We start from the raw sequence: 288358 nt of genomic DNA, 5'->3' as shown, positions 1-288358 counted from the left end.
TGGCTGGCTGCGAGACAGATAAAGGACGGGGTGGCTCTGGAGCCAAAGGTGTCATTCTATATTATCCACTTATTCTTTAAGCTTTTTCGCTAGACATAATTGCCGAAAATAGCACTGCTGGTAAAAGCAAACTGAATGTTTATACCAGTAATAAGGGAGAGGAATGAACAAAGTTGGTTTTCTTTATTTTGTTCTGCTTCCTCGAAGAGCTTTTAGATAATTCGGGGACAGGAGTTAAGAAAACCTCAGAACATTACTTTCCCTTTAATTCTTAGATCCCTCAGCTGACTCTACACTTTGTTTTCATGCTGAAGGGGAAAAAATATTTTCCTGGCAGGTTGAGAATGATTTTTCCATTAATCTTTTCTTTTGGAGCCAAGATACATTTTTTCAGAGATCTGATGTGACATAATACTGTACCTGGAATTTCACACTAAAGAGAGTGGAAAAACATTCTTACCACAGCAAGTACTCACAACTGGGCTACAAACCTTCCAGCAAAACCAAGAAACCAAAAGAGCAATTTAAAAGGGGACAGGAAGGGAATATGGGACATAGTAATCTCCCATAGGGAGGAAAGCTCTGAAATGTCGTGCTATTTATTAAAGCCTTTCAAAGATAAACTGATGGAATATGGTATGTAGTGGCACAGGCCAACAATTATCTTGCTTGAAAGTAATCTCAGCAGTTTGAAATCCTATTAGTTAATAAAAAAAATGGTGCATCAGCGCAGAATCTCAAAGTGTAAATGCGAGGAGCAATGAAAATGTTTCTGATTTATGTGATTCAAAGCAGAACAGAAACTGCCTCTGCAATTAAATACATATGTACATGGTCTTAGATTTATGAAAGTTGATAGAATCCACCCATCTCCCTATTTTTGGCTTATCAATGTTTTCTTTCAACATTTAAAGTGTTTTCTTCAAAGCCCAGAGCTGGAGCATCTCCAGGCAGTTTAATTGTCCAGATGTGGAGTGGATTTCCTGAACACTTGCAGCATGGGGAAGACATGACGGTTTTTGCTTGGAAGCCAATGAAAAGAAGAGAAATATTTTCAAATTCTGACTTGGTTTTCAAAAGGACTCACTGGAATGTGTCTTGAAAAATTCCCAGGCCTCAACAGGCAATTACATCTGTCTCGATATACATCTAATAATGTTTCTGCTGTTTAATTTGTCTGTGGCTGCCTGTGCATTCACAAGACATGACTATTCCTGAGTTGTTTTTGCACCCATGGTAAAGCACATTAAAGTAATTATTCAAAGTACTTTCTTTAGAGTACTAGATGGCTGTGTTTCTCCTTAAGCCTGACAGTGGTCTACACTGTGTTTCTTGGTACTAGAAATCCAAAATCAATGCTGGAATGGGAGATAGATTCAAAAAAAGAAGGTCTTTCTGTCAAAAATTTTTCCACCATGAGGGAGTTTCTTGGTTGCAATACACCGCAGCAAGTGCTTATGCAAAATGCAGTTTCCCAAACTCTGCTTTGTCCTCTGTGGCAGTCAAAATTGCTGTCTCCCAAGAGCAAGCCAGATGTAATGCACTTGATGCTTTTGTGCCACCTTGCTATAGCAGTGTCCCTGCTGTATCACACCCATGTAGGAAGGGACCAGAAAAGGCAGGCATTTCTTAACTTTTTGACAGTGCTCTGGTGGCATCCATCCTGCTACCAAGACTTATTTCATGGAGGCCAATACATTAGTTCAGCTCCCAAAGAAAGACTAGACAGCCCAAGAAGCCAATCCCCTCAATTTATCCCTGCCACATGCATAGTGTCTCTTATATCCAACATTATGCATTGCTTCATTTAATGTTTCATTTAGTATGTTTTCAGGCCACAAGGCAAAACCAGCCTTGGTGTAAGTGAATACCACCCTCTGAAATGACATTTCTACCTGCATATAGCATACCTGAGGTTGGCCTGATATTTTCACTGACTATAGTTCATTTCCAGAGGTTTAGCCCATTGAGGCAGCCAGGAGGGTGCTGCTGACTTCCCAGTGGGATGGCACTTCATGTACTGCACATACTTGCTTATGCAGGGCCAGAAGGCTGGTTACGGGGGAGACTCTTTCTACCATAGCTGACTTTTTTGAGTTAGTCAGCCATGACTATACCGCAAAAATACAGAAATTGTTGGTTTGTGCTCTGTTGTCACCTGTACAGGCAGTATTTTATACTGATGGTGCAGAAGAAATGTACAAGCCATAAAAGATGCTCCTGTTTCACGATACTCACTGCTCGGTGAGACATTTCAGGTGTTGAAGAGCTGTGAGCTGTGTAACCACAAGCAACCATGGCTGTTGTACGCACTGCCTTTGCATGAAGCCGGTGTATACAGAACATGCACCAAGTCACAATCTTCATCTCATGCTGAAGTCCGACACGCTGCTTCCCTCTCCTGAGAATCTCATGCTCACAGCAGGGATGCTATTGGAAATGCCCCATCTGTATCACCCAACACAGGCCCCCATTAAGCTCCCCTGTCCACCCCAGCTGAGGAGAGCAGCCACTTCCTACATATGAGTAATGAAAAAGTTTTTCTTACATTAAAAATCCTAATAAATCTCACCCCCTTTGCTGTATGCCCTGGGCTCCATGTGGGCTTACTACACTTTATTCGTATGACTCTCTGCCGAGCTATTTCTGAGAATTCTAAGTGTGAAAACAAATAGAAAAGTTATATGTGAGGGAAAACCTACTGCATGTGGTTGAAATCAGTTCCCAAATCTGTGGCTGGCTAAACCTCACCCTGATGTTATTGTGTGATTATGGATTTTGGATGTTCTTTTTGCTGGAAACAGCGAGGCCAACATGCACCCGTTCTGCAGAAGATCTGCTAAGGGAAAAAACAACTGTGCACCGCTGCTGAATGCGAAAGTCAAAACAGAGGTGGGAGCCTCTTTTGGCAAAATCTATCAGCTCTGTCAGTGTTATAGCAGGTAGGAAAAGGCTGGGGAACTTGCGTAACATTGCAGCCCAAAATAGGGCCATAATACACAAAAATAGCAGGAAGGGAGACAAATATTCCTCAGTAGTCATTTTCCTCTCTCGCCTTTCACCTGTCCTCTCTCTGCAAATCTGTCAGTTTTCCCTTCCTTTTTAGCTTTCAATCTCTTTCAGGCTAATTTTATTTTCCGTTTGAGGAGAAAGCAAGCATTTTTGCTTTGTTCTCTGAAAGAGCTGGTGCTCTGCTGGGAGTGACCAGGCAGCAGCCTGAGCAACGTGCTTGCATTGCTAGGTATAACGTTAATTATAGGCCCTTTGGCTTCATAAGAATCTTTTAGCTAAGCTATAAAACAGAGTTTATGTCTGCTTATAATCCTTACAAATTCTTCACTGTGACCCAGTATTCTGATCAAATGTCAATATTTATTTTCCAGGATCTTGTTGTAAATCATTGCATATGGCTAATATAATAGTGCTACAAGCTATGTTTGACTTCAGGAATCCCAGCATTACAGTGCCAGGTGACAAAATAAAAAATAGTGCTATGCCATCCTTCTCTGCACTAAATGATCCTCTAGCAAATGTACTGCCATGCTGGGAAGATGTAGGGACCAGCAACAGGTGCTCATGAAGTGAAGGCCTTTTTCTCCCATTTGCATTTCTCCTTCAACCCAGCTTCATAAAGGGGCTTTGGTGCCATTCACTGCCTTCTCTAGCTACCTTCCCTTTAGTATTATGTCTGCTTCCAGAACCTCTTTTTATTCATTTGTACTGACTGGCACCTCAGTACCCGTGCCCTGCCCTACAAGCCTGCAACTTCCATATGACCACAAGCTGCATTTATCCATCTGTGACAAACTGGTTTTGTCCTCAGGAGCTGGGTGACATCTCCTCACTCCCCTGCAAGACCTCCATGCAAGCGTTGGGTGATGCAGACCTGGCCCATCTTCCCTCTGCAGGTCAAAGAGGCTGAAACAACTCTTGCAGGTCCATGCCTGACTTTCCCTGGGCTGAGGAGCACCCGTCGGGGTCCTGGACAGGGCACAGGCATCCAGTATTTTCTTACTTTCTCTGGCTGCAGAGACAGATGTCTTAGGACCATTTCCATAATTGAATTCCTCCCTGTGTCATAGCTGTCAGTGCTCTTAGAATCATAGAATGTCCTGAGTTGGAAGGGACCCACAAGGATCATCGAGTCCAACTCCTGTCCCTGCACAGGACAACTCCACAGTTCACACCATGTGTCTGAGGGCGTTGTTCAGTCTTTTCTTGAACACTGTCAGGCCTAGGGCTGTGACACCTTCCTGGGGAGCCTGTTCCAGTGCTCCACCATCCTCTGGGTGAAGAACCTTTTCCTAATGTCCAACCTAAATCTCAAAACATCATCTTTCTGTCCCACATGCGTGCCCACCACATTTCAGCCATGCATGTATCCTTTTCTTTCTTCCCTCTTCCTAGCTCTGACTGTGTCCCTTGGCAGCCCCTACACATTTATCCTTCTGGGTTAAATTAATACAGATAATTACTATGGGAATATAGACAGTTAACTATTTGTTTAGTGCATCAAATCTTTGTTCTGTTCAATTTGTCTAGTTGATGCAATCTGCTTTGGCACTCCCTTTCCACAACAAAAGCAACATTCTTAATGTGCAGACAGTGTGCACGGCCCTCATTTCATAGCTGCTGTTACTAACAGTACATTTAATATTTGCTGACATGACACTTTTCTGTGGCAAGAAGCATTTGTTTCTTCCAAAGTTCACAAATCTATCTTGAAATCATATAGGCAAAGTTTTTAGTCGACGTTAATATTATCCTTGTGCGGGAAGCCAGGCCAACAAGATTGCAGGGAAAATATGGGAAGTCTGAGTGAAATCAGACTGGGATTTTAGTGTAGAGACCTCTGTTATACAAACTATGTCACAATTTGGTAAGAAAACATTGGCCACAATAGTGCAATTTCTCTCTCTCATTTTTTTTTTAACTGCCTTATTCTTCAACAAAATTTTGTGCCATTTTTTCCATAATGGTATGTTTGAAGGAGTTGAAATACTAAAGGATAATTTTGGGTAGGCTGATCCTTCAGGTAACTTACACATTTAAATTCACAGACTCACTGCAGAGATGAGAACTTCTACAGTTTCTTACCCCAAAGACCTCTCGAACTTTGGGGCTGGGACCCTTGACTTCTTAAATGTAACACATGCTGTTGGATGGAGTCTCCAATCTGCCTTGTAACTCTATGTTTTCCCCATATTAATCACACATTTATCGGAGCTAAGACTGTTTCTCTGTTTTTGCTAAAGTGCTGTTACTTCCTTTCTGTTTTTACAGATTGGTAGTATTTTTATCCTCTTCTAATGGATTTTTTTTCTGTAGTCTTTGTCGCTTAGGCTCAGTGTTTACTTTCTTTACTAAAATGTGGATTTGGTTCTTCCTGTAGATGCAGTCATCATGTCAGCTACTAGTTGAGCTAGACAGCCAGACATACACGCAAGCGTGCAGGTACACACACACACAAGCACACATAATCTAGAATATACGATCCAATGCCTGTGACTTTTGCCCTCACGTCTCATTGCCTACCTCTGACTGCAGCTCGCAGCAGTTCAGCAGGTGGATCGTGCCCTGCTGAGAGACTCAAAACTGCCTTTTCATCTACTGTTCTCCAAAAAGTTCCCCAGTAGCACTCACAAATTTGCTACGCCTTCAGTAATATGGCTTAACTCCTGAAGGACAGCTCTAAGCACCTGGGTTTCTTTGCCGTTCCAGGAAGTGCAGTTCACCATGACACCTTTTCTTTTCCTATTCAGCTATCTGTGTTTAAAATTAGGCTTTTGATTTATGGTCTTCTGCAAATGCATATCTGCTCCATAGACCTTTTATCTCTGCAGGGTCTTTGCTTGGCTTCCTGAACAAACCTCAGTGCAGAGATGGCTTTCCTGAGGCATGTGCCACTTTGCTCCCCTTGTGTCTGAAGGAGCCCACCCCAAAGAAGAGCCACTTCGGAGCAGTGTTGGCACCACGTCCTCTGTGGCCATGACTTCCCAAACTCACAGGCACTTGCTGTATTGCAAACCGGGATGTACCATGATGTGCAGGGGATGTGATTTTGTGGCAAACCCTGCACTGGCTACAGCGAGCCCTGCTTCTGGTCAGCCTGTGAGGCTATTACACTTTCCAGACTATCTGCTTACAAATCATGCACAGTGTGGTATCGGGCCAAGGCTATTCAGCAGGCAGCTGAGAGATCTATGTGCTGGTCCATATGAAGACCAGGTGATTTTTCAAGGCAACCTCTTTTCCAGGCTTTGCTTATCGCCTGGGAGGCAGCTGATATTTGCAGCCTCCAACTTTCTTAAAAGGCCTCCCTATCCTTTGTTTCATGAATTTAAGCCCCTTCTATGAGCTTTTTTCAGGCTGAGTGCTTCCTAACACCTCACACACTTGGCACACAACCCCAATAAGAGCCAGTTCGTATGGCCTCTGCTCTGTTTAGTGGGTCAGCTCCCATATCTCTCCTCGCATCAGCTCTGTGAAATATATAAATACTACAGACACAGCAAAGTATGAATGCTCAATTAATGATATCGTATACTTTCCTGAATATGAACTTATTTCTAGGGTCTCTTATATGCTAACTTGGATTTGATTGAATATAGTTGGCTGTGTCATTTGCTTGTACTTATTTATCCTAGGGAAATACTAGCTTTCAAAGGGCTGTGGAGACCTCTCCAAACCAGTGACAGTCAGGCACCGGACATGTCTGCAGATCTGGACCATTAAGGCTGTAATACAGAGTTCAGAGCAGGCAATCCATATAGCACCATCTTGAAGACCTGTGGTCTGTTGCCAAAGACGTTCATACACCCCACAGCCATTGAAGAAATATATTTAATGCTAAATTTCAGTGCATGAGAGAATTTAGTGTCTCCCCAGTGTCGGGGAGCCAGTACCGGGGAGTTGTCCGGCGGCTGGACTGTGCAGCTCTTGCACAGCCGGACAGACTCCGTTCTGCTGCCCCCCTCTGCTGTTCAGCGCCGAAAACAGCACACTCTGAGATGGGTATCCTCTCCCCATTTCCAGAATATTTTCTCTTTAGCTTTTTTTTCTTCTTTCTTTGGCAAGGTCTGGGAGGGGGGTGGAAGGGGAAGGGAGCCTAGCTGCAACTGGATGTGTTTATTGTGCTTGGCAGCTGCCTGCAAATGCGAAAGGAAATAATGCTGATTTCCTATGCAAGGTAATTCTCCTTTTTAACCTTTTTTATAGATAGGGAAGAAAAAAGACAATTTGCTGGAAAAGCAAAATAAATGGGACACAGAACCAGAACTATGGCAGGAGGGATACTGGCTAAATGTGCAGTGCGTGGAGATGGGCTGAGGCAAAGAAGATTTAAAGGTTTGAGTCAAGGTCGAATGATGGCTGTGGTTCAAGTTCAGATTTAAAAATATTAACACATTAACACATCCTGCTTTTTCAGGATGTCAGTCCCTTTTAAACGGGAATCTCAGAGTAGGGCCTTTGTGGGTCTGGATTGGACTGCAAATGAAACATATTCAGATGCAACTCTTCTTCCCCCTCCTCATAAAAATCCCTCTCAAATAGCTTAGCTTTTAAATTTTGGATTCCAGTTTAATTCAAATAGAAAGCAGAGTAAAGCAAAAGGCATTACAACATTAGATAATTATAAATTATAAAGTGACACCCTCAGAATTTTTAAGCCTGTCAGTTTAAGCAACCATTGCTTTTATAGAATTAATTACCTAGGTTGTGTTGATACGCATATCTTTCTTCAAATCAAACCCTGCTTCCAAGCCATTCTTTACGTGTAAAAAACAAATAAAATCTCCACCGATTTTGCTCTGTGTTCTTGCTACGAGTAAACAAAACACAGGACTTGGAGAAAAGACAGACTTTGCTTGCTATCTTCATATTTTTTCTCTTTTTTTGCTGAATCAGCCTTAACTTACTGCATTTTTCTACAGTCTGACTAGCACTTGCAAGTTCTGGACAATGGACCAGTATTTCTGCAATTCTTGGCTACCTCCTCCCCTCCTTTGTCCTGTTTTGTCAGGAATAATGCCAATAAGGTCAGAGGGGGCTCAAATATGGAGAGTTGGTACAACCTCTGGATTAAACCCCTTCAGGGGGGCTGTGGAGGGTGCGATGGCATTTGGACTCTGCCCACCAGTCAATGTGCAAGATGGTGAGTGTTGCAAAAGACCCGGGCAGTCTGATGGTCCTGCATGAAAAGCAGTGGATTCCTGTCTCAAGCAAATAAATACAGTGAACTGAAAAGTCTCCTTCTTCGGCTGCTGAGTCAGCTGCTGAGGTGCAGGCAGGCAAGATGTTCATTTTCTGTGTTCAAGTGCTGTGCCTTTTGTGGCTACCTACTCCATTTAGTAATTTTCCAGGGTGGAGGGGAAAAATGGGCCCTGAGATTGCAGGAGGAGCTGTGAAAGAACATGGTTTTCTGTGTGGATGGTCACACTGAGGGCCATTCTTCACGGAGAGAAAGAAGCTGATTTAAGTGTGTTCTAATCCCTGCATTAGACTCCCATTCTCAAAGTGTCTGCCCCATGACTTTATTTAACTCCTTCAGAAACAAAATGACTTGGTCAAATTGAACTAGTTTAATTCCAGATGGGAGCATCCACATAGATGTTTAATGTGGTTAAACAAATCCACTGCAATTCCACATCTTTGATAAACTGGGTGGATTTTGCCTATATTCTGAAATGCATAAACTCCAAGTACAGCAGATCTAGGGAACATTTTGCTTCTTGAGGGCCCAGGAGGCCTTTCCAACACATTTAGTAGATCAGAAGTTTAATGTGAACAATCAGTAAAGCAAAGAATTAATAATAATATGGCTACAGGCTGTAAGAAATGGAGTCATGTATTTTATACTCCCAGGTTTCAGATATTCCATGATTCATTACTCAGAGCAAAGATCAGACTCAGATCTGTTCTTTGAAAATACAGATTGCTGGTAGTTGTGTGAGTAGGGATTGCCAGGCCTCTATTAATTAATGTAGGCTGCATCTTGTCTTTGTGACAAGTTGCAGTCAGCATAATGTCAAAAACCATGCCTGCTGACTGCACGTATTGAAACGGAGGGTGCAGTCTCCCCTTCCTTCTCAAATCATAACACTGCCTTAAATTTAATATAGCAGGGGTAACTCATTTGTTTTTGTGCTTCTGAGTTTCCTATAATCAATCTTTTCTGAATTGCAGATCAAAAGAGAGAGATTTCCAGTAAAAATTTTGTAATCACAAGGTTTCAACAGCAGAAGCTTTAAGTAAATCCTCAAATTTTCAGATGAAAATTGCAATTCTGTAGCTGCCTGCATTCCAAACAAACCTGACCAAAGTATTTCTTTTATATAGGGTATAATTCCTTAGTATCTGTCTAGCACTGACAGTGGCTGTAAAACCACTAGAAATGGTGGCATTTACATTTGTTTCCACATTCAGTTTGTAGAAAATACTCATGACATGACAATACCATAGAATGCAAGGTAATTATTATCATTATGTAACTCCTTAGCATCCAGGAGCAGAATTAACAATCTGAGTGGTGCCTATAAGAAAACCAGAATACATTTCAGTAAGCCTGTCATTTTTGATCTCTTAAGTAATCTTAAATAAAATTGCACTGGCTTAGTCAGTGTGGAGAAAAAAAAACACCCAACAACTTCATATAATCTTCACTGTGATGATAATACATGTATTCTTTCATTTAAATAAAATCTCTGAACAGCACCTGGAATTTTACAGAGAAATCCTGCACTGGGGATTTGTATGCAGCACGCTCACAGATGAAATGTCAGAATTGCATGGACAGGGACAGCAGTGAAATTTAAAAGGTGATGTATAAGACAGATGGCTGAGCAGAAGTGGTCTGCATTGCCATGGAGAAAAGCCTGATGCCATCCTCAGCAATCAGTGCTCAAGCCTGCAGAAGTCTGGCTGCTATGGAAGCATCCGAGCCAACTCTGGGTGCTGCAATATGTCAGTTTTCCAAGAGACAGATTGAGGTACTATAGTGTTTTATTTTCTTGAGGGAGGAGGAAAATACTATCTATGGATTTGGGGCTGTCATTTGACTTTGAATTTTGTCTTATCAATGCATTTATTGACACCTAGGAAGACTGCTTTGAAATAGAGATGATATTGTGAATATTGGCATATCCTCCTTGGAAATTACTTCTTTTTTACCCCTCGGGGAGTGCAGGAAAACACTATTTGTACAGAATCTACTAATTTCTACTCACTGTTCTGTATTTAAGGGTGAGAAAGGTCCGGCATTCCTTCTTTGAGACTGATAACTGTCCATGTCCCTGCTTTTCTGGGGGTTTCACTACTCTTTGTGGGCTTGCGTTTCTGAGGGGATTGCACTCCCAGTGGCCCATGCAAGGCGAGTTGGAGCTGATGCCCACACTGGGAAGAGATTCCCATTGGGTCAGGCTTAAAGCTGTGTCTGGTTGTAACTGGGACTGGGAAGGAAGCAGTCTGAGAGCTTAGAGTTCAGGGTTTGAATTAATTGCTGAGCAATACAGGGAACCGAGGTTAAAAGAAAGTGAGAATACTCCGTGAAAGGAAGCGTGAAAGCTCTCTGCCCTCCAGGGCTGAAATTCTCTGGAAATATGAAGATCTACCAGTGAGAGTTTAAACAGTGACTCAGTCTGTAACTGCAAGCAGTGGGTGCCAAAATAAAGACAGTTAAGCCAAATTGGTTTAATTTATGACAACTGGTTTTTCTAAAGCATTTGGTGGTTGTGAAAGTTTCCATTTAATTTGCAAGAATGCAGCTAGATGTGAAGCTGTATTATAGGAGTTCGAGTGGTACAGGCAGCTCATGAAATGTAAGCAACATGTTTTTAAGCGGCAGACCAAAAGGATGGCCGAAGCACAGAGAAGTACATGATTGGCCTGATGGGCCAACATTGCAATTTTGGGAAAATGCTGAACTCTTGGGACACTGAGACTAGAGCAGAGCAATGCACTCAGTAAATGCTAACCCCTTGACAAGATAATTAAAATGTGGCCTGAGAGGAAAGTCCCCAGCTGTGGTGAAGCTCACAGAGAGCAGGCAGATTTCTGAGACCTCATGCCTAGAAGCAGAACCGAGGCAGAAAGTGAGGCGAATCTCACACAGACAGCATATTAAAAAACCACAACAAACAAACAAACAAACCAAAAAAAACCCAACACGTGAGCTACACAGACTATGCAAACTCCCACCTCAGGCAACAGTGTGGATTTGAGGAGCGGTACTGCCATGGGTTGTGCTCTCTTGGAAGAGATTCCAGCCCCCAGGGGGTTACAGCAGTGACACGGGTGACAAACAGGACTCAGCATAGCAGCATGAGGCATTGCCACAGACAGTGAATGCCAGCAGATGGGATGTGGATTCATTTTCAGATGGGTGGGAGCAGGCAAGCTAGCGTGGTTTCAGAAGCAAGGGTCTTACAGTACTGGATAAGTGGTCATAGGTAGGAAAAGTCAAATAGTACACTGGTAGGAAAATGCCCCCTGAGAGTCTGATATAGCCGGTATCAGTTCTGGTGACAGATAGGAGAAGGAAAGGCCATATGCTGGAGGGATGGGGGTGGAAATGACATAAACAGCAGCTCAGCAGTATCCCCTTATGTTGCTTGGGTCTAGACTGTCATAGCTGAGGTCACTGCAGTCCAATTTCTGGACTTCAGGATGTTGAATCTCACCCAACCCTGAATCTTAACCATTCTCCAGGGAGTAGATCCTGCAAAGGGAAGATGCTGGGCTAGGGAATGTTTCTCTTCCCTTGTTTTGACAGAGAAGACTTCACCTAAGAGCAGCCCCCAGTCTTGGTTGTGGATCCTGTTTTTAGGACACATTTATTGCAAAGAGAGATGAGGAGAAGGGTGTTTTCCTTTCCTCTTCAGCCTTCTGTCTCCTGGAGAACCCCAGGCAAATCCTGTTCAGGGTGCTGGAGAAAGACAGAAGAGGCTGGAGGAGGAGGTGACATCTCCTTCACGGGAGAGGTGGATGCTGGCACCGGGAGCCCTTTAGGGGCCCAGATCTGGCCAGTGGCTGTGGTTCTCCCATTGGGACTTCTAGAAAACATGCAGCTTCAACAGGGAAATTAATGCTCCAGATGGGGTGTGGAAAAGCAAGGAGAGAGAAAAATTAATTACAAACAGGACGTAATCATGCAATAGTACAACTTCAGCGTGCATTTAATTTCTGTGTAAACAGAGCATGGTTTTGTGCTCATGGTTAGCAGGGGATGGACTCAGGAAGCTGTGTTACATTCTTGGCACTGCATCTGATTCACTCAGTGGCCTTTAGGAAATGACTTAATTGTGGGGTCCTGAGAGGTGCTGAGCACATGCTGAGGAGCTTTTTTTCCCTCTGAAGCAGAGCGGGGTTTCTGGAGGAGAACAAGAGCTGAGCACCCTACAGCGTTAGGATATGCTCTCTGAAAAAAACACAGTCCTCTTGTCTTTGTAGCTTGCATAAAAATTGAGTTCAAGAATACAGGTTGCTGGTATCCTTATCATCCGCAAAGCAAAGAGAATGGTCTGCTGGGTATCTATGAGGTAGCCAGCTAGAAAGGGCTGTAATTAAATTAAAGGATGAACTGGCTTTATTGAAAGAAAGGTAAATAGAACCGCTCAGGCATATGGGCTCACATCATGAAACAAATTACAGGCTGACACATCGGCTAATAGTCTGCGCTTTGGTGCAGCAGGCAGGAATAAGTCAAAACTTCTGCGGCTGGCTAAGGGGAGCTGAGAGCAATGGAGGAAGCTTGTTTCCACTGAAGCCCATTCCACAACCGCTCATCCGAGCATCAGCTCAGGTCGAGGGGAACCTGCCAGCAGTGGTGCCGGGCCAGTCAGTCAGGTCCCCAAGGGGAAGTACGTTTTTTTTCCTAGACATGAGTGCAGGGACTAAGGGTTTTCTGGCTGGAGGTGAAGCAGATGCTGATAGCACAGGCAGGACTGAACTAAGATACCTGCCTGTGGCTGGTAAATTGTGTGTGCAATCCAGCACACACTCAGTACTGCCTGGGCAGGAGTGCATTCTCCCCAGAAACAAACAATTTCTCCAAATAGTTTCTCTCAACTGGAAATGGAGAAGGCTTCTTCCATGCATGATGGTTTCTTCTTCCCACCACGCTGCAGAGACATCCAGTTCCCACCAGCACTGCCCTGACATGGTCCTGTGAACCTCCATTGTGGTGGTCCTGGCACGAGGGGCCCAGGGCAGCGCTCATCAGCAGAGCAGGGAGATGGTGTCGGCCACCCTGCAAAATGTGAGAGCTCTCCACAGTGTAAGGTCAAAGTCTGCTCCTAGAGACATCACAGAACTTATCCTGTATTTTCACTGCAACTGGCTGCTTTTTTTTAATGGTTTACTTTTGCACCCTGGGAAGCCACCTACCATATGTACCCAGATAAATCCCCGCTGGGCAGTGTGGCTGCATGTTACATGCACTGGGAGTCCCATTCCACAGAGCTGGGGTGCACTGCAGCCTTGAGAGGTACATGTGGGCTTGGGAACGTGGGGTTTTTTCAGGCCAGAACGTTAGACACCGGATTTCCATGGCTTTCCTGTGCCAAGCCTCTAAAATCTTTTGTGTTCCTCCTCTGATCCTGTTCCTCTACTTTCCTTCTACCTTCCCCCTGTCCTTAGACACAGACAAGCCTGAAACATCCAACAGCAAACATGAACATCCCGAAAATACATATACTCAGCTGTGTGCAAGTCATGTATTCAGAGGATCAGTCACATAAACACTGCTGTAATAAATGGATTTGTTTCATGACATTTAGTCATCAAACAGTATTTATGTTAAACTCCAGTTATATTTTTAAGATGTGGTGCTAATTTCACATATATATATATATATATGCATACGTGCACACACACATATGTTGGTAGAAATTCTGTGTTCATATTAAAGAGTCATAAGAAGCTGCTTGCTGTGTAAAACTAGAACATATATTCTATCTGAACAAGAAGTCTGCCTTGTCTGCATGAGCCCTGTTGCTCTGTGACATTCCCGCTTCTGTTTGGTGGGTCTCTGTGGTTTCTTTCTTTTTTTCCCGGTGTTCTTCTGTGCACTGTCATTACCCTCTGACTTATTTACTGTATTTTGCTGGGTTTTTGGCATTATCTATCCCATCCCTATAGTGTGCTGATGATAACATGTTTTGAGAAAGTGATAGCACCGTATGCTGCCTGAATTGTTTCATTTTACTGGTTGTTTAACTGAAGAGGTTTGAAGGGATTCATCTGCCTTTTTTTGGTATTGAGCTGTGATGTTCCAGGAGCTCCAGAAAGAGATGTCTCTTATAGCTGTGCAAGGAAACGCTGTCATTGAATTAAATTGAGTGAGGCTGATGCAAATGAGAGCAAAATTTGGCCCCATCTGTTCTACACAATCTAGTTCCTAAATCAGGAAAATCAGCCACTGAGAAATGACATCCAGTATTTTATTTTTGTGGGAATTTCATTTTTTCACTTCTAAAAAATACTCAAGCTAATTATGCAGACTAGCATGCTAAGTATTAAAATGGTCATTAGTTTTATTTATTGGAAAAAAGAGGCTGAGGATAAGTAGTCCTCAACACTGTGGTTTTTAGAGAGGACAATTAAAAGTGAGTAAAAAAGAGACAACAGATGTAGTGTTTAAGCACTAAAGAACATTGCACTGTGTTAAATAAAGGAAGAGCGACATATTTTACCTAAGTTATCTGAAAAGCTCCAAATCTACTGGCCTTGAGGAAGCCCCTTCCCACCCATGGATGGCTGTCCCTGTCCCTTCCCAGCACCTGAATGGGCTCCACATTGGGGTCTGCTCTGTTCTGCTGCTCCAGACCTCTCTGCTTTGCAGGGAACAGGCTTTACCTGGCCCTGACATGTGGCTCACATTAGTCTCTTTACTTTCGGAGATGGTGCTAGAATTACCCGGGATAATACCCAAGTTTGCTAGAAACTACGGGACAGAAATGTCCATACATATGAAACTGATCTAGGAACCCAGGGACATGTTAGTGGATTGATCAATAACCTGCTTTACAGCAGTGGACAAGCAAGTGCTGTTGCAGGCAGTATTTTGAACACAGTTGCCTGGAAAGAAGGAACTCCCTTAAAAATCACAGTCCATCTACAGTTTAAAAAACCCCACAGATGGTATTAAAATAGCTCATCGAAATGATGGTACCCAGGAGTTTCCTCCTGCAGATGGTCTTGCACAAATACATGCCACCTTGTGCAATTGCACTCCTCCCTATGGCACAGTCTTGCAGGTTGCATGTGGCTGGGTGCAGGTGAATAAAACAAAGTAAAGCACTCTGGCCAAAATTTTCAAGCCTACACATATGCATTGGGTACTAGCAGCCTGATTTTGCAGAAGATGCTTGGTATTCCCAGCTCCCCTAGATGTAAATGGAGCTGTTGCAGTTTTCTTTGGCAGCAGCAGAATGAGCTCCGCCGTTCGTTCAGGCACCTCATACTGACCGAGGTGCCTGGCTACAGGAGACCAAGCATGGGCCACCCTGGCCTTACTGTTTACCAAACACCGCGAACAAGACAACAAGCAGCACATCAAAGTTAGGAGGCTTTTTTGGGAGAATGAAGGTTTGGAGTAGTTAGATTATGATCCATCACCAAATGTCCTCAGGCAGGGGGAGAGCTCTATGAACTTTAAAAAGGGGCTTCTAAATTGAACTTTTAATTATTTGCTATGCAAGGGATATATTCCTTCTACTTTTGAAGCATAGGGCAAATTTAGGACCACTGCGTTTGTATTCCAGAGGACTCTTATATAACGAAAGGCTCGGTTTTGTAATATCAACATACGACTATTTACACTTTTCTTCAAAGAGGAGATCCTCTCAAAAATGCTCGTCTTACTCAAAATGATACTTTAAAAAGTGTCAAACCTGTAAGTGAAATTATTTATGAATAATTTATGTTTATAATACAAGAATGTGTTAAACTTCACAGATTGTGGAGGATATTTTCATATGAAAAGTACATGGTGTATCTTAACAAATCTGTTACATTCTAGCACCTCTGTGGTTTACCTTCAATAATGTTCTTGGAATTCATTTATTTCAATGAAAAATTAAAATGGAAGGACTGGTTCATTTCCTGATATTATGCGATGATATCCACTGGTCCATTTAAATTACAATAACCTGATTTTGGATTTATTAGCTAAGTTCCTGCACAATTAAGTACAAAATTGTTGAAAATACATAAAGTTTAGCAGCTCACAAAATGTGAAAAGGGCCATAGAAATATTCTGGGTTATATATGTCATTGGGGGATAAGGGTTGGTTTATTTTAAAATAGTCTTTAACAAATAATGCCCGTCTGTAGTTGGAAGATCATTCTGTTCTTGATCTAGGAAATGCTTCCACACTCCTACTTAATTTACCAGTATTAACAAGACTCCACTATACAAAGGGACTGAATCAGGGACCTGTGTATACCACAGAAAGACCACAGAGGACATTAAAAAAAAAGGAAGTTTTTCAATTAGAGGGTTGATAGTTGGCATAGGAAGTGTTGTTTAAAAAAAAATAAAAAAGATTGATGCTCTATTGGTGTTGAGAGATGAAGAGAGATAAACTGAGGCTCTGAAAGTAGAGACATACAGAATTTGGGTAGTGTCACAACTGAGGCGCAGTCGCTTGTTGGCCCTGACTAAGCCAGAGTTCCTGTGAGGGCTGAGATATTTCTTATTAGTGTATCCATGAGGCCCCTCAGGCAAGGAAAACTTATTTGCAAGCACTCGGGATGTATGCAGAATATATGCCTTATTTTGCTCCTCCACCTTTATACAGAAAGTAATCATTAAAAACCTTTCTGATATAATTAGTACTCTATCAAATTTTCCAGGAGCTCTCATTGCTCTAAAGCACCTCAAGTAATTACTGTGCTGGGGACTTGCCATGCCCATGAGCTCACCTTGAAATCAAATTATTAATAGTGGGACTGACGCTCATTTGAGGCAGTCTTTAGAGAACTGTGACTGATCGCTTCAAAAGCTACTGAGAAAAAAAAAAAAAACACCACATACATAGGCCTGCCTTCTTGCAGTAACCAGATTGTTGGTTATAGAAAAATGTGTTGCTGCTGATCATGTGTGAGGAGGAAATGTACAGAAACTGCAACACCTGTGTAGAACCCAGGAGAGCCTGCAGACACAAAGACTATGGAGATAACAGGAAAATAGTTAACATTACAGCTGGATGCCTTCCTCTGACCAAACCCTCCCAGTTGTGCCATGGAATAAGTGCAGGCTTAATTTGCCAGCACCTCTTACCACCTGAATTATCTTAAAGGGCAGTTGCAGCTTCTCAGCCAGGCAGTATGGAAATGCAGCCCTTTTTCGGGGAAGACCATTGCACCCAGGGAAGTGTCCACGTAAGATTTCCTAGACTCAGTCATGCTGGGCAATGCCACAAGTGCAGCATACGGTGGTCACTAATCCCAGAAGCTAGAGGCTCAAATATTTGGATACTTAATGAGAGCAAAGACAAAAATGTTTGGCCAAATGCAATAGGACAAACCTCTACAACTGTAAGCAATCTTGTAGGGTCTTCAGTGAGCCCAGAGGCATCAGGTATTTGGTTCCCTGGGCCATCTCCAGGCCTTCTCTGCATGGGGCAACCTGGAGAAGCTGCTTTGCTTGTCCTGGAAAGATGGAAGGCGGAAACACTCTTGTGGAAAGCCTCAAATACCTCTAGGTTCGGAGGCATCTGGAGGCAGAAGGCTGATGAAAACCTGCATCAGTGTCATACAGATGCCTTCAGCTGATTTGCCAAAACATGGACCTGCTTCAGTGCTCAACTTGACAGTTTGTTTCTTAACTGAATCTGTAGAGACTTAAGACACTCTGCTTTCTGATATATAAATGCATGACGCCTACTTCATCAAGCAAAATATTAGCCATAAACTAATGGACCTGATTTACCTCATTTGGGAATCAGACACACTTGAGACCATATGATGGGTTACATACACATCCCTTAAGGCCCATTAAAATTGATTTCACCATTTAAGAACTGAATAGATGTGGGGAAATGATCAGGGCAGATTTTCCACAGAATTAATAAAACAAACAGCCTTTGGCAACTGGATCACTGGATAAAAAGCATTAATTGGAAACCTACCATTAAACATGATCATTAATAGGCTGTCCGCTCAGCATCAGAGAAGCAAAGATAACTTCAGGGAAGCCCTCTAAATTCTGGAGGTAAAATGAGTGTGAAAAAGAGCAGGCCAAAACTGTAGACAAAACCATAGAGGCCACCCGTCAATAAAGTTTACAGATCAGCCAGTGAACTGAATCTGGACATGTCCTGGCAGTCTGGGAGAAAACTGGAGATGATGTCAATTTTTCTCAGTATTTATTAACACTATTACAGCACTGTAGCAAGAAAAAAAATCCAGTCGGATGAGTTACAGCTTTTTTTACATCTTTCTTCCCCTGAAATATATGCCAGGGAGGTGTCAGGTGAGACATCTGGGAATTTCTGAAGGACAAACTGTGCAAAAAGTTTAGCCACAGCACACAAAAGCTAGAAAAGTCCTGTTTTGAGTGATATCAAAACCCCAGTAAATGAAGCTGTACCTGAAGCAGCAGGCTCCAGCTCACTGGACCTTTTATTTCAGGCTTGAATGACCAACAAAAAACCCTCTGAGAGGGAAGTGTTTTCATAAAATGCCGTTTCCTTGGCATTGAAAATGCTTTTGGAGGGGCTGGGAGGTCCTGCACAGCCAGACAACAGCTGGCACTGTTGCTAAGAGTGAAAACAGCCTTCTGTGACCTGACGTGTTTAATTTCTGGTGAGGGGGTGAAAGCACTTGCCACGTGCTATGACATTTCTGTCAGTCCTCAAAATGCACTTGACATTCCCACAGAGAACATCACATTTGTGGCTTGTGGGAGGTGGGAAGGTCCGTCTCCCCCTCTCTGCGCAGCCCCCACAGCAGAGCTGCAACAGCATCACATCACTCGGGGGTCCTGAGTGGGTGCCAGGGGCCTGGGGTGGCACAGGGTCCCTGGTGGGTGCCAGGGGCCTGGGGTGGCACAGGGTCCCTGGTGGGTGCCAGGCGCCTGGGGTGGCACAGGGTCCCTGGTGGGTGCCAGGGGCCTGGGGTGGCACAGGGTCCCTGGTGGGTGCCAGGGGCCTGGGGTGGCACAGGGTCCCTGGTGGGTGCCAGGGGCCTGGGGTGGCACAGGGTCCCTGGTGGGTGCCAGGCGCCTGGGGTGGCACAGGGTCCCTGGTGGGTGCCAGGGGCCTGGGGTGGCACAGGGTAGTGAATTCTGCTGCTGCCGTTCCTCAGTGTCAGGTCTCCTTCACCTGAAGAGACAAGAGAGGGGATACAGCCGTCCATGTAACAGAAATTCAGTGTGCTTGAGAACCTTTCGCAGCTTTTTCTAATCTTGGTGAGAAAAACTCATTGCAGCAGTCATTTTGCAATCTCACAGGAGCCAAAAATGCATTCACAGGGGCCCGACCTGCCCAGCATCGGCACTTCAGCAGAGTATGGGAAACGGCACAAGCGGTAAAAAGTGAGCAAAAAGCTTACATTCCTTTTGATTCCAGTAATCCCTTCCCCAGCATTGTTCAAACCACAGATAGACACTGTTTTTCCTAGATAGATGGAGTCAGAGCCTCGGCTCCTCTCAGCTGGCGCCGCTCCACCAGCCGCCCTGCAGCTGACACAGCCATGCTAATTTGCTCCCACCAAGGATTTGACCTGCCGTTTTCTTCTTGACAGCATCCCTTAAAAGATACATGGTGTTCTGCAGGGCCAGGCTAATCTGCTTGTGGAGGAGAATCCATTGTTCAGCCTGATGTCCTTATCACCCGCTCTTGCCAGAAAAGGAGCCTGGGCTGGATGGTGGTGACAGACCTCTTCAGGAATGGGTCTTGCTGAGATTGCGAGAAGCCTTGTGCTGCAGAAAGCCCCCGGGAAGAGGGGAAGCAGCCGTGGTTATGAATCACCCTAGAAACAAATGATTCGCTATGGGTAAATTCATGGAAATGGCATGGTACTGTAAAGTGTGACGAAGGCTGTTATCCCAGAGCAATGGAAAGTCTCCCAGCCCCCTGTGCTTTCTTGAGAGTATGTTAATGATTGCTCTTGGGAATACTCCACATCCTGAATAAGTCACTTTAACCAAACAAGTCCATTGCCCTTTCCATGCAAAATGAGCCTGGATTTTCTAGAAGACAGTTCAAAACATCTGTCAAAACATCATTTTCATGTTCAAATATGTGATTCTGCAACAACTGGTGGACTTTAGGGTGGGTGCTTATTTAATTAAAGGTGTTTCCTTGTTCTGTTTGATGCAGCAGGGATCAATGTGTTGAAGACGCACACTCCTGCAGAGCTCTTGGGCTGTCCTAGCAACGTTGTTAGGACAGGGGACATGTGAACTCTGCTGCTCTAAAAATCCTCGCTCCATCAACTGTGAGAAATTATTTCTTGGCTCATTGTCAAAAAAAGCAACAAGATTTGTACTCGTGTTGTTGCTACCATCATTCATGAGCTGTGTGGACACTCAGGCCCCAGGAGTTAGTGTAGTAACTTAACGCCAGTCATTTAGGACTGACCAATAGCAATGTTGCTGATGAAAGTTCCCCCTTGTGATGATCCAGTGGTGCTTGGTAGCATTCTCAGATCCTTCTGTGTCCCCTCATATTCCACATAGAAGCAAATTCTCTCTCCGGAGTTGAAATGGAGAGTTAGGAACATGACGGGAGTCTCAGTCTCCTTTGAACTGCTTGTTTCTGGGTGGTGCCACAGGTTTCCCAAACTTTAGTTAATATCGAATCGTGTTGCGGTTTGGCGTTTAAAGGACGAAGAAGTCTGACATAAGCAAATGAGGCCAGAACTGGACTGCTTCTGATCATGCTGTTTTTTCTGTTTCTGTTTCATGGCCCTGCACTTTTAAGGGCACCTTTGAATGAATCTTTTTATTTGTTTGAAGGCCTGAATTGCCCTAATGGGCTGAAAATTTACAGAGGGAAGCCAAGATGATAACTTCAGAGGGAAAGGTAATGCATCATGTTATTGTGCAGGAGGCAGAGAGGCATGCACAGTTTTTCTTTACAAAGACTAGACACCTTTTAATATAAATAACCTTGAAGGAAGAGCATTATCATAGCAAGACCTTCACCAATAACTCCTTAAATGCCTATTTATGTATATACAATATGAACTACGACAATATTGCGACTATTCTGCTTAGCTATTCCAAAAGAGAATCCAGGCCAGAACTAACAATTATACTAATTCACTGTGTTGGTTAATTGAAAGAATTTATGGCATAAGATAAATGGCAGAGTTCAAAGCCAAGGTGTGCATGTGAGAAAGAGAGAAAATGTATGCAGGTAGGGTTGTCATCAGCTGGAGCGCTAAATATCAGCCTTGTGATTTTACATCTGGGAAAATATCCAGAAATCCTTTCTAAGCAGTAAATTATATGTTTGTGGGACAGCAATGATATATAAGCAGTGCAGCACCTATAATGAGCCTGCAGCCATCCCTAAGACCTTGGAACATTAATGTCAATTGATCTGGGAGGGAACAGTAAGAATGCGCCAATGGTGCTAGAAAGTCTCGTGACATACCCACCTTGTCTTCCACCTGAATAAGAGCACAGGCTACTAATTAGAACACTATTTTTTTTCCCTACCAGCTTCCTGGAAAGTATTTGCTTGTCAAAAATAGTTTACAGGGTTGTGGTACAACAATTTTCACTAGTCATTACTGCTTCTGTCAGCTCAGTAACAACAACTGCACTGTGAACTTGGAAGTGCATTAAAAAAAATATGATGAAAGCGTGTCTTGATGAATGTTTACTCATCAGCTGTTTAGTATATGCAAAAAATATTATCACCCTTAATTGCCTCTGTGATACTGCACTCTGAGAGGAATATCCCTCAAAGGAAACCCTTGGGAGAAAATTCTGCTCTCAGCTTTTATGAGACTAATGTGGCTTGGACTGAATTGATCAAACTCACATTCCATAGAGTAGCTTAAAGTGCCCATTTAGCATTATTCCCAGTGGGCAGTTTGCTTTGTCTAGTTTATGTATCAGTAAAATGTTTTCCTTGTTTTTGTTTTATCCTGCATTTTAGCCTATATCAATATTTAAATTCACTTGGACCAAACAACTTCCCTTTGATGACAACAGGAAGTTTTGACAAAACTAAAGTGAGATAAAGGCAAACTTGGGGATTTTTCTTCCATCTGCTATCTGGTACATATTGGCTTTCTCATTATAGCTTCTAAAGAGAAACTGGCTGCACAGGCTGGTGTTAAGTGCCACATGAGATAATAGCATTGTATTTTTTGATGAAGAAGTCTCTAGTCCAAAGGCTTTGGATCCAAAAAAGCACTTCAGTAAGTGCCTGCCTTTCAGTCCTTTAGTGCTGCATGGATGGCTGGGTGGCCGAGAAGGACACACAACCTCACTCATGATCAACAAGATATGTATTCACAGCAGAACCCTAGCGAACCCACTTCTTCTACTTCACCTAGAAGATGCTCCCTGCCCAGCCTCTTCACAAGAGGGCTCTGCTCTCTTAAGTGCATGCAGAGCTCAGGTTACAAGCCTCTGGCACACGAACTTCATGCCTTGAACTGATTGAATAAGAGAGATCGATGCAGGCTCTTCGGCTCAGGTGATGGATGTGTGTCCGTGGGGTTACTCTGCTGGCTGGTTCCTCCATACAATGCACTCGTCACATGCTAGAGGAGAAGCACGGGGAATATGTCTGGTAGTAAAGCCTTTCAGTATGGAGCAGAGGGCCAGCCTTGGCAATAGCTCCTCACTGGGAGACTTCTCCAACAGCAAGACAGCTCTGAGAGCAGGAAGAGCCCCAGTCCTGCACTCCAAAAACACACGGTCCTGGCACCTCTGTGGAGCCTGGGGTGCAGGCAGATGGGAGCTCTGCTTGAGATATTTCTTGGGTGAGGACAGAAGGGACTGTGATCTCAAAACATGGAGAAAAATCTATACTAGCCTGTACTAGGATCTGTGCATAAACCTTTTCATAGTACATACTGTTTTCACTCCTATACTAAATAAGTCCATTAGATGCTGCATTAGCTACCAGAGGCTATATACTTTAAAGGGCTACAATGCATATCCTATGCATAGGATGCTATTTTATACATACTACAGCCAGGAAAATAGCTTTTAGTATAAAAAGGGTTTGTTAGAACCTGAGGCATATGCAGTCAGCTTTCAGTTCACAAATTTATTCTTATTGAAGGCAGGAGAGTTTGCTTTAGGGTAATCAACAACTTAGGCCAGAATGGACTAGTCTGGGCTTGCACATAACACAGACCAAAAAATGCCCCTCTCTTAATTCCAGTGCAAAATTCATTAGCAGCATTTGGTGCTGGAAAAAACCAACCAATTATAATGTTAAGCTTTCGAATTGTGGAAAATCCACTACAGCCCTCGTTAATGTTTGCTTACCTTCACTGTTAGGCAAAAATGCCTTAGCTAATCTGTAGTCTGAACTTGTCTGGTTTCAACCCGCATCTACTGTGTCTTATTATACCTTCCTGGTCCAGAAGTACCCTTATACATGAAACTGCAAAATTAGCTAGAAAGAAAAAAGCACAGAGGTGATATTCCATGGGAAATTAAGGTTCAGGCAGATAATGATGATGATGCTTCTTCAGTGAATACATGTAGCAGTGCATGTCACCTTGCAGAACACAGCCAAGAGCTGCATTTTTGGGGTAATATATGTCAATCTCCTGGGATAAGAATTACCTTCTCTACCCAGACTCTAACATCAATTACAGTCGCTGTCTCTCAAGATGTTGAAACTACAAAAAGGGTCAACATATGAAATATTCATGCTGACATTTCCGTATAGTACATCCTCTCCTGGCTCAGCCATTTCCTTAGCGATACTCTCTGTATCGTACTGTGCTCCCCCGCCGCCCCTCTCCTCCTCAGCTCCGTCAATTCACCCAGCCTTGAGGCTCCTTTGGTCTCTTTCCAGGAGAAACTCTATGACATTTCTGACATTACTTCTCTGCCTGGATTGCTCTCACTCACACGGTCTGTAACCTGTCTGTGTTTATAAGCCTGTGCAATTCTCTAAGTCAGCCTCCACCGCCCAACACCAGCCTGGTCCCCCTTCTTGATACGGTTTCATACCTCACCGCATCGCATTATCGAAAAAAATTCTAGCAATAGGCAGTTTATAGAACACGTTGTACATTAAAGCAGGGTGAAAATAAAAAAGCCTTACAGTTTACAGTAAGAGAAATTGTCAGACGGCTTACTTGCGATCACTCCACAACCTTTCATTGACTCTCTGTTAAAAATGATAGTGTGTTTTTAACATACATCAGCTTATGTGTAAGAACAAAAGGTTAATTTTACACACAAATGTTTTCATTTAGACATGTCTAAAGCATTTCCTTGTATGAACATTTCTTTCTACCAAGTTGAATGGGAAATTCATTTACGTAAATCTTTTCCTGCAAAATCTTTCCATTTTAATAAATTGGCATTTTCCAACAAATATAACACAGCACAATACAACAAAAATTATCGACAAAGTATCTTCCAATCTGCCTAATTATGATTAACAAACCCATGCTGCAGGATTTTTATTTTTTCCTTTGTCTGCTAAACACCATGTGTGCTTCTGGTGGTAGATAAATAACAGCATGCTGAATGAGACATGATTGCCAGCTCACAAAGCGGTTCCTCATTTTAAAATAGTTCATTTCCTAACATAACCTTACGTATCGTATAATGCCATCCATTGCTACAGTATTTTGAGCACTTCCTTTGAAGTCACAATATAAGGACTGTTTTCTGAGTGTGGCTCTTCTTTTCTGAGGTTGAAACTTTGCAGAAGAGGGTGGCAGAGATGTTGCTAGTGATGGTTGTTGCTTGCATCACACATTTCCTGTTCTTTCCCACTGGATTTGTTGAAGAAGCAAATTTCCACTGCAGAGTTATCCCAAATTCTTCTGAAGATAAAACCATCATCTTTTTAGTTGTATTCACTCAAGCATGGGATTTGGAGGGGTTGTAAATCAGGGCTTGTTCATCTGGGAAGAGCTATGGATTCAGACCTAGTATTTTTCCAATTGCTCCTTCTCTTTGATGGTTGTTCTGGACTAGCTCTTATATGAATGTTTGTGAGATGATATCCTGATGGTGAGTAGGGCTAATTTGGTGTGTTTAAAAAAGCAGTACTCAGGCAGCCTGCCCAGCCACAAAAGTCTGCCCTTCCTACATGCTGTGGGTGAGAGGACAAATTCCACATTAACCACCAAAAGTGCAGATGTGACTATTGGGGTGACTGGAAAAGTGGGTGCATGCCACAGCGCCAGGAAACCCAGTTTCCAGGCCCCACTGGGCCATTAAGCTGTTGGATACCTGTGAGCAAGTGCTGTTGCTGCATCACACCTTTGCTCCCTCGCACCCTCCCTTTGCCTACGAGACAAACCGAGGCCATCACCTCCTTGGGGAAGGTGCTGCTTTACATTCTGTATGGCTAGGAAGAAGGTGGCCTGGTTGCGGTAGGGTCTTTGAGGTGCTGCTGAAGTTAAAATAATTTTTAAAAACCCACGAAACAGCCTCGAGCACACAGAAGCGATAAGGCAAGTTTGTTCAGAACAAATTGCCTTGCAGAGGGATATGAGGATTGTTTGTGTTACCTTCAGGTAAAGCACCGAGCGCTTGCATCCTCTGTGCAGAAAAACAAACTGACCCAAATTCTTTAAAATTCCTTTCATTCACACAGCCTCAACTGACAGCAGAGCCACATGCCAGCACCCAAGGAAGCAGCATCAATGGTCCCATCTTCTCCAGCAGGTGGGGCAGCCCCAGCCCTGTCACTCACTCCCTTCCCAGCACTGTGGGGCTCCTGGCAGGAGAGCTGACGTGCATCGGGGGAGCTGTGGGGACCGGACGGGCTCTCTGGCCAGCAGACACTGCTGCTGTGCCCTTTGCTAGGACCTCCGCCCCACGCCACCCCTCTGATCCAGGCCCTAGGAATGCTGATTTCCAGTTTTCCTCCTCAAACGCGATGCCTCAGACAAACTAAGACATGAACTTGGGACCTGAACACATCCTCATCAAGCTTAATTCTTCCAGTTATCTCTAGCAACACCCGATGAGTCACCTGAGCTAAGCTGTGTTTGCTCTTGCACACATCTGTGCGAGAGCAAAGCCAAATCACATACATATATCAGGTATTTTGGACACAAAAGCTACCCTGGAAGGCACAGCCAAATGCCCTATCACCGACATAGCAAAGGGAAGCCAAACAGCCCACGTGAGTCATTCTTTATCAGGAAACAGATTTGCTTTCCCCTCCTAGGTACTGCTGTAAAAAGAGTAAGCTGTAGCCTGTGATGCTGCCTAGCCCCCTGGTAAAGTGCCCAAGCTGGTGGCACTTCAGTGGCTTTGGAAATGGTTCTGGGGCTCTCTCCATCACTGTAAACACTCCTTCCTCCCGGGGAGCAGAAGTGTGTTAATTAAGCCAGCAAAGCTGTGCAAGCGGACCTGTCAGGCTTTTACAAACTGACTCGTCTGATCCTCTCAACCAAGGGATCCTCTCAGCACCGTGGGGCTTCAGTCAGTTAATGATGAACAAAGTGCTCATTTGCTCTCAGAATGTGCTCCAGCTAAACAGCTCTGCTTGTTCAGTAAACAGGTTTCCAGTATTCGTGTCTGAGTTTGTCCCAGGAATACAAAAAAGTGAGGGGCAATTGCAAAGTTTGTAAATTCCCTTGCCATTTCTGGAGTTTATTTCTGTATTAGCTCAGGTTTTTAATTAGTGGCAACTCTCAATACTTTGAGATCTAAATATCAGAAACCAGAAACTGAAAACCAGAGAAGCTACTTCTAGAGAATGACCCTAAATGACCTTCCAGCTTACGATGACTGAAAACAAACAGGATTTTATTTCAGAATCTTCTCCAGTCCTTTCTCTTTTCTCACTACTGACAGTGTAATCAACAGCTCTGTCGTTTAACCTAGCGGCACCTTTGAATCTTCATTTTTGCTTTCTCTGTATATCCAAGAACTTCTTGGAAGTATTCAATACTTGTACGTACACTCTTATAAATAACATGGAAAATTAAAATACTATATGATGATGAAGCAGAGATCCATCGGCCTCAGTGTCTCGTTCCTGTCAGCAATAATGCAAGCCTAAGGAAGAACATAACGTGGCAACCATACAGCAATGCTTCCCTGAAATTCTTGCATAGGCACCAGCAATGAACGGTGCAGGGACTTCTTGACCCACGGACAGTGTCTTTGCAAAGAATAGCACTTTATGGCTATTTTTCTGCATGTATTTGATTCCTTGTGAATTTAGTGAATTTAGCATCCCATTGTGCTATGAAACAGAATTTAGTCTTGTTTATGGCACACATCTGTGAAAGTAATTTTTTAATCAGTTTTATCTTTAAAGAGGACTCTACCAGTTTATTAATATTCATATCAGGACCAGAAGGCATTGCACTAGAGACCTGAATCCTTGGAAGGTGTCTGCCTGAGTGCAGTTCCATCCTCAGGCAGCATGTGACCAGGAGTCAGGTAAAAAGGACATGAATATGGGACTTTGGGTTCAAGAAGGCAGTAGTGCATGAATAGCTGCCAGCAACCAGACATTGAAAGTTGCAAGGCAATAGCTGAAAGCCAGCCAAGAAGGAGAACTTGGGAGTCATTTGGGTTGACTTTTAATGAAGATTGGGTCTTTGGTACACAAGGGTGGGAGAAGCAGATGGGCACAAGGCAAAATCTTAGGACCCACTGGCTTGACAGAGTGAGAGATTTGGCAATCTGCAGAAAAGGCATCCTGCCTAAAGTGAACTTGTGATCCTGGCTGAAACGGGCTTTGCTTTATTGAAACTGTTGAACTGTCATTTTACTGAAACACTGAAGTATCAGAGACCGCTATACTTGGATAATACACTACTGCTTGCAAGGACAAGCTCCAGACAGTGGTATTTCAGTTGGCCTTCCACAAATAAAAATGTATAGAGTGGTAAGTGGCATTATAGAAATGGCAGGAGGAAAACCAGCAAAGAAACTGTGGTGGTAGAAGTCTGGGCTGCAGATAAAGTAATAGTGACCGTGGTAGGGAATTTCAGGGGGAAGAGACACCAAGGAATAAAATGGTAGCAAAGTAAAGTGGCCTAGAAGCATTCATTGGCGTGTCTGAAAGGACTGCCTCACATCAAGGACAGGAGAGGTCTTGGCTACAGTGACCCTGGCTGCACCCAGTGTCATAGGTAGCTGCATGTGTTTGGACAACTCTGGTTGGAGGAGACAATCCCAGAGATATCTGGAGGGGCAGGAGGACCAACTGGATGGGAAACTGGCAGTAATGTCTGAAAAGGTGTGAAACTGAGAATAGGTAATGTTAGACAAAGCCTTTGGGATGAGGAGGTACTGGAACCCCATGGATCAGGAATGACTGAGACAGAAGGAAGGGGACAGGGCAGCCAAACCGTGGGCCCAGAGACCTCTGCAAAATGAAAGTGTTCACACTCGAGAATCAGGGACACTGCATCGAAATAATGGGCACCAACTTTGGAAAAGAGGTTCAATCTGAGGGGACTGAGTTCACTATGAGGTACCTCCTTAGAGGCTCAGCAGAAGATCCTCAGAAGTGTATAAAGGCAGAAGTGAAGAAGCAGGCATGAGGAGTCACAATAAGTGCCCTGCTGTGCTTCCCATCACTCAGCTCCCTTTGCAGGAGGAAGGAATGGCCCTTGAAGGCCATGCCTTTTCCCAGAAATAACCCTTTCTCTGAAATTAGAGAATGGGAAACTAGAAGAACCACACCCCAGGTGGAAGAGAAGTGTGAGGCATCCAGGTGCACGGACATCTCTGGGAGGGAGCCCACCCCAACCCATGTAGGAGGTAGGCTCCAGCTTCTGGTAACTGCTCTGTATAGATGAATCAAAGCTGAGATCAGAGGTTGGCAGGGGTGCACTTCCATGTGCTAAACATTGTTATATGATCAAGCATGTCTGAGTCTAGAAAACTCCTGATAGCAAAACTTGCTGTGTACCTTACAGAAATCAGTTTAGATAGGGGATGAAGTAATCAGACTGAACCTGGCCTGCTTTAGGGTACAGATAAAATTGACACTTCTGGTTTCTTTGAGAACCAGTTTTGCTAGTGGCTCTCCGCAAACTAGTTCATTATCTCTTACCTTCATTGCTGTAGTAATCAGGTTGTGAAGCTGTTCGCTTTACCTCCAGTTTCTTAGAGTTAGTCTCCCAAATGTTTTATATACAAGTTCAAAGACTGAACGATGCTAGCAGCAGTTTGCATCAAGTATAGTCTTGCTTGTTTTATTGCATCTGATAACAATCTCATTCCAAAGAGTGGAACCACTATTTCTGACTAATCAGGTCACACAAGACAACTTGCATTCTTCATTCAATATACAATGATTACAGTTAAGCATTACCCCATGCAGAAAGTATATGCAGCAAACTCATTCAATCCTTTTAATTGTGCCTATAAAAATGTGTAATGTCCTCACATAGTTGATGCATTGTCACAACCAGGGTGCTTTGAAGGAGAGAGATTCTGTTCTTGCAAACTGCTAATTGCCACAATATACCATAGCTATTGCCATAAGTGATAAATTCCTGAAACTACCTCACTGGGATTTGGTCTTCTGTATGTTGCACTGTATAAAAACAACTGAATGGCACTGTATATATTTGGGGAAGGGGGCACACCAAATGAATCACATTTTACTTTTCCTATCCAAAGAGAATTTCAGAAAATACTGCATAACACTGCAATACCATGTCAATACTGTTATTGCCACTTGAGTAATATGTTTTTGCCGATAAAAAGGAGGCTATTTAGCAGGGTTTCAACATTTCTGGATGCGCACTGCAAGGATGAATCAAAGGGCTGACTCCTTCCAAAGTTTCTAGGTCATTTCCACTATGCCTTGATGCTATGATTGCATTAGGTCTTCGATGCCAAAAATTTCACAATTATTTTAAAACTCTGCCAGTCACATTGTTTGTTCTCGTAACTCCAGGTCAATACAATAAAAATATTTTTCTTCATTTCTGCATAGAAAGAAAAACATGTTTAAGACTTTGTTTATACTCAAAAAAGGCAATTAGTTGCACTCTGCCAGACATGCAAAACAATTGGAGGGAAAGATATAAGTACAGTCAGAAAAAATTGACACAAAGTAACAGCTTTATCTTTTTGGAGGTACATACAACAACCCATCACAATTTTAAAACTCACCATTACATAGTTGAGTGTTGAAAGCAATTCGCACTGAATATCTTGGGTTTGTTTGTCTGTTGAGTGGACATGTGAATACTAGTCCTGATTCTGGCATGTTGAAAACTCTTTATTGACCCATGAAGAATGCAATTTATTGCTGATAAGACACCATGAGGTTGGACATGTAAAAGAGTTGGTTGACTGGGATTGTCTAGTATTGCTTGACAAGAATGTCATTTCTTACCTGGCTGTGGTAGTAACAAGCTGCATACCAACACTTTCTTTTTTTTTTTGCTAAGGGGAAATTTTGTTAGCAAGAATACAATCAGTTTGATAGATTTTATATATATATATATATATATATATATTGTCCCCTTTCCTCATCTGATTTTCCCTTTTTGCAAGTAAACACAGACACAAAACCAAAATAGGAAGAAAGTATGACAAATTGATTGTGCAATGACAGATTTATCTCTGGTTGGTTGCTTGTAATCATGTGAAAGTCATCTTAATGGGAAAACACATACATCCAGCCACACCTTATATTTTGCATAATCACATGTTGGAGTTTTTATAAATTTGTGTGCTTGTGCTTTTTTTCCCTCTTCATACTGCTTTCTTCAGCATTTGCACCCTGGTGAGGAAATACATGACACCAGCTGCTGGACTCCAGAGGACCTTTCAGTCTGGGGGTCCAAGCCTGTGTGTAGCAGCCCCACGCACGGAGAGCACTGCTCCCCAGACTGTCTTGTAGCTGTTTCCTCCATAGCATGTCAGGTCTATGCATGTGTTTGTACCTTTGCTGCCAAAATCCTTCCAGGCACAGACCACTCCCATTCCTTAATCATGGTTATGGTTTGCTGTTCAGGAGTCATTCATGGAACAGAGTGTTAGCACTGAAGATTGCTGAACATACACCCAGGGTGAAACTCCACTAGGATGCAAGCTGAGAGAGTTGGGGTTGTTCACCCTGGAGAAGAGAAGGCTCCAGGGAGACCTTATTGCAGCCTTTCAGTACTTAAAAGGGGCCTACAAGAAAGATGGTGACAGATATTTTAGCAGGGCCTGTTACAACAGGACAAGTGGCAATGGTTTTAAACTAAAGGAGACAGACTAGACAGGCTAGACATAAGGAAGAAAGTTTTTACAATGAAGGTGGTGAAAAACTGGCACAGGTTGCCCAGAGATGTGGTAGATGCCTCATCTCTGGAGACATTCAAGGCCAGGCTGGACGGGGCTCTGAGCAACCTTATCTAGTTGCAGATGTCCCTGCTCATTGCAGGAGGGTTGGACTAGATGAGCTTTGAAGGTCCCTTCCAACCCAAATTATTCTATGATTCTATACCAAGCAGTAAACTGCACCCACAGAAGGATATTGTAAGAAGATAGTTGTACTCTGCTTTGTCTCCCAGGAGAAGCCCTCTAGTTCTTTTGTATTGCAGAGAAGTGGCATAAAGTAGAACAGATGGGCTTGGTAAAAAGCCTGGGACAATGCTTAAAAATGCCCATGGAGATGTGGGAGAAAAGGCATTACTACCTTAGAGCTATGCCTCTAATTTTCTTCAGGCATTTCTACACAACAGATCTGGTGAGGAAAACGCAGAGATGCCTTCTGCAAGCAGGAACTGCCTACAAGCTTTTTGTGACCATTCCCATTCAAGGAGACAGGATCAGTGCAAATTTTTCAGGAATACCCAAATGTGCATTCCCAGCTGCTGAATTTTATTGCTTCTGCTGTGCTAAGCATCAAATTCTCCACCAAAAAGTGGCATCTTTTTCCATGAGGGTCATCAGCTTTAAAGTACACTGGAGCATGGAAGCAAACAGTAGATGTAGCCACTGAAGATTCATCCCAGTGCCTGAAATTAAGGAGTTAGTAAAGTACAACTGGATTAGAATACAAGTGCTTTTTCTTTAGAATATCATGATGTCCTGCAGTGCTGGTCCTGCTTAGTTTGACTCTATGTGTCACTGTTAAGTATTAACAAGTTATTCTGATGCTGACTATGGACTCAATACGAATGAGGCATCCTTGTATAAACAAAAAGTCGTAGGCAGTCTCTGTACTACACAGCTTGAAATAGAGGTAGATCAGACATAAATGGGAAAGACGTATAATGCATAAGCAATTATGCTACTGGGATGATGGCAAAAATTAGGATGTCTTCTCCACAGGCCTTCTTTGCCTCTCCTTTGTGATGGGTTGAATTAGGAGGATATCAGATAAACGGAAAGAAAATTGTGAAATGAAGATGACTCCGAATAGAAAAGGCAAAAGAAGGGAAAAGAACAGATCAATGAATGAGTGACAGAGAGGTGAAACAATCATGAGAGAGGCAGCGAAGAGCAGAGAAAGAGTGATACAAAAGCAAAATGTTTGCTGAGCATCCAGGAAGCCTTGCTTTGACTGCTCTCACCAGCCCCAGCCTCAGGCTGGCTTCTCCTGACAGTTTTCCTCTAGGACTAAGTGGTGAAGGGAGAAGAGTCATCACCCAGGTCTCTCTGCCCTAGAAGTTGTATCTATACATGCTGAGGAAAGGGAGGTGGCAGACTGAGATGCCTCAGTTTGAGGGTATGTAGACCTATAAAGCAAATAAAACTTTGAATCAGTTTGCTCTACTAAGTTGTGCATAAAAGACAGCGAAGTTAACAATAAATAAAACCCTACTTCATAGTACACAAAGGACAGTAGTAGCACTATGGCTTTCGAATAAAACCAGCATTGGATATTAATCAGTTGATGAAAATTTCTGTGCTGGAAAGTAGGTAATAGACCTTGGGAGAGGTTAACAGCCTGACACAGAGGCTGAGAGAACAGGCTGCATGTGAAGCTTTCTGGCTCTATTAGCTCCTCAGCCCCAGGCTACCCATGACTTTGAGCCCAGGGTACAGAGTTCAGCCAAAGAAATAACTTGACCAGTGAGCTAGGGAAGGGAACCACGAAGCAACCAAGATGGTGAAATCATGTTTCTGTCTCTTCCTCCATTTTAATTTTTGTTTCCTGCTCTCTTCCTGTTCTTCTCATTTTGTATGTGCCTCTTGATTAGAGTTTAGCTTTGCTGTCCAAGATTAAATCTTTTCCCCACAGAACTGTGAACTCATGAGCCGAAATGATTTACAAACAAAAAAAGTCTTTGCTTCAGGTGGATTACCACATATCATGCAATGGCTGGTCTGACTGTGCTATACTCTTGCTTTTCTTCAGCCCTGGCACTGCAGGTAAATGCTAAATCTCTGAAAATCTGAAATGCTGAATCTTTGGAAATCTTTGAAATCTCTGGTACCAGACCAGTAAGGCTGTACAGTCATGGTGATCTCCAAAGCTATTTAGTCTTCCTGAGAAAGATTACACTGTGCAACGTTGACATGGTTCAGAAGTCACCAGCTCAAAGAATAGATCCTTTCGGTACTTGCACTTTCCTCTTCTTTGCCTCTCTTCCACGTGTTTCATCTTCTCTCCTTGTCAAGACTGAACACCAAAAATCTAAGTATTAAGAGCCACTCCCCACCCTCAAAATAATTTTTTTACCAGCTCCATTACTATCTAAAAACTATTGCACATCCATATTGAACAGAAAAAATCCTATAAGGTGATAAGGAAAAGAGAGATATTGTTGGAGTGAAAGCTCAGTTCACAGGTCTTCCTTCAGCAACTTTGACTCCTTTTTTTCCTCCAATATCTTTACTAACATTTTCAAAGGATTTGTAGTGGTGGTTGTTGACAATATGACTAAGCAGCTCTCTCCAGCCTGACTGGAGAGCAACATGTCCAAAGCATACGTAAATCATGCTGTCAAGCAGCCATGTGGACTGCACTACCACCCTGACACCTGAGAAACACCCCAAAATCCAGACTATTTGCATCACATCCTGATGTCTGGCAAGCCTGCCCACAAGGGAGGGGAGGCTGCAGGTGTTTCAGGCATTCACAACCATCCTCTTGTTGGATCGGGGCCTGGTGCCAAGATCTGTGCCGTCTTCTGCTGGCATGGACCGACGTTTGAATCCAACCCTTGATATTTAATTAAGAAGAGTATTTGGAGCATCTGTTTGCAAAAGCAGTCAGAGTGTACTAGGATACCAAACAATGAGCACTTAGCAGCATATCGCGAGGCCACGTATTTTATTATTTAGAGCTTTCTTGGAAGTAATTTCCTTGCAAGTATACACAGGATGAATTAGAAAAAGCTTCTAAATGTTCTTTCTTCTTCTGACTCCCCACCCAGTAATGACGATATGGAAACCACACTGACTGCAGAATGATAAAAAGAAAACGTCTTGTAGGCCATGTGATAAACCTAAAATTAGAGCACTACTTTAGCTAAAGAATTGGCTTAGGAAGTCAAATCACTTAAGCTGAACAGAAAAGAGTTGAAGGAAGGATGGCAGGGTGATAAGAAATAAAAAGCATAGCTTTAATTATCCTTCCTTATTTATTATCATCGCTTCGATCTGATTTTTTTTTCTGAAAAGTGCATGATTCTCCTTTAAGCTACGAGAACATAATTACTAATGTATCCAGTGAACATAATATGTTTTACATCTAGGCAAACATATTTAAGTCCTATAGAAATGAAATTAGAGTTATTTCAAAGTACAGGACATTAACCTTACAGACTGTAGAATAAGAGAAATGGCCTCATCTAGATTCTGTTTCTGATTACAGCTTCTGGTGACCAATAGGATCTCATGGACTTGTCATTAACCCAAGAATCAGAAAATGTTGGTTAGTAACAGAATAAACCCTGCTTGTTCCCTGAAATAGCTATAAGTGAATGCACTTCGACATCTGACTTTGATTCTTATGCTCATCCTTCAGGAAATTGTCATGGAGACCTTTTTCTGGTGCTACAATGCGTAACAGAATTGAATAACTGGTGAATAAGGTAAAAAAAATCGTAAGAGATGAGCTGTAAAAACATTAAATGCTTCCAGACAGGTCTTTCAAGAGGAGGGTGTGATGATAAACATGAGATGCAGTAACAACCTTATTAATGACAGAGAACAAACCATGATGGGATTTTAATGGACTTTATAGTGCATTTTATCAGATGTTCTTATATTTTGAGCTAATGTCTTCCACAAGGCTAGCAGCTCTTTCAACATGCTGAAGGGAAAACAATCTGCAAATACCAACCTTTTGCGGGAAAGAGTGCTGATGAGGCGCAGAATCAAAAAACACAGAAAGACAGGATATAATGACTCCGGCCAAATGCAGTTCACACCAAGGAACAGAATGGAAGCGGTGGGCAGGACCTCTGGGGAAGGACAACCCAGGAAGGTACCTTTGGGTGTGGGGGTATGGGTATGGGGCTGGGAAGTTTTTGGGAGAGTTGAGAAGGACTCTTTCAGCATCGGTGTCTGAGCACCCTCAGTGCCCGTTCTCTACCAGGACCACACACGGTAAGAGCAGGGGAATGACCGGGTGGCTGTATCGCATCCTCAGAGACAGCCTCTCCTGGGAGCAGGGCCAAGTCTGATGAACCATGTCAGTAGCTTTTGTTTCTGTTAATAAATGCCAGGCTGGGACGTGGCATTTAAAGTGCTTCATGGGAAGGAAGATGAGAGGTCTTTATTTTTGGTTATATGGAAAAGAACACGGCAGTTTTCTTCTTTAAACTGGCATATATTCTGGAAGGTGGAGGCATAGGACACTGAACTCTTGTAAGAGTGGCAGAGGACTTCTCTTCAAGGAGAATACACAAAGATGAGAGTTCAGGTAAAGTAGTCTTGGAGTTCAGGAGAATATGAGCAACATGTAGAGCAGCTCTTCATAGGATTAGATTTCATCTCAGGTCCTTAATTCCTGTAGCTGAAACACCAAAGAAAGCCCTGGCTTAGTACGTGTGTGTGTAGGCATTCTCTTTTGGATGCCGCTGGTTTATATTCACATTTTGATGCTGGGGAAACATTCCCTTGCACATAAGCCACCATTTTTCAAAGTGACATAGACATAGAATCACAGAATCATAGAATATTTTTGTTGGAAAAGACCTTTAAGATCACCGAGTCCAACCATTAACCCAACACTGCCAACACCTGGGAATACAACTTCATGCTTCTGTCTCCTCTGGCTGGCTTGGAAGTTGTATTTGCTGCCAAAGTTAAACTGCTTTCTTCAAGCAGATTGTCATCTGTGTTTCTAAAAAGTAGCTTCATTATGATGCAGTCAGTATTAGACCTATTTATTACTATCAAAATTATTTGCTTACCATTCATATTTTATTTATATGCAGTACTGAACTGCTTGAGTTATTTAGCTTGTTTCTGCTCAGTTTAATTTTATTATGTGACTAGCACAATGACATGTTATTTGAGGGTACACATTGTGAAATAATGGAGGAAAGTTCATTCATTATTTAAAGATTTATGAAAATGGTTCTCCTACTGTTATCTTAAGAAAAAAATAATAAACTCCATTTTTTTGGTATAATCTAACCTCTCAGTGACCCTTTAGGCTACAGAAATAAAGCTACTGCTGAGCATCTAGCCTCTAACCTTCAAAACATTGAAAGCAAACAGATGCTTTCTACTAACAGGGTTCTTGATAACTCACGGATTTCTTGAGTTAGGACACTGCACAGTGTAATAACTCAGAAACAAATGACAACAAAATGATAGATGCAGTGCTCCACTCCTCAGAGAACTTCTATCCACATGTGCTCACGCATCCCATGAATAAAACAGCTTTGATATTGGAACTAAAGTTGCTGGTTGAAGTAATTACAGAAAGGCTTTACAGCACGATGAATCACAGCAAAATGGTCTGGAATAGAGTCCTATGGTTCATCTAGTCTGTCTGTTTGCCTCATGGCAGACCCGGCCAGACCTATCCCACATTTGGCAGATGTTGCTAAGGCCACTTTCTGGTGGTAAGTGCACAGTCCCTCCAAGCCACCTAGTCCTGTCTTCACCCCGCCCTTCCTGTTAAACAGTTTGTCTCCTAATGTCAAACCTAAGTCTTCCTCCTCTCCACAGGGGATATTCCAACAAATAGTAGTTCATTCCACTTCTCTATTTACGTATTCCAAGAGGTATCACATCTCTCTACTTGACAAGATAACTCCAATTCTTTTAACCTGTGCTTACAAAACATAGTGTCTGATACAGAGCATTATTTGGTGCTCTCACCCCGGCTTTCTCCGCCACATCCACACTTTTCTTGGCCTGTGCTTGCCGCACTCAAGAGTAATGTCTGACTTTTTGTAGCTTTACAATATCGTTGATTTCTATTCAGTTTGTGAGATATTTTAATGGGAAGCGGTGCACATTAGTTAGTTTTATTCCAATTATTTGAATGCAGTTGGGACAGGTAAACAATGGAATAGAAGTGATTATACACAACAGACTTCTATTTTTGATTGACTTTCTAGTAGGACCTACCACTCGCTGTGGAAAGAATTTGTTGCTACTTCAATACTTTAATTCCTACAACTTCTAATGCCTGCAAATTTTTGGTTTCTGTCCTATTTTATCAGGGTAGATAATGCAATATTCCAGTGAGGGTCTACTTTAATAGATCTGAAGATTCAAAACCTATTCAAATTTATATTTCTTATAATGTCAAGAAACATTCATAAAAACTGAGATGAGAAAAAATATATTCAAGGTAACCTAGCTTGCAATATACTTGCTTTAAAGAAGTTCCCCATGTGTATTTTCTTGTATTGAATCTCACTCCAAGTGTTTAGGGTAAGAGGAAAGGGACCGATTTTTTTCAGTAGATGTCCAAAAATAAAACGTATTTGGGTTCTTATGTTGAAAGAATCTGAATCTTTGTACAAGTGCTTAAATATCTTAAAGAACTTGGACACTAGTGGGATTTTCTGAGTGATGAGATGCTTAATTTCATGAGAATCAAGAGGAGTTTGGTAGCTGAATTCTCAGGCATTTTGTAAAGCCTTTTTAGCACCTGTCAGTAGTCCAGGCAGATGTCCAGTGCTATTCTTTGAGCGGCTTGACTGTTTTGGTTCTGCCCAGTGAGATGAAGGGGCAAAACACCGAAAGAATTTTCTTATTCATTTCTTATGCCTTGAAAATGTGTCTGGCCCAGTGCTACCTTTTTTCCAGGACTCAGCAATACATTGTACTTTACTTGGCAGATTCCAGGGAATTACTTAAAATTCATAACCCAGAAACATAAAAATATAAGCAGTAATGCTGGATGTTGTGGTATGTATGAAAATAATTGATGCCAATTCTAAATGTATAATGCTAATTACCATAACAAGATTTGTAGACACTAAAATGACATTTGTGTTTTACTTTCCACATGGGAAAATGAAACTATGAGAGACAAAAACATCTTCCAGCAGAAAACAAACTCAGTGTTGAAATCGGTCAGTAGTGCTTTCAACAGTCGCTCGCTTAATTATTTCTTGCTTTCCTTGTGCTGCTGCCAAGAACAAAGGTCATGTTTAATGACTGCCTAAATCATTTGCAATATTTTTTAGACTTGACCTAGAGGTAGCTGATGTAGATCCTTTTGTACTTGGTAGGAAAGTCTCATATGGATTACCCTGTTAAAGAAACATTGCCTTTATTTATCCTTCTAAACTGATTTGAACCCCTTCACATCCTCCAAAACACACTCTTTTTTTCTTTTCTGTTTTCCATCAGATGCTATAGTGGCAGCTCCAACAAGGCAACACAGGTTGTTTCAAGATTATAGAGCACTCAGGACACCCACATCAGCTTTGAAGTAAATTAGTGGAGCCATAAGCACTTTCCTCTGTCAAACACAAAAGAATACATGTTATCGTGGCATCATAGTAATGATATACAACCTTAACCAAGAGTCAGAGACAATAGCACAAAACTGAGGACCTAATTCTCCTCCATCTTGTCCCTCAAGTAGCAAATGTCATGACTCCGCCAGCTGGAAGTAGTGGTTTACCATCACTGTCTGGAAAGTGAAATTAAATACAATCTCAGCTTTTAATTCCATGGCACTCCTGGTGTTTGCATTCACTTCTCTTCTTGTTTCACTAAGGGCCAATAGTTGGGCAGTAAGCAACAGGAAAGTATGTTATAAATAAGCACTTGATGATGAGTGGAAATTGAAGAAAGAATGGAGGAAAATGCAATATTAAATACATAATATTGGAAACAGCCTGAGACAGACTGCTACATATCTGCCATCAGGCCAAAAACTGGAGCACGTATGAAGAATATGCCATCCCAAAGAGGATTGGCAGTAGAAAACATTGGGGCTCAAAATAATGAAGTGCATTCCACCCAAGGGTCCTAAGTCCTATTAGAGAAGTGACCTTGTATTTTCCATATTTTCGAAAAAATATCAGTAGGACACAGGGTGATCACAGAGGTGATGCCTACACTAGCACTACACTGACAGCAACACCGAATCAGGTCAGAGTTTCTTTCCATTCTCTCTTCCCATTGATAAAGGTGTTCCTGCCCCACAGAATAAAATGTGAGTCCCACATTTTTTAACGTTTCTTTGAAAACTGACCCTTGAAAACAATGATTAGCTACTTCAATCTGTCCTGCTTATTTAAATATAGGCTTTAATGTTAGTGCATGATGGTTACTTTTCAACACTACTGAAGTCTGCTCTTGCTGTCATTTAAGTCCATAGCATCACAGCATCATGGGGCAACCCAGATGGGAAAGGACCCTCAGGAGGGCTCCTGTCCAACCTCCTCACAAAGCAGGGTCAACTATGAGAGCAGACCTGAGTGCTCAGGGCTTTATCCAGTCAGGTCCGGAAAACCTCCAAGGGCACAGACTGCACAACCACTTTGGGCAGCGTCTTCCCATGCTCGATTGCCCTATGATGTTTCCTTAGGTCCAGTTACAGCATCTCCTCTTTCAAGCTTTGTCTCTTTTCTCAAGTGCCCTTGCCATGCACTGCTGTGAAAACCCTGGTTCTGTTTTCTCAAAAACCTCCTTATAGGCACCGGAATGAAAAATGTTGTGCAAAAGCAGGATTAGTTCCTTAGAAGGCTACATTTTATGCAAAGCAAGATCAGACCTTCGTATCTGTGTCTTTCCCATTTCCTCTCCTCTTCAAAAAGTCCTGACTGAGCATTATTTCCCCGTTGTTTCCCAGCATGCTGACCCTGCAAGGTGTATAAGCACAGGTTCAGCTGCAAGCATGTTCATGTAGAGAAGCACTGACTTTAGACAAACTTTCAGCAGCACCATATGCGTAAGTGGTCTCTCAGAAAACATGAGTGGGTAAAATGTCATGTGATTTAATGCATATCTTCAGCATCACTCTTGGTTTGGAGCCAGAGTTATCCATTCGTTAGCTCTAGGTCACAAAAACTGGAAACTAAATTTGCTTTTTTGTTTTAAATGAAAGCTGATATTCCAAAATCATTCCTTCACCCAGGAGTATGTGCTGGTAACACATTAAACAATGTGAGAACTGGTAACACTGCATCTATACCTACGCATGTGCTTTCAGACCTTGCAAGACAGTGGGAAGAGAGAACAGCTAAGTCATGCATATGCTCCCTGTTCCCTTCAACAGGACCATAAAGTAGCAAATTGTCACAGCAACCTTAACTCACATATCAAGATATTCCATTGAAATGACATGCCTTAAGCTTGTGATTAGCTATCAACAGACCGTCACTCAAATGTCATCCTTAAAGGTTTATTTAAAATTAAATAAATTTATCAGAGAATTAAGGCACACTGGGGGAAGTTTAGCTTGTAGGATTTTGCTGTCCTACTGGGTCCTGAGCCTGATTCATTTTTAATACAGTGTGTAATTACACTGGTGAAGCTCACCCACATTTTATATCACAGAGCCACAGCAAATGTTAAAAACCTTTTAATTAGTCATTTGTACTAACAGTAAAAATATCTCCAATTACACTTAATAAGCCCAAACTGGAAGACTGGTTCTCATTTCTTAGGGAACAGGCACACTACCAGATCATGGGAATTAGGAAGAAACAGCTTTCCTGAGCACAGTCTGCATTTGTTCATTACTAATGCATTTGTTATTACTGAAAAGAATCACGAAAGATCCAAGTGCAAGAGGAAGAGATGGGAGAGAGACTGTGAGTGTATGTATTAACAGTATCCTGACACTTTCTAACACTTAGACATAACCTCTATTGGTATTAAAAAGTGTGAATCCTCAATTCAGAATTTGAGGCTTTTGCTTATATGGGGCTCTTCTGAAGTTTGTTATACTGTTTCCGGCAATGCTCAGTCTTCCAAGGAATGGCTTGCCCATTTCACATCTTTTCTCTTGAGTGGTGGCTTATTGATTTTCAGGTCATCCTGGCCCACAGCAGTACATGGGTTTCTATTTCAAGGGGAATTACTATTTCAGAAAAAGAATTGTGGTAACACGTGGTGGCAGCACTGAGAAGCAAGCGAGGAATGATAAAACCAGTACTGAAATATAGGCAAATTCCATAAAACTCTTGCGTTTTCCTCGTATCGTTGTTCCTTCCTCCCATCTGTGTGTTTCTACATTCTTTGTACATATCTCTGCAACTCCAGGTATGACATATAGAAGTTTTTTCTGAGGGCATCTTATCCAATGTGTGTGTATCTCAGCATTTCTTATGAGCAGTTCAGATCACACAGAGAAACAGCACGTTCCTCAGAAACACATGGGAAATGTAACGCTTGCAATCTAGCGTACTCCTCAAGCCCAGGTTGCAGGAGCAACCTCTCATACAATATCTAGTGCCAGTTCGGGTTTGAAGGTGGGAAGCTGAAGCCTATAGTGAAATGCAGAGGAAAGGGTCTACCTTGTTATGGTGGGATGTCACGGCCTTGCTCCTCTTCTTCAAATGGAGACATTTCCTTCTGAGCACTCCCTCAGGTACTGACAGCTGTTTGCTTCTTTGCCCTGCAGCCAAAGGCAATGCTACCTGTGGTAAAGAAGGCAGCTCTTTTTTCTAAGCAAATCATTTTTTGAGTACTGAGCAAATGGCAAACATAATTAAGTTAAAATAGAACTGTATGTAAGACAGAAATAATAATATAGAACCAGTTAAGTAAATAATAAGCATGTTTAATATTTTCAAAATATGTTTTTTGAGAAAAATAAATATTAGTTTTCTGAACATTGTCAGCACTGTGTGGTAGTGTCAGTGCCTAGAAACTTAATTTTGGAAATTACTTTGTGTTTGGGGCATCTGAACAGCCTTATGATCAAATATCACAGCACATCTCTGGGCTTTGACTCAAGAAAAGGGATAGTATTATAAATGTCAGGACACCTGACAAGATTAGTATTTCTACCTCATTTTGAAACTTGTGAGATATATTTTTGAATTAAAGACTGTAAATGCGAAGGGTTTAGGAACCGCTTCATGAGCAGGTCTACAGTCTGTGGCATGGGGGCAGAGCAAGCGACTGGGGGACCATGAGCTCAAGGACCACCCCCATTGTAGGCTGCCTTTGCCCTTCAGCCAACACCCTGAGAAGTAAGGGAGGAACATTAGCATGGATTAACATTTGCAGGCATGACAGAGAAGAAGTGGATCCCCAGAAAATCTTCCAGCCATTAACTACAATGGTAATTCCAAGCACCCGTTGCCTATCGTGGAATTAGTGTCACTAGTGAGACCCCCCCTTCAAGAGCAGCGGAGAGGACGGGGGAAAACATGACACCACATTATTGTTTTACAAACTAAACAAAAGGTTAACATTTGCAGGTTTTCACCGATTTTACCAAAAGATCGTGGCCTACAATTGCCATGGTCTATGAAGTAACAACAGAATTGAAGGCAGATGCATTTGCAGCAACGGTGATTTCAAAGCTGTTTCCATGAGACTGTAGCATCTGTAATGAGTGTGCGTGGAGAACGGATGGAGGCCTGTAGAAACACTGCAATTCTGGAACCGTAGTGATGTTGATTGGATTTAATGTGGAAAAAAAATATTGAGGAAGGGCTTTCGACTGGTGGAAGAAGTAATGGGCCAATAATGTAAAGACTTGTCTATCTTGTGTTGCCATTTTCTCTTTTCCTCACTAATCATGTGTGAAAGCTTTTATTCTGGATGAATCCATATTCCTATATGTGTCTTCTCATGATGTATATTAATTACTCCCACCACATCCTAAAAATGTCCTCAGCAGGATTTTATAATAGCCTTAATAGTGCTTTTCACATAAGCTTATTTGTACTTCGGGCCATGATGTATTGCAGACACAATTATAGCATTTCCAGGTTGTAGAGACATTTCTGTAGGGATGATGGAGAAACCCTAAACTCCAGGTATGCACAGGTAGGCATGTCATTTAAGCAAATGTATATACTGTCCATCTAATACGCAAACCCTAATTCAAATTACAGTCTGAGGTGATGCACTGAGGCCACATGCTACTACCTTCTGTTGAAATTTAAGTCATTAGATGAAGGTCCTTGGCATCCTGATGGAGGCATTTATTTTGGAGCTATGCCTACAGAAAGCACGTGCAGCTTCTAGTCAAAGAGCATTTTGAGGGCAGACGGGGAATGTAGGTATTTTAAGATATAGCCTTTGGGCCGCCCACTTTTTGCTTGGGAAGACGAGTTATCCTTGCCACGGGAGCTGCTGTGCGAGAGGATGCAAGAGCGGAAAAGAGATACCGCACGTGACTGGTCCTGCAGCAATGCCTAGCCAAGGCATGAATGCTGTATTTCTGAAAGAGATCTTATCAGTCCAAAAGAGGAAATGGAGATAAGATGTTAAAGATGTCCTTTTGTTTGTCTCAGAGGCATTTCTTGGACTTTTGCTAGCCTACTATGGTTTCCCAGTGGCTTCTCCTTGGGATGGAGCACTGCCTTGGAGGGAAACAAGGAGTAAGAAAGGAGAGCGGTACAGGCTTTGTTTGCATTAGCCTTGCATCTTCTGGAGATGTAAATACAGGAAAAGCAAGAAAGTTAACATATGAAAAAAACTCCCTGGTTTTCTACAGTTACCTATTGCTTTCTTGGTCTTTTTAGCAGGCTTAGGTTTTGGGAACTTTTGGCATCACCTCCACCATACAGTAAGTTTCAGTACTCTGTGGTCGTAAGCTACACAAATTCAGTTGCTGAGTGTGACAATAGTTTTACAGCACTGTTAGGAGATGGCTAGAAACATGGTCCCATTGCAGTTTCATTAGCATAATTGGCGTCTGCACTTATGTGGATTCAGCATTACTGAAGCTGTTTCAAAGGGACTGATTATGTGCTGTATCCCTTGGAGCAGTATTTCAGGCGGAGATCCCAGTGGGATGGAGCAGACATGAAAAGAAGAACTAAATTTTATAGTGCTGTGTTAGTATTACTACAAGAGAAGTGTAGTATCTAAAATAAGGTTATCACACGTCGACAATTACCAGCTTAATGGATTTACACTGTTCTTTTAGATTTATCCTGTCAGTTCTCTGTTACAGCTTCCCTTGATCATCTAACAGGTTGGTTCTTTCCCTGGAAACCAAACTTCAGCATTTTCTGTTACTTGCACACAAAATATAGTTGCTTACAATGTGATCTTGGAAATAAGGCATAGTAACACTCCAACAGTATTAAACTACATGGATCCGCTAGCAGCATCTTTCTTTGATTTTTTTGTGCTCCTTTCTGAAGCAAATGCCTAAATGCAGCTAAGCAGCCAGCAGGGCGAAAACAGCATCAGGGTACAAAGTCATGCACTTGCTTGTCCCCAAGTTGGGATACAGACTAGAACAACCAAATAGTTTCTGACAACAGCAACAGCTTCTGAGAGCCTCAACCTGTATCTGGGGATTGCTGGAGTTTCAAACATGTCCTAACTACCCTCTTACTCCAGCCAGCCTCTTTTCTGCAACATAAACCCCTCAAGACTCCACACCTCCTTCTTTTTATTTTATTTTCCCTGGATGCATCAAGAAGTGGGTGTACTGCTTTAGGATAATTTTGCACTAGAAGGCTCGTGCAAGGATGCAAGGTTGGCAGAATCAGACTTGCACTTTTTTTCTTTTTAGAAGCCATTTCAGCTGTTAGATAAACGTAACAAATTGTCGTAACACATATACACATTATATATTCATATGTGCTATGCAGATTTAGCATCATATAAGGAATAGTGAAATTTTTAAAAAGCGCATTTTTGCTTGCATTCCAGTATGTGTACATGCAGCTCACCTGTGATACCAGACATTTGCCGAGTTCCCCTCTCCAGGTGAGGACACTAATCACACACTGACAATTTATGAGGACAAAAGCTAATTGAGCGCTGGCTTTTTGCTTCCACAGGTAGAAACCCAGGTGCATTTTCTGCAGGGCAGAGGTGATTTCTTTCTTGAGAAAGGTCTACAACACTGGGTCTCTGACATTCAGGTTATCCATAATCATGGGGATCTATCCTCAAGTCACAGTATAGTAGTTAGTGTACAGAGATATATATATATATATATATATATATATGTATATATACCCAGATCTGCCACATGCTTACTGCCAGTGCTACAACTCAAGAGAGACATAGTAGTAATGGAGCACTAGCAGCCTTTCAGCTAGTCCTTTCTCCCTTGCCATCCCCAGGTTAATTTATCCCTTTCTGTACCCTGGCCATGCAATTAAATGATTTGAATATATTCCACGTTGTCAGATTAAGAGCTTTTTTTTTAACCCAAAGGGGAATAGAACGCTGAATGTCAATATAAAACATAATCTCTGAGAAGATCACAGGTTCCCTTAAACTGTCTTTGGGACACATATCAGAGAAGAAAATTGGTTTCTCCATTTTCTTTAATAAACTGCTGTGGGAGACAGCAAAAAAAGTGTCCCATATTTCTTTTGATATATCACAGACAGTAAGCTATGGAGTACTATAAAACACTGTTAAACGCAAATATATTTTTGGGAGGATGATTAGACTTAATAAGGGTATTTAAAAACAGAACTAAATATGTCACCGTGAATGCAAAAAGAATACTTTTATTATTTCTAAATTAAAGTGATGTAAGAAAAGGGATTTACATTTTTTTTTCTTTATTTTTGGAAGAAAGGAATGAAAATCTAAGTTTATGTTATGAAATGGATAGTGAGGATTTCCTTGCTTGCTCTCCAGAGTTTTCTGAAGCCTGATGTTTTGAATCAACGAGTCAAACAGAAGCAGTATAGCTCCAGATCAAAAGTGAGGAACCAGATACCTATGGAGTTGGTGAGCTAATTAGTATCACTTTCCTGTATGTTTCAAAGGAAATGTATTGTGTCCTGCACAAAAGTGTTTTGACACGAACAGCTATCAGCTATCTCACAGTTTCTGTAGCAAGAAGAAAAATGGCAAAGTTTCTGTCTACTATACTCATTTAACGGCTCATTTAGGAAGGACCAAAGGGCTCTAGTTCAATCAGCGAGCACCCCGAAACATCCCAGCCTTGCTACGGGATGTGCGTTCACGCACGTGCATTTTGGCAGCAGCCCCATGGCTCCCACCTGTCTCTCCTTGACTGTTGCTGGTAGGATTATTTATTATGAAACATCAGCCTCACCACGAGGCTCCCTGCCAAGGAGCAGGAAAGAGTGAGGGTAGAGCTAGTAGCTCCCTTCTCCCATCCTGGCGTTCCTCGACATGGAAGAGCACCGTGCTGGCTGGGGGTAGCTGGAAAAAGGGGCCATATGAGAATGGAAATAAGGGCATTCAGGCATTCAGAAATAATGAGTCAGGCCTGCACAAGTCATGAGGTCTTTAAAAATAAGAAATGTGGTATTCTTCTTATTTCCTGATTGCAGCCTTAGACTTTAGGGTACGTGAGATACTGAATGTACACACGCTTAGACTTTTCAAACACAGGAACTAGATCCTTTATTTGATATAACCATAAACTGAGATTTTCATGCTGTTCAGAAAGTATGCCTTCTTATCTTGGTGACTGTTCATCTGCCCAGTTCATCTACCTACCAGGCGAGCTCCTGGGCCGCCGATCTGCTGGTGTGCCACGCACACTGGTTTGGGTCGTGTCCCGCTCCGGAGCCAGTGAAGTCAGTCATTCTCAGGAAACACAGCTTCCCCCCACCCTGCTGATTTAATTTTATAAACGCTCTGAAGATCAAAACCTTCTGTAAACTAGTAAAACTTTCTGATTAGGGGTATCTCCTCTTGGCTTTATGGTTGATCAGAGTGTGTCCATATGTATTATTTATTATGCCGTTGAAGTGTTTTGACAGAGTTGGAAAACTGGCTATCATGAGATGGCTCCAGCTCTGAATAGCTGATGATCCAAGAGAAATCACAAGAATTATTGCATAGGGGAAAATCTGCAGCTCAGCACACATAGACCTGCCAATATATACACACAGATCTATACCTTGGATTGAGATATTCAGCTTTTTACTACCCCAACTGAAGTGCCAACTTTCTTCTTCCCTCCCATCCTCTCCTGTGTGTCCTCACACGGCTCAGCCTCATGCTAGCCTGTCCAAAAGTCTACTAAAAGAAAACAAACACTGAATTCACTTGGACGAATACGTGATGCTCAGCCAAAATCACTTCAACTTTCACAGTACTTCTGCTTTGCCTTTTGGCAATTAGATGTACCTGTTAACAAATGACTAAGTAGCCACAGCCCTTTTTATACAGGATCTGGCCACGTCAGTGCAGAGAACATCGCCGGGCTTTCAGGCTGAGAGGGCAGTGGTCCAGTGTCTTCAGCCCTGAAGATGTAAATGTCTGTACCAGAAGTCAGGTGAAGGGGTTTGTGTTGGGTTTTTCCATGGGGGAGGACCAAAGGTATTAGCCAGTAAAAGGACGTTTGAGCTACATTTTATTTTTATTTGTTCGTCACAAGGAGAGGCACAATTCCAGCTGGTCTTTGCAAGTGAAATTGTTAACAATCTCTGACACAGATGCGAGCACGCAGTAGAGCTGGTCCATTTTTCTGTTTAATTTCTGTTTAACCACTTTATCAATGATCTGGATGAGGGGATTGAGTGCACCCTTAGCAAGTTTGCAGATGACACCAAGTTGGGTGGGAGTGTTGATCTGCTGGAGAGTAGGAAGGCCATACAGAGGGATCTGGACCGGCCGGATCATTGGGCTGAGGCCAATTGTATGAGGTTCAAAAAGGCCAAGTGCCGGGTCCTGCACCTGGGTCATAACAACCCCAGGCAGCGCTACAGGCTCAGAGAAGAGTGGCTGGAAAGCTGCCTGGCAGAGAGGGATTTGGGGGTGTTGACTGTCAGCCAGCTGAACATGAGCCAGCAGTGTGCCCAGGTGGCCAAGAAGGCCAACAGCATCCTGGCTTATATCAGGAATAGTGTGGCTAACAAGACTAGGGAAGTGATTGTGCCACTGTACTGGGTGCTGGTGAGGCCTCACCTTGAACCCTGTGTTCAGTTTTGGGCCCCTCACTACAGGAAAGACACTGAGGTGCAGGAGAGAGTTCAGAGAAGGGCAACGAAGCTGGTGAGGAGTCTGGAGCTCAAGTCTGATGAGGAGCAGCTGAGGGAACTGGGGCTGTTCAGCCTGGAGAAAAGGAGGCTGAGGGGAGACCTTATTGCTGTCTACAACTACCTGAAAGGAGGTTGTAGCATGGAGGGTATTGGTCTCTTCTCCCAAGTAGCAAGTGAGAGGACAAAAATGAAATGGCCTCAAGTTGTGTCAGGGGAGGTGCAGATTGGATATTAGGAAAAAAATTATTCACGGAAAGGGTTGTCAGGCATTGGAACAGGCTGCCCAGGGAAGTGGTGGAGTCACCATCCCCGGAGGTGTTTAAAAGGCTTTTAGACAAGGTTCTTAGGGACATGGTTTAGTGCTAGAGTTACGTTCGGTTATGGTTGGACTTGATGATCCTGAGGGTCTCTTCCAACCGAAATGACTCTATGATTCTATGATTTTCCAACCAGTTGCAGTGCAAGGTGAGTGGCTGGATGCTCTGGGTGGCTGGAGAAGGTGCAACATGGGCTAACGCACCGTGCAGCAAACCGGCTTGCTTTCCTCTGCCATAAAGCTGCCAGGGAGCTGTTGATGCAGAGCTCTTCATGCCCCATGGTACTCTGACGGACATATTTATTTTCTGGAGGTGTTAAAAGCATGGCCAAATTCACTCACCCTGACCTCACTGGTTTATTGCTGTCATGAACATTTCAGACCTTTGAAATCAGCCCAGGCAGGTCAGCAGCTCTGACCTTCAGCTGGGCAGTGCTGTAGCTGTAACCTCTTCCAGATAAACCTGACAGGAGGGACCCCCACAAGCCTCGTCTGCCACCGTGCAGGCCCCCTTGCCCTTTTGCTGCAGGTATTGGCCATTGTGCAGCCCTGCACATGGTGGGGAGCCCACCGAAATCTCACCCAGCCTCGACCCTGACCAGCCATCCTGCCTGTGAGCGGTGGTCAGGTTACCCGAGAGCCGACACCAGCCACAGCTGCTGACTCGTCCCACGTCCTGCACCGCTGCCACTTGCCTTGGGCTTGCAGGGCATCATCTCCAGGAGGGAAAGTGCATTTTTGTTCTGTGTTCGCACAATGGCTACTACTGCAATGTATTCTCTTCAGCTCAAAGTGCGTTGCCCTGGTATTTATAAAACATTGCAAAAGAAACCCATGGTGGGAAATCTTACCTATAACACTAATGCAAATACTACTAATAAAGTGAAACCTCCCACATAGAGCCAAATGCCTGCTTTAAATTATAGCAGTAAGGAAATATATATATTTATATGGGTATAATGTATAATGATGTGTGGGTGTGTGTCTCTGAGACATATTTCAAACGCGAGGAGGATGCTACTTACCTATGTAAGTATCTATGGCAGGCCTATTGGTGATTCTCTTCCAAGATTAGCATTTTGGAGGACATTCATCTTAAAGCCTACTGTGATTACACAGGGTGTTTTAAACGGCACAGTATGATTGCATGACATAATTATTGAAAACCTAATAAATTCATTTTAGAATATCTTATATAACTGGAGAACCTGTGGTTTAGAAAGAAAAAATTCGCTGTGTGTGCAGCATTTTCAATACATGTTCACATTCTGCTTCACTTACTAATGGGCATATGTGCAAATGCAAAGGCCTTACCCGAATCAACACTATATTGCACAGACCAGTAGCTTGTACAGAACCATTGCCAAATATGCTACATGGAACTTTTCCAGTACTTCAATTTAATTATGCTATTTCAGTATATATAAATTTAAATTTAGCAAATTCACCTCATGGCAATGTAGAACTCTACGGTCCGTACTTTAGGGAATATTTTGTGTTAATACCTTCAGTAAAAGAACTTTAATTACACTCATCCCAGTGCTGGCTGATCTGGAGGTTATTCTCTCTGCTTTTCCAAGGAAAGTATCATGCTCTGGTATTTAAAACAGAGAAAATACAGGCTATACAGCATGCCCTATGAGTTAAGAAACTCAGGCTTTGGCAGGTGAGCACATTCAGTGGTACAGATCCTGAACAGAAAACACAGCGCCAGCAGCTTGCTCACCTTCAGGGCTCAACCTTTGCACCTACTAAAACAAAACAAACGTCGATTTCAGCGCTGTAGTGGCAAACCCAGCTATCAAAGAGCTGAAACACCTCTCTGATTTCATTTGTCACGGCATGTGTTCTATGGGAGGGCGGGAGGAGCAAGTTATCAAATTGTAATTAATTATAAAGTTGTAGGTGTTTTAATGCATTCCCTCTGTGCATGTCAACTCTCAGGTCCGAAGCAGCTCTAGAATCAGCACTAATGAAAAACCTCAGACTAAAATAACCATATTTCAGGTTCTCTAACTGCTGCGACTGACAGGAGTACTAACCCTTAGCTGTATGACTCCATTTCTTTTTAATATTTTATACAAATGGAAATCCTTTAGCAGGAGAATGAAGACAACATCATGAAAACAAGAATAAGGTTGTCTATTAAGATGCAAAGATAAATGCAAACTGTTTGCTTCATTTTCTATTCTTTGAGTTACAAATTTCTTGCTGTCATGAAAAACCTTTTCATCTTCCTTGAAATTCATCACTATAGAACTCAGTTGACAAATATATTCATCACAGTAGCGTATTTCCCAGAGATTCCTGTCTTCTGCCTCAAGCACTTCATTCCTTTAGATGATAAAAGTATTTATCTGAGAAGAGTTTACATACATATGTGTGTGGCTGTAGGATCACATACACCATCAAAGTATTAAAAAAAAATATATTTCAAGAAAAAAAACAGCTTTAAAGACATATTCTTTATGGCAGAATCTTTATTCCACTATGGAAGTACAGTGATCGTCCTTCCACTGTGTTTGGACAATGAAACGTTCTCTGCTGAAGCAATTAAGGGGCCTGTAAGTGTATTTTCTGAACTTAAAAGTTTTATCTGAGGTTCTTGACGTGTGATAATGCAGCTGCATTGCAATATTCATATGTGTGATAGCCATTTACATAAAATGGCAGGATGCAATAAATTATTACTGTGTCTAGTTGCTGCATTTTGGTTTATATTGCAGTTTTGAGGGGAATGAGAGCTGAGAAAGTTGATCGTTACTGCAGCAACTACAGTGTTGGTAGAACAAGCTTCATCTCACCTCCACCTTTCTTTACTGGACATGCTGTCCCTGTTCTCATGGCACCTACTCCTGCAGCACTGAGTGTGACAGGGGAACGCGTGAAAGCCAAATCCTAAATTGTCCTCCTTTCTGAGCTCACATTGTGTTCCTTGTAGCTGATTTTCAGAGGTCTCATTCCAACTGGAATCTGGCTACTCAGAAAAAAAATGCCTGTTCCTTCACTCCCCTATGCCAGCCCCAGCTGACGGCTTAAGTGCTTTATAAAGAAATATCTAAACTATACACTAGAAACACTTTGCCCACATTTGAAACCAAACCACTCTGAGAGCAAAAACAGAGGATAATAAGGTTGATAAGGCATCTCTAGCTCATCACGAGATGAAATTTATGTATGCAGAAATCCTCTTCTCCAAATGAGCATCTGGCTAGGATATTAGAATTACATCAGCTGTCATCAGAAAGTAAGGGGTTCAGATGTTCAGAAGCTTCTTGTCTGGAAGTCAGAACCTTTATTTTGCTTCTCATCATGAAAATCAGCATTTCCACTTCAATACTTCCACTTCTTATTCCATTTAATACTTTGCTAGAGCAGTGGTGAAATGCATCTCTAACAAAATATCCCTGTGTAGCAGGTCACATAAAACCTCCCAATAAGATTTTTATGGTGCATTAAGTTTTCAGCTAGCCACGATGACTAAAACTCATTCCATTTTGTGCTTCACTTTGGGTGTTACTCTTTGAAGAACTGGCCAAGCCTGAAAAAATAATTTGTGAGATCATATCCCACTGGAGTTTCCAGTTAGTCAATACCAGCCACTCTAGGTACAATAAGCATGGCAACAGGACATTTCAAGGCATTTGTTTATTTATATGAACAAACTAGAATATTTTGTTAAATAAGTAAAATATATTCAGCTTTGTTTATAGAAAGAAATCTATAACAAAATATTCTATTTTATTCTATTCTATAAACACTGATTCAAGTTGATGTGAGAATGTATAAGAGTGCTGACATTCAGTGTTTTGAGAAAGAGTCATTTTGGGATGTGCAAATACTAGAAAATATATTAATTATGTCTTTTCTTTCTCTTTCCTTGTCTCAGTTAAATTTAAAGGTAAAATTTGTTTCTTTAATTTTTATTAGATTCAGTTTGGCTTTACGATTATTCAGAATTGCTAGTCTTTTATGATCACGTTCTCAAAAGTGTACAACTACTTTTCATTAATGTTTGGACAGTTTTGAGACTTATTAGAAAGGCAAATCATAAAAACGTTTGGGATGAAATTCTCCTTTGTGTAAAAGTCAGCCCAGAGCCCAAGGTCCTTTACACCTTTCTTAGGCCTCTTTTAGACTCTATCCTGCTGAAGAAGATAAACCTAATTTGGGGGCGGGGGGTGGGGCGGGGAAGGTTGCATGTTATTCAAAACAGAAGAAACATGAAAAGAATAAGTTTTCCAATATGCAAGCACAAGCCCAAATTGCTACCTTTGTAAAAGTCACCTTTGTACCCATTTAATATATTATTTACCAGTAATACTGGCAATTAGACAGCATAAGGACACACCAAACATTTTACAAACATCCCACAACATTTTTCCATTGAAATGCAAGCGATATAATTTCTTACTATTGTTGCCTTACTCTATATATTCTTAATTTTCTGTTTTCTCTCACTTCAACTTGAATTTTCCTTAGAATACACAACTCATAGGAACTTAGAGCTGTTTGGCAGGCCCCTGCTACTTTCTGATTGTAGGAAGGACATTCATGTTTGCTCTACCCTCCTCTGGTTATTAAATTTGTTCTTTGAATAGGGAGGGCAAATGAGTTCTCTCTCCTCCTGTCTGCACCAAGCAGGGATTAAATCGGTCAAATGAACATCCATAAGCATAACGGTGCTTTAGAAATGCCAATCGATGATATTTGATTGATGATACCATTACGATATTCAATATGTTCCCATTACAATCAGTAACTATGAACAGCCAATGATTCAAAATGTAATCTCTGGGACAGATTTACGAAACCTTGACTGTTTTAGGTTTTGATGGATGAAATGTGTCACAGCATGTGTAAAAACCTTTATGATGATGCTCCCAGCACACCACTATAAAATGAGTGTGATTTCCATTGGAAGACCAGCTCCTGAGTAATGCTGATTCAGAGTCATAAAGCTAAATGCATCCTTCTGTAGGAAATTATAACATTATATTGATTTCAGACACCTTGTATTCTGTGCAAAGATAAAATTAGCCCTGCTTTGATTTAGGAGTACGGCACAGTGTTTGGAGGAGGGCAGTGGCAATCGAGTCTCCTGGATTCTATTCCTAGCCATGGCAATGACTCATGTCATGACCTTGTGTAATTCTGTCAACCTCTGCGCCTGTTTACCCATGTAGAAGAATGAAAAAATAATAAATACCTCCTTCGCTGAGGTTGAACCCCCTGGTTAAAAAGAGCTAAGTATACAAGCATTCCTGGCACACTAAATAAATCTTGAGCATGTTTCAGACGAGTTCACAAAACATCTCCAGGATGAGGTTTCTACAGTCTCTTCAATTCGATCCCATTATGTATTTCAGCACAGCACATATGGTCCTATCTTTAAAACACTGGGTAGTGTTACACACCGTGGGATAAGTTACAGCGGGAAGATTTAACATTAACGTTAATGGGAGCCATGCAGTTAAAGCCTATCGCGCTCTGCCGAAAGCGTGCCCTCAGGAGAGCTGTGTCACTAATAATTTACAAACTGTCTGATTTAAAAGGTGCTGTGGAAATTTCTAACTTCTGCGGATGTATATTCTCAACATTATCAGAAATACAGTGGCTTTCAGTATGTTTGTGTGTCAATACTCACGGACTTCTGTGAAACATTCTGCTAATGTTCCTAAGGGACACCTGGACAGTTACCTACCTTGTAACAGCATTTTTAAAAAAGCGTAGGTGAAGTTACCCTGAAATATACTGTAATAAATGAACAAGAAGGGCTCATTTCCTTACAGCACTGTTACATTTAACTTTTGAGGTTTTATTTCTATTATTTCTATTGCTTTGCAGTCAAATCCTGCATTTTGCAGGACACTTGCAGATCAGATAATATTGTTGGTGATACTACCATGTTTTTGTTCCAGCTCTAATAACCATGTGGACTGTTTTGCACAGAATAAGAATAGGAAAATAACCTATGTTGTCACTTGAGAAAAAGTATCCATTTGCAACTCATTGTTATGAGTGAAACCATGCTCAGAAAATCCCCAACTTCTGTGTTATCCACCTTCAAGTATGTAAAGCCATCTCAATAACCACTCATGCTGAAACTGAAATAGACCGGTACCTCCAGGATGGGTGTTGGAACTTCCACGTTTTACCACTTAAACTTTTTCATGCTACATTCTCTTACAACTCATGGAAAAGCAACAATGCTCTGGGGTCACAGTTCAGTTGGTCGACAACATATTTAAGCACGTATGGTAACACCAACAGGCCTGGTCACCAGCTATAGCCAGAGTATTCAAGTAAGGAACTGGGGAAGCAATAAAATAAAGATGCATCTTCTCCTGCTGAAACGGTGCTGGCTCCAAGCTGCACGACATGTTGGTGATTGCAGGTGCCACACTTTTGTGTAGAAAGAATTGCCTACACACAGAAATTACTCTGAATAGCAGGTGAACTGAAAGTAGATTTTTTCTGAATAATTTCATAAACTGACAAGTTTCACAGGAGAAAGGGGAACTTTATCAGCTCCCAGACATTCTTTTGACTCTGAAAAGGAGCAGTCTAATTTGGGGACAGACAAAGCCAATGTTTCCTGATGTCATTTTCTCCTTCACTGACTGCATTGATAAAGTTATCTCTGATTTCCACAACCATCAGTCTCTTTAGCACGTTGTTATCCCAGTCCTCAAATACTGTGTAGTGTCAAAATCTACCTGCTTCATTTTTGCATAAAATACGCTTTCATTCACAAACAATAATACCATAGGTAGAATGCACAAGTACTAAAATAGGGGGCTATTTGTAATTAACTAAAACATTTACCTACCATAATCAGCATTTCTGGACATTCCTAGATGTCAGCAAGAACTGATTTAGAAAGTGTGACAATGTTTTTTTTCTTTGGCTGGTAAAATAGGATTGCAACCTTAACTGGTCAAAATGAAATAACACAAGCACACCCCACCAGGCTACTCGTATTCAAAGACAATGAGAGACATGCCCTAGCTAGTACCTATAGAAAACCCTTCTGTTCTCATGTTGCCAGTTGTCAGGAGAACATATTCATGTGCCAGGCTCCTACTGGAATCAACAACCAGTGCATGAGTGGGGCAAAAACAAACAAACAAGTGTTCACACAGAATACACTTTATTAAACTTCCTTTCTTAAGGTAATACTAAAGTCTAAGTAGATTTAACTATATGTGGAGTGTTAAGAGGTCACAGTCTATTTTGAAGCTACAGGGAAGTCAAGAAACTTGAAACATTCGTATCAGCGTTGTCTGTAGCAGTATGCAATTCCTAAAAAACCCAGTCTCTTCAGTCAGTTATTTTTTTGGCAGGGAAATCAAATTTCAGGAGAAAATAACCCTCCCAAAATATAGTTATCATGCTGGCCTGGCTGACTACAGCTTTATTTTATGGAAGAGCAACTTCATCTAATTTCAGTGTTCTGCGTGCTGCTTTTTGTTCCTTTCACAGGATTTTTAAAGGGCTAACTCTGAAGATGTCCTTCGTGTTTGATGGACAGAGGCTTACCACCAAGCCTGTAAATTACTTCTCAAAATACAATATGAGAATCACGCAGGTGACATCTCTACTGATCCTCTGCCAGAAAAAGGTGATCATTTAATACATAGTGAAATAATCTCTTTTTAGGATTGACTGTCACCTGTATTCTACTTGCATATGGCCGCCCCATCTCACCATTTGATAACTCGTCAAGGTGTCTCTTCGTGCCTTTATTCTGTCTGTTCACGCTGACCAGGATGTCAGTTCTATGGCTGCCCCTCCTGCTGTCCCCTGTACCAACACGCCCTCGAAACCCGGGTGTGCGCTGGGCCCCCCTGCAGCAGACCCCAGGGGAGCACAGGCAGCTCCACACCGACACCAGCGCCGAGCCTGGATGCCCCCGGGGTGCGACGCGTTCCCCCGGTAGCAGAGCTGCCGGCAGAGGAGACCGCGGTTCCGTGACACGTTTCTCACACCAACAGGCGGGAGCGCGGCAACGCTTTCTCTCCCCAGCAGCCAAGGGGCTCAGCCAGCTCTGGGGCAGCGGGTGACTGCACCCCGCAGGGAGGCGGGCGGGCGCCGGACCCTTCCCCGGGAGGATCAGGGCGCTGCCTGTGGCCGAGGGGCGCCGGGGCACCCCCGCCTCGGGCCGAGCCCCGCTGTACCGATAACTCCCATCCGGAGCTTTTATCGCCAGGTCGCCAAGGCCGAGCCTGGGGAAACCACAGCGACTCCTCAGAACACCGCTGCTCACTCGGCTCAGCCCGGCCGCACTGCCCTCCGCCTCCCTGTCGCCACCTCACGTTATCCACCCCGCCAGCCCGCCTCACCGGCCGCGCCAATCAGCGCCGCCCTTACTCCGCCCCGCCTCTTGCGGACCAATCAGCACCGCCCTTGGTGGCGCGGGCCGCGGGCGGCGGCGCGGGCGGGCGCCTTTGATGCCGGCGGGCGGTTAATTCCGGAAGCTCCTCGGGAGCGCGACGGGAGCGGCGGGGCGGGGCTGGAGGGGCGTGGCCTTCTCCTCCTCCCCGCCCCTCCGGTCCCGCCCCTGGCGGGCCCGCCGCGCGCCGCCGTCCGCGAGCTCGGCGCGAGGCCCCGGCGCGGGGTGGCGCCGGCGGCGGGAGAGGAGGGGGGGGCGTGGCCGGCGCGCAGGCGGCGGGGGGGGCGGGGCGGCGAGCGGAGCCGAGTGGAGTCGTTGGTGGCCGGAGGCGGCGGCCGGTCGGTGCGGCGGCCTCGCCATGGTGTTCCTCAAACTCCGCGAGCAGGTGGGTGCGCGGGGGCGGCCGCCGCCTCCCGCCTCTCCCCTCCCTTCTCCTCCCGGTGCCGCCGGGCGCGGCGGCTGCGCGCTCTTCCCGCCTCCTCCTCGCCGCGCTGTGGCTGTGCGTGCATGTATGTATGTGTGTGTGTGTGTGTGTGTGTGTGACAGGCGGCGGGCAGGGGGAGGCAGCATGGCTGCTGCCGCGGCCCGGCGGGGTCGGGGTTGGGTGGCGGCCGCCCGGCGGCGGGAGGCGCCATGTGCTCCCGGTGCGGGCACCGGTGCCCCCTCGGTGGCCCCGCTGGGCGGGCGGGGGCCGCCGCCCCGCGCAGGTATCGGGCCTAACAGGTGGCCCGGGAGCCCGCCCGCCCCCTGCTCTGCCCTTCCCTTGGCTCCCCGCCGCGGTGGCGGACTGGCCCCGGGGCTGAGGGAGGGACGGCGCCCTGCCCGGGGTCCCTGCCGTGCCTCCCGCCTCGGGAGCGGAGGAGACACCCGGGGGTGTGATGGGGGCTCTGCGGGCTCCCCCGCGCCTGTGTGTTGGGAAGGGGAAGGTCTCTGAGCGGCGCTGAGGGACCTTGCGCCGGAGAGACTGAGTGCCCGGGCTGAGGGGCTCGGTCCGGGGCCAGCCGGCTCGGGAGCCGCGGCGGAAGGCGGCGTGCCCGGGAGCGGGAGCTGCTCTCCGCCCGGAGCCGGACCCGGGCCGGGGCGGTGCTGCCCGAGAGCTGCCCGCCCGTCCCCTCCCACACCACTTTTCGCGTTCTGGCCTTTAAAACCTTTTGTTCGGCTGCTGTGTGTTTCTCCTCCGTGGTCATGACAAACCTTCCCCGAGTCCGACCTCCCCTTCTGAAAACAAGGTGGTTTTTCGTGCCTTCAGTGGCTTGTTGCTTTCATCACATCACACCCTTCTTTGTTTGCGAGACTCTTCGGTTTCCATCCCAGCTTATGAAAAAATACTTGTCTTGGCTGCTCTGTCCCTTTCTGGTGTCTCTCAGGTCCTACCTATTGTCTCCTGTGCGGTGTGAAGATACAAAGGTGGGAGGGTCTGCTCTGCCAGTTTGCCGCGTGTGAAAAGATGCTTGCTAGAAAATGAATTTTCTCGTGTTTTCATGCGTGTTAGACTAAATTACCTGTAAAAACTCATACACCTTGCTGATGCTCTCCTTGATACTCTTGCTTAAGATAACTGACTGTAAAGCATGGAGACCCCCTCCCCCCTCCAAAAAAAAACCACACAGAAAAATACACCTAGAAACTTGGCAGTGGTTAGGCAACTGGTATCCTGTGTCTGTTTACTACACTGATTGGTATCAGCTCCTGGTTAGCTGCTAGTCCTTTCATCAGCCTGCATATACCTCTGTCTTCTTACACTTAGGTTGTATGGTTGCTTGGGATTTTGTTCTAAAAAATGTTTAGCAATATAGGGTTGGGATCTTTATGTTCTGCTGTATTGTGTGTAAACTTAGTGAAGTCTCATAATTTTTGAGAACTTCATGTATGAGTGAGCAATGATTGTGGGCCTGAAATAAAGGTAGTGTCTTTGAGTTAGGTTTCTTTTTAGGCTTCATTACTCTTCTTCTGTGGGAGGCTCTCCACAGGAATGAACACTTGTTCATCTCTCCTATTAAGTAAGACCTTCTGTTAAAAACCAAGAAGTAAAACTCTTCTGCAAGTAATAATTGTCAAATAACTAGCAAAAACCACACCATTAATATTTTAACATGAAAGTATTGCATTTCAGAACTTTTATTGCGAGAAGGATCCTTCCATTAACTGATGCTGGGATGAAATACTGGACTATGTGGGACCACTGGTCTGACAGAGTAATGCATGGGAGGCTTTCAGCTTCTATTGTAATGCAAGTTTTAATCCAGAAGTATGAAATGGATTTTTTGATAGTATGGATCTATGAAGGTGCACTGATGCACTGGGAATTGAAATATTCTTTCACTTAAAAAGGGGGTGGTAGGGTCAGGGAAAGGAGGCAGAGGAGGAAGAGAGGGAGGGGAGTGCTGATTTTGAAGAGGCTTTTGTGGAGGGAGTGATTTTTTAGCAACAGCTGTATTTCTGCTGGCTATCAGTTGCTTGATAACTTGTTACAAACTCAATTTTGTTAAAATTGCTTTCTTTAAGAGTGCCCAAAATCATGAGGAATCATATTAACATTAAGTATCTCTGTTTTGCTAATTACAGAGAATTCTTCCAGGTCAGCGTTCTTGTGCAGTACGCTGCAAGATGTCTTGACTTCAGAACTAGATGCTGTGCTAAGATTATAACACCACCTGGTCATTATTTTAAAAAAACCAAAACAAAACAGCAAACTAAAACCAAAACAAAACAACCCCCCAGAAAGTCCACAAAACAAAAAAACACAAACAAAACAACCCCCAAAAACCCCCCAAAAAGGCAAAAACCCACAAAAAAAACCCCAAACCAAACCATGGTACTATATGAAAGTTTGTATTCAATATTTCATAAAACATATTCCCTGTTTGTTTGAATCATATACTTTGTTTCCTTTAGAATAAAGTAAAGTGTCAGGTGTGTTTGGAGTCCCTATGGTGAGTCTCTCTCTTCAGTGGTGGCTGTTTCATGGGCGAGTGTAAAGGCTGCTCTGTTTGTACTGTTCAGCTAGTATGAAGAGGGAAATGATTTACTAATTTACTTCTACAACAGACAGATTAATAACTTTCTGGAACAAAAATTCTCCTAAAGTATTACGTTCCTGTAATTATCAAAATTATTTTTTCTCCAAAATCAACATAAACCTGTTGATTTTGTTCTTTGATAATGTATTTAAATGTCAGAATTGTGCTGAGGAGAGGCAGAATTAGGGCATACAAGCAGCCTGATATTTTCTTACACTTGATTTAGTTTAGTTTTTGAAGTTACTGCACACTAGTGTAAAAGCAGCACTTCAGAACTTACAGTGAAGTGAGAAATTCTGCTCTGAGACTCTTAATTGAGCTCAGAGGTTGAAATCCTAGTTCCGCTTGCAGTTGATTTAATTTACTTAGTACACTGATAAACAAAACTTTGATCCTACAGATGCTTAATGTGCCTGTGAAGCTCAAATATTTGGTTGTCTTTGGAGGCTGGTTTGATACGTGTAATTTTCAGAATAAAGGTTTTCCATGCCCTGAGAAGAGCAGGTGTTTCATTGGGTTCAGCAAGCAGCCAGGAGGTACCTTCAATAGGAATTTGTGTTAGCACTACTTGCACTTTATTGCTGTGCAATCCTACGAGGTAGGGATATCTTTCAAAGTTTTGAAATAATTCAGAGTGTACATTGCACTTTCAGAACTGACTTGTGTTTACTTTCAAAGTATATTAGGTATCAAAAACCCCCATAAGCTGTATTTGCAAAGTAGCATTTGAAGCTAAACTGAACTATATTGAGCAAAGTTGATACCTGTAGTGCTCAATAGGAAGCTTTAACTCTGGGGTAGAAAGAGCAATCAATCATTCAGGTGTCAAGTTAGGAGCTGTGGATTGTTCTGGGTGCTCTTGTTTTGTTGTACAGCATTGGACTGACATTTAAAAACAAAGGAAGCAAATCCGAAAATTCTATCACTGGAGGTGAAGCCATTCAAAGCAGAGATGAAAAATACAGTAAGTGTACCTTCCGATGAAGGTATTTTGCTCTTCGTTTTGTTTGCCTGCATACTGTCTTCATAGACTGGTGCTTGTACACCAGGTTCTTCTAGATAAAAAGCTGCTTTAACTAGCAAAATACCAAGTAAGAGGGAGACTATAAAGGTTTATTTCTTCCTGAAACACCATGATATTCTCCTGTAAGCAACTGCTTTGAAAGCAAAGTTTGGGTCAAGGTTCACTGATGTTTTATCAGACCTTTTTTGAGGAGTGTGAGGTGGGGAAAGAAAAAGGAGTAACTTGTGTGTCTTCTGGTATTTTTTTTGCTATCCAGTCATCATTTTTAGGTATATTAGCTGTTTCCCAGAACAGGTAAATTCTTGCTTGAGAGAGCTGTGGGTTAGTCTGTCTTGCACATAAAGGGTAATTGACAACCCAGTTTTTCTTAGTGGATAGGGGAAATTTGGATTGCCTGACAGCCGAGGGATTTGTTGCTTTTCTGTTGCAAGCCTTACTTGCATAGGGGCAGGTTGTCTTTCAGGCTAGCATAAGCCTTCATTTCAGTAGAGTTTTGTTGAAATGCATGAAGCTCTGATGAAAATTGGCAGATTTTTGTTCTTTGATTTTGCAGCTATATAACTGCAAAGCTCATTGGATGCGGTGTTATTATAGTTGGTATAGCTTTATTATTTTCTTTCAGTACATCATAGGTTTAATTATGAATTTCTTGTTTTCTCTGAATCTTCATTATGTAATAGGAAGAAATCTTAGGGCTCGTAATAATGGACATTTGACAGGAATTCGTATGGGATTTTCCTGTATGACTACTAGACTGTGCTTGAGGCAATGCGTTTATTCCCAGAAGTCAGATGTGAGTGGAAAGGATCAGGGTATGAACAACTGTATGATATTAGAGTGACCACTTATCTTCAAAGTCCTTGAACATTGAGAGCACTGACTTCTTTATTGCCCATTTATATCTTTCTCTTAGCTTAGATGGATCTTGTTCAATTGGCAGTTAAACAAATGTTTGCAGTGTCATAGTGAACACCCCGAATGCCTCTATGGTTGCTATTTTCATTACTGCCAGTGTTAGACTTCATTCTTTTAGAATTCATGCCAAGAATAAATGTCCCAACTAGTTCCTTGTGACACTAAGAGGAGGAATGGTCTCCTGTGGTGATGAAAGGAGCTGCTGCTGTTCAATGAGGGAGGGATATGGTGGGAGTGGAATGATGTGGTATTGCTCTACAAATTCTCTTCAGACACAGACTAATGAGATGTGTTTAATTTTTTTCTGTTAGAAGTTACTTTAATGTTACTGTTCTCTAAAAAAAATACTTTTGGGAATCTTGTTTCGAAGTTGAGAAGCACTCTGTGCACTCTAATCTCCATCACACATGCTTCCTAAAATTTGCACCTAATCTGTTTTAACTGTATACAAAGTAACTAAATTAGGAAGTTGTAATAGTTATCAAGATAGCTTCAGTATTACTGTTAATTCTCGTGTTCCTAGGCTAAGAACTCATATGTACTGAAAAGATAAGTTTCTTTAATTGATGGAAAACTTCGAGTAACTTGAACTCCATTTATCTTGTTATACACAGTAATTACTAGACCTTCCTTTAGAATGTGTTGAGAGAACCTGGTTCTACCACGTGTTTGCTTTGGAAGATCAGATTCCCTGATGATAACTTGGGTACTTCTGACTTGTGAACAAACAGTTCTTCTTAGTGAAGAAAACAAACTTTTTTTCTTTTTTTTTTAAGGAAGGAGCGGGGGGGAAAGGTGGGGGAGAAACAAAGCAAGCCTTGATTCTGCAGTCAGATCCTTACAGCAGATCCTGTTAACTCAGCGCTGTTCTGTGAGGGCATAAAGGTCTATTCATGCAGATAGCATTGAAGGTTTGTGACCATTACTTGGAGGCAAATATCAGGGGGAAAAAAGCTGAGGCAAATGTGCACATGCCTATGAAGAAGTGGCTTCCTTAGCATCCACAAAAAAGTCAGTTCCTGTAGGAAACTGGTAACTGTTGAGACTCTGAACTAGCAACTGCTGTCTGATGTGGATTGTTATTCTGTCCTTGTTTCCATTCACTGAAATGGGTTGTGGAATAGGATGACTGAAATTAAATATCTTTGGTATGATACACTTCATATCTTCCACTTTATCTTTTAGCAGCTAGTTTGTTTCTTAGTTGCTATACCTTTTATTTTTCCAGTCAGCTGGGCCTTCCTGAGGTCAAACTAATATTTGATCATTTGCTTTCTTGCTCCTGCCAACTTTTTGTTCTTACCTCTATGCCTATTTCTGGAAGTTGAGTGGGAGACTCGTTGCCTTAGTTACAGTGACTAACCGTTTCAAAGTTATTTATAATGTGTCTGTTTAAATAACCTGTATCATAATACGAATCGCAAAACATTTCACATCAATAAAAAAAATGAGCAAAGCAGTCCATGTCTGAGTCCTGAGAGCGCGCTTACAGTACCGATTCTCAGAGGTTTTGTTTTGCTTCATTGGTGGGGGTGGAGGACAAGTTCTAATCTGGTGTTTGAAGATGAATCTGAAATAAGGTGTCTTGGTGTTATCCTTCGTGCAGATGAAGACAGAATCTTAATATTAACCTCTGAAGTATCAGGGAGTGTTATTCTTCCTCGCCTTCATAATGATGCAAGTACTCTCGCCAAGGGGTGGGATTATACCAGTTTAACCATGTTGATTCAGTTGTGGTTGCTCAGGTGTTGATGAATTATACAGCACTCACCCATTTCAGCACAAAAACTAGAGCTAATGCAAGAGTGGTGGGACTGAGTAGTTGGGAGGGAAAGGAGGATATGACTTGTAGGCAGCTGGGTGGGTGCAGAGGGTTGAAAAGGAAGCACCAGCCATGATACACAAATGAGCAAGGGGCAAAACAGTTGGTCTGTAGCATCCTTGTAGATTGAGGAACTACTCCTTAGCTGAAGCACCTAATGGCTTCTCTCCTATAATAATGAGGTGCGCTTTGTTGTGAATTGAATATAATCTTAGATTTTCATTTATTATTTCTACACTAATATGTGTATGTGAATTAAGTGAACAATACCATGTAAAGAAGGTTGTTGTTTACATGGCTAAAGCCTACCTGTTCAGGGCAGCCTTATCACTTAGATATTTTTCCCACTAAACTGCTGAAACTATATTTGAATTTGAAAGATGTAAAAGAAGGGTCTGCCTATTCTAAAACTGGAGTTTGGAGTAAAACAGGAAAAAGCCAAACCACTTTGCTTAAGCTTATGTTGTTAAACTTCAGAACTGTGTTTACAGAGATGGGGGAACTTTCCTGCCCCAGAGTAGGAATGAATGCCTCCGAATAGTAAACTGTGTCATGTTAGGAAGACTTTGTGAATGTTCAGGTTTGTATGTAACTGCCTGTTCATGTGAGCCAATCCATTTCTGACTCTGTCCTGAACTGTTGTGAAGCCATCCTAAATGTTTGATATTTCCATACTTTCAAGAAATAAACTGTCAAGTAATGGCCTTCCTAATTCCAGGTGATGGGAATTTGGTTCTAAGTTATTCTTGGTCAGTCTGCAATCATACTTGAGGTTCACTCGCACTTTGCACTGAAATCCTGTACTTCAGTTCCATCCAGTGCCAAAAAGAAAGCATGGGTACATCTAGATTCTTTTTGACTTCGGCAAAAAGAAGATAGAACGGTACCTTAATAAAGAAGAGGGAATGCAAGCAAGGATTCTTGTCATCATGAAAAAATGAGAATGAAATTGTGGTAGTTAAAGCATTGAAGCCAAAATGAGCCTTTTTAGAGCTTACAGAATTTCTAGCTATCATGAAGAATTCAGTGTTTTGTTTCAAGATTTTGCTGTTTATCCTCTACATTTTGATATCATGAAGAATTCAGTGTTCTGTTTCAAAATTTTGCTGTTTATCCTTTATGTTTTGGTAGCTCCATCTATACTGGTACGTCTAACAGGGAGGAAGTTGAACCTTCCATTTAGGAACCTGGTCATCTCACAGCAGGCAGCACAAGACACCAAGCATCTGTCTATCTAGCTCATAGCTGAAGGACCTACTTGAATTATAGATAGCTGAACTGGGTGGGGAAAAACACTTTCAGGAAGTTCTGTAGTTATTTATATACTAACATAATCTGAAACTAATGCATAATGTCATTTAAATTCATTGCTGCAGACTCAGTTTTATATAATGTTAGGGGTAACTGGTATTTTTTTTCCTTCCCTGTCCCATCACTAGACCATCAGCATCTTCTGTCCATGGCTCATGTTAGTGGGCAGGCAGTCTATGCAAAGTCTCTTTTCATCCTGAGCACTCGATGTCTCTTTCCTGCCTCTGATCTCTGTGTGGTGTCTGCTGCTTATTCTCTACCTCTGCTAACACTTCATTCTCTCACCAGCATCACCTCACAAAGTGTTGTTTATAGGTTAAAATGAAGGAAAAGCACACGTAAAATACATAGGTGAAGAAAACCAAAATGCTAATGTTATGTTTCTGGTTACGTGATTACTCATTGTTTTGAACTGGAGAAATGTCCCGAGTCATGGTACAGGGAGACTTCAGAAATAGCACAGTAATGAAATTCCCTACCCCTCGCTTCCGTTCCTTTGTAACTGCAGGGTTCTGTTTGGTTATTGCTGTGTTTGCTAGAACATGAGGATCAATAGAAAGAGGTCTTATGCTAATATTGTGTTGCCGTGCAGCCTCTTTGCCAAAGTAGAACCCTGTATTAGTACTGCCTGGTAGCTTTTATTTCCTTTGCTCCTCAGTTCCAGAAGCCATGTTTTGTTTTATAGCTCTGCTGTTATCTGTTGCTTTTTAAAATAGCGTTCTTTCATTCTGGAAGATAATTTTCAGTATTAAGGAGGACTTGTAGAACACTTTCTCTTCTTGGTTTTCTGTCACATGCAAGGTTGCAATTGCCATTACTGTCCTGCAGCATTCCTGACCCCATAGTAACCACCCATCATTTATTTCTTCCACTTCTACCCCATGATGTTATGTTTTCTGTTCTTTCCATGCACCAGCACACAGCCTTTTAAATGTTATCTAGCACTACAGACTGAACGGTGTATTAAAGTAGAACTTTTCAAGTACAGAATAAGTAACATTTTATGACTTGTCCATAGGCATGTGTCTATTCTTTTTACCATAAGTTTAACAAATTATAATTACTGCAATCAGGGATGTAAATAGTCATGTTAATCTGCTCCGGAAGAAATGGAGCTCAAGAGAGGAGGAGGTCTTCGTAATGAGAACAAAAGAACAGTGAAGAAGGGATTTGTAAAGCACTAGACTGAGAACAAGAAGCACAAAAATGGTTAGGATATCAGAGATTGTCATTATCAGTGATCAGCAAAGCTCTTCTGATGAACTTCAGAGCTTCATAGTCAAGGATCATCCAAAAACCAACAGGTATCCAGCTACCCTGTAGAGCTCTGTTTGCAATGACTTCAAGGTGTTGGTTCCTTTTTCTACCTGCTGCACCTTTCTACAGCACAGGAGGGAAACTCACAGCATCTGTAGTCTCAAAACTAACACTGTGAATAATATAGGGAAGAGTGCTTTCTACTGTTTTTGTATACCTGGAGATGTAAAAAATGAGTTTGGGTCAAGTATATAGAATTTGTCATCTTGGAAGGGCAAATATAGTTGTATGCAGCCATATTTTATTTTTGAAAGGGCTTTGATTTTGTGCATTGGGAATTGGTTGCATTTTTTTTCTTTTTTTTAAGACAACATTTAGCAAGCCACAAGTGCTTAAAAAAAAGTGTGGTATTTTTCATAGTTTGCATTCAAACAGATTAGTTGTGAGTTCCTCACTTGAAGGCTGATAAAATTCCTGCAATGCTCTGTTTTTTGTGTTAAAACTGCTTTAGTAATCATTTAAGTATTAAGTTTATTGCGTACATAATTAAAGAACTACTAGCATCAAAGTAGAAATACCACAGTTTATGACTCTGCCCAAAAGTACTTGAATAATTTTGCTGAAAATTTAGCATGACTATTGAAAAGCTGTTGATTTAATCTTTGTATTTCAACCTAAGCTTCATCTGGAAGGCTCTCTTTGGCTGTTGCAATGGCTGTAGAAAATACCGTAAGCATTTAGGGTATCGCACTGGTTTCCTGTCTTGGGATCCAACCCCTTACATGGGGCAGTGGTGAGATATGTTTCCTTCTATAAAGTTCTTCACTGGAACTTACATAAGCCAGAGAAATAGTATCTGTTGGAATGACAGGAGGAATAGCAACACCAATCATGTCTGTGGAGACGGTCAGAGGAGACGTTCAGCTCCCTTTCCCTGGAAGCTCACTGTACCCGTATTAGCAGTGCTCTCCTCTGTGCTGCTTAGAGGTGTTGCAACGTCATTTTGGAACTGTGGTTCTGGATTAAGTGCCTTAGAAAATTGGCTCTCTGCCTGCTGAACGACCACAAGCAGATATAAATCTTCTAGGCCTGAAGCTCGGTCTTGTGGCAGCCTATGGCCACATTTAACTGAACCCAAAGACGGAGTGAATGTGCCTGCAGAAAAGATCTCGGAAATGTCTGCTGGAGTTCAGCCTTCTACGCTGTGGGAGCCCTTATTGCCTCTTCTCAAATATGTGTGTTTTGGACATGTTCACAGAAGCTCCCCTCTGTTTTTTTTCTTTATCATGACTACAGTGCCCACTACTACTTCCCTTATGTTGGCTGACACAACTCCTTTCTGGGAAAAGTAACTTGTAAAAGTAGGATGGATAACTGAAGAAAAGATGAGGAATTGTTGGAATTATGTACTTTGACCTCAAGATTTCCTGATCTGGTGTTGTGTGGAGTGCTGTGATGTAGCATGGCTGTGAAAAAATGCATCATCACAGGGTGCCTGTTCAGAACGCCAAGTTCTTACTTGACGTAGTATATGATGCAGCTGCAGAAGTGAGCTGGCAACACTTTGGTGTGTATTTGCAGTCTTGGCGTTGTTTTGTGGCTGGTTGTTGTTGGTTTTAGTTTTTGTTGGTTTTTTGTTGTTGTGTTTGGTGTGTTGTTTTTTTTTTTTTTTTTACTAGGTAAGAAACAGTGAAAAGTGACCTGTAACAAGCAAAGTTCAGAACAGGCAGAAGCATTAGGGTGTGTTTTTCTTGTTATTCTATTCTCCTTTTAAGAGGTTAATTAACAGCCAAAACTGTGCTAATTATGCGACTTGGAAATTATCTACCACAGTGAAGGCCAACATTTTCAGCTGACAGATAGGAGAAGGAAATACAATAACTACTGAGAGCAAGTATGTTTTGGTGTAGGGTAGGACTTGGCGGGGTGGGGGCAGAGGAAATAAAGTACGTTGTCTGAATGAACTTCAATCTTTAAAGTCATGTGGAGTAGGTAAATTTCATGAAAAGGTAGGAGTTCCATAATTTTAGGATGGAGTTTAATGACATTCTTTTTATTCATTTGCAAAGCTCCTAATAATAATAGTGATGATGATTGAAACTCATTGGCTTCTGATTTCCTGCCTAAGACTATGGTTTGATATTTAGTTGCAACTGAGCTTAAGCAGTTGCTCATTCTGTTCTTCTGCAAAGTGGTGAAAAGAGCAGGGACAGACAAATTATTTAGGTTAGCATATGACTGCCAAGTTATTCCTTGAAAGTCTTCCTAAGAAGGAACTAGAAAGGAGTATTTTGGCTCAGATAAACTTACTCTCATGTCTTCCTTTACAACAGAAGTCCTGTAAATGCAGAAGAGGCGTCTTCTGTGAGTGTCCTTTGGTTTGAGGGCTGGAAGGCAAGTGGAGGAATTTGAGTGTGGTCTGCCTCGGGCCTCTTTCTCTGGGAAAATAACCCTAAAGTTACTCGCCTGAAACTTCTTAGAATGTGTTTTGAAACTCAGCAACATGCACGGTTTTCTTGTCTGATTCGTGATTGGTTTTGGGTTTGAGTGTGGTCGTGAATTCCTCTTTAATTGTGAGAGAACCTAGGGTCTTAAGGATATCTACTTCTATTTATAACGTGTTGTGTTGACTTACACTGACTATGAAAACACTGAAACAAGAAAAGGACTTCTGTAACATACTTGTTTACCACATGCGCTGCCTTTCAGGACCCTCAGTTTTTCTTGCAGCATTTCTCAGGGTTCCCCCTCCTCTTAGGCTGATCATGTGCACTGCTACTCATGGGTTTACAACTGGAGCTCTGCAAATGACATCAAAAAAACCTTTCTCTTGCCTTCCATCTCAGGAGGCTACAGTGAAAGTATAAGATCACATTCAGGGAGTCCAGTTACCTGAAAACTGTATGCCAAAAATAGTCTGAACTTGCTGCAGCCATTTACCAGATAGAAACATGTATGGACAGAAAGCCCATCTACTTCTTAACGCCCTTGTGTACTGCTGTGTGTGCAGCTCTAATTCTTGGACAGCATCCAGTGACTACTTGGAGTCACGCCTGTTGTGACCAGTGATCCCTCTATCTCCCTGCACAGAGATACATGCTCAGAGTAGGGAGGTATTTAACTAGAAAACACGCTTGTGGAAAAATGACTAAGTTGAAATAAATAGTAATTGACCACTTCTCTAGAAATAGTAATTAGTGAAGCATGTCAATCTAAGAATAAATTGAAGTCTTCTGTCATGGAAGAAAATTTTTCATCCTGGCTCCATAGGAAATTGAAATATAAAATAGTAGTTAAACTTGGTTTATGTTGCATGTATGGTTGTATGGATACCACAACATAAGTGCCTTTGTTGTGCAAATATTTCTATCAGCAGCTGGAGAAGATAGCATTTTGAATCGCCTTTAATAAAAACATTATTGAAATGGCCTATTCCCCACTTTATTCTGTTTCCCAGTTTGATCCTGCTGCAAAGCTGTTTAATTTAGTAAGTTATGGATGAGGCTATTCATGCATTTGACTATGGTTTAATTTTCTGGAATAAACAATGATAAAACTACAAAGCTCGGTTTAAAAAAAATGGGCGTGTCTTCTGACTATAAGAATGCACTGGGAGCAATTACCTTAAAAAATAAGGATATAATAAAATTGCACTTAAGAGTCTCCACACAAATAGTTGTTTACATATCACCTGTATGTTTGTAACAAGGTATTTTTTGTATTTTGAGCTAAAAGGCAAAGAATGTGGAAGATTTAAGTCAGGGCCCTTGGCCCTCATGATTTTTTTTTTTTTTTTTTTTTTTTTTTTAGAAGCAAGCAGGGAATACTCAGGTCAGGTTACAGCTTCTGCTTCATGCTTGTTCTTGAAAGTGCTTATCAGCACCTTTTTTTTAATTTGTTTGTTTATCTAAAATCTTAGGCAGTCATTCAGGGCCTGCTTCATGAGTAGGTCATCTGTGTCTGCTGTGGGCTCTGGAGCAAGTAACTGGAGAATAGTGTCAGTGCCGCTCCTAGTAGGTGTCAAAACCCACATGGGTGACATAAAAGTATGAAATGTAAACGAATGATCACTGGGATGTGGGTGATGGGGGCAGGGAACAGAGTGACAAACAACAAATAAATATTTTGCAAAGTGTTAATAAGAAAAGCAGTTTGATATTTAAGAAAGCTTACCTAAATATCTGATTCTAGATTTTCTTTGTAAGAGGAGGGAATATGAGAGGTTAGCAGAATCTTATTTGCTGTGCTGAAATAAATCGTTAAAAGTAGGCAAAGTTTTGAGAACACCTGTATTATGTGGCTATGTTTAAAAATCAAGTTCAATGTTGTGAATTAAATGACACTTAGGGTAATTTTTTGCTATTCTGTACTTAATGTTCCCTATCTTATAAGAGATATGGAGTACTTTCTGTTGCGCTTTTTGTATTATGTTGTACAAAGGTTCTCAATGATAAGACTAGACAAAAGGTTAATCTGTTTTCAGTGTGGTTTATTGGCGTGGAGTGTGGGAACTTTGAGGGAATGTTCAGCTTGAGGATGTAGAGAACAGGACAGAGAAATTTTTAGTTTAAAAATTATGTTAGGAAATATATGAATCAAATTTGTTAAGATCTAAGTATAGCATCTACTTGCATTCAAAGAATGTAAAAAAAATAACACTTAAGTACTATATATTTGTTGCCAAAGGACTGAATTTGAACTGCTTCGTGGACGGAAGTCATGAGCTAAGCACTTGGAACGAGTTTGTGAAAGTCCAGTGTTTGAAAGCGGTTTTAGACAACAGTAGCCTCTTCTGTAACAAATGGTATTTTCTTTACAATCATTCCTCTTACTCGATTTGTTCAGTGTTGAAAACCAGAGGAAGCTGGGGAAAAGTGTCTGTTATGGAGTGAAATCTGACAGAATTGTACTCATCCTAAAATTTTGACAGACTTTGTGATCAACCCCAAGTGATTGATTCAGCTCCATAGTATTTCCTTCATACAACAACTGCTTAACTTGAAACATTCTTGGAAGCTTTTAAATTAGTGGCACATGTAATTAAAACAACTTTTTTTTTCTGTTTTTATTAAATGCCCTGAAAAAAAAAATAAAGTAAGAATTATAGCAAAAGTAATAAAAGTGAAGTAATTAACACATCGTAAAGGTCATCATGTGCTATTTAAATGCATCCAAAAAGCAAAAATATAAACCAAGATAATTCACTTTGATTTGACTGGGTCTGCCCTTTATCTAAACAAAGGTAGAAATTAGTTGAAAAAGTGTTAGTAAAGCAATCGACTGTCTGTTCTGAAGAGGGTTTATGCTTGGTGAGGAGGTGTGTTCTTCACAAGTATTTAGTCGTGGCTTGCTGGTCTCCTTGCTGTGGTGGGATTTAAGCAGTCTAGGACCAAGGGCAGGGAAATTGCTGCAATGGTGCTTCACTGCTGTGGAAAGATGTGGTATGTTTGCTGCAATATTCATTTTATAGGGTGGTTCTTTTGTCTCTGATTTTGGTTCTTTTTGATCACACCTGGTTGACTGCACGTCGCTTTTCAATTCCATATTTGGAAGGTAGTCTCCCAACTTTTTGCCATCTGACCCCTATCCTCCTCACCCCTGAAGAAGTGAAAAATGTGGCCCAATTCACCTTGGGTTTCTCTCTGTCAAGGAAAAATCTGACCCATTTAACTCATTTTTGAGAGCACCACACCCGTGTATTTGGAAGTGAATTCTGTTTAGTCAATGTAAGCCCACTTCAACTATAAATGAGCAAGATCTTTGTTTGGTTAAGTGATCTGCTTTAGATTGATGGTATTACTTAGTTTGGATTAATTTTGCTGGGAAGGTCTGTGTCTACTGTGCATGTGGGCTTAGCTGTAACAATTAACCCATCGTTTTTATTAGGTTGGCGCAAAAGTAATTGCGGTTTTTGCATTGTTGAAATTCACTGTTTGATATTGGAATACATTCTTAAATGTGGTTATGTTATGCATCATTTTAATGCACTTTTCTCACTTTATGCTTTTGTGCTACTGACTTATTACTTGCTCTTTATTTGATATTTATTTTAGACGATGGAAATGTTAGACAAAAAGCAAATTCGAGCAATTTTGTTATTGAAATTCAAAATGGGTCGTAAAGCAGCAGAGACAACTCGCAACATCAACAACGCATTTGGCCCAGGAACTGCTAATGAATGTGCAGTGCAGTGATGGTTCAAGAAGCTTTGCAAAGGAGAGGAGTGCCTTGAAGATGAGGAGCGTAGTGGCCAGCCATCGGAAGTTGACAATGAACAATTAAGAGCAATCATCAAAGCTGATCATCTTACAACTACATGAGAAAGTGCTGAAGAACTCAATGTTAACCATTCTACCGTTGTTCAGCATTTGAAGCAAATTGGAGAGGCGAAAAAGCTTGAGAAGCCAGTGTGTCATGAGCTGACCCAATATCAAAAATTGTCATTTTGAAGTGATGTCGTCTCTTATTCCACGCAACAACAATGAATCATTTCTTGATCAGATTATGATGTGCAACGAAAAGTGGATTTTATATGACAACCAGCGACAGCCAGCTCAGTGGTTGGACCGAGAAGAACCTACAAAGCATTTCCCAAAGCCAAACTTGCACCAAAAATGGTCAGGGTCACTGTTCAGTCTGCTGCTGGTCTGGTTCACTACAGCTTTCTGAATCCTGGTGAAACCATTACATCTGAGAAGTCTGCTCAGCAAATGGATGAGATGCACTGAAAACTGCAACGCCTGCAGCTGGCATTGGTCAACAGAAAGGGCCAGATTAGTCTCCATGACAATACCTGGCCTCACGTCGCACAACCAGCGCTTCAAAAGTCGAACAAATTGGGCTACAAAGTTTTGCCTGTTGCACCGTATTCACCTGACCTCTTGCCAACTGACTGCCACTTCTTCAAGCACCTTGACAAGTTTTTGCAGGGAAAATGCTTCCACAGCCAGCAGGATGCAGAAAATGCTTTCTAAGAGTTCATTGAATCCCGAAGCACGGACTTTTTATGCTATAGGAATAAACAAACTTATTTCTCATTGGCAAATATGTGTTCATTGTAGTGGTTCCTATTTTGATTAATAAATATGTGTTTGAGTCTAGTTATAATGATTTAAAATTCATGGTCCAAAACTGCAATTACTTTTGCACCAACCTAATAGATCCAGTTACTCAGAGCCCTGTTCAGCCTGGCCTTGGATGTTTCCAGAGATGGGGCATCTACCACCTCTCTGGGCAACCTGTTCCAATGTTTCACTACCCTTATGTCACCATTTACTGCAGGGCAACAACAAACCATGGCAGATGCTTTCTGTTAACCCTGCGCCCTCCCCAGTAAGGAAAGGGAATAGGAGGAAAAGGGAGAGAGACTTGCAAGTTGGAAAAGTTAAAAATGTTTTACTAATGCTACTAATAAATAGAGAAAAGAATACAAAATATACAAAACCACTCTTCAATTTCCTGGGGTAGTGCAGTGGTGGAGCTGGCGTTGCTCTGGCAGCTGCAGGTCAGGCACCCTGAAGTCCTGGGCTGGACTCCGCAGCAAACTGGAACTGGATTCGGGGATGCAGGGTCTGGAACCAGGCCTTGGGTCGCAGGCATGACAGGCAGGGTCCTCATCAGATGCCAGCCATGGTCGAAGAGAGCGAGACCCTTGTGATCTCCCACTTTTATAGGGTGTATGATGTGTATGGGTTGGAATACTTAATTGGTCAATTTTTAGTCACCTGTTCTGTTCCCCCCTCCTTGTGAATATGCCCCTCTCACTTACGGGACACGCAAAATTTATCAGTAACCTTGGCTGCCATAGCAATAAGTCTAAACCTGGGTCTCTTCTGCATACCATTGCTACCATTATCAGCTCTGGAGCGAACAGTGTCTGAAAAACATGCAGTCAAATTCAGAAAAATGCAGTTACTTAGAAGAACTTGGCTGAAAGGAAAATTCACTAAAAGAGAAACTGGTCTTGTTTTTAACAAAACCAGGACACCTTCTTGTAAAGAATTTCTTCCTTATATCTAGCTTAAATCTCCCCTCTTAGTTTAAAACAGTTACCCCTTGTCCCATCACAACAAGCCCTGCTATAAAGTCTGGACATGAGCTGGCAATGTGTGCTTGCAGCCCATAAGGCCAATCATGTCTTGGGCTGCATCAAAAAGAATGTGGCCAGCAGGTCAAGGGAGGTGATTCTGCCCCTCTGCTCTGGTGAGGACCCACCTGAAGTCCTGTGTCCAGCTCTGGAGCCCTCAGTACAGGAAAGACATGGACCTGTTGGAGAGGGTCCAGAGGAAGCCACCAAGATGATCAGAGGGCTGGAACTGCTCTCCTATGAGGACAGGCTGAGAGAGTTGGGGTTGTTCAGCCTGGAGAAGAGGAGGCTTCAGAGACACCTTATTGTGGCCTTTCAGTACTTAGAAGGAGCCTGGAAGAAAGACGGGAACAGACTTTTTAGCAGGGCCTGTTAGGATAGGACAAGGAGTAATGGTTTTAAACTAAAGGAAGGGAGATTCAGGCCGGACATGAGGAAGAAATTCTTTACAATAAGGGTGGCAAGGCATTGGAATGGGTTGCCCAGAGAGGTGGTAGATGCCCCATCCCTGGAGACATTCAAGGCCAGGCCGGACGGGGCTCTGAGCAACCCGATCTAGTTGAAGATGTCCCTGCTCATTGCAGGGGGTTGGACTAGCTGAGCTTTGAAGGTCCCTTCCAACTCAAACTGTTCTCTTATTCTATGACTGTGTAAAAGGCCTTACAGAAGTCCAGACAGACAACATCCATAGCCTTTCCTTTATCCACTGATGTAGTCGCTCCATCGTAGAAGGCCACTAGGTTGGTCAGAGACTTGCCCTTGGTGAAGCTGTGCTGGCTGTCTCTGCTCACCTCCATGTCCTCCATATGCCTTTGCATAGCTTCTAGAAGAATCTGTTCCTGGATCTTCCAAGGCACAGGAGTGATGCAGACAAGCTGGTAGTTCCAGGGTCTGCCTTTCTATCCTTATCAAAAATGGATGTGATGTTCTCCTTTCTCCAGTCACTGAGGACTTCATCTGACTGCCATGACTTCAAATATCACGGAGAGTGGCTTGCCAACTGAATCAGCCAATTCTCTCAGGACTCTGGGATGCATCTCATCAGTTCCCATAGATTTATGTATGTTCTGGTTCCTTGGGTGGTGATTAACCTGATCTTGCCTTGCATTGGGAGGGACAGTACCTGTCTTGCAGTTCATCCATTTGAGAGGTGTGGGAAGAGAGCTTGCCAGTGAAGGCTGAGGCAAAAAAGTTGTTGAGCACCTCAGCTGTCTCCTCATCTGTTGTTACCAGTTTGCTAGTCTTGTTCATTGGGGGTGGGGTGGGTATGCTTTCTTTCACCTTCCTTTTCTGGCTGATATACCTTCTTGTTATTCTTTGCATGCTTTGCAGAGTTCAACTCCAGCCACGCCTTGGCCTTCCTGACCCAGTCCTTGCACAAGCGGGCAGCATCCCTGTAACTCTTCCCAGGATACCTGTCCCTGCTTCCACCGCTTGTGCGTTTCCTCTTGCCCTTTAGTTTGAACAGCAGGTATCGAATCAGCCATGCTGATCTCTTGCCTCCCTTTCCTGATTTCTTACACCTGGGGATTGGGAACTATTGTACTCTACGGAAAGCGTCTTTAAAGATCTGCCAGCTCTGTTTTGATCCCTTGTCCCTGAGGGCAGTTTCCCAAGGGGTCCTATTGACTAATTCTTTGAAGAGCTGGAATTTTGCTTTCCTAAAATTCAGGGTCCTGACTTTACTCTTCACCTGACCCACATCTCTCAGGACTGTGAACTCCACCAGTGCATGACTGCTGCAGCCCAGGCTGCCTCCAGTCTTGATGTTGCTGACTGGCTCACTTGCATTGGTGACCGTCAGATCCGGTACTGGGTGACACAGCACTGGAACAGGCTGTTCGAAGAGATTGTGGAGTCTCCTTCTCTGGAGACATTCAAAACCCACCTGGACACATTCCTGTGCGATCTACTCTAGGTGAACCTGCTTCAGCAGGTGGGTTGGACTAGATGATCTCCAGAGGTCACTTCTAACCCCGACCATTCTGTGATTCTGTGACCTTCCGTGGTAGGGCTGTCTGTTACCTGGCTTAAGAAGGCAACTGCTGCTTGGGTTGCTGGCTGCCCTGGCAATAGAGAAATGAACACATGCACTGTTCTTCTATATGTGTTATAGCACTTCTTCATTAAAGATCAGGTGAGGCCATTTGGATGCACTTCTAGTTTTACTCTCAGAAATTACTCTAAAAAAATTCTTTTAAAATGTATCGCTTTCCTTTCAGAGAGGGGGAAACAAATCCAAGGAGCTTTTTACCTATTATAATTTATCCCTGTTAGTGCATGAGCTGAGTGCTTCCTATCACTTAATTTCATTTTGCAAATGCATATTTTTTGTTCAAAATAGGATTTCTGTTTTATCATTCTGACAGACATATAAGTTTGCAGTATTTTCTAAAATGCTCCTATTCCTTCTTCCTGTTTTTTCCCTCGTCATATTAGGTTGACTGGAAGTGTTAAAATTGAAACATGGAAATTAAATTGTGATGATTAAAACCCATGAATTAAAAACCAAATTCTTAAAGGTGATGTGCTGGTACCAAATTCCCTCAGCAACTGCCACCCTGCTATCCTAGAAATACTATTGATCAAGTCTAATCTTTGTTCCTTGGCAGACCTAAAGTATGTGATGCTTTCCTTCCTCTACCAATACTCATTTTTAACTGTCGTTTTCCTCTGGGTGTTCTAAAATATGTGGCAGCTGTGTACCAGAAATTCACTGTTCCATAGTAATAATCTAAGGCAGGGGTGTCAAACTCATTTTCACCGGGGACTACATCAGCCTCGCCGTTGCCTTCAAAGAGCTGAATGTAATTTTAGGACCGTATAAATGTAGTAGCAGTTACATTTACACAGTCCTAAAATTGCATTTGCCCCTTTGAAGGCAACGGTGAGGCTGATGTGGCCCCCAGTGAAAATGAATTTGAAACTCGTGATCTAGGGGGTTTTAACTCTTTGGTCCCCTTATGTTTCAAGCATTGAAGTTTTTGTGAAGCCAAACTAACCTTTGAGAGGTAACCTACTATGGACAAAAGTATTCTGAACCAGTTTTTTCTTCGATTTTAACATATATGAACATCACTTCTTGAATTGTAATCACTGCTTTGAATGTAACAAGCATCTGTTCAGGTTGAAAAGACTCACTCTCTTCTGATCTTTTTAAAGTACAATGTTTTTGAAAAATAGCTGTAGATTTTTAGAAAATCTGTCCTGGTTTTGAACTTTCTTGATGGGTTGATTTATGTATGAACTGCTGTGACTCATAGCATGCTACCTTATTTTTATCCAGATAATTACCTTGCTAAGAGATGTGTGAAATAGTATTTAAAGATTTGTTCCCTCAGCTTCAGGAGCAACACTATTGTCTGCCTTTTTATCTGTCCTCTTAATGTTAATGTCAGATGAGAATTCATCTCCTGCTTGCTTTGCTTTCTTTCCAAATTTTTAAATTGAAATTCTTTCTGAAGTACTTAAAAAATAGAATTGTAAAAGTGAAATTGAAGACTGTAAAAATGGTATCTGAGCTGCAGTACTGGGTGTGTGTTTTTGTCTTTTTTCCCCAAAACTGTGTCAATCCCAGGTATATCATAAGAAATTTTAAAGTTGATGTGGCTCTTTGTATATGCAGTTACTATTTGAAGAGATACATGTGAACACACTGAAATAACATGTAGGTAATTGGTTTTGGAATCTCCAGAGGGTCTTACTCCTCTTTTGCTGTGATCATTTTTCATTTTCAATAGTGGTCAGTGATCAGAGGATCAACATGAGTTTTCTCTTAGGTCATTTGGGGTACTTCATAGAGTCACGATTCTCCAGGCTTACAGATTCATTTTTTCACCTCTTGCTTTATGCTGGGGAACTGTTCAAGCTCAAAGCTTTTTTTTCTGAATAGCAAATCATTAAGTAGCATTCAACACCAGCAATGCTCCTAACTCTATTTTTTGAATCTACTTTTTATTTTAAAATGGTGTAATACTTTTGCCATGATCTCTGACAGTTCTGCTGGTTCATAGTGAAACATCTGAAGTTACTGGTTCATTTGCCTGTGAAGCTCCTCGGAGCAGTAGTCCTTGCTAAATAGGTAGTCACTGAGGAAACGGCATGGCATCGCATCCTCCTACCCCCAAATCAACTCAGCTCACAGCTGGACACATATGTTAATGATATTAGTTTTATGTTAATGATATTAGTTTTATGTTAATGCACCTACTTGTGAACTGTGATTACTGGGGGCAGACATCCTTGTGAATATCTGCTGCTGATAAACCTGCTGGGAATTGTAAATGCTATTAATATAACCTACAGAATGCTCTGAAATAACATGCCTGATTTTAAGCAAGAAAGCGTTAGAGGATCAAGTAAATAAACCAGCATAAGTGGATCAGATTTCTTTATTTTTTTTTAAGATAGTGAACAATTTTCTCATCTTTTAGTTATATGAAGGCATGAAAGCTAGAAGGAAAAAGTGAGATACAATTTTAAATTAATTATACATTTAACGCTCGTCAAAGCTTGGTATAAATATAAACAAATGATGACAAGGATTTTGGAATAGCAGATGGATGCCTCTTCTCCTTCCAGCCCCCGAGATATCCAGGAATATCTTTGGGAGAACTTGGTGTCCTTCTTGTAAGTACTGTAGTTTAAATGTAACCATCATAAATAATCTATGTGTTTGTGTTACATTGAAACAGCCTGTAGCATCATTTAGTACTACAAACTCTCATCTGATGTAAAAGATGGAGCATTAGGTGCCAAATATGTTGAATTACATATCCTGAGATCCAAAGTAAAGCTTGGGTTTGTATTTCAAAATATATTGCTTTTATTGCAACAAAAATAATGCTAGTAACTTCAGCCTTCCACGTACTTTAAATTTCCAGGACTTTTAAAAAGAAAAAGAAACCTGAACTTTGCATGTTTTTCCAGTATTAGTAATTTGTTTTGTGATAAGCCTTTATACCTTGGTTATGACTTCCATGAATTCTTGTCCCCCACCCACAGAGCTGCGTTGGGAATAGCAGCCTTGTGTGGCACATGGTTCCAGACGCTGGCGATGGCTGTGTCCACCCTCGCTCAGATACTGCCACGAGTCATCTTTTTGGATGAGATTTCCACCCCCCTCGCTGGAATTAGTCTCACACTGCGTCTTTGCGAGGTCGCTGTTCCTTCCGATGTGGTTATTGCTTTTACTCTGCTCAGCACAACTTGCTTTAGAAGGCTGCTCGGCAGTGTTGATTCTGTTGATTGGGTTGTTTCCTTTGTCGATGCATTTTTGTCGTCTTTGTAACAACAGTTATCTTAAATAGCTTTCTCTCTGAATTATTGATGTTCCAGAATGATTTCTTGCTCCTATTTACTTTCTACTGTGATCATCTCTTGCATTATTCTGTGAGATAAATATAGTCATATGAAACATATTAATCAGCCTCTGCAGTGTCTTTATACGTGAGTCTATAGGTATCTTTGTAGTACTGTAGATTACTGGGTAGAATTCTGCAAATAATTATTAATATAAATTCAGAGAATAAGGGATTCAGTATCTGTTACTGTTGATAGTTCTTATTTTAACTGATAAGTCTTCCTGTACTCTCTGACTTAACTGCTTCCATAACATGAGGAGCGGAGCATCACGCTGCTCTGTGTTCTCCCTGCTATCTTGCCAGACTACCCTTTGAATGGGACCACAGATGGTATGACTCATTTACACTTGTCCTAAGCAGGCGAGGTACTTAACACCAAGTATGTGCCTCCAGCTTTGATTCCTGTGAAAAAGATAAGTGTTTCCCTCCCCCCACCCCAACTAGAATTGTTTTGCTATAATTCAATCAGATTTTAGTTGACCTTCTTTTTAAAATTGAGCAGGCAGTTGTTTGGGGGCATTTGTTGTTGTTGTTTTTTCCATCCCCTCCACTGACTAAAATGCAACTTACTTCCTTTTAAAAATATGCCAGTTTCCTGCTGATTTTGCTGAGGCCACCTTTAAATAGGAAAAATGAAGATTACCTGAGAAAATGGCTTTACCAGTTGGATCTAGAAAATACCCTGAGGTACTATAACCCTACTCTTCTGTTCCTTCAGTACCTCTGAAATATAGATAACTCTTTTTTCCTAGTGTATTAGGAAGGTAGTGTATTCTGCAACTTGGGATACGAGTAAATCAGCATTTTCCCTTCTCAAATAGTCTGAGCCTAATAGAGCTTCAGTGTTGACTAGACCATATCTGGTAGGTCTTGAATATGCTGAAAAAGGGCTTCTCTTCCCTCTTTAGTAATAGGGATAGAAAAGGAGATTTACGAACTTGTGTGTTTGGTTTGGGGGAGGAGAAAGTGTTACTTTGTCTTTTAATAGGATCCTTTTCCCCTCCTTTACCTACCCTTCAGCTGAGGATCTGCTTTTGCAGGTGATGCTGAGGAGCGTGGGGTGTGTTGAAGTCACAGGTGGCACTGAACAGTTTAAAGGGGAAGTGAGAGCAAGGGATAAAGCACAGGCTGGTGTGTAGTCAAGTGCTTATTTGCTCAGCCTTGCCCCTTTTCACTTCAGTCAGACTCAAAACCAAGCTCCATGTTGCAATACAGTATCCTTTTTTCCTTTTGAAGGCAGTAAGTTTACTAAAGAAAAGGACCAGGAGCACCTTTTTCCTAACCTTTATTTGATATCACTAATTAACCTGGGCAAAACTTGGAAATTTTTGTCCGTTGTCCCACGGCCATGTCTGTCTGTATATAAAAATAGTAGCTACTGTTGTAAAATAGTAGCTCCGTTTTTCAACAACTTTCTGTTTTCATGCAGCTATTTCCTATATATACTGTTGATCAACAAAAATTTGGAGGACCAGCTCTCCCTTAAACCTGTGTAGGTGTTTGTAATGGCCCCAGAGCTGCGTGTCCGCTCTCACCTGGAAGCTGAACGCTTTTGTTTAAGGCTCGTACTCCCTCTGATGGCGAACTGCTGCGCTTTCCTGGCTTCCCATGTTTGCTTTCATCTTTCCCTCTTGGTCTCCATTTCATCTTTTTGCTGTTATGCTGGATCAGACTAAGTCATTTTGTGTGTGTATGTGTGTAGTTTTAATAAAGGTGATAAAATTGGAAGGCTGTACCACACTGCATATATACTAGACCATAATAAGCTAGTTGGTCAGATGGGGGAAAGGAGAGAAAGTTGATCTTCTCTAGTTGAATTTGTTTTATATTTTTAAATATCAGAGTTGCTCTTCTGTGATTCAGCTGGTGTGTATTTTCTAATGCTTGGCTTAAAGTGATGACTCAGTCTTCCTAAAGCTTGAATAAGAATACTATGCTCTCCAAAACTTAAATTTTTTGTTCCAGAGGTCAAATATTTGAATAATATCAGCTTATGTATGGTACAAAAAAAATACTACTACAAAGACTTCTATTAGGTATTTTTTTTGTGGGATCGTTATTAAGAAATGACTGTATTTAAAATCTTGAAGTTATGCTAATCAGGATGTAATATACAGAAAATAAATTTAAAAGAACTATCTTTGCAACTTGTTAATGATGTGATACCTATGGCTAGTTAAAAATTGCGATATGCTCAGTTTGTCATGTAGAGTATGAATAGTGCAAAATAAAGCTGTTTATTATGTGGTTAAAGAGATAAAGCATGATATTTTGTATGTCTTTGTACATGCCTGTGTAGGAGATGAGTTTGAGAGAAAAGATCCTGTGCTACTCATGTGGTAAATGAGCCTTTGCTAAAACATTAATGAGACGAGGAAGAGACCAGCAGATCTTTGTGTTCTCCTCACACCTCCTTCCCGCTTCAGTAGTACTAGTTTCAAACATTTCTTGGATGTGTTTGTTAAATTCTTTAATCCAATATCAAACTTTTGCTTAATGTCAGTTATTTCAATGAGTAAAGACTGTGAGTTTTGGTTCTTTGTCGCTGATTGTAGTAGCACTCATTGGTATTTCGCAGAATCACAGAATGGTTGGGGTTGGAAGGGACCTCTGGAGATCATCTAGTCCAACCAACCTGCTATTTACTGCGTGTGGTGCTGCCTTTCACATGTAATACTGGCAACAGTTTCAGGTGGTGGAAGAGAGGCTGGTAGGAGAAATTTAGATTACTGTAGTGAGTTTTCCGGTGTGTGTTGGTAAGGCTTTTTCTGATAGCATGGGGAGAAGGTAAAATCCAAATTGATGGTGTATCTGAATCTGAATCCCCCATTTAGTTCTGTTTGAATGAACAGTTGGCACCATTGGGACATCAGGCTTTTAGGTATTGCTTCTGTTGCTTGCCTATGATTGCACCTGCTTGGGAATCCTATTTAGCACACATTTGGCAGTTTTGGTGGAGGTAGGTGAACCCGTAAACATCAGTCAGAAAGAAGTAGAACTTTTACTTTTGAGCTTTTAAAGTCTACTTGAATGTGAAGTCAGTAGTCTTAAAAATTTAGGTGCCTATCTTATATTTGTGAAGCAACTAGAGCCTTCCAGGAATTTTTGGCACTTGTGTGAGAGATGTAAAGGGGTATGTGCTGGTAAAAAATTTATGGTCTTGTTCAAGTAATTTGGTTTTCTTTGATGTACTGCCACCAAGTGACAAAACTTGATATTGCTGCTTTTTCAGAGCGATTACCGCCAACCATGCTCTTTCTTTTCTTTCTTTCAAACTGAAAAAGTTGAAGTATTACTTTGCAGTTTTTGTACATTTGCATATAATATACCCAGTTATTATCTGGACTAATATCACTGCATGGACAGTCTCACTGAAATTTCTAGAAGAATCATCAAAACAAGGTTTTTTTTCATCATTCTGCTGTTTGGTTTAGAGATTCTACATATCTGTCAGTTATTGGAAATAATAATTTGAGAAAATTCTAGGGTGAAGTGGGGAATTTTCTTCTTGATTCAAAACGATATAAGCATAAATCCAAACATAAAGATCAAGTATAAAAATGCTCAGATCAGAAAACAGTATTTGTCAGATTTGAAAATGTGCAACATATTACAGAAACAAAGTTTAAATCTTATTAGACATTTCCTTTTAGAATATCTTTTGATGAACAATCTCATAAAAACTAATTATTAAACTAATACTCTGACCGATACTCAAAGTAACGTTGTGTTTATTAAAAGAACCAGTCTTAAATAATTACCTACATCAGCAGTAAAGATTCTTCTGCATTCTCTCTGCAAATATGTATTTTAAGCAGCTGGAAGTATGACTTTGTAGCTATGAGCAGGCCAAGCAGTTGGCACATACACTCTTTGATCAGCTGTTCGACACATCAACATCATTCAACACATGTATCTCCATGCAAATCTATTTAGGTGAGTTAACAGTACTGTATCTCCATCTTTTTCAGTCAGTGTTGCTGTTGACTCTGTGCCAGTAACGTCTGCTGTAAGGTGTCTACTTGTTTGTGCTAATGTAATCAAAAATCAATCGGTAAGGTGAAGGGTATTGATGTCGGTAAGGGGAGGGTGTTGCAGGTGGAGTGGGGTGGTCATGGGTTGCTGAGGGTGACCTTGCATCTGTGCAGCTCGCACATCCGAGTTGTGCTGTCTGCTCTGCCTCCTGCTGAGCGCTGCGTGTGGTCAGGAATGGTGGAGTTGTGTGTGCACAGAAATTACAGAAGAGGTGATATGTTGCCACTGGTTAAGAAGCGTTGATTACATTATCCTGTTTATGGTCTGGTCCTTATACACTTGAGCTCTATAAAAATTGCTGAGTAGTGAAATTACACTTTCTTTCCAAGAGCATGAAGAAAGCATTTAGTTACAGCATTATTTGGGAATATGATTAAAGGTCTGAATTGTAGGTGAGACCACTAGCTAAGATGCATCTGCACAGATTTGCAAAGCTACTTTAAGTGCTGTTTAAAAAGATAGTAACTTCAAGCCCATGTTAGAAAAGGTGGTCTCCCTTCATATCATTTCCTTGGGAGTTACCCAGCTGTCTTCTTGCACTGGTGCTCAGCTGACCTTATAGTAGGCCAGCTTGAGGGGGCTGAATTTGCAAAAAACCTCACAACAATACAAACAACCCCCCCCCCCCCCAACAAAACAAATCACAAAGCAACAACAAAAAACTCACAACAAACAACCCCCCCCACTTTTAGCTTTCTGTCACTTTGAGTCTCTGGGTCAGTTAATGGGATAGACAGATAACTGCAGTGGCAGCACAGAGCAAATGCTGGGGACATGTAACTATAGTGGCAGTCCCTCTTCATCCTTGGCTGTACTGTGGCTGAATATGTCATGTGCTACTCTGTCCAGTTTGGAAAGGTGACTGAGGATTGTTTTTTGACCTGAGTAATTAATTTATCATTAATACTCATCTAAACAATGTTGAAATGATACAGTTATTTTGGGAGATTCCATACCTGCTTACCTTTCCATTTACCTTCATTCTATATGACCTCTTACCTGTGAAAGCTGCATCTTTTGAGGGTTGCTCAGCCATCTCCAGGAAAGCAGAGCTTCATCGTGCATAACAATTACTTAGGGAAGACAAATGCCACCACTCTGAACATTCCCTCCTTCCTCTTCCTTCCCCCAGCTTTTATCACTGAGCATGACATCATATGGTGTGGAATATCTATGCCTTTGGTCAGTTGAGGTCAGGTGTTCAACTTCTGTTGTACAACCAGCCCATTTGCTAGTGAGGCAGTGTGAGAAGCAGAAAAGGCCTTGATGCTGTGCAAGCACTCTTGAGCAATAACTAAAACATCCCTATGTTATGAACACTGTCCTTATCACAAATCCAAAACATAGCATGTTCCATATAAGCTACTATGAAGAAAATTAACTCTATGCCAGCCAAAATCCATACACTCAGTAACTTGAGCTACTGTTTCATATGCAGTATTTCCATCTTGTGCATGTTTGAAAAAAGGTAACTACAATAACCACGTATTTTGGTATGTAACTAAAATGGATAAACAAAAAAAAAAAAGAAAAACTTATCAGGAAGAGATGCCTGTAATTTAACTTTTATAGCATAAAAACAAGCAACCTGTATGGGATCATCTGGTTTCTGGTGGCACTTTTTTGTTGACTATATTTATTTTAATAGTTTCTGGATTGTATAAGGCCATGAGAAAAACTGATTTAGGCCCTGAGTTGATATAGCAGGTGACTGGTGGTGGAAATCTTTAGGAGTGCACAAGCAGACTTCCATTACTACTTTAGGGCCTTGCATTTGGTTTAGCTTTGTATCTGAAGTTGCATACACTGTGGTTTCTTTTTTTTTTTTTTCCCCTTCAAATTTTTCACTCTGTTTTATATGTCCTAGTTTCAAGACTGAACATCATTATTTCATTTGAAACGACAGGGTTTTTTGGTTTATTTTTTGAGGTCTGTTTTCTTGTTTAGTCATGGCAGTGACTCTCGAGTGGGCTATTGCCTCCCAGTTTAGGCCCTAGTTCAGCTACTTCCTTTTTTCCTTCTAGCATGGGAAAATAGATGAAGACTGCTTGTTTGTTTGCGCTTAAAAGTAATTCTGAAGTTACAAACAGAGCGTTAGTGGCAAGCCCTCCCCTAGGGGAGACTGTCCTATGCCAGTATTGCTAGTATGGTACCTACTGATTCTTTGAACAAAGTAGTCCATGTTGACAAAAGTCTACATTGGAGTTTGCTTGCATAACTACTTCATTGGTATAAATTCACAGTCCTTCCCAACTTGCATAGGTTTGGAAAACTTTTTAGTGTAGTTCTCAGCTGAAGAGCCGGCTTCTTGCTGTTGAGGAGCACAAAACACTTCTAAGCTGTTGTGCTGGTTTTTGTTGTTTCCTCATAGTAAGCTGAAGCCCTTATGGAGGGAAGGATATATAAACCTGGCATAGTGGAAAAAATCATAACAGCTTAGAGGAGGTGTAAATGACATCTTTTTCCATGTCAGTTTATTGAGGAAGAACAGGTGGTATGTAGACGATTCGTGATTTTTGGAAAAGCGTTCATGTTTTTGATGCTTGAGTTCAAAAGTAAATTTGCCTGAGAAGCTAGTGGACATCACTTCAGACTCTAACTGAATGAAAGCTGAAGAAGCCAGTTTTAATAAACAGGCTGCATGTTCATCAGTTCTGTTTTGTTTTGGTTTTTTTGCACTGCTTCTGTGTTGAAGGAAACCTCTACACTGAAAGAAGCAGCACCTGCATAGCTATTTCTATGTTGCTACCACCAGGTTAGAAAATTGGAATTTGTTCTCACTCAGCAGGTCTTACCCTGTTCCTTGTACCTTCATAGTGCAGACTGTGACATATAAACCAACAGCAGTAATACGTATCACCAATAATAAAAAGATGCATTGCTTATACTATTTCTCTTTGAAAACACCTGGTTCTGGGAGCAATAACAATGGTATAGGACAATTTTGGTAGAACTTTGTGGTCAGACTCATTTGTAAGACAGATGTTCGTGTTGAGATGAGTAAGAACTTTAGATCATTCCACTCCTTTTTTTTTGTCCGAATGTTTCTGTAGCTGCTATGATTTGCATAGAGGTATTCAGTTTCTAATAGTTGTCATATGGTTGGCATGATTATATCTTTTTTTCAGGATTTCAAGGTAAATTATATTCAGGATTTCATCTGAATAGATAGCTGAACTCACACTCAGCATCAGGAGAAAAATGGCACACAGCACTCTTTCAGATCTTTATTACAACAACCTCTTCAAACTGTTCAGTTTGTGTCTGTATAAATTATTTGCTGTGGCTGATATTTTCAAAAGCCTCCTCTATAAGGAATTCTTTGTATCTTTGTCTGCTGACGAGGAGCTGTACCTTGCTGTTAAACATCAGAGTTTGTTGGGGTTTTTTTGTTGTTCCCTGCCCCCCAGCAAACTAATTTTCACTGAGAAGCCGTACAGCTGCTTTTTTCTGCTAAAGCTTAAGGTAAACTGTTTACCAAGTATGGATAAGATCTATATTGATATGTACTTGAATACAGGTGAAGTTTGTAATATGCACTTGGGTCAATTTCCAGGGGAAGGCTAGCTTGGGTGATTTGTTTTTTTCTTCTTGAATTTGAACCTTTTTGTTGATATTTAAACAAGACGAAACAAAAACCAAAAAGGTACTGACTTAAAAACAAGTAAACCGAAATACCGCACAAAAAAAAGTTTCAGTTTATTGGTACATAAGTGTAATTAGATTAAAAATAGGCATCCCTTAGTAGGAAACATGCTGAGATTTGAAGAACATCTGGTTGTTTCTATTAGTCTGGGCGGTCAGGTTTTGCATTCTAACTTGGTACTGTGCTGTGAAACCCAGTAGGCACTGCCTTCATTTTTAAGACATTTTGTACCTCCCTGCTTTAAGTTTGAAAATACAGCCTCAGAGGGAGAAAGGTGGCTGTATTGTCACCATTCTCCAGTAGTAAAACTATTCATAGCTTTGCTGAAGTGCCCCAAAAAACTTGACTTTCTCTCATTTTCCTCAAGGAGTTCCTTTGTTTTCTTTCCCTGTATAGTCAAGTGAATTTTGTACCTCTTCACTCATCCTGTTAAATCTCCTTAGGTACACAGAACAATCAAGTGGGTTCTGTTCTTCACTGCTGGTACCAGTTGTGTTTTTACAGCATTGAAGAGCTGCAGCTTCTTTTAGTTCCTTAGTCTCATGTGCTAGGGATCTGGAGGCCAAGCTGCTTTATGGTGTAGATGTCTCCCATAATCTGACAGGAGTTGGAGCCTTTAGGTTGCAGACCTGTCTTCTCCAATTTTATATGTTGTGAGTTTTTTTCTTTTTTCTCACCTGAGCTGTCCTGGACAGGAATCAAACTGGAACAACTTAAGTGCAAATCAAACTATTAGGAGAAAAAGTCTTGACTTCCAAGTGGTGGAGAGAAGTGTTGGTTTCCTGGCTCTGTTCCTTATGTCTTTCTTGGGGATGGAGTGTCTGTAAAGGTAATAGTTAATACTGGTTTAGTTAGAAACTGAAAGTCATGGTTGCTCTTGTGCAATACAAATGTGATGCACATCCTTATTTAAAAATACAATGCTAGCTAAAATATTTCCAGAAACTGCAGTTGCTGAAGGATGAGTAGTTAGTTTTTGGACACAGTTTGCTAGTCTACTTTTTACAGGTTATGGGAAGTGTTTATGGCTGGAAATTGTTCTTTTTGGGGTAAATTATTCAGAAAACTGAGTTGCCAGACAGCTACAAGCTAGCTGTAAACATTTGTAGCGTACTGATAAGAGACTTTAACTGAAAGAAATTTGGGCTGATTTTGACAGCCCAATGGTAATAAAAAAATCTCTATAAATCCATTATTTGTGTGTAATGGGTACCAGAATGATGCATGTTTCTCTGACCTTCCCAAATTTAATGTACTGGCTACAAAATAGCATGGTACTATAACTTGAATTTCTATAAGCAAGTCTGGGTTGAACTAATTAAGATAAATTTTATTTTTCCCTTTATCTTGGTAATAGCTGGGTGAGATGTGTGGTGTGGTTTTGTTGTTGTTGTTTGTGTGTGGAGGTTTTGTTGTTTTGTATTTTTGTTTTGGTTTTGTTTTTATAATTTTTATTTTAGCTAAAAATGTATCTGTGGACTTCAGCTTGGTCTGGCACCTGATGCAGAAAACCTGAGTCTGAACTTTGGCTGAGTTACAAAGCTGGATGCTTGTGGCAGTTAGTGTGGTCTACCATTTCTGCAGAAGTTGCTGGCAGCTCTTTGATATGTACCTGTGTGGAGCAAAATAAGCCTTAGTTTTCTAAGTGCATTACATCAGATTCTTTCTCAAGTGCCTGCTTCAAGATGACCTAATTTTAGTCTTTCATGAACAAGAATAGGTGCGATATTTCCCTTGTTGACCAGATGGTGATAGTAATGACTGAAAAATATACTCGCTTCCATGATGAATGGAATCTACCCACTGCTGCTTTTTGGCTGGGATGGGAAGAAATACGTTAGGAAAATATGCCGACTGGCAGTTTACTTGTTCCACCTCTCTTAAAGCCAGGAGCCCTCTGGGACAAGGCATTGATGGGATGTTTCTCTGGAATGGAAAGTGAATCTTTTCGTCCTTTATTTGGTTTTAATGCTGCAGGAATTCCACTTCAAAAGAAATGTAAATCAAAGCTTGTATTAAGTAAACAGTAAATACTTGAGAATCTTTTCCTTTTCCCTTAGGCATGGGAAAGAGAGGAGGTAAAGGCTTTATCTTGCATATTTAGATAAAGATAAATATTTCAAAAGAATGAGTCTTTTTTTTCCTTCTGCATATTAATATTTTGTGGATATCATTAATTAAATTAGCTATACAGAATTTTAGAAGAGTCTGATAATGCCACTAGCAAATAAGCATCATAGGCCTGTATTTTTCACCGTTGAGGACTTTATCATTTTATTTAGCAAGGAGTAGTTTGTCAGTTTATCAGTCTTGAGTTGTGTGATGTGTGACTTGACTATTTGCATAGATTGCTGCAGACTTTTTCCTTGGTGTATGGGTGTCTGGGTTTCTGCTGGGATAAAGTTAATGGTTAGTGCTGGGGTTTGGATTTAGAGTGAAAATAATGTTGCTAATACACTGATGTTTTAGTTGTCGCTAGGTTGTCAAGGACTTTTCAGCTTCTAATACCGTGCCAGGTGCACAAGAAGCTGGGAGGGGGCAGCCAGGACAGCTGAGCCCAACTGGCCCAAGGGATATTCCATACCATATGACATCATGCTCAGTGTATATTTTGGGGAAAGCTGGCTGGAGAGCCTGCTGCTCAGGGATGGACTGAGCATCAATTACTGGGTGGTGAGCAATTGCATTGTACATCTCTAGTTTTGTATATTCTTTTATCATCATTATTACTATTGTTATTTTGTATTGCTGTCCTATTAAACTGTCTTTATCTCAACTGAGGAGTTGTTGGTCATTTGATTTTGTTTTGTTTTTGTTGTTGTTGTTTGGTTTTGTTTTGTTTTCTCCTTCCCATCCCACTGTGGGGCAGGGGAGCAAGTGGCTGTGTGGTACTTAGTTGACGGCTGGGTTTAAACCATGATAGTGAGGTTTGTTTTTTTAGGGTGTTTGTGGGGGGCTTTTGTGTGTGTGTTGTTTGTTGGTTTTAATCTCCTGCCTCAATCAAGAAAGAAGAAATGGCAGAAGTGTGGGGTGTTTGTTTTCCTCTACATGTTGGACAGCCTGTTGGGAAAAGTGAAAGGTAACACACTTCTACTCCAGAATGAGAATCTGCAAGGAGCCTCGCCTTTTACCTTTGTTTTCTATGGTACGACAGCACCAAATAAAGCTTATTGCTGCTTTGCCATAAATTGAACTGGAAATGGTGCATTTTGTTAATATTCTGAAGTAATAATATGTGTAACTATGAAGGCTTTCATGGACTTCAAAGAGCTTCTGTCTAGCCCCAGAAAATTGTTCTGAGCTAGCTTAGGTCATGTGGGGAAGAACACTTCCACTCTCATTTTTTGTATGACATTTGTCCTATTTTTTGTCCTGGTCTCTGTTCTGCAAGGAGTTACAGGGTCTGTGGTTGCTTCTCTGCAGTATGGAGGGGCTGAAGCTGGAGAGTGGTACCTTGTGTTTCGGTGTTCGTGGTCCAGTGTTTGGAGGGGGACACAGCCCCACTGCTCATCCAAAACTAATGCTTAGTAGTTTTTCATTAAGAGAAAATTAGCACTAGAAATGTACAGGACATTAGTTGGCCTAAAGAGGACAACATGGCATTTAAAGAAAAAAAGAAAGTAAAAGTGATTGGAGTTTTAAAATCAGAGAGGAAAAACAGAACTAAGAGTAGATGTTAAAAATCTTGCAAATGTCCATGAGATGTCACTGTACATCCAAGAAGGAGCCTGAGAGAGCAACACTTCCTTCTGAAAAAGTACTCAGGTGCCTTTATTTCCGGGGGCCTGAAAACACTTGCAGGAGAGAAGACGACAACAGCTTAGCCAAGACTCCAAACACTTATATCTGCATGACTTAAAGGCTGCATTTTCATAATAGTGTGTGGTGTTTTTTAAACGAGATGTGTAATTTTATCGATGGGTTCCTAGATTTTGGTTTAGTTTACAAAACGATTTATGAGTTCAGTGGTGTTCTCTCTTGATTGTCATGTATTTTGAGTAGGCTGGTTACATTAGCGGAGCTTTCAGGGGGGGATTTTGCACAGCTTAGTACATAACATATAAGCAAATAGCAATACTCTAAACCATATTCTTGACGTCTTGTTACTACATGTTTGAGTGTTGCTAGCATATTCATAAAACTCAGTATATTTATACTTTATAGAAACCCTTTTTTTCATAATTCTTATAAAGGCATTATCTTGCCAAAAAGTGGTAAACAATTGGATACTAAATGTTCAGTTGCCTCATTTCTGCAAAAACTTGAGCAGGTACTTTCCCTTTTCATACCTGCGTGTTTGCCGAATGGGATTTGGTTATTCGTAGATTCTAAGATACATAAGCCTGTGGATTTTTAGAGGCAAGGGTATACAGAAGTTGATTTTCTTTACACTTTAAATAATGTACTGCTCACATGTATTGTTTTGATACCATCTTTCTATATTATAAGTACTCCTTTATAAAGCATTTTGCTGGCTTTTAGGAATGCCAAAAGTTACTTTGTAACTTTTCTAGGTGTCATCATAATTTAATAAAGGACTGATTGAAGCCAGTGTTAGGAAGATTTTGGAAGAAAAGAATGCCCAAATAATCCTGATTGAAAAACAAAACAAAACCAAAAACCAAACAACCAAACCCAGAAGTTTAACCTCTAAATAAAAACCACAAGTTTAACCTCTAGATCATGTATGGTTGTGTAAAGTTGTAACTACCTTCTTGTGCTTGTAGGGTAATGCGTAAGTTGTCCATACATGGACATGGATTCTGCATTTGTAATTGGTTTTGTGCACACTTTTGAAAACTGGACTCTAAAATTTTGTAGTCTGTTTATATTGCTATGTACTTTATAAATACTGTCAGTACTGTAGATGCAGTTTGAATAACATAATCTGTGAAGTTTCTGTGTGTTAGGTTTTTTTTAATAAACTTACTAGGAGTGACTTAGATACTGAATCATGGGAGAAGAACTTGAGTTTTTCATGTAAGTGAGCTTTTGTGTAATCGGAAAGAATTTCATGAGTGATACACTTGATTGTAGTAGTGTCCAAATCTGGAAAAGTTCGGGTCTCAAGAACGCTGGTTTGAGGTATTTTAAGGAAGATATAAGGAACGAAGTAGTTCTGATATATTGATGAAGGGAGCTCAGTTTATGGGTGCGGTTTTGCAATTGAATCACTTTCCGTTGCAGTTAGCAGTGTGGGTGCTCCCACTGCTTCTGTGTCAGCTCTCAACCCATGATGAGCTGGCTCAAATAATTGACCAGCAAAAAAAAATGAATAGGGGCAGTTGGATCACACAAGTGTCTGTGCTGGCACAGGAAGGGGATGTGAATATGCAGGGATCATGTGGGGAAGGGAGGAGTGAAGAGTTTCGCCAGTGGCCAGCAGTTAAAATCAGACTCATCCATTTCCTCACATGTCACTTAAAAAAAAAAAAATCACCCACCCAAACCTCCAAACAAACAAAACCCAAACAAAGAAGTTTCTAGGCTGGTAAAATTTTAATTAGTGCTCTAATTTAATACTTTGTTATATTTGGTGAAATTGAATTCCATAATGGATTGCTCAGCTTTTTAAGGAAAGTGCTTTTTAATCTTCTAAATGACAGAACTGAAAAATTGATAGCAAAAGTAACCTCTGAGAATAAATGTTGCTTACATGCTTCTATGCTAAAGTGACATGTAAGAGCCCTCCTGGGAGCAGCCTCCCTGTTGGGCATCAAGGGGAGGACCCTTGGCAAGGTTGGAAGCAGCTGGGGAAGATTCTTTGCTGTTGCTGTATTTCCCCTTGCTCAGTTTTGGGGAAATCCATCCGTTTTGGCAGCTGCAGAAGATTCAGATGAGCGCTCTCATTCCGTAGTAGTGTGTGTATGTGTGTGTGAATATGTGGATTTTATCCAGCTGTGTTTTCCAGAGTGTTTCCAGTTGCCAGAAGGACATGAGGGAGGTGTAAGGGATTCCTAAAAACTTCTAGGAAATTTAACCTCCCCCAAAGAGCAAACCCTGGTACCTGAGGCAGCTATTGACCCACACACTATTTTAAAGAGAATCTGAAGAATTCATATGCTGTGATGCTGAGTGTTTACATACTGAAAACAGATAAAATACATAAAAGCAGTAGTATCCATAGCAACTAGGTTTTATTTTGCTCAGTTGCATATAGTATTTTGTCTCCACGGTATGTATGGAAACAAAATCCCACATGTGGGCAAGACAGCTGAACTGTGGCTTCTGTGGTCGCTGTCTATTCACATCTACATGAATCTGGTTTACGAGTATTTCACTGGTAGGATCGTTATATGCATTTTAGTATTGCACTAGGTAAATACTTATCAATTTGTTTTACCTCGTATTACTCCTCTGCAAGACAATGTGTTTTCAATTGAATTATAGAAAATCTTTTAATGAAAACTAATCAATGCATTCAGTGCCCTCTCCTCCCAAACCCCATCCTGGAAAAAAGAAGCCCTCACTACCAAACCCCTGCGCCCCAACAACGCTTTTCCTTGAGTGGGACAGAGCCTGGGCTGTGGGCAGGTTGTGCCGTCACATGCCTAATGAGCAGGAAAATCTGAACAGAAACAGTTAAAAGCAGCAGGTTTTCTTTTTTCTTCTTTAAGGCTGAGAATTTTGGAGCTATTAGTATTTCAGCCTCTTCCTCCCTGAGTATTACTGACTTTCAAAACATTCTGCTAGGAGAGTTTCAGCAATGACAGAAATGGATAATAAGTGTTTTGAAGTTGTTTTGTTGTCCTTTGTGATAAAATTTGAGCTGTTTTGAATGGTAAAAATTGTGTGGTTTTCTGAGAAAATATTTGCTGCTGTCACCCTGTCATTCTAAATATAGCATTTCCTCTTGATAATGCTTTAGTTCTTTATCAGAATGTTATGCTTATGAGTGACTAGCCAATAGACATTCAAAGCTAATTTAACTTTCCTTCCCAAAGGTGACCAGACATGGGGAGTGGTAGACAGGAATTACTTCCATGCAAAGTGGCCACTTCCCTGTGCCCATCTGGTAGGGGAAAAACAGACTATATTACTTCTACAGCTGCTCCTACTTAGTGTTTTTGTTTGTTTTTTGGTTTTGGTTTTGTTTTGGTTTTTTTTTCCCTTCCTCAGTCCAACCCTTGTTACTTCCCCTCATGGTCATTGAATCACTGGAGCCCAGTGAGTGCTGTGTAACATTTCTTTGGATGCTTTGCTGTGCTCTGTCCTTACCTTTTCACAGACTGTTCATTATTCCTCACTTAACTGGTTGTATCTTGTTGCCCCCGTGCCTGGATTAACATTTTGTTAGTAATGGCTGCTGAAATCACACAACTGTGTCAGTCTGAGCAAAAAAGGGTGAGATAAAACCCCACCAATGCGGCTGAAACAAGACAGATAACAGACTTGCTGTAGCAAAACTTCCAAGCTGATTTTTGCAAATACAGCTAAAAAACCCCCTTAAATAGGCATAATTATCAGTTGGAGATTGGTGGGCTTTCTGACTTTGGCCTAGAGAGATATAATCCACTGAGCTTCTTGGGGTTTGTGTTTTGTTGGGGGGGTGGACATTTGGGGGGGAAACCTTCCCCTACTTTCTTTAATAGTTGAATGGTTCTGTTGAAGGCAGATTGGTCTTGTTTATTATCTTGAATAGCCAACAGCTTATTTTCTTCAACAGTCAAAAGCAATTTGTTACTTGAGAAAAGCAGCCGATTCTGGAAATGTCCTAAGCTGATGTGAGTCATTACTGAACATTTTAAATAGTTGAATGTGATGTTTGTTTCCTCCCTTCCATGGCTCAAAATGGTATGAATCATTTTTTTTAGTGTTTCCCAGATAATAGTCTGAACGGAAGCAGTACGCATTTCTGACTCAAGTTCTTAAATGTTGGTGGAGCACTCCCAACCGGTGCTGGATTTGGCCGTGTGGGAATTCCATAGGAATTTCAGACAAATGTATAAAAGCAAACGTTTTGTAACCATGGCAACTTACCCACCGGGATTCCTGTGGCTGGTGACATAAAACTATGAAAGCCCTTTATGGACTGGCACAACTGACTTGACTTTTCTGCCTAAATTCTGTAAGGGATACAGGATAAAAATTCAGTCATGAGAATCACTTTTCAAGTTTGTAGAAGGCCTTGTAGAACACTAGAGTTTGTGTTATATTTTTATAAGCCTACCTGCTACTGTTCTTACCTGCTAAAATGAAGACTTCTTTTATGAACCTGAATCTCTTCCATAGTTTCCTGTGCTCTTAGTCAAATTCAGGTCTCTAGAGCACGACTCAAAAGTGATACACACTCCAGGGTAACTGAAACAGTGCTGAAAAAAATGGGTTAGTTAATGAATTTTATAGGGGGAATAGAAGGGGAAAAGGAGGAGAATGGCACATCTGCGTTAAAGAACGGTATTGGGAGGAATAACCTGGATGTGACTTGGAAAGGAGTAATTTATTTGTCTGTCATCTCAAGCTCATCAATGACAGCTTTTGTATGTCATCATTTGGAGTGGAGCTAATGACAGAATCGGTTTGGTCACTCGTCATAGACAGCAGAGCAACTCTTCTTTCTAGAAATCTACCTGACTAGCATATGCTTCTTCAGAAGCTCAGCTGTATGGCAATCCAGCAGAGTTTTAATGAGGCAATGATAAAATTTATTGCTGTAATAATTTTTGATCTCAACACCAGGTCTGTCCAGTGCTGAATCTGGGCGCATTGCATTGCGCTGCCTTTCCTTTAAGGGGGTTTCCAGCCTTCAGCAAAGGAACCAAAGTTAAAGAAGAGGCAAAGTGAGGATAAAGGTTATTGTCTTGTAGCACATAACAGCTAAATGAGCCTCGGTGGCGAAGCTGACTGACCCTACAGACCAAATGTAATGGATTCCTAGTCATCTGCTGGGGAAACAGCAGTTTGTTTAAAAAAAACAACCAAACAAACAACAAAAAACCAAAACCAAAACAACAAAAAAACCCAAACCAAAAGCATCTGAACCCAGGGAAGCTGGAACTTGTTCTTTTCCCATGTAACAATGAAAGATCACACTTGGCTTTTCTTTGATTAAGTGGCTGATAGGTGAGAATTGCTTGTTTTCTTTGGCATACAGGCGTAGAGAATTGGTTTCAGTGCACCAGAGCAAGAAGAAGCTGTTACGCCTGCTATGCTATGCCTTAGAAAAGCGCAAGGAGATCTGCATCCAAGGATGCAGCCCCTGAAAGGCCCGAGGTGATCTTGTGCATTATAGCATCTGTCCCTGAAGCCCAGACCGTGCACTGTATTTGCAAGCCCCACAACACCTACTGAAGAGGGAAAAGCAAGCCTATTGTATGGTGAATATAAGACAACGTTATGTTGACCTTTTGTGATGTGGGTTAGGTGTTTGTTTTTGTTTGTTTGTTTGGTTGGTTGGTTTTTAATAAATGATAAGCCTGATTCTGTTTTCTCTGCAGAAGCAGTATTGCAGGAAGAAATTTTCAAAGGGGAAATACATAAAATCAGCACTTCCTGTGCTCATCTTCAGAGCATGACCATAGATCAGGAGAAAAGTAGATCGAAGGAGGTGTAGTAATTCTTTGCCTTGCCTTTGTTCCCAAAGGGAATTCTCTTAGTTGTTTTACCAGCTGCCCTAATACAATTTAGTAGAATCGTGCTTCAGTTAATTTTTAAGAGTGCGTGCACTATCAGTATAAACATTTTCAAGGCAACATGATAGATGGTATGAAACTAAGATGAGGAATTCTGCAGTCATTCGTTTGCTTCAGCCAAGCTCTCTTTATCTGTTCCTTCTCCTTGGGAAGATGTAATAGCATCACTTTTTGAAGCATCAGGCTGTCAATGCCAGCTGTGACACTGGGTTGTTGTCTTCTCATGTCTCTGGGTTTGTTTGTTTCTTTGCTCAGCTATTGCTGCATTCCTGTCCAGTCTCACCTCCCAGCAACTAGCTGGGTAGTGCTGGGAGAGGGCGGTTGATGTGTGAAAGAGCAAACAGAGGCTGCTGAGAATCAGCTTTTGGGTTTTGTGTATTTCCTTCAACTCTGCTTTTAGAGCTGGTGTGCACAGCTGAAATTGCTGCCTTCAGTAATTGTTCCTGGAAGGACACCCTGGTTATTATTGTAATTGATGCCATTTTCAGTGCCAGAAAACAAAATTGGCTGTGGACATGGCCTGAGCTGGAAGGAACTAAGGAGACCAGAAGTATTCTTGCTGTCAGTGGCTTTTCTGCCTTTGCTTTGCCAACAGATGAAAATACCTGTAACCAGTCTGTGGGCCTTGCTTTTCGGGTAATGAAAACATTTTTTAAAAGGCGTCATATTTGCAATAAGAACATAAGTGTACAGCTAATAATTGTGGGTTTGTGTGGGTTTAACAAATGCTGAAGTGTTTTGTTGGCTTCTCTCTTTGACTTAACTGATATTTTAAGATAATATCATCTCCGTTTTCCAACAGAAGTTGTCTTCTGTCGCTTACTTTCTCCCAAAAAGAAAAGTTACTTTAAAACCAACCTCTCTCCTGTCCGCACCACACTATCTAAAGTAGTTTGTCTACATCTATTTGTCTGTCTTGTCTGCAGACTTATCCCAACTATCCATAACAAAGTATGTGGATAGCTGCGTCTTTTTGTCGTCTCTCTGCCCTGAAACAGGAGTTGTTTTGACTTATAGTTTATTTTATGGGACTGACAATCCCACTGTCAGACTTGCATGGTTGTCATTTTGGAAAGCTGTTGGGTATGATAGCTCTGCCTTCTGTTTGGGTCAACAGGCAGGGAGGTGACAGCTGATGAATCAATGGGAGCCACTAGCCAGAGCATATACACTTTTTATGAAGTACCTTGAGAATCTGAGGTCAGACAGACTGGAGGACTTCTATTATGTACTGCCTGTTAGTGTAGGAATAGGTGGTTGATTTTGATTACAGGGTTGTATGCTACAAAAGCACAAAAAGAAAAATCCTGACAGTGAAGTTAAATCTGGCCTTAATAAAAAGGGAAGAGTCATGGGTGACATCCTAGCCTAGAAAATAATGAGAAAACATTCTATTCCCTTGTATTTTCACTTCTCTTTGAAGAGAAATAGGACTTTTGTGTCTGCTTCTCTATTTTTTTAGGAATGTCGGTTCTTTAGCCAGCTTGCTAGACTACGCATTTTATCAGATATATATTTTTTTTTTTTAAAGGTATTGATTTATCTTGTACTATGGTAGTTGTAAGATGCTTCAGATGTATAAAATATGCAAGTCTTAATTAGAAAACTGCTAACCAGACTTTTAACACTTGAATTTTTTTTTATTACTCTTTGATCAGATTATATTTCTGAAGCATTTTTAAAAGGTTGCAGTTTCAGTATACAAATTAAGTTTACATCTCAATCACAAACATGCATTTTGCATTGTTAATTTTTCTTATGCTACTCCAATAGAGAAAAGTTAGAGTGAATGCTGGGTTATTTTTCTTCTTTGCCATATTTGTGTCTTGGTTTTTGCCAAGATGACTATTCAGTTACTGGGTTTTATTAATTGCGAAGTTTTACGTAGTCATGTATTTTCTTTGAAAGTTCTGTTGATTAATTGAGGCTCTATACTTGCATGAGGAGAAGTGAGAACTGCCTATGGTATGTGGGAGGTGCAAGCGAAGAGATTTGACTTTTCCTTGGAAGCAGAAACGTGGAGTCTGGAGGTTAGAACTAGTCTCCTTTGTCTGTGTCCCAGCTGTGCGTGTGCTCTGGAATAAACAGAGCAAAGTTGGGGAGAAAGGTAGTAATTTCTAGTTGCCTGAGACCATTTTCTTTCCTGACTCCACCTCATTCCCTCTGGAGTGGGGAGGAAACAGCAGAGGAATTCAGAGGAGTGACTCACAAGGCTTCCAGAAGCATTGCAGCTTAAATTCGTGGTGATGCTGAACACTCATCCCAGTCTGTATGTGGGCAACACTTTAGTAAATATTCTAGGTAAATTATATAAAAATCTGCTTATACTGGGACATGCCCATGCACTTACAGCTGCAGCTATTACAGGCAATCTTTTTCTGCTGAAGAAATCTGTAGTTTAGGTCTTTGTCTTGCAAAACTGATACAGATTGCTTAAAAAACAATTCATAAGCCTTACTTGGCTTTATTTGTTTGTTTTTACTGGAACATGACAGAACAATTTCCTTTATTTCTTTAATTATGCAAAATATTTAAATTAAACCAGTTGGATTAATCTCAGCCCAGAAAAGACTTGTTAAATGCTGATTGGCAAGAGAGAAATCTGTGTTTTGTTAGGTTTTTATTGAGGTTTTCAGTGTCATCAGCAAAGCTGCTTCAGTCCCCTGCTCATCAGTTCCTAGAGAAAAGGGTAGATCTATAGAAAAGGTTACTATTTTTAGCTAAACTGCTTCAGCATTCATGTTTTTTCTGTCTGGTATAGACATGGCCACTGTCATCAATGTTATAACCTGCAGGCTACATTGTTGCAACATATTCTCTTTATATGCATCAATGGAAGCCTCTTGGAACTTGATTTACTTGAAGACAAATATTTGAAAATTACAGCGCTTTTATTTGCAAATGTTATCATATCAACACAAAAGCTTTCTTGCATGTCCTCACTGATGTCCACTTGCAGTGTCTTTTTATTCTCTCTCCATTGCAAATCTCCTTATAATTTTAGAGTTAAATATTGACTTATTATTTTGTTTACAGACATTGTGGAGGCTGTAGGATAGATCACCCCTCAAGCCCCAGTAGACCTGGCGTTCTTTTTTCTACCCTTTTTTTAGTGTTAGGCCATTTTTGACTCTTCTTTCCTACAATTTCTTTAGTAAACTTTCTTATAGGAATGTGAAATTTAATCTGGAAACTTTTGAGGGTTTTGAAGGATATGGATGCTGTCTTCATTTATTTTAAGATTTATTAAGATAAGCTGAAAAGTTTATTTTGAGAGATACAACATTCTTTCTACATACCTTTGCAAAGATCTGTTATGATTCCTAAATTAGTTTAGGAAGAGGAGGCTTAAATTAATCCTCTTGAATTTACTCTGCCCTCATTCTCTGCTGCTATTATCTGTTCTCCCCCACTGAAAGTTACTGCTGTAGATAATCTGCTGAAAAACGGAAACCTTGGTTTTGTTTCTTTTCAGTAGAATTGTGAACTTCAGCTTTTGGCTTTCAGAATAGCTGTGAGGTAGTGTTAAAAACTTGTATTTTGCAAACACAGAGATACCTGGCGTGGTTTTTGGAGTTGAAAGAAGAAGAGATGATTAGAGATGGTGTTTCCATTGAGTTGAGGGCATTAGTTTCAATTGCAGGGGATAGGTAGGAGGGGGGAAGATTGTTCTTTTAAGTAACCTCCAAGTGCCAGTTCATTGTCAGCAAAAGTTAAATGTTTCTGGAACTGGGTTGTCCTTTGCTTTTGGAAGTAGTTGCACACACACATTCCTAGCCTGAGCAGGTTTTTTCATCTGCTTACTTATGTGGTTTATATTGCTATCGAGGTCAATATAGTATTGACTCAGTTGTGTTGGTTCTTTCTAATGCAAACTGTGATGTATTGGCTTTTAACTCTTTGACCATAGTAATGTCGCCATTCAGAAATATATAATGTTATGCAGGATATATGTTAACTTGCTTTTGGAAATAGTTTATATTAACTTTATTCTAATTATAGGTAAGATTTCTAGTGTAATTATCGGAGTAGATTAAAATATTCTTAACACTTCTGAATTTTCACCATTAATTGAACGTGAAGTCCTGTACTTTTTTATGGTAACTGTTGAATTTCTAGCTGACTTTTAAAGTATAGTTTGGAGCATTAATTGCAAAGGTCAAAACCAGACCACTTTCAGAAAATTTGAACTAAATTGGGCATTATCTCTAGCAACATATGTCCAGTTTGTACTTCCAAAGAAAGCATATGGAACCCTTAGCATTTGCTTGCTATATAAACTTTTTCGCTCTCAAAAAGTGTTCATTTACACTAAACATAGGAGCTTAGCTAGAGTACCATTATCTAACAAGTGTGTGTAGAATGAAAACCAAGTATGCATTCTATCAGTGTACTTTGCTTGTAGACTTAAAACCAGTTTGTTTGTTTGTTTGTTTGTTTGTTTGTTTGTTTGTTTGTTTTTAATATCTTTTTTCTAAATGAATGCTTAGTTATGAAAGAAATAGAAATAGAAAATAGAAACTACAGTTTCTATTCCTTAGGGCATTTTTCACAAATAAAAAGCAAAATATTTTCTAGGTTGTGGTTGCTGTGTTCCTTAGCAGACAGTAGTGTTGCAGTGGATGAGCCTTGAGGATGTTCATGTTTTTATTTAAACTGGTTTTGCTGTGGCCAAGAAGAACATGAGTTTTCATATGTATTCATGTGAATCTGTGTTGTTTCTTTTTTAATAAATGGTGGCAATGCTGGAACAAGGCAGTGTAGGTATAAACCATTGCTTTTTCATAATTAAGACCAAAAGTATGAAACACAAAAACAACTGGACTCTATATAATGAACAGAATACATTTATAAAGATATTTGTTAGTCACATGCTGTAAACGAGAACACTCGGGAAATTTGGATCATATCTGAAATTTGCTGGTGAGTCAGAAGCTGGTGCGATATTGTGCCAGGCCAGGAGTCCTGAGCTCAAGAGCCCCAGGCTCAGGTGTTCTTTTGACCTTCCAAACCCCTTCACCTGCATGAAGTGTCAGTAGGGAGTGTGTTAAGCAATTTATTGTGTTGCAGCAAAGCTGCCATAGACGTTATTTCAGAGCAGTGATGACGTGGGCTTTTCCTGCCTGTGGCCCCCAAAGATGGGAATCTAGTATGTCTATTAATATCCAGACCATTTACTATACCACTTAAACCTGTCTTTCTCTCTGCCTGCATTCATATGTGAAACCTGAGTGCAGATGCTTTATCCAAAGAGCTAGAAGCCTGTTTACCATTGATAAATTCTGATTCTAGCAGCCACTGGAGGACATCAGAAGTGCCTTCATCCTGCACGGCAGGAACAAAACCCTCCCTCTGTTCCTGTAACACTGAAGCTTATCCAGCAACATTGACAGAAGCCATTTACATAATACACCCACAAACCAGCACCATTTAGGCAGATTCAAGCTGAAATATTTATTCAGCATGTTGTAACGCTTTATGTTATATTTCTATTATTCTATTACTATATGAATACTATTATAATATTAATATTATTATATTCAGATTCTGCTCAGTGCAATTTTTTTCCAGCTGAGGGTATCTTTGTCTATACTAGTTGCAAAATCCACGGGTGTAGGCTTTTTAATTGGCAACTGATTACTTCGAGAGATTTTATTTTCACCTGATTTTCAGGTCATTTGTGTGGGGAGTTTCTTGTCTTCAAGGAGTTAAAGAAGGGCTGTTCTGCTGCTCTGGCCAGTGCCATATGAGAGCAGTTAAAATGCTAGAATTGTTTACTGCCTAAATTGTTGTTAGTCAGCAGAGCCAGTACACCAGATTTCTTTGCAGCTTTTAGTGGAAAATATTAAACAGTCGCTCTTTCTTCAGTTATAGGATTTTTACGTTTTCAGCTGTTAGTCACGAAACTGGCACAGATGTAACTGCAAAGACTCCCCCCCCCAAAAAAAAAAAAAAGAAAGAAAAAAAAGGCGGGTGTATTTTGGTGCCAGAGGAAGTTGCATGGGGAGCAGCGGCTGGGCGCTGGGTAAGTGTGACATGTGAGCATTACGAGGCGTCTCATCCTGCCAGGCTGCAGCCGCTGCTCGCCCGGCTGCTGCGCTGGGACCGCTGCCGGGTGCCGCAGCTCCTGCTCAGGGACCGGCTCGGACAGCTAGGCTTTTTTTTTTTTTTTTTTTTTAAAGCTTTTCGAGGCTATCTGCTGATTGTATAATTTAATTTGTCAAGCTGATAAGCAGAAGCTCTAACTGAAGAGGAGAATCATGTTGGCACAGTGACAGATGTTTGGATAAAGAAGTTGGCTCAGAGAAGATGTACGGAGTCTGATTTGTTTTTTTTTTCCCCTTCTTTTTTTCATCTCCCTCTCAATCTGAATGAAGACTATCATGGGAACTGCATTCACATGGTGATCAAAAGAAACACTTGAGTGATGAACTGCTTTTGCAGAAGAAGTCCAAGGCAGTAATTTGAGCTTTTGTGTGCGGTAGCTGGCTTGTTTTGCTGAAGCGTTCTTCCTCAACAGCATTTCTGCCTACCGTGGTCCCTGATGGAGAAGCTGCAGCTACTTCCCGGGGAAGGAAAAATGAACACTCCGCACTGCTGGTGTCCCTGACGGAGTAACGCCGGCTGCGTTGCTGTGGTTTGGGGAGGCTGGATTCAAGCGGCAATATTATTCAAGGAGTTCATTGTCCCTGTGGTCTGACTCATCACATGTAAATGTGCTGCAGCCGTGCTGTACATTGCAGATATTTTTCTTGCATGGGAGAGAACTATTTTCCTCTAAGCAGGTCCTGAATAACTGCTGGAAATGAGATGCATTTTTCTGGCTGGACTGTTTTTGACATTGAGAAAAGAAGCTGACAGGATGATCGGAAGGCGCCTTTATTTTCAGTCAGCAGAAAACCTGTGACGGTTGGTTTAAAACTGACCTTGCAGGAGCTGGGTATAGCTGCGGCCGGCTCTCCCGGGGCAATTGTTCCTTGTTCTGTCCTTGGTAGCCCCGTGTCCTGTCTTCTGCAACAATGATTGCACTGTGCGGGTAGGACGACTATGTGGAAGTTGTGACATTAGCAAAGACAAATTTGCTTGTGAAAGGACAGCTGTGCGTGACCGTCAGTGCTGCTCGGATGGAACTGGATCCTGGGATATTTTTATCAACTGCTTCACAGTTTCATTATTGTGGTTTCAATGCTTAGGGTGATCTTACTTCGCAAAGAACAACTTTTTTTTTTTCAGCATTGTCTTGAACATCTCAGGGTGTTTAAATCTGAAAAATGAAGTGTAGGAGGGGATTGAAATGTCGTTTTTTAAATGCTAATACACCAGCAGTAGCACTCACAAGTTTGTGAGGGGATGTAAAACAGGTGAAAGTGTTTCCTCTATGGTCCCTGTCGCGATACCTGCGGTCCGGTTCCAAAAATACTGTTGCTGGCATTTTTTTGTTTGCTTTTGCTTCCTCAAACGGATCGAATGAGTCGAGTCTGTATTGTTGTTTTGGAGGAGGTGGAAGATGATTCTCCCACATTTATTTCCAAATTACCTCAGGAAAATGTATCTTTACGTCCATCGCCCCCTGGAAATGTGCTGGTAAGACATGTTGTTTATTGGCATATTTCCTGCTTCTAATACTGTTGCAAATGCCAATAGTAATTTCTGTAAGATAAACATGAATATACATGATGATGAAACAAAGACAAGGTGGTAAAAACTGCCTATACTAAAGAGGGAAAAAGCTGAAACTTAGTTCTGGAATTAATATTTGCAAGGGCTCATTCTTTAGCATGTAACTTTATTGATGGTGGGTGCAGCAATAACAGATCTCAGCTCCTGTATAATAGCAGAGGGTTTTAGAGGGCTTTGTAAACTGTATTTGAAGTAAATGTTTTTTCCCTCGCTCCACTCCTCATTCTGCTGTGGTACATTTATGCAGTACCACTTTAGAAACTGATGTAATCATTGTATTGCAATAATATGCTGTGTTTATTTTGAGAACTGACAGAGTATATAGTGTACATTGAGCAAGAGCAATTCTAAGGTAAAATGAAAAATAGCATAAGTCATAATCTTGATGTAACTATTAACGTTCAAATTACCACTTTCTGGAAATGATCAACACTGGGGACTGTGCTTTTGTCGCTTTAAGTTATTTTATTGTGTCAAGTGACTGACTTAAATCTTGCTGGCATACCTCAGCAGCTTTTCTTACTTACTAAGAAATCCTGCTATATTTAGTAATAGATATATGTGAATGTGAATTTACTTATCTGATGTACTTTGCTTTCCCACTTTATTTACACAGGTGAAAAACTTCTAGTGAATTTAGTAACTTGCTAATGGAAAAGGGGTTTGTTTGCTTATATTGTATAGAATTTGCAGCATGCAACATCAGCTTTATTATAAGGAGTTGTCTTTTCAGCTGTTATAAGCTAGTCTTCTGGGCCTCCCTTTTTTCAATATTTCATTGACTTATAGTATGTTCGTGTTTTGAGGTTTTTAAAACTTGGGTTTTCTTCAATTCTGAATACTATTGCTGGTTGCTTTATTTCACTGCCTGGGATGTTTCATTTTGTCATCATCTTGTGTTTGTGTTATGTATCAAAAAATATGCGTATCACCAAAAACTAAAACGGAGTTATATTCTAAGATCTATTTTTTCTTCATTTCAGCCACCATTGGTTCAAGCTATATTTAATGGAGATCCCGATGAAGTTCGAGCACTGATATTTAAGAAAGAAGATGTTAATTTTCAGGTAAAAACAAACATCATTAGTTTTGAATACATTTTAATTTTGTTTTGATGTAGCTTTCTGCTGTAGTAATCACTTTAAAACTTTGCTAATTAGTGAGCTGTAAATTGTATTGTTTTTATGTAACAGGCAAAGTAAAGCCTATACTTACACCGACCACTGGGAACGAAGAGTGTAGCTTTGTAGATTTGTGTTGATAGTAAAGATCTAATTTTATATTCCTTTCAAATGTTAGTTCTGCAGTGCTTGGGTAGCTGAAAAAGGTTTGTTTATACAGTTGCATCAGACTTTTTAGAAAGTTAGACTGGTTAAGTGTGATGCTATGTAGACTTTGATTATTTTCAAATTAAATACAGCATATAGTGTACATTAGAGAATTATAAGAAAAGTCTGGAGTTTCAGTAGGTAGGTTTAATGGTGGATTTTAAAAAAGGAAGCCTAATGATTATATTAATAAGTAAAAATGAGAAATTGTGTTTATATGTCCTGTTTGCAGTGCTACAAACTTGGACATTGCAGACTTAAAAATTCTACTGAAATAAAATTGCACTTGTTCCACGGGGTAAAATTCAGAATTTGAACAGCATGCAGTTACTATATGTGCTTTCTATTAAAGTTCTAATACGTTTGACACTATGCAAGATAATATAGCATAAACTCTTTACATTGATTAGAAATTGGTTTGGTTATTAAAGCAGACCAACATAAACCGTTTAGGGCTCAACACTATGAGAACCTACTTAGCCGCTCCTCCTACAAATGCATCAGAACAAGAGCGATGCTAAAAACCGAAGACTAACATCTAGTTGATATATAGTGACCAGTGTAAGACCATGATAAATGTTTACACTTTCTTCTTGAAAGATGTAAACCAAAAGCAAGTATTTAGTTTGGTATGAGTATTTTGACATTTAAAAGCATTCCGCAGTGTTTACATCTGATCAATGCCGGCTGAAGTGTAAGGGAGTCCTCCCATTGTCTTGAAGAGCTCGGGTCTGACCCTGTATAAGTAAACTTGCTGTCAAATATAAAGTTTTGTTTGATAAGGTTGGACTTTTTTTCCTCCCCTTTTTCAGTACTTTTGTGTGTTCTTAAGCAAGATGGTATGATGGATTATACCATATCAAAAGACTTAATCTTCTGTTTAGTTATGAGAGCATTAGCTGTGTATCCCTCCAGTCTCTTCATATATACACTCTGGTCACATTGCCATTTTTATTTTTAAAAGCTGATTAGTCTGTATAGTTTAATTTCGGTTCCTCCATGTGTAAGTCAGGTTTAGCACTCATAGCTACAGTGCCTGTCAACGTAGTATCTCTTGGCTTTTTGATTATTACAAAAGCCTCTGCTAGGTTTCATTATGTATGTGGTAGTGGTTTGGTTTTGTGTTTTGCTCTATCTGTCTCAAATTTTGCCCATAAATGCAGAGTCAGCATATGTGCTATGATTATTCGATGTCTTTGAAGAGGGTGGCTTTAGACTCCCAGGTAGTTACAGTGAAGAAAAACATCGTAGGAAGAATATTAAAAATCTGGGGGTTTTTATATTTTACATCTTAAATTTTTTTATCCGTCTCTGTGGATACATCTTCCTTTAACAGAATGTGTGTGTGTCCTAGGCTAGTGACACCCAAGGTGCATTTAGAGTCCAGGCGGAACAAATATGCTATTTTTTCATAGCCACCTTCTTCAGCATAGGCAGATGCTTATCACACGTGACCACTTCGTCCTACCATGGCAGTCCTAGTCCCGCTACAGCATTTAATATTACGTTCACACTTACCCATTGAAACACTGTTTGTTGGGACTAACCAAGCATATAAATTCTCCCATTGTTTGGTAGAAATAAAGAAAACTGCCTAGTTGATTTTTCTTTGTGTTCGTCTCTGTGTGTGTTTGTTCTTTTCCTTGGGTTTTTCGTTTGCTGTATGTACTTAGCTGGAGGTAAAATATTCCTACAAAGTCTAGATCCAAAGTTGTCCCCTTAATTATGTGTTATAAATTGATGTGGACAGGAGGAGGGAAAAAGCGAAGAAAATAAAGTGATTATGTGTATTTTCTAATACAGAGAAGGATCATGATAAACTGTTTTGACCGTTGTGGATTGTGTTAGACAGTGTGTATGCTGGATTTTTTTCCACTTTGCTATCCAAGTGCTTCAGTAGAGTTGTTTGAATTCCGGAGTCATTCCCTCCAGTGCCTCTGCAGAGTCTTTTCCCTCTCTCAAGAGTAACTAATTATTTTGCTGTTTGTATTCTAATAGTTGAGATTCCTTCCTTCATCCGTTCCCCTGAGCATGGGCTGGGCTCTGTAGCTGGAGACCTAGCAGAGTTCTGAAAATTAATTTTGCCCAGAAGTGACCTGAAGACAGAGCTGCTGTAGGTCTTTGTTGTGACAGTAACATTCATCTAGGAAGGTTGTTATTGTCTTGATGAAATGTGGGTACTTTTTTTTCCTTCTGTTACCATCCAAATCATTTACTTTTTTACTTTCAGAGTATGTTCCCTTTAACATTAATATCAATTGGCTCAATACTCTCTTAAAGCTGAGTCTGTGTGTTTGGCTTCCCAAAGCTGGGCTGTGGTAACTGTTTTATATTATGGTAATATCTAAAGATTGCACCCCATTTGGGCTGTATTAGAGCGTTATTCCTAAAACAGATGATGTCTTCTGCCATAGTGTTATATTTAGATTCTGAGATGGGTGGCCTTTCATAACACGAGTTGCTATGTGTGACTGTGAGACGATGTACTGATAGCAAACGGGCTTTTTCAGGAAGAAGATTGTTCTCTCTCTGTTCATGTCACACCAGCCTTGAGTCACAGGCTCAGTCTAGATTTAGAAAGTATGTATTGTATTCCACTCTGCAGCTGTAATCTTTCGTGAAGGAAGAGCAAATCATGTGTCTCCCTAGCTGCTTAAACTGTGGTTCAAAAAGGCTTACCTTCTCTGCAGGTTGGAAGTGTGCAGCTGTTTAATAGACAAAATTGATTTATAGCAATTCTGTTCAAATGTATTCTTTGGAAGGTGAACTCTCTTGAGGCTCCAGTTAATGGAAAAAATGGAGGGGAAGGGGTTGCTTCTCCCACCCCATCCCCAAGAAAGCTTGGGAGACTGTAGCTGCATATCTCATGAATCAGGCTTAAATCACACACATCACATATGTCAAGCCTGTTATAGTTTCTGTTATACATATGACTCTCGCTATGCTCTGTGTGTGTATATGTATCTATATGTTAAAAGAATAATGTTGTTTCTTGGTACCATCCTGAGCTTTTGAGACTTGGCAGTACAGAAAACCTTGTGTGATGACTCAGACATTTAATATCTCTTTATTAGTTAATGGGGATCCTCAACATTTCCTGCTTTTGCTGATTAGATTAGTATGGCTGGTTTGAATTTTATGTACTTTTCAGCTGTTAGTTTTAGCTAACTAAATGATTTCAGCATTGCCTTTTATAAATCAGGATTTGTTTGTTTTTTAAGATTTGGAGGCCTATTACTGTTGCAAACTATGCCACTTCTGTTTGTAACCAAAACTTTTCTGATGTATGTTCAGTTTAAAAGGTCATGAAAATGGAGTATTTCACCTTAGCTACTTGTTAAGAATAGAATTCTGTGGAGGGAATACCAGCTCACTGTCAAAAATGATTTAAAGGTTGCAGATCTGACTATTGAAATGATTGTTCAAAATGAGAGCAATTTTTCCTCCTCCTAGACCTATTAGGATAGTATTTCTTGCCATGAAAAGTGATACTTCAGGTAACTCAATATGCAGTTTTTATAACCAGATTGCACTTGATCTTAACCGAGGGGATAAACATCTGATCCCCTCTGGAGCTGGTGTCAGTGTGCCCCTTGCTCTTCTCCCGCTGAAGGCAGGCAAGTGCTCTTCTTGGAGGAATCCCAAAATCTCACAGATCCCTCGCAGTGTTCAGAAGTGCTCACTGCTCCTGGTTAAAATACGTAGCGATATTGACGTATGTGATAAGTGGCTTAAACATGAAGCACCTGTATCTTACTGCTCATTGTGCTTTGTGAGATTAAAATAAATTTAAACTATGAAACGTATTTTAAAGCTGCCTTATGAATGAGTTGGTGGGATTTTTTCCAACATAAAATGTAAGATGGGGAAATGAAATTCCACATACTGTACTGAGGACTGTAGCAATGAGTGTTATCTCTATGATTTCTATTCTGGACTATTGACCATCCAGCACAGCTCTTAATTTAATGGCTCCAAAAAGGAAAATAAAAGCTCACCTGTGCTACTGTTTTGGGAAGTAGTAAAACCAAAACAAAACCATAGAACCAAGCAATCTTGTCTGCCCTCCCTACCTGTATTTGATAGCAAAGAAGTATTGCCCAGAGTCTTGCATCTGGGCAGGAACAACCCCAGGTTCCAGTACAGGTTGGGGAATGACCTATTAGAGAGCAGTGTAGGGGAAAGGGACCTGGGGGTCCTGGTGGACAGCAGGATGACCATGAGCCAGCACTGTGCCCTTGTGGCCAAGAAGGCCAATGGCATCCTGGGGTGTATTAGAAGGGGGGTGGTTAGTAGGTCCAGAGAGGTTCTCCTTCCCCTCTACTCTGCCCTGGTGAGACCTCATCTGGAATATTGTGTCCAGTTCTGGGCCCCTCAGTTCAAGAAGGACAGGGAACTGCTGGAGAGAGTCCAGCGCAGGGCCACGAAGATGATTAAGGGAGTGGAGCATCTCCCTTATGAGGAAAGGCTGAGGGAGCTGGGGCTCTTTAGCTTGGAGAAGAGGAGACTGAGGGGTGACCTCATTAATGTTTATAAATATATAAAGGGTGGGTGTCACGAGGATGGAGCTAGGCTCTTCTCGGTGACAACCAACAGTAAGACAAGGGGTAATGGGTTCAAGCTGGAACACAAGAGGTTCCACTTAAATGTGAGAAGAAACTTCTTCTCAGTGAGGGTGACAGAGCACTGGAACGGGCTGCCCAGGGGGGTTGTGGATTCTCCTTCTCTGGAGACATTCAAAACCCGCCTGGACGCCTTCCTGTGTAACCTCACCTAAGTTTTCCTGCTCTGGCAGGGGGATTGGACTAGATGATCTTTTGAGGTCCCTTCCAATCCCTAACATTCTGTGATTCTGTGATTCTGTGTAATCTCAAGTTTTGTTCCTGGCCCTGACAAGGGCTGTGATCTGGTAGCACCAAAGTGGTAGGTACAAGTAGGAGGGCCGAGTGCCTGTTATTTTGAGCGGTGGGGTCGCTACATGGATGACTGTGGCAGCAGAGGTTTAGGCTCCATTCCCAGTCCTGCCAAGTGTGGGTTTGCAAAACTACTCCTTCGTGTTATTTGCGTACCAGGAGAATGTTGCTGGATGTTGTTCTAGGGTAAGATACGGCCTCTTATTTGGTTTCCGGTTGATTTTTTAAAAAATGTATCTTACTCTGCAGGTCATTACGTATGTTGAAAGAGGAGGAAAATTTGTTTTGTTGGTGTCGTGGTACATCTAGGACTTCCTATACAGCATTGGGTCTGGGTACCAACAGAATTAGGTTATTGAGGGTCTCAAATACCCTAGTAATTTAGGAATGAATTATGAAAATTAAAGCACAGTTTAAAAACCAGGGAAGATTCTTGGTGATGCTGGTACTGGTCAGCAAAGTCTTAAAAGGTTAAATAGAAAAAATAGGTGATGAATGTATGGTCTCCTGGCTTTCATCTTTATACTTAACCTTGTGGGATGAACTGTTGGGTAACTGCTTTTTTCTGCAGACTTGAGAGTGCAGTGTAAGAACATGGAAGCCTGAATTACTTGACTGAAATATGGAACATTCTACAAAATTTAGTGGAGTTCAGTGTCCTAACCATACAAATAAATTCTGTACCTATTTCATACATTAAGAGAATTTTTATATATGTCGTTACGTGCAAAACTGTAATTGCTGTGTAATTCAGCAATTACTTTGAAATATCTCTCAACGTAAAGAATTTCACGTAAGTAAATATCACGGCCTTGCTTAAAAGCAAATAAACAAAAGCCATAATGTATAATGAGGTAAAAATAATTTTAAAGATATTTTTTACCTTTATGTTTATTATCTATCTTTAGCCAATTACTTTACTGATGACCAGTGTGGATTTTATTTGTTTGTTTTAGATAAATGTGGGTGCATACAATACATACACTTCAGTTTGACATCTCTGTGCCTTTAAAAACCTCTTTCTGCCCTAATTGCTATGCATAAAGTGTTTGAGTTATGCCTTTTGTTGTCAATACCTTTTGTAACTTAAGAGTCACTTTAGTGTAAGAATTTGCTGGTTGGGACAACTGGAAGCAGTTACTGGGAGCAGATTAATACATGGTGCTTTTCAAGTAAGGTAGCTCACCTGCAATACCATGTCTCTGTGCTTTTGGGGCATTGCTCAGTGGGACTGTTTTCATGTCCCAGAAGATAGTTTTGGAAACAGAGGGGAAAACTTTGACGGTTTTGCACAAAAATTTGCATGGGCCAGATAAAAGCAACAGGAAGACAGATGTGTCCGAACTATACTCCTTTCTACTCCAGGAATACTGTGACCATTGATCAGAAAAAAGGGTTGTGATGTTTCGTGATGGTTTTTGATTTGGTCCACCCAGAGTATGCTTGCAGGGAAATAATTTTCCAGGCCAATTCATCTATCACACCTCTTGCTACTAAATAAAACTTCTGGCAATCGAAGCAAAGATACCCTGTGGCGCTGGTATCTAAACTGGTGAGACTAAATAGTAGTTAAAAGCTAGCACAATGTAGCGAAGGCTAAGCAGGAATTGTGCAGTTTTAAACTCTGCAAGCTGTGTTTCTGAAGAGGTGAGAGATGATGGGTTTGCTAACTAGTCTGTTTGTCCCAGGTATGGACTGGACCCGGTGTTGGAAACTATTTTGTCAGATTCCTGCAGGACACGTAGACTATTTGCATGAAGGATTTGTTTTGTTGGCGGCTGGAGTTGGCAGCAACAACTTGCACTAATGTGTTTGGTTCTGTGGTTCTCTTTAGTTCTTACTGTGTTCCCTGGCACGGCAGACTGGGCAGGCAGCGCTCTTAACTTCTGGTTTGCCAATTTGAATGACAAGGAGGAATTAAAAAGCCATCCAGAAAATAGTAAAATATTCTGAAAAACACTATTTATTTTTTAGTTTCTATCTTAATAGGTCAGGGTATGAACTTTTCCTTTCTTAGTTGTGGACAACGCTATAGAGTTTCAATCCAGCATACATTTTTCTTTCTTAAAAGTATCCATCACTTTTTTTTTTTATTAGGTCTTTTGTTAATTTCTAATTGCAGACAAGCATTTAATAAGGAGACATTGATTATTGTAACTTGAACTACATAGACTGGCAATGTGAATGTGTAACTGTAATAATATCTTCGAGGAATGCAGAAGTTAGACGTATTAAAAAAATCTTAAATTAAGACTGTCACTCCAAAAATGTTGTAGTATCTTGAATCTCTAATCCTAACAAAGAAGTATTTAGTGAAAAATGGTGACTTTTGATGTACTAATAAGTACATACAAATATTTGCATGTTTTCCAGTACTTTTTTTCTCAGAGAGATTTAGAATGAAGACAAATTTTAGTTTCCCATCCTCTATAATGTGCTAATTATAGCTCATGAGATTCTTAAGATTTATAGCTTCAGGTTTTATCGATCGGATCTAGAGGAAAATTTGATTTTAAACAGCTTGCTAATTTTCCAAATCATTTATCTATTTAAAATTCTATTCAACTTCAGAGTTTGTTTTGGGTTTTTGTTGTTGTGTTGTGCTCATTTTCTTGGTTTTGGTTTTTTTTTTCCCCTCTAGAAAGGTTTCTGGTTGGTTAAAGAGTATTTGTAATGTGTTTTTATTTCTAAATTGAGAGTGTAGCGGATTTGGGGGATAAACTTACAGGTATTTGTGAGTTTCAAAGACCTTTCAATATGATGAGAACGTAGGATGAGTTATGACTTAGAGTTTGGTACTGGTTACTTTAGTTAGGTTTCATCCTTTGGATGATTAAACATAGTGTCTCGCCGTGTGTTTTCCTGCAAATAAGAACTGTATATTGAAAAGATACATATGTATATGTGTGAGCTTATATATATGCATATAAATTTTATATAAAATGTGATCATGCGTATATATGTTTTAAAAATCTGGTAGCTTATCTAATGCTGATGACAGTAAGCATATAATGTGCAGGTGTCAAACAGCCAGCACTCCACCTTGTTTCCACTTCTCCACTCCACTTTGTTTCCACCCATCAGCAGTGCTGAACTCCTTGTCCCCAGGCTCCTGCCAGCACCTCTGGTGACATGTGCAGCGTGTGTGACACGTGTTGGGCTGCAAGAGCTGCGGCCGTAGCTGCAGGAGAGCGATGAACCTGTGTAAGAAGAGTAATAGGTGAGACTGGTGGGGGACATTCAGTGTTTCGGGGTATTGAAAGGCAAGACAGACAAGAATTATGCGGTGTGAGGGGTTAGCGGGGTTGCACTTGAGAGGGGTGCTCTCAACTGGGCAAACATTTCATTTAATTTTTAAATAAATTAGCCAGATACATGAACTTTAGCAATTACATGTTATTTTTAAAAAGTACCTGTAACCAGCAGCCAGGGTTCCACTCATGAATTAAAAAATGTCCAGTAAGAGAAAGATCAATGCAGAAGGAAGGCAATTTAATGACAGTTGGGAAAGCAAATACGTCTGTGTTTTAAGGAGAAAAAACAGTATGTCTTTTGTGGTATGAGACAGTGTTGGTGATAAAGGAGTACAATGCGCCTAACCGAGTGGCAAACACAAGGCCCATGGGCCAAATCCTAAAATTACATTCAGCTCTTTGAAGGCAACTGCGAGGCTGATGTGGCCCCTGGTGAAAATGAGTTTGACACCCCTGATATAATGAATTGGTAGTGAGAACAGTCCTTTGAAATAACTGTAGGAGGTCACGGAGGAAATAAAACGTTCCTGTATAAACTAATACTAATAACGAGAATCCCTCTAGTTAAAAATGACTTATGAGGAGCACGGGCCTTGACTTGGAGCAGCAGTTCCTGCCAGGCAGCCTCGCCTGGAACCCACCTGAAGGGGCTGGAGCAGAGTCTGAGAAACCCTGTATTGGGCAGATGGGCGGCAATGGGACCTCGCAGGCAGCAGGTGAGGTCAGGGTGTGCATAAATCGCAAAACCAGCTGAGTGTGCCTTCAGATACTTCCACGGCTGTTTATCGAAGGATTTTTGTTACCCATCTAAAGAACAACAATTATACCGATCTCTTACTCAGAACAGATCTCTAGTAAGAATTGAGAGTGCTTCTGTAGTTGGATAGAGGCATTTTAAAGAGTTGATGCTTTATTTAATTTGCTATGTTTTCATTTTGCATGAGGTATATGTATATATACTTTGTATGTAAGGGAGAGAAGAAAATAGTGTATTTTCTCAGACAATAGCAATCATCTCTCTGTCCTATTTGCCCACAGGCTTTTAATAAAATACAGCTGTAGACTGAGAGCAACGTTTCTTTCTCCTTAAACTTTGGTCCAACGTGCATGTCAATGTACTGTATTGCTTTCTGCTTCTAGATAGTTTCTGCACTAAACTTTCTCAATGTTTCCACCACAAACAGGAACCCCCATTTCCTGCGTGACTATCCTAATGAAATGATGAGTCATGACACTCTCCTGCTTTATAAAGTGTTCACTTCATCGAAACTTCTTTATATCTGGAGAATAGCAGGAAAATTCTACGAAGAATCCTAGTTTGGGGGAGAGTGTTTGTGGTCCTGTGTGGACAGGAGCAGGTTCTGCCCGCTCAGAACTTACACCGTATATCAGTTGTAACGCGGTGCTGAAGTATCTTGCATACAAGAAGGTCTAGGAGCTGGTTTTTCGAAGGGCATTATGTGAATAGCACAGGCAAATATGTGTCGCGTTAATTTATTAACGCGATACGAAGTTGGTTTGGAACACATCTTGCAACTAAACATGCTGAAGTTTTAATGAGGAGTTTTTAAGGGAGCAGATAGAGTTCAGTGCTACCATATGGGAATGTCCAGGGGTTATTTTGGTAAAGAATTAAGTCAGTTCTTAAAAATGTGAATATTCATGTTATGTATCTGAAGGGAGAAGATGAAACTTTGCTGTAGGGAACATAGGGAAGCTTTTCCTGTAGGAAAGCTTCTTCTAAAGGATCTGATATGAGGCTGTTTGATCTCTAGATCTGAAGCCTGACTGATTCCAGAAATGGAGAACTTTGGGGACCTAATTCTTCTGAGTGTTGTGGAAACTTGTTGCAAGTTGATTATTGTAAAGAGTATCCACCAGCTACTCAAAAAGTTTTAAATTCATAATATAGCAGTTATTTACTGTTAACTTTAAAGTTGTGGATTTCCTGTTCATTAGTGTGGAATGTTTTTCAAGCATGTCATCTGTAACGAATAAATGGATATTTTATTTCCTTTTTAGTGGGTTAGAGTGAATCATGTTTTTCAGCCTCAATATGAAGTGTATCCAAATGGCATTGAGTTCCGCTTCTGGTGTAGAAAAAGATTCAGAATGTTTTAAATACAAATCTGTATAATTAGGCATTTGTCTTCAGAATTGAAACTCTTAATGAGAGAACCATGCCAGTCCAAAGAGAAATAATTCTTTGCTTCATGTCGATAACACTATATTTAGCCAGTGTAAATGAGATTTTCAGACGTATTATCACTCAGAGTGATACAAGCAAACATTCAACAGAGTTATGGGATAATCTGACTAACATCAGCAAATTGCTACAGTGGATTCTGTGGACAGTAGCTCTCAAAAAGTTACCATTGCAAAGGGCAGGACTCTGAAAAGAAGAATGTGTCTATATGGCATGGTGCTGTCTTGTACAGGTAATGAGAAATAACCATCAGAGACTTGGTATGAATTAATATTAGTGTGGTGTGTTATTCAGGCCGATATATCCTCCTTCTCATCAGGTCTAGTAAGCTTGCCTAGTACTATGCTAATATGGTCATGCTGTTGGCTAAACCGAGCAAACAAGCTTGGATGTCTGCATGGCAGTGTTTTTACCGTGTTGGCTGTACACTGAATTTGTTTTACAGTAATTGGGGGTTTGACAGACAGGTTTTGTTTCGGTCATTGTTATTTTTTTAACATTGAAAAATGGCACTGATGTAGAGAACTGTGAATAATTAGATCAAATTTAAATGTGTTTCAAGGATTTTGTCTTTGAGACTCCAGTGCGATTCTTAGTGATAATGATTTTATGGATCATGTCTGATTTGCCATATTACTTTTAGTGATTATTACTTAAGATTGTAGCCTTCAAAGCATAATTGAAGTTCTGCATTGCCTGCTGCTTTTACAAAACAAACTAGAGGCCAAGTCTGGAGTAGTTAGAGATTACTGGGGTTACTCCTGGCAGTTGCTGTGCCTGTCACGCAAAGCGTTGGTATTTGAGAACAGAACATCCCCACTGAAAGAGCAGAGAGAAGAAAAAAGCTCAGTAGACTTAATGTGCATTAACTTCCAACATCGACACAGTCCTTAAAGAATGCATTGCTGGTGACAGCAAGATAGGATTTGAATTTACTGATTATTTGCAGGAACTTTCTGGGGGAAAACTCTTTATGCATATGCAACGTACCTTTGAGCAAGACAATTTTCTCCACTTTGCACGTGGTTAAACCTATCTTACGTATCTACTGTGGAATATCTAATATACTATCAGTAAACACCTTCATTTCCTTTGTCCAGTTTGGCCTTTGTACGTGGGCCCTATGCAAGGTAGATATGCCTTTTAAGTTCCTTAAATCTACTCTAATAAAGGATGGATGCATATAAAAAACTGGGAAAAGAAGGTGTTTCTCATTGGTTTGCTACATGTTGAAGGGAGGGCTGTCCCATAAATGCCCGAGGAAGAGGGTTCTTGTTGATGGTTGGGAGGCGGCTGCAGAGACTGGAAAGGATCAAACTGGAGTCAGGTCTGAGGACAAATGAGCTGGAAGTTCATTGCAATGACATCTCTGAGTCATTGCTGAAGAGTGTGCCCCAAACATTCAGATACAGTGTCTGTCTGGAAAATTAAGTTTGAGGGGGATTTTCTCAGGCCTGTGATACCAGCCTTTACCTTTCTGTCTCCAAAACTAGTGGAATTATGTTCTCTTTTCAGTCTTAATTGAAGTCCTACTTTATTATCATCCTTCCTGATCATTAATTTCATTTCAGTTTTTATTTATATGAAATACTAGTTATATACATATGCATGTGTCTAATTATGGTAGCTGATAAATAAATTACGTGGTGCTGACTTACTGTCTCAAAGAAGTGCAAATGTCTTGCTTTAGTCACTGCTAGCTCTGCCTATAATGACAGTTATCTCCTAAGCTTATCCTCTATCCACTTAGCCTAAGGAATAGTGCAAATCAAATACTTTAATCCTAAGGTTACTAACACTTTTGGAGGAGTTTCGATCCTTGCTGTCCTAGAGGCTTCCTGTTGGGTTTCTTTTGTGATCCATGTGGGGACTTTTCTGTTGCAGACACTTATTGTTGGGTGGAGAGGTTTTTTTGATTCTCATTTTCATACTTCAGGATAGATATATTCTGTGGGATTTTTCTTACCTGACAGTTTGTCTCTGTGTTAGCACAGGTTGTGTTGTATGCTGCTTTTAGTCAGATGTTCAGAATGGTGCAAAGGTCTCTTAACAGAAGGACTTTGCATGTTGCAGCTAGATGGCCTTACTTTATGAGGCTGTTTAACTAAACACGCATAAGCAAGATGTTTTAGCTTGCTCCAAGAAGAGGTGCTAACATTGGGCACACAACCTGAAAATATTTTTTCTTGTCAGCAAGCCAATGCAGTTAGTGACACAAATACCAGGCTTACATCAGACACATATAGAGTTGTCATTCTAGCACTAGCCTTTGCCATGAAAAAGGCAGAAACCCCAGCTTTTCAGAACAAAAGTGTCATTGGCCCGAGCGTAATGTGGTGGATTTAAACTGGGATGGAGATGTGCATACCTTACCTAGTGTGGTGTGATGTTTTACTGGAGCATAAACAGAGCCTGTATTGTACTGTTCTCTCTCTTGGCATATTTTCTTATTTGTGTCCTCAAGTATTGCAGAAAGATGACGGTACGATGAGGTGGTCACTGTCCCTCGTTCAGGCTGCTCTGTGAGATTGGGCTGGGTTACGTAATGTGCCCCACATCGCTCTGCTCTCAGTGTGCAAAGTCCAACGTTTTCACATCCTGCTTTATTTTTTTTCAAAAATAGTTTGAGTTATTGATCATTTTCCCTATGAGCAACTGCATTCCAATTAAAAGCTGGGGTGTTTTTCCGCCATATATACCAGGTAAATGTTTACAAATCATATACTTGGCATTTGGAAAGGGGAAAGCCAAGGGAAAGTATTTTTTTAATGAGATATTGTTGCATCTGTTTTTTGGTTTTGTTTGTTTGTTTGTTTAATATAGCATAGTTGCATAGTTTTGAATGCTATAGAATTTTGCGGGTAGGTATTTTTTAATTTTAATGATGGAGTGTTATGCTGCCTCCCTGCCTCCCCCAGTGATCCAGTATATGAACAGTCTTGGCCTTAAAAGTTGCTTTGCTTTAATTCCTGAGTTAAAGGAAGGAAAATACATCCAAAATGTCTCAACTGTACTGTGAGATCAAGTTGCTCTTATCAAAGGGCAGAGAATAGCTCTTTATTCATTCTATGTATTGGGCAAGAGTTCAGTAGCTGTTTTTAGTGATAAATGGGACCAAATTCTTGATGCTGGAACTTCCAGTGAAATGGAGCAGCTCACAAAATCTGCTCAGTTATTCAGGTCCTTATCCATACCCAAATGGATGCCTGAATTCACTTACAAGGAATCCTACCCAGCCTTTATATTTTGGGCAAAAGAAGTTACGTAAACATTTTTATAGAATAGAGACCTAGCTTCAGCTTTTCTTTTGAGCCATGCTTGTGCTTTTCGTGAGCTTGAAAACTAGCAAGACTTGTAAGGGTGACAGCAGCACTACAGAGCCCTTGTGGAACCTCAAGGTTAGAGGGTATGAGAAGATGTGTATTTCTAAAAAGCGCCCTGACTTGGTACTTTCAAAAAAACAATGGTTGGAGTTTTTGAAAAATAATTACTTGGAAGTGGAAAGATACACAGTTGTTTGGTTTGGGGTTGTTTTGTTGCCGTTGTTTGTTGTTTTTGTTTGTTTGTTTTAAACATGTCTCTTGAAATACTTGACTACAAGTCAAAAAGTCTTCTTGCTGTGTACCTCTTTAATTGTGAGAAATAAGGAAGCAATGTTCACCAGAATACTTCAAACCCTCTTGTACTCATATGGTTTTTTATAATTTTTGACCTTTAGGAGTAACATAATTCCTATCAAAAGTAGGAAATTTAACTTCATTTTCTTTTGTTACTGGCAGACAAAAATAATGGTCTTGCAGAAACCAAATGAAAAAAGAAACACTGTATTCTACAAAATTTCATTGGTTTTCTTAGTAAAACAGCGTATTTTTTAAGATTTAGTGCTTTGAAAAAGCCTTCTTGAAAAACAAGGCATGCTCATTAAAGGAATCCCACTATTTAAAAATCTTGACCACATCGAAGTAACTTCTGGGGGTTTTTTGCATGTACATCTTTAAATGAGATATTTTTACTCTCATTCTCTGAGAGTTCAGCTGGCTGTGGGGTCTAGCCATCATAATCATAGATGGGGCTGAAGCTCTGTAGCTGTTCCTTGTGCTAAATGTGACTCACTTCTTTTTATTTTTGTGTTTGTTTCTTTTGGTGCCAGCGTTCTAAGTGGACAGGGCTTCAAACAGTTGAACAATGTTTTGTGCCTGATGCTTGTGACATAAGACAGCTAGCTTTTGAAGAGTTCATTTTATGAAAAGATGTCCGGAATAGGCTTATTCAACAATATGAAATGTTCTGAAGTTCAGTTTACTTTTTTTGCCAGTCTCTTTTGTAGCTTAGTACCAACTCGCATTCAACATTGCGCTTCCCTAAGTTGCTATGGACATTAAAGTTTGGGATTCAATACAAGTTAAAATAGCAGATTTTCTCCCATCCCCTTCCTGTCAAGTTGTTCTACTTAGTGCCAGTATTAAAGAGCAGATCACAATTTGGATAAGAGCACTTTGGCATCTGATGTTTGCTCACGTAACTTGAACTCTTGATATTATTTGTGCAATTTTTATTAAAGGTATTTCCAGGTGTTACTTAAAAACAAAAATACTGGAAATATACAACTGAGCTTTCTTTCTTGTTTTTTAGAAAGGAATTTTTAATAACAGGTGGTTGAATATAGGTGAATATTCCAATATAATATGTCGCTATAATATATATGAATGCTTGATGTTTTCTCTGTGCAAACTTAGTTCTCTTCTGACTTACCTTTTATTTTCTACTGTATACCTACCACTGCTATGTAGTTTTCTAGGATCTCCATAAGCTATGCTCACAAAGTAAATGATTTAGTGGTTTAATCCCACAGTGTGACAGTTTTTATTATTGTTATCTAGAAGCACGTCAAAGAGCATGCACTAATAAATTGGTACTGAAGATCTTAACAAGAAACAACACTGGGGGTTGGCAGATTATGGCTGAAGTGACTCTTGTCGCTGAGGACACTTATTTTCTCCTGCAAGACAAAGTCTCCAGGGTCACAGTTTACTGCTGTCCTAATGAGCAGGAGGGCAAAGATTCCTCCTCAGCTTTTGCGATTGCCTGGAAGTCTAGATTCGCTCTGTCTTAATAGATGCCATGAAGATGCTATGTCCAGAGATGTAATGTGTAGCGATAAAGTCTTATTAGAGAAAGTTTAATACTGGGCTTTCAAAAAAAATGCTTGTTTCAAATGCAGTACAAGTGTTTATGCAGATAGTAGCACGAGCATGCGTTTGATAAATTAAGGGAGTCATTGACAAATGTAGTCATTTCAACTACAATGTATCTATCATCTGGCTTCAAAGGATACTTTGTGGTTAGCTATGGAATAGGTATTACTTTTGTGGGTAATGGCATGCTTTCCTCCTATTTTTAAGCCTGCAGAAGGCCATTATTGTAGCTTGTTAGGCTTACTCACTGTATTGGAGCTGTATCTTAAATTTGAAGTATGGTGAGAAAATAGAGGTCTGCTTCTAAAACTAATGTTAGCCAAAATTAGTTAGAGATTTGTTATTTTTTTGTCAATGTGAATTTCTGATAATTGAGTTAAGAAATACTGGGGAAGAAAAATCCAAAGAAATAGCAGATTAATTACACTCCAGGTAGGGATACAAAATTAATTTGTCAGAGATTTACAAGTTTTGAAAGCCTAATACCTAATCTTTTTCTTCTGCTTCTAGTTGACAATAATACAACTAATTTTGAAGTTCTAGTTAAGTTATGTGTTTTTAAGATACCACTTTGTGGTTGGACAAACTTCCAAAGACTTTGTTGCCTCAGTTATAGAATTATGTACCTAAACTAAACTTTTGTGAAGTTTAAAGTTGGAATGTGAAAGCCAAATATTTAAATGTGTTCTTTTTTGTGTGGAGGAACAAAGAAATTATTTAGAATAGACAGTTATCCCACCTTACAAAATGGTAATTCTAAAAACTAGCAAAAACTGCAAATAAAATAAAGTGTTCTAGTGATTCTCAAGTGTAGCATTGGGACTTCACACTGGGAGAGGCCTCAGTGGTACTGGACACTATCAAAGAATTGGAAATATTTTGTAATCATGTTCTTATACAGTATCTGTGAACCCAGGAGCTACAAGTCAGGCTTGTTGAATAGTCCTATCTCTCTAACCCAGGGGTGTCAAACTCATTTTCACCAGAGGCCACATCAGCCTCACAGTTGCCTTCAAAAGGCCGAATGTAATTTTAGGACTGTATCAATGTAGGAGTAGTTACATTTAGTAGTTTGACACCCCTGCTCTAACCTAACTGAAAAGTACACTAAGCGTTATATTTAAAGATAGTTTCACTTACAAGGAAAGCTTATTAAAGCTATTACAGAGTATGTTGGTACTAAAACTCTTTCAAGATTTATGATTGTGTATTTAGGGTTGATTTCTCCCAGGAACAGATGGTATTGAAGCAGACAGCTGACAAGTGATACAGCAGAAAACACCTATTGAGTGATATTTCTGAGGTGTGATCAGGAAATAATGAGAGTATTTCAAAGTGTTATTGCAAAATTCGAAGAGCAAATAGGATAAAGAAAAGTTTTTATGGAAGGGGAAGTTGCATTCATGCTTTTCCAAAAAATACTCTAATTCCAAGATTTTGGATCAGTAGATGTTGAACTATTTGAAGGACAAATTGAAGTTATATTCTAATACACTCTTGGGGAAGCCATAGCCAGGTTACAGTAGGCATATTGGAAATATACGGGATAAGAGAGATCTGCCTTTAATGCATCTAGCTCCTTAAAACTGTGTGGTTGTACACAGTTATTCTAAATCAAATGCTGAAATAGAACCCAAACCAGGAATAAATTGTTATATCTCAAAGCATACTTTAAAAGGAGGTAGATTTGAGTGCTGCATGTTTAAATGAGCCCTAGATTTGGCCATTGTAAAAGTTTTGATCCATGAAAATAACCAGCAAAACAAAGCCAATGTTTTAGGTAAAATGAAACAAAGTTGGCATAACCCTCATTCTAGGTTAGGGGAGTTATTAAGCTTGTAGCTCCACTATCCCTGTCACTTTATTCCAAATTTGGTTTTGAGGGGGTCATAAGGCCTTCTCCTCTGCATTTCTCATGTCATAATCCTTACAGAAACTCCTGTGTGAAGGAAATGCTTGGGAAACTTGAGAAATGGAAGTACTGTGAATGGAAGGATTATGGTTTTCATGTAATGAAACCCAAAGGTGCACATGAATATGATGTTGGGGTTTTTGTTACACAGAATTGTCATTCTGAAAACTGATTCCCTAAGGACCGAGACCTTTTATTGCTTTTTAGTTTGTTGACAGCATTGGCCAATATCTGGAATTAAACTTTGGAGTTTCTTATTAGGAATATGAATTTCTTTGTTGTTTCTACTGGAATACCAACATTCTTTTTCAACTATGTAAAACATGCCTAATGCAGTGAGCGTCACTTGTTTCCTTACATTGCAACTGGTTTAATAGTCCCATTTGCCTTGCAGATTTTTGAACTGGAAAATGAAAATGGCACAACATTTGCTTTTCTGTATTGTCAAGTACTGCAGTAATACTGTGATATTTGGAATTAAATAGTACCAACAGCGTTAGCTTTTACATTCTGTGTAACAGTGAATTTTATTTACAAAACCCCCTCTCTCATGAAATGTTTCTTTTAGTGTCATTTAAGTTTATGGAATTAAAGGGCCAGTGCTTATGTTAGTGTGATATATCAGTGCTGCAAGATGTCTGCTTCCAAAGTTGCTTGCTAAAACTGAAAGCTTGATTGGTGTTATTTACTGTAATGCTTTATATGCAGTAGTTTGTATTTGCAGATGAAATTTGTTCATCAAGTGATTACTGTTTTTTAAAAAAAAGTAGCTGATCTGTATAGCAGTACTTTAGTAGCATTTAAAATATGGAATTCTTTTTAATTTTACTCAGTTTTCATTTATTAAAATTCACCAATAAGATGTAAGATTTCAGATGGAACAAAATTAGAGTTTTCTTTTAATGGAAGCAAAGACTTCAGCATACTGATGAGAGCTTGCTGAATGCAGCGTTTCTGCTTTTGTAAGAAGTTCTGAAAAACAGGTTTTTAAATGCTAAACCAAAAGCTTTCTCACAGACAAGTTAAATTAAAAAAAAAAAGTTTGGAAGCATAAAAAAGTACCAACTGTCAAACTAAGGGGAAAAAAAAAAGTCAGGGCTTCTATCAGAGCACCCGCAGCATGTAGAATACTTGTGGTCAATGGAGACCCCGGGACTTGGGATTATTGAAGTACCAGGCTCTGGAGCTGACCCAGAAGATGACAAGCCATGAGCATCCCAGCATCTCACCTGACTTACCTTTTATTTTCTACTGTATACCTAGCACTGCTATGTAGTTTTTAGGGTCTCCACAAGCTACAGTGGCACTCACAGAGCCCTGGAGCTCTGCAGAAGGGAAGTCTCCACCAGCCTTCTGTGTACATACCCTCCCAGTTTGTACTCCCTGCTATAGAACTGGGAGTTGGGACTTGAGTGTTTTCAAGCTGTCAGCCTAAGAGCAGCAGAAGTTAAATACTTGCGTGACTGGAAACATGCAGCTTGGAAACATAGGAGCACCGGAGAGGAAATGTTGCTTGTGTTCGAGCTGCTTTCATGTTTGGATCTTAGTGGTTTCAGGACGCTCAACAGTTTCCATTAGTAGAGGTTGGATTTTTTTGGAGAAGTGTGGCCCAAATTTATCAGAAATTCTAACCATGGATGTCTCAAGAAAACATATTTGGGGTTTGATGGTTAGCATTTTCTAGACAAACACCTCCCTTCTGTCCACCATTTTCTTGGAAGATTTCTGACTGGTTACGTCAGATTGGTTTCTTGCATGACTTATGTCACTGAAATGTAAAAAAAAAAAAAACAAAAAACCAAAAGCAGCCCACAACAAATGTGATGAGAACTTTGATAATAATGAGTTTTGCCCTTTAAGTGGGGAATGCAGGTTTTGTTTGTGTTCCTGAGTAAATACTGTCTCCACAGAAGGGTATACGCACTGCCCATCTTATTTTCTCTAATTCTACAGCGAAATTGTAGACAATAGAATAGACACTCATTTTTCTGTGTTCCTTAATCTGTAGGTTATAGGCTCTTTAGCATTATCAAAAAGTCTTAAATGGGGTTGCAAAATACTAGCTAGCTGTAGTAGCTCTACTCTTCCAGACTGGAGGAATGAAAACTGATTTTCATTGCTCCTGGTCTTTGCTGCTGACAGCTGGGGAAACAGGTTTAGTACAGGTATTACTTTTTCCTTTTTTTTTTTTGTCCCATAGATGGCAAGTCCTTGGTGAAGGGGCTTTTTTTGTCATAAGTGTGTAATCTGCAATTGAGGCATACTGGCAAGTAATTGGTACTGAGAGGCATTATGTGGCATTAGTAATAAGTAAGTACTAGTGATTCCTTATTCAGGCTGTGTCAGTGTCAGGTTTGCACTGCTCAATTTGGAATTTTTTGTGTGTAACTCAAAAAATTATGTTAGGAAACACTGGTAATATCATGACCATGTGATTCAACTGTTTCTGAGTGAGAACTAAACACGGAGTTGGTTATTTGGGGCAGAGGGTGTGTGTGTGGTGTTGTCCTGGGGAGAGGTTGAATATTTTAAGTTCTTGAAAGTGTCTTTTATGTGACAGAAGTGACTTCTTGGGTCTGAGCTCTATTTTTGCTATCAGTTCTCTCCTGCCATGGACTTTAATTTTCTTCTTGTATGCTGTTGGGTCTCAAGGAGGGATTTACTGAATTAGGTTATTTTGGCAAGGAAGAGGAATGCTGTTCACAATGAAGTGGCAACTTAGATGTGCATTAATTTTATCATAGTTGAATTAATAGAAAGGTCTTGGGACTTAATATTTCTTTCTGCTTATAATCTTGATCCCTCACCCCTGGTGTATTTGAAACTTTACTAAAAAGATCTAGACATCTAAGCAGAGTTTAGGATGCTGTCTGGTGAGCCGTCTCTGTTCTGATTTCTCAGCAGCCTTCCCTCAGAGAGCAAACTGTTGGTTCTTGTTCATTTTTATCACTTACTATGATGTGCAAGTTATCTTATTTTTCTGATTAAGCTGTAAACTGGTGCAGGGAAGTTGGCCCTGATCCTGAAAAAGTTGAGAAATATTTTGTGCTAGTCTTTCCAAAATGAATCTTCATCAGTATATGTTGTGTATGTCTAAGTTCTCTTGTACCTTCAAAAGGACCTTAGATCACCCTGAACTAATGAAAAATGCTGGGTGGTACTTGTATCCTCCAGAGCATTTTCTGAAAAATAAATTGCATCTCTTCCTTTTCTTTGCTTATTTATAGTAAACAAAACAGTTGAAATTGCATTTTAGTATTTTTTGCCTCTGCTCACTCCAGCTTTTTTTCTATATTCTATTCAAAAAAGAACTGCTGAAGCTGACTTTAAACTTTCCAAAGAAAATGTGTCTCACTAGTTGTTGCATATGAAGGTGACACACCATTTTAAACTGTGTAGGTAGGACATCCTCAGGTTCCTGTGTCTGGAGACAAGTGAAAGGTGATTTCTAACTGACGGGTTAATCTGAAGATGTGGTGAGCATCCGTCAATCTGTTTATGTCAGGAGAAAAACTAGTTGACTATGTCGGTATTAAGAGTTCCTTAGGGAGAAGCATGCTTGTCTTAGTAAATGTGACTAATGTCTTTAGAGTAATTATGTTTTCTAGAATATAAAATGTACAATATTTGGAAGATGCAGTTTTATGCGGTGCTTTTTTCATAAATCATACAGAATGCTAAACCATACTTTTTTATTTTAAATAAAACCTTTTTTCCCCCCTCTTACCACAGGATAATGAGAAAAGGACCCCTTTACATGCTGCTGCCTATCTGGGAGATGCAGAAATTATTGAACTACTTATTTTATCTGGTATGTTCTGTTCCTGTTAATGGAAAAAAAAAATCTAACTCTATGCACATCCAAAGAAATATGTATGTACATCTTAGTCTGTTTAGCTCTTACTGAGATATTTAACGTACTAGAAATTAAAGATGTTTGTGCTGAAATTTTGGTTTTCACATTTATCAGTGTTATAATACTGTGTGGTTCTGCTCTAAAATATTTATTTGTAAAAAGCCTTCTCAGTTATAGCTATTTTTATTTGTAGCTTGATCAACTTTAGGTAGTTTAACTCTAGTTTAAAGAAATAACAGTGTATATGTTATAGGTAGATGTTAGCAACATTGCTTTACTTATAAAGTGACCTTCATAAAAACAAAGTTGAACATAGAAGATGGCATCCAGAGTTGGTTATATTATTTTAAAGTATCCTTTGCTGTTGGCTTAAATGCACAGAATACATTTAGGATCAGCTGAAAATTTTGAAATCTCTTATTATTTATTTGTACTAAGAAAAAGTGCAAGTTCTGTAAAACAGTATACTTCTGTATTTTTTTTTCTTAAAAAGGTAGAAAACCAAGAAACAAACCCAAAAACCTGAAAGCAAAACTTAATGACTGAGATACTGAATTGATTGTCTTTGATCTTGGACAAATCTGCCCATCAGTTAGCTTGAGGCTGAATTAATGATATGGAGCTTTAAAGGTTCAATAGAAAGATTAAAACTTGTAACAGTCCCACAGAACTACATTAATCTTCTGTCTGCTCAGTGGCACACCTCGCCTGTGCAAAGCCAAGTATTTCCACCCACCTCACCCCCACTGTCAACCTTGAATGGCAAATTTTGCTTTAAGGAAATGTCACTTTAAGACTGTAGGAGTCACTTCCAGACTTTAAATTGAAATTGCCAGGCACAATTTAATTTATTATAATTTAGCAAGATGTAATCTTCTCATTATATATATGTATGAGTACTCTATCTATATAATTATATGTACTTATAATTAATATCACATTATGTATGTTTTATATATATATTTCTCATGATAATTTGTCCAGAAAAGTTCACCTGAGTTGCTGAGAAGGTGCTGGTTTTCCCTACCAAGAAGGAAAAAAAAAAAAAGTTCTGGTAATCCTGTCTTCTGAAAAAGGATCTTGGATTTGACAATAATATTTCTTTTTGTTTAGGTGTTCACAGTGATTAAAACAAAACTGAGCAAAACCCCAAAACAACTAGCTCTGTTATGAACTTTGCAAAGTTATAGTCAGCTATTTCTGGGAGCGAAACTTCTGGCTCTTTGGGGTGAACAGAGTCCAGTTACCCGAGCTGTGACTGAAGAAAATATTGCACTCTTGGGCAAAGAGCTTATGGAAGGAGTGAGATTCTAGTTCAGATATTAATGAAAGAAGATCCTGACTGGGGGATGGCAGTAGGAGAAGAAAAGTTAGTCGTGCGATTTGGGCACATAGCCTGGGGCTAAGTGTAAGAAAAATTGGAGAATGAAGGAGGGAAGTGAAGAACTGTACAAATAGTCCAAAGTTGAGCTGTTGCATGGAAGAGAGGTTGTGGGGTGCTGCTGTGTGTGCAGATTGTTCAGGAAGACTGGGAGGCATTGGTACGTCTCAAACAATGTTTATTCAACAATAATCAAGATTTACTTACACAAAACCACCGCATTAAATAGTCACAAAATCAAAAGCTTGGAAAGCCGTGGGATGTATGGGCAATATCAGTCCAACCTTGCTGTGTCCGTGTGCTGTGGATGTCAATGGCGTGTTTGTGCCTTGCTGGGGAAGCCCAGGGAGGGACCGCACTGGAAATGAACTAGGCTGGTGCAGTGGAGGAAGCACAGATGCCGGTTGTTGATGCATTTGTAAGTGAATGAAGAGGGGCATTAATTGCAGGATGAGAAAGTGATGTCTGCATGTTAAGGCTGTTCAGTTTGAAAGGCTGTGCCGTGCCTGGGCACTAATGTGGATGGTACCTGCTTGCAAGCTGTGGTTTTAGGCAAGCAGCTTAAACCAGATTCATTAAAAAGTAGTCACGAGTTTAGTCTTCCTCGTTCCTGAATGCTGGATTTGAAATCTTTGTGGGTTGTGAAGTGTGAGCGCTCACAGCTATATCTGAAGTGCTGCACCAGATACTTCTCTGAGAAATCAGGTCTAGCTGTCTCAAAATGCACAAGCCGAGATTTTTCTTTTAACTCTCTTAACTGGAAGACTGGGAACAGAAGTTAGGTGTATTTATCCTCTCAATTTCATAGAGATACAGAAAATTAATCTATTGTATTTCAGCTGGAAATAAAATCTCTCCTTTGAGACAGATGTATAACGTTACATTTTGTCATAATAGATGAGCATTAGGGAGCAAATAAAGAACATCTGTTACCACAGCAAGGTCTGAAGAACGCTTGCCATGTCGCAAGACCTCTTTTTGAACAATGACTAGAGTTTCTTGAAGAAATAACATTCTTGAACAACAATCTCCTCTGTGCAGTAAATTTGCATGTAAAATTTTTGTATGTGGCTTTAATTGGCCTATTGTAATCTATTTGCACAAGGGATTGAATTAAGTAGTGTAGACTACTTTCATCCTAGCATTTCTTACCTTGTGAGAGCTTGACTTTGCAACCTGTAAAGTTCTCTAATGTAGTTTTGCTGGAATGTTGTAAGGAACCACTTTACAGTTCTCCTGCTGTGCAACCTATCCTGCAAATACTGTTTGCTTTGCCTTTTTTATTCTTTCTTCAAACTGGACCTCAAAATTACTCAAGTCAGTATGAGTCTTTCCACGAGTCAGTGGCTCTTACCTGATTCTTTCTCATTATTCTCTATTCTTAGTTGAAGTGTGTATCATATGTTAGATAGACATGGTTTTTAAAAATTTGATTGGAATGTCTTTTGCATCCCCCTCCAGGGGATCCACATTGCTTTCAGGTATGTATTTTGGATGATACGTTGCTGTTAAAATATATTACTTTGCTATAGACCTAAGCAACCCACATTGCACATTCTGAAGATATAATCAGTTCAGCCTATTTGCAGACTTTTGTGGAATAAGCTTTCAGTCTTACAAGTTTATGAATTCTTGAGATATTTTCCCACCAAACCTCAAGGTTGCTCTGTGACCTGTTGAGTTCACCTCTGTGCCTGGAAAGATCATGGCACAGATCTTGCTAGAAGCTATGCTAAGGGGCACAGGGAGGACAGGGAGGTGATTCAAGACAGCCAGCACAACTTCACCAAGGGCAAGTCCTGCCTGAACAACCTAGTGGCCTTCTATGTTAAGAGTGGCTACATCAGTAGCAAAAATGGAAAACTGTATGTATATACGGGCTGTATCAAAAGCAGTGTGCTCAGCAGGTCAAGGGAAGTGATTCTGCCCCTCTGCTCCGCTCTGGTGAGACCCCACCTGGAGTCCTGTGTCCAGCTCTGGAGCTCTCAGTGCAGGAAAGACATGGACCTGTTGGAGAGGGGCCAGAGGAGGCCACAGAAATGACCAGAGGGCTGGAACAGCTCTGCTGTGAAGACAGGCTGAGAAAGTTGGGGTTGTTCAGCCTGTAGAAGAGAAGGCTCCAGAGACACCTTATTGTGGCCTTTCAGTACTTAAAAGGGGCCTATAAGAAAGATGGGGACAGACTTTTTAGCAAGGCCTGTTCTGACAGGGCAAGGGGTAATGGTTTTAAACTAAAGGAGGGGAGATTCAGGCCAGACATGAGGAAGAAATTCTTTACAATAAGGGTAGTGAAACATTCAACAGGTTGCCCAGAGAGGTGGTAGATGCCCCATCCCTGGAGACATTCAAGGCCAGGCTGGACAGGGCTCTGAGCAACCTGATCTAGTCGAAGATGCCCCTGCTCATTGCAGGGGAGTTGTACTAGGTGATCTGTGGAGGTTCCTTCCAACCCAAACTATTCTATGATTCTGTTGTAGCCTTTCACCTGGGCAAGGGACCTGAAGTTGATGGTTTGGACAGAGACACTGATCAGCAGTGAAAATTGCTTCAGTGACTCCATTTTGGGGCTGGACAATTAAATTGCCTTTTGTTTTTTATCTTGAGACAGTGCTTCACTGAACACTAATAAACTTGTTACCCAGGGATGTGAACATCTTGCCAGCAAATTGTCATACAACTATGGTCTGTGGAAGTCTAAAACTTCATATCATCTCTCCCTATTAGATTGTAGCTACTTAAGCAATTAGCATTCCTACATTTGTTAGGTAAGAAGGTGAACAATAAATTTAAAAGGCATAGAGATGCTTGTTTATAGAATACAGATTGATGGACGAAAAGTTTAGATTTTAGTCACTTGAGAATCATAATTAGAAGCATTTTATTTTTTATATTACTTGTGAAGAGTCATAACACCGATCACAGTTGTATTTTTATGATGTCTACTTTGCATAATTGCACTGACTTTAGTTGTATAGGTAGTTGATGGCAAACTACTGGGAAGTAGAAAAGTAAAATAGTTAAGTCTTAACTGAATGTCCAACCTTTTGTTCTTTCCAAGAAGTCCTGACTGAAAAAATCAAATCCTTCTTTCAGTTAAGCCCCGCATGTGAACTGTTCTGAGGCTTTTTACTTTATAAAAAAAATCATCCTTTCTGTTTGTCCTACTTTTTTTTTTTAAATGCCAGCAGAGTTTATTCTGCAGGCAAGTGATGTGTAAGGAGCAGGACAGATTAGTGTTCTTTTGATTAGTAACTTTTTTCATGTTGTTTTCTTTAAAATACCATGCAGACTATTGTTGCTTTCACTGAAATCAACGTAATTCATGAAAATAAACATCTGAATTATCTGTTGTTTTCTTTTGAATAGATTTAGTTACTATATTGGATTGATACTTAACTACTAACACAGCACATTTCTGTTTGTTTAACCCAAAATTTTCACTGCATGGAGCTCATTGTACGTGAGCTTGTGATTAAACTCAACCTCATTAAGGTTTGGCAGCGTGCAAGTTTTTGTTGTGCTTTCCCTCTGGGTCAGCTGGAAAATATAAGTATTGTGCTGACACTGGAAAACTATCATTACAGTAATAACAGATTTTGGAGGATAGTAAAGACCCTCCAACTTTATTCTACCTGTGCTTCTCTCATCTAATTCTGAAGCTACATAAGTATTAAATGTCCATGCAATGGCAGTCACACAGCTCAGCTGTTGAAAGGCCGTCACTGCAAAAATAACAGCCGCATGAAGGTCCCTGTATTTGGGTTGCAGATGTACCTACACGCCAAAGGTGTTTCACAGGGGCTCCTTTCACAGTGACTGTCTTTCGGCTGCTTCCTCTTCTTTTGACAATGATGTCGATCGCCGTTTTATTTTGTGAGCTATCTTAACTTCCCTCTGGCAGCAGCAACAGTCACTGTGAAGAAAGTAGTTCTGCTCTTTGAAGAGAGCAAATTAAGCTGACTTATGAAAAGGTAAATGTGTTCAGTAGCTTGAAGAGTCCGAGAACCTCATGTTGCTCTCTGCAGCTCGAGGAGGTGGTGGTTGAGATGTGGCAGAAACTATGTAGTTCTGAAATGAAATGGACTTCTTATATTGATAAAGCAGTGAAATTCTGGAGGATTGATTTGACTTGATTGTAGTTTTTCTCCTGTTTGTGGCCAGTGTGGCCATCTCCATGTGTTTTTTTGTTTTGTTGTTTGCCTTTTTTTTTTTTTAATCCAATAAAAATAAAAATCAAAACTGTTGAAGCATAATTGTGGCTGGTCAAAAGATATTCCAATTCTGTCTCTCTCAGTTTTTTTCACTATTCTGTAGATCCCGTGCTATGCATTATAAATAGGAAGAAGTTTTCTCTCAATATGGTCTTATTCATTATTTTTGCAGCAAAAATTTTCCAAGTGTCCCAAGATTTCAGTAGGAAATTACTCTGGATTTCTATTACTGATTGCTCCAATTAATATCTCAAATATTTTTTTTACTTTACAGACTTTCTGTGCCTCCTCCTGGACGTTCACATATTTTTCTATCTAAGGAAAAGTTTTCTTCTTCATGTGTTCATTCCCCAGTGTAGTCTGAGAATTTCTGCTTGCCACTTTCAGTACTTCCATGGTCATCTTCTCTAGATAAAAGATGGAAAAACTTCTTAAGCTAATACTAGCCCTTAGGAAAATAATTTAATAGAGTCTAATTACAGTAGGACTGCTGGTTATTCTCAGTGATTTATACCTGGGATCTTCCTAATTTCTGCAAAGATCATTCCTAAAATTATTTCCATATATTAGTTAAGAAAAAGTTTTTTAGCTTTTTAAAAATGCAATCTGAAGATCTTATTTACATCTTTTACTCCTAAATAAACATTTCAGAGCTTCAAAAACATTGGGAGTCTGTATTGTGTATGTGGATGAAAACACATTTGCTTTATTTGCTTATATTATGATCTTGTTCCGTCGCTAGCACATCTTGTACAATAACAGAGGAAAATACCGTCCTTGATAGTCTAAAAATACAGACTACAAACAGAACAGTGGAAGGCAATTCAGTACTGCGAGCGAAGATGAAAATGTCTTGTCATTTCTGTTGTTACTTCTTTTCTGGATCTCTTTCCAACTAGTGACACATAAGTAATGTAACTGCTGTGTTCACTAGTCGTCTGAGGACATTTACAAATAGGAAGAGTTCTGGTGCAGAGTAGCTGGGGAGGAGAGTCACAGCCAGAGTTTTTAGGAGGGGAACACAGAGGTGATGAGCTGCGACACGGCTCTATAGAGTTATATGGCACTTTATGGATGAAGGAGAAGGCATGTGGCTGTTCCTTGTAGCATTTCCTACCCAAGAGGTGGTTGAGATGCCGGCTCTTACTCAAATGTAAGGATATTGACACCAATGAAGCAGCAACTGAATTGCAGAAACGTACGTGCAAGTATTGGTGGCTAACAGCACGTTTGAATATGCAATGGCCAGATACAGACCGATATAATGAAAGCTTCCAACATAATTCTGTAAATCAGTGCATGTATCAAGTTGGAAAATGAGTCTCTTGGAACATAAATTTGCTAAAAGTAAGCACCACTGAGTTTCACTGAGTTTTTCAGTAGCTTCTCTACTAGATTTATTAAATAAAACACCTCTTTCTAGTTGTCAGTCTTGTGAATGCAACTTTGCAAAATGAAACATAAGATTCAAGGGGGAGGGAAGAAAGATATGCAATACTTCTCTCTCTACCCCACCGCCCTGCACCTTTTTGCAAAGCATAAGTCTTGCTTTCATGTTTGCCTAGACATGTAAACTTTCTAGGCTGTACTATTAAAGCTATTGATGAAAGGGAAGATATTTCAGTTTAGTGCACCAACATGGAAGAATAAGTTGGTTTGTTTGGAAGGTGCAGTTTTAGGGGAGTGTCATTTCTTAATTGGTTCTTCAAGCAAAGATGATGGGTGTTTGTGTTGCAGTGTTGGATTTGATATCTCTGGCAAGCCCCCAAATCCGTTTTCCTACAAGCTCCATGGCATTAAAAGAATTGAAATGTAAGAAATTTTACATGAAACAAATGAAATATTTGAGCAGTTTTAAAAAACATATTAAGACCAGGCCCCTGAAGTCTGGAAGATCCAGTGAGATGGGTTTTTTTGTCGTTTGCTTTATATTTATGAATTGGGGATACAGATATGCTGCAGTGTGTTTTGAAAGAGCAAGCTGCTGCATAAGTGGCATTTGAAGGTATTTGAAATGTGAGAAATGCCCTGGTTAACACGTCAGCAGGTTGAGCTTCACAGAGATAATATTGCATTGGCGGTGTAGTACAGTGAATTATGTACATACATGTGTTCAAACTGTCTTTAAGCAAACCACGAAGCAAATCATCTTTAAGCAAAAGATTTTCAGTAAAGCTGTAATATCTTTTCTAACATTTATTTGCAATGATCTGGAGAAGAGTTTTACCCAAGAGGATGGAGGCTGTAAACTTCCTCACTGTTGCATGGTAGGAGTACGATAGGTTTGAGGGAGCTTTATGTCTCGTGGAAAGCATCTGAAGGGGGAGGGAGGAACGCTAACATTTTCCCCAAATCATGTGCTAGGGAGTAAAGAACAGCCTAGAGGGGGATTATGTCCTCTGATACAAGGCTGTTTGGAGAAGCTATTTTAATGGAATTTTAATCATTCTTGGCAGCATGCCTTCTTGTGGAAATTTAAGGGGGAAGTATCTATGTTAATTTAAAATATTATTTTGTTTAATGCATCTGGAGCCATAGTTCTCCTGATTCCCACATTAATAGTGCATATGCATTTTTTGGTAGTATACTTATTCTGATAATTACTGTAAAACGTTGTCTTTCTAACAATTTTGGAACTCCTTTAAGAGTTGTTTGTTGTGGGGGAAAAACAAGCTTCGTGGTTTGTTCTTAGGCAAGTCCATCAGAGACTGAGGTGTTTCGCCAAAACTCAGCTTTGTTTCTTTCCTTTGTCAAAGAATATACAAATATTTTGTGCATTTGAGAAGTTAACTTATTTTAGCGTTTACATACTACACTCTTTTAAGTATGGCATGTGCTAGACCTAGGCTTTCTTGCTTCTTTGGGTGGAAGATCACTTATGGCCTGGGGGGCAGATACTATGCTGATTTTGTTCTTTTGAGAGGACCAAGTTACTTTTAAATATCACTTCAAATTCCCTTAGGTGTTTCTTTGGCTAATGCTGATTTTCTTTCTTACCAAAAACAACAAACACTTTCAGATATTCTTTTCCTTTAGTCCTAGCAAGTTTGATTAACTTACCCACTGGGAAAACCTTTTGTATGGTATCTTTTTGTATTTATTCCTGCTCTCTTCTGATGCAGTTTTTAGGCTGTTACGCTACCAGAGATATCAATGAATGATAAAAAGCCCATAAACACAGCTTGGACTCTAAGCATGTTTTCCCTAGAGCTTCGGTAACTGCTGCTTCCTTGGAGTGGAAATGTGCATTTCTCCCCTTCTGCTGGGCTTGGTGCTTCTCCTGTCTCAGGCTTTGTCACCTGGCTGGATCTGACCTGACCTCAAGTCTTGCAAATGCTTTTTCCTGAGGAAAATCGAGATGGTGATTAGTGACCTAGTAACTCCCTTAATTCCTTTAAAACCCTTTAAAGACGTTTGTATCCTAAAATTAGAAATAGGAAATCAGTTAGACTTTGAAAGTCTTCATTCCTTGGGTTTTGGCTGTAGACATGAAGTAAGGCGGAGCTTAGAGTACCATTTTGGCTTTTTTTTTTGTCTTGGCTGCTAAAAACAAGGTGTGGGTAACAGTAATTTAGACAATCAAGAATTACAGATATGTTTGAAATGTATGGATTAGAATCTCACTTACTGACCATTCAGGTTATTGTCTTTTGGGAAGGACTACCAAAAATCCTAAGACATTTCTGGTGACTTTTAGGATCCTCAAATTCTTTTTTTGCTTGAGTGCTGTGCAGAATTTGATACAGTACATTATGTTATGATACGTGATATGGTGTAGTACACTAGGTCCGTATTAGAGTTGACAAAAGTGGATCTTTATTATAAGATTAAGGCTCTTAAACTATTGTTAGATTGTGGGGTTTTCATATGGATTTGGACTTTCTTCCTGTTCATTCAAACTTGTTTTTCAAAAACTTTTGAACTTGGAAAATAGGATGACACCCAAAGCTTCCAAAATTTGTGTAAGAGGGAAATCCCTGAAACTGGAGTGAGTAATTACACCTCAAGTTCTGTCTGATGCTTGGAAGACCCAGTGTTAAAGTGGGAGTTCGGATGCAACATCAGCTTCGATGTTGCATTCTTAAGCCTCAAAGGGATGGATTGACTAGAAACTGATTAACTTGCAAAGCTGAGTTCAAGTTTTTGGTTTGCTTAGTATATATAAACATGATTTTGTACAGACTATGTCTCCTGGTCAGGTTATTCAGCTGGACTGGGAGAGACTTCTTTGCTGGTGCAGGTCTGGGAGACTTAGATGAAAATATCTTGTCTCTCAGCTGAGCATCCTGACCAGCAGCCAGTTTGACAGGTTGTGTCCTACTGGCCTTCCACCCTTTTCTGTTCTTTGCATAGAAAAAATTAAAGTTGGTTCTGACACAACAATGCTACGTTCAGCCTGAGAAGTTAGTAAGCTCTGACCATGTAGCACTAATGTTACCATGTGATACCATATGTTGCTGTATGAACTCTTTCCAACAGTATTTCCAAATTATTTTTCCAAAAACATAACACTTTCTTGTAAACTATCACATCTCTGTAAAATTTCAGCACTTTTCAAATAGAGATGGCTAGATTTCCACTCAAGGTATAAAAAAACTAAGGTTATATACCGTCCATTTTTAATGGAGAGTTTCAACTATAGTGGCAAAGTATGAGATTTTTGATGCTGAATGAAGGCAAGGAGTCTGTCTTTCTTACCAAACAGTCTTTTATGTGCCTTTGGAAGTGCAAAAGATTACGTGGTGTAAAAGGATGAATATGCTTTAATGAAAGAGTATTATGGGTGCAATGTTAAAAGAATTTCCTCAAAGGGTGGACTTGAGCTGGAGAAAAGACTGTCCTCCAATAGTTTTATCTCTGTAGTTGAAAATATTTTAAGTTTTTCTGTAGATATATTATAAATTTCTGTTATTCTTATGTTTTGTTACAGGAGCTAGAGTTAATGCCAAAGACAGCAAATGGTTGACTCCTTTACACAGAGCTGTGGCATCTTGTAGTGAGGTATGCTTTTTTTTTATTGCTTTGTGCTAAAATAAGAGTCTCAAATTACCTTCTGTTCTTTGTTCAGTTTTTAAAAAGTGAAACTACTCCAAACGTTTGGAATTGCAGAACAGTTTTGCATCAATTTGTTCAACCTCTTGAGAGTGTGTGTGTGTGTGTGTATGTGTATCCTCTCAGGCACATGCCTGAGTAGGAAGAAAGGGAGGAAACTATAAACTTCCAGTTCTCAGCTTTGCTCTCTGCCACTTCCCTAAAAGAGGTTTCTGCGTGCAGTGTTCTCAAGTCCAGTTTACTTCTTTTAAGGTAACCAGAAAGGTTTAGCATGAAGGAACGAACTAAGATTTAGTACAGCTTTTACAGCATGTTCTTTGCATTTCTTAGTTTTTTTACATGCTTGTCTATTCAGGCATTGAAGAAATAAAAGGTTCTATAAGGCCTGCAAACATTTTTTTAAAAAAGCAATTAATGAGTAATGATAGTATTGAAAATCACTTTAGAAGTTATAAATTAAATATGTAGAAAGTGTTTTGAAGTCTACCAGTTACACAGTTGTGAGGATATAGTAATGCAAGAAAGGAGTTTTCTCTTGTTCCTTGATTGTTGATGTCCTAATAAAAATTTTAAATGCCTGTAGAAGATCAAAACAAACAGAGAAATGCTGAGCTTGTTATGTGGAAGAATTTATGCAAAACTATTTCCTTTGAGATCCTGAGTCAAATTGACGCTCATTTCAGTATGTCTAGAAAAAAATGGTTTTTAAACATTCCATGTAAATTTTTGTTTGAGAAGATGGAATTGAATATTTTGGTTTTGATGAGCATTGAACTTAAAGTATTTGATCCACGAACTATCTAAACAAGCCTTGTTTCAGTTTTTGCTTTTGAATTCCCTGGATAAATTGCAATATTTTGTCACCAGCACTAATAGCTAAGTTATGTGGAGATCGTGTTATTCAAAACAGAGCTTGAAAATGAATCTTCAAAGGGTGCCTTATTCCCAAATGCTATTCGTTCTTCTTGAGGTGTTTTTAGCCTGCTCCTTTGGGGGCTGCCCAAAGGACCAAATGCTGCATCCTTCAGAGCTGAGGGACAATAAAAGCTCCTTATATCCATAAAACTTGCAGAGTGGAGCGCTGTAGACAAACTGCACCTAAGTGATAGCTTCAAGAAATGCAACTGTGGTCATATTTTTTTAAATGGGTCAGATTTTTTAAAAAATGTTGACTAAAGGCAAACAACACATGCAAACCAATCAGACTAATTGCCCAAAGGCAATGACGGGTGCTTGTCAGAATTTTCTGTTTATAAACACAGTAAGTCATGGGAGTCCACATACATGTAGGCACTTCTTTTCCGGCTCACAGACATACATGGCTTTGGGGCATTAGATGAAAAAAGCTGTAATGAAAAAACGCTTGATAAGTATTTCCGTAAAACATCTGGACTTACTCTTGAAGCAAGGACAGCTGCAATTAAATAAGGGCATTGAAACATGCAGAATAACTGGAATTATGGATTTAGCTGTTGACTGCACGAGTTCAAGCAACTTCATGTCAAGAAGGTCACAGTCCAGGCCTTTATATTTGTGTGTCTGGTGTACTTTGCCAAAAAAAAAAAAGAAACCCTAAGCAAATTCACTACTTTTTGAAATTCATTAATGCGTATGTACATAAAAATATAAGATACATTATTTTTATACTGGTACTGTGGTGCTTCCATCTACAAAAAGGGTAATAACTGTTCTAAACTTTGCTTGTTGGGGTTATGGTTTTTCTTAATATTTGGTTCAAAAAAGGCACAAGTTCAAAATATTGATTTTTTAAAATAGTAAGTACTAAATCTGCTGAAGTTTCTTAGACAACAGAAGAGATATTCTGTTTCTCTTTTAAATCGCAAGCCTGTAATGCAGTATTTTCACTTTTATGTTTGTTCCTATTTTCTTTTTTATTGACGGTAGACGAAATTTGAATATTTTAAATATAATTTATTGTAATCAATAGAATCATGTGTTAGTTGGCATTCTGCTCGTAGCTGAGAATAATAGTTAGCTATTATACCACAAAATTTCCTGTAACTACTTCTGCTAACAGGTTTTAGTTGAAAGTGCCAACCATTTATTTGTGTGCTCAGTGTTTGAGTTGTAAGTCACTGAAAGCAATTAGTAAATTGTGGGAAGGTCACAGAGTTGATGTAAAATGCAGTATTCATCATCATGTTGATATCACCAACACATTTTTTTTTAATGCATTCCAGTTGTGTATACATATTTTCATGGGATTTGTGCATCTTGCTTTAAGAATTACAGTCTTTCTTGTCAAATTTTCACAGCTCATACATTTAACAAAAGGAAACGAATAATCTTTTGGTGAGATGGAATTCAGTACAACATTTTGAAATGGTTTTTAGGAGTTTTGCAACAGTATATGTTGAAACTTTTTGTGACCATGCTTTGTTTTATCTGTGGTTCTCTAAATGTACATTTAATAAGCTGTTCTTCTCATTGCCATTTCTAGACTTTGACAGTTTGAAAATTTTGCCTGGAAAATTGATGAAAATGCATTTTGAGTTCATAGCACTTCACTAATCCATAGCAATGGAAGAAATCCTAAGGAGGTTTATCGAGCTTTGGAAATTAGTTGTGATTGCAAAACAATTTGCCAGCCAGCTTAAGGAACTGGATCAAAGACCTGGAAATGGTTGATTCAGTTGAATTCTGTGGGGAGTATGTTGCTTCTGTTCTTGAGAATGTCCCCAGATCTGGATTTATGGTAAAGTACAAATCCCAAAGCGTAAGATGACGTTTACGAAAGAACAAATTGGAAATAGTTCTGTTCCATTATACTGTCCTTGAATTTAAAGCTGGCATTTAAATCTTTACTCAGTGGCTTGTTGTTTTTGTAAATGCTTTCAGGACGCTGTTCAGGTGCTGTTAAAGCATTCAGCAGATGTCAATGCTCGTGACAAAAACTGGCAGACACCCCTGCATATAGCAGCTGCAAACAAAGCTGTGAAATGTGCTGAAGCTTTGGTGCCTCTCCTGAGCAATGTAAATGTGTCTGATCGAGCAGGCAGGACGGCCTTGCATCATGCAGCCTTCAGTGGACACGTCGAGGTAAGAGTTATTTTTCTTAGATTGTTTCCCACTTGTCCTTATGTCCCTCACATTTCTCATGTTTAGTTTCTTGGTTTAAAAATACTGTTTCTCCCGTCCCCTCAAAAAATGCAACTCCTCTTGTATTTGAATTTGCTTTTGTATGCATCTGTGTACAGAATGGTTGTGGAAAATACATGTTTACCTCATTTAATTGGAAGGTTATTACAGCATTCACCTTTCTTAAGACAAGCAAATTTGCCTGAGTTAAATGGAGTTAAAATAATAATAGATACATTTAAAATGGAAAAAAGAAGATATTTTTCTGTTCAGTAGATAGTGAACATCTGGAATCTGTTGTCACTGAAGTGTGGAGGAAATACCTGCAATAAGCTCTTACTCGCTAGTTTTCAAACCCTGAAAAATAACTGCTGAGGCATCCCTATTGTAATTGTGTATAGGTGACTGGAGACAAATTGACCATAGGCTTGCTTTTAGTGATTACCTGTAGTGAACCCCTTAGTAATGACCTGAAGATTTCAAAGATTCTACAGATTTGCCATATTTAACTTGGAATGGTTTTTGTTGACATTGAATTCTGTGTTCCTTACAGCCACTTGATTATTGCTGCCAAGGTGGGCAGCCAGTTTTTTCAGGCTTTTGGAATATTCAGAAAACAACACATTTAAATCCTTTGAAAGTGCATGTATTTTTTTTTCCCTCGATGATTTTCTTTGTCTAAGCAGAGTTTTCCATTATTAATAGAGGATTTGTTTTCTTTCCGTTTATCTCAGATGGTCAGCTTACTGTTGTCTAGAGGGGCCAATATTAATGCATTTGACAAGAAAGACAGGCGAGCTATACATTGGGCAGCATATATGGGTATGTATGTATTTCATTACCATTGTGGTAGTAAAAAACCTGAATTGCCTTATGTTTAGTGTTTTTATGTATTTCTAGGAAAAACATTCACATTATAAACATTGAGGTTATCTGTGTGTCTGCCAGAAAACCTTTATTAGTGTACTTCAAATGGCCTTGTAAATGTGTTTTTGTGCTGAGAAAATCAATTTGTTGGAAAAAGAAAAGCAAGGTAAGTAATTTTGTCGTTTTTTAAAAAAAGGAACTATGTTCCTCTGTCAGCAGGAGTCTAATGACAGGAGAAAATGTTTGCAATAATGCTATATTGAAAGTAAGCAATTAATACAAGGGGCACCTGAAACAGAGGATTGTTACACCAACCTTGAGGATTGTATTTCAAAAGAAGAATATCTCATCTCTAAATCTCCAAATTCCTGACTTGCCGTTCTTACTCCAGGAGTGGATAATTATTATTCTCATGGTGCTGATCAATGCACTGGCAGTACTGTCAGAGTGAGGTACTCCACTGGCTTTTATGAGACTTTCACGTTATTAAGTGGTAGGAATTGTTTTGTTTAGCATATCTATTATAACTAGTAGAGCTTTGTATCTCAAGCTTCATTTAAAATATGAGCAATATAAACTGTTGGAAGGCAAATAATAGAAAATGCAGGTTAAGAGTTCTTGGCTGACACTAACCGATTTCTTAGCTCTGGCTAATTGCTGTAGTTCTAAGTAATTCACATGTAAATGCTGATTGTCATTGCATAATATGTTGTACCTGTTCAGAAGCCACCAAACATAATGCCTCTTTTAATTCCAGAATATATCTAGAAATGCCCTTGAACACATGCAATGTGTGTTGTATGTGAGCAATGAACAATTAAGTTTCTGTATCAATTTCAGGAAGAAGCCAGTTGAGATGATTCCATGGTCTTGATTGTTATTCAGTATTTTAGCATATTGCTTCATGATTTCACCCAGCCAAGGGAGAAGAATAAAAGCAGTAGCATCAATACTGTAATAATCTGCATGTCTGGGAATTTCTTTGAAGGTGAAATGGGGAAATAAGACTTCATTAGATGTATTTTTTTTCTGTTTTGTTTTGATGGTCTGCATTTTCTGAATTTTTAAATTCTCTATAGGATACATACCTGTATGTCTTACAAAACTTACAGAGAAGAACAGTCAGGAAGATAACATGGTCATATTCTTTATGGCAGCTTTTTTTCAGAGGTGATCTAAAGATGTGAATATTTTTATTCCACTTGTAAAAGGAAAACACTACTTGGAATGACTGTCTTGGTGAAAAGCTTTATATATAGGCTTTATAAAGAAGCGTCTGGTGTTTTTGAGAAACATTTAAGTTAATGTACAAGGAGCAATACTGTTCCTTCCCTGAGTAAAATAAACTAATTTTACTGTGTCTGGTATCAAACAAAAAAATAAACACACATAAACTGGGAAATTACATGGACTCATTACATTGGCATCTCTAAGTCTGGGATAACTCTGCCTTGGAGGTCTGATCTTAGGCAAAATGCCCTTCAATATGTAGTTTGTTATTAATGCTCAGGATTATGAATGAGAGAATTACTTACAAATACACATAATGCTTTGAAATGTGTATGTGTGAGGGTTGGTTCTTAAAAACAGACTTAAGGTTGCTAATTAAACATGTTTCTCATCTGTGATTCTATGACATTGAGTATCCTATATAACCAGTTTGGAGTTGTTACATTTATCCAAGCAATATTTCCCAGTCTTGCCACGTAAGACCAAATGGAAGCAGTTACTTAAAAGTGGAAATAAAATTTTAAACTTACGTACTGAGCAAAAACAAAAGAACAGTACCATGTGGGTGGTACCTATTTAAATACAGTCACCAAAAACCTTACCATGAATTTTGGGGGCTGATAATGGGTTGTTCATTGTATGAAATGTGCTTTGGTCCAAAGACTGAGAATTCTGGTCTTTACAAGTGCAAAACCAGACATTTACAAAATTGGGCTTGTTTGTAATATCTCAACAGTTGTAAAAATTATCTTCTCACAAACACACAAAAGTGGAATTACTAACTGTTGTCTTTGCACAGCTCTTTGTTTCGGGCCAGTTTCATATCAGTCTTATGTCCCTGACAACACAGGTCTGAAATAATGTGGTAGCAATGTAGAATAAGGCTGTGACATCCATATGTGAAATGCTAAAAAGAAAAACAGGACCCTGTTGAGTTCTCTTCAGGGGAAGAGACTTGAACGTGCCAGTGAATTATGAAGTGGCTGTCACGGTGTTAATACTCTAGCCTATAATTTGAAGCCGTATGATAACTTCGCTTCAAGTACTGATACTGGTACTTGAAACCAAGAAGTTAAGGAACAGTCTTCATTATTGATCCAATGTTCTTTCTGATATTTTGTATTACTATTTTGTAACCTACTTACATGTGCAAAGCAGTGTCTGCTACAGGCTGTCCAACCACCTTACTCAAGGTGATTATTTACAAAATGTTGTTGAATGAAACTTGTGCGTGAGATGGCAGAGACAGAGATGTTTTCTGCCTTGTGCTCACCTAGGTGAGAAAAGTCTTCTGTTTTTCTGATAGGCTACATTTATTCCAATTTCCATCAAGCCTATTTCATGGGCTTTTAACAGGAAACTCTGTTAATGAACAGTGTTTGGGTGGGAAAAATGTAGTTTATCTGATGTTGATCAACCTAAATAGCCTTGCAGACAATAGAGTAGAAAAGGCTTTTAAAAGTTTTCAAACAAGGAAAAAAAAAAAGTTATGTTCTCTTTCCCAATTTAGAGCCATTTTACACTGCTCAATTGTTTGAAGAAAGCCTTAAAACTTTTCCACCATTTAAAACTGACCATAGGAAAAAAAAAAAAAAAGTTATGCTTTTCGTCAGTCTACTATAAATAACTTTGTAGGGTTATATCCATTGTTTCCCTTCCTTCCTGCTTTCCCCCGGCTCCATCGCTGTCCAGCTGCGAGGCTGCGACTTGCAGGGACTCCATCCCATCCCATCCCATCCCATCCCTGCGTGTCAGTGAATCAAGGTGTCTCCTCGGCGCTTCAAGTACATTGAGCTTCTCTTTTCAGTGTCTTCCGCTGATCACTGCTTGCCTTTTCAGTGCAGGTCAGGGATTTTTTTGGTGTTTTTTTTTCTTCTCTTTAAAGTTTTTCTGCCACTGTTCTGTTCAGCGTCTCTCTTGCTTTCACTGCTTTCAATATCTGCTGGACTTCTGCTTCTCATATAGGGCTTGTTTTCATTCTTGTCCTGTTATGTTTGGGTCAGAAGATGCATATCGTGTTTTCATTTCTCTTTCTCTTTCCTTCACTACTGAAGTAATTCAGAAGTGCAATATTGCAGCACTTCACATTGCACTGGTGAACTCTGTGTTTCTGGTCGGTATAGCTTGGAGGAGGGTTATTTTGTATGTTATTGGGCATGCAGCATAAAATGGATATCATGGTGACTGAATGGTTATCAGAACAGCTTTGTCTGTGTTCTTTTGGGTAGACGCTGTTGAAACTTTTGCAAATTCTATTAGTCATTGAAAAAGGAAAGACCCTTACTTTTTATGAAGCATTTAAACTGAAGGCTGGATTTGATACTTGTATGTCTGACAGGATAAGCATAAGTATTCAGTGTGCTCCTCAGAACTTTTTAACTAAGGTAAAGGTGTCACTTGAAAGGTAAAACGAAGAATTCCACATCTGTCTGTATGGGTCAGCTACAAAGGTGAAGCACTAAATCTATCATGGTCTATTGTTCTGACACTTGTCGTGATTATCAGTGTGTTTTCAGTGATTGACTTGTTTGGCAGTTTCCTCCCAGGGACTTATGACAGTAGTTGATGCTTCCAAAAGCCTGCGGTTCCTCAAAAGTCTGAGTCAGTTTTGAAAGTAGAGCTTTGCTAAATCCAGTATGACTTGGGTCAGTATCTTAGAGGCTTTCCAAGTAAAAGAAGTTGGACTGGGGCGAGGGGGGGAAATATATTTTTATTTAAAATTATAGTATTTTCTTCTTTTCATGTTTGTGTAATTTTTTTTTATTATTATTTTATGCTGAAGGCCTTAAAAACCTTAATGGGCATGTTTGCAGTTGAGATGAAGGTGGAAGACCGACAATCATATTCTTTCATGTTGTTAACAGAAATTTGCAATAGATATTTAATAATTACAAAGTTATTTCACCTCTCTAGTTCTCAAATCTTAAAAAAAAATCCTTCTCTGTAAGCAGAAGACAAGATTTTTTTTTTTAATATACAAGATTATATTTGCAGTATAAATATGAAGATTAAGTATAAATACTAAAATTATTGGAGGGGATATGTGGAAATACTCTCTTCTGGAGATCAATATTTTATGTTGCTTTTATAGTTCATGATACAATTAGAGTACAAGAACAATTCTTTATTTTCTAGATAAGGTGCAAATGAATAATGTCTTGTACATGTTATAACTATGGTACAATTATTAAGTTTGTAAACTTCTACTGGTTAATATAAAATGCAGCTTCATTCTTTTTGTCTTTATTCTTCTAGGTCATATTGAAGTTGTGAAATTACTTGTGGCCCACGGGGCTGAAGTGACATGCAAAGACAAGAAATCGTATACACCCTTACATGCTGCAGCATCTAGTGGGATGATCAGTGTGGTCAAATATCTTCTAGATCTTGGAGTTGATGTAAGAAAGACTAAAACAGAGCCATATGTGTTTATTTGTTGTTCAAAATGCTCTCGTTAGTATTGTAGCACATTGTTTAGAGGCAGGTTATGACATAGTGAAAATAGTATTTCCAAAGATCTTAATTCACAGGCTTTTTTTGCTATAAAACCTTATGCTGTCGAGTAACTTAAGAGCGTTGCAGGTTTTGCACAGTTATTTGGAGATAAATTTGTATTTAATAGGTTTTTTGTTCATTTGGTATTTCTTAGTCTAAGTTCTGGAACTCAGGAAATAGGAATTCCGTTCCTAGCTTTGCCACACAATCCTTTTTGAACTGCAGGAAATTAAAGCCTTTTGCTTCAGCTACTTGTAAAATATAGACGTTACTGACTTTCTTACACCACATAAGTTTTGGAAAATACTAAAAATTGTGAGAAACTTCAGTACTGCAGTAAGGAAGGCCATATTAATATTGAAATGCAAAATAACGTAAAAGGCTGTGCTGCACCTGCATGTAGAAGTGTGTTAACAACACACTGTGAAACCGTAGAAGAAGTCTACATTGTACATCATATTTTAGTCTTACAAAGCTGGAGAATGCTGCCAAAGATCTGTCTTGGGAGGGAGATCAGAATTCAGTATTGTGTTGTGCACAACAACAAATTCTACTTCTATACGCTCCCATGCCTCTTCGCCAGCCTCTCCCCTCGTCCCCACCCCCCCAAAAAAGTGAAATACATACTTCTATATACTTCAGAGTCTTGTTTGGTTTAGATGTGGTTTGACATTTTCTAACTTGGAAACGTAAACTGTGGTACCTCTTGTAATTCATTAGTGAAGTGTGTGATTGCATTTCAGAAGTAGTTCATAACTAAAACTCCTGTTATGCTCAACCTGCAGGTTCTCAATAACATTGGGAAGTCTGCCTGTGTGTATATAAACACACTATATCTAGGAGTTCTAAATTTAAATACCTAAAACTTATTCTGGTGAGACTCAGTTCCTTTGACCACAGTTTTTAATGGAAACCCGCAGATCTCTGTGCAAATTGCCACTGCTGACGTTCTTTCCGTATGTGTGTTCTGTCAAGCTGCACACAGGAAACTGGTGTGGAGACAATTGGAGGAGGTTGGCTCACTTGTAAAGCAATCGGACTCTTCCCTGGTACACACTTGTTGATCAAAGTACTACATCCAGTACTTGCTTTTATATTCTAGATTTGAAGAGTTCCAAAATGTAACAAAGATATTGTCTCATGACATGAGATTTTTCTTTGTTGTAATTAAATGCTTCAGTAATACAGGTTTTTGCCTACTAACTAATCTTGGGTTTTTTTTTTTCCTTTGATAGATGAATGAACCAAATGCCTATGGAAATACTCCCCTCCACGTAGCTTGCTACAATGGCCAAGATGTTGTAGTGAACGAACTCATAGACTGCGGTGCTAATGTAAATCAAATGAATGAGAAGGGTTTTACGCCTTTGCACTTCGCTGCTGCGTCAACACATGGAGCATTGTGTTTAGAGCTTTTGGTCTGTAACGGAGCAGATGTGAATATGAAGGTAGGTAAATCCAAAGCCATACATTCACTCTTAAAGATGCAGTACATCTTTATCAGAGGTAATTTTTCAAAATAATTGTTACAATAGCATTTTAGAAGTTCCCATTGATTGATAGAGTTCTTCCGTGAAAGTACAATAGAAAAAATGAGCCAGTATGTTGCTTCAAGGAACTTGATCTGAATCTGAAAACCTCAGTGGGAAGTAGTAAATAGCCCAAAAGGATAAAGAAGAAAGATCACAATACCATCTGGTCAATCTTGATGATATTTAAATGTCAGAATTACACATAATTTGTCTTCCCTAGTCTATCCATAAGAGTAAGGGCAAATCATATGGAAAAATGCAAAATAACATGTTTTTCTTATAAGTAAGCAGCATTAATGAAATGAAGGATATTTCAGAGAAATATGTTTGAACAGCCTAATTACTGGAGCAGTTGATGAGCTGATAATGTAAGATCCTAAAATCTAACTAATAAGGAAGAGTGGTGAAGGGTGTATTAAAAATATAGAGGTAAGTGGATTAGGCCAGTGGAAAGTCTTAAACAGCTGATTTTTTTAATTACTTCAGCAAAACTTTGTGAACAGAGTCAGTGTACATTTTGTATATCTGCTTGGTCACAAGTCTTTGGGTGCAGAATATTCCTTACAATCCAGTCTTAGTGTGGGTAGAATTTCTAATCCACAAAAGCATAAAAGCAAACGATAACCTACATCTTTTATGATAATCTCAAGTGTGCAGGGTAAAGTCTTGAGATGTGAGACCAGTTTTAAGTTGATTTTTACTCTAATAATGAAAACTTAACTGTGTTCAGAGATATTCAGTGGCAGGAACAGGTATATTGAAAGGTTTCAGACTGGTGGGAAGTGGCAAACAGATGTGTGGAATGAAGAGTCCAAGTGTTCCTCTTACAAAATACCTAATTGCCTGTATCGTTGCCCACATGCGGTAGGAAGAGAATTACCTATCCTTTTGTTTCTTAAAATAAATAAATCTGTTTAATAGAGTTATACCCAAAGTTCAGTACAATCTAGTTAAGACATGAATATTAGAATAGCTAACATTTCTGTTAAAATTGTGTTGTTTGTGGCTTAATTCATGTAGGATATTCACACTGATTTTTAGCCAACTAATTCTAAAATACAGTTTTAAATTGTTAGGACAAAATCTGTAGCCCACTGAAAATTTGGGAGTAGTTTAAAAATAAGCTATTTGATGTGGAAAAATCTTAGATGTATGTTACTGCTCACTTTTGTATATATTTAAACATGCAACTCATTTAATGAAAACATATGTAAACTCAGCTGTGGAAAAATTCATCACCCAAGTGCCTTGGAGAAGTAAGCAACTGTGCTACAGGGTTTATTGCCAACTTGTCCCAAAATACACAGGTCACAGTCCGTTTATTTTTGTTGCCAGTTTTCTGCACTTCTTGATGTCCCAAGCTGGGTATGACTGAGGGTTTAGCATTACAGGGCTGACTTCTGTCCCACATTCTTGAAACATCATTTCTCAATAATGTATGTTCTGTCATGAAAATAACCCCACGCTGTTAAATATACTAATGATTATGTACGTATGTTACTTAAAAAAAAAATAAGAACAGAAGAGAAACAGAAATATCACCAAGCAAAGAATTACAGATTTTCTCTATGCTGGGCTACAAGGGTTCATGACTTTGTGAATATTTCTGATGTAGAAGAAAGAAGGGGACGGGGCTTCATTTCAGAAGGATGTGCAGCAGGTGATGGTGGTTGGGGTTTTTTGGCTCTTTGTTTTCAAGTGCAACTTAATTGTAGGTTAGGAATGAAAATGTAAAACTTCCAACACTCTGTTAGGGTACTTAAACACTATTAAAGATTACTATAATCTTTATTTTTGAACTTAAGAATCTTCATTTTTCATATGGTATAGACTGCAGATACTGACTACATTTAGTCAGTTATAACACTAAGTAACTTTAGAAATTGTGCAAAGAATGGCAAATATCTTCAAAGTGACTGGCAAAGTTCCTGAATTCTTTGAAGTTTGTAATGTGGGTGAACTCTTGCTTAAAGGTGACAAAAGAAGTTTTAACATCCGAGAGATGTATTGTTGCTTCCTTCCCATTCAATTTTAAGTTACAGGATCCAAAGCAACTTTAAAAAAAAAAAAATCCTTAGAAGATTTAGTATGGGTAAACCCAGGCTTTCTCTTAAGCTTACTCCAAGACGACAGAAACATTTTTTTCTGAAACATGATAGTGATGGGGCTGGGAAATGCAGCCTGGAGCTTATCAGAGAGCTGAGAATTTCAGCTGAAGTCTAAGAGCTTAGTAAAGTTTTGACTAATGAATTTAGCCTGCTTCAGAAGAAAATGTCTTTACAGTGGAAAGGGTTAGTATCTTTAGCTGTGGGTTGGCTGGAATTAAAATGTGTTGTATCAAATGGGTAAGTATCGAAACTGTTAAGTGCAAAATTAAGCAAGTAGGGTTGTGTAGGGATTTTAAGCAATTAAAGCTTGAAAACAGCATTTATCCCCTGTTTCTGTATCAACATGTGTCTCCGTTGTAATTCTATCTGTGGCATTTTTGTGGATTTACACCAGTATGACTGAATTTGGCCTGTGAATTTTCACCAGAAGGTGTGAACAGCCTTACTTTGTATATGAAAACTTACCACTTGCTCTTTCAAAAGTGCAAGAACTGAGGCAAAAGAAAATTGTTTCTAAGCCAACCTCTGCTTCTCTGGAAGAGCCTGTAAAGATAAATCTTGGATTTAATCAGAAGAACTATCCCCAAAAAATAGCAAAGGAAAATTGAATTAAAATATCTTGTGTAGCTGAGAATAATTGGTAGATTTAAAATGGGATGCTTTCAGAGCATTCTTACTATGTATTTCTTGACACCAAGCCTGTTTAGTTTCCAAATACTGAGGCTAAAGTTCAATGTAGTTCTTAAAATTATTATAAGATCTATTTTTCATCATAATTCTGTTGCTTGTGTAATCTGATTCAATAGTTCCCTCCCATGTGCAACCCCTTCTGTGGTTTTAGAGGTAGCAGAGTGGGTATGGATGGTAACTGGGGTGCAGAGTAGCCAGTACTTGATGAGGATTTTCTGCTGTGGCTGAACCAGTGGAGAGAGCAAAAGGGAAACACTCTCTTTCTTGGTGGCAGATGGAGGATAAGTGCTTGTGTGTTTCTTTGGATGCCGGCCTCACGTCAAGGAGGGAATATGTTGCAAAAGATAATGGAACACTAGAAATATGTTATATGCTTTTTATCACTTCTGCGGGCAGAGGATGTCATTCTAGTCTTGTTTTTGTAGCTTTGTCATCATCCATATAGTACTGTAGAACAGTGAATCCTGTTAAGTATTGCTCATTACTGCAGCACTCTCCTCATTATTCAGAGTTTCCATGCATGGAGGAACACATTGAAACGAGTATGTAATGGGACGGTATTAATTGTTTTACGGGGCCCCTTGCTGCTCGAAAATTCAATGACCTAAATAGAAAAAGTATTTTACTTCCACTGGTGATACTAGAACATAAGAATTGTTGCTGGGAGGAGATTTCACTGCGAGGAATGCTGTGGCATGATAGACCCACATTTCCCCTGACCCCCAGTAAAGCTCAGTAGTCAGAGTACAGTTAATATCTGAGTAATCACATGATAGAAAACCTTGTGCTATGTGTTAATTCTTTCTGTCTAATAGCAATTACTGTTCTTAGCAAATTTTGTATGATCTTAAGTCTTTCGTGGATATGTTTTCTCTAGTGATACAGGGAATGTGGGTGATTTCTGTCATATTACCACAATTAATTAAGTTCCAGTAAAGAGAACAAAAGTTATCAGTAGCCCATAGCTATTCTATCATATGCTCTGATCCTACTTGATCTCGTAAAATCAGGCAGCTGTAGTTAACTTAATATTTAGATAGAAGACCTTAAAGGCATAAAAAAGGGAAGTCAAAGCAAAAGTTTTGAAGGTACCTCCTTGCTTATGCATTCCAGCCTCCTGGTACCTCGGAAAACAGTACTTTGCTCAATAAATAGAGCCTTGCTGTTTCATTGCTTAAAGAACTCTTTTGACTGCTGGTTCTGATTGTGTATATCCTTCCCTAGGGATGACGTCTAAGAAGGGCATCCTGAATGCAATCCTATCAGTTCAGCTTCAACATGGAAATTATCACCTTCATTTAGTTTTATACCTGTTCTGTGTTTATATGTTGATGGACAATTGTGTGTTCTGTTATGTTGCAAAGGGTTGCAAAGGAACGTAAAACTGCTAGACCAGAGAGAGGCACTGTGCATAATCAAATCCATTGTATTCGAAATATACATTAAGTATATTTTTAAATCAATTTGAACAGGGTAAATCTAAAAATCTGTTATTGATTGTACTGTGGTTTTTCATTTACAACTGGAAAATGATTTGGAGCTTATTTTTCTGTTACCCTAGGTTATTCCTATGTCCTTGTAAGGTACTTTATTAATATGCTCAGTGAGACTTCAACCTGCTTTTTTCTGGTCCATCTTCTTACTCTACATTAGCCTTACTTTGAGATATAAATTTAGCGTATCTGAGACAGTGAGGTTGCAGGTTTATTTATCTGAGCCCTGAAATTCTTCCATCTGTTACTTCACTAATTTATTTCCTTACTTTCTCAAAGTTTCCCCTTTTAAAATTTAGAACATTAGTTACCAAAGCAGCTTTTGGTCACTCACTGCAACTAAGCTTATTTTATGTGATGATTTTTCTTTAAATTAATTGGTTCTTCAACTTAAGGAGAAAAGTGAGGGAAAGAGGCATCAGATGTGTAACAATTGTTTTAAAAGAGGAAGATACTTGGACACAGAGAATATTAATTGTTGGATAAAGACAGTAGGATTAAACTGGGGAAAGATGAAAGATGAAAGGTACACATTAGAAAAAAATTCTCCTTGTAAGAAAACTGGAGCATAGAGATAGCTTGGGGAAGTTGTTGCTTATGATGTGTTTATTTGGCCTTTTCTTAAGGCCTCCAATGACAGCAGTAAAATTGATTGTCCAGTTCCTCGAGTGGATTTCAACCCCATTTTCTGTGTTTCTTTGCATCTGCTATGAATATGTGGATCCGTATTTTGGATTATTTATGGTCAAAGAAAACTGCTAGCTGAAACATCTGGAGATAACTTGGCTGTCTTATCAAGTGTTTTATTTCTTTCATCTATATCTGAGAAGACAATGTTTCCCATAATCACATTATTCTAGGTGGTGTATGTTGCTCTGTGCAGTGACACAACTAGAAATTCCACATCCAACTCTCTCTGAAAGAGGCTCCAGCAGACTTGCAGTGACACATCCATAGAAGCTTTGCCATTTGGTTCCAAAGGAAGAGGAAAGATGGGAAGACACTTTTGCACATGACAATTCATATTTCAATCCATATGTTCATGTTGTATTTCCCTCTACCATCTTGGTCTTTTTTAACTTCACATTTTGTGAACATTTCATGCTTTCCAAAGACAGTGTTTAAAGGTGTGGGGCGTGTGTGCATCTGAGAGTGCTTTTATTTTCTGAGTGTCATGTTTGCAATTTTTTGTGTATATTTGTAGGAACTTTTTTCTGCAGTAAAGCTTTCCTGTTAACCTATGATAAAAGTACAGGGGAAAAGTCATCCTAAAGTAATAATAACAGAAAAAAACTGATTCTGTAAGTGTCCTGAGATTGTGCTGTTGAAAAATTGAAATTCCTTTATGTATTACTGTTGGCCTGCTTGAAGGGCATCTTTACTTGTGTGAATGACTAAGTGCACATTTGATATGTGTGTCAGATGTATAGTACCTATTATGCTTGAGTAGTTCTACCCTAGGATTACTTGTGGTATATGATAAATTGCTCAAAAATATTACTTTGCAGAAATTTCTATGAAATGTCTGAGCTTTTTAATGCGTTGTCTTCTAACATGTGTTAGTCTTATAGTAAATATAGCTATTTTCTTTCAAGAAAAAAAAAATAATTTAAAGAAGCATTGGTTTTTTTCAAACTCAGGCAGGGGGAGAGTTGGACACAGGCTTGTTGCTAAAGCTGTTCTGTCAGCATCCTCTTGAGAGTGATTATCCTAAAGCCATAAGTGTGAGTGAGTGGGCACCACTGAGCTGTCACTCACAGCTGGAAGAGTGATTAAGAGCAGCTCTTTGGAAAAGCTTGGCACGTCACACTGACTTGTCACTTCCAGCATCCGTCTTGTACAAGTGCATAGTAACAATTTAAGGGAGGGAGTAGAGGGGAGAGAAGAAAGTAAAGGAATGTCCTTTTTCTTTTTTTTTCTTTTTTTTTTTTTTTGTCAGTTCTGATGGATTACTATCGTTGGCCGTAAGTAAACACTGTTTTGTTTTGGTTTTTTTTTCTTTTCCAGAGTAAAGATGGGAAAACACCTTTGCACATGACAGCAATCCATGGTAGATTTTCAAGATCTCAAACCATCATTCAAAATGGTAAAAAGGGAGAGGGAGAAGTGGTGTCACCAGCTTTCCAGTATTATTAATATTTTCTTCCTCTTGCACTGATAACAATGTACTGAATTTTTTTTTCATATCCAATGTCAAGTAGTAGGTCAGTTAATGATAGTCTGGCGTATCTGCTTATAAAGTTTGATAAGTTACATTGAAGAACCGTCTGTTTTTCAGAATGCAGGAAAAATACATTCGTTTCTCTTCCATAACCGAGGTTGCAGAAAGTTTGTCCTGTATGGTTACATAATAAAATCTTTCTCCCTATTTTGCTTATTATTAACACTAAATACCACTGAAAGCTGTATAGATTTTAAATCCAAAGTAGTCATTCATGAACAATTATGAATGTTGCTTAAATTATCCTCAGTGCTGTTTTTCTGACAAAAGTACCTGTATGCCTACATACATTTGTACTTTTTATTATAGGAGCTGAAATAGACTGTGAAGATAAGAATGGAAATACTCCTTTGCACATAGCAGCCAGATATGGCCATGAGCTATTAATCAACACTCTGATTACGAGTGGTGCTGACACTGCAAAGTAGGTAACTTAACTGACATGAATGCAAGCTGAGTGAATTTAGAAATGTATTTATTAGATTAACAAGACTAGTATGATTTTTTTAATATGACCTTCAACTTGAAATAGGAAGTGGTTTGTGTATTATCATGTACTATACTTTTAAGCAGCTACACACTATGTCACAATTTGCACAAAAAGAGAAATAGGTTTTTCTCTAATGTATTTGAAGCAAAAGATCTGAAAGTTTTAATAGACCTGTGCTGAATTAATGCATCCTGCTAGAAAGCATAAGAAAGCATTTAATATGTGAAGTTTTCCTAAGGCTCAGAATGCTAATTTGGTGGTTTGCTGAACCCACCATGCACTTTAGCACATAGTCATGTTTGTTTCATTTGATTTGTAATGAAACTGTGATACCTGATTATGGTGTATCTTAGGCGGGGTATACATGGGATGTTTCCTCTCCATTTGGCAGCATTAAGTGGATTTTCAGACTGCTGCAGAAAGCTCCTCTCATCAGGTAGGATACTCTTTAAAAATCTTATGGCTGCTTTGTATTTTGGTTTTTGTTCCATAGAATTGCTTTTAATTAAGTCTTAATTTAGTAGTAATAAATTATAATCTTTGTAGTTTACTAGTAGCCTGGGGCCAGTGCTTGCTTTTTAATGGACAGTTTATACTTCAAGTGAATGCAAACTTTTACAGAAGTATTTTTTTCTCCCTCCAAAAAATCGAATTGAAATAGTGCATCTATAACTTTTTAAATGTTGAGTTTGTGCATTTTAAGTTGGCCATAGAGGTGGGATGTCTGGTTCAGACCATAATGCAACTTCAGGGAGAAAGACTAATGTTGTCTTAAATGACTTAACTGAGCATCCTCCATTTCCCTTCCCTGATGATTATGGCTTAGCACAGATCAGTCTTTTCCTGTCTCTTCCTATAGTGGGCACCTCATAGCTCTCAAAACTCTGTGAACTGCTACATTAAGAAACTGCGGCATTGGTGGTTTATTGTTAATTAAATGCAATGCAAACTGCACTTTGCTTTCATTGCTTGATTCCTCCCCAAAGTTGGGCAAGGTTGTCAGGTTATTACTTCCCTTCTTGTCCAGAGGCTGCTCTGATGTGAATTCTGAGCTCTTTGAACCATTGCAGTTCTGAGATAGTAGATTTGTCTGAAGAATTGTGGAAGCATCAGGAACAGAAGAAACTAAATGGTTCTACATTTATCTGAAGGCACTTCATGTTTTTTTGAAAAAAAAAAGAAAAGTGGGGGGCAGAGGATTGGAGGGAGAAGGAAGAGAAAGAATTTGCTTCCCCAGCTTTATGTGTGCTAAGGAAGCCTGGGAGAAAAATTAAAGGAATATAACTAAAACTACCCCTGGTAAGTATTTTTGTTTCACTGTCCTGTCATGGACAAGCTTGCAAGGATTCACTCCAGGAAAGAACTGTCCTGGAGTTGACTGTATTTCGATTGGATGCATTCAAAATGAGGAATACCCTGGCTCTTTCACCTGTCTGCACATGGTGCTGTGCTGGCTGCGTCCTTAGTGAAGATTCACTATGGGAAATGAATCCCTGCAGAAGACTTGCAAGTGGTTTCTGTGACTTTTACATGAGTTGAGCAAACTTGGATGTAAATCTAGCCTGGAGCAGATAAGGACTTTAAGAATATGGTCAACCTTTAGACTGGAAAGACTAGATACTGCAGACAGATTCTTAATACAGGCTCTTGGTATGGGAATTGGTATCTGCCCATTTTGGTTTTGTGAGGAAGACTCTCATTTATGTAAATTAAGAATCTCTGGGTTTTAAGTGCATCAGTATTCATGTGCAGACCTTAAAATTTAAAAAAGAATAAATAAGTAAAAGAAAAAACCAAGCAACCACCACCACGTTAATCTGCTTTGTCCCAGTACTGAATGACATTTAAGAAGTTAGTGGCGTTAGACAAGCAGCCTGGGGATGTGGAAAGGCATCGAAGACTACTTTTCAAATCAGATTGGTAAACTGTCTTAAATTGTTCACTGTGTATCACTGCCTATAGAAATGGGAGGAGAGCATAGTGACACATACAAAGCCTATGTTTTGGAGGATATGGAGTAGGAAAAGAGTCTCGAATAGTAGTACTCTTGAAAAAGACATCCTGTGTTGTTCACTGTTTATCGTTGTTGAACAATTCTTAAAAAGGGGAGGGCAGGGGAGGAAGAAAAGCATTCCCAGGCAAAAGTACCAAAACTGGAGATGTAACTAATAAGTTTTGTTACACAAGAGCAAGACTCATAGGAGAATACAGTAATTTTCTCAAACTAAAAAAAAGTAGCTTCGAAACCTGATTTAAATAGTAATCTTCATGTGAAAATAGATTATTAGATATGGAATTGCACAGTTGAAGTTTGTGATCTCAAATTTGAAGTTCCATAGTTCACACATTTTGGGAATAGAAAACTACAATGTTCTCTAAAGGGCTCCTCTATAAGTAATTGCTATTTACAGCCTTCAGTCCAGCTTAACAAAGTTCTTTCTCTGGAACTAGACCTAAACTCAAGGATGGAAATTTAAGTAGTTTCTGGATTTAGTAATGCTGACATCCCCCTCTTTATTTAAAAAAAAAAAAATCTCTAAATCTCTGTATAACATTGATAAATTCTAGCATATTCTTAAATTTTCCTATTACCTTAATATATTTTATATTCAATACTACATTACACAGAAATATTAGCAGATAAATAGTATAAGAAAGAATATAGCCTCAGTGCAGCTAATTGTCTTTTACTTGATCCCTTTCAGTTTCACTTGAACGCCTGTTATTCAAAATACTGCAAATAGCAAGGATGTGTTTCAAATGAAGTAAATTTTCAGTGCTTAAGTTTGCAAATACCTGCTAAGTTTGCTTAGCAAGCATTTCTCTTAAGAGTAGATGAGAGCACTTTTGTGAAAGGTGGTGTTACATAATGATTTTACAAATTACTTTATTTGTAGGTTTTGACATTGACACACCAGATGACTTTGGCAGGACTTGTCTTCATGCAGCTGCAGCTGGAGGGTATGTAAAAAAGTATTCATGCCTTCATATTTAGTGTTCTTTTTTCAACTGCTGATCGTTCCTGTTCTTTGTTATTTCCTCTCTGTGCTTTTCCTGCCCTCTCCCCTTGGAATTTATGTAAACATGAAAATAATTTCAAGATGGATTCTATCAACAATCAATAAAAATAAATATTCAGCTCAATAATTAATTATTGGAGTACGGTGTCCAAGTATCATCAGTCTTACCTTAGGTTTATTCTTGGGGATGAACTGAATTTTATTTTAAGTTCCCATGGATGACGATGATATAATTTTTAGAATTTACAGCATTCAACGATGGCATGCCCAGCTAAGAACACTGTAGGAGATGAGGTGGAGAACAGCAACTTTGGGAAATGTGTTTTTACCAAATACATAAACAAAAGATCAATCTAACTAAATTAAAGGCCATAGTTAAATTCCAGAGTTTAGGTGGATGAAGTAGTCAGAACTACTTGCTCATTACTTGAGTTATGATCCATATTGATTATTGTTATTGCATTGTAGGTTTTCTATAGCAGCTACTCAAAATTGCCTGGAAGAATTGGGTAATAAATTTCATGATACACTTTGTGGGACACAAGAACTCCATGATACTGATATTTTCATTTTTCTGTTTCAATGTTGTTTAAGTAACACTGTTAAGTAATCATTCTAAGTCAAAAGATACTTGATAGATGCATCCTGTTGCGAATTATTACAGCTAAAATGCTATCTTTTCATATAAAAACACATAATTTGTGACACATTCCCTCATTCATCTCCAGTTTAGGGAAGTTACTAAGATAGTGTTTAAATGCTAAGCAGTATTGTATATCTGTTACGATGATCATATTGTATTGAAAATTAGTTACACTAAAAAATAAAATATTTATGTTGCAACTTGCATTTGGCCTTAAAAATATATACATTTAAAACTTGCCTCTGTACTGGAAGCCTGGTAGCCAAAATCATGTGACGTGCAGGTGTTATTGTTTGTGTGTTTTTAAGAATCGAAATTTCTGTTAGATTAGGTTAATGTTTATGTGCTTTATGCATGCCATTTTATATCAATAAAATATATATTTATAGACTTGAAAGAATTTATATTCTTTCCTGATTTGGTCCTGCAATTATGAAATCTATTTTGATATATTTATCAAAATTTTCATATGACAGTTCAGTTCCATTAAAAATAACATATGAGATGTGTATGTGTAGCAGTTTTGATATTTGCAGAGGCCAAAATTAGGGAAATAAAAAATGCAATCACAAGTAAAATTACATTAATTTAATAGGAATCTGGAGTGCCTAAATCTTCTACTAAATACTGGTGCAGACTTCAACAAAAAGGACAGATTTGGGAGGTAAGACTTTCTAGATTTGTGTATTGTAAAGGGCTGTTAAAAGTATCACAGTAGTAGCATATGGCTATGTGGGCAAATCTCTGTGTTCCAGTTTAAATGGCTTTTAAGATACATCGTCTCTAATAAACTCTGCTTCAGCATATGTTATCAAAAGTTACAAGCATATTTCATTTATTGTGTTTCGTTAAGTAGGTGTCTAGTCTTGTTTTTAAAGACTGAGTTCCATATTCGACTGTAATTTTTGTGAGCCTTTTTTGCTTATAACATGGATCTAACGAGTTTAAATTGCTCTCATCCAAGGGCATTAGTGGTGTTTTCCAAATAATGTAATAGTCAAACCAATAATTCTGTTGCCGTTTCTAAGCTTTTTTATTAAAAAATCCATTATTTTATTATAACTGCTTCACCAGTTTCCTGTTGTCATATCCACCCCTTTTCGTTTCCTTGTTTGGAATCACATTAATTTCTATTTTTAGTATAGGATTATTTAAGTTTAGATGGCATGATGAGCACTTGTGTAAAATCTCACATCACGTCATGGAAAATATTATTTTCCAGGATGTGAACAGCAAGAGTAGGACTTGAGGAGAATATTATAGATGCAAAGTTGTGTTTTGCATTAAATTCCACTTCCGTTCTTTCCTGAGAAGGGAACAGCTATCTGTAACAACTTTTGTCATGGAAAGCTGGTTTTTCGTGGGTTTGATTTGGTTTTTATATGTAGAGCAATTCTTTCAGGAGAGGGAAAAGATTAAAATAGTTAAAAATGGAGAGAAATGGGGAAGAAGTGATTTTAAGGGAGGGGGAAGAGGTAGGACACTTTTAAGTGCCTGTGTCCTCAAAATTGAGATATTTATAGTAGCAATCTCTTTTTAAAAATAGAAAATGGAATTCTGAGTCATCGTGGTACTTTTGAAATTTGGTCTGAACTGGTTTATTTAGAGAATTGTTCATGTATTTGAAGCTGGAATAAGCTTCCTCTGAGATTATACATCGGTACTAATATTTCATGGCTTTTTTATAAGAAGGCAAGGTTGGGTTGTTTTTAAGTTTTCTTTAACAATACCTCTGATATGTTAGGGTAGTTAAAAATATATATGCTTGCCTCTTTTAGACAAAATTCTGATCTGTCTGTTGAAAACTTCTATTTGTTAATTGTTGTATTTTATTTTCACCTTGTTTAGTTGCTTTGCAGTTCTTAGAGTTGTCCGTATATTTCCATGTGGCTTGAAATTACTTAATTAGAAAGAAAATTTCTAATGTAAACTTGATTTTCCTCTATATGTTTACACAAGAAAATTAATATAAAGCTTCCCTTAATACAAAGTCTGTGCATATTTTGGCTAGCAAATTGATCCCTGAGATATTGTGCTGCATTATTAGATGGCGCCTAAAAAATGTCCTGATTTTCTTTAATGTTGTATTGATGCATTCTTCATCACAAGTACTTGTTAAAAAACGGACGGAGGATTTAAGTTACGTTTTGTTTTGCTTTTTCTGTCTCTATAATATTATTTTGCTGTTATTTACCATTGTACTTTTTATTTAAATGTGTACTAAAGAACTCCACTCCATTATGCTGCTGCCAATTGTAATTATCAGTGCCTGTTTGCCCTGGTGGGATCTGGAGCTAGTGTGAACGACCTGGATGAGAGGGGTTGTACACCCCTGCACTATGCAGCTGCATCAGACACAGATGGAAAGTAAGTGGCATGCTTGGTACCAAAGCCTGTCTCCTTAGAAACATTTGAGCTGTAGATTTTGTGTATTTTCTGCCTTCATATTCACCAAATGCGTTCTTTTTATATTTTTAAAGCTTAAACTTAACAGGGGATTGTTCATTGTATATAAAATATTTTATGTAACAAATATTTCTAAGAAAAATGAGCAATAATAAAATGTATTGTAATTTTTTTGTTATCTCCTATAATTAAGATGTTTTAATTCAGGAATTAATTTAGAACAGAGTTTTTAATCACACCTGCTGTGAGTGGTTGAGTAAATATCATTTGTGGGGGTTATTGTGACAGTTGTGAGCAGTAGGGTCATTTTTTTAAAAGCAAATTCTTATGAAAGATGGTGTGTTTTATGGAGAGTTCTTAATGTTGCCCAAAAATCTGTGTAGTTAGTCAGAAATACAGTGTAAAACTAGACTGTGACTTACAGTCAGCATACATCAGGATAGACATTAACTCGACATTCAGATATAAGATGCTTTATCTGTTTGTTTGATTACACTATTCATGTTTGGCATTACAACTCTCTTGTTAGTGTAAGTTTTTGTGAAGCAGTTACACTTTTAGTAAGGAAATTCATCCAGAAACTTTCATAAATCCATAAATGTCTCTTGCATGTGTTTATTTTGTAACTAATGGTTATATTTAACATAGTTATTAATGACTTAAATGCTTCCATGCGAAGCTTATATAGGTAGCACAAAATCGATGAGGTTACTTAAGCTCCAGACACTGTACATTATTAATATAATTGAGGAGACTTGAGAAGAGGACCACACTCTCATACACAGGTCAAAACAAGCAAAGTACCTGCCTCTGTTATGTAAACCCAAATTTCAAAACAAAATTGCTGCCTTTTAGATGTACTTTCAATTCCTGCTGGAGTTTGCTGAGATAATTTTACTTGAATTGCCCTCTTACAGGTTGAGCTAGGATTAATTTTAGCTTCACAGTTGCTCTGAAAACCTCCAAACTATAATGGGTCTTCAGATGACATCATTTTGCCATCTGTCTTATAAAAGGCATGAGCAAGAAGGATGATGGCAATACTGCAGAGCTTTGGGAGGTAACTCAAAGAATCGTGTCTGGAACACACGTGATATCGCCCTGCTGATTAACAGTTGGGTGTCTGGAAGACAGACTGCAAAGCAGAATGGCCTGAGGAGAAGCTTTTTATATGGATGCAGCAAGATGATTAGTGACAGCTGGAAAACCAGCACTGCTCAGCTCATATTCAAAATAGGAATGAAGCTAAAAATGATTATTGAGTTGGAATATAAAGCCTGGGGGGAAAAAAAGAAGTCAGGAAATTATCTATGTAGAAATTCCAAAGATATCTATGTGCATTGTTGTAGTCTTTGTTCAGACATCTTTAAAGACAGATTTTAGAGGCAAGGATGTTTTTGTTGAAAATTATTTTCATGTTTGTTCCTGTTTGGAAATTTTTCTTTTGCATCTTTAACAAATGCTTCTGATCTGGAACAAACACCAGTAAGCCTCATTTTAACAAGACTAGACAGAGAAACACGATTGCAGAATGAGATAAATTTCAGGGAGAAAAGTACATGCTCCATGTTAGAATTATTTAATAGACAGTACACCCATAAATAAATGGGAAATAAATTTAACTTATCTGGGCTTTCAGAAAGTTTGATTAATCTCCTTTTAAAGAGGCCTCTTGAGGACAGTTAAGTATGCAAAAAATGCTAACTTAATCTCTTTCCTGGATGAGAAGAAGCAGCAAAAATAATTATCTGGTTTGCATTGGAAAGAATGGGTACTCAAGGATTTTTGATAGACTTTGCTTCCTGCAGTGTATTTAGTGTATTGTGCTTTTGGTGAACACACATATAGAGAAAGTACACAAGTATAGAAATTTAGATAGCCAAAGCCAGTGATGTTTAACATTTATTAGTGAGCCATGAATGTTAACACAAAATCATTGATTAAAATTAACAAAGAAAGTTAGATGATTGGACAAATAAAATGTAGGGGCAGTAATTCTCACTAGAGGGGACAAGTTGACTTGTCTGTGGATTCTCAGAAATCTCATCCTGTTTCAATTCAAACAAAAGCGCACAAGCATGGTTGCCATTAGTGAAATCCAGGCATTTGTTTACTCAGCAAATAAAACCTGAATTAACTGGTTAAAAACGTAGATATGCTTTACAGATAGCTTTTATTAGATATGTTGAACTTGATGTAAAGTTATTTACCTCTTGTGTTTCGTATATTACTCTTTAAAACTTGAGATTTTTTTACCTTTTTCGTTACCTACCTAAGTACTTTTCTTCCTTATGTTGGACACAAAATGATGCAAGTGAGAATGCACCTTCTTGTCATTCTTGTTCTTCTCAACTTTGTAATGAGACAGAGTACTTTGTAATTAGACGTTTCGTTAGTCATAGTTTTTCCTGCAGCTTTTTGCCCCTTTCATCTTCACTCATCTGATTTGTTACTTCCAACCTTTGTCTGGGGTGGAAGAGCAAAAGTCAGGTCTTCACTTCAGCAAATCGCACACGGGGTCATCGGGCCCTTGACCGACAGCTTTCTTACTCATGTTGAAATGTGTTCCCGTTTCATCACAGCTGGTACTGGATCTCGTTCAGATGATGAACTTGCCTGGAATGAGCAGATGGAAGAGTGCTCTTCCATGAAAAGGCTTAGATGTTCCGATGTTGCAGGGTCATGCTGTCTTCCCTGAGGAGATGGCTGCTTTTGTAAAACTTCTTCCTGTATTTCTCCAAGGTTTGAATGGTCTCCAGGATTCTGAATTATCAAGTTTCTACTCTTCACCTTAATCAGAGGTTATGTTAGGATTCCTGCCTCTCAAATCTAAATATGCCAAATCCCACTGCAGGTTTATCACAGGACAGACATCACATACAACTACAAATATTGAAATTTCCTTATAACTTTTCACCAAACAATTTTCCGTGAAATAAGTGGGAACTAAAACCCTCATATTATCAGTATATCCAACTGGCCCATTTGTCACTACCGATAATGGAAATCTGTGAAACCTTTAGATAACCTGAGCTAAGGAAGAAAGATTCCAAGCTGGATTTGACAAGGTAATATATTTTTTAGTTTCATGCGCATTTTATTTAACTGATAAAGGAGAAATATTTCATAATCCCAGACAGAAGAAGGGATGGTCACCATATGGTTTCACCAGCAAGTTCAAGGTCATGATTGTGACTAGCTATAAACATCTCTGCATTCCAAGCGCACGTCTTTGTTCTTCTTGACCTACAGAATTAATCCGTCCAACTGTGATATAAAGAGAATCACAGAATGTTAAGGATTTGAAGGGACCTCAATAGAACATCTAGTCCAATCCCCCTGCCGGAGCAGGAACACCCAGATGAGGTTACACAGGAAGGTGTCCAGGCGGGTTTTGAATGTCTCCAGAGAAGGAGACTCCACAACCTCCCTGGGCAGCCTGTTCCAGTGCTCTGTCACCCTCACTTTGAAGAAGTTTCTTCTCCTATTTAAGTGGAACCTCTTGTGTTCCATTTTGCACCTATTGCCCCTTGTCTTATCATTGGTTGTCACCGAGAAGAGCCTGGCTCCATCCTCGTGACACTCACCCTTTATATATTTATAAACATTAATGAGGTCACCCCTCAGTCTCCTCCAAACTAGAGACCCAGCTCCCTCAGCCTTTCCTCATAAGGGAGATGCTCCACTCCCTTAATCATCTTTGTTGCCCTGCGCTGGACTCTCTCCAGCAGTTCCCTGTCCTTCTTGAGCTGAGTGTCCCAGAACGGGACACAATATTCTGGATGCGGTCTCACCAGGGTAGAGTAGAGGGGGAAGGAGAACCTCTGTCGACCTACTAACCACCCCACTTCTAATACACCCCAGGATGCCATTGGCCCTCCTGGCCACAAGGGCACAGTGCTGGCTCATGGTCATCCTGCTGTCCACCAGGACCCCTAGGTCCCTTTCCCCTATATTGCTCTCCAACAGGTCATTCCCCAACTTATATGTTGTGTAGAAAGTAGCTTCACTTAAAGGCACTCCTGGACTATTATCAATGCAAGATTCTCCTGTCTGGATTTGCCACAGGAACAATCAATAGTCCTAAACTAACAGTTGTAACAACCCATTTTATAATAGAAGGACTGGAATGTCACACTCCCTTGCTGGACTTCTGCCTGATGAAGTGGCCATGCAGATGTTGGGTGTCTTTAGACTTTCACCTCCCAGATTTTGTTTAGCTGTAGTTCAGTCTTTAGAATGTCATTTTACTGCAGGATATGTTCCAAGTCGTAAGAGATATGATTGCACTTAAATGTACGACTGCCACCTCAGTGGTATCTTGCCTGTGTTTTAGTCACAGTGTAGCTTCATGGTATACTTCATAAGATTTACAAATCTCACTCCTCTCTGGGATCAGTGTTCCCCTAGCTGCTTGGTTCTCCTTTCCTGAATGGTCAGACATTCTTTCAGTGCTGAGAAGACCTACCCATTCCATTCTTCATTTTGCTCTATTATAACAGATGCTCCTTTATTGGCAGAGAGCACTTGTGAAAATCATGGATATCTCCAGGCAAAAGGACCAACCATTTCGTATCAGTGTTCTTGAGCTCAGAGCTGTGTAGAACAGAGACAGAGCTTTCTGGTCTTCTCTTGACAATATTGTGCCAAGGTCTCAACAGACGATCAATCACAATATGCAGTGTTGACAAGTGGGATGTCATGCAGTCTTTTTTTCCCATGCTGGAAACAAATGATCCAGTCATTCAGTATACTAGCAGATAGTTTTGAATGAATTTGTCTTTGATGAGCCCAGACAAGGAGATCAGATCCAAGGATGTGAAGGCCATCTGCCTTTTATGAAGTACCAGATGTTCTGTTCTCGACACAATCTTGGTTCTGTTACCAGGTAATATGGTATGTGCAGTTTCTCAGATTCTGAAGGCTCTGCTTACGGTAGGACATGAGAAGACCTTCATAATCCTAACTGTGTTTGAGCAAACTCAGACAAGTTAAGTACCTGAACTATCTTAGTCTGTCAATAAGAAATCTAAAATCTCCCTCCTTTCCTCTTGTATTAATTCAGAATTTTAGAGACTCTGTACAATCTTGATCTTGCTTAGTGTCTATCTGGATGTTTGGGGGCTCTTATTATGGTCTTGTGAATACATTTGCAAAAGAACCAGATGTTACTCTGGGACTGTTGGTTTCTAACCAGTCTTTACCCTGTTTGCTGAAGCTCTTGAAGCTGAGATTGTTGTATGTCAGGTAGTTCAGTGTAGATCAATTTACCTCTTCATTCTCTGGTGGCTGCTGGTTCTTCAGAGTTCTAATTTACATTATTTGTAGGCTCTGCAAAATGTTGCTGAAACAGTAGACAACATAAAATTATGGAAATTGTTCAGTGTGCATGCATGGAGTCTCTTAAGTTGAAACAAAAATAGGGAGAGGGAGCTGACTTTTTTCATCCTTCTGGCTGAGTGTCTGTGGTTGAAACTCTGCTGATCATGTTCTGTCTTAACAACTTTCTGTAAGGAATGGTAGGATACAAGTATGCGAACAACTACATATGTTTACTATTTTTTTTAAAAATCAATAAATTAGTGTCTGGTGGTTGAAGTGTATGTGTGTGTGACTTCTGGATACATACAGTGAGTAACTCAGTTATTGGTTCTCTACCTTCTGTGTTGAGTACAGAAGAAGGTACTGATACAGAAAAACATACAAAAATAGTCATCAATTATATTAACAAAGGTAACTGCGGTTGTATTAGCTAGGAGGAAAGCAGCCATGAAATGCTTGTTTTAACCAAGTCACATAATTCAGAGGATGCAGAATGTCTGCCTAGAAGGATTCTTTCAAATTTTGGAAGCTTTGTGATTGACCTTAACACTTGGAGTTAGGTGTTCTCTAGTCCTAGCCAATACTGTACATTAAATCAGTGTTCCTGTGTGCTGTATCCTGTTTTCCAACAGAATTGGAACAATTTATCACTTAGCGTAAAGTTGAAATTCAACATTTAGATATATGGTTGCATGTGTCAATTTAAATAGGTGCCTGGAATACTTGCTAAGAAATGATGCCAATCCGGGGATCCGAGACAAACAAGGATACAATGCAGTTCATTATTCAGCTGCTTATGGTCATCGCTTATGTCTTGAATTGGTAAGAAAACGTATCGTAGATGAAGCTGTAACAGCTGCTCTTACGGCATATGATGCAAAGGCCGGGGGTTCCTCCACCTCGGCTCTTCAGCCCCTGTGAGAATAAATACTTAAGCACTGGGTACTCTTAAAATAGGGGCAAGGTGAGGAGCTAAGGGGGTAGATAACTTGCTTTAAAAGACAATACATTCTGAGATGAAAAGAGAACTGGTTGAGGATGTGGGATATTAGGTTTGTTTTGTTTCTTAACTTAGGCTACACTACTAATTTTTTTCCTGGTGGCTGAAATAAAATAACCACAGGTTATCCCACTGAGAAGCGTTAAGAAATTTCGCAAGTGTCATTTGAAGGAACAAAGTAAAATGTAGGAAAAACCTGTAAAGTAAGAGTGCCTTTTAAAATAGTTCACGTATTTACAGTAACTAAGAGCCACATATTAGAATTTTAGATACTAAAGCCTCAGGTAGTTTTTTTATTAATCCCTTTGCAAAAATGTGTATGTTATTTGATATCCTAATTTTATCTTCTCTGTGTTATATTATACAACTTAGTATTTTTATACAAGTTATACTTTTATATTCAAATGTATTCAAACATGAATTCTGAATTTTTTTAATTGCAGATTGCAAGTGAAACGCCTCTAGATGTTGTAAGTGTATTATTTCTTGCTGTTAAAGTGCCACTGTACAGCAAAAGGGAACATGTAATTTTAAAAATACCAATTATTTTTAGACTTATTCAACCATTTATTCAGTGCATAGCTGTATTATTTAATTTCAATTGCAATTCAGAATTTTAAAACCAAAAAATATTTTCTAGTCTATTTGGTTTTTTACTGAAACATTTATATGACCATATTATAAAAGTATGATAATGAAAACTTAGTGATCTGAATGTATTTGGTGTTCTTTAAACACCTTGAATGTTTTTAGTTCTACTAGTGTACTAAACTAAATATGGTCTTGAAAAAGACCCAGAATTAAAACTTTAGAACACATCTGAAAGTAACAAATAGAAATGTATACACATGGGTATTTTAATCGTATTTTATAAGGCTCATGCCTTTTTTGGGTCTACCTCTTCTTTTTGGGAAATGCTTTTCTATTCTTAGAAATCTATCTTGCATTCTGGCTTTTCATATTGTTTTCTTGCTGACTTTTCACCTAGTCTAAATGGTTACTTGTTTGCTTTCTTGTTTTTCCTACTACAGCTGTTTTCACCTGACCTTGTCTTCCCTTTTTATGCATTTCTTGTGTATTATTTGATATGGCTGCTTCAGGAAAAAAAAATGATGATTTGAGATTAGTTTCTTACTTAATTATTGCATTGTTATGCAAAATGAAACAACTGTGCTTGGGAGATGAATATGAGGGAGGGGTTGCAGTCATTGCAATTCAAACTCTTTAAAAGGTTGAAGGAGATCTAGTGTTCCTAAGGAAACTGTAATCCTATATTATTCTTCATATTTTTCTTCCTTATTTTTCAATCTGTGTATACTGGAAACGGTAGCAATTGTTGATGACTGTTTTTAAAAGTGAGGGATTTTTGCGCTCACTCTTGACTTTCTCTCTCTGCCAAGCTAATGGAAACATCAGGTACTGACATGCTGAATGATTCAGACAACAGAGCACCTATAAGTCCACTGCATCTGGCTGTAAGTATTTAATTCTTCAGTGATGTTAGCTCATCTAATTGCAAATGGTTGTTGACACACTTTTATTCATTCTGGATTTTTTTTAAATCGGTCAATAACAATCAATGCAAAAATAAATACATGTTATTCCTGAATAAGATACACAGGGCAAGTTTTGCATTTTTCTTGAAACTTGCTTCGTGGAACACTTTTCATTTGCAATCTTCTAGTTAAGAGTTATGTTATAATTTATACTAATGAAACTTTCAGAAGACTTGGTCTATAAGTAATTATGACTTTATCGTCATCGTTGTTTTACCCTCATCATTGTTTAGGATGACAGATGTTTGTTCTTAGTACTTTTAAGACACATTTGCACAGAGTAGTGTAGGAGAGGACCTGATGAAACTGTCTGCACAAATGTGTTCAAAATACAGAGTAACCAGCTCAATATGTAGCTTTCGTCTTTTTACTGGACTTCGGGCAATTGAAAAAGTCTCATGCAGTACATATATATGGCCAAAATAAAAAGTGATCTTCAATACTGGTAAATGAAAGCAGTTACCAGAGACTGCATGAGGTTCTGTACTCGTGAGTATACATTTTAATTTTATCATGACAATTATAAAATCATAGTTGTATATGTTTGTTTTCATTATTAATTTGACACTTTGTCTTGACACATACCTACAGAGTATTCTCTGTGCTACTTTTTTTATCCTTGTATATCCATTCTGATCTCTTAACTGTTTCATCCCCTAAGTCCCTTCTGTTTTACCAGTTATGTTAACTGAAGCTATTTGTACTGTGTTCTTTTTATTTATAAATTTTACTGGCTTTTTCTTTTTTAAATATTTTATTTAAAAAACTAATAGGAATTAGTTAAGTTTGCATATGTTCCTCACTTGAAATAATCTGAGGGCAATGTAAAAATAACGTGAAGCAGTGAAACATGCAGTATTCAAAATACTGGTAGTTACAAAAATTGGAGATATATATTTTCTGAAAGTAGTTTCAGTTGCTGACGGAAAGGATAAAATGGAAAAAAAAAAATGCCAACCTTCTTGCTTGAAATTTTGGGGTTTTTAAAATTAGTTGTAAGTATTTTAAATATTTACATGCTACATGAGTAGCTCTTCCACATGTTAAAACAAAAATAGTATCTTCACAGTTTCATTTATGTAATCCAGGTAAGGAAGGGGAAGAAAATGTGCAAAACAGGAAAACTGAGGAATTTCCTTATTCTTGTAGGCCTATCACGGCCACCATCAAGCTCTGGAAGTGCTGGTACAGTCACTGCTGGACCTTGATGTGAGGAATAACAACGGAAGGACACCACTGGATCTTGCTGCCTTTAAGGGACATGTGGAATGTGTAGATGTGCTCATTAATCAGGGAGCATCGATCTTGGTGAAAGATTATGTTGTAAAGAGGACCCCAATACATGCAGCAGGTATGTGCTAACCGCTAACCTCTAAAATTTTGGTTTTTCAAGTGGATCATCTTCATGTCTAGGAGTCTCTGTCATTAACGTTCTGAGAATTGGTGTTTAGGAATAGATGATGAGTTTTAAGGTTATATGCTATGCAAAGAAAGGTGTAACAAAGCGGTTGGCAGATAGACAGTGGTATTAACCCAAACCAACATTTTGGCTTGAGGAGGGCTGTTCCACGCTGCTGGCTGGAAGGGTGTGTTGTCCTTGTCCATTCAGCTAACTCTTTTTTCATGTGTCCCAAACCGTAGGCCCAAATTTACATCCGTGGATTGTGTTGCCTGTCTTGGCAGTAAAATACTTCTAAAAATGACTGGAGTCTTGGAGAATTTTGTCAGTTTGAGAAGAGACGTGAAAACTATACTTTCCATTTTTTTCCAAGGATTTAAATGAATCCTGAGTGTTTTCAAAATAACAGCAATCCTTTGCAATATTTTCTCACTGCCTTTCTTAGAAATCTGTCTCAAAGTCTAGCATTCATACTATACTCTCATTTTTTTCCTCTCTTTGAAAATAGGCTTATTTAAATTGACATTTATAGTTCTGGTGTTCTAGAAATGTTGCAGTAAAAAGAGTATTATGTACAAAGCATCATCATTCTAACCACTTAATTTGTTGCCCATGAGCAAAAGCTGTATTCTTCTATTTTATTTAGGTTCTCATAACTTCTGTTAGCATTTCTTTCTGCTAGAGAAGGATGAATTGTCACTGTTCTTATGTGGACTGAATACAGCAGCTGTATGTCACAAATAATTTCCCCTCCAACAAGTAATCATTTATCTTTCATGAGTTGCATTTAAATGTGATTTCTCAATTTTTTGTTTCTTTTTTTAACTGCTTGGTTAATTACTTCCGTGCATTGCATTTCCTTCCCCTCTTTCTAAATGCAATTTCAATTATCGTTTCGTAACTGCACATGCTACACTTGCTAACAATCTATGTATGATTGGCTAGGTACGTGTTTACCCCTGCCTTCAAACAAGCGAAAGTTATGCCAGTTGCTATATTTAATTATTCTTCCTTGTGGATGTTATATAAGCATGTATTCTAATTATGGTTAACCTCATTGATATGTAAAAAAACAAATACCTGTTGGCAATTGACAGATGGAATTTATTACTTTTAATACTATACAGTTGAGAATACCCAGTTTCTGAAATCACTTTCTAGTGTTCATAGTTTTTGTGTTTTCCTTTAAGTTATAACAATGGTAAAGCTGTACAGTGGGTTCTCAAGCTCAGGGGCTTTAGTCTGAGCAGGTTACCATTCTGTTGGAGCTGTATACTCAAAGGCAGTTAATGTAAAGCTTGTATTTTTATTATGTTTTACAGCTACAAATGGTCACTCAGAATGTTTGCGGCTATTGATAGGAAATGCAGAACCACAGAATGCAGTGGATATTCAAGATGGAAATGGACAGTGAGTTTAAATGATACACATTCTGTTCTTCACAAATTATTGCATTGCATAAAGGGAAAACCTGAATATTTTACTTTGGTGACTTTTCATTTATTACTTTAGAGGGAGATGATATTTGAACTGGGACAAATCAGACCCGTATTTTGCAATAAACATAATGTTGGCAGTGAAAAATGTTCCATTAGAAGGAAACTAAAATGTGGCTTACTGCCCAGATGCTGAAAAAATGGATTCTAGTAGCTTAACCGGGCCTTCTAAATTAGGGGATATTAATTTATTTTCTTATATCTAAATAACCAATATGGGTGGCATTCTCAGAGTGAAGGTAGTGCTAGAGAAGGCCATTGATGACATAAATTCTAACAGTGTTGTCCAGAAGGACAGTAGTTGTAATATTTCAGCTGAGTGCCAGCTGTTAAATTTCCATGTAGGTGACACTTTGTTTCACTCTCTGCTTAGGACGCCTCTGATGTTGTCGGTTCTCAATGGGCACACCGACTGCGTTTATTCACTCCTTAACAAAGGAGCAAATGTAGATGCCAAAGATAAGTGGGGAAGGACAGCATTACATAGAGGGGTAAGAGAATATTTATTTTATGTCCTTTCCTGTTTTATACATATAAATTTCAAATATGGACTTAATATGTAGTGTTAATGAAGTTCTCATTATTCTTGTTTTGCCATTCTTAATTCTTAATTGTCTTTTTAGTTGCTTTCAAAAGGCAAGCTTTTGCCTATTTGCTCTGTACCCTCACAGTTCTTTTGGACTTCTAGAGGCTCTTAATCTTGCTATAAAAGTGTTGACTGGAGAGATCCCAGAGTACAGCTTCTTGTTGTGGGGCAGGGATAGTGTTAATGGGAGGAAGAAAAGCATAATGCATGCCATATGCCGATTTCTTTTTTTAAAGTCTCTGCCAGATAAGAAAATTGAATGAGCCCTAGAGATTAGCAGTTCATTCAGTGCTATTCCAAGAAATTATTTTGTCATCAATATGATAATGCATTGCTGCTTTTTCAACAGAATGGCTGTTCCATGAATAAAAATAATAACTGTGCTTTATTTTGTTACTAAAAATGTAAGAAATTGTCTGAAGTTTGCTTGCTTTAGTTATACACCTTGGCTTATATACGTTAATATTTGCAAACTTGCTGTTTCTCTCTCTCACAGGCAGTTACTGGGCATGAGGAATGTGTGGAAGCATTGCTTCAACATGGTGCTAAGTCCTTATTACGAGACTGTAGGGGACGAACCCCTATACACTTGTCAGCCGCATGTGGACATATAGGTGTTCTAGGAGCTCTCCTGCAGTCAGCTACGTCTGTGGATGCAGTACCTGCAATAGCGGACAATCACGGCTATACATCACTGCATTGGGCCTGCTATAATGGTAAAAATACATTAAAGCTAAAATACAGGTCTCGATGTATTTGTTGGTATTGAGACAGAAGTTACTACTACTTATAAAAGCAGCATAAGAAGTCTGTCCTCTTTCAGATGTTATTAGTCAATGTGACAATATGATGGACATGGTATCTTGAGGGGGGGAATGTGTTCTTATCTAATACATAATATGAGGTGTTTATTTTTGTACCAAATAGTTTTATGCCTCAAGGATTCTTTCAAGAAATTCAGTGTAGTACCTGTGAATAGAAGCTTGCCACCCATCCCAAAAAAATAGCCTTCACAGGGAGTCTCGCGAGGAGCTATTTCAGATCAAAGGTCTTTTTAAGCTTCTCTCAAATCAACCTTGATAGGCACAAGAAGCTAAAGTACAGAAAAGTGATTCAATAAGAATTTGTGGTTTTTTTCTTCACTGATACTTTTCTTGGATTTGGGGGCGAGGGAGGCCTTAAAATGTAGGAAACTCATTCAGCTCCTTTGCTAAAGATTTTGGTGTGTGTGTTCCTTTCTCATAGAGTAGAGGTTCTCATTTATTTCACCTGTGAGTCACATGATAGAGAAAGATCAGGAAGGGTTTAGAGCTTCACTTTACCACTTAAAGTGAATATCTAAGTAGACTGTCTTCATAGCTGAAACAACTGGGTAATGCACTGATAATTTGAACTAGAATAATATCTCTTTATCGTGTTCATAAAACTAAACTGTACAGTTTGGTCTATTTTCAGAGTGACCACAGTGTCTGAATAAAACAGAACTGAAATATGCTCGATTTGTAGAATGAAAGTTTGACAGGACTTATGAAAATACAAATCTTCAGACAACAGTGAATGTCGAACTAAGGTTCTCCGCATATAGACATCGAAGATCAAACAAATAGTTAAAATTATTAGCTACCTGTACAGCAGCAGGATATAGAATTTTGAAAATAGTAGTATGATAGGTTGGACATGTTCTTTTCCATCTTTTATGACTATCAACTTGGTTTTTCTTTGGGTTTAGCAAGACAATGGAACAAAAATAACCCTCAAATGGTGGAGACGTCATGTAGACTAAGTGGTGAATTTACCATAAAGTTTGAAACATGGAGGTGTCAGGAACTAATTAAGTGTTCTGGATCTTCTTCAGACAGCATGAGATCCCTTCCAGGTTTCACAAAGTTTACAGTGTTAAATGTCAGTTTGATTTTCAATATTCTAAAAATGTCTTAGTTTCTTAAGGTAGCCCTATTGAATATAACCAGTGTGTTACTGAATCTTGCAAGTGAAATATTGATTTATCTAATTTAGATCCATATTTTTTGTTGTGATCCATAAACAGACCTTCTCCCCCTTTTTAATACCCAACTTTTACATTTGCTTTAGGTCATGACAGTTGTGTAGAGCTCCTCCTGGAACAGGAAGTTTTCCAGAAAATGGAAGGAAACTCTTTCAGTCCATTGCATTGTGCTGTGTAAGGAAGTGCAAAATTATTCTTCATAGATTTCATTGCTGTATTTTAAAAAAGATTTATAATTCTTTAAATAACAGCCTGTTTAATTCCTTGTAGGATAAATGACAATGAAGGTGCTGCGGAAATGTTAATTGATACACTAGGTGCGGGTATTGTAAATTCAACAGATTCGAAAGGAAGGTAAGAGTGTAAACACACAGTGGAAGAATATTTGTAGTATAATAGAGTGGCTTTGCTAAATTCCATAGTTATTTGGGGTTTTTGTATTTGCTAATTACATTAAATCTGCCTCCCCTGTTTTTATTCTTTTAAGATTTTTTTTCTGGGATAAAAGCAAATTTTAGATTTTTAAAAATCCTGTTCTGATTCAAGAAACTTGAATTGGCTTTTTATTATACAGGCAAGTTTGAGCATGTTTTAAATTGTATCACTCTGTGGGTAGTACTTTATGTGTATTTTATTTTGTCTGAATTAAATTGTATCTCTGTTATAAATGACACAGAGAAACACATTTGAGACCTGAAAGTGACTTTCTAAAGGCAGCAGTCACAGCTCCAGCAATACTGATTTCAAAGGGTCAGTGAGAGGGAGCGCCCGGGTCTTTTGTTTCTCCAGGGTCACAGTCAGCGTGTCCCTTTGAATAAAATAGAAAGTGTGGCTGAGCGTGGCCGTATTGTCTTTTGATCTGTTGCAGAACTCCTCTGCATGCAGCGGCTTTTACAGATCACGTTGAGTGTCTACAGCTCCTGCTCAGTCACAATGCTCAAGTAAATGCTGTAGATTCTTCTGGGAAAACGCCTTTAATGATGGCTGCAGAAAACGGACAGACAAATACAGTTGGTAAAGAGAAAGCTTTATGTATTTCTGCTCTTAAATACGTTAATCTTACTATGGGAAAGTTGCCTTATAGTCAACGTTCTTGTGGATCTATTTTGTCAAAATTATGTTTTCGTTTTGCACATTAAGACTTTAAGAAATACACTTTTAGTTAATACAAACCTTTCTTTCCCCAGAGGTGCTGGTTAGCAGTGCTAAAGCTGATCTGACTTTGCAAGACAGTTCTAAGAACACAGCACTCCACTTGGCTTGCAGCAAGGTGTGTGCGTACTCTGACTTAGTGGTGCTGAGCTTTGTGCTATCAAGCACTGTCTATAAATGTTAATTTGTTACTTTGAAAAAGCATTCAAAGCAATTTTTGAAGAGTGTTTGCTATATGACAGATGTTTGTTCTGTATTAAGGGTCATGAAACTAGTGCCTTGTTAATACTGGAGAAGATTACGGATAGAAACCTCATCAATGCCACCAATGCAGCCTTGCAAACGTATGTATCACCAGTGAGTGTGTTGTACATTTGGTGTGTTTCTGCTAAAACCAGTATCTTGCTCGTGAAGAGGAATATTTTTCAGCATTTTTTTTCCAAATGGGTTGAATTTTGATTGGATTGCTTAACAGGTATCGAGCTTAACAGACTCGAAGTGAAATGGCTTAAAGTTCTAGTTTTAGCAGAGTGAAAGGGATGATAAATAAATCTTAGAGTATTGTGATTCAGGGAATCTTGTGTGGAATTACTGCAATCCACTGAGATTACCTGTAAACCAATATTTTTCTGTTTTATAAATGACCTAATTTTTCAATTAAAATTCACTTCAGTTAACAAACTAAGCAAACTAAAACTTGCTCTTCAAAGCTAGCTAATAAAAAAACCTAGCTGAAGTATGCTTTTGTGCTTCAGCATGCTTTCTGTTAGGAAAAGATACCTATTGCTACTAGGATGAAGGACTATTTTCTATTAAATATTATGGAGAATATAGTATTCTTAATGCTTCCTGAAGATCTTCTCTTGAGTAGAATTAAGCCTATTTTGTTAGCCCAATCATAAGGAAAAACTGTGGTATGTCAAACGGGGGAATATATTTCAGGATGCGCTAATAAAATGACTTCTCTGCATGTTTGTCCTTTTGAAGAAAATATTTATGTGACAGGCAATATTTGACACCTGATACGTAGCTATGTACATGAATTGGTAGACTGCTTGAATAATGCTATCACTGACCATTTAGGGGAAAAAAAAACCAAACGTGGAACTTCTAAGCAAGTTGTGTATTTCTCTGGCCTTACATCAATTCTGGAATCTGTCATGCTCAAACTCCTGCGGTTCTTCCAACTGTTCTCAGAGATCTGCTTCAACTAAGGAGTTAAGATACTAAGAGTTCTTCCTCTGCTCTTGCTGCTCACCGTGGTGCACCTCAGGCAGCATGAAATAACCAGAAAGCAGGAAAGGGATTGGTTTTGCCACATTTCTGGCTCAAAGCAAGGGGTAACTTGGGAGGAGGAGAAACAGAAACGGGATGGGAACAGAAGTGGGAAAATACGCTACCACAGGCCCATCTAATTCCACCCACATGCCTTGGCTCATATAGTCTAACCGAGAGATATTATGGGGAAAAATAGGTACATATTCACACCTTCGTGAAATGTTTACATAAATTTCAAGATTTAATCAGTTGTTTAAAATATTACTGGTTTGGCAAATGTTTCTTAGTAACTAAACTGACTTTCTAAACAGCTTTTACCATAAACAATGTCCTACTTTGTGCCAAGATAAGCATTACAATTGTTGGCCTCTATTTTAGTTGCAGTACATTTTTCAGTATATCTGTGGTGTGCAGGCATTCTTGAATTTTAATACTTTAATATAAGCACCATAGATACAGCTTCTCCTAATTGTATCTTTTGCATTTTTGATCTCTTAAGTAAGGCACTTGTTTCCAAATCAAACTATAGTTCACAGTTAATTCAAATGATTTTAAGAATCTCAAAGTGAATGAAGAGCAACACAAAGCAGAAGGGAAGTAAGCTGATTATTCTGTTTCCTGCTGAGTGGTGGAAGGGTTTTATTTAAGCCAGTGCGAACCAATTTTGGAAAAACTGTTGCATTTGCAAAAGATAGAATATTTGAGGTAAAGCCACACTCTCCTTGATAGATCAAGTCACTGTAAAACAGGGTTACAGTTGATAGTTTGAGGTTTTGAAAAGTAATGTTTTTCTTGCTTCATGCATTATACTGTAAAATATTTTTTTCATTTCTAGTCACAGGGGAATATAGTGGTTTCTAAAAGGCAGATTGATGAAATGCTTCTGCATCTCCTATAAGCATTTACATGCAATAAAATAGCTACTATTCTGCAGTTTCTATGCTAGTTGTTATTGCCAGTGACATGGAATAACTCTCAGATGTGATGATATCTGTTACAGCAGTTCAGTGAAGGATTTATCAACAGTAAGGTACCAGATGTTTCTAAATTTTTAACGTGATAAAGTTCATAAGCAGGCGGGTCTCTTCTAGCAGCTACTTCCTCACTGTGTGGTACCATAAAAAGAAGAAAGAACGTGCACAATGGTTATTGTGCAGTTTCTTTGCAGTAAGAAAAGAGATTTGCTGGTTTTCCCATCCTAGTTATTATATCTACAGAATGTATATAATGTGTAAGTAACATACCAGTGTAAATACTTCAATAATCATTTAATTAGATGCAAGCTACTTATCTTACTTAATATCTTGTTCTAAGGTTTATATACCAATTTGTTTGTCTTCACAGACCTCTGCACGTTGCTGCTCGGAACGGACTAACAGTGGTTGTTCAAGAGCTTTTAGGGAAGGGAGCAAGCGTACTTGCTGTAGATGAAAATGGTAAGAACACATTTAACTTCGTTTCCCCATAAAGAACTCTGCTGTTAAACTCAGCTCACTGAAATGCAATGATCTTTCGGGAATTTCTTATGAGCCTTGCAGTAGGTTCCTGCATGGAAAAAAATGTGTTGGGTTGGTGATGGGGCATTTTAGCAAAGCAGCAGCAGTGTAAGAGGAGTGAAAACTTTCAGAACAATGCAGGTCACAGCACAGAAATGTTTGGTTTGCATTTGTAGTTTTATAATGTATACACTATAAATACACTAGCTCTGGCATACTGGAAACAGTCAAAAATTGTAATGATTAAAGTAAAATATAACTTCCAGCTGTTAAGATGGATCGAATTGCCATCCGTTTTGTTACGGTAGGTATGTTGGTGTTAGTTTTTTAAAAGCAAGTATGAATTACAAATCTCGGTTACTGGTCTCAAGCTTCTGGCTCTTTAGTTTTTTGGTGCATAGAAGTAAGAAAAAGTAACTGCTTTATCACAGAGAATAAATCCTATACCTTTCAGAACAAAAGAAAATTAGATCTGCTGACTTCCTATTTGCATATTTTCATGTAAGAGATCAGTGGTCCTCCGAAGCTGTGCTTTTAAGAGCATAAGAAATTCTGCTCTTGGGCCATATCCCAATATGTTTTTAAATGTAAGCAGTATCTGGAGTGTGTTGGAGGAAGGGGTTGGGGTTTTTTGCTTTTTCGTGATCTTTGTTTTTTCCAGAAGGGATGTGTCTAATTAATAGTTCTAATTATAATTCCAGTTTGGAATTGTTTTCCTCTCTTAATGTTTACTGTGACTTCGTATGTTTCTCAAATTAAACAGCTTAAAGTGACATGGGTGATTTAAAGATCATTCTTTTCCTAAAACAGGTTACAGGGGCAACTGCTAAATGAAACTCCCTAAAACGAAAAGATTGGAAAATGTACTTTTTAAATTTTTGTTTCTGGCAGCCTGGGGGTGTAACTGCAACATGTGAAACAACTTAATTCTGCTAATATTTTAAATTTTAAAGTAATCTGAGAGCTACCTAATCTAGTTCCTCGCTGTGGTTCTTCACTTTTATTTCTAATAGCAATTGCCTTGTTTATAAAATTTGAAGCAGCCTTGAGAATATTTATAATGAATTCTTCTTCTGTTGGATGAATGTGCCAGCATAAAGTACGGTACGTGCAAAGTGGTGAATACTTGGAGTTGTGAGAGAGCAAGGGAAATTTTCATGTGATTTATCAATCTATTGCACATGTCAGTGTAATTTTTTTCTTAATTCTTAGAAATATTAGTATGTCGGCAGTCTTGCTAAACCTGTTGCAAAAGTTTTCTTGATTTCCATAGTGTACCTTTTATATTAAATGGAAAAGCTGCTGGCAGTAGTCATAGCCAGGTTCTGCTTTAGGTCTACTTGTCTTGTCTCTGAAGAAAAAAATATTACATACATTTATTTAATTCTAATAAAGTAAAAATATAGGATAAACTCTGATTATTTTTGTTAATTAGGAAGGCTGAAGAGTATGATTCATGCACTTTGGAGGGTGAAAGCTATCTGTTTAGCAAAGCAGACTGAAGAAATAGGCGCTGGCATATTTTGCATCACAACACTGATATTCTCTTACTTTAGCACAGCTCAGATAAGTACAGTGATCAGCCACACAGGCTTGGCATTTCAGATAGAATTAGATTAGATTGGAGTTACTTTGAGTTAGTATTTGACATGGAAGCATGTCTTTCTATATGGAACATGTAACCAGCAGAACCTCAGCTGGTACGGAGTGGTAATCCCCTTATTGTCTTGGAAATTGTCCCTTTACAGAAAGGCCGCATTGATCTTTTTTAGAAGTAGTCTCTATTTCTATCCATATCTGTATACAAGTCCTTAATATTTCTCTGCTGCTATATCTGGGCTACAGAACCTACATCACTCCAATTTATAAATAATGTGTAAGATATTTAAAACTCTAGATTTGAAGTCATACTGCTTCTGTTATAGAGCATCTCTTGATGTGGTGAGATCACTTTTCCAAATGTTTAAGAACTAAAGTCTTTGGAAAACAATGTAATCCTCTTGGTTCTCAAAAGATTAAATGCAACCGAAACAGCAAATTAACTGTGGTATACTTGCCAAAATCAGTCATATTGAGGGTTCATTCTCAGTCCTGTATCAGTTCTCACTCAAATCTTTCAGTTCTATTCCCATGTTTCCACACCTGTTGTGATGAAACTTGGCCATCATCCAAATCTACAATAGTTCTCTTACATTATTTATGTAAGTTTACCTGTCTTAAAATAAATTGCTAGCTTTTTCTTTCATTTGACAGCATCTGAAATTTTAATTTTGGTCACTCAACCAACTTTTCAAGGTTTGGTTTTGTTTTTTTTCCCCAGTATTTAACTTACCAGGCTAGCTAAATTTCCTGGTACAGTCTGTCTTTTATTTGTTGCCTTAATATGCACCACAGTAGTGAGAGGAGGCATTATCTAACTCCAGGGACTGACATAGCGTGGAGGTTTCTCTTCTTTTCTAGATTATCATTACAGTGATCAGTGGCATTTCAAGCTTTTTAAATTTTTTTTTTTAAACAAGGGGTGGGAATTCTTTTTGTCTAGTTCTTTTCCAAGCCTTCTGTTACTCATATTTGAGTTTATATTGGAGATCTCCAGTTTTCTGGGAGGAATTTTTCATGTAAATGCTTATGAGATGACTCATGCCTCAGATGATTTTCTTCTCTTTCCCAAGTGTGCGACTTCATTCAGTTAATCTTGAGAACTGTCCTTGCACTGACCACATTAATAACCCTCTGATTTTCCTGTAGGCGCCTTCATGGAAACTTCCAGGCCCAGGGGAGGGAGCAGCTCTGCCTTTGGCATGGGGAGCCCTGGGCGCAAGTCCGTGTCCAGCACACAGGCTCAGTTTTCTGTTGTGCAAGGAAGCTGCTTCACCTCCCTCTGCTTCTGTTGCCCCATCTAGAAATGAAATAGTTTTTGTTTGGTTTGTTGTTGTTGTGTGCAGGCTTATGCAGATACAAGTACAGGTTATGGGGAACATTATGTGGGAACTGAGTAAGAGTATTTCAGTGGAGTCAGTACATTTACCAACATCTTCTTAAAAGAAAATTTAAAGTATTTAGACCTATTGTTACCCTGACATATGAATGATCACTTTGCAGTTAAGGGACATAAAAATAGAATTTGTTCTTATAATTGTAAAATAACATAAGCAAAAATAAAGCGGTGGAGGACACAGTTGTAACTGTCATGATGCAAACAGCTACTTCATCTTGCTATGTCTAAGGCAAGAATAAAACAGTGATATTTCATTCCTACTTATTAAAGCTGGGAGCTTAAGACCTACAATCAAATATTAGTATAAACAGTGGGTTTGGAGAACTTTTAACAGAAGCAAGTAATCTGTTTAATCTTTATGTTGGCCCCTTATTTTTTTTTTTTATAATGAACTGGGCTGCTTTGTTCGAGAAGGAACGTTAGTATGAGTATTCAAGATCTTAGCAGGATGCAGTCTTTAAAAAAGGAAGGGGGCTGGGGGGCACAGGGCACTGAAACAGCAGCTGGTGACTGCTTATTTTTCTTTGAGCTTTTATCAAATCATGTAAGTGAAAGAAATGGTGTTGAATATGGCCAGCTTGAATATATTTATTTTGTGTGTCATCTTACCTTCATACAATGTCCAGCAACTGTAGATATTAAATTGTGCACATTTAGGTATTGATTCTGAGCCTTCTGTCCTGCCTTGTGTGCCTGAAGTGCTGTCTTCATCCAAGCGTGGCAAGCTCTGGCCCTTCCTTCTGAATCCTCTCAAAATGTGTCTCTTCTGCAAACTGTCACTGTTAACTAACACCGAGCTGTTTAAGTGCTGTGACACCTTACTAACAATGAAAACATCTGCTGAGTTGCACTTCTGTACGGCCCTGTCGTGTGGTCAGCTGGTGCCTGTACTGTGTGTTTCCTTGGTCCTTGGTCTGTCCTGAGCAAACAATAGTTCAACTGCAAGATTGTCCCTCTGCTTGCTGTTTTCTGAAGTTCTGGCTACATTTTCCCTAATGCACCTACTTGTTTAAAACATCCGTGCAATTGTACAACGCAATAACTACTCCTGAGCTCTGTCCTAAAGCTTGACCTGGATCTGCTTCTACATTAAAGGTGATTCCTTGGTAGTTGAAACACTTGCTGGTAGAATGGGCATTGCCTTATATTCCATGTCTTCCTAAGGTCTGGACAGGAGTCTATTATGTGGTTTGCTTTAAAGCTGTAATATTACTTGTGTGCTTTTTACCTGGATGTTTTACGCCTTTGAGTTGTTGCGCTGCGAGATGATCTGGCCACCCACCAGACTGTGACTGTGACCGCTTCTGTGTGGAGCCGGGCAGAGAGAATGAACGTCCTTTGGTCTTGGCAGCAGAATTAGCTGTTGTCTGTGGCTGTACTTCTGTGACTGCCCTGCTTCCAGAGCTGCTGTTGTCACCACTGATGGCAGTGCCTCGATGGTGTAGAAATGCCCTGAGACCTGTGCCAAATCTGATCCTCAGGTGCCTTGTGGAGTGATTAAGCCTGAGACAGGAGCAACGTGTTTTTCTTGACATTTAATGAGTAGAGGCAAGTACATAGGAAGGGGGAAACTGCAAAAGGAGAAATGTTGGAGGATTATTAGAGCTGCTCAGAAGAGATTTCGCATCTATGCAACCTGACTGCCAATCATTCCACAGCCCAAGATGTCCTGCGTGTGGGGGCTGTCACAGCAGCGTGGCCTGGCAGGAGCTTGGCCAGACCAGCTGGGCAACCAAGAGGTGTAGTTTCTCTGTGCAAGTCCTTGCCTACTAATCCAGCTGGCATTTCCTCAGACTTCCAAGGATTTCTTAATTGATAACCCTCAAATAAAAGCTACATATTGCCTTTATAGTTTGTATTACTGTATATTGTAATAAGGTATGGGTTGGTTGAATTTGTATACTCTGCCTTTTCAATTAGCTGGCCCTGATGCTTTAGCCAGCTTGTTGTTGAGATAGGACAGTCTTATTAAAATAACTGTCTGTGATGAGCAGCTATCTGGAAGCTCCTGGATGAAGAAATACTTAACATGTTGAGCTGTAGTTTCTGCAGTGGCTTCCTAGTGAATACCTTCACCCACCGGTGTTGGCTTCAATTACTTGTCTCTCCTCAGACTTCCACACCATTTTCAAATCCAGGCTTTTCTTGCTGGCCTGGAGTGTCTGACTGTGCTTAACAAAACAATTACATCTTTGTTCCAAAGCCCACTAATTCTGGGTTGGTTTTGTAACACAAAGTTAAATACTAATTGATTGTGCATTTAATTTTATGTTGTGTGGTGTTTTGGGTTTCTTGGGGTTTTTGGTTTTGTTTGGGTTTTTTTTGGTTCATATGTTTCTGGGTTTTTGTGTTTTGTTTGTTTTTAAGAGTGCAGAACTAAGTGATTTTTGCAGCTGAAAGGCGACACGATCTCGGAAAAAATTTTACATTGCTTTTATTTTAAATGAAGGGTTTGTTTTTTTCTTGACTTCCCAGGTTACACACCAGCCTTGGCCTGCGCGCCCAACAAGGACGTGGCTGATTGCCTGGCTCTCATCCTGGCCACGATGATGCCTGTTTCGTCGAGCAGCACGTTACCTTCCCTGACGTTCAATGCCATTAATCATTACACCAATGCCTCAAAAACTGTCACCTTCGATTCCCTGCCAGTCATGAGGAGTGACCATAGCTCTTACTGTACTTTCAACAACATTGGCAGGGAAGATGGCTACCCCTATACAGAAGAAGACGAACTCAATGACTCAGATTCTGAGACCTATTAGCAGCTACATTTTGTAGGTCTGAAGAGTGAACCCTCACGCTGGAAGGTCAGACTTGTGCTTTTGGAAAAAAGCTGTCGGTGTTTGAATGCAAAGAGAGGACAGACCTTTGAGAAGATGTTTTTTACTGTGGTTGCATATAAAAAAAAATCTGTGAGACTCTAGGAAGATTTTTAAGAGCATATTTTGCAGAAGAAGCATAAATTCTTGAATAAGTACTTGGAATCCGTGGCAAAAAAAAATAAAATAAAATAAAGAATGTCAAAACTGTTTTATTTAACTTTATTCCACCATTCTGTTTCTGGTGCCGGGAGTAATTTCTGCAGACTGGGCACCCTACTTGATGTAAATGAACAACACTATTGTACAACACAAAGGATCCTAGATTTAAATATTATCAATAAAACTAGAACCATTTTGAAGGCAATAAATGAGTTTGGTACAGTAGGCATTGTTTGTGCTGCAAATTGCCAAAGGACCAAATAACTTAAAGATTTTTTTAATTAAATATCTTTTTGTGAAAACTGGAATAGGTTATTTGAGAAGTTGTTTTAACCAAACCTTAATTACTTCTGGAAAAGAAGCTTAGATTTGGTTTTAAATGTTGATTTTTTTTTTTTTAAATCATCTGAAAGCCTTCCGACACTATTAAATGTACCATGAAAGAAAGCAGATGTACTTTCAAGTTTTGTTTTCTTTTTCTTTTAGGAGAAATGAAAATGGACTTGTCATACTTTTATAATACTAAAATTAAACCAGCTAACAAGGTGAAGTCAGGGTGAAAAATGTACAGTGTAATAAACAAGGGAAGGGGTGGGAGATGTGGGAGGGAAGCAGTAATTGTTGCACAGTTTTAGATTTTTTAACTTTTGGGTTTTGGATTGAGATTTTTTTAATTTAAAAATACACAAGTAACTTGGAAACTATGAAACTGTATAAAAAATTGAAATGTCTTGATAACCCCATTGTGACTGAGAGTTCTTTTCAATAATTTGTCCACTTCCTTACATCATAAATTTGTATGTAAAATTGTGTATCCCTATCACTTTTTCTAAAAAAAAAAAACAACAAACCCTGGAGTTACAAGGGCGGGGAGGTGAATTTAAAAGTATATTTCCCTATTAGAAAAAAAAGTACAGTGTCTGGTCTGTGGGAAGAGCTGTGTGACTTTGTTGTGCTCCATTTAGAGAATAAACAGCAGAAACGGGTCCCTGTAATGTAGTTCAGACTTGCCCGAAGAATTATTTTTTTTTTATTTATAACAGACTACTATGGTTTTTTAATTGCCTGATGAATGAAAAACTGACATAAGTAAGCTGAAGTTTTGTCTGTTAAATATGAATATTTACTTTACTTGGCTCTGCTTTAATTATAACTTTTTGAGTGAATTTGTTTCTGTACATGCAAGGATTCCTTGCATGTCCTGGTAAAGTACAAATAAATTACTACAAGCTGATTCCAATTTCCTTTTTATCCTTTTTGTATTGTGAAACTGGAAATCTTTATGATATTATAAATTATCAGCTGGTTTTCTGAACAGTGTGGAAACACGGGACAATATTTTGATCTATTTGATAATTTTGTGGGGTTTTTTAAGAATTAATGAGCATGTACATAGAAATAGTGACTGCTTGAATACTGTATTTACCTGCACTCTTTCAGTACTTCAAGATTCCTGTATATTCTACGGAGTATAATAAAACCCAAATGTGAGTTCTCCTAATGAATAATGTATTTGTATCTACTAAGCATTAATGACAAAGTCGCTTTTGTTGAACTGTTGGGATTTACACAATCTACTTCACAAAGGCTCTGCCAGCATTTTAACTCTAAAGTGAAGGTGAGCTATTTAATTTTAAATGTTAAATTACTTCACTATTCCTTTAGCCTTCCTTTTAAGCATTACTTTCTTAACCGTTTGTGCCTGTGTTCGTTGTTCATATGTGCAGTATGTTCATCTGTCAGCAGAATTAGGTGACTTTGGGGATATTGTGATTTCTGTATTTTCTTCCCTCTGAATCTTTCAGCACGTGGGGCTGAGTGGGAGGCCAGACGTGCCTCAGCTGAGCGTGCAGGCAGCGCTCGAAAGATCCATATTGGCCTGTCTTGAGATTCACTGCATTTGTTTAAATACAAAGGATGAAGCAGCATGGACACATTTTTCCTCGTACGCTTGTGGAAAATCAGAATCAGAATGCCAGGTAGCGTGCCGGTTATTGAAAAGGTAACAATCGCGTATTGCTGTTAATGAAACTGTCCAGTTTTTGTTGCTTTAAAGGAACTGTGAAAAGATTGTATTAATGGGCCTTTACTATCTGTGCTATTATAACTTCTATTTGACTTCAAGACAACCCGTTCCCTCAGAGTTTGGTGTCCGCAGCCATTGGGCATTCATAGAAGAGGATGCTCTCATGTTCTTTGAAAAACAAGCAGGGCAAGAGAGACTGAGAACTATTGATGTCCACTGTGTGCCTGGGTGACAGAGGAGAAAACCCTCAGAAGGCCTTGGTTTGAAAGTTAAAGTTTTGGATATGGAAGACAGGCAAATGCAGAAGATAGTGCTGTTAAACGCCTTTGTTTCCATCTGTCAATCAGAAATCATGCCTCACTTGCATTTTATTACTACTCACCTCTTGAAGGAGAAAACTTTTTTTTTGATGGTATAAATTGCACTGGTTTTTTAAGTTGACTTCTGTGAACTTTTTAGAGCTAAAGATGTGGGTTTTATTACAAATTGTTAATTCCATTTAGGACTCCAGTCACATGATTTGTGTATCTCATCTGTCTCATCATTAGAATTTATTCAGTGAGCCTGTAGATTGCAATTTGCATGGTTTTGGTTGTTAAAAAAATTTTTTAAAAACACTGCTATGTGGCAGTATGGGCAGGACAGTAATTGTGCCTGTAAGGGATAATTTGGACTATTATTAGAATCTGGTCTTATTCCAAAAATGGAACATGATTAAAGAACATGCTACTGTGGTCAGAGACAACTTTCTTAATGCGAGGTCAAGGAAAAGAAGATTCCTTGTTTCTGTAAAGCAAATAATGCTTTCTGTGGAGGGTGGGAGGTTGTTATTATTTAAAAAAAAAAAAGACAAAAAGTGTTCATACTTCGGTGGTGGCCTGTTCATTTCCAGAAAAAACTGATATCGGAACCTCCATATTTCTAAAAGAAATCCTTCTCGTACAGATGAATAGGGCACAGTTATTGTTACAGCCTTCATCCCAACAATGAGCAGTGAGCCTTGGCTGGACTACTGAATCAATATGTTAGAATAAAGGAACTCCTCTTATCCTGAAAAAAACCTGAAATTAAATGGACTTCAGGAATGAGAAGAAACCAGCTCTGCTCAGCTTCATGTGTACTCGGATTGCTGGGATGTTTTATGGGTTTTTCAGTTCTTGGGATCAGTATTCTGCGGGAGAAAATGCCATGTTGGTATGAACCTTCCAGGCCAAGCTGTTACTTTTCGAGTGCAATGTGGCAGCATAAATGCCCGATGCTGTTAAAATGAAGAATCAATCTGTCTTCGCCCCTACCCTGAGTGACCCCACTGTAATAAAAAAGATTTGTCTTGTAATTTCTTAGGAAATCTTGACCTCTCTGTCTCCTGGTTTGTTTTACCTCTTATTACTCTTTATTGCTTCCTCACCTCTAGTTATCTCCAACGTTATTCCAAATATATGATTATCAGAGCTAGAAATACTCACTTTTTAAACTTGGCTATTAGTTGTGGTGGGTTTTTTTCTCATCGTATATTTTCTGGTTTAAAATTCTGACTTGTGTACCAGACTAAAGAATTAATAGAAGTTTGGTTATATAAAAAAATATTGAAAAATTAAGGACTTCGAAGTTTTGCTACACAAAGGGCACTAAAGATCCCAAGGCTGTTACCTAGGCTATGTGGAAGATCACTGAAAAGGAGCACAAGATAATGTTTATGGATTCTTCAGCCTAAAAAACTGAAACCTAAATATGAATAAAAAGGGTGTTTTCTGGAAACAGCAGTTCAGGAGGACGTGCTCCTTGGCTCAGTGTACACAGGGTGGGTGAGGGAGCTCTGTGGGCTTCCCTGGGGGCAGCAGGAGGACCCTCCTCATCTCCCACCCTTTGCCTGCTCTGTGGCTCTGCTGATGCTACATGGCCACTCACCTAAAGAAGTGCAGTTGTGTTTCTGGTTAGAAAGCCTTGATTCCTGATAACAATAATTCCTGATAATCCAGTCCTGGTTGGATCAGACTAATAACCTTAGAGAGGCGGGCCTTTATAATCTCTTAATAGGTAGTTTAAACTTCTAACACCACTCCTGTAGGCCTGGATTTAAACTCGGCAAAATCCATTTTAATATCAGGGAAAGCAGATATTTGAATTCTTGAAATTGGTCCAGCAAATTCATATAAATCTTTAAATCCAAGATTGGCTGGTAATTATTGCCTCTTGTGGTAATCTCTCAATGATTTGTGATGGTTTCCTTATAATCCTTTAATATGCTGCGAAAACTGATGGGACAGAATTCTTTCAAGTTAGGATTAAAACCCTTTTTTTTATAAATCTGTAGCTGTGACTCTAAATTGGGCAAGACAGTAATTTATAAAATACAGGTCTCCTTTATAGACTGAAACCTGAGATGTTAAATGTGAAGAGATGCAATATAGGCTTCTTTGTTAAGCTGATAGCATAGGGGGGTTTTATTTTTCTGGAGTCCTTTTCTCACTATAATATCTGTATGTTTTGAAGAACGTTAAGTGCAAAGGAACCACCATGCATTAATTTGAAATGGCAAAACAACTGGTCATTCTTAAGAAAATATTGTATTTATAATTATCTATAAGCCTTGTCACAAAAATCTCATTGTTTTATCCCTTAACAGGAGAAGCAAATGCCTGGCTGGATACTGTAAATGTCACTCAGGCTTCTGGTCTGATCCATGTGTCCTCACATGCCTATGGCAGGAAAATTGAAATGGCAACCTCAGAAAGAGTGGGTTTTTTTCAGTCGTTCAGTCATCTACAGCACAGGAAAATTGCAAGAGTGTTTTCGTTTCTTTTTCCTGAGGGGAAAATAGTTACAGATGTGATTAACATTTTCAAGGTGTGGGCTTTTTCCTGTCTTTACAACTAATCCTGCAACTGAACATACCTACAGGAAGAAGACAAAATGTCCCTGCTTGCAACTCCTTCCAGCCCAGTATCCCAGTCTCTTTAGCATCATTGTCTTCAAATAAAGCAGCATGTAAATTCTCCATCCTTCCCTGGTGCTGTCTATTATTTTACATTAGGATGAACTGAGTTCCCTCCAGTCCATGCTACATTTTAGCAATTTTCAAGCCAAGGTTGGGAGAGGAACCTTGCAGTATTTCACCATTTCACTGTAAACATAGTTGAACACTATAGAACCTAAAGAGCCTTTCAAGCTGTCTTAGTATCGCTAGCGTCACTAAATATTTAAAGAGGAGAAAAACACCTTACCTTCTGCTTTTCATTAAAATTGCAATAGAAGCAACCAGAAATTTTGCTATTCAGATTCACAACAAAACAAAACAAACCCCAGCTTTCAAGCCTTGTCAAATTACAGATGTGTGGTTTCTTATTGTACCTGGGAGTGACCTTAGTTCACAAAGCTTAAGACACCAAGGTCTCTTTTTTAATGTTGAAAGAATATATTAGATACCTTAAACAGTCTTAAAGCAAAATCTAAGGATTAGCATCCTATGCTGTGCTGTATTTCCTATCCATTGCCAAACTTTCTTGTTCAAGCTGTCTGCATAGTTTTCTTAAAAATCTTTCTCAGAATCTATTAACATCTTACTGAATTCAGCCTTTCTAATCTCTTCTACCATAAGTTAGTTTGATCTGCTGCGGGTACCGTTACTGATGGTCTCTGACTTCTGACCTGTGTTGTCTACACCCACTCTCTCAGTGGAAGGAGGAAGGAGAGTAGAGTGAACCTCTGAAGTACTTCCATTGCTGTTGACCATTAAAAACTTGACTGAGTGATCACTCCCACTTTGATCTGTGAGTATTTGGGGTTTTCAGAAATGGCATTTGTCACAACTTTTTTTTTAAACCTACACCGATGGAGGAGGAGGGGGTAATTCTTTCTAGCTACTGAAGCTGCTTGTGTGTCAGTAGTGGTGCTTAGGCATTGTTCGGGTCCTCTTTCTGTAGAAGTTCTGAAAATGTCATTTTCTTCAGCTGGCTCTTTTATTTGCTTTAGATGGAATGTCTGAAGCAGCCAAAGAGGGTAGTCGGTTTTTTGTGGTGGTCCTCTTGGGTTTTCTGTGATGCTGGGGTGTTTGTTAAATACTTGATTCTGCAAGACAGGTCACAGCCTGGGCAAGACTGTGCTGTGCCTCATGACGATGGTGTCCTTACTTCTGTGTTGACTGTGGGAGGCTCTTGAAGTTCAGTTGCTTCAGTCTGGTTCATTCCACCTGGAGAGATCTGCCTCAATGAGCTTACACCCACTTGTCCCTTGTGAAGATCTTTGTTCTGCACAGATTTTCCCAGCGTGTTACCAGTTCCTCAGCCTGTTCACATGCCTCACAGTAACTGAGCTCCAACGTCCTGTTTGCCAAATGTTCCTTTGGTTTGCTTTCTGGTGGTTTCTATCGCTGTAGAGTATCCTCACATCCACCTGGAAAACTCACTGGTCATATGAATCCCAAAGCAGCAGAACCCTCATGAAAAAATCCCCAACACCTCTGCCCCACATGCTGTTACCCCTACTTGGACAGACAGTTTCTATGGTTGTCTTCTCCTTCCCTGGGGCAGTGCCAAGGCCCTTTGAAGACATGACCCCCTGCTGTCTGTCTTAGACAGGACATTCCTTTGGTCTCGGTACAAATTTCCAAATCCTGATTTCATTTAAGTCAACAGACTGAGTGATTTAAAGCTGTTCTAGACATGTCGTACTTCCCGTATGATCCTTGTATTTGGTTTTGGTTGCAGTCACAGACAGAAACTGTTCCGGAAGCTTTAATAAAACCACTTGTATCCACTGGAGGGATATCAGATGATGGGCTGTGAGTTGGCCCGTGTGAACATCCGCCTTACTGACGGCTTCTCCCACCTCCTCAACAACAGGTACATAGCTGCACTCAGGCGCACACAGGTGGTTTTGGAGCTGTGCTGTGTTCTGCGGGGCAGCACTGAGGCTGCTGTTCCAAAACCTGCCCATCGGTGCTGGGCAGCATCATAGGTTACTGCCCGGTCACCCTGATTCAGAACAGATCCATCTCTTGTTCCTCAAAATCAAGATGGTGAGAGGAAGTTACTTATTGGTAGTTCTGCATGGTGCCTAGTACTGCCTGTTACAGTTTTTCCAGTGTCTCTTTACTAAAGGCTGTTTTTTGGGATGAAGAGAACAAGGCATGGGAACACAGTCTAATACTTACACCTGCTCTTATCAAGGAGGAGACAGAGCACCATGCCCCATGCAAATGGTAAGGCCAGAAGGTCTTATTGTCTAATAGTTTTGACATACTCCATGTCAGAATAGCTCTGTGAATCAAACTTTGCACAGATATATACATTTGGGTTTTTCCTTAAGCATACCAAATACGTTTAACGCTATTTACTTGTTTAGCCTAATTTATTGTGCTAGTAACAGTCTGCTTTGGAATTAAACCCAAAGCAGTGTTTCGTGCAAGAGGATGCATGGTTTTTTAGCCTACAAAGTGGAGTGGGCAGGCTTGTCCTAGGACCTGTCATTCTCCAGCCATTCACTGTGTTTCTTTTAGACTCGGGTATATGGTACTAGAACCAGAACTACCAATAAGCACCACAGATGTTTTCTGTTCTACCCTCTATGTTCTGGAATTTGTGCAGCGTTCAGCAAGAACACTGCTCTGGGTGCCAAAGTGTTAATGATTTTTAATAACCCTGCAGTGGGATGGCCTACTTTCACATCAGCAAGTTTATGTCTAATGAGATAATAGACATTCTCCTCTCCATATTTCATATATGCTACAGGACAAACAAAACTCTTGTGTTGCTATACCAAAGCTGAGCGTGACTGGATCCTGACTCACAGTAAAACAGCTTGGAGAAGGAAGGTTTGATAGAGCCCAAGATCATAAATATTTATGTATTTTGTGTAAATATTTAAGACACCTGGATGTAGAAATTCAGCAATTTATTGGTTGTTTTGCTTTCTGAAACCAGAAAGTGTGGTGATTCAAAGCAGGACCTTATTGAGCACCTTTCAGTACACACACTTGTAGCTGCCATAATGGTTTGAGTTTGAACACATTTCAGAAGTAACTCAGACCACCAAAACAGAGACTTGCAGCTCTCCTGTTAGCGCTCTGCTCCTCCTGGCCACGGGAATGCAACCAACAGACTGAGCAACTGGAATGTGAGGACTCACCAAAGGAACGGTTGTGTTTATTCCGTTACTCAGCAGCTATTACACACATGAAGTCATAACGGCCAGTAAGACCACACAGAATTATAACACTAGAGAATAAATTATCTTTTCTGAATTTAACTCCAAATTAATATCCTTTGAATATTCTCTGCAACTGAATGGTTTGTCACCACAGTTCAGTAGTTATAGCACTCGATCTAGTGATTGCTCTGGAATGAATGGTGTGTTTTACTCATTTAGCAGCAGGAACCTGCCATCTGGCACACAAAGTATTTATGTAAAAACCTTGCCGTCCCACAGTTCATTATATGCTTTTCATAGCTCTTGTTGAATGAATTTATGGACAATGTGTAAGATGTCAAAGTCAAAACAGTCTTGAAATGACCTCTCTTTTAAAAACAGGGAAAGTTAAAGTACTTAAACAGTACGTAACATAGTAATTGATATTCACTGCTGCTTTTTTAAAAACATAATTCCTTGCACAGTAGGCTGGAAACTGTGTCTTAATGCAGTCTAGTTTTTCACAATCATTTGATATCCTCTTTGCCAGACTGGCTGTTCCATAGATGTTCACAGCTGCAACATTCACTTACTGTTAAAAGTATATAAGAAAACTCACTGAGTTTTCTAACAGGATTACAGACAACTGAGTGGCCAGTAAATGGTCATGACTTCAGCCAGGAGTTTTTGATTCTAAGAAGAAAAATCAATCACAGCACCCTCACCAGAAATCAGAGCCTCACCATCTACAAACTATATATATATATATGTATTTTCCTGCATGTCAAGCATGGTATTTGTGTCATTGTTCCCTTTCCTATTTTTCTTCCTTTTGCAATGGCTTTCCATTCCATTTTTTATATACTCCTAGCCAGGACCCCAGAAAACCAAAGGATTAAATTAAAAGGAACAAATTCAGTTGAAATGAGAAATGTTATTTTCCCAATATAAAACACCTCAACACATTACATCAAGCCTTTATCTTTGCAAGGCAGTTCTTTTACTTCTGATAGGACATAAGCCACCAAGGTACAGCCTGTACTTACAGCCTCTTAGGTTAAGTGCTTTGCTTGTAATTTCAATGTGGAATCTAATCAGTAAGTCATGTAAAACACACACCTGAAGCTCTAGGAAGTACAGATTTTCAACAACTTCTGTTAAGATACATACTCTGAACATACAGGCAGTTGTTTTCTGATTCAGTCCTTTTCATACCATCGTCCATATAGAGCAGCTGTCAGTAGGCCAGAAGATGTTCTATTTTTGCTTATGAAATAGTGGTTGTTTTTCCAGCCCATGTGATCAGCAAAGTCCAAGGTAATACCAGATGTCAGGAGTAAAGGAAAGATATAAGGGGTACTCATATTTCCCCATAGCTGGAAATCTATCACAGCAGTGGCATCTGTAACCTCCTGGCCACAAGTGCTAAAGCTGAGACCACCACACTTCACTAATGCACAGGCCTGGACATAGTATGTGCCATGCACTGTATGGAGCCCGTCAAAAACTCCCAAAGCATACAATTCATCGGTTAACACAGCTCTCTGGTAATTTAAGTAACAACAAAGGGTATTGGCACAAACCTGGACCTCTCCTTTTTCCCTCCACACAGGAACAAAAGTAAAGTTGTCATACATCATTTCTGCATAAAATATGGGAGGTAACTGTTCATTTCCTTTTTCTGATACTCTGCCAGGGATCTCTTCTCCTTCCTTAAAACAAACTTGATCATCCAGTGAGGCGCTTGTAAAAGTCTTGCATGAGTCGTGTAAGTTCTCTCTGAATCTTTCATTACCCTCCAAATTCGTGTCATAATCTGTGGTAATCACAGGAATTTCTGCTACTATGAGCTTGCCACCATAACTTTCCATGTTATGGTAGATGTACGATTTGACTGGAGTGTATATGCCACTCCCTGTCATGCCCAAGGTAGGGTGGTGGATATTAGCTGCTAAAATATTGATGTTGAAAGCTGTTGCAAAAGCTTGTTGAAATTCTACAGCAGAGAGGAGTGGGAGCTGGTTCATCCACGCAGTTGGATATACAACTTGTTTCAAATTGTATTGTCTGATGAGGTTCACTGCAGGCTCAAAAAAGAGTATATCAAAGCAAGTGAACATACCAAATTTGCCAGCAAAGGGGGTATCAAAGAATTTATAGTCAGGCTCTGGAGGGGTATCAAAAGCATATTCAAAATATAAGTTGTGTTTGCGATAGGTGGCTACCAGCGTACCATCATCGTTGAATGCCACGTTGGTATTGAACTGGTATCTCCCATCAGGTGGACAGTGAGAATCAGTGGGCTCACAGGGCTGCTTAGTTCCTAAGTTTGCCACAAGGAATATTTTGTTCTTCAGTGCCATGCAGCTCAGACGCTGAAGGACCTGAAGAACACAGTATGGGGAAATGTAAGCACTTCAGAATATGGAGAGATAAATTTTACTTAAGCAGCCATGAGTTATTATATTTAATACTTTTCAAATTATTATTTTCAATGGGAAATGTAACACATTTGACCGTACCGGTAAACTTTAAAAGTACTGATGCTTTTGTGATGACTGAAAAGTATTTCAGATATTTATGCGAAAAAAATTATCTGGGTTTTATTTCCTGAGAAGCAAGTAAGTAAGTAAATCTCTTTATTTCTAGGACAATAATTTTCAGAAACTTCTGACTGTTGCAGGAGTGCCAATATTTTTAAAACAGCAGAAGTCAACTGAAAATTTTGAGAAGCCAGCATAACTGATCTGTGTGTGCCTTTTGAACAGCAAATGTCTAATAATGATCATTTGCACTTGCAATGGCCTGTTCCTGCAACTAGATGTTTTTACTCTAATTTTTTTTTAAAAAGTGATTACTAGCTACAACTGAGGGAAGCAGATATGTAAATGGATAGACTTTGCATAATTACAGAAAAGAAATACAAAAAGTTACAGACTACAGTGTTAATGGGATGTTTCTATGTCACCATTTACAACTTTGATTCATGTTTGCGCACAAATTCTGCTTAGTAAGTACATGCATGATTGCTTTCATTATATTGACTACGGTAATGCTAATAAGAATAAATAGTTCTCATTAGTAAGCATGATTATTTTCACTTCAGGTTCAGAACAGTCAATGAAAATACTATTCTTGTGATCTGCAGGTCATATGTTCTGTAATCACACTTGGTCTGTGCTAAGCTGTGACTTCTATTACATCATAGCAGGTCAAGTCCTGTTACTTGTACTCATCATTTTACACACAATCACTGAGTCAGAATGTTCTGTCATGAAGTCATTAAAATTGAGTAACGAGCATTCATCAAAAGTGAAGATCAAAGAATGACCACAGAATGTCCTGAGTTGGAAGGGACCCACAAGGATCATCAAGTCCAACTCCTGTCCCTGCACAGGACAACCCCACAGTTCACACCATGTGTCTGAGGGCATTGTCCAGTCTCTTCTTGAACACTGTCAGGCTTGGGGCCATGACACCTCCCTGGAGAGCCTGTTCCAGTGCTCCACCACCCTCTGGGTGAAGAACCTTTTCCTAACGTCCAGTCTAAACCTCTCCTAGCACATCTTCCTGCCATTCTCCTGGGTCCTATCAGTGAATGTCAGAGAGATCAGCACCTGCCCTTCCTCCTCCCCTTGTGAGGAAGCTGTAGACCAATGAGGTCTGCCCTCAGTCTCCTCTTCTGCTACGTTGTATCTTATTAGAGAGTAATTACCATTTCATAGGTTGGGGAGGAGTAGGAGATGACAAATCCAGGTGATCTTCTTGCATGTATTACATGTGTCTAAAACCCTCCTCTGCTAAGCATAAATTGAGAGTCATGAAAAAGAGAATGTGGTGCTAAAAGTTGTTGAACTTGTTGCTTACTTCCCTAAGCAAAACTACTAGAGCTAGTTTCCCACTTGAAGCACAAACGTAGCATTCAGTTATGCCACCTCTCTGCAGAAATCACTTCTCCATTACCTCTGTGTCGTTGAACAAATACGGCTCTCTGCATGGATTCCACTTCACAGACTGTGAATGCAGAACGAAATCTAAGTAAGGATAAATGGAGTTTCTGGTGAAGTTGAAGCCATGGATTCCATCTTCAGGGAAAACAATGATCTGTGCCCCCTGTATGTAAAACAAGGACATGTTTTGTAGGCAAAGCAAAACCAACCTAAATACAAAAGGAAAAAAGGGAATCTTATGGGTAAAAGGGGCTAAAAAAAGTTAAGGATAACTCAAGTATGTTTTGACAAGACTGTAATTTGAAATTATCTTTTCTTTGACTTCATAGTAACTATGTGTACAAAACTATGTGTAACTATGTGTACAAAAAAAGCTTATTTAATCTGACACATACCTTTAGCTTGAAAAATAACCTATTATTTTAAGGGAATGCAAGTAAGAGCAGACTTAATCCAAATTGTTACCAGAAGTATTCTCCATTCACGAGTCATGAGAATGACATCATTCAGGTTAAAGACTGATGATGTTAAAACTTGTCTTAATTGGGTTTTTTTCAGAATTATGCTATTTGCAGATGAGCTCTGTCAAAGGTGCAGCATCACTTAGACCTGGCTATACACCTTGACCAGGTATATAGAGTACTAAGAGTATTGTTTTCAGAAACAGCTTGATTGTGGAAGCAATGCAGACTCTGGTGGAAATGTAGCCATGTCAGAGCTAGGCTGGCGCTACCTGAAGTTCAGGGAGATCTGTTTCTAAAAATGGAGTGGATTCCTCTCACATGAGATGCAGCATCAGTCACTCAAATTCCTCTGATTTTTCAAAAGTCAGTTCAAATGTGTTATCTATGAGATAATTTACATGGCTTGGACGCAGTACTGCACAAAAATAGCTATTATGCTTCTGGACTGTGATGCCCAGACATCTGAACGTCTTAAAACAAAAAAAAAGGTGTCATGTTTTCAAATTATATAAAAATGGTAATTCTTCTGTTCCAGAACAATAGATTTGTGAAACCTGCAAGTCAATTCTTCTCTGCGTAGGGACAGTAATACCCAATTCCTCTGACTAGAACCAGCTTTGAGTTTTCTTGGGGAGGGAAGGAAAGGAGGCTGGGCATAAGTGCAGCCAGAAATACTAGTCTCACTCCCCTAAATATATTTAAACTGAGAACCATTCCATGGAGGGTAGGAGAAACAAATGGAAAACTTTACTTCCACAAAGTTGTTAATGGTAGAACATTCATTTCCAAAGCATTTAACTTCCTTAGTTTTTAGAAACATTCATGAATTTCCATTGAGAGAGCTGGAATAAAATCAAACCAAAAGACAGCTGCCTGTAAGAAAATCTATTAATAAAAACATTCCATTTAAGAAAACAGAAAAGAGCTAGGTATTCAGACCAAAATAGAAAATTAATTTCCCTATACTAAATATCTATAGGCGTGTTTTTCCGAGCTTGGAATAACTGTAGTCAGGCAAGCTGCTAATTGGCCAGGTTTTTTTCAGAGCTGCTGGCAGGTCAGAATGTCTGAAAAACCAGACCGTAGTTATGTATATAAATATGGCTTTAGTTGCCTGGGAACACAAATGTGAAAGATTATCCTCAAATAGCACTTACTCTATATATACATAGGACACACACAACTGCTACTAAGCTACTGCATACCTGCCTTGCAGCAGCCACTACTTGCTGTTCATAAATGTTGAGGTTTCTGTCCATGAGCTCCAGCGCGGACTGTCGATCAACCAGGGCTGTCGGGTTAGGGCTCAGGATGGATTCGTGTTCATACACAGCAGCCACATAGTGTCCCTCTCTCGTAACTCTTCCTGAGACAACTTGATAGCAAAAAAAGCAGACGGACAGCTTCCAGCACAGATCTACCATGGTGTATGGCATCAATCTAGAGGAAAAAAAACAAAAAAACAAAAAACAAAAACAGGGGAGAGGGGAGCTTGAGCAACAAATAATGCCAGGAATTTAAATTTACAATTAAATACACACTGTAACTGAGACTCTTTAACAGTGTTTGAACTAAGTGTGTGGGTTTTAAATTCCTGAACCAACATGTGCATATTGTTTTTAAACCTTAAATTTATCTACATCAGTGCTTTGAATAACTGCATTCTGTTTAAAAGCATTTTTGCTTCATATATAGTTCTACTGATCTTGCTTGGTCTCCCTCTACAATTAACTTCAGCCTTCATTTATAGATTATTGCACTATATATCACAACATATTTGGGAAAAGTTAAATGCAGCTCACAAATTTGCAGTTTCTCTGCCATTTGGTGATGCGGCATGGATTTAAAAGTAGCACTTCCTAAAATTACTTGGACACTATATTTAATAGTCAAGTAGAAATAGAACTTATCAATACAGAAAAATATAATTGCCAAAAAAATTACGCTAGACTCTACTTCTGCATTTATCTTTCTATCACGAAAATGCCTCTCCTGATGGATTATGGATTCCCTCTATTCCAATTGCACATATGTAATAGACTAATTTGTCTCATACAGTGCGTCTTTTTTCAACATTTATAACAATGTTAGAGTGCAATTCAGGTCTGCATTGCTCCTACACAGGGCAGATATGTAAGGTTAAAAATGCTTTCATAGTAACAACAATAAAGCAAAAATGCAGAAAATTTGCAACACTGAGTTTTTCTTTGAAAGAAATGGAGAATTAGTGAGTCTGGAAGGCTGAGGCACCCTCTCCAATATGGCCTCCCCATGTAGGCTTTTGACTTCCCAAGTCATTAAAATAGTTACTTCTACAGAAAAAGGACTGGGCGACACAGTCAGTGGCTGTGCAATGCTTAAGGAGTACTGCAGATACCACATAATTCAGAATTATTTTCACAATATGAGATTTCTGCATTTGTCGCCACAGTGTTATTAGTATCAAAAAGGAATTAAATCTTGAGTATCAGTGAAGTTGAAAGAGCATGCAGGAGAGATGCGTTGATGCTACTATATATTGATAGGCCCGAGTCTTCAAGTTCAGTTACTGACCTTTTAAATTGTATTTTCTCTTTGGTAACTCTTATCCAAAAAAAAAAAAAAGGTTCCAAAACACTCTTAGTGCTTTTCAGTCTTTGTGATCCACAACTCCCTGAATTTTTCTGACGCAAATACAGACTGAAAGACACATGCATGAAGAGCCTCCTCTAGGCAGGAAAAAAAGATAAATTTTAAACTAATTCAATTTTTATTCATTTTAAATGTAGTTTTGTACCTAAAAAGAGGTCTACAACAAGTTAACTTAAAATATCTCTTTTCTTAAATTCCAGAACGAAAAGCAGCTAATAAGCAATCCTCAATACTGTGCTTTTTTTTTGGTCTAAACATCAGCTGGTTTAGTATCTAACAATGAACAAATTAAAGTGTGAAGAAAGCTAGTCAAAATGCATTTATTAAGTACTATCTTAGTTTAAACCACCTGTTTGCTTCCATGAGGTCCATATGCTATTTGCAACACTAGTTTGATGGCAACCTAATCCCATATAGGACAGGAAAATAATAACTTTAGTGCCCATGAAGACTTGTTTGCTCAACCAGAAGGTTTTAATATTGAATAACACTTATAAGGGTCCAGGAGTAACTCAGCTATTAGATGCTGCTAAGCTCAACTACATATTCATATTTTCTTGAGCTTTAGTTTGCCAATGTGTCCATATGTTCCTGCGTTCAAGGGTAAATCTAAGTTACCTAAAGCACAACAAAAACAGAATAAAGCCTTGGCATCTCTGTAAACAGCTGTATTAAAGATACTCCATTTATATAAATAGTTTTGAGAAGTGATGTACAATAAGCTGCCCTTGCTGTCCTCCATCTTGAGGAAAACACTGGGTACTTATGGGGGAAGTGATTCAGCAATGCACAGCAAGAACGGTGGATCCTGGTCTGTCCTGTGCAGCTCAGCTTTGCAAATGAAACACCAAGATGCACATGAAGATATAAAGCAGCAGCAGAGGAGGGAGAGGAGATGGTGGGAAGCCTCTCACAGTTAAGGAAAGCACTGAAAATAAACACCTGGTGTTGCACCTCACTGACAAAGCTATATTTACTATTTCTGTCAGCCCTTCAGAGCCAAAATGCCTATTTAGGACAGGAATGGGTTCTAGTCAGCCATTCCTCAACAGAGTTGTCAGCTAAGATGTAATTAGAATTCACCATTACTAGTGATGGAAGAAGCTGGAGAGTTTCAGATCACAGGATGGAATTGCTATGCATTAGAAAAAGTCTCTTTCCCTTCTAAGCCAAACACATTAACATAAGAAATTAGCAGGTAATAGGCTTCTGCAAAATGTTGTATTTTACAGACGTGCTTGGAGAATTCTCATTTTTCTGCCACGGTTTATTTTCTGGTGGTCAGAAACAGTCAAAGTACTAACCTGAATCCCTTCCTCGTTCAGATGCACAAGAGGTTTAGCACCAAACATCAAACTACACAATCCCATCTGGCTGAACATGGGCCAAGTAAAATAATTTAATAACTAAGATAATTCCTCAGAATCCTTACCCTTGGTTGTGATTACTGCTGGTCCTACAAATGATGGCTGAGCACTTAGGTGAGTGCTCCCTAATGTGTTTTCCCTATTTGACAGCTTAAACAACAGAACTCTGCTATCTAATTAATCGTTTCTAACAAGGAGAGCTGTGACAAGCTCCAAGGCTGGGCTTGGGGACATGAACCTTTCCAGCCAAAACCAGGATACCATCAGATACCAGCCACATTCTGGGTTTTTTTCCCTAATGGAAAATGCTACACATCTAATAAATCCTTTCATTGAAGTTAATTTGTTTAGGGTCTACAGAGCTGTCCTCACCTGAGACACAACTTTAAAGGAAATTTTCATGAATTGAAATGCTTTATAATTTAATCTCTTTTTTGTCCCTTTCCTGTCACTTAAGTAGTCTTTTGCCTGGCAGATACAATTCAGTAGGATCATCTCACCCAAATAGTATTTCATAGCAGTATTACTGTCATGCAGTCACAGTATTCTAGTTACAGTTCCATACAAAAGGTAAAAAGATTGGTGTTTAAGTTTGGCTGCCGATTCAAACAAGTTTTCCCTCAGTCACATTGCAGACTCTTTTCCTATTCAGATTTTCAGACCATCTAATCTCAGTACATTGCGAAGCAAAGCAACTCGTCACTCGCTTTTCAACAACTCTCACCATACAGAGATGTGTGCAGAGAAAAGCAATACATACCCTGCTCCTTAGCACCAACAGACTGTAAAAAACAGAGGCAGCACAGCACGAGTCAGGGTCCTCTTAAGTGATTAATAGCAAATACCTGCTAAACTATAGTAACATAAACACTAATAATTACTAGGCAACATATTAAGTTTTCAATGAAAAAATAATTTAAAGTTTTTTATATAGAATATAAAACACAACAGCCCCTACGTAGGTTTAAAATACAGTGAAATTCAAGTTTTTTTCTCCTGATCCCTCCAGTCTACTGCTTTTATATGCTGCACTATATTTAACACAGTATTTTAGTATACAGGTTTTTATGAAGATTATTTTAGCAATGCAATCATATCTCAACATAAACAGGTATCTTGCATTTCCTTTGCTGAAAAACATTTATTCTGTGTGCAACACATTATATAACCTTGGTCTAGTTTCCTGGCTTTTATGCAGAAGTGCAACCTATTTTTAAAGAATGTTGCCCATTCTAATACAATGTTTTACAAAATGTTGTATACATTTCACAGGATTCCTGAAATATGCGTTGGCATATGCTCATAAGCTATGCTTTCCAAGTTATTGATGGAGTGAGGATAAACCGAATGCTTCCATTATTGGTGGTTTAGCTTAACAAAGGTAGCACAACCAACAAGTAAGAGGGTGGGGCAGAACATACTGTCAACTGTGTCTCTTCCAGGACACCTGCAAGCTTGGCATGGCCTGGACGGGCAGAGCCAGGTAAAATGGTACGCACCAACCTTTGTTGAGGATTTTGGAGGAGGCTCACACTACACTCCCGCTTCTCACAGAATCACAGAATGTTAGAGATTAGAAGGGACCTTGAAAGATCATCTAGTCCAGTCCCACCACCGGAGCAGTAATACCTAGATGAGGTTACACAGGAAGGCGTCCAGGCGGGTTTTGAATGTCTCCAGAGAAGAAGACTCCACGACCTCCCTGGGCAGCCTGTTCCAGTGTTCCGTCACTCTCACTGAGAAGAAGTTTCTTCTCCTATTTAAGTGGAACCTCTTGTGTTCCAGTTTGTACCCACTGCCCCTTGTCCTATCATTGGTTGTCACTGAGAAGAGCCTGGCTCCATCCTTGTGACACTCACACCTTACATATTTACAAACATTAATGAGGTCTCCCCTCAGTCTGCTCTTCTCCAAGCTAAAGAGACCCAGCTCCCTCAGCCTTTCCTCATACGGGAGATGCTCCACTCCATCACCTTCGTGGCTCTGTGCTGGACTCTCTCCAGCAGTTCCCTGTCCTTCTTGAACTGAGGGGCTCAGAACTGGACACAATGCATTCTCCTCATGAATGCTGCCGTCAAGTATCTTCATCTAACACTATTCTGTACTTTGCCCCGCTCTGTGTCAGCGCGGCCTTACGGGGACCGGGGCCGAGCAGTGCACCCGACCACCCGCTCCCGCCTCCCCCGCTTTGAGGCCGACCACCCGACGAGGCTCGGAGCGCTGCCCCCGCCTCCCCCGCTCCCGACAGGAGCCGGGCGCACCTGTACGGGTCCCTGCCCCTCGCCCCAGCCGCTCCGAGACGGGCTCCTCAGGCGCCCCCGTGGCGGTTGGCGCTGCCGTTCAACGGCCGGCCCGCCGCCGCGAGGCGCGACCAACACGCGCCAGCCGGCCCCCGCCCCCTGGCGGCTGCTCCGCGCTCGGCACCGCCACGGGCGTGTGGCTGCGTGAGAAAGAAGGGGAGGGTAGACGCCTTCCGACCTCTGATTGGTGCCCGCCCTAGCCAATAGGAGGCTCCTTCAGCCTTCGCCCCCGACCCCCCTTCACCTGCCAGCGGGGTCAGAGGTGGATGGTTGCGGCCTTTGGTCCCGCCCCCTCCGCTGCCTCATTGGCTGGGCGGCGTGCCAGTCAGCTGCGCCCAACCTTCGGCCTGGGGTCTTGTTCCCTCCGCTCCCCCGTCCCCGTCCGGGCTGAGGCCGCGCGGAGCCGGAATGGCTCCCGGGAGCGGTGCGGAGGGGGAGGCGGTCAGCGGGGCCCAGCTCATCGCTGAGTCTCTCAAGGCTCAAGTAAGAGGGCGGGGGGGCCGGCAAGGACCTTCCCTACGGCGAGCGGGAGGGGACAGTTCCCGCCGGCCACGCAGCGCGGGAGGCGCCCAGGCCGCGGGTTCCCGCGGGGCTGGAGAGAAGCGAGTGTGCGCGGCCGGACTCACCCTGGGCAACGCTGCCGATCTCCCGGGGGCGGGCACGGCGGGCGGGGAGGGCTCGCCCTGTCGCCCTGTGGGAAAGAGGGAGGTCCCACCGCAGCGGCCCGGACCCCCGGGTCCCTGTGCCGCCGCGGGCAGGCCCGAGGTGGTCCCCCCTGCGCGGCCTTCCCCGTTCCCTCACTTATTTCTTCTTCCTGACGAGCTTGCCCCTTCCCGAGCTCAGCCGGTGCCTCCGTTACCATCAAGTGGTGCCGACCGCCCTCTGCCTGTGGCAGCTCCACCTTCGCTATTATCAAAAGTCTGTGTCGACCTTAAACTTGAAACACTGCTGAACTAGTGCTGGTCTTAACGAAAGACCTTCTGTTAGGCCTGTGATACACAAAACGGTAGTTCAGTTGTAGCTAACATAAGCACAGTCTTTTCATCTATAAGTTTCTTTTTAATGGTTACCAACCCAGTTGTTTCTTGGGACCTTTTTTCATATGATTATCTGTGAAAGTGCATGAGCATGTAATAATACAAGGAATTTTCAGAAGAAGCAAAGTTGATGTGCTGAAAAATGCTGTTGCAGAGAAATTGCAAGTAAGAAGTGATCAGTTAAAAAAGCAAAATGTACGTTGCCTCAGAATCTGGGCTGAACAGCTGGGGGAGCTCTGGGTTTTGGAGGCCTTCAAGTAGTGGAACAACTGCAAAGGACCGAGCTGCAAACAACCACCTGCCATTATGCATGTTCCCACAGTGACCTGTGCACTTTTATGCAAATATATATGTTGTTACAATTTACTTTTAGACTGCCTGTATAGTTAACATGACTGTGCTTCAGTCATACTTCCTTTTGGAAACAATTCTAATTTCTTCTAACGTTTTTCTTTTTAGGATATTAAATACATGTTTGGCATTGTTGGCATTCCAGTCACTGAAATCGCAATTGCAGCCCAAGCAATTGGAATAAAATATGTAGGAATGAGAAACGAACAAGCCGTAAGTATATACCTATAGTAGGACCCAATCTTTCTCTTAGTTATCTTACAATGGAGTGAAATTTAATTTACCTTTTCTTACCAGGAAGAGTATGCTCTCTGAATGTTCCTTCGAAGAACCTGTAGAGAAGCAGTTATGGTCATACTAGAATAAGGGAAAGCATGGGTTGGTTGGGTGTTTCTTTTTCTCCTTTCCATTTTTAAGTGCTCCTTCCTTTTCTCATAAGGGAATTGAAACTTTTTTTTTTTTTTCATTTTTAGATGCCTTTCCTCAATAAGGGAGAGAAGATAGAATGAAACTAGGGATAAAAATAATTTGGACAAAGCAAGTAATATATTGTGAGATTTTTATCTGCCAATTTTTGGGGAGGGTCATCCAGGTTTTTTGGTTTTCTGTAGATTCTTATAGACTTTCCAAGCTACTTCTCCTGTAAATTTTTCTACCAGCATTTTATTTTGCTGATGTCCTCCCTTCCAAATTAGGACGATGTTATCATTCTCTCTCTAATTGTCAGTATTTTAATTCATTTTTTAGAGCTTTCTTAGCAGCTACTTTCCTTTTTGTTTAGAAGGATGTTTTACTTAGGATTACTACCTACAGGCCTAAAGAGGTAGGTTTTTTTTTCCTTGTCTCTTTTCTGTTCTTGCAGTGCCCAAAGAGAAAAGTTTCCCAGCTGATATACTTCTCCAGGCTATTTTCAATAACTGTAGTATATTTTTTTTTCCTTAATTGTGTTTTAAAAGCTTAACCAACAGCAAACCATAGAAAGTTACAGTGCTTCTGAACACTCAAAATCAAGCACAAACATACACTTAGTCTTAATTGTATATATTTCAGCTTCATTGTCTAGGTGTCAGAAATTAGCCTCAAGCTCATCAGCATTTTGATGTTATGCCACTGGTTCTTGATTTGTTTGGTTTTCCCCACTAGTAACTCTTTAAGCATTCAGTAGTTTCTTAGGTGGTCTGAGGTTTAATATAATGACCTGAGGTTTATACCTCATTTTCAAGGATTGCTATGCAAGCTGTCTCTATATTGGACTGCTAGCAAGTGGATTGTCAGTTTTCCATACTCAGAGTTGCTCTACTACATTTGTCAATTTTCCATAGCTGATTGCCAACAAATAAATAAATTGCTTGACTGTTATCTTATCAGGAGATTTTTCTTGTGTTTTAACTTGTTTGTGGATCCTGTCACTCTATGAATGCTATTAATTAGAATTTACCACTTTAATGAGGAATTCCTTTGAATGTTCTAGACCCACACAGTATTTAGGTGTCTGTATTTTGCAGCAGTGTTCTTTTTCTGTTTTCTACTATGTAGTTCATAGCCTTTGTGGATTGTCCTAGACATGACTAAAGTATTAAAATAGTAGCTCTCCTAAATCAGGTGATCATGAGCTGTACATTTTGCAGTCTAATCCTTAGGTTGTTATATTGGACTGTGAGAATCTACAGAGGAATGCATGTCTCCATATGGAAAAATCTGTAACATAAGAGGCAAATATTTGTTTTCAAAAGGTGTATTTGTTTCCTTTGAAGGACTGGAAGTTCAACACAGTCTTTATATTCCTGTAGGCCATTCAGCAAGTATTCTAGTTTTAGCTTTGGTTATTAACATGATTGAAATTAATTTCCTTGTGTCTGTAATTAACAGAGAAGATGGCTTTGCGGTGCCAAATGAGATGCTGTCCTATTTATCACTCTTTACTGGGCTCTTTTCTGTTACATTCAAGAAGACGAGGCATTCTGTTGTGTAAATGGTGAGGTACTTTTGCTAGGGGAATGATAATAACACAGAGATCTGTTTTGACATCAAAATGTAAGGGTTTTCCTTTTTTGGGGAATGGAAAATAATGAACAAAGATATATCTAGTGGTGGGTTTTGTTTTGTTCTTTTTCCTCAGTGAAGACATAGAGTAATTGCTTGGCAGAGGAGAGGGTAAAGGTTATACGCAGCACATTCAAGATACACTTAATATTTATACATGGCATGGTTTTAATTGTCCAAGTTTATTAGTTGTGTGGTCTGGCTGTGAAGGACGTGTATGCAGCTGCTTCCTTTATTGGTGAAGGCAGCTGTATATGATCTAAGATATATGAAAACAAAGTTGTGGGGTTTTTTTCCAGGGATTGAGTTTCTGTCTCATTTCTGGGCCAGATGTAGCAAAAGCCCATAAAACGGCAGAATAAACTGACTAGAAAGGCCATATTAAAGCATGACATTAAAAGCTAAACAGTACTACCAATATCCATCAGCTAATCTCCTGGGGCCTGTGGCATGGCATAAGTTTGCTAGAAGCAGTTTAACCCGTGTCCCATATGCCCCTTGAATGCTGGATAGTTGTGTTGCAGTGCAGCAGGGGTGTGTGTTTTGTGCATCTGTCCCTGGGTAATTAGAGCTTGCTGTGATTGTTTAGAAGACCGATAGCCCAGGTCAGTTTTAACCTTTAAAAAAAACCCTTTACTAGGTTGTTATTCTTTAACAGCACACGTTGCTAATACTTAGTTCTTAATCTTTTAGGAATAACTATCACTACATGTTCAATACAATCTCTTTTTGGTAATCATATCCGAAGTTAGTCATGAGTATGCAATATGCTGGAGCTGGTGCAGTGTGGTTAGCGCTGATGGTGCTGCCTTGTCAAGGCAATCAGGCTCAAGAGCCCTTCAATAGGGAAGCAGGGACCAAAGGCGACATCTTTCTTCTCCACTCCTCAGATTCTAGATCTCTGTTTATAAGACATTTCAGCCTCTGATCTTACTCCTTGGCCTCTGTGCCTGAAATATGGACTCTGTGGTGCTGGATGGTTGTTGCTTTCCCAGGCCAAGACAGGTACCTTATCGTGTTGCACATCTGGGGTTTTTTGGTTCTGTTTTTTCTCCATCGCTGCTTTTTTCTAAAGCAATTACAGTGTCTTCCCACATCTCAAAGTCGCACCTTTTCAGTGACTAGTAATTGGCCATCAGCAAGTTGCTTATAATTCTGGGACTGCTGCTTTCATCCATATTTTCAAGGCCCATGCTTAAGTTGTATGTCATAACAAAAGACATCACGTACTAGCTCAGGTTCATACAGCAAGTTCTCGTATCAAGTTGATCACAAGCACTACAGGAACACTGAGTGTTAGGTACAATTAAATAAGGGCTTCAGGCCTGCTGCTGGGCATGGCAGTACCATTTTAACTTGGGCCACCGGTTACAAAAATGCTTAACCATTGTTTATTAGTTTGCTTATGACCGAGTTGAAAACAGACTAATTTAAATAATCCCTGCTTAGTGTGCTTCTGCTTGTGTGGGAGCGACTGGCCTCTGCTTTGGCTGCAGTTCAAACGCAGCACTCAGGGGTGGCTGCAAACATTGAGTTCAGTGCCTGCATCTGGACTCCTACGTTTCTTCGTAATGCTGATTGTGGGTTTGGTGGTCATTGGCATTTTATATGCCTATGTCCTTCTTGCCTGTCTGAGGAAAATAAGGATCTGGTTTCAGCTGATCAACAGTGTTGTGACTTTAACAGATAACATGAGGGCCATTACTCATATTTTAGTGGTGGGGGTGCAAGGTTCATAAGTAAAGTAGGTCGTTATTGTTCACACACACGCAAAAATATTTTAAGTATACCTTTAAAATTATTTATGGTCTTCTCTAAATACAAATAGATTTAGTCATGTTGCTTCCTTGCAGAATGAAGCAGTAAAAGTTGTAATGGAAATGACTGTACATGAACCCAAACTCTATGTGCTGCTTTGTTTTGCCACTCAGTTTTAAAAAATGATCACCATGGAAATTCAACACCATGCTTTGAGTTCCATCAACAAGATTTTTAGTAGCACTCACTCCAAATATTTCTGAATTTTGCACACAGATATGTCATCAAGTTGTTGTCTAATCCTTTCATATTAGTGACATTTTTCTTCTCCATGTCAGAGGCCTATGAAAAGGAGATTTTTCTTATCAATGTTTTGTTTTGTTTTTTTCTCATCAATTCCCTATCCTAATGCTGCAAAGAAAATAAGAGCTGCTTATTATTCCTCTACTAAACTACATGTTTTTCTTGGACACTTTGTAGGAGCATGAGCACATTAAAGACAGTTTCTCGTTCTGTGTAAAGGCTTATAATAAGTCTGTGTTTTCACCGATTTAGGCAGAGATTGCTAACATGGTGGGTCACCTAGAATTATTCGTAGGTTTGAGGAAAATGTTTGATAGCTTTGTTAACTTTTAGAAGGAGCTTTTGTTACTTATTCTTAACACAATAGTATGCAAATAAAACCAAACTGTATTTCCAACTCTATTTCAAAAGGAAAGAGGCAGGCTAGAAGGCCAAAACCTTACTTTTTTTTCAGTAAATGTTTGAACTTGCTGAATGCAAGACAAAAGCATGAGAATATGAGGGAGGGCTTTGGCAGTGTCACTGTCACTGCTTTGGAGTTCTTGGGTTACCCATCAATGTCTGTGCTTCTACTTGATCACATATTGTCTTTTTACCAGGTGAACTTTGTATGTGAATGTTGACTGTTACCACAGGAACAGCATGAAAACATCCCCTGTAATAATGCTGTTGATAAGCTATGTTAACACATATCATAGGTGTTACTTTTGTGAAAAATATTCAAAGTGCAATTTTTCTTTAAAATGCCAAGGGAGCTAAAGCTAAGAAAATCAGAAAAGGAGTAAGAAGTACTTCAGCAGCTCAGCTTGTAAAAGACAATCCCTAATCTTCTAACTAATCTTTCCAGTGGGTGGTTTCAACCTTTTGCTTAATTTCTGAAATACAATGAGTCATTTTAATGATGATTTCTGTTTGTTGCCTCACTCTTGCAAATCTCTCTTGCATGTTAGTCCAGAAGGCAGTAGAAGGCAGATGTTTATTATCTTGTTCTATTCATTTTGCTTCCCTGGTTTCAGGATCTTTCTTTTATGTAGTTGTTTTTCCTTTTAAAATTATAAATATTCCTAATGTATTATCCTGGAACAACAGGAGCTTGAAATGTGGAGATGAGTCTTGAGATTTTTCATATAAACCTTCATGAACACACCTTATAATGGAGAATGAAGGGCAACTTCTACTTGTTATTTTCAGTATTGTCATTGAAAGATATGTACAAGATATAATGAAATGTGTATATAATAACAACTGTATAATTAACTCAAATATTTTCAATAGGCCTGTTATGCTGCATCTGCTGTTGGATATTTGACTGGCAGGTATGTTCCATATTTATTAATATTTATAATAATATAATTTATAACATTAACTGTATTAGAATCAACAGAAGACAGGAGCATTTTTCTGGTTCGGAGCTGGGTGTTTTTAGTGTGTGTAGTTGTAGGGCAGTTAAAATGGAACATGGATTTTAAAATAACTGTTATCAGTATTTCTGTTGCTGTGATTCAGAGCAGGAACCAGGAGGTGCTTAAGCTCATATAATATTGTCTGTCCTATAACTTTCTTATTTTTTCCCTTTCAATTTCTGAATAGTAGATAAACAGCGTTGGTATGAGGGGCAGAAATCATGCCACCATTGTTTGTTGTGACTTGGTGGACCTGCTATACCTTGATCTCATCATCTGGATGTGTTATTCAACAAATACCTTATCAATATGGAGACAGGTCATATGCCTTCCAGTCAACCCTGTGTTTCTCCTGAAATGAAATACTCTCTTTTCCTCTTTTACTGCATTTTTCTCTCAATGTTATTAGGAAGTGTTCTGTGGCCTGTGAGTTGTGCTTCTGGGGTATGCCATGGATCCTTTTTCTAAACCAAACATCTGGTGTCCCCTTGCTCACAAATGCAGACCCAATGATGCAGGTGATCATTCCTTATTCTGTCTACAAGCCTGACACCCGTGTTGTACAGTTTTGTAGTTTTTCTTCGTTTGAATAATCCTCTGGAAGTAAGCTGATTTTCTTTCTGATACGTAAAGAGCTACTAAGGAATGCTCAGTAGTTAAGAATGATCATTTTTATCTCATCACCTGGAATAACAAGTGCCTGTGCCTGAATTAAACTGTAATAAAATGTGTGTTGAATCAGAGGCACTTCTTCCTTTGTGGTCTTTCTTCATTGATGTCTAGTGCTAAAGTGGAGTTGATAAAACTGCAAACTTAAGTGGCTTACCGAATTCCATATAAATGCTAGATGATGGAATGAATGTAATAAAAGTAAGGAGCTGTGTTATGATGAGCCTACTTATGTTGCAGACCTCTGTGTAGGTGGCATGTTAGAGCTGTTCTCTTGCTTTTGTAATTGGGTTGATACAGCTAAGTAATTTATGATTCCTGTGTCTATTTTTAGCCTGTCATACAAACCCCTGGTGTTTTGATGACATGATTAAAACTTCAATATTTTATATTTCAGAATCTTGCTAATTTTTGTTGGTTATTTATTTGGTGTTTCCTGTGCTCACTTCCTTTTCTGTGTCTTCTTTTTTGCATGTGTGGTTTGTTGGGTTTTTTTTTTCTAGACCAGGAGTATGTCTTGTGGTGTCCGGCCCAGGTTTTTTACATGCCCTTGGTGGGATGGCAAATGCAACCATGAACTGCTGGTAATCTAATTAAATTTTTCCTTTGAAATTCTAATAATTGTTTGCTGTTATTTGTTGCAGATGTTGAGCTCTTGCAGTACTTACTATAGGACTTCTTTTCTTTCTTGTGGTTAATGAGAAGGGATTATTAATTTATCAACCATAAAAATAACATAGTTCCATTTTTTGTATTCTCATGGATAAAATTCTCCTTTTTGTCCTACCCCATTATACATATATTGGAAAACATATCACCATACCTGATTCTATGGATAAATTTGAAAATGAAGTCAATATTCAGCCTGTAATGCTTTATTGATCGTGGAGAGGCCTAAAGGTTTTTTTTAAATTTAAATGCACATTGCCTTTGAATTCCTGTATTTCATATGTGAACAAATTGACAACTGCATTGTTAAAATCCATATTTGCTCCCCACGCAGACATTTAGAGCAGTAATTAAGTATTGAATTAAATGATGGTACAGAGTGATAGCATTTACTCCCACAGGCCTTCACTGCGACATGGCAAGTTTAGCTGGTCTGCCACTGAAAGCTGTTCAAAAAGCAGTATGAGGTATTTTGGGTGGAAGTTCTGGGAATACCAAGTGCACATTAGATTAGCAGCTGCTGATGGACAAGGGAAGCTCAATAATGGGAATGCTAACAAATCAAGTCTCTCACGCTTTCGAAAAAGATCTCTAGCATTCAAATTATTTTTTAAAAAATGAGTTATTGACTAATCTTTTGCTGTCCCTGTGTGACCTTAGATTTAAAAAGAAGATATTAAAACCTTGCTTTTGAACAGTCATGGATTTGATTATAAGAAAGAAGCATTCATGGCACTTGCTTGTGCATTTGCAGGAGACATTGGTGTTTTCTCACAAACTGATTTTTATCTGAGTTAAGCTCTATTTACCTGACTTGATCTTGCATAAACCTGTGCTCCTGGCAAAAGGTGAAGGGAGTGACTTATCTACTTGGGCAGATTTGACAATATAGTAAGAAGATTGGTTTTCACTGACCAAACTACAGTATGTGCCAAAAGCAGAGAAGTAAGCATTCACAAACCTTAAATTTAGCCTAATGAAACTTGGCTCACTTCTCACAGAAATAAGTTCATAGTTGAACTGACCCTGCTGGTTCTGATTTTAAATAACTCAGACTGAGTGTTAGTTGTTAAAGCTCAGTCTTAGTTGTCTTCCTTGAGCCTGGAGACCCATTCTTCTCATTCTGCTCTGTTTCAGTCTCTTCCAGTTGAAAGAAACGTCTTCTGTATCAACTGGAAAAAAGTCAAGCAGTTTGATTGCACAATTTGCTACCAAATGTGCTTTTAGATTTTATTGCCTCGGAATAGGTTGGCTGAGTAGAAGAGCCTTTGGTTCAGTCTGGAAGCTGGCCACAGTGAGCCCTTGGATGTGTAGATCTAGCCAACTAGGTAGCTAGTGAGGCCTTGGTAAACTGCATTTCTTAGGCTAAAACCTCTTGATATTTCATGTTAAAATTTCCTATAATGCTGCCACCTTCTGCCTAATTCTGAGCAAAAGTTTTGTATCTCACTTTGACTATGAGAACAGCTTCAAAGAAGGACTTGCTATAGTTAGTAAGATTTCACTATATAATAGCATGGTGAGATACTATGGTCTTTATCTGACGTTGAAGTTGAATTTTTTTTTTCAGTTAACTTATGTTCTCCTCCTGCAAGTCCAAGAGGCTTACTATTTTTGGTAGTTTCATTATAGTAAATATTCTTCCTGCCTCACTGCTTTTGTTTATTTCTTTTACTTAGTTCATAAGCACTGCTCTTCAAAATATGTACAGTATTGTGACGGTAGTATGATGATTTCACTGGGGGAAAAACTTTGGTCTGCTTACAATTATGTAAACTTTAAAAGCACAACCAAATATTTTCAAGATATAGCTGTTGGAGTTGGCTTTCATAAGAGTAGTGCCTTCTCCTAATTATATTTCAGTATTGGGAAGCAGTTATTTTGTTTATTAAATAAATTTGGAAAATATAAATGAGAGGAACATAAGGTTTGTCACTATGAAACAGATTGGTTATATATGGATAGTCATCATTTTGCTGAGGAGAGAGAATCAGCAAAATAAAATATCTAGAGCATATACCAAATGCATTTTTTCATAAGGATTTTTCATAGAGGTGAGATACAGCATGAAGTTCTCATCTCACCATGTCAGGGGATTAGAACTGAGATTTTTTTATTTATGGCAGAGAAATAGCCTGGTTATGAAGCTCGGATCTAGATACACATATCCCAAATATTATGGGTGATTAAATTTAGGATTATGCATTGAGCACCCTGTAAATGTTTAATCTTAATACATTGTATAGATAAATGCAGTCAAAAGAAAGGTTGTATCTGAAGAGAAATTGTTTAGGAGAAAAAGCCTAGAAAGCTATTCACCTAATACTTCAATCTAGCGCAACGAATGAGCAGATTAATAAGGCAGCTTTCTCTTATTGACTCAACATTTCGCATGTTAAGGAGTTTGATGTACAAACTGAATAAAAGACCGGTTTTCATTCACTGTAGGAAAATAATGTATTTTGTGGAAATGATAGCAAAAGTGTGCTCCTGTGGAATGTATAACCCATATTGCAAACTAATGCTGCCTTTCTTGCATAGCCATGAAGTAATTTAAGAACAGGACTGCTTGTAGGCATGTTAATTTTTGTTTGTCTCTTTGGTCTTTGGGTTTTTTTTACTAGAAACTGAATGCAAGGAGAAGTGCTGTTGGATAGTGAGCTAACTTCTGCTGCGTTCCAAATTATATGCAAAGAAAACGTAACCTTTTTACACTAGATGCAGATCACTTAATATGGCAAAACTGTCCTAAAACTAGTGAACAAGAAGCTGTTAGGAATTCTGCTGCCTGGCATGCTGAGATTTAGAATCCACTCCTGTATTGAGCTGATCACTTCCTATTTCTGTTGAGATCTGTGAATGCCAAAGGTGCACAACATCGCAAGACTAGTAGGATTTGACTGTAAGGAGAGTTTACAGATGTGATTGCACATATTAAAAAATACATGTATGCTTAAGGCTGTGTTTTGTTTCTTTTTAATATATTTTTCTAGGCCTTTGATTGTTATTGGAGGCTCTTCTGACAGAAATCAGGAAACCATGGGAGCTTTCCAAGAATTCCCACAGGTATACAGACATACAACTTTCTACAGAAAGGTTTCAGTTAAATAATTGATGTTGTTTCTTCATTAGAGTAGGAATAACAATCCCAAACACTAACATTTCCTAACAGATCTTATAATGCTGTTGATTTGCTCCATCTACTGGTTTAAAATTGACATTGCGTAAATACAGCAAATTTCCTGGAATGTCTTTGTCTATAGTCATGTTAGAATTCATGCTTTGTTTTAAGTTCTCAGATGGTATAAATTGCCTCTGTCTGTCTGTCTGTTCTGAGATGGAAAAAGGCAAAGTAAACTTTCCTAGGAAAGAAACACCACTTTCTGAGAAAAAAACAAAAACAAACTTAAGCACTCAGGGAAATTAGTATGGCTTTGACAGTTTCCACCAGCTGAGGAACTGCATTTTTCTGTGTGGGAGTTTTCAGCTTGTTGTTTTCCATTTGGCATTTCTTCCAGTTTATTCATGTTGAAATGAGATGGAAAAGAGCAAATCACTTTGATAAATCAATATAATGGTTGTATGCATTTATTCAGGTTGAAGCTGGTAGGCTGTACAACAAACTGTCTGTCCGCCCAAGCAGCCTAGAAGTTATTCCTGCTGTTATTGAAAAGGTATGAAAAAATACTAAATTAGCAACTGAACATCAAGTAACTGTCTCCTCCTGTATAAGTTTTGAGGTTTGTTTTTGTTGGTTTGTTTCATTTTTGTTTTGTTTTGGGTTTTTTTAGAGTTGTTACTGTAAGTAGTTTGATCCTGCAGATGTTAGATGATGGTTGATTGAGTAAATTAACAACCAGGGAGGTTTTTCCTATGAAGTATGCTGTGAAACTGGTTAGAAATAGATTCTGGTCCAATCTGATGCTTACCAATACCTGCAGTGTTTTGTATTAGATTCAGTTAGAGCTGGAAAATTTTAAATGAAAGAAATGCTTTTAGGGAGAGGTGCAATAACTGGAAATATAACCTTACAAACTTCAGCTCTTTTACAAGTCTCATTGTGTGAAGAAGATTTGGAGGGAGGGACAGTAGAGATGGTTGTGTTTGGTTTTGGTGGTGGTTTTGGTGGGATTTTTTTGAGAGACGGAAAGAAAACACATCCTTATCTCAATGCTTCAGAAAGGTTTACCAAAGTCTCTTGCTACTGCTGTAGCAACGCTTCAGCCTTGTCAGCCTAAATTCTCCATACAATGATACTGTTTCCAGAAGTGCAAATTCAGTAGAGCATCTACCTGTAACAGAAGAACTGGAATCAAAAGTAATAGAAAATCGAGGCATTGGTTGTCTTGGGTTTTCTCCGTTTGTGCTACTTTAAATAGAATTCAGCATGAAAGTTGAATGTAGTATTTCGAAACACAACAGCTGATAATGCTGTTGTCTCATTGTAAATTAAACAAAGAATTTACTGTCCACTACTGTGCGTCCGCTGAAAGGCTTCAGATGGCATATAGGGGAAAATGTAAATCAAAACTTGAATTTATTGGTATAAATCAATCCATGGAAGCTTTCCTGGTGGTGGTTCAGCAGTATGAAACAGCTTCCTACTGAAGGGTTTTCTTGGGGTTTTTTTACCTATGAATTTTTTTTTTTTTTAATCCTTTCAAACAGTAGGTAAAACTGATTGTCTGTCTTCTAGGCTGTAAGAACCAGCTTATATGGTCGTCCGGGTTCCTGCTATATTGACATACCTGGAGATTTTGTGAATCTTCAGGTGAATAAGAGCTCTGTCAAGTACGTAAAGATTACATTCATTGTTTTTCAGGTCACTGAGTAAAAGAAATTTTAGTTTTAAGATACGTTCATGTTTTCTTAAAACAAGAAAAAGATAAACAAGAGCAAGAAATGTAACATTGCATCATAATATGTCATATAGATTATAGTTTGTAATGAAATGTGCAAAAAGGAATGAATTAATATGATGGTAATAGTGATGTTGCCTTGTTAATCTCTGGAACGACACATTACCTATAAGATTAAAGAAACATGCAAGAAAAACTTCAAAGCCTGTTTTAAACAATAATATATCCTGTTCTGATAAATGCTGTGAGTAACATGATGTGCAGCAATTGCGGCTTTATGCTAAACAATAGGTTTTCTCTTTCAACATTTATTTTTTTGGATTCTTTAAAAAAGCCGTTTCATTTTGCTTGACTTCCAGGTACGTGGAATGCTGCCCACCACCTCCTGTTAGCATGGCTGAACACTCTGCTGTATCTGAAGCAGCGTTTATCATTGCTCGTTCCAAGCAGCCTCTGCTAATCATCGGCAAAGGTAGCATGCTTTCATGGAGCTTTGAACCGTACAAGCTTGGGACGCATGACCAAAGTGATTTATTTTCCCCAAAGTGTTAGCCTTATTTCTTTAATGCTCTATTAAAACAAACAAACCAACCAGAACCAAACAGACTTATTAAAAAATGATGCTAAATTCTGCTCTGTCTTTAGAATATCTTCATTCTGTTGTCTGACTGTTGTCTTTTTCACCTAGGTTAAGGGAAAAGTCAGTTGATAGAATATAGGTTTAAGTAGAGAAAAGTCAGATAACTATTGTATGAAGCATAGAGCCAATACCAAGGTATCACTTCCAAAATTCCTAACAAATTCTGTCAGAATACAGAAGTGATATTCTCTCTCTGATGCTCTGGCATATATAGCAAGAATCAGAACAACCAAAGGTCATTTTCCATATGAACTTACTGAAAGTGCCAGCCTACCTGTGTGGGGACGAGGCAACACAGCAGGTGTTGCTCTTATTGCTATTTTACAAACTTTCCATTGCACCCTGCCAGTGTATTTCATTCCTGAAATAAAGGTGTCCCTAAAGATTGAGAGTAATTATTCTCTGTGCTAGGTCACTTATTTTTCCCTCCTTGTGGAATGCCGTCACTGCAGTGGCATTTCTGTTGAAGATGCGGGTCTGTTAGGAACAGAATTGAAGTAACCAACTTGTTATACCCAGATTGTTCTCCTGCAGACCTGGAAATGATCTGTATCTTGAAGAGAGGTTCTGTGTTTAACCAGGGAGTGAGATGATTGAGATGTGATGGATCTTATCACTGATTAGGTAATGAAATAGTAGACAGAAAGTAGATCAGGAGAGGGGTTTTTTTTCCTCTCTGGCTTGATGTGCATGAACAAAAGTGTGTTCTTTGAGTGTTAAAAGTAGAAAACTCAAAAATACATAGATACGGGTTTTGTTGATGTATCTGGACTTTCTGCTATATATTGTTGCTAGCAGAATTTTTGGAAGAAATACAGAAGTTTATTCTTCAGAATTTACGGCTCATGGACTTAAGTCATAGCACAGGGACCAGCCAGTTATTCTAGGTTGCCTGGGCAACCTTGATTCAGCAGCCTTGTGCTGAAGGCAACATCACAGTAAATGTGTGCACAAACACATATCTTCACAAGGTCTTCTTTGAGCTTCTCTTTTTTTCATTAAAGATCTGTTTGGGCAGATTGTTATGGGGCATGTAATACAACGGCATGCAGGGGACGAGCAAACAATGACATGACACAAAGGTCATCTCCTTTTGCTGTGGCAGAAGTCCTATAATACAGAACACCCACCCAAAATTGTCATTTTAGATAAACAAAATTGCCTATTTTTCTCTGCCCTGCTTCACAGTTCAGCCGAAGCCTTAAAAAAAAAACTTTTGTTGAAAATATGGGAAATTTGAACCCAAATACCTATAGTTTGGTGGTTTATGTCTTGAGTTCTCCAGAATGAAAAAGAACAGGCAGCTTTCTTAATAGTATTCTTTCTGCCACTAATGTAATCAGGCTAATTGAAATTAATACTACAGTAGGTTTCTGTAGTATTAAGCAGTCTCTTTCATTTCATTCAGGTGCTGCTTATTCCCACGCTGAAAACAACATCAGAAAGTTGGTGGACCTTTGCGGACTGCCTTTTTTGCCTACACCAATGGCAAAAGGAGTAGCTCCTGATAACCATCCAAACTGTGTAGCTGCAGCAAGATCAATGTAAATATAAAGCAAGGCTTCTAATCCTAACATCTGAGAAACAACTAGGAATTGTGGTGGTTTGCAGGTGCCAGGGAAGACAAGACGCATACAACAGAAATTTTTCAACCACATTTTGCACCTTATTTTAGAGCACCGAAGGTCTTTCTTGGAGGGAGACAACAGATTTAGGTGGATCACTTTTGACAGTGCTCAGAGTGCTGGCCAGGAAGATACTTTATCTGAGAGCTAATATTCTGTAACTAGGAAACCTATGGCAACTAGATGTATCAATGTTGCTAGTATGTATTTCATAACGCAAAGTGAAACTGGTAGATGGTTTATGTTAAACATTTAACTTAGTGCACTAGACAAACTACTAGCTTTTTATTTTAACATCATAAGCAGAAGCTTAAGATGCACACATTGCAGTTGCAGTTTTGCTGTCTGCTGTCTCTGCATGGTGTTTGCAATACACTGTCAATAAATTGTAGCTAGGAATCTCAAATTGTAACAAGGAATCTCAAACTACACTGAAGGTCTATATTTAAAGTAACTTATAAGAGCTCTTTTTGGCTTTTGGCAAAATTAATGTGAATCAACTGTAAGAACTAGGTGTGAATATGCACAGAGGCAGCTTGCAGATGGAGCATTTATATACTTTGAGATTAAAATAATGTCTGTTGAGCATCTTAGCTTTATCACTGTTAAGCATAGTGTTGAGAAAAATGGAGAATAAAAGAATATACCAAATATTGTCTACCCAGCTGAAAGGTAAATTACAGGGGTCTAAACGGAGGGGTCCACCACAATGTTAATTTTGACACCCACTGTTGCCAGTATCACAGTAGTGAGTCTTTTGCTTTAACCTCAGCATAATTATAGCATCTTGTTAGTCTCCTAGTGTAGCAATTACTTTCCCAAACAGAGTGTGTTAGGAAAAGAATATTTAACTTTCTTCCCAAGTTCCTGAACTCAAGAATGGCTACGTGTTTGGCTATGTAAAAGAATACAGGGGCTAAGCAAGCAGCTTAGAGGAAGGAAGAATTGTACGTATATTCAGATGTTTGCTGTGGTGGTTAGGATTACTTCTAATTTGAAAACACTACTAAATTAAATCATAATTCTTCCTTATCTTGTTCTCTTCTCTTTATTAGGGCATTGCAGCATGCTGATGTAATCATCTTGCTTGGTGCAAGGTTGAATTGGATTTTGCATTTTGGTCTTCCGCCAAGGTTTCGACAAGATGCAAAGTTTATTCAGGTAAGCAGGAAAATTATCTTCAATCGAAGGAATTTCTCTATGTCCTAGCATCGCATAGAGCAATTATTGTGAATTATTTCAGTAGTGTACTTCATGTGGCAAATACTGCCCTATGGACAGTGCAATATAGTGCATATAGTTTTGGTAGTTCTCCAGAAATAGTTCTGATTGCTTTCTTTTTTTTTTTCCAGAAAGTGGTTACAGCATTGTTCCGGCTGTCAAGGACTTGGTGCTGCCGTAATGAGGAGGGCAGACACTTATGTAGCTGACTAATGCAGGATTAGACTCATGATATTTGTGTGATCTTTGGGGCACTAGAATTTCCGTGATTGAAAGCAAATTATCTTGACATTGTGAAACCTCTCATACTGTTTGACTGCCCTCTCAGCTGGATTTTTTTGAAATGGAATTACTTTCAGATCCAGAGTCAGTCATTATAAGAGCTCAGGCACTCAGAAATTTTAATGGGAAAAGAGGAAGAAAGGCTATTTAACTTAATTGGCAATCTGCCAGCTTTTAAAAAGATAACTTGGTGAATCGTTTATGTCCTTAAAATCTCCTCCCTTAGAGTCTGTGATCGAAGAGTAGTAGTTGCTTCAGTGTGCTGACTGGCCTGCCTTCAGTGATCTGGAACATAATCTCACCTTCCAAAATTTATGATTTTTTTCCAGAATAACATACATTTTGAAGCTAGAATTCCTTTTGATGTATGAAATAATACATCTTTTTTGTTTCCTTTTTCTAAAGAATGTAAAGGAGAATATTTTTTTCACCTCACTTAAAGTAATGTTTTCAGTGTTAAGGGTTAGTATTAAAATACTAATTCAGTCTGTGTGACCTGGTCATAAGTCAATATTCCACGTAACCGCAGAGGTCTCGTACATCCCTGATAAAGAAAGTGGGGAAACTTCTTCAGTGGTCACAATTTACTTTTCAGTTTCTTCATGGTAGTCAAATTCTTACTGCCAGGTAGAATACACCAGCTTTTCTCAGTAAGAAAATTACTACTTTGTATCAACTTTAAGGGTATATCTAAGCCTAGATTTTTTGTTTTCCTATAAATATCACTAAAATCACCACCTTTCTCTCCATGGTGTCCTAATATACTTCTGTACTGTCTGTAGGAGCTTGAAAGAAGCAAGCAGTCAATTTTAAGGATATATATAAATTTTTTTAAGTGGGTATGTACCATGGGAATTTTACTTTGAATAAACCATTTCTTGATGTCATTTCAATGAAAGGCAGAGGAAGTTATCTGTACAGCTAAAACAAAGTATGAAGACATTGATAGACAATGTTCCACACTTGAACTGAAAAAAAATTCTCTTCAATATCCCTGAGTTAATGGTCATCTTTCTTTTTGAAATATAGATTGATATTTGTGCAGAAGAGCTGGGGAATAATGTGAGGCCAGCTGCAATTTTATTAGGTGACATAAATGCTGTGACTAAGCAGGTAACGTAATGTCAGGTATCCTCCTGTTTTGACTTTAATTTCCTCTGATTTATATAAAGTAAGTGATCAATTAAAAAAATAAATAAATAACAGAAAATAAAAGCTGGAAAACCATTTTTGGGCAACATATTCATGCTCTGCATCCAATCTATTCCCAAATGAAATGTTAAACATTCTGATTATTGTTATTGTGATTGTGCTTGGATTTTTCTTGATAACATTGTTCTTATGCTTGTGATGTTTTTTTTTTTTAAAATATGTTGAAATAAATCTCTGCAACATTTCAATGTTGTTCCAGCTCTTAGAAGAATTCAATGAAAGACCATTTAAATATCCCTCTGATTCAGAGTGGTGGAAGAGGCTAAGGGAGAAAATAACGAACAACGAGGAAAGATCGAAGGTAGTGTTATATTAATGGAAAGAGGAGGTTTCTTGCCTTAACAGGTACTGATGCGTAGTCAGTTTTGTCACTGGTCTATATCCAAGCTCCACAATTACTTCTGACAGTCATGTCATGCAGACTTTGAAAATGTCCACCATTCTGATATAGGCTTACTCTTGTCAGGCTTATGAACTGTACGTTAAGTCTTCATACTTAACTGTAAGTTACGTATTCTAGGTTTTGTATAAATACAGACTGTGTGGAAGTCACTGAACTTTGGGATTGAATTCTTAAAGCCAGTAGTAGACCACAGCCAGAGCTGCTGTGTTACGGGCAGTGACTTCTAAGCAGTGGGCAGGTACTCCAAGTACTCTAAGTAGAAGCTATCTCATGTGAAGATACACTCTCAGTTTTCTTCTGTAATTGTGCTGTTCAGCAATGCCAGTGGAAGTATAATCTATGCTAAAAGCAAGTAGCTGTTAAGGCCAAAAGACCACAGATGCTTGGCATCTGCCTAACTTTATGCAACTCATATTCTGCAAGCTCAGATACATGTTTCTGAGATTGGGATCTAAAATAAATTCATTCTAGTCGATCACCCTTTTGAACTACCTCCCAGCACACAGATGACAGCTCACTTAAGATTATCAATAGTCAAACCTACGTGCAGACAGATTTTGCGTGCTTCTCAGATTCAACTGCGTTTTAATACCTTCCTGTTAGTGATAGATCATCCAAGGGTTGCTGAGCTGAGTGAGCCTCAGATAAATACGTTGTGTCACCAAGATAGGTACAGAAGGAGTGACCTTGATGTAGCACATTGAAGACCAAATACTTCAGCCTTACTGAACAGACTGCATTTTTATTTCCATCATCATTATTTACGTGTCTCAGTTCTGCACCTTATTATAAAGTATATGCATAGGATTTACAAATATCTCTTCTTTTTAAGGGATTAGCATTACAGAAATCCCTGCCTATGAACTATTACACAGTCTTTCATCACATCAGAGAACTGATACCCAAGGACTGCATCTTAGTAAGCGAGGGAGCAAACACCATGGACATTGGCCGAACTATGCTTCCAAATTACTATCCCCGTCAAAGGTGTGGTATTTTCTTTTTGCGCTGACTCAACAGGCTGGACTTATGTATAAATGTTTTCACTTAGCTGAGAAGTATGATGGTCCAGAATTTTTGTAGTCCTTTTTAAAGGTTCTAAATAAAAAAATAAAAGTTTAGTATGTTGGTTGAGAGGTTAAGGGAAGTTTTCCACTTGTATATCATGTCCTGTCATAGATTTTAACAATTTTCTGCACCTTGTCTGTGTGCTCTGCAACAGAATGGTGATAGTTTCGCACTCTTTTGTTGAAGCGAGTGAGGAGCATCATGTTGAATTCCCTGATCTAGATGTTTATTTCTGTGCTCAGAGTCTGTGGTAAATATTGGTTTAAAATGAAAACAATTGTTGTGATTCTTATGTTGTAAAGAATTCATCCAAAGAGTTTTTCTTTGAAACACACTTAAAAATGGGGAAAACTTAAAATGAATCAACTCATTTTGAAAATTGCATTATATGTTGGGCACACTTTTCATGTAAACTTGCATGCCTAAAAGGTAGGCACTCAACTTTTGAAGTGTTGGTGTGTCATTTTAATCAGTTATGTGTAGTCTAGTTTTAATGTAAGTAGGAATTTAGTGCCATTTCTTGAGTGGGGGAGAAAAAACTGAGTTCTGTCTGGTGAGGTGAAACTTCTGATCTGACTGTGAAGCTTGTGACTTTTTGTAAGAGTAGCACTAACGTCCCAAATGAACCTAAATAATTATTTGTAAACAACGAGAACAAAAAAGACAACCAACAAAAACCTAGTTCCCGTAAAGTTGGGGGAAGAGTTTGCATTTTTTCCCCCTTATTTAAAATTAGGGCACAGTAATGTCAATGATTGGTTTTTCTGATTGCAGTGCCCATATCTGAAAGCAAATTTGAAAAGTTAACCCTAGAATAATCTAGTTCTTTATGTACTTTTGTATCCATTATGTGCTTCTGACTGAAATAATCTAACTTAATTACAGCTTTCAATTCAATTTCAAAAGTTAAACAGAAGACTAAAATTTGAACAGCAGTGTTTAACCGATGGCTTTCAGACTTCTAGATATATTTTCAAGGAATTAAATATAGAAAGATTTCATGTAGTCTGCCTATCTCTAAAGTAATTGAATGTTTTTGGAATATTGTTACTATGCAAGCTAAAAGCATAAAATAATAGTTCTTTATTATACTACAACTCCTGTATAAGAGTTCTTAATTTTGAGTTCCAGTATGTTTATATAACTTAAAACATTTGCAGTCTTATCAAATGTTTGAATCTCATATTCTGTACATCTGGTATCTCTTTATACCAGTATTTATATAGTATTTGGATAGTATATACCAAATTATTAAAAGTAAAGAAAAGTCATCATGGATTAACTTAAGTTTGAGTAGAAAGAAAAGGATAGTAATTCTGTATTCTCCCATTTAGGCTTGATGCAGGAACTTTTGGAACGATGGGAGTCGGACTGGGTTTTGCTATAGCAGCTGCAATGGTAGCTAAAGACCAAACACCTGAAAAGCGAGTTGTCTGCATAGAGGGGGATAGTGCTTTTGGATTTTCTGGGATGGAGGTGGAGACTATTTGCAGGTAACTGGTTTTTGTTCAGGAAGACCCTCTTCATATATTGCCAGGATCAATTTAACTAGAATGCCGTGGATGGTGCTGTTCGATGGCATACTCTTAATAGCACATGAAAACAAGCCAAAAAAATATACATGGTCGTTTTTATGCTGTTGTGACATAATGTGTTGCCAGTGATGAGTAGATTGTGTTTCAGGTGGGAGCGATTTATTCATTTATTTATTTTCCTTTTATAGTTTCAACACCTTACAGAAAGGCAAAAGTATTTCAGAATTCTTCCAAATGCATCTTTTTGTAGGTACAACTTGCCAATCCTGATTATCATAGTAAACAACAATGGGATCTACACTGGTTTGGATGCAGATGCCTGGAAGGAGGTGTTAAAGTCTGGAGATCCTGCTACATGGTGAGCATCTTCAAAGTATGTCACATTAATTAAGGAAAAAATGACCAAAATGTGCGTTCTGTTCACTTTTAATGCTTTGTGATTGAATTTTTTTATAAAGTGAACTTAGTCCTAGGCTAAGTTCATGTAAGTAAGAACCAGTTACCGAAACCAAGCAACCAACCCAAGTTCCAGACTGTTCTTTACACAACAGTGCAGCAGAGAGATGACTCTGCGTTGGTTGTCTCAGGTTCCTGCAGGAGTTCAGGCCATGCAGTAGAGAGTGCACAGTGGGCTAACCTCCAAAATCATCATCTCCAAAATTACCCAAGACTTGTGTTCTGAGTTTACACTGGACTTCTGCTTCTGGATCTGAGATCTCTGCACCAAGAGAACTAGGCTAAAGCTTTATTAAGGAGTGTCTCCAGAAGATGAAAATGAGCGTGCTACCCTATAAACATAGCTTGAGTGGTATAGGAAACATAGTTCTACCAGCCCAGCAGAATTCATCAGGTCAGCACAATAATCGTTTTACATCTAAAAATCTCTGCTGAAGTAATTAAATTGGTCGGTCTGGCAATTCTTCCCTGCCATTAATCAGATGTTTTCCATTTCGTTACAGTGTACCTCCTGTTTCTCTCCTGCCAAATTCACACTATGAGGAAATTATGTCTGCCTTTGGAGGTAAAGGATACTTTGTTAAAACGCCAGAAGAACTGCAGGCTGCTCTGAAAGCAAGTGTCACTGACAAGCAAACACCTTCTCTTATAAATGTAATGATTGATCCCCATTCTGAGAGAAAGAAACAGGTATGTGTTTGTTTTGCTTTCTTTTTCTGCAAGCTTCATGTGGGAAAGACTCTGCAGTCCTCAGGAAGTATCACTTAAACTGCAGAGAAGGCAGAGGTAGTTGCAAGGAAGAAATACTGTCTTTAGTTTGGGGAGATAGAAGAATGGGTGCTTCTACACTGTACCATCTGCTTTTCTTGTTTTGGGGGGTTGTTTTTATTTTTTTTTTCCATTGGCTGTTATTAATGCATAGCATCTTTAATGGCTGTTTCCAGAATTTATGGTTGTTCCTTTCCATTCATGACAAAATGAGGTGAAACATTTTTGAGCAGTCTTTATTTCCTGTAGATCCCATCTGGTGGTTAAGGCACATTTGTATCCTGTTCCTCTTACTGTTTGTCCATTCTGATATGTTTTTTATTCTGGTTCTTTTTTTGCTTCCAGGAATTTCCCTGGCTGACTCGTTCTAGCCTGTAGTAGAAGATGAAGATAATGGTGGTGCAAGGCAGTGTGTTAACCCAAACTAGTTTGGTTTCTAGAAGTGGAACTGGCACAACTCTCTTTTACATAAGCATTGGAACAAAGTGCAACTTTAGAACTGCTATTAGAGGAATCTTTAAATGCTGAAATTAAGTAATTGTAAAATGAACAAGACACATGAATGTATACCAGGCCTTCTAGCAGATTGTACAGAAACACTGATGTTAAAATTACATATACATGCTTTTATTCAGTGTCATACCCATCAAGATTTGTGAATTAGAATCTCAGATGTTCTGGATGAAGGGAGTAAGCTGAGGGTTTTATACTGACCGAAACATAGAAGTCTTTGGCAGTCTGCTATTATAGTAGCTTCATTTTTAACCGACCACCAGTGTGAACTTGTTAGAGCCTCTGTCCTGTAAGGACCAAAACAAAGCATCTTGTTGTGGAAAAACTGCTGATTGGCCTCATTATGCAGTGAAGCCCATTGGGTTAATAATCACTTCTTAATTTTACAGGTTGCCTTTTCGGCTTCTACTGTAGGAGAAGTAGTGTATTAAAACTTCAGACTTAAGGGCTGAGTTTTTTGTCTATTGCATTTGTTTTCATTAACTGGGATTTATGGTGCTTGCAGGGAAAAAAGATTCTTAGATTTTTGTTTGAAGCTTTGCTCATTGCAAAGGCAGTGTTATCCCTGTAGACTGAAAACAGGACTGGATTTATCAGTGAGAATTACAGGATTAATAGATCATAAATCTTTCTAATCAGAAACATTTGGAAAAAAAAAAAAAATACCAAAACCAAAATGCTCACCAAAATATTCAGTTTGGCCAGCATCACAAAGCAACCACCAGCATTCATACTGTGGCTGGCTAATTGTGCAAAGATTCTTCATATAATGTACTTACTCTATAGAAATTCAGTGCCCAGCTCACACTGCCTGTGATGCAGAGCTAACATTTAAAGTGGGTAATTGGCCTCCCTGAGGTTCTGTTGTCTGTATTTTTGTCTGTTCTTGCATCTGACAATCTGACTTAGAGCTCAGACTTTAAAAATGAAGTAGTTCTTTCTCTATGCTTCTGTCCTGGCCAACAGCAGCTACTATTCAGTGTACAACTAAGCAGGTTATTTTATATTTATGTATGTTCTGAAATGCACTGGGAGTTTCTTTGTTGTTACATATATACAAGGGAAAATTCTGACACTGATTTGGGTTTTGATTGCTTTATTGTCTATTATTCCATTGATATGAAGTGTTAACTAGTGGAAGGCACTGGGAGAGGCACCCCAGGAAGAGGAGGACTGGGCTGGCCTCCAGTTAAGTTTGTTGCAAAAAAACTCAGCTTATTCTTGCACTTCAGTCCGGGTCTGGCTCAGGCCGTGGGTTACTGTTAGGCAGAGGAATGTCTCTGCACACTCATGCAGAAAAATAGTATCTGACATGAGCAAGAGTACTGCAGCCTGACTAGAGGTGCTACCGTTTGTTTTGTGTGTGGGAGCAGCCACGTGGTACTACAGTCAAGCAAAGTAATATCTTTAGGAGGGCTAAGAAGTGCAGAAAGATAAAATCCGTAGAATGGATACAACTCATGAAGGCTGCTGAGACAGAGTTGCTGTGTTCTCTGGGGTACTCTGCAAGGAATGTCGAACAACGTTGGATCTTGTCGCTGATTTTGTTTCGTTCTTTTTAACTCAAAAATTGAGTTAAATATGTTGCGGTGATTAAACACAATCCATTTTGATGGTGTAAAATATCAGTAAGAGTTCATGCTGCGACTGACCATTTGCACTGATTGTGTGGACTGGATAAGCAAATGCTTAAATTCTTGGATGATATTTGAAAATTAATAAAGAGTGATTTTCATACTGTTTCTCCTTTAATGAGGGTATTTGAATTATGTCAGCATTTTGTGTCAGGTGTTGGAAATCAGCGTACACTGGAGTTTTATGAAAGCTGTTGAATAACCACAATAACACGCACAATTCATTTTAATAAGTCAAGATGCATGGACAACAGAAAGCAAAGAATTTGAAGCTGTGGGCAGGCAGTAATGTAATTGATAGCGTTGGTGTGGATTTCATTGAGTTTTTTAAAAAGCTCGAAGAAGAATTAGCACTGCATTTCTTATAGCTTGAAAATAGACTAATACTATGATATAATATAAATTCTTAGGTGGTAGTGATTAGGTTTTTTGATGTGAGGGAGTGCACAATTTCCATATAAAACCAAGGAGAATGAAATCTGTACTACTAGTTTACCTGCTTGATACTATGTTTTACACCATGGAGTTGATTCTAAGAGATGCATATGACACTGTATGAAAGGAAACAGTTTCAGAGAAGAGACAGAAACAAAGTATCTCTGAAATGTCCTAATTTTATTAAAAGGAGAAAAAAATACAGATGTTATAAACCTGGGGCATGCTGATCCATGTGGCTTTAGCCAACTGGAAATTTTTCCTCAAGCCCAGAGCACAGAAACAAAAGTATTGAACAGACTCAAGACACTAAAGGAAGGAAATGCCTGGGCCTCAGCTGGGGGAAGATGCTGTGGAAGAGACGCTGAGTGTAATTTACCGAGACATAACAGGAGAAGTTAGTGTTTAAATAAGGCACAGTTCTGATTCTTCTTCTTATCATGACCTTCAGGTGAATAAAGAATATTTGAAATTTTGCTATACCTGATACGGGTGATGTCTGTCAAACAATAGTCTCATTCCTGTGAAAACGTTTTTCTCATTTCATGTGGTTGGGAAACTCAGAAGTTGAGGCCGGCAGCACTTGTCCTCTTCAAAGGGGGAACACTGGCATGCATGAAAGGGGTTGGAAATGGGACCAACAAGTGGTACAGGAAAAGCATTACAGAGGTGTCCAAAACCCAGCAGGTGGTTTAATGATGGGACTGCAGGTGAAACCATCAGTGGCCACAACGAAATGGCCAGGAAGGAATAAGAAATAAGGTTTGTTACTGTCTCAGCACCTCACAAGATAGTTTAAGGTATTGAGTACCTGCCCCTGCAACCTCTTGTTATGCTCAGCTTGCCAACACATTTAGTTTGCAGTAGTTGCTAAGTTTTTAATTATTCTGTTTCACTTTTATTCTGCATTGAATTGTACAGACTCCCTGCCCTGTGAACATCTGAGTGTGTGTCATATATGCTTGCCTTCCATTGTTATGGCCATATAGTGTATATCCATTTTGATGAGGAGTTAGATGTATACTTGGTCAGGCTAGATTTGTTTTTAAGAACACATGCAAAATCCCAAATACAGTTAAAATGAGCAGCAACGCTTCTTCAGGCCTGTCAATCTGTATCCAGGGAAGAAGCACACACTGGCTCTAAGCTATAGGAAAAGTCCTACTAAGAAATGAAGAAATGTGAGTTCTGCCCTTACTGCATCATTGCTTTATATGTTGGAATCAAAATCCCCATTGCAGCTCTTTTTGTGCTATTTAAAGACCTCGATGTCTGTGCTTAGTAGAGAAAAGAGTGCTGGGTGCTCTGCTATTTGCTGATGTTCTGAGGTCAGACCAGGCATCAGAGCTGATTGTCTTTATGGCATACAGGTAATGCGACTTCTCCCGATTTATTTACTTGTAACTGTTTACTGTAATGAGCAAGAAACAGCTATTCTGAGGGAGACATTTGCTGGTTTTTTTATTATTAGATTAAAACCAGATGGACAAGGTTTAAAGAGGCCCTCAGTAAAGCAGAGCCTTCCAGCTAATTATGGCATACACTAATATAAATGAGAATTATTTCAGTGTCTGTTCTTTCCAGGAATCTCTAGGCTGCCTGAAGTAGTGCAGAAATAAGTAAGAGAAATTAATAGAACGAGAATTTGCTTGCTTGATTCAATACTTGTAAGATATTTCGGGGGTTTATCAGTCTTTTCAATGGGGTGATAAGATGAGGAAGCACACCACTGAAAATGTTGCATAGAATACTGTAATCTGGAGTCTTTTTACTTTTTATCAGCTACAGGATGTCTGAGCAATCCAAGTGGGCAATTATTTGTGTAATACCTTGGGTCAAATTCTAAATTGAATGCAGAGAAGAGGTGCTTTTGAAGACAGGATTTGAGTTGCTATATTTTGGAGTCGAAGAAATGGATTAGCAACCCATTGGTGTGATGTAGGTGACCATGGACACCTGAATGTTGGCAGCTTAGGACATATTTGCACGTACCTGATGGGAGATTTCCCCTAATACTTGGTAATGCTACCACAGGAGGAAGATAGTGGAAGACTCATAAGCCTTTTTACACTTCCAGTCTCTGCAGCAACATAAGTTTTTTGTGGCTCTTACTTCCAGAAAGCAATCATTATTCCTGGTCATGAATTTTGTTCAGTAACTGCCTGTAGCTGTTGCAGCATGAAACTTAGCGTAACCTGCCATCCTACCTGAGAACCAAATTGTTGGGCAGAGAGACCATTCTGCTCTCCATATGGTGGCTTCAGCAGGTTTGTACACCTCTGCATCACCGTGCAGCCGCCGTGGTGGCCGCAGCATCAACGTCCCCTCGGGCACTCAGCCAAGAGAAAGCTCCCTAGTGTCCGGATGCAAATCTCTCTCTAATGAAATCAGCACTTTAAAAGTATATATACAAAAAAAAAAAAAAAAGTTGGCACTTTTTGAAGTATTTGAAGAACTTGTCATCTTTCTCTTTAGCACTGTCATTAAGATAATGTGCACCTATGGCATTTTATAGACCTTTGTCCTGGGAAGTACTGATATAAATGCTGGTGGACTTGCAGGCACACCTGAAGTTCCAGCCAAAGCAGTGCATCCTTGTTACTGCAAGGAGATGTGGCTGCTTTAGGTATGAAAGCTTCAGGAGCGAGGCCATAAACCTTCTGCTTGCTCTGCAAAAACAGCAATATCATTCAAGTGCTCAGAAAATAAGTAAAAATTATGTTAGGAAAAATTAATATTTCAGCCCTACCCGGGATTTTAAGCTACCACAGATAAGTAGCTAAAGCTGGGCCTTGTTCTATGTGGTTGAAATCAGTGAGAACTTTGTTACTGAGTTTATAGTGTAAGAGCTGTTTTTTCTCAAAGTTTTCATCCCCGTGTGCCAAATTACCACCGGGTAAGGATGTCTTAAATACAAATGATTGACGCTTCAAAAATGTAGGGCTGTATAACGGAAATGCTAATGCAGCCTTAATTATAGCTCCCTAATTCTGCAAAGGGACCTGGGAGAATGCATTTGTCTAGTTTGATTAGGCTCAGCTGTTATCCTGTGTTTGGAAGATGACAACCCTGGCACAGCGGAATGACTGGGCAACTTGCAGTGCCCAGTCCTTTTGGAACCTGCTGCAGTAAGGGTGTGACCTGGGCTTCAAAATTTGAAGCACTGTAAAGAGGCAAAGCCTGTAGCCTGACCCGGCACCCCTTGAAATCAGCATGAAACTCCATTAAAAAACACAGGAGCTTTAAAATGGAGGTGTGGGCTGCCCAACAGATATGGTGCCAGAGAAGTCTCATCGAGTTCTACTTGCTGTAGTGTCATGGCCAGCACTCCTGGCCATCTGTTTGCTAAAAAAAAGAAAGCAAAAGAAGAAAAAATGGCAAGCAAACTTGGTGACATTCTGCTACTTCTTCCTGCCATTCTACTGTGACCTGTTTCTTTGGAGCACAGTCCGTTTGGAGGGCTGTAGTTACTGGGGTTCCCCAGGGATCAGTACTGGGTCCAGTCCTGTTCAATCTGTTCATCAATGACCTGGATGAAGAGACTGAGTGCACCCTCAGCAAGTTTGCTGATGATACCAATCTGGGAGGAAGGGCTGACACACCAGAAGGCTGTGCTGCCATTGAGCGAGACCTGGACAGGCTGGAGGACTGGGCAGAGAAGAACCTGATGAAATTCAACAAGGGCAAGCGTAGGGTCCTGTACCTGGGAAGGAATAACCCCAGGCACCAGTACAGGTTAGGAGTGGACCTGCTGGAAAGTAGCACTGCAGAGAAGGACTTGGGAGTTCTGGTTGACAACAGGTTGACCATGAGTCAACAATGTGCCCTTGTGGCCAAGAAGGCCAATGGTATCCTGGGGTGCATTAGGAAGAGTGTGACCAGCAGCTCAAGGGAGGTTGTCCTCCCTCTCTACTCTGCCCTGGTGAGGCTGCATCTGGAGTGCTGTGTCCAGTTCTGGGCTTCCCAGTTTAAGAAGGACAAGGAATTACTGGAGGGAGTCCAGTGGCAGGCTACAAAGATGACTGGGGATCTGGAGCATCCTTCTTATGAAGAGAGACTGAGAGAGCTGGGTCTGTTCAGCCTGGAGTAGAGAAGGCTGAGACAGGATCTTATCAGTGCTTATAAGTATCTGAAGGGTGGATGTCAAGAGGATGGGACCAGACTCTTTTCAGTGGTGCCCAATGATAGGATGAGGGGCAACAGGCACAGACTGAAGCACAGGAGGTTCCGTCTGAATGTGAGGAGAAACTTCTTTACTTTGAGGGTGCCAGAGCACTGGAACAGGCTGCCCAGAGAGGTTGTGGAGTCTCCTTCTCTGGAGACATTCAAAATCCGCCTGGACACATTCCTGTGTGATCTGCTCTAGGTGAACCTGCTTTAGCAGGTGGGTTGGACTAGATGATCTCCAGAGGTCCCTTCCAACCCCAACCATTCTTTGATTCTGTGATTCTTTACCCATCCCCAGGTTTATGCTGTTGGTTCTTTTGTCAGACCTTTGGATAAACAGGTGAGTGTTGTCCTCTACTACTGCTCCCCAAGTAGGTTCAGCAGCTCTGCTCCTGGTTTTGCATTCTGCCCAGAGAAATCCATGAGAGGAGAGGACAACCAGCTGTGGGACAATGAGGCATCATGCTATTTTAAAGACAAGGTATCTGAAGCTTTTTCAGGCCCTGATTTGGCATGGCACCTATGCACATGCTTCAGTTCAGGAGCAGCGTCATTGATTTCACTTGCATGCCTGAGGCTGTGCTTGTGATGAAGTCTTCTCCTGACTTCTCCAGGTTACATTCCGATTAAGTCTTGTGATCAGTGGTTCTCTGGCCACTTGTCTGATAGGGAACCTCTACAGAAGGCTACAGTGCCTATGCTAGGGAGCATTCTCCAAGATGTGTATGCCCCGTCTTCAGATCCGTGTTTGCTTGCATCTTAATGGTGTAAGGGGCTGTAGTGCAGTACAAAAATCAGGGGCTGTAGTGCAGTACAAAAATCAGGTGCTGCATTGCCAGCATCCATGAAGCTCTCGGGAATGGAGAGTTCTGAGACCAGAGCGAGTGTTAAAACAATAATGTTAATTTTTTTTCCAGCAAGAATCTTCACAGAGGAAAAAAATAAATAAATAAAAGGTGCTTTGTGGTGTTTAATTGATTGGGCCTTTTTGCAAGCTAGATGATTAATCACTTAAATTAGGACTCATGAGAGCCAATTACTGACAGATATTCTTCTGCTCTATGCCTCCAGCAGCACTGCAGTGATATAAGTACAGGCGGTGAGTTCTGCAGACCCTTACTAATAGGAGTAAATAACAGCGATAGACAATCCAAATGAAAATAAGATGAAAGAATTACCCTGAAAGCCATTTGCATCTCCTCTAGATGTAAATACCAAGAACAGACTGAGTTATAGGTGTAACTTGTTTGCAGTTCACCACCCTAGGATGCTGAAGGCTGTTTATCCACTTACGAACTGGTAACCATAGATCTCAGCTGGCCAGGACTCCCATTCTCAGGGCCATTGTACATACAGATTCCCATGGGCATCCTCTTTTTTTCCAATGGGACATTTTTCTATGAATAATTCTAGGATTTTTCCTGTTTGTCCAGGATTTCCAAATACCTGGCAATCCTAGACGTATCTCTTGATTCTGTGCAGACTTATGAGCGTGTGGTGAGTTCATCGCATCCAAGAAGCATCAAGAATTGTACACACGTCCTGCATGACAGTCTGCTCCTGTGCAGTAGATGCAGCACAAATGGAACATGTTGGACATGCTGTATGTCCACCAAATAACCATCTAGTGCCTGAACATCTTGAGGAGCCGTCAGACTTTCTGCACATTTGATCAACACATCCAGCAAATCCATAGGATTCCTGCTTATATCAACTTTTACAGCAGGTGCATGCATCATAGGGAAGCATAGGCCTTCTACATGTCAACTACATTATTTATACAGACATATTTCTGCCTTTCTTACCCTGCCATTGTACACAATTTTATACAATCCCACAGCAAATGCTAAATGGTTTGCATTTGAAAGGCAAGGTCTAAAAGGCAAATAAACAGGAAAGAGGAAGAAGAGTAATGTTATAAAGTCAGTGACTGAATTATTGTTTTTAAATTGTCCTCTTTTGTTGAGCCTTCCAACGCTAAAAGGCCACAGTGAGGTCCTTCTGATAGCTTTGATGGAAGTCACTTGGCATTATCCCATAATCTTTAATCATGGTCATAACTCTTTCATGCTGTAGTTTGTTCCATTATCATCAATAGAAGAAGAAATGTATGCATGAGGATTACTCAGAGGAGGAAAAAAGTGAAGGAACAGGCCTTTGATATAAGACTAAAGGTGCAAAGTTAGAGTTTGGAGCTCAGCTTTCTAAAAATGAGGCGAGAGCTGGGCTGTTGTGGAAACAAATCACCTCTGAAAGGCGTAAAAATAAATTATACTCTCTAGCCAGTTTTGCATTTCTGCAAATACAGAGTAGAGAGAAAAGAGGAGGTCAGAAGGCCACTACTTGTTGTGGAATATGTAACATCCATTAAGTGGCTAATTTGCAGAAATGGTTGGTTTTGGAAGTTGCTAGGCCTTACCGGAACATCCGTGTCCTGCCATCAGTGTCCTGCCTTCACCCTGGTCACCCAGTGACTAATCTGATGAAGACTTACTGGCACTGGCTTGCCTTGAGTTGGCCACCTGCCCTGTGACCTGATACCCCGCTGGGTCACTGCCACAAGTGGAGTTGTCGATTAACTCAGAACTTTCTCATGTGGCTGAGTTTACATCCTCTCACAGTTAGTGGCCCTATTCCTATATGGGCTTCTGAATTAGATCTAAGTATGCTAGCAAGGAAATGGTGAAGCTGTTGGGTTTTTTTCTGTACTTACTATCTTTTTTACTTCAGCAGCTGCCTTTGTACCTGTAGATAATACCATCTTCCAAAGTAACATTAGCTATGTTTTCAAAGTGTTAAACCTAAATTTTAGGTGTAACTGATTCAGATGTGCAAACTTGAACAGGTGTTTTTATTGTGAAAAACAATTGTTGCTAAATAACTCTCTAACAAGGAAAACGTAATTATAAAGGATCTTTTCCATCTTCTACACTAATTGAATGAGCAGAATTCTTCTGTACTACTTTGCAGACATAATCTGTTATTGAATTATTGTATTAACACTGGGTTGCTGTTTTACCTTTGCCCTACTCAGCAGAAGAGCTTCCAGACTTTTGAACTAGAAAGTCTCAATTATCTTTGTCCTTTTAACTAGAACTGTGTTCACATAGGACCTTAAGATTGATGATGTTTTAACTACATTAACTTTTCCTTGGCTTGTCGATGAAGGACCTGCCAACCAAAAGCAGATAGAACTTGGAAGAAGCCTTCTTTTTAACAAATAGTCATTAATTCTTGCATAGAAAAGATAGGTTCATAAATTCTGTTTACATGTAGGATGATCAGCGACTCTTCCACCCTCTTCTAAGAGTTCAGTTCTGGGTTGAAAAGGTCAAGTTACAGCTACTTGAGCAGGTAAACTGTGCAGACTTTTTTTTTTTTCCTTGTTTGTGTGTTGGTTGGCTTTTGACATTTTTAGTTGCTATGGCATCTACTCAAAATAGGATTTTCTAAACTGCAGTTGATTCCCTGTGGTAAAACTGTGGGGATCTTTATCTTTGAACAATAAACTGCAGGTGACATTTAACGTTTTGGGGTTCTTACTGTGGAACAATTTTTTAAAGTCAAATCCTCAAAACCCTTGAGGTATACCGAAGGGCATTGAGGTATTTTATAAGACTCAGAAACTGCAGAGTAAAAATCCTTTGCTGTGTTTCTTTCTTAAGATGATGTCATCTCAAATAAAAGCACAGCTGAAGCCATTGTGTTTCCATTTGATGGACACTACTCCTGGTATCATGGTAGCAATTCTAAGTAAGACATGAATATGAATTATGCAGGAAGAAACACTTCCTCTGTTTCTAGCAAATCCATAATTATGTAGCAAAAAATTTAAGATTTTTTAAAAATATTTTCCCAAATTTTTATGGGATCTTCTCGAGTGGTTGCACCATGAAGTCATATTAATGTGGGTTTTCAGTACACCAGCAGCAGCAGCTGCAGTGACTACAGAAGGATGAAAAAATTATTTTGTTATTAATTTGCTGTTTGGCTAGGCCAAGGATTTACGTTTAATCTCAGAGCATTGGCCTTAACCACCTGGTGCAGAGCTCTCTGAAGGGAGCAGAAGCTTTCGGTTGGCTTTGTGTGCACATGGGAATCGCTGGAGGAATGAGCTGCTTGACTGAGCAAGCTGACAGATGATTGATAGCTCGGGGGCCTGGAATGCACACGTCTGTCAAGTTTCTCGCACTGTGTAAGACTCATTCTGCTACGTGGCACTTCCCTGCCTTGGGTTTGTCTCCATCACATGTGCCGATGCCACGGAGGTCAGAAACATGCCGTGTAACCAGCTGTACATCCTTGTCATCTAGCGTGGAACACCACTTAACACGGAGTGTCACTCTTGTACAAGTCAAAAGTGAAAAGCCCACAGCTATTGTCTTATTTCAAATGGACTTTATTCTTCTCCGTAAGCAACCTTGCCAGCAGGTTTAGCTGGCCAAGGCCTTAAAATTAAAGGAAACAAAAAAGAGTGCTTGCACTTGAGAATGATGGAGACACTAAGTCAAAAGAAAGGAGGATGTTGACAAAACATCCATTTTTAATCAGGGTTCTCCACTGAAAAAAATTTATGAACAATCTCTATTTAAGAATTTACTGCAAAACTAACTACAAATTTTTTTCAACTCAGAAGCAGCCCTGGTTTTCTCTATCACTTCTGGCCACCTCCAATATAGCACTCACACTTGTGAGGGAAAGGTGTCTTCTTTGTTCCTGTCTTCTTTCAAGCAGCTTGGAAGGGTGCATGTGGTTTGTGATACAATACCTTGCAATGTTCTTCAAGTAAGATGTTCTTGCATTTTTACCCAAATATGCATTTCTGTTCTAGGTCAAAGAAGGAAGAACTGAAATTGGTAAAGGAGGAGGGAAAAGATATGAGTCTTACTGCATGATCCTGATTCTTTGTGGTGTTATTGGAATAATTAATTTCCTTATCAAATAGAACATATTTTGTACTACAAATTTCTACCAAATTTTCTATTGCTAAAAGACTACAGGAGGATTTCACAAGGATTTGAAATTACTCAGTTGTTGCTTTGATGAACTATTGAGTTGATCAAACATTTCCAGAGGTGAATCTTTTGGTAAAATCTTGACATTTTAACTTTTGAGCATTTTTTTCCAGCATCCAATTTTTTCCAGGCTTCTAGTAAGGGGATTGTCCCCTGCTTACCTTTTAATCAGACAACTAAACGTTTGTCTTATACACTTAGGGCTTGTCATGATAAACTTTGCAGGAACTATGCCTTTCCCTCTGAAGGGCAGTTTGCCAAGAGAACTAATGGCACTTACTTAATCTGTAGTCATCTTGGTCAAAGAAGAAAGAGGACAAATTACCATCTTCACTAAAAATAGCCAAATACTAAAAAGTAACAGACAGTGAAATAAGATAGACTGAATTTAAAAAATTAATTCAGTTATCCCAAGTGTTGCAATACTGGAAAGGGATTTTAGAAAGCATCATGATTATACTAAGCATGTCCTTTAGGGACAGAAATATATAAGGCAGATACGATTGTTCCCATCAAACTATTACACTTAGAAAGATTTTGTTAATATGTTTGCAATGTCTTGAAAGGAACAGCCAAGGCTGTTTAACTAGAATTGTGGAAATACCTCACTCAGTAGGAGTTAACACCTAGAGGGACTTGTCATCATCTGTGTCAATGAGTATTTTTCTCAAATGACAAAAAAAAAAATCTATAATTAATCCAAAAGATTTCCATGTTTGTCTTGGGAGTAACAATTAACAGTGGGCAAAGAAAATCATCTCTGTCTGGAAGAGAGGAAGAAGTGATGGTTTTCATTCTAAGGGAGTACCTCTGGTTTTCATGGAAACCACTGTCAGATCCCAGGCAGAAAGGAGGATCCCCATGCTAGTTATTTTTGAGGACAGAAGTTTATTTGCAAAGCCCTGCCGGTTAGAATAAGGCACAGAAACACCAGGCTCTTTTACAGGTGACAAGGGCACACGCTGCTTTTCAGAGTCAGGGGTTTTTTTTCTTCCCACAGTGCTGTGTGTGACTGTCACCACCGCAGAGCTGAGAGTGTTTCACTTGCCCCATCATGGCACACGTATTGTTTCTTCCACCTGTTGCACCTTGTCAGCAAACTCTTTGCAGTCCTCCGATGTCTGGCACTATCAGCAATACTGTCATTTTCACTTAAATCCTAAATAAGAACCTGTTCTGCAGTTTGCAAAGCCTTTGTGGCATCCCTCAGACTGCGATGCATGCTGCGAATGAATGTAACGCTTGTAACTGCCAGTGATAAATAGATGTTAAGCCACTGTTCATCTTTCTCATTAAGGCAATTAGTGACCTGTAGAAGATGATCGATCACGGTTTTTATCCATCTCGACGCCAGTGTCTGGTTGCCTGCACCGAAGGATCCTGTTTATAGCCCAGTTCGTAATTTCTCCCTTTCCTGCTCATCATTATTATTATCCAAAGTGCCTTTTTGCTTCTGTTAGCAAAACCAGCATCCCTCATGCCCCAGCTTTAGCAGCTAATGTCCACAATAGGGGCAACTGATCCAGTGCAGGAGTTAAATATAACCGTGTCTAGTGTAAGGAGAAGATTTAATGGGAAATGGTTGGCATTCTTGCTTCCTAAAGGCACGGGGAGGGGGGGCGGCAGGGAGGGAGAGAGAGAGAGAGAGAGAGACACAGACAGACACAAACAGACAGACACACACACGCATCCCACAGTGAGGGAAGAGGCAGAGAGGGAGAGAGGGGAGAGAGATCCTCAAAGCAGCCCTGCGCCTCCGAGCTGGAACCTGCCTGGGCGCAGGCAGCATGTTGGTCCTCAGCCCGCGGGTCTGGGGATCTTACCTGCAGCTCTTCTTCTGCTTTGCTTTCTCTCAGACTGCAAACGTTGGCAATGTCTTCTCAGTTTCAGCAGGTAAAATGCTTTAAGTCTTGTTACTTTTCCTTGCTCCGAGCTCTCTGCACTCTGATTCTTGCACTTTCTGGTGATTGGGAATGCAGGAGAAAAAAAACCAAAAACCAAAAACCAAACCAAACAACCAACTTCAAATTGCAGATCTCGGTGGAAGGACTTCACATTGCAGACCTGTTCTGCCACTTGCCGGGACATTTTGTTCCTTGGTTGTTTTTGCTTTCTGCTTTATAATTTCTGGATTTGAAGCCCTCCCTTCCCTCGGAGAAATAATAGACAAGATCCTCAGCTGCTCAAAAATGCTTTTTTTCCTTTGGCTTCTATGGTGCTGTGCTAATTCATGGATCTGGCCCAATTAGTATATTACTTGCATGTCTGCATGTTTCTTTCTATTTTGGATGAGCTTAGGTAGATTACAGCAAGGGAAGGAAAATGAATCTCAATGTATATCTGCTTCTATAAATAAAGCCCTGACCTCAATGAGCGCTGCTGGAGTCCAACTGGATGTTAGCAGAATAAACATCATCTGGCTCTGGCTATGACACTAACAAATACTTAAATGTCTTACATAGCAAACAAGAGGCCGCTGCATGGAAAATCCCTGCTAGGCAAAGGCAAAATGAATTAGTTGCCAGCTGAGCCAGGACGCTGGAAATCCCACTTAACAGGCTTTACAGTTTCATCAGCAAGATTTTCCTATAGCCATGTTCTATGCAGAGGGGAAAGTTGACAAGAACTCTGACTCCATCTCTTATCTGAGGAACTTTTACCAGTTTATGGCAAATTACTATCTCTCACCTTCTCTCTGTTATTCTGTATCTGTCATTAGAGATGCTTCTAACTAAAATCCTGCATTCCTTCAGTGTCAAATTTGAGATGGTTCAACTGAGATTTGTAGGTCCAGATCAGCTGTACATACAGGTCTTCCCCGTGTCTTTCACATGAAGACAGTGACCAAAAGGGTGCACATTTTAAGACTGTACATAAAATCAACCTTAGACATGACTCTAAAGACATGTGGCCTTTCCCTCTCTAAAGTCTCTGGTGTGACCACAGAGCCAGATGTTGTACATTTCAAGGCATTTAAGAGAGAAGGGTGATCAGGAGGGTAGTTTGTATGAGGTGACAAATTTCTGTACTAAATAACAGTATGCATGATTTCTTCTACGGGTTTTTAAAAAATATTTTAAAGTATGCAGAGCTAGTACGCTGTATTTCATTCCCAATGGTTTGAACAGTCCATTCATTTAAAAATACTCTTAGTCAAATAATAAGATTCTGAGGGCTCCAAAAGTAATTCAGATACCTTTTGGGGAAAAGCCCTATAGCATTTAATAACACAGCCTTTACAGTTCTCTAGTCATTTCAGATAGCTTTTGAGATAACATCTAGAAAAGCCTAGTATTCAAATAAGTACAACCTTTGAAAAACAATTTAATCCATTCTTTTGAATCTCCATGAACTAATGATTTTCTTCTCCTGAACATTATAGGATGCTAAAAAGCATTTACATTTCTGTTCAGTTTGGTGCGCTTTTTCCATGGTGTTGGTATTATTTAATGCTAAGGTACAGGAATCTTCAAGATTCTGATATATTCCAAAGTGCTGTGCAAAAACATGTGAGTTATTAGACCTCAAAAATTCTTTTGAAGAGCTTTACATTTATTTGACACTTGTAGATGCCACCCAGACAAAAAAGAATGTTGAGTTTCCATCATCTGCATGGCCTGGCCTTTCTCCTGTGGCACATGCTTGTGTGTCTAGAGAACCCGTTTAAACTGTCCTCCTAAAAAATAACAGTTCAATGAATAACTTTTCCCTTTAGAATAGGAAAGACTCTGCTGAAAATGTGGTGGAAGAGGCAAATATGAAGGAAAATGACAGACTCTGTTCTTCACAGTAGAATATTTTTTCCATAGCGCAGGCCCGGGGCTTCCTTGCAAGAGACCCCAGGACTCGCTGGGCAGAGATTACAGCTGACCACAGCCCCTTCATCCTCCATCCCCACAGGGCAACAGCTTCTGGGTTCGGGCTCGGAGAAGGTGTGAACCTGAACCAGAAATCTGATTCCCAATGGGGCAATTTGGGCAAACTGCCACCCCACAGACCGCTCTGTGGAAAGGCCCTACTCCATGTTCCTCTGGCCAAGCCACTGAAAATCATCCTTGTACCAAGCAAGCTCTTAGGAAGGCCTCTGTCACAGATATATTGTAAATGTTTACTTGATGATACGTGGAAAAGATAACATCTGGCAGATGATGCAGTTGTAATCCCACAACCGCAGGGCTGGATTAAGAGACATACTTCGGGGACCTGTTACATACCTTTGTGCCATTATTACTTGCTAATTGGGATGAAAAATGACACAATAAAAAATTCCTTTAGTACTTTGATTGCATCTGCGTTTTAAGAAACATTTCCTAAGGAAAAAGCAAGAAGTTCTCTTATTTTCTGGTAGAAATAACACAGTGGGTATAGAAGGTGAATTAATTCCATTTAAATTCTAGGCTATTTTAATGGTTTCTCAAATGTTCTGTGGCTGTCAGCTGAGTCACTTATTTGTACCTGGCACCGGCATGTAATTTCACATTTAAAGAATGGATTTCAGCACTGTACTTGCAAATTCTAAAACTAATCACATTTAACAGTGAGGATGTTCTTAAGTGACAACTTGTCTTTCCTACAGCTGGGAAAATACATTTGGATATTTTCCAGGTATGTCTGAAAACTTCTGGGCTAAAAGTATGTTTTCTTCTGTCCTCACACATCGTTACATAGCAATAGGTCACAGAAAGGTTTACAGGTCACAAAGCAGTAACTTGAACACAGAAATAAACACCTGGTACAGGGGGAAAGTGTTTGTAGACTAATTGGGGAAAGAAGAATGATCTGGATCTTTGTTTGGTTTGCTGCTAACTCCACCTTATAGTCTCATCAGCCTCAAGCAACGCACATCCTTGTTTCTGGAAGTATTTTGAATGACATGTCAGCTCCAAAGTGTTAAGTTTCCTGGTGCTGAAGCATCATTTCTGGAGGAAATGCTTCAGGAATAATATTACAGGAGGTCAAGCATGTGGCTGTGGTTCCACATGGCAGTGAAGAACCCCAGGGTGGGTGGCTCAGCAGGTTTCAGGTGGGCAGCAGGTTTCTTTTCAGGGTAACGTGTTGTATCCCACCCTGATGCTGTTGTGTTTCAGGTGTCCTTTATAACTATTTTTTGGAGCTCTGCTCTACTGAGGTTCCCGCACTGTGTACTTGAGGAGGTTGAACTCATGTGATGAAAACTAGGCATGAATTTTTATACTCATTTTTAGCAAGGTTACATGAACCAGTCTGCACCTTGTAAGAATCAGTCTGAAGGTTTGTTTTGGAAGCCACCTTCTAAATTCAGGTAGTGGAAAGACTGTCTTCCTCTCCCCCTCAGTCCTCCCTCTCCCCCATTCTACTCATCCAGGCCTGATTTCTGAGGTTTTGCAGAGAGATAGGAAAGTATTCAAATTACTAGCAACAACTGGAAAAGACCAGTATCTTGATGTTTCTTCTGACCCAAAACGCTTGGACTGGAAGAAAAATGACATTGTGATATGGTGTGGTTACTATTTCTTTAAGTAAATGGGCCTTTAAAATAAACAGTTAGATCAAAGAAGCACCTGATTTCACGTTATGTGTAGTTTCTCCCATGGTAGATATGACCTGTGAGAATCCCAAATGGGGTTTCCTGCTCAGGTCAATGCAGATAATACTCAGGGATGAAATTACCTTGGGATTCATAGACCCTTCTCTGGTGGCATATGGTGCAACACCTGTGCTGAGCAGAGCAGCCACACTGATGCACAGTCTGTCCACAACTTTGTGCTTGCACCCAGCTTTGTGTTGGGAAGGTCAAGGGGAAGACCAGTGCAAGCTCCAGTAGCAAAGGACCCCCAGGAGATCCTGTGAAATTAGCAGTAGATCAATGAGCAGAAGCCCAATTGATCCTGCAGATGAGGGACAAGGAAAGGACACCAGAGGCAGTTCAAGAAGTTGTGGCATTTGCTTTGCAGCAGCAAATAAAAATCAGAAGAGGACACAGCCCTAGTGAGGTAGATGGAATTGTAACAAGGCTCCTTTAGTACAGCTCTGGGTCTTGCATGCAGGAGGGGAAAGAGACTTCTGACCTGCTTGTGGCATTACTGGATGACAAGACACTCAGCTCATCAGAAAGGGTTCAGTGACTCTAATGCAAATGAAGGGAAAGTGTTCAATTAAGTGCTGCTTAAGGTGAATATCATGAACATCCATTCACTCAAAAAAATGGATGTCAAAGGACCACGTGGTCCCCTCATGTTCCCTCTTTTTTAATATAAAGGTCAACTCATTTGGCTTCATGTGGTGAGCTCTTGGGGGCAGAGGCATCCTGAAATACAGAAGCCAGGCTTGATACCCAGACTCCTGAAGTGCAGGAAGCTGGGACTACACTGGTGGCCAGTTCAGGTTTTTTTTCTGGGACAGGTGTCCGACTTCAGGCTGTGGAAGCTCCTTTGGAGATACAACCCAAGCAAAGCCAGTATTTTTCAGGGAATTGTTTTGTGGTGAACAGGTGCTCCTGCCATCAGGGACACAAGTCAGTACAGGAGCCGAAGCAGTGGTTGCTCGGCTTTCCAGAGAAGGAAGTAGCAACCAATCTGAAGGTTTTTCTATAACCTGTGAATCTTTCTGACGGGCAGTAACCAGTCCCAAAGGGAACCTTGGCTGAAAGCAATGCTGCAACTGGTATGGAGATCCCAACTGGTTTGAGAAAGCTCGTCCATGCTGTATGGTTGCTGTGACTGTGCATAACACTATCTGTTGTACATAGCACTATCTGTTGTCCATAGGTATTGGACATGCTAGTGAATACTGGATTTTTATTGCGACCAGAGTGGGAGGTGGAGGCCTAAATTCCAGCACAGCAATGCAAGCTGCCTAAAATTCAGATATTTCCAGTGAAAGTATGGGAACTCCACTGACAAGGAATCCGAAGTGCTGTGAAACCAGCTTATTCCCTACATACTTGTAGACAGTGCCTGTAGGCCTCTGCTCCTATTACAGATAGTTTATTTGTGGGTTTCTCAATATTATCAAATCCCTGTATAGGGAGGAAACAGCCTGTGATTTTGCATTTTAGCCTTCTGTTTTTTTAAAGCCTGTTCATATGGGACACAGAGGCTTCTCATGGATGAGCTGTATTGGCACGGGAGCACCAGTAGCATTATTGAAGCAAGAGAAACTGCTAGTTCTGGTTAAACACAAACTACTGAAAAATATAATCTGTGTTTATACAGAAGGAAGATTTTTGTCAGGATAGGCTGTGCATCCCTGCAGTCTTTAACTCGTGGTGCTAGGATACTGTGATTGCAAAATTAGGGGGCACATTCAGCTGCAATGCAACATAGGACTCATCCAGGAAACCTATTTCATATTGGTAGGTCGAAGATAATTGGGAAAGCCCATCAGTTATAGGGGGCATTCTTTGAGGAAGACCAGAAATAGGAGAGAGGGAGAGAAAAAACCAAACTCAAACCAAACCAAAACCAACCAACCAGCCAAGCAACCAACCAAAAACCCACAGGAATTAACAGAGCCCAACCTATATGTTGTGTTTCTTCCTTTCTCCTCTCCAAGGAATCACCACTTCAATGGAAGGGAAATGCGGGGAGGAGGGGAAGTGTGCTTCCTGTAGTCACGTGACTGTAATGGTAAAAGTGCATTTGGGATGAGAAAATCAATATAGGAAGAATGCAGAAAAGGGCTGAGACACTGGGCGAAAGAGGAAAGAAGCTGTTAACCATTTTTCCCAGGAACAGGAAAGTGTGTATGTATAAATGCGTGTGCCTGGGGAATGCACACAAATAAAGGGAGATGCTTTGTCTAAAGAAGGCAGTGCTCCAATTTCAGTTTTCTTTTACCCAGGGAAAAGTGTCCAGGGATTTTTTTTTTTAGCTTCTTGAAACTACAAATGTAACGGCTTTTTACAATACCAAATCAATACAGAGTTATTTTTTGTGAAAGGCAGAAGAATAAAGTCAGCTAGGCTGTGAATCTGTTGCAGCGAGGGAGTCATGAAGAGTTAGTTTAGTCCATGGTAGCAAAGTTTCAAAGCGGAATTTGAAGGCATTTCTCGGAAGTCTTTCTGGGCATACGACAACACTCACAGTCTCATAGGGATTGTCTGGGACTGTGTGAGCATACGGTGGAGCAACATCAAAGTCAAGTGCACTTTCGATCCATGCCGGCACTGGCAAGATTATGATCTTGCAGTTGTGGAAGGACGGCACTGGTGTCTCTCTGCTTTGTTGCTACTGATCTCACAGATGAAGGGGGAGAGGACTCTGTGGCAGTGGATCATACGCAGAAGTCTTTCAGGGTTGACACAGCAGCCGTCTTGCATTAATCTTCAGGGTTTCAGGCTCTTCTATAGGTTGTAGTAGGTTCTTAGGCTTTAATAGTCAGAGTATTTCTAGTGTTGTACTGGTGTGATGAACAGTTGGGTTTTGTAATCCAGTTCATAAAATGTCTGAGCTAAGATACTGTGATTTACCAGACTGGAACTGTGTTTCTGGTGTTGTAATTGAGTCTTCTATGACTTTTGGGGGATTTGCTTAACTTCTCTGTGCCCCAGTCTCTCATCCAATGAAGGGGGGCACATAGAGTTTCAAACATAATTTAGAAGTATCTAGAGCTCTGGACCTCTGCAAATGGAAGGAAAATTGCACAAGATAGCCCTGTTGTGGCTATTGGGATTTATAAGCCATGGGTTTATTTTATAAACCCATAGTATAACCCACTGAAGTATTCCACACTTCAGATATTATTGTTCATGTTCTTGTGAAACTGGAGTGCAAAGCCAACCCAAGTAAATGCTCCTCTCTCTTTCTGTACTGATCTCAGGATTTTCCTTCTGCGACCAATCAGAGAGAACAGTATATGATTTTTTGGCAAATGTGTTGCCCTCATACATGCACCTACACACAGATTAAATGTATGAAGTATTTGCACAGAGGGAGCAAAAGGCCTTTCCTTTGTGCAGAAATCTTGCATGCCCCTTTGCTTTCCTGTGTCTTGCCATTTCTGCAGCATTTTCTAAGGCTGATCTGCAAAGATGCTGTCACCTACCACTCACCAGCCGGGCTGCCAAGGGCTCACCTGGGGCCTCACTGTCTGTGGGCAGGCAGGAGGTACCAGGAGATGCTGGGGAGCGTGGGCTGAATATTAGGTGAGGACGGAGGACAGGGCGTCCTTGCTTCTCTGGCCCGGTGAACACCGAGATCCACCATCCAGGCAGTGTGCCAGGGTTCGTGCTATTGTCAGGCTTTTTGAATGTCGACTGATTTAAAATACCTTTTTTTTTTCTTTTTTTTTTTTTTTATGACAGCTTTGAGTGTGTGCCAGCTGGTAAAGTACACGTTGCTGCTGCCACAGCCTGTAGCTGCTTCGGGGATTAGAAGCAGTGTATTTTCAAATTTTTTTTTTGTTTGCTTGTTTTCTTGGCTGAAAATAAAATTGCAAGGTTTCAGCTGGAGTTTTTCAATTTTTATCAGAAGGATGAGGAGTTAATTTTTGATCAGCTTTCCTCTGTTCCTTAGAGACTCTGAAGCCCCATTTCAAACAGGAGGAAACCAGAAGGGGGAAGAGCTGTGGTCCTGTGTCTTATCCCGTAACACCCGTGGGAACTTGGTGGGTCACCACCTCCTCCGCGCAGGCACCATTACCTAAGCTGTAGGGCTTGATATATTTCTTTGGCATATTTATGTTAGCTGGTTTATAGGAAAATATGTATTTAGGCCACCAACTATAAGGTCTAAGTTCAAAGGGGTACTAAGAGATGCCGACCATTCGCCAACCTGGCTGTCCCACCCAGCTTCAGGCCTGGGCTATATTCCCAACTCTGCTTATAGCACATTTTTGAGTCACAAATCTTTGTAAAACATGTTTTAAAGAATTGTTTATTGTCAGTGCTGACATATGTCTTTGGGGCTATAAAGAAGATAGTGATACCTGTATCTGCTCTGTAAATAAAGGATTTTGACCCGTATGACTCTCAAAAGGCACCTTTGACAAGCTCTTAAACTTTCCTAACTTAAAAGAAAAAAGCACCTTAGTCACCTCGCAATAGATGTACAGAATGGTACTGGGTGGCGACTGCCTGTGGCACGCTGCTCTCCTTGCAAGGACAGCAAGAGGAGCCTGAATGAACAACAACAAAGCAGATCCAAGTATCAGTTTCAGCTGGACAAGCCCACATTCGTTAGCTAACTAGCCTGCCCAGCTCGTTTATTATTAATTCTGAGTGCCACCCAAGTGGGAGAAGCACCTGTGATGGGGTGTCAGCCATCAGAGGTGTCTGTCTAGCAGAGTCCTGTCCATCACAAGCTGGGCAGGCCACCAGCGCTGCTGCCGGGGTGACAAGCCTTTGGATGGCAGCTCAGCTTCCCGTCAGGGCTTGCTGGATGAATGTGGTCACAAATAGGAAAGGAAAAACTCATTAAGTATCTTTTTCCCTTCTTGTCTTTTTCTCCTGACAGTTGGCCTACAGATTTGTAATTTTAGGATAAAAGTCACTTTTGTGGTTATGATTTTTTTTTTAATGAAATCCTGTAAATCTAAGCTGAACTCAGGATAGCACTCTCTGGCACCTCCATTGCTGCTGAGGAGGAGTTCGTAAGGTTGAAGGTCACCTCTAGGAGCAGCTCTAGGAGGGCTAAGAGACCCATGAGCTCCACTCTGAGGGACTCAGCCTGGGTGAAGACCTCTCTCTGCCCCTGCATTGGACCCTCTTGGATCAGAGTTGCCAACTTCTAGCTACAGTCAGAAGCAAGCAGTTAAGCAGCAACTTACCTAAAATATGTTGTTTTCCAAAGCAATCATTGCCAGTGTACCCATAGATTTATACAGTCACCGTCTTGAATTAGATTACCATATAGACTGGACCATAAAAATAATTCAAGTTTGAAAATGATATAGACTTTCTATTTTAAAGGTGACTGTTAAAATTTTTATGTTCGCTGAAAATGATTGCCACTTAAATAAGTCCTATAAGCAGCCTTTTGGTTTTGTCTTCCTTTTCTCATTGAATACATTCTTCAGTTTTGAAGCTGTTGAAAGAGCAGTTTCCATATGAGATATGTAAATGCACTCTCTGTGTAGGCAGGGTCTTCACATTTCACAGAAAACTATGACAGTCCTAAACTTGGGCTGAGATTTTTTCCACTGATGGGGACTGGAGTGTTCAGAAGCTGTGTTTAGCAAACAAAGGTAACCTGGAACCCCAAAATATCCATTGCATTTGCGGAGAGCCTGTAAGGCTGTCAAGGTAACCTTTTTGTGATATGCAAAACAAGCCAATACTGTAATAGTTGTGCATCTTGGATCCAAAGTTCCAAAATCCGTATTGATGAAATGGATTTTATTGGAAGATCAAATTATAGCAGTCGTACCTGTAGTCACTCTGTGAGTCACTTATTTTTTTGTTCCCTCTTCCATCGTATCCACCTGCTATACCTGAGTGTGAGAGGTCCTTGGGTCCAGGACCAGCCTTTTCTTAAATATTTGCTTTACAAGTACACCTCCCAGAACACAGCCATGATTAATGATGGAACCCCTGAAATACTACCTACCTACATCATTATACAATTGATATCTATTCTATATAATAGTAATAATAGATACTTTTTTCCTTGTTTTTGCATTGAGATCGGTACATACAATCACTGTTTATACTAGCAAACCTTAATTGAGTTTCAAACTAACTTGTTGTACAGTAGTATTAAAATAAGACTATAAAGACTGAAATCAATGGCTATTTTGCTAGCAACTTGGTTAGCTGTAGTGTTTTTCACAATCAGAGCTGTTCCGCAGAATTTCAGACTTCACTGCCAAAAAAGGAAAATCCCCATATTTTGTAACTTAGGACTTTACTTTACTCATGGGGACATGATAAGTATCCTGTTAAAACATCTATATTTAATCTTATCTTTGCAAAATATTTAAAGAACACTTTAACAGATTTTTCTTTTTTTTTTTTTTCATTGGGAAGTAGCAGTACAACTGCAGTACCTGGTAGCAATCTCTTAGCAACTGAGCCGCATTGGGCCAGCTTTGATATTCTTATTCTGTTGAATGATAATAATCCTGTTGAAATTTAGCTAGATCATGGAATAAGGTAATATTAAGAAACAGTGATGAATGTGGCCAAAAAAAAAAAAAAATCACATTTTGTAATCTCTTAAATTAAAAGCTGTCCATTGCTTTAAAGTATGCAATTTAGTCCCACTGCAATATGTTCAAATACAATCCTGAAATGAAACTAACCACAGAAGTATGTGTGGTTAAAATTGAAGACCTTAGTTACAGCTGCGTAAGAGTGACTAAATTCTGAACAAGACAATATAGAACTTAACTCTACAAATCTTTGAATTTTATGGCTTGTGCAAACTGGAGACAGGTGAACTCAAACCTTTGCTACTTTTTAAAGAGCATTGGCATTTTCAATATGTATTTAAATGGAACAATATATCTCTAATTTTTATTATAAATCTTCTGCCTTTCTCCTAAACCGAAGGTTTTGGTTGAGTTTCAAACTTGTGCAGAAAAGCTGAGACGGAGTCTTCATTATGGATCTTTTCAGATTTTAATTGGCTCGTCTCTTGAAGGTATCATCGCAAATAGCGTCTTGACAGAGAAAAAAATCTGGACAACATAAACAACCCCCAAATGCTGCTGAATTGCTCTCCTCTGGGCAGCTGTTTTTTGTGTATCAGGACTGAAGGCAATGATGTTCCCATTAACATGGGATGGTAGAACTGATTTAATACATTTTCTGAGACTTTTGGAAAACTAGAATTATCTGTATCCCTTTGAAAATCTACCTTACCTTGAGATGTGACTCATACCCAGCCTGTGATTAGTTTGCACACAAATCTAGTGATTTTGTCAGGTTTGTCTGCCTAGAAACTTAATTTGGAGATTTTATATTAATACCGAATACTTCACCATGGGCTTTTCTTCCTACTGTATTTGGCTCCCTGCCACCCTTCAATTCACAGACACCCGTTCCAGCTACCACTGGCCAGAGGAATCAACTAACAAACACAAATAAATATTTGCCATCCTTGGCCAAACCTTTGCAGAAGGCCCCCACCCTGACTAGAGATGTATTACCCAAGGAGTAAATAGATGCAGGAAAAATGACAGTATAAATGCATCACCTTCACATCCTTTATCTGCAAATCTTTGGTCACAGCCGCTTATTTTGTTGATGAAAGTTTTCCTCTTAGAAAAGGGTAAATACGTTCCCAGACACAACTGAGGTCCTGCCTTACCCATCAGTCAGTGGCAAAGCTATCAACTAAATCTGGGTTGCAGACTACTTATTCCTAGTGATGATGCACTAATCGGAAATAAGGCAACCTGATTTCAGTTCCAGGGGAAATATAAGCAGATGTGCTGTGGAACAAGTTCCCACTCTGTTATCACAGAAATGCCTGAAGCGATTTGGTCCACAGGGAAGGTTGGTGGGCAACAGCACAGAGTGCTTGCTGGCAGAGAGAAATATTTCAATCTGTTTTCTAATATTTTCTATCTGAAACTTTCCAAACTCAGCCTGTGTCATAGCCACATTAAGAGCTTAAAACTCTGTGTAGCCATCAGCAGAAAAAGGATCTTACAGACTTTAGGGACCACCTGGCTTATTAAATCCCTGCTTGGATTACAACGTTAGAATCAATGCACATAGGATGTAGGAAAATACTGGGGAATGGAAATGCCTCTTACTCTGTAAGAAATGTTTGTGGTGTTCAAGACAACGGATGAGTGTTTGTATTAAACAGATGTCCCTTGTTTGGAACAGAAGAAACAGCTCAACCGCAGAGCGTGCTGCCTCCTCGGCCCTCCTCCACCACCCATGTTTCCACCACCGTCCTTTGGGAACAGCTGGAACACTGTAAGTGTGGCCTGAGAGCCTTTTCTTTTCTTTTTACATGACTTTTTATGTATAACAAACGCTGAGGCATCCTCTCAAGAACTGCTTCAAGGTGTCACTCAGCAAACCCATCTGGCTGTGTTGACATGGCTCTCTTAGGACAATCATTCAATATCCCAGACAGGGACTTGAAGTAAATCTCAAATAGATCAAGGAACGAAACAAGGCTGTGTTTGTTCAGGCAGTTAATTCAATTAGCTTAAAATATTCTCCTTACTCTGTTTTGGGAACTTTCTTAGATTAAGGCAATCCTCAACAAAAGGAAATGTCAATGCGATAAACCAAGTAAGGACAGAAAGGCAATTTTCCATCCTGCACAATGATTTCCAGGTGTACATTATGTATGTGGCCTGTTTTGCATCACATTTACCTTACCCAGTAGGTGAGATGAAGGTCCCGAAATCTTCCTATGGAATCGATTCCCACCATTTCATTTTGCAGAAAGAAAGAGTTGTTTGAGTTGCTGGTATGGAGTTTTCAATCACCCACCTATGCACATAACTGCTCTGTATGATATGTATCCGGATGGATATGTTAACATATGCAACATATAGGATACAATGGGTGTATGATATAGCAGTTTGTCCAGTTACACTTATTGCCAGGGTCTGTTAACTCCAATGTGTTTTCCATTCCAACATTAAGAACTTTTCTACCTACTTAGTAATTCCTATTTCTTACTTTTACTATTCGTTTCCCCTCTACAAATACTGCAATTATTGCTAGTGTTATGTAAATAATTACTAATAAGGTGTCTGACAGGAATTAACCCAAGAAAAAAATACAGTGTAAAATCCTCCATTTTCTTCCAAGTGATCAGGATTGTGCTATTCCCCCAACCCAAAATCTAGTTGCCTCCCCATTCTTCATCCACTCCCCTCCCTGTACTTTGGTTTCTACCGAAAGGAGACCCAGAGACAAGATCTCCTTAGGAATGTGGGGTATTCCTTCAGTGAGGATGAGGTTGGGACCAGGGTCCTTGGGATTCCCCAGGCAGCCCAGAGATTAGACATTCATTGATATTTAAAGGCATCAGCTCTAGTCTGTGGTACATGAATGCCTATGGCTTAGTATCTTCTGGAGCGGAGTTCACACTGCCTATACCCCCACCAAACACAGTCTCTATTATTAGAGCAAAGAAACTATTTTTGGAGAGGAGCTGCTACTTGCAAAGTGGGATGGAGAGAGCAGGGTCAGGCCTAAGAATAGGCCAGGGTCCCATGCTGGCTTAGGGGGGTGTGTGACAGCCTGTCTGCGACGTGCCGCTGGGAGAGGAGGACAAGGAAGCATGGGGCAGGACACTATGCTGAGGTGTTAATGTTCAAGCATCCGTGAAGATAACCTTGTGACAAGCCCTCGGCTTCCCCCTGTGGAAGCAAATAAAGTCTCTAGAGGCTGTAGCGTTTGGTGGCTGTTTATTTATGTGTTTCTCCCACAGGCTGCGTATGGCTGCATGTTCACTCATATGTTTTATGTCACGTAGAAGCTGCTTGCCCTTGAAATGGAAGAGCTGTGTCGGGAGCTCCAGACAATACAGCCTTCCTCTCTGCCTGAATCATTTTGCCCCAAAGGGCCTCCTGGCCCCCAGGTGAGTGATGCATTTGTGATTAAATCACATTGTTCTCTCACTTGCTCCAAGGTCCTTACAAAGCTGTAAAACACCTTCTGCAAATGCTTTTTTGTCACTTAATAAGCATACCAAGCTCTGTCTTAATTTCATTTTCATGTGACTATGCATAAATCATGTAAGCTTTTTACCCTGTGTTCTCATCCCTGCCTTGCATACTGCAGTAGGTTTTACAGTGGGTAGCATCCAGTAAAAACCCCATAGGTACCATCAGTTCCTTCAGAGGCTCTTTATTAGTTTTTTATTTTCTTTAGATTGTGTTGTTCTTTATGTGAGGGAAAGAGCCTGTAGAGTGGATGCACAAGAGGTACAAAGGACTTCAATGTTAGTGGACTACATCCCTGAGAAGGCAAACACAGTTCAGATCAGAGACAAGGAAGAGCTTCAGAAGGGCAATGGGATGGGATTCAGGAGATGTGGGATCTCCTAGCTTGACCTGCAACGTCTGCCTCTGACTTGCTGGGTAGCCATGAGTCAATCCCTTTGAGCTGCCACCCTTTCATTTTCTACAATTTGTACGTTTAGAAATCTTCTGAGGGAGGTCAGAACTCTTCTGAAGAAACAGTCCAACTCTAGGGGGAAGGTTTTTGCAGACATCTCTGTCATGTGGAGAAGATCACCCTTCCGTCTTTCCATTCCAGTTCGTTCTCTTGAAAGAAAAATGAAATTTTTTCATGGAGAGGTACTTCCGGTTTTTCCTGGGGCATAGACAGTCCTTCTGTATGTGCCATGTGTGGTGCTTTGGGACAGTGATCTTTCTCCAGGCCCCTGGGTGCTGGTTTTATTACAATAGAGCTAAGAGGAGACGTGGCGCGGGATCTTTGCTGTGACTGAGGCTTTGGCAGTCTGAGAAGTTAACAAGCACCCAAACATTATTTTAAAAGTATGAACAGTACATCACAGTAAAGGTACAGCTATGTGGCAAAGAGTTTGGCTCTAGTTATTTAGAAGTCAATACTTCAGAGGGTATTTGGAAATAGTCTAGAGTTGCAGTGTGAAAGCCCCAAAGTCCTGTCTTATGAACCTTGACTTTATTGTTCTGCCATTTTGTTTTTGCTGAGATGCAGGATGAGGCAGATTCCTTTAGCAAGTGAATGATGAAGGGTGGAGAAAAGCGATGGGAAGCATTTGTCCTGTCCTATACTGAGAAAGGTCTTCTCTGCGTTATGAAACAGCCCTGCAGTGTAGTTGGCCACAATCCAGAGTTGCAGTACATGTTGTGTTTGTCTGCATTTGTTGTTATTTCAGTCTTTGCTAGACTATTTTTTTTAAATCCTCTTAAAACTCTCTCTGACTTAAATTGGAGGAACAGTAAAATATTAAATCAATTGTTCTACAATGTCCATTGCTATAAATAATATTAATCTTGCAACCAAATGATCTACAATCCCTCCAAGAACATTTTTAAATAGTAGAGTAGGCTGGCAGATATTATCACGATGACAGACAGTAGGGTGGGTATAACACAGCTTTGGAATTTTTAATTATAAATTACAGGACTATATCTTGTAACGGGACAATGTTAAAGCCAGCAGTCCTCTGGGCAATGCTTTTACGACAGTGTTCACCTGAAAAGAAATGCTACCATTACAAAAAATAAAAAAATCTAAGAAGTACTTCTGAATTCTTCCCTGCTATAGCTTGCATGGCTTTTAAAGGAGTTGCAAAAGCTCATATTGTTGACTCAGAGCTGAATTTTAATACTTTTTAATAAGAAGGAAAATTAAATTTGTAATGACATAACTCAGAGTATAATTCCTCCCATGGGTAACCTAAGGTAAAATGAAGCAAATAAGATAAAATTTGGCTCTGACTCTATTAGAGTACATTCTGATTTACACTATTGAAAACATAAAATAACTCAACTGATGAAAATAGTTGGAGTAATTTGCATTTGAGGGTACACCTTAGTCCTATTCTTGTACAATTTGCATCATGTTTTGGACAGTATAAGACAGCCAGGATCCAAACCTGGAGTGGGTGATTGGTGTGATGAATCTAATGCTCCTCTGATGCAGGCTTATGGGATTTTTTTTTGCCTTAGTCATTCAAAAATAAAAGGTGGTCTGTGAACTGAAACATTCTAGAAACAAAAAGGTGTTTCTTATTTTTTTTCTGAGATGGGGTTCAAGGTCTCCCTGGATTAAGAAGTCTCCTGAAAGGAGAATCAGCCTCACTGTAGAGAAAGAAATATCTTCAGGATTCAGAAGTGGTACCAGTCCTCCATATCCATACCACACTGCAGAGCCCATCCCACAGGTTTTATGCCCCTTCCCTTGTCACCCTTTCGGCTGACCTCCTTTGCCAGATGACACACTGTCTCCATGGCCTCATTGGCACTCATTCTTCAGAACTCAAACAACTTCTCATCTTTACTTTACCCCAGACCATTTTTCTTGCTAGTATTCTTCATCTAGAAGATGCCCCTGCACTTTACATGTCAGTCCAACTCTGCAGCCTGTGGCACGGACCTGGCTGTCACGTTTAGAGGTCACATTCAAATACCACATTCAACACTCCAACATTATGGGTTCACACTGTTCCCAGGAGACACTGACAGGCCCAAGGGTTGAGGGAAGACAACCACCAGTGCCTCCTTACTAATGCAGTTTAATAATAGCATCTGCTTTTCTCCCTAGGGTCCACGAGGAATTCCTGGTATAATGGGACCAAAAGGGGAGAAAGTAAGTGTCTGTTGTTATGGGGTTTGTTATATTCTTGAGGGACACAGAAAGGAGTGTGGGGTGATATTCATGTTTTTTGTTGTCTGTTTAGTGAATGGTGTTTATTGTATGTGTCAGCTCAGACACTAAAACTGGCCTACATGTTAGGTTATGGCTTCAGATCTGCAAAGCATTTGCTCCATGATGATGTTTTAAAAGCCTTATTCCTGAAGCTGGGCACACCATTATATGCTTTGCTATACAAGGAGATGACTGTAGATTTAGGGCTGAGAACACAGGAAAGACCAAGGATCTCTGTTAAAGTGATTATTCTCATTTTAACTCTGGAAGCAAATTCTTTAACACCAAGATATTCCCAATATTTATTTATTTGTTTGTTTTAATATAAATGCATTGACTAATGAGCCACTCTGGTTCATACGGTGCCTATGAAACTAACATATTCCTTTCTCTGGCAGGGGGAGATTGGCAGGCCAGGAAGAAAGGTATGAACAAATGTGCTGTCTCAGAAACCCATCTAATACTTGACATATAGCTGCTGTCAGAGAGGAGTGCAGATAATAGTTAAATAAAAATTAGTTAATCATAGAATTGTAGAATCATGTTGGTTGAAAGAGACCCTCAGGATCATCAAGTCCAACCATTAACCTAACTATGGCACTAAACCATGTTCCTAAGAACCTCACCCATGTGTGTTTGAAACACCTCCAGGGATGGTGACTCCACCGCTTCCCTGGGCAGCCTGTTCCAATGCCTGACAACCCTTTCAGTGAAGAAATTTTTCCTAATATCCAACCTAAACCTCCCCTAGCACAACTTGTCCTATCACTTGTTATTTGGGAGAAGAGACCAACACCCTCCATGCTACAACTTCCTTTCAGGTAGTTGTAGAGAGCGATCAGGTCTCCCCTCAGCCTCCTTTTCTCCAGGCTGAACAGCCCCAGTTCCCTCAGCTGCTCCTCATCAGACTTGAGCTCCAGACCCCTCACCAGCTTCGTTGCCCTTCTCTGCACTGTCCCCAGCACCTCAGTGTCTTTCTTGTAGTGAGGGGCCCAAAACTGAACACAGGATTCCAGGTGCGGCCTCACCAACGCTCAGTACAGGGGGACGATCACTTCCCTAGTCCTGCTGGCCACACTGTTCTTGATGCACGCCAGGATGCTTTTGGCCTTTTTGGCCACCTGGGCACACTGCTGGCTCACGTTCGCCCAGCTAATGTTGAAGTTTAACCTGTTTGTGCTGCTTCCCCCAGCACCCAGGATAGGTGGCAGGGACCTCTGGGCACAGGGCTGGAGAGCTGGGCCCTGTGGCTTGGGGAGATGTCCCAGCTGGTTTGAATTCGACAAACTCCCTCTGTAAGAGCGTGTGGCTCTGGCCGGACTATTAAAACAGAGTGGCAAATAACCTGAACTATGTCTCTGTGAACAGGGGAACCAGAATATGGGAGCCACCATAAAAGGTGTATTGGAAAAAAAAAAGCAAAATCAAACTTTTTACTCCTCCAAAGCCTAAACAAGGCTCAGCCAAATACTTCTCATGGAAGAATAACCATTAATGATTACACTTACAGAGTTTTGGCACCAATGCAATGTGCTGACTACAATCCTATGCTTGGTGACATATGAGCCATGATACATTGTCAAAAATATGTGCCCCTACATGTGATGAAACAGAATATGTTATCTCAGTTGCTAAGTACCTCCATTTAATGTAATTAACTTTAAAAGAAGACAGAAATGCAGGATCAAATCAGAGATATGCAGGAGGTAGTCACTAACCAGGAAAAGAAGTTCCCTTCTAATAATATACCAAGGATTTTAACACTCCGCTAATAATACAGAAAGGATTTTGACACCAGCTACAAATCTGTAATTCAAATAAATTAAAAACACATGAACGAAAGTCTTTTTTCTTTAATTTACATTGCAAATGCCCTACAGCAAACAAAAATGATACTTATCTAAATTCAAGTGTTCAAAACAGTAATGTCTTAAAAAGAGTCACCTGCCAACCTACAAGAGAGTGCCAACTTTAAACACAGTACCTCAGAACTTACTCTTCTGACAAAAACTAGTAGGTCCCAAAAGAGAAGTTGCTCAAACTGGAAATAAAAGAGTATAACTCTTGCTAAAATCTGTCTGGCTCGTGGGAGGTCACTCTTAACCTCAAATGTCATGATGATGTTTCTGAGATCATATTGTCAAGCGGCATGAAGTAACTAATCTGCAGCATTTTAGAAGATACTCAAAGACTGATTTACAGGCAGTAATTAGAACAGATAAATAACTGTATGTATGTAGTTTTTGCCAGTCATATAACAGCTAATAAAGAGCAATTGTAGCTAGTAATAAGAGAATGTTCAGAATAAAAATAGGAATATCTTAGTTAAAGATTTGATTCTGCTCTTAATGCAAGTTGGATTTACACTGATATAATTACATGCAGGTCTTTATGATTTACATTGTCTTATTAAATGAAAAGAGGATTTAAGTTATTGATCCTGGGGTTTTAGGATGGTTATTATGACTGCATGTAGATTTACTCTGTAGCTGATCTACTTATGTGAATCAGTATAACCTGGTATTTCTGCGAGCTCACACTTCCTCCAGGAGCATCAATACAAACTGTATTATGAATATCATATAGTATTTTTTGTATTAAAAACAAGATAAAGAAGCATATGCAAGCCTTTTCCTGAAAAGACTATGTTCCTCCATAACTCCTGTCTGCAGTGGAGGCCTGTGTATAGGAATGATGTTAAATGAATTGTTGTAATCGATGTTTTCCGTTCAAGGGTAGACCAGGTCCCCCGGGTGTCCCTGGGATGCCGGGACCAGTTGGATGGCCTGGGCCTGTGGGACCGAAGGTAAGACTAAAATTCACATTGGATTACCTGTTCAATGTCGTGATCTGAACACAACAGTTGTCTCAGGAAGTCTTTAAACCACAGCTGGAGGCTGGGAAGTTGCGGCAGTGCAAGGCCACTCTGTTCTTGTACCATTTCTCACACTACTCTGCAAAGACTTGCCCAGTTTAGGGATGAGTTACTCCACCTTCAGCCTAGCCCCTGCAACACTTCTTATGTTGATTAAAATATGTGAAAGGGAAATTCAGTCTAATGAAGACTCATTGATAACTCCTGGTGTCTCACAATCACACAAATCAGTGTTTCAAAACTGACCATAATCTTTATGTCTGCTCTTTATGACGATCTCTTTGCTTGAATTTGTACTCTTGGCAGCCTATTTGTGTGTCCATGTGATCACAGGGAAAATATCAGACTGGAATTAGGAGAAAGAGATTATAAACCATGTGGATTGCTGATCTGATCTTTGAAGTTCATTCCCATACAAAAAAAAAAAAAAATTCCTGTGATTTTTAATAACCAACAGCAGAAGAAATGGCAGGACACACTTTGCTATGGCAGAGTGGTTGCTCTATCTGCATTTATTATAAAAATGCTGCAAAACAGCCCTTTACTGAGCATTAATTTGTGCAAAAGGTATATAGGTCTTCAGAGGAGCCACAGTATATGAAGTTTCTACTGGGACTTTTGAGATAACTTGCTGTTCTCCAATCCAGTATCTATCAGGCAAAAGGACTGTGTTTAGAACAATGTTTAGTTCAAAGCTGCATTTTCCAGTAGATCTTTGACTCTTCATTTGCTCCATGAGGCTTGGTGCCCCCACTTCAGAGGACATGATGCAATAGCTGTTGCCACTGCATGAATAATAGTAGGTGACTTCTGAATTCAAGCTACACCTGGGAAGCAGACCCTCAAGTTCTTCACAGCTGTGTTACCTGAGGAACATTATATTATACATAGTATGTGAGAATGTAGGCAAGCAGCAAGAGACTATGTACTAAAAAGGAGGCAATATTCGCTTTGAACTGTGAGATGAGAAATGGTGTCCTCTCATTGCATTGTAGAAGCAGTGAGGGCAGAAGGAAGGTCCAGCTACCTCATTCCTTCACAGTCTGAATACCGAGAGCAAAGCAGTCAGAAAACTCATTCGCTTGGCCTTTTCCTTATATAAACTCTAGCTTTATTTATGAAGTCTTCCTAATTTTTATTATATCTCCTCCTTGTCTATTATGTTTTTTCATCACACTCCTAGAAGCATCCTTCACATTGGGTAACAGGGCTGCAAGACTTACTTGCTGTTTAATTCCCATTCTTCTGCTTTTATTGTCTCCTCTGATATCTGTCTCCTCTGTTCTTTAGGTGGGTTCCTAATTTCATTTCTTCTGGTCTTCATAAATTTTTGTTTCCTGCCTGTCAATGAAGGCTCCAGTTGGATAGAGGCCAGCACATCTCTGTGCTCAATTCCATTGGTTGTAACTCTCTTTCCTCCATTTTCTTCTGATCTCTGATTTTCCCAAACTCCTGATATTCGTCTTCACTATAGTCGTTCACTGCATCATCTTCTTGCTGTAAATCTCCAATAAGATGTTGGATGGTTTTCTTATTCCCACCTCTGTGCCTTCTATTTCTTCAGCTGGGTCTCATTACCTGTCCTCTCAGACACAGTCTTGGTCCAATCCTTATTTCTCCTACTTTGTTTCTTCAACTCTTTTCTGAACTTCTGCTGGGGCAGCAGCCAATGTGAAAATCCTCTCCACTACTAGAACAGTGGAAGCCGAAGGAGAATGGGACCCAACTGTATTCTGCTGGTAGGGCTACTGCATGTCTGCGAGGACTACTCCATATTTCACCCCAGCCAGAGAAGTTGTTGTTAAGCCTTTTCATGATTTACTGGCTCAAAAACACTCTAAAGCACGTGATGTCTCACAACTATGATAAAAGTAGTCACTGTGCCTCCCCAAAGCATAAAAGCTTACAGCAAAATTCCTTTCTTTTCTGCAACTCGATGGAAGTGATGCTGGGTAGAGACAATACATTGTCATGCAGTAGAAAGGATGCACTTACGCTGCTAATTTGCTTGCATGTCCTTTAATAGCACCTGTCAAAACTGAAGCACAAGTCATAAACCCAAGAAAATGCAAATAGAAGAATAAGATAACATATGAGGACTCAGGCAGAATATAACTGCAGTATAGACCTCTGACTACATCAAGCTCAGGCTTGTCTCAAGTACATTCAAATACGACCTCTTCAGAGAGCCACAAACAATAACTCTCTTTATTGACCTCTTTAGGGTGAAAAGGGAGAGTTGGGTGTGATGGGATTGCCAGGTACAAGAGGACCAATGGGCTCCAAGGTTTGTTAACCAAACGTTGCATTTTCAGACATTGGTTTCTAATGCTCTGCTGACAGCTGCTTCCCCCATGAATTTGCTGGAAAGCATTTATCAACATCTACCTTTTCTAATACAGCTAAAAAGATATGCTCCCCTTCAAGCAAGGTTATGTTGTTTGGTTGGTCTTGGCTGTGTTTTTGGCTTTTCATAAAAATGCTTTGGTGTAAATTACAGTAATGCAAAAGTTTATTTTAAAAGCAAAACATATATAATTGTATCCCACTAGAAAACTGGAGTTCTTAAGTGTATCTGCAGCATTAGCTTGTGTCTGCAATGTTTTCCACACACCTCATAAGACTGTGGAGATCATTTTGGTCTTCTACTAAAACTATGCATATGTATTGACAATTGGATAGTAAATACAATTTGGTCTGGCTATTCTAGTATCTGTACATCACTATCTATAGTACAGCCTTTACCTTTACGAATTTAGGCCACAACATCTTAAAGGTACTTGAAAAAAAATGTGTAACTAGTTTACTGGAAAGAAGAATTGAACACTATTGTTTACTATATGTTTCTTAAAGAGAAACTCAGTTTTATAGTAATTTTCACATTAGAAGATTACTTAAGTATAATTTAAGGATGTTCCACAGGGAAAAAAAAGATCAATCATACAAACAGAAGAGGAAGATTATTGGTAAAAATGTTTTAGGTTATTATTTGTGGCAACTAAGGTTTCATTCACTTTCAGTTACATTTTATCTCCCTTGTCTCAATTTCAAAAGCAATATCAAACCTGCTGGCTTTACCTGGCTTTTTCACATTGGCTTTTGGGCTGACTTGTCTTGCCTTTAATTCATATTTCATAGCTCTGTTTCAGTGCAATTTTAGAAGTTATGATTATTGATTTGCATTTACAAGTTGATGCAATTAATAATTTGTGCTTTGTTTTTTTGAAAGTCCTGCTTCTTGGATAATCTTGAAAGCGAGAAGCATTAAAATATCTATCATTCCCTTTAGGGTTTTCCTGGAACGAGAGGAGAAAAGGTCAGTGTGAGAATAGAATAATGTATAATTTAACAATTGGAAACAGTTATGTAAAAAAAAGTAACAGTAGAAATGAGATTTAATTTTGATGGAGTGAAGCCTAAAGGTCCCACTGAAGAATGAAAACAAGCATCAAGAAGAAGCACAGTCTTGTGGCTTGGGCTGAGATGCTGAAGAAATTAATTTTCCACTCCGTCTTCTTGTGAATAAGTTATTACCTTGCACCTCACTACAGTTTCCCCATCTGTAGAATGGGTATAATAATCCTTGATTATTGGCCTGGTTTAATTAGGCACAGAGACAGTTTTTACTATAAGACCATACAGTGGGACCAGAATTTGTATGAAGCCAACGGGGGGAAAGAAATCAAGTCTGGAAGTATTACATCCAGGAAAGCATATGTTTAATATCTAGGGAGAATGAAACCCTTTTCCTACGAGCCTTGCTCTTAATCCTGTTATAATATCAATGAAAGTAACAAGGAAACATTTTAAGGTATCTACCATATACCTTACTCTGGGGATATTACTGTATTCTGTGTGACTCCAAATAACACCTTTTATAAGAGAAATATTTTTTGCTTACTTGTCAAATGGTAGTAATTAAGCTATTGCCACTCTGTTATCTCTCTCCAGGGATCTAGAGGTGACAGAGGTGACAAAGGAGTCAAAGGAGACCAGGTAATTTTCTTTTCCAAATGGCTGTGACCTTTGGCTGAACATACACAAGGACTAATGTAATTTTGATAGCAAAAAACCAGGAGCAGTACGGAGGGAGGAAACCTGCAGGCATCTTCCTGGGAGGGCAAGAGTGGTGGGGCAGGCAGTGGTGCTACCCAACGGGAGGGCAGTGGTGCAGCCTCAGTGTCCGTGTGCTCCACAGCCCCAGTGCATAGTGGGGTGAGGAGGCAGAAGGGGATCTCCCCAGAAGTAACCTCAGTCTCTCCCAGCCCGTGCAGTCCAGAACCGTGACAGCTTGCCAAAATGTTTTTGGTTGGTGATATGATAATGCTGTGAGAAAAAAAAAAAAAAAAAGGTTGAATTGTTTAATTCTTGACCTGGGGGTTCTTTTAATTAAGAAAAGAAGAGTAAACTGCTTTTGATGTAAATGCAGAAATGCCATTCCCAAATGCAGGCTTTGGGAGTTGTCCAGGTAACAGGGTTGCCTGTAGACAAAGCACAACTGGGATGTTTTTGCTGGAGGAGAAGAAGCAGGCAGAAGAGGATTAGACAGAGGAGTAGTGATATCTTAGAAGGGGCTTTACAATGAAATGTTGCTTAGAATACTCCACCTACTACGTCACCCACAGTTCTGAATCACAGTGCAGTTTTTTTAACCAATATCAGTACAAGGCAAGGGATTTTCTTCCTTCCAGGGAAGGTGCTGCTTTGTCAAAGATCACTCCATAATTTTTTATGCTTTTTCTCCTTTTACTTTGTAGGGAGAAATAGGCTTCCCTGGAATGCTGGGACAAAAAGTAAGTAGGCATGATGTATTGGGGAGTTGAGTGCTGGCATGGGGTCAATGAATGGCTGCAGGGACATCCTGGAAAGTCTAAAGCATTGAAGGTTTTGCTTGACTCAATGACCAACGCTTATGGGCTTGATCGAATTCTTTAGGATTTTTAAGTTAAGAGAAAATTCTGAGATGTAGTTGTTTATTCTTGTTTCTCTTTTTTTCCCAGAAAATTGTTTTAGTCATAATCTTCCTCCGATTTAACATGTTCAGATTCTTGATTATAGATTCATAACTGGCCTAATTGTTTGGGTATTATTCACTTGAAGACAATAAATATTTCCTTCTTGATACTCTGAATCAAAATGGCACTACTATAAATAGCAGTGGTAATCCTGACCCGTTTTGATATCATCGTTGTTCTGTACTTAAAAAACAATCACAATTCAGATGTGGTTTTATGGATAGAAATCCTAAATGAAGATAATTTTATCTCTGAAATTAGGATAAGGAAATAATAGTTTCTTCTAAGGAGGCTAGAAGATGAGTGAATTCATGTTCCTTTCCCTGAGCGATTTTATTATACATGCACCTTAAACGCAAAGCAAGGTATTGCCAAAGGGATCAGAGAGTTTTGCTAAACTTGACCTCCCCAGGTCTCCAAACATGTTTCTGCTCTTTTCATTTGGCTTCTTCTTTAGGACAGGATTTTTCAGGGAAATTTGGGTAAATTGTAAGAGATGTTTTTCACTTCATGGTTGTTTTAAAATATTTTATCATAATGTTGATGTTCTGAGAAACAAATGGTGGTAGCATTATCTAGAGGAATCACATGAATTAGAGCACCATCCGTCTGTTGTCTTGCATAAGGCAGGTATAAACAAGGCAACATAAATTTCTGTACTTAATATCCTGTTTCCTTCCTTCTGCACCCACCAAGGGAGAGATGGGCCCGAAGGGACAATCTGGAGTACCAGGACACAGAGGACCTATAGGAAGACCTGGAAAACGAGGCAAACAAGTAGGACCATGGTGTTTCCCCTTCCCATGACTCCTGGCATCTGTGTGGTTGTGGTGTGGGACCGTGCGGTCGTGGTGTGAGACTGTGTGGTCTATGCTCTTGGTACCATGTGATTTGTCACACCAGGAGTGGACAGAAGCCCCGAAACATCTCACACGCATGCACAGCCTGTGCAGGAGTTAAAGCCTCAGCTTTAGAGCCAGAGCCTTATCTGCAGCATTCACCTCCCTGGCCACACACCATGGGTAAAGCTGTATTTTTCCTGGCTTGGTAATGAACTTGTTGAACATAACTTGAGCAGACCTTGAACCCTCCCTTTGAATCCTAATCAACACAGAGTTATGGTCCCAGCCTCACCTGATGTCTAGAGAGCTGACACAAGGTCCAGGTCTCAGACAGTGTGGGACATAGCTCTGTGGGGCCCTACACTTCATAAATCCCTAGCCCTGAGCTTGACTTAGAGGGCTGGGCTGCTAGATTTACAGGCAGCTTGGTAGGCTGCAACAGCAAATGGGATATATCCAAAATTCAACACATTTCAGCCTGCCCAGGTGGCATCCTCTGCCCCTCACAAAAACAGATTCCTGGGATGACTGAAGGAATGTTTGAAGGAAAACACTGGGTTTCTGGGGCTCTGCATGAGGGAAGATGCTGGGGATGCTACAAAAACCAGCCCCCCGCCCACCTCAGCTCCGGGCAGACAGACAGCGACAGCAGCTTGCAAGGGCCATCCTATTGCCTGTCCGTGAATTTTCTCCCTGGGTCTCCAGTGCAAAGAGCTACACTGCTTCTGATAGCAGAAACACTGCTTGTGTCCACTGGCAGTAGCCACCTGTACACTAAGAATGGTGTGCTGTAATGGATTAAACTGGTATGTGGTCTGTGGCGATGAAAACCACTGGTCTATACATCCAAACCTCAGTCCTGCATTACAGTGCAATACACCCCTTTCTCTAGCACACGCACTAAGTGTGCAACCAGTCTCCGTTCAGGCTCTGTTGCAGCTGCCAGGCCAATCTGGAGGATGTTTTTTGTCCACACCATCCAATATGGTTGAGTCAGGCTTTACCCAGGCCCAAGTGTTGGTCAACACAGATCAGCTTGCAGAGCCACAAGGCCTTGGAGCTTTCTGACACACAGGGCAAGGAATCAAGGCATTAAAACACCTTCTCTGTTTCTCCGATTTCCTCTGTTAACACTAAACCAAGATTGATTTGTTAGACTGGATATTTATATGACAGTTCTTACCACACTACTGCATGCCAGGGACAGATTCTTCTGCTCTGGGAAAGGTCAGGAAGACACATAGTGACCTTAAGGGATTGCAATCTTGTATAGAAGCTTTTCAGAAATGGGATGGTTGACTAATTGTCCTTACTTAGGGCTCAAAATAATTATGCTGGCCGAAAAAAGAATTCAGAGTTTCAGGTGAATTGTAAAGACAAGGAATTGTGTGTAAATTTGATATTGACTCCTCCACTATAGTGTTTCCTGAGAAGGAGGTAGCAATATTGGTGTAACTACCTGCTCAACTCACCAAATGGGCTTATTTGAGAGCACCTCTCCTTGTGTACTTTTTAAAGCAATGATATTTGTGGTACAAAGGAGACCAGTTCCTGGTGCTCTGAATTGCCACCTGCAGAACTTGTTTATTTCTGCTGACGGACAGGGAAGGGAACCTGTTCTGGTTACACTGTTCGTTTTAACGTATGTCTGCTCAGATACAGGAACTGTAGACCTTGTACTTAATGGAGCCAACTAAAAGCACTTTATTTGCAGTCTGGTTGTGCCCAGCGTTGCAAACAGAGGCACACGCTTCCATCACTGTTGCTCTGATGATGTCAGCTAATATCTGAAGTGGAAGAATAGCCAGTGTGGTGAAAAGTAAAAGCCAGGTGTTGGGGAGGGAATGCTAGGTCACCAAGTAGGGAAGGTATGTGCAATGTAAGTCTGCTAGATGACCCAGAAGAAATATTTTTTTCTCTCCTTGTTTCATCAGGTTGTAAAAACTGATGTGTGCTCTTTGCTGGTGTTCTTTTCTGGTTGGTTGGTTGGTTGGTTGGTTTTTGGTTTTGTTTCCTTCTGGGTGGCGGGGGGTGGTGAAGGGTGGTGTTTGTTTGTTTTTTTGTTTTTTTGTAAACCGTAAACTGTGCTTGTCTGTCCTGCCAAAGTAATGTGTACAGAATATCTTCCCGTGAGCATAAGGCAAAGACGCAGCGCCTGCAGATCGTCTTGAACAGAGCGCGCTATTTACTTGACCTTAGACATTTTGTCACATTACACAGTGTCTTAATTAAAAAGTGGTGACATAAGGCATGTCATAATTTGAGGCAACAATCATTGTGACTAAAAGAACTATAGTCTGGCCCTAAATTAGGATTTCCAGGCCCCAGGCTAAGTACACAAGCCCCTTCCTTGTGCCCTGAAAGCAATTTCATCATTGATCTTCTGCAGGAAAACCAGGTTTCCCTCTGTAATTGGTGAACTAGCCATTTCCCTTCCTCTTCTCTAATCCTTTGAAAAAACTTGAGAGTGGCATTTTAAGGCTGCTGCCCTTAAGTGCTGTAGTTGTCCGGCTGTTTGTTCAGCTGAGAGGATCGTTTCCATCCACACGGGGCCGTTTCCTGTCTCTTGATCCTGCTGACATCCCTAGATAAAAGCAGCTAAATTAGGAAGGTGTCACTTCCACTTCCATTCTGAGCCACATCTTGATTATCTCACTGGCTTCTTCAGCTCTCCCCTGCCTCTGGGACAGGCTCTCCCTGAAAGGTAGCCACGAGGTGGGAGTCACAAGCCACAGCCTCACTGCCCACACACTGAGATATATTAAACACTCAAAGCTTTGTAGCTTGGGTGTTGACCCCAAGGAGCAAGTTTAGGGTCTCAGTCTGGATAAGGAGGAATGACTTAGGGCTTTAGATAATGTTAGTTTGAAAGAAGGGAGAAGAATGTAAATATTGTTCATGGGAAAAGCTTTTCTGAATGCCATGGGTGCACATGAAAGAAAAACAAAACAAAAAATAAAGGCAAAGATATTTAATATAAATCTTTGCCATTATTATTTAATCTATCTGTGCTAAACAAGGGAGCATTAAGTAATCATTCCTCCAAAGCAGAAGACACAGAAGACAACTCATTTTCTGGCAGCACATGTCTGACTGAAGCTGGCTTGCTTCTGCTGGATTGTTATTGTGTGGGGGAAAGAGATTTCCCAGAGATTTCTTGGAGGTTACAAAATTCTGGTCTGCTAGTTCTGTGTTCAATAACGTTAAGAAGTAATTAGGGATCAGCATCACTGACATTCACATAAATCCTAGGATATTTTGATGGCACAGGGCTTATCTAACAGGATTAAACAAAACAAATATTCAATTAGTTCTTTATGGGCCATGGCAAAATCAGCCTTCCTCTGTTGAAATGGTACAAGTGACATTCAAACGTATCCATGGGATACAACGTATTATACAATGACAAATGATCTTAGCATATGTTACTATATATGCTTTATTACTCTGAAATTAGACATGCAACAACCCATCATGAACCCATGAATGCACAGTAACCTGGAATTACACCATCTTCAAGGAACCAATCTCCTTTGTTATTAAAGGAAAGCTTACATAGCACCCATCATTTTTGTTATGCTAAATAATGTATGCTGCTACATAAAAATCAAATCAGACGTTTAAACTTAAATCTGTGTAACACACTTCTGAAATATAAAACTGAGAAATCCAAGCCTTGGAGAGTACACGAGCAGAAAGATAAATATAGTTATTTTTAATAAGTGTCACCATATTAAATTCAAGAGCAAAAATAAGAAAGTGCTGAACAGTTCTAGCGTGAAACTTCCAAATGCCTAAGGGTACAACGGCACAAAAAAGCTCCCATGAGGCAAATAAGGGCTGATTTTAGAGAATATTAGCCATTGTATGGTAACTGTGTGTAAACTCATCCCCCATAGGAAAATTTACAGCATTTTGAGTGAGTGATAAGGTACCAGAGGGCCACCATTTGTCAGCACGGTGTTGCCACACACTACCTTGCACTTCGTAAAGCCAAGCCCTTGCTTGCTTTATGGTGATTTGTTAATGTAACTTTACCCCCGAAAGTCAAGGAGACACAAGAGTCCCAGTACCTAAAGTACTTCTCAAAACAGTGTGAGCCTCAAAGTCATTAATGTGCTTCAGAAAGCCTGCACCCTAAGAAATGTCACTGTGGAAGCCCTTGACGACTCTTTAATGTATTTTCTCTTTTTTTCCCCAGTGTGTATTAGTGCAGTAACTAAGGATTTCCAGGGTCAGCTGACCTGACTCCTAGAGAGCTACTGGGGTAAAAAGGCATCCTTAAAGAAAGGCTGTCAAATGATTGAAGTCAGAGAAGGGTGACCCCTGACTCCACACAGAGCAGATCTCTGGGACCTTTCACATTTAGGAGCAGAAGTCCTGCCTGGACATGCTTTTCTGTCTCCATGTAGAAGAGGACAGCACCTCTTCCCCTGGTGTAGTGACTGTGAAGCTCATGCTGCATGCTTTTACTGAAAAATGTCTTGGCTTTCTTCAAAGGGAAGCCAGTGCTGGCTGGAAGAGTTTGTGTGTTATTAATAGTTTAGCAAATAAATGAATGTCTCCTTTCTCCTAGGGACTGAAGGGAGACGTTGGACCGGCAGGTATGATGGGTCCACCTGGAAGGCCTGGTCCTTCTGGCCAGCCAGGCCCCCCTGGACCTTCAGGATCAGGTGAGTAGGAGATCAGGTTTAGGAGATCTCCTAAACAGTGTCCCTGCTCCCCAGCCCCTCCTGACCCATCACAGAGCCTACACAGGTCCCTTTACAGAAGGTGTTCCAGGGCTTCATTTGCTTCTCCACTGACAGCAAGGAAAGGATTTCTCCTGAAAGCAGGTCATGCCATCCTTGTGTGTTACAAGGACTATATACACCTTACTTTAAAGTCTACATTATGGCTTCCTGTGTTTCAGATAAAACCAAAAACGTGCCCTATGTGGTTCCTGTGGGACTTTGGTAGATGGGGATGATGAAAAGTCTTCTGGCAGCCTTGGAGGGACTAGTTAATCTCCGTCACCAAAGGTCTGCTGCTTCTCCAGATATCCTGGCTTACTGCAAAAGACTGTGATTTCTAATCAGCCAGGACATACCCACCCTGTGCAGCTCTTTAAAAGAAAAACAGATGAGACTCAAATTAGAATGGCATTAAGGAAAGAAGGGAATAAAGGAAAGGGACAGGAATCAGAGGGGAAAAAGGGTAGTGGAGAGAACTCTAATTAAGTGGTGGAGATCTGTGCTAGCTGCAATTGTGCATGTTGTAGAAATCACAAGAAAAATCTCATAACTGATAATTGTACAGATTCAAAGCTATGAATACACATGAACTCTGGGCAGCTTGTGAGACCAAGATTAAACATGACCCACAATGTTCAGTGACAGTGAACCCTCAGGTAGGGTTTTCTCAACCCGGATATATACCAAATTATCTGAAAAGAAAAGCAAAACCTGTTGGAAACTACTATTGCTTCAACTGGCATGCGGTTGCAACCCATCCGTTCAATGTCCTTTTCCATTTTGCTTTCCCATTTTCTTCCCTTGCTTACATCAGTGGGCAGGAGGACTCTTTCTGTAGTGGTATGAAAATGGTACATCTGTGAAGCTGGGGGCTGCTTCAAAATATTCACATATCTCATGTCTCCCATTATGAAACTTCTTCATCTTGAGTAAATTAGCTGCAAGTTTTCAGAGGGCAGAATTTTCTCCATGCCAATGGGAAGGCAGCCAGGATCTTGAGATTACTTTTTAAAGGCGTTCTTCTATCCACAGAAAGTTTCTGTGTCAGATTTGTTAATCTTGTCCCTCTGGAATATAAATTCTGATCCTAAAGGACCTTTCTGTAATGATGTCACTGCTTGCAGTGTGAACATGTTGACTCATAGTCTAATTTTGCAGAGTAGCACATCCTTGCCAAAGTTTGAAAGTCAAAAAGTAGTATTTCTTTTAACTTTTATTCATAGCACTCCTGTATTTCTAGTTGGTTTTTCCTGTACAGAACCCCCTGAAACAGTATTGCTCAAGTGGTTGTACAAATGCAGAAGTCCAACGGGTTGTGGATTTATACAGACCTTAATGCCTAGGTGCTGTAAAGTGATCTGTGTGTTCATGTCCTGAATTTCTGTAACTTCAAACAGGCTGACATTTATTCTAAGCAAATGGTCTCTCTCTGTAAAGTTGGTAGAAAAAATTAGAAAGTGATCTGAAATAATATGACTGTGGTACAAACTTCAGCCTCTCTCCTGAAGTGCTAGAATTGGTGATTCTGGTAATTCCTTCCCTCAGTTCCCAGTGGATTTGGTGGGAGATGTGCATATCTGAAAACTTAGGTAAACCCATACATGCTCCTGACCTGCACTTTTTCCACTGAGGCTGCCTTTGTGTTTTGTGCATTAACTTCATAATAAAACAACTTGGCATTTTGTTCCCTAGGGCAATTTGCAATAGGACCAAAAGGGGAAAGAGGACTTCCAGGGCCTCCAGGGAGATGTCTCTGCAGACCCCCACAACATGTGAATAACCCTTCATATGAGGAATCTGTGTTTGGACACAGTTATCCAAAAGTCCCCGCAGTAAGTAGATTTTCTGGGAGAGAATGCAAGCAGTTCCTAAGTACTTTTAACATAAGAGGTGACGTACTCACTAATATTTCAGATTTAACAAGGAAGATGTCTGGATGTTGGCAATGTGTGATAACTAGAATGCAAAACCTCTGAGAGCCAGTTGGTGCAAAAGAGTTTGGTCTCATAACCAGTCTGAGGGTTGTGTGATTGAGGTGCTGAAATGCAGCTGTTTCAAACTATCAGTAATGTAGCATGTGTTTAGAAACCTTTTTTCAAGCCTGAGGATGCTCTCTTCCATCTCCTGCTGTATATATGTAATCTGTTATTTCTACTTCAGTAAACTGAAATATATTTCAGATTGGTCAGTGAAGTAAGGATCTCTTTCTTGCTTATTTTTTAGATCTTCTGCAAAGACAGTGATTTCAGAGTTGAATATCGGGGTCAAGCATTTCACATACACAATAGGACTTTCTCCCAAAGAACAGACCCTCTACCTTGAACCAAAAAGGAGTATCCACAAACCATGAGAGTCAAAGTTTTGAGCTACTGTGTGTAGATGTACACTTTATATAGCTAATTTCAGTCTCTAGCCTTCTTGAAAACATTCTTACGAGCAAATTGGACAAGGTACTTTAAAGGACAAGTCATTGGTGAAAAGTGACCTAGCAGTCTTTCATCTCTGATTTCTTTGGGCTTTGTAAATACCATTTCTGTACTTTTCCTTCTGCTGGTCCCTGCCTTATTACTCTGTGCATGTTATCACTTAATCAGCAATGAAAATGCTACCTTGCTGCTATGTACCAGCATTAGCCCAACCACTCCACTCATGCAAGTGGATTTTGCACAGTGTCTGGTCATCTCTGAATAACAATACGCAGCGATTAGCTTTGTTAACTTTCCCATCTGTCACATTGTCAGAAAGCTGTTACAGGGTGTGAAAGGGACATACTCACAACACTGTCAGTTAAACTGGGTCATTAAACTCAATCTTTTGTATGAGTGTGCTGCAAGTCTTGTCAGCTGCTCACTCATCCCTCTCTGTGTTGTGTTACAAAAAAGGCCCGTTATTTTTAAAACATTGGTGAGGGAAGAAAGTACATGAAGTAAAGGTACATATCACATTGTGTTGGACATGATTGCAAAAAACTATCACCTACTTCATGGCATGGAGAGCTCATAGGATAAGGTGTACAACTTGCAATCTTCTCTGTAGGTTTTACAACTCTCCTTTTCCATGTGGCACCGTTTCATATTAGATCTTAAAAGGTGGTAATGAGAGTGTAATTACCTAAAGCATAAGTACCCTACACTATCGCTATGAGCCCTCATTTGATGATGATCAAGTGCCCTTTCGTTCTCAGAAATGTGGGATGTTGAAGAGCCAAGGCTCAGCTCTGGAAGTGGAGCACTCGCAGAGCAGTGCTCCCCCTTTGCCTGCCCCATTTGTTTTACTCCCTTGAGTGCCAAGAGCAGGAGCTTAAACATCACTATTATTTATTCTGTTCAGATCCCCGTGCAGCAGCTTGGAAGCCTGCCTTGTACTACTTGAAAACTGCTGTCAGGGTTTCTTTTGCTGCATGTGGAAAAGCAGCATCCTTCGGCAGCACGTCCCCACAGCCATCGCCCACTCACCCCTCAACTCCTCTGGTGCCAATGCTGGAAACAAAGCACTGTTTTTCTGTCACTGGCTAAGAGGAATTTATTTTTTTTAAAAACTCTTTTGCAATTTCAAAGACCAGTGTCTGTAAAAGAGAGTTTCAGAGAGAACAGATCAGCTATTGATTTCAAGAGAAATTAGAGCTCTGGGGTTGGGTCTTGAGCTCCTGAATGATTACAGAATTGGTTCTTTGCTGGCTTTCTGGTTCTTTGCTTTCTTTTGTTCAAGCTGAAGGAATTTTTACTCAATGCCTCTCTAATGAAATTGGCCTTTGTTGAGGGCTATGGGAATATTCTGCTATGTAAAAATTTCAGGGTAATTTGTTTTAAAAAGAGCCAATTTGTTTATGCTAGTGGGAATCAGGCCCTGCCTTAAATCCATTTTGCTCAGAAGCACTCCATTTACTTTTTCTTAATTTAAAAATGGTTTGATTGTTGCTAAAATTAATTTGATTAAGCTGCTGAAGGAAGAGATTATTTCTTAATGCCCCTTGCAGCCAGTTTCTGGGACTGAGACTTTTAAAAAATTAGAAAGAGCAGCTCGTCCTCATTTTTCCATTTTGAACCAATTTTTTTCTGTTTACTTGAAGACTTGGCTTTAGACTAAAATATATGCATAGGAAAAAAAGTGCATTGCAATGGAAATTAAATATAAACAAAGAATAAAGTAGTAAAAGATGAATGGACATTGCATTGAGCAATGCATTATTTATTCTGTAGCCACGAGCATGTCTAAAAAATTATAGACAAACCCACAAAAAGCACTTATGCCCATATGGATTTTGCAATTGTTCCAGCACCTAACCATCTGAGCATCTGATTGTTTTTCTCAGCAATGACTCTGCAGGTATTTCATGATCACTACCTGTGGATGTGCATTTTGAAACAGGGGCCATTTGTGCCATAGGTAGGTACTCAGGAAAGACCATTCTCCTTTGGAAACTCCTGTCTCTTCTCACCAGTCACAAAGGAGCCTCTTGTGGTCTGGCAGTCCATGGGTTGAAGTTCTCACACCATTCTGTTTCTGAAAACAACCAAACCATTTTTCTGTGTCATTATTTACCTATTTGCAGCTACATATGTCTGCAAAACTAGATCCTGTGACAATCCAAAACACTTCTTGAGAAGGTTGCCAATCACCTCTTTTTCTGTGCCCCAGATTTTTGTGGTGAATAATCAAGAAGAACTGGACCGGCTAAACACAGAAAATGCCTTAGCTTTTAGAAGAGATCAGAGATCTTTGTATTTCAAGGATACCTTTGGATGGCTCCCAGTCCAGGTGAAAATATGACTGTGGTCTCAGAAAATTCGTGAGTGTATGTTTCATTTCCAAATACAGAACATACTTCTGCACTTAAAGTGTCATACAGAAGAAATGAACCAAATGGAGAAAAAAGCTCATTTTCGAGCACTGCCATAGCTGTACATAATTCTGTGATTTTTCGTTCACAGGAGTGTTAGTTACTGAGGAGTTAACTCTTCAGTGTTGCAGGTTTTGCTAACCTCCCTGTGAACCAGGCTCAACTGGTGAACAAACTGGGGCTGAGTTTGGGGAATTAGATTAGTAAAGAATATTTTTATTTAATACAAGAATAAGACAAAATTCACCAGGGTAAAAAGTTGTGGAAAAATACAAACCCCGCAAAACAAAACCTTGTATTTCCTTATTGCTTCAAGGAGCTAAGCTAAGTCCTACTGAAATGAGCAGCAGCACCCTTTGTGTGTCCACTGAATCAGATTCTGTATAAACCCTGTGAACCACCAAACAATGGGATGTGAAAACTTGGTTGTGGGACCTGCCTCCCACAGCCCTTCACCTCTGCTTGCTGGCCAGGCTGCTCATGGGCCGGGTCAGTAACCGCTGGGTGTTTGTTTGGCCAGCTCAACCCTTTCTACCCCGTGGATTATCGCTTCGAGGACAGCGGTACCTGTGGAGATGGGATCGTGCAGGATGGGGAAGAGTGTGACGATGGCAATGCCGTGGTGACTGACAGCTGTATAAGTAAGTTACAGCGCATCAAGCGCAGCCTCCTTCTGTCATTAGTTGTGCATTAGTTATTTCCATGGGGTGCACTGCTGTATAAATCACACAAATGTTTCACTCAGGGAGCTTGTGTGGTTTGTGACTCGAGCGCAGACATGGGGATCCCAAAACAGGTTGTCCCTAAGATGACGTTCTTTAACTGGTGTGCATGCAAATGAGCCAAATTCTGCACACAGAGAAGAGCTATTGATTTTATTACAGAGCTGTACAAGTCTGGATCCTAGATCAAATTCAGTCATTTATACAAAATCTTATCACTATATATACATCCTCAGGGCAGTCCTGTAGGGCTGATTTGTTACAACATTTGCATACAAGTTATATAACACTGTTCTTACCATGCATGCTCAGTGAGCAGGTAGCCTTCAACAAGGAGGTATGTTTTTGTATTAAAATGAGATTATAGTGAGCAAAGTTTACTTTAGGTTAAGCATGTCCACAAAATCTGGCAATAATCACTAGATAATCAACGGTCCATGGCTGACTTCTCAGTTCCAGGATAGGTTTTGTTTTACAATTAAAAGTTACTTGGTGCTAAACATCTCATTTATTATTTGTATGAAAGTTAACCTATGCTAGGCAGTTCATCTATTATTAGTCTAATATTAACTTACTAGTAAACCGCATGGTCAGGTCTTTTGGCCTATCCAGAAACAGGGAGAGGGAGGCACAATATGTGAAAACTGAGGTCCTTTGTGCATGTGGATGCCACACAGCAGCACAAGACAGAGGTGATGCCAAGTACTTCTCACGTAACCTCATTGAGGACTGCGTACCTCACCAAGCAGGGGCGTTTGCAGTCAGAGCAAAACCACTGCATTTCAGGGGGCAAATTCAGCAGCTGGTTTATATGCACACCCTCCCCAGGGGATGCCAGCATTTTGGCCAAAAGATGTAGCTTATGTTTGCGGTGCACCGCAAAACACCTTAGGATAGACGCTGAAGCTGACGGTTTCTAATAGTAAGCTAGATCCTGGGTCCAGTAAAATCACTTTGGATTTTGTTATTCACTTGCATAGGGAATGTGTCAGCCTACTACCTTCACTGTTAGGTTTATACAACATTTGATTCCTGTCTGGTCAACCTTCCTTTCATTTTGGTGGCTGTAAATAGCAAAGAGCTTATAAGCATAGAAGCATCTGTGGCAACCTTCACTCCTGCCTTTCGGTTACTTTTACAGCTTGATTCCTTCCCCAGAGCACAGGACCCTGCACCATCTACAGCTGACACACAGCAGGGTTGGTATTCTGTTGGTTCTAGCAAAGGGATGCTTCTTCACATTTCAGAACAGGTATCAGCCAACACTGAAAGATGCAATTTTTCTTTTTCATTTATAGAGCCCTCCATTTTTTAAGCCTGACTTTGAAAATGAGGTGTATGCAGCCATGCTCTATGTGAGTTTGTCCATCCATCTGTTCATCACCACCCTTCCCCTCATAACCTAGGAATCGCAGCCAACTCCTCAATGACAACAGGAAAGAGATTTCAAATGCAATTCAGCTGTATAGGGAGACACACAAATAAATGCCTCTCTAAGCTTGCCTAGCTGCAGAATAATCCAGTGAGAGAGGATGAGCTCTCCAGGCTCCAAGCATGAGAAAATGATTCAATTAGAATTTGCAATCAGCCATGGGAACAAGCATGCAGGAAAATACTGTTCATTATTTCTAGTGCCTGCAAAATTATACATGGTGTGTCTGGAGGCACACCATGTTGCCTTGTGCTATACATTGGGCAATGCTTCAGGTCGTTTGAAACCTTGCAATACAAAGATTTCTGACACTGACGTGATCCGAAGAGTTATCATTGAGTTACTTGGAAATGACCACATTGTCATGGATCTGACCTTGTGACTGAACCAGAAGAAAAAATGTTAACCAAATGTTAAGTGGATTTCATTGTAAAATAGGCTTGTTGTTTTTAGAAGCAGCAATTTCTAACAAACAGGTCCTTGGTGCAATTAATTAATGATTTCTGTTTGTAAATAACTCACTTTAACTCTTACAAACTCCTCATTCTTGAGAGTCCTTTTAGTCCATTGCTTAATAGTGTCTCTGAGAAGATCTCAGAATCATTTTAGCTAAATGAATTTGTTAAAACTATACTCATACTCAAAAAGTTGAAGACATTAAAAGCAAAGTCCAGTTGCTAAAATAGAAAAAAAAAAAACAACACAAATTACTTCAGCCTACATGCCAGCCACCATGAAAAATTGTTACAAGGCCCACTCATGCTCAAGTCAGTAGGAATTGACATTGGGAAAAACACTTTTTTGGCAATCAGTGCTTTTTTTTTTTTAATAGACAAGCAATAAATCTGCATAATTCTATTCATATGTGGGAACTCGCAGTAGACACATGTAGATACTGTACAATACTAGGTAAATGTCTAGGTTGAGATTTTCAAACTACTTAATGACCTCAGAGTGGTTTTTTTGAAATTGTGACCTCCCCAAATAATTTCATGCTTCCTTTAATTTCTTTTTGGTAGTAATTATCCACGGTAATAATAGCTCTTAGAATAAATGCTCTTGCAATGAGTGTTTCTGTAGTAATTGCTTTTAGTAGTTATACATTCTTGCCCTTGGTCATTGAAATTAGGCTAAAAAAAAGGCATATTATTTGTAGTGAAGAATATTGCTCCTCCTAAGACAGTCCGTACAGGATGCTCTCCCCAAAATGCCTTATTTTATACTTTACCCTTAAAAATCTAGTTCCACTTACCTCACCTGCCTCTTTTACTTGTCAAGTGCCTTGAAGGTATCTCTTTCTGTATTTTTCGCTAGGATGCCGTCGTGCTTACTGCGGGGATGGCTACAGACACGAGGGGGTTGAAGACTGCGATGGGAAGGATTTTGGATATTTGACATGTAAAACATATCTCCCTGGGTACGTATGAGCTGTCTTCACTTTGTTTTGGGGTGGTGAGTATTTTTGTTTGGTTTGTGGGGGGTTTTTTGTCGTTGTTGTGGTGGTTTTTTAATTTTATTTTATTTTTGTGGTGTTTGGTTGGTTGGTTGGTTTGGTTTTCTTTTTTCTTTTTTCTCTTTGCCAGCTTTAAAAGAGAAAAGTGTTATCCACTTAAGCCTTGTTCCACTGGGACCCCTGCAGGCAGTGTGGGAGAATGAGTTTATCAGATTATTTCGTACATCATTGACTTCGAGGGCTAAATTTCCTTTCTTAATAATAAGCACATGCCTCTGACTGTACGAAAATGAATGAAGGTCACATAGCCATATGTTTGCCCATTGCTTGCAAATATTTCCTCATTTGGTGACATTATCATTGCATTAATGTTCACCCATAACATAGTAAGAGTAGAAATGACCATGAGACGGAAATGATCACAGGAAAGGAAAAAAAGGAAGGAGAAAAAAGAAAAATTAAAAACCCAAACCCCAGTCTCTGTCTGATCTCCTGTTGCCCTTACCATTAATGTGTATTCTGGGTGTATCCTTGTTTCCGAATCAACCAGTCATCTCCTAGCCTTTCCAAAGCCCAGGAAGTTCACTCAACAGCAGCTGCAAAGCCATGCATCTGCTCAGCAATGTCCTTCATTTCAAACATCTGCTTATTGTTGACTTGCCTTCTCTGCCTTTGTTTAAGCAGCTTCCTCTGGTCAGCATTCGGCCTCCAGCAGCAGCATTTCTATTTAGCTGTCAGGTATTGTTACTGGCTAACAGGAAACATTTAATTTGCAAATGAAATTATGCACAGAGCCGTCATCATTCATGGAAGAATAATGTGCTAATTGGCAGGAATAAGAAACCACAGGACGCCTTCGTAAATCAGGTGCTGTGCTAATCCTTGCACTGCAATTGTTAGAGCACTCCTAGTGTAAGAGATTACTAAAACCAAGACCAGCAAACCTGACAGCCTGAAATATTTTGCAGAGATCTCATCTTCAGACAGTGCGGAGCTGTTTTCTACTGCGAAAACTCTTCCCTTCTAAGAGTCTGAATTTTGGTGCCAAAACCAGCACTGCAACAGCTTGAGAAATTTTTACAAATTTCATTTCCTGTGGCTAATCAAGTTGTGAAGAGCAACTGATATCCTTCATTTTTGTGTGTGCAGCCTGCAAATTATCTGCTAAACTAAAGAAAAAGCTGTGAATCATGAGTAAAATGGGATAAATATGTGAGCAGGGCACTCCCATGGGAGTTTTACCCCAAAGCACCTTTTCCTCCTGCTGCAACTGATTTTCCCATTTTCTACCCTTTCCAGCCCCCAAATCCTCACATTTCACACACGTTCATTTCAGATTTCATGTTGCTTTTCTGAGAATGTGGGTTATCCCAGGACATACTTTCAAGGACCTGCTTAATGGCTGCTTAATCCGCAATTTTTGGATTGTTTCATGGGTGATTTGTTCACTTAGACATATGCTAGCAATAAAACTGCATCAAAAGGCTTATTTTATTAACATTTCTTGTCAGATCTTCAGTATGTAGGGTCACTGCAGCTCAGTTTAAGTCAGTAGAAAGAAAAAAATCACTGTTTTTCTTCATTTTGTAAGGACCATTTGATTTAGTTTTTTAATTATTATTTCAAAGGCGGGCATGTGTCACTATCATTGTTTCAAGTACACGAAAAATAAGTTAAAAGACAGGTACAGTCATGCCTGCTAGAGCTATTGGAAGTAACTGGAAAAACACTAAACTCAGAGCCTCAGATATTTTGTTACATAGTTCCCATGGGTGAGTGCCAAAGCCTTCCCTGCACCCACCTCTGCATAACACTAATTTCCTACTGCTAATAGGGATTGGGGGTTTTTTTAAATTGACATTACTGGGAATTAAGTCTTCACTCACAGTTTCTCCTGAACTTTTATTTTACTGACAGGGGGGAGCACATTGGAGCACTGATGGAAATTGCCCTCTTATTTCGGTTCCCATATATTACTGCACATGGCATCTTCTGATGTTCTTCACTCCTACAGAGAGTTATATCCAGAAACCATACAATGTAAACTATAGCATGCTTTGAAACTGAGATACTCTCTTTTATTTTAGGTCTTACGGAAAATTGCGATGCACTTCTTACTGCTACATTGACTCTACACAGTGTCGATACTTCACATGAGGGGAGCAGAAGTGGGTAGCATCCCACTTGTAGTGGGGTGCTAGGTGCTATGCTATCATCTATCCAAGAAGGACTGGGATAAAAAAACCCCACCCACCTCTGTGTGAAAACAAAGAGACGTCATGCTGCTGATGGCCATTATGAGGTGTTTTTATTTTTTTTTTTTTAATTAAGTCCGATTGGGAAAATAAAGGACCACTGCATCCTGTCTTAATAGAGAAATGTCAAATAGTATTTGCCAGTAAGACTTTCATATGGCTGTGGATGGCAACTTGCTCTCCACCACAAATGCAGTGTAAAGCTGCTGGAAACTGAATTTCACTAACCAGGAATATCGTGTAACAATTACCTCGACTTAGCACTGTTAAACCTACATGTAAATTCTTCAGGGTTTTTGTCTTTAACTTTCTCAGCATAAACACGAAGCGTATCTTCCATGTGAAGTTTATAGAGACTTTTTCTTTTATTACATTGTGAACTTTACAAGTGTTGTATCCACGTGAGTGATGACTTCAGTGACATTAAGGTTAATGGTACATCTTCATGGGTTGAAGGAGCAGAGGCCCTTCAGTAAGTGCTTTCAAGATCAACAAATCAGCCAAAAAAGCTGGTTTACTTCACCTTCAGGCTGAGACGTTTGGTTGTTTGAGTCTGTGTGCATGCACAGAAATGCAAGTGGTCACAGGAGGCCTGAAACTGCAGACCACAAAGGCCAAACTGGTTAAATAAACTGTGAAATAGCCAAGGAGCTCTCTCCCAGGAGAAAATCAGACAAGAAAGGAAGATAGAGAAGGAACGTATTTCTGTATTTTTCACCAGTGTCAAGCTGGCTGTGCTCTGGAAGACCCTGAAGGGGCTGGGACAGTATCGATTACCTGCCTGAAACCACAGCGTGACCATGTACACGTTGCCTTCACTCTGGTTTCTTCACTGGAAGGTCTTTTTCAGCCCCTTGTCTACCTGACCATCATCATTCAGTCACTGGATACACCCTGTCCTCTCCCTCTCGCTGTTTCCACCACTGTGTCTGGGGTACCTCCCAGTGTACATTCTCACTTTTGTATCTCTGTAAATCAAATCTTGGAGTAGAGTGTTTATGGATGCTCATTTATGATATGTAATGTACATGTATTTTTGTTTTTCAGAAAGTTTGTTCAACTATACTAACTCTGATAGGAGTCGGAGTAATTATAATATTTATTAGCAAGCATTGAAGAGTAAATTTCATGTGAGAAGCATATTATGTGAAAAAGAGTCTGTAACAGAAGAAAAGGAAACAAAGGATGTGCAGAATTCAGGACTAAAAACCTCAAATCCAGGTGTTATTTTCACTCAAGCCACTCTTTTTTTCTTCATGATAAATGCTGTACAAGACTGTGTGAAATGCATGAGCTACCTGTACCAGTGACAGCACTGGAACAGCTGCACTTACACTGGTGCTTTGGTAAAGGTTTAAGGTAGATGTTGCATTGTAATGATAAGACATTAAGCAATCAAGAAATGCATATGGCTTTTACCACCTGTATAAAAGACTTTAACTCTGCATGTCCAAAGTGATACTGGAAATCACCAATTTAAAAAAAAAACAACAACAAAATTAGGTGTACTCTTTGTGGCTCTCACTTACCTGAGCTCCTTATGCTGCTGTAAAGTCAAGCCACCAGCATTTGTGGCCAGGTTCAATAGTTCAAAGTTTTAATTCTCGTTGCTTCTTTTTTTTCTTTTTTTCTTTCTTTTTTTTTTTAAAAAAAAACCAACCAGAAGTCTTAATAAAAGGTCAAGGAACCACTGGGGCAAGGAACTCGCTCAACATAAGCTCTGGAAATCTGGGCACTAGCACAGCTGCCTTTTAATTTCCTGTGCTTGTGCAAGTGGTAGATTCCAGCAGCGCCACACCGTGAGGGAGCACATATCCCAGCATAAGGCTCCCAAGGACAGCCACATCCCCCCACATTGCGTCCTGCTGGCCAACCCTACGGCTGAGCCTCTGGCAGCATGTGCTGAGTGGTACCATCCTGGGCTTGGAGCGACTTATCTGAACTCCTCACCCTTCTCCAAGGAATTCATGTCTACCTTGCCAAAATGCTAGGGTCTTTGAGAAACTTAGCAGTCCCAGTGGCCTTTCACATTCAGTTTTAAGTCACGTCATTTTTAAAAGATCCTGCCTCTGAAGGACATTGAAGTTGTAAACCAAGTGCACGGAGGATAGGAAATGTAAACAGGAGTTGTGATTGTGTAGGTAAAATTGTACCGTGCTGCACACGTTCAGGAAGGATCAGAAAACATTCACAAAGTGTAGATTTTAAATTGACCTTATTAATACAGCACAAACAATTCGGCATCTTAACAGAAAGGAATGTAAGATATAAGGAAAAAAAATACATGAAACAAAGTTTCTTATTACCATTACTGTCTTGTTCCCCTCACATGATAAAGCAAGAGAAAGACATCTGGGAAGGTGGTAAGTATATATGATTTTTTAAATGGCAAAAAACCCCCAACCCTTCTTACGTACCTGCTTTATTAATTGAGGATTCTTCAGCTGGGTGGTGCCTGGTCTGCTGTGAATTATCTTCCCTCCTTCTCTGAGTTTCTTAACACATTTGTGCCAAGTCTGGTTCAAAAAGTTAATTGAAGTATTTCAGTTCCTTGACCTTTTGTAGCAGCAAATGCTTGCGGGAAAGTTTTCTAATGATTAGTATGCAACTCTAGAGGCATACAAAAATAATATGAGCTTACACCATGCACTGTATTAAATGTATATTAAAAATCCAGCTTGCACATAATATATTGTTAAATATATGTAGTTACCTACTGCGTGTATTAGCAGCTCATGTCAATAAAACCTGCTACCTTAGTTCTGGTATGTCCTTACTTTCGCTTATTCCATTTTTGGTTTAACATCAAAATTTTTTAGATATTATTTCCTAGTTTAAGATGCTGGGGAGGGAAAATCCCAGCGCCTCCCCTCCTCTCCAATGCCTCCTGCTTCTCCCACACCTGCTGCTGGCCCTGGCTCTGTGCGGGGTGTGCACAGCCTGGGAGTGTGACTGTGCATCCCCGCAGCAGGTCCCGCCACTGCCCCAGCCCCAAACTGACCTGTGCCACACGCCATGTGCAGAACTGCTCCCCTCTCATTGACTTCTACTTGTAATTAATGTCACATGGACTATTTTTAATAAGACTTTGGGCTGAGGTTTGGGGGATTATCTCCTCCTGCTGCTTCATAACGTCCTGGTTGGTTTGTAACTCCTATCAGAGGCTGAGCTGATGGTTGCAAACCAGAAAGCTACAGCATCAGGTGTTGATGGGCAATGGGAATGGCAATATTGGCACCTCTGGTTTGGGCAATCCCAACAGCCAGCACCCAGGCTTTGGGAAGAGGCTCCTGCCTTGCAGTAGCAGCTGTCAAGTCTGTCCTCTCCAGGCTTTTGTGCACAATGGGGCATCCCAGAGAAGGGCAGTGTTGTCTGTCCCCAGGGGAAATGGAAGTGTATTGACAGCTAGAGAATGAATGAGTTTTTAGGGCAGTGTATTTTCTGCCTTTCCTTTCTAACAGCTCAGCTTCTGTGACACTCACCTCTCTGGCTTCCCAAATGCCTATGTCATGTCTCTCTTGGCTTCAAATAATTCAAAATTGTAGCTGCCAACCTGGTGCATGCCCATAAATCTGGCCATGTATCTCATCTCCTCATTTCTTTGTTCTCATTATTTCCTTTAACAGCATCAAATTTCACATCCTTCGTAGCCCCTCCAAAACACTACAACACCTTTGCTGCTCTGCAGACACTGGGTTTTGTCAACTTCTTTTTCAGCCTCTCACACCATTCCTTTTCCAACATCTGAGGTTGCAGCCCTACAGATGTCACAGCAAAGACCCTTGGCCACGGTTCTTACCTCCTTAAAAGATGGCTTCTTAGAGAAGCCAACCTGAACGTCTCTAGAAATCATGTGGTGCAATTCCTGTTTCAGCCCCACTGATTTGGACAAAGGCAGAAGGGTTTGGTAGTTATCCTTAAACTGTGAGTCTCCCAGAACAGGTACTGTCCTTAAGCACCAGCTGTTTATGAGCAACAATAGTAATAAGTCCCCAGTTAGCTGCTTTTGGGGACAATTCAATGGCTCTGGCACTTGGCTGCCTCGTACAATCAGGGCATGTATTATAAAAAGAAAACCAAAGTGTATCCAAGAGAAGTAAACCAGTGCTGTGCTGTGAATCTTCGATGTTACTCAAGTGCATCATGCAGGCAAGGCAATGCCGCAAGAAGACCTTTAAAAGAGTTGTTGGAAAAATAATGTTTTAATTCATGAAGAGTGAAGCAACAGAGAGCACTTTGTGATAGACTTTTGAGTTCTTCTTCTGATAGCTTTTGCCCAAGGAGATGGATACAGCAGAGCAAGTGTCCCCTCTCTGGAAACCATCCTCTTGCATGGCAAGCACCAAGCAATGGGCTATTGAACTCTGCTACAGGCAATGGGCTATTGAAATCTGCTGTGGGTAACAGTAAGGTGCTGGCAGAAGGACAAACTGAAGCAAAGAGTGAATGTAAAATTGGGATCAGGAATCTGGTCCAGAGTAACTGATGCTCACTGATCTGGTAAGAGACCATGCAACTTGTAGACTAAGTGCTGCCAAACCTCAATCAAAGAGAAAAAAGGAACAAAACCGATGGAAATTAGTCGTATGTCTTTATTGAACACGGTCAATCACAAATCCCCACTGCATCAATGCATTCAGTTACATGTCCAGCAACATGCTCTTTGCTGCAAAGTGGGGTCCTCTGTGCTGAGGCTGCTGTCACTCCAGGTCTAAAGAGGCCAGAACAAAGCCTGGGCACATGCTTTCATTGCATTGGTAATTACTGAGGTATTTAGGAGGATGGACCTGAACCAGCTCAGCCAAGGAAAGGTTGCATTTGAAAGGGAAGCCAGGCCAAATTACATTAGAGGAGTGCACTCCTGCTGGAAATTACTTTAGTGGCTACTTTGCTCCCTCCACCCTCAAGAAAATCTTGGAACTCAAAAAGCATTGAATTATAGGCCCAGCCTTTCAGGGTTTTTAATTTGCTCTGACTGTTTCCTGTGCATCTGATTGAGGGTCCGGCTTGGATGCACAACCTTCTCAAGTGAGAGAGACCAGGGTTTAACATATTTTGCTGCAGCCTTTCCACCCACTACTGAACAAGCATCCCTCCCTGCTTAGGGTGCTGCTCAGCATTTTCTTTTTGGAAAGGAGGGCGAAGGAGAACCATGGAGCTGAACCCACCAAAGCCTCCCATAGCAAAGCCAAGCAGCAGCTCTGGCCATCGTGCTCAGAGTGGGAAGGGGCCTCGTGCCACAAGTGTATCAAAGCATCTCATGCTCTTCAGGAAAAGCAATCTGCTGGGTTGACCCCAGGGCCAACACTACTGGTGGCATCTGCTGCAGGACACATGGAAGGACAGAGTGGTCCGCAAGAGGTTCTGCAGGTGCGACCAGGAGCCTGCCTAGCTGGTGTGTGATGACCCGACCGCAGAGTCTTGACAGACCAGGAATCTGAGGTAATGGTGCAATAAATCAGCAGGAGGAAGAGGAGGTAACATTAACCTCCTCACACAGCAGCATGTTTAGTATATTTAGAAACTCAGCAACTGATGACCCTCTCTCAGCCGGTCTAAAGTGTCACTTTAATAAGCGAACAAACTGACATCAGCATTATATTCAAGCCCTTGGCAAGACGTACGTATAAGTTTGACCCTTGTGCCAGGCATGGGAGAAATCTTTCAGGATTCGTCTTAGAGAGGAGACAGAGACCCATCAGGGTCCTCAGCATCCCCTGCCTGGGGTGAGCAGTTATTCACCGTAACCCTCGCAGGAGGAAGAGGTACCTGACGGCATTTCCCACTGAACCACTACTGAGTGCTGACTTAAGATGTGCAAATGTAGGTGTGCAAGACTTATTTTCCTTTGCACTCTTAACCAGAGCATATCCAGTTTGGTGGAGCAAGGAAGGAATAGCTTGGAGACCCCATACTGTTCCCCAGCCCCAGTGTGAGGCCTCAGAAACTTCTTAGTGATGAATTATGTTTGAAAGAGAAGAGCTCCCATTGCCCCCTGCCTTTCTCATTTCTTTTGGACATGTTCCTCCATGAAACTCACCGTGCAGGAGCTGGGGGAGTCAGCTGAGCCAGTCAGACCTTTGGGGCAGGATATATACTTGTTGCTTCCCATGCCTTTCTCTCAGAGATCATTTCATGGACACACATACAGGGGAACCTCTGAACCCTGACATTTTATCGCAATATAATTTCTTTCATACGTTTCCGTTGGGTTTGTCATCTTACCTACCTGGCACTACTGCTCTGAGGACAGGATGTGCCAAGCCAGATAATATTGAGGACTGCTTAGGTTTTGAGTTGCTACCAGATTTAAAGAGGGGGATGACTGATTAGAGGTAAGAAACAGAGAATATTTCAGGCAACTGAACTGTCCAGAAGTGTCCTGTTGAAATGCATATATTATGGGCCAAAACCACAGAGAGGCTGGTTGCAAAGTACAATCAAAAGCCAGATTTAAGCTGCGATGCTCCGGTGCATTCAGATAAACCATCATAAACCATCTGGTGGCCACAGTGAGGAGTTACTGTTTCACTGTTGCTTGACCAGAGATTAGTTGTCAAACCCCGCAGTAACCCCAAAGCAGAAGCATGAGATAGTGGGGTAAAGCTGGTAATCTCACTGGTCTTGGTGTGCACAGCGAAGGGCAGAGAGGCTTGCTCTGTGCCAGAACTTTTCAAGCAAGACAACATCTGGTGTGAAATGCTGCAGGATTACAGCTTCTAAATAAAGCCAGGGAGCTGTACCTGTTGCTGCCTGAGATCAGCAGGCTCTAACATAAGCTGTCTGAGAACAAGCTGTTATGCTCATCTAAATAAGTTAAATATTTGTTCTCTGCTCCACACTACCCCATTATTTGATGAGCAATCATGTCCCGTAAGTTTGCCAAGGAATATCCACATTACGTGGAGGACTCAACTGCTGTGACTGGCTCTTAGGACAAATAGATTGACGTAAAAGAGTTTGGACTGGGTATAGGCAAGAAAGAATCGAGCTCTAAGGACAGACAAATAATGTGATTATTCCTCTTGCATTCAGCAGTCAAGTATCATCTGTTGGCCATTTGTAAGGGGAAACTCATGCTCTCTTTACCCATACTGCCCCTGCATTTTGCAGCCCTGAGGATGGCAGGACTCTAGCTGCAGGGTAAAGAGCAGCAAAGCTCCCCTCGAAATGCAAAACCACCCAAAAGACCATTAGCAATGTCTCAGCAGTGGGGTTCCTGCAGTGCCCTGCAGCACCACGCACGCAATGCCTGGGGGGCTCGGGCTTCTCACCTTGCCTGCAACACCCATGCCCAGGCTTCACAGCTGAGTCGTCTGTTTGGCGAGCAAATCCATACGTGAAGATTGCAGACTTCTTAACTTCCACCGTATCAATGGCAGATGCGCTGCATCAGGATTTGGGAGTGGAAGGAGTTCCCCTCTGCGCCCTCATCCCTGTTGCTCAACTGAAGGTTGTCACCGAGGCTGAGTGACAAACACTTGACAGCTCTGATTTACAGAGGTTGTCAGATTCACCTGACATTTATTTAGGCATATAAATCAAGGCAGGTTTCTAGACCCTCTCTTGGTTTCACCTAACTTTGAAGCCCACAAAAAAATCCTTTAATGCAGGACCCCTTAGCAGAGGGCTGATTATTTCTTTGCTTCTTTCTCTTTTAATAAAAAAGGTAATAACAACTAGCTATTTTTGAAAAAGTTATATTTGTGCAGGAATATCCTGCTCTTAAATGTTTTTAAGCATCTGTATCAATAACTGAAAGCAGAGTTCCATTTGGGATGGTCTGTGAACAAAAAAAAATACTAATGTGGACAGACGTACTGGTGATACAGGCTTAAGAAAATGTAAATTAATATTTAATTACATTATCCAAAGCAGAAGAGCTTCGACAGAAGAGAGCCCTATTTCAGAAGGAGCATAGCCTGGATGTATAAACTCCCCACGCAAGTAAAGGACCGATATAAAAAAACAAAGTGCCACATGAAGAAGCTTTTGGGCTGGCTGACAAGAAGCATGTCCAAGTTCTTTGAAGTAC

The 288358-nt window shown here is 39.9% G+C and overlaps 4 protein-coding genes across 11 annotated transcripts; 3 read left to right on the top strand and 1 right to left on the bottom strand.

Moving 5' to 3' along the window:
* Positions 1–57480: 57480 nt before the first annotated feature.
* Positions 57481–188353, top strand: ANKRD28 (ankyrin repeat domain 28). Of its 2 annotated transcripts, none has more exons than XM_065630158.1 (28): positions 57481–57690; positions 106080–106163; positions 127637–127715; positions 138283–138353; positions 141264–141464; positions 142238–142325; positions 146856–146998; positions 148331–148543; positions 154926–155004; positions 155449–155563; positions 155983–156065; positions 158527–158590; positions 159888–159956; positions 161519–161659; positions 167731–167842; positions 168464–168490; positions 169421–169495; positions 170726–170927; positions 172298–172385; positions 172845–172962; positions 173554–173773; positions 175149–175236; positions 175333–175416; positions 175931–176076; positions 176250–176332; positions 176476–176558; positions 178837–178928; positions 184462–188353. In XM_065630158.1, exons 1-28 carry the CDS (start codon positions 57664–57666, stop codon positions 184746–184748), a joined length of 3162 nt encoding a protein of 1053 aa, XP_065486230.1. In that variant the 5' UTR covers positions 57481–57663; the 3' UTR covers positions 184749–188353. The 2 variants fall into 2 exon arrangements, with proteins under 2 accessions (XP_065486230.1, XP_065486229.1); XM_065630157.1 differs by lacking the exon at positions 57481–57690 and adding an exon at positions 103595–105000 and having other exon boundaries at positions 184462–188352.
* A 4546-nt stretch (positions 188354–192899) lies between these two features.
* BTD (biotinidase) lies at positions 192900–204672 on the bottom strand. 4 transcript variants are annotated; one of them, XM_065627471.1, is made up of 4 exons: positions 204458–204672; positions 198739–198973; positions 197083–197232; positions 192900–195503 (listed from the first exon to the last, which is right to left on the bottom strand). In XM_065627471.1, the coding sequence occupies exons 2-4, from the start codon at positions 198967–198969 to the stop codon at positions 194319–194321; spliced, it is 1566 nt and encodes a 521-aa protein (XP_065483543.1). In that variant the 5' UTR covers positions 198970–198973; positions 204458–204672; the 3' UTR covers positions 192900–194318. The 4 variants fall into 4 exon arrangements, with proteins under 4 accessions (XP_065483543.1, XP_065483542.1, XP_065483540.1 ...); XM_065627470.1 differs by lacking the exon at positions 204458–204672 and adding an exon at positions 204076–204299; XM_065627468.1 differs by lacking the exon at positions 204458–204672 and adding an exon at positions 203793–203964.
* HACL1 (2-hydroxyacyl-CoA lyase 1) lies at positions 204141–229130 on the top strand. Of its 4 annotated transcripts, none has more exons than XR_010605718.1 (17): positions 204141–204314; positions 205328–205432; positions 210599–210639; positions 211899–211979; positions 215058–215130; positions 215661–215738; positions 216761–216855; positions 217283–217395; positions 218972–219107; positions 220244–220349; positions 221721–221804; positions 222103–222204; positions 223139–223293; positions 224709–224867; positions 225160–225267; positions 225497–225759; positions 225869–225955. XR_010605718.1 is itself a non-coding variant. In XM_065627464.1 (17 exons), the coding sequence occupies exons 1-17, from the start codon at positions 204240–204242 to the stop codon at positions 226509–226511; spliced, it is 1731 nt and encodes a 576-aa protein (XP_065483536.1). In that variant the 5' UTR covers positions 204143–204239; the 3' UTR covers positions 226512–229130. The 4 variants fall into 4 exon arrangements, 3 of the variants coding, with proteins under 3 accessions (XP_065483539.1, XP_065483536.1, XP_065483537.1); XM_065627464.1 differs by lacking the exon at positions 225497–225759 and adding an exon at positions 226479–229130 and having other exon boundaries at positions 204143–204314; positions 225869–226055; XM_065627465.1 differs by lacking the exons at positions 204141–204314; positions 225497–225759 and adding exons at positions 204673–205033; positions 226479–229130 and having other exon boundaries at positions 225869–226055.
* Positions 229131–239684: 10554 nt separating this feature from the next.
* On the top strand, positions 239685–280501 carry COLQ (collagen like tail subunit of asymmetric acetylcholinesterase). Its single transcript, XM_065628856.1, has 17 exons — positions 239685–239790; positions 251634–251746; positions 253269–253373; positions 256052–256096; positions 256555–256581; positions 258891–258962; positions 261256–261318; positions 262321–262347; positions 262983–263027; positions 263789–263824; positions 264743–264823; positions 269465–269561; positions 271314–271453; positions 274260–274379; positions 274982–275102; positions 277930–278032; positions 280156–280501. The coding sequence occupies exons 1-17, from the start codon at positions 239685–239687 to the stop codon at positions 280223–280225; spliced, it is 1371 nt and encodes a 456-aa protein (XP_065484928.1). The 3' UTR covers positions 280226–280501.
* The last annotated feature ends 7857 nt before the right edge of the window (positions 280502–288358 follow it).

Source organism: Caloenas nicobarica, chromosome 2, assembly GCF_036013445.1.
Source record: "Caloenas nicobarica isolate bCalNic1 chromosome 2, bCalNic1.hap1, whole genome shotgun sequence".
Taxonomy (NCBI): Eukaryota; Metazoa; Chordata; class Aves; order Columbiformes; family Columbidae; genus Caloenas; species Caloenas nicobarica.
This window is presented reverse-complemented; position numbering and strand designations above follow the sequence as displayed.

What these genes read in the sequence shown, in the direction of transcription:
- BTD (XM_065627470.1), bottom strand. Translation starts at nt 204,137, where the DNA reads ATGAGGCAGCGGAGGGGGCGGGACCAAAGGCCGCAACCATCCACCTCT. An exon ending in TAGTGGCTGCTGCAAGGCAG is followed by an intron (nt 197,233 to 198,738) that starts GTATGCAGTAGC and finishes TTTTACATACAG; the next exon opens with GGGGCACAGATCATTGTTTT. An exon ending in ATTTGTTCAACGACACAGAG is followed by an intron (nt 195,504 to 197,082) that starts GTAATGGAGAAG and finishes TGTGTTCTTCAG; the next exon opens with GTCCTTCAGCGTCTGAGCTG.
- COLQ (XM_065628856.1), top strand. Translation starts at nt 239,685, where the DNA reads ATGTTGGTCCTCAGCCCGCGGGTCTGGGGATCTTACCTGCAGCTCTTC. An exon ending in AAGGGCCTCCTGGCCCCCAG is followed by an intron (nt 253,374 to 256,051) that starts GTGAGTGATGCA and finishes TTTTCTCCCTAG; the next exon opens with GGTCCACGAGGAATTCCTGG. An exon ending in CTGGAATGCTGGGACAAAAA is followed by an intron (nt 263,825 to 264,742) that starts GTAAGTAGGCAT and finishes GCACCCACCAAG; the next exon opens with GGAGAGATGGGCCCGAAGGG.
- ANKRD28 (XM_065630157.1), top strand. Translation starts at nt 104,884, where the DNA reads ATGAGTCGAGTCTGTATTGTTGTTTTGGAGGAGGTGGAAGATGATTCT. An exon ending in TCAAACCATCATTCAAAATG is followed by an intron (nt 155,005 to 155,448) that starts GTAAAAAGGGAG and finishes TTTTTATTATAG; the next exon opens with GAGCTGAAATAGACTGTGAA. An exon ending in CAGAAAGCTCCTCTCATCAG is followed by an intron (nt 156,066 to 158,526) that starts GTAGGATACTCT and finishes CTTTATTTGTAG; the next exon opens with GTTTTGACATTGACACACCA.
- HACL1 (XM_065627464.1), top strand. Translation starts at nt 204,240, where the DNA reads ATGGCTCCCGGGAGCGGTGCGGAGGGGGAGGCGGTCAGCGGGGCCCAG. An exon ending in TTCCTGCTGTTATTGAAAAG is followed by an intron (nt 215,739 to 216,760) that starts GTATGAAAAAAT and finishes TCTGTCTTCTAG; the next exon opens with GCTGTAAGAACCAGCTTATA. An exon ending in TAAATGCTGTGACTAAGCAG is followed by an intron (nt 221,805 to 222,102) that starts GTAACGTAATGT and finishes ATGTTGTTCCAG; the next exon opens with CTCTTAGAAGAATTCAATGA.